A 266,500-nucleotide genomic window follows, 5' to 3' on the forward strand; every position below is an offset into this window, starting at 1 on the left:
GAACCTGTCTGTCTGTGTGTCGTATGGAACCTGTCTGTCCGTGTATATGGAACCTGTCTGTCTGTGCGTATTTGGAACCTGTCTGTCTCTGTGTATATGGAACCTGTCTGTCTCTGTGTATATGGAACCTGTCTGTCTGTGCGTATTTGGAACCTGTCTGTCTCTGTGTATATGGAACCTGTCTGTCTGTGCGTATTTGGAACCTGTCTGTCTGTGTGTCGTATGGAACCTGTCTGTCTGTGTATATGGAACCTGTCTGTCTCTGTGTATATGGAACCTGTCTGTCTCTGTGTATATGGAACCTGTCTGTCTGTGCGTATTTGGAACCTCTCTGTCTGTGTGTCGTATGGAACCTGTCTGTCCGTGTGTATGGAACCTGTCTGTCTGTGCGTATTTGGAACCTGTCTGTCTCTGTGTATATGGAACCTGTCTGTCTGTGCGTATTTGGAACCTGTCTGTCTGTGTCGTATGGAACCTGTCTGTCTGTGTATATGGAACCTGTCTGTCCGTGTGTATGGAACCTGTCTGTCTGTGCGTATTGGGGGTGGTAGCTCAAGCGGTAGGGTTGGTGGTCTAGTAATGTAAAGGTTGCTGGTTGGATCCCAGGCTCCTCCTGCTAGCATGCTGTAGTGTCCTTGAGCAAGACACTTAACCCCTCATTGCTCCTGGTGGCTGTGTCCGTCGCTGTTTGAATAATTGTAAGTCGCTTTGATAAAAGCGTCTGATCAATGTAATGTAATGTAATGTAAAAAAACCTGTCTGTCTCTGTGTATATGGAACCTGTCTGTCTGTGCGTATTTTGAACCTGTCTGTCTGTGTATATGGAACCTGTCTGTCTGTGTGTATATGGAACCTATCTGTCTGTGCGTATTTGGAACCTCTCTGTCTGTGTGTCGTATGGAACCTGTCTGTCTGTGCGTATTTGGAACCTGTCTGTCTGTGTATATGGAACCTGTCTGTCTGTGTGTATATGGAACCTATCTGTCTGTGCGTATTTGGAACCTGTCTGTCTGACCTTGACGTGCGTCCCGTTCTGCGTCCTCAGGAGACTCTGGTCTTGGCTTTCGATCCCAAACGAGATGTAGGGACTGGACACCATGTCTCCCCAGTATCCTCTGACCGCCACCTTATCAGCTCTCTGACACGCCCACAGTACAGAGGAGTTGCTGGGTCAAGGATTCACATCAGTACTTGGGTAGTACCACAGTACTTCCAGTACTTACATGAGGGAGGACTCGGGTGGAGAGCAGCGTAGCGTTGGTTCGGTTGTAGATTCCTTCTCTCATCTCAAATGCAAAACCACGTTCCCTCCACCGGAAATACTGCTGTTTGCTGATGACTCCGCCCTGAGAACACATGACAATGATACTACCGTGAAAACATCCAATCACACTGAAGTTCTGTGGAATACTCCATCCTGATTAGTCGATAGCGGAAACTAGTCATACTAGTTTTAAAGCTAGACATACTGGTTATAAAGATATTCATACGAGTTATAAAACTAGACATAATAGTTATAAAACTAGACATAATAGTGAGAAAACTAGACATGCTGGTTATAAAACCAGACAAACTAGTTCTAAAACTAGACATGCTGGTTATAAAACTAGACAAACTGGTAGTCATACTAGTTATAAAACTAGACATAATTGTGACAAAACTAGTTTTATCACCATTATGACTACTATTCTGACTACCTACTAGTTTGTCTTGTTTTATAACTAGTATGACTTTTTGTAGGCATTATGACTTGTTTCGTAGCAAGTATGTCTCGTCATAACTAGTCATTCAAGTTATTAAAGGAGTCATATTGGTAGTAAATCCTTCTGACTGATGTGTTATCTGGTGATGATGCTAATGATCCAGTGTTACCCCTTTCTGGTGCAGCTTCATGGCCAGGTCCCAGTCGAAGCAGCCTCCCCTTGAGTCGTAGCGGGTCCCCAGGTGCTGGCGGAGCCGAGCGTCCCAGGACGTAGAGATGGACGGAGTGGACGACCGGACCCACTGCTGGAAGATCCTGAAGAGCTGGTCACGCTCCTTAAACTGCACAGGAAACAGAAGGTTTGCTACTTCAAATAAGACGTTTCAGAAAGAATCAATAAATAAAACAGAATTGAACTGAGGGCTGTATGCAGCTCGCTTGGTTCCTGCAGTGAATCACGTTACTTCTGCAGGCTTCCATCCTCGTACCTTGAGCAAGGCAGCATCCAAGACGCCCCGTGTCTCCATCTCCTGCTCGCTGACGCAGCGCTGGAGCTGTCGGGCCACCTGGTGGAGTGCCTCCTCCGTCTGGCTGCGAAGCTCGCTGTTCCCAAACACCTCGAGGAAGAGCTCTGTCTTCTCTGCGCAAAACCAGAATCAACATGGAAACATTTGTAGTTTGTGTTTTGAAAAATCCTCATTATCATTAGTAGTAGTAGTAGTAGTAGTAGTAGTAGTAGTAGTAGTAGTAGTAATATTTCCTGTGTACTCACCGTGTACTCCCATGCTCTCCGGTCTGCTCAGTGCCAGGTGGAGCAGCAGCATCTGCCTGGCCACCACCTCCATGCTGCTCTCCACCACCCACACCTGCAAGGGGACGATCAATACTTCTGATTGGCTGGATCTGATCAGGTTAGATCAATGAGGAATCTAATCAAAGTCATATTGTTTTGGGGAAGACAGAATGGTGTAGAACGTTGTTCTCCTCACGTGCAGCTTCTCCGTGTGCTCCAGCCCGGCGATGGTCTTCAGGATGTGTCTGGGATCTGAACTACCAACCAGGAGGACATGCTGTTTCTCCCAAGGCCTCCCAGGACCTGAAACTCACACAGAGGCTGAGAAGTTAGAAATTAGGAAAACAAGGTCAGTGCTCATTTGTTTGACACATTAAAACCTATTACTAAGCTTCATAAGTAATGGTAAAAATGTTGATTCCTTGTGAAAGTAACTGTAAGTTTCTGAAAATATTAAAACAGAGATGAAGACGTCACTTCCTCTCTCACCTTTGGCGCGCAGGTCTCGGGCGGGGCTGAAGCCCCACCAGGTGACGCTCCCCACGCCCTCCGACGGCCGCACGCCGCTCATCTCGTTACGTCAGAGTCTGCAGGAAGGAAGTCACCTGACACTGTACTTAGTGTCATCCAGTGGTGTAGTCTACACTGTATACCTGCGTATACCTGTACACCCACTTAGAAAACTCCAGGATTTTGGTTAACTCAGTTAAAATGCGCAATCACCAATCTACTGTCCGACAATTATTTAAAGTTTTATACATAGTTATGACTGATAATTGGTAAAACAGGCAAGTGCAGCAGTTGCGTATATGCGTAACGGAAAGGGAGCCGTCTCCGCCGCGCTGCAGCCTGTGCTTCAGCTCAGTAGAGCAAAGGTTCTCACAAGCCATCTCCTCGCAGTGGAGTGTTTTTATTGTAGATGCATTTTATTTACTCTGTTTCCAAATTGAATGAAACAAAAAGAGCCTTGTGCAAAACGGGGAGACTTTCTCAGTCACCCCCCCCCCCCCCCCCATATTTATCACATGTCCAGCTTTATATTGAAGATAAAATAAGGTTATTTACGGTGAAAGGAGGAAATTGAGCAAAAGTGCATGAGCATCAAGTGCAGAAACAAAGCTTCATCCGTACTCCATTAAATATTATGGACCTTATATCAGTACTTTTACTCGGAATTCAGTACTTATATATTGTTATTTCAGTAGAAATGTCAATGTGGTTCTTTCTCTTACTCTGGACTGATACTTGTCTTCAAACAGCTCGGAGTACTTTCACATAAACTACATGTTTTTAACTTTAGAAGTGTGTTAATTAAAGTTTACTAGGTCTTTACTCTGACACATATCTTTTTAAATTCATGTATGACTCTTAAAATGTTTTTAAACAGTGTATTGCATTGAGAGGAGAAATAGAGATTAAAATACCTGCGAGTCACGAGAAAACAGGAAGAACCGAGTGATAGCAACTCATCTAAGTCCGTGGAACCTAGTGTTTGGATTGGTTGCTATGCAACGGCATCACAATGTGGAGGAGCGGCGCTCTGTGGTGGTGAAGCAGCGCATAGCAGGGTGACGATCACCCTGTGTTTAGTTCCCAAAATTCTCACTTTTTGTATTTTGAAGCCAGAACCACTAATGTGATTGTATTTGATGTATTAAATGTATTAAACTACATTTGTTTTTCTGAGGGTTTAGGTTAGGGTTAAGTAAGCTTTTGATTTCAACCAAATATCAATAGACCGGTCTTAGAAATGTCCTGTGACCCCACATGGGGCCACGACCCCAGGGTTGAGAATCTGGCATGGGATCTTACAGACAGGCGGTACGAGGCTGGTCTCTGTGGTTTTATTGGTATTTTGGGATACACACTGTATCATATGAACAGCACCACAACACATTATGGAGAAGAATAACGATCCTGATAGAGATTAATTTAAGATGCACATTTATAGAGACGACCCTCCAGGTAAATATTTAGACAGTGTGAAAATTAATGAATGCAAAAAAATGAACCACCGACAAATCTCTCTCTCACACACACACACACACACACACACACACACACACACACACACACACACACACACACACACACACACACACACACACACACACACACACAGACTAATATGTACACAGAAAATACAAGAACTGCAACCCAACACACCAGGATAGTGAATGTCATATTCCTGAATTTCACAGGGATTAATAATCAATAACAATATGAAACAAGAGTTAGAGTAGAGTTCGGTGTGTCAGCGCGGCTTGGCCTTGACGGCAGCGTCCACCTCCTCCTCGGGCAGCAGGGTGTGCCACTGCGCCACCGGCCGCCGGGGGTTGGCCAGCATGTCGGACCAGTGGCGCAGGCCCACGCCCGTGGCCCCATAGCCCATGAAGGTCTTCCCGATCGGGTCGTTGCTCCCCAGCTTGTCGTAGTCGAACACCGTGATCACAACCTGCACTTTCTGAAGAAACGAGGAAGAAAAGAAAGAAAGAAAGAAAGAAAGAAAGAAAGAGGGCATTAGAGCTAGAAGCCATTATCATAACAATAATAACACATTTTGAACCTATCCTGTGGTGGAATTTCTTTCTGAACATGGTTTTTCCACCTCCGCTTAAATCTTATTCTGTCCGAGCAGAGGTGGAAGGTCCGGACGACCACCAGGGGGAGGAGACCACACCTGGATCTGCTCGAAGGGAACGTCGAAGCTGAAGCTCTCGTTGAAGTACGGGTTCAGTGTGTTCTTCTTCACCGTTGTCTTCTTCTTCTTGATCCTCTTGCCGTTCTGCTGTAGGACGATCTTCACGAAGGGATCTGAGGGAGAAGAGAGGAGGGATGAGCTCCAGGTCAGCAGGACCATAGGGGAACAACAGAGAGGACCGTAGAGGAGCAGTAGAGGACTAGTAGAGGAACAATGGGGAACAGCAGAGGAGCAGTATAGAGGAATGGCAGAGGAACAGCAGAGCGGTACTGGAAGAACGGCAGATGAACAGTAGAGAGGAACAGCAGTGGGATCACCTGATAGTCCACCAACGTCCATCTTCTTCAGGTTCTTGGCCTCCATAATGTTGACGGTCAGCTTCCCGGCGGTGGGGACATAGCGCAGTGAGATGCAGATGTCCCCCAGCTTCTCCTGCTAGAAGGACACAGCGACGCCATGAAGGGACAAAACCGAGAGTTCTCTGAAGTCTGTGAGCGGTGCGGATGTTGCCTCACCTCCTCCTTCTCGCCGCTCTCCACGTCCCTCCACTGCTGCATGGGCTGGCCCAGGTCCACACTGTTCATGGGGATCTTGATCTCTCCGATGATGTCGTGTTTGGAGAAGCGGTCAAAGTCGAAGACCTGCAGCACCAGAGTCTTCCCTCCTAGCTCCGCATACGGGATCTGACGAGGAAGGAAACATACAAACCTCACCTCGTCATGTATTTACACAAAGATGGAGGATGACAGATACACAACAGTTATATACTCAACAGAAAAGGCAGTACAGATGGAAGGGGAGGCTAAAGAAAGAGGGATGACAGATTAAAGGTGGAGAACAGGTACTTCAGCTGGGGATAGGTGGAGACCTTCACTGGAATGAGGTATAGACAAAGGTGAAGGACAGGTAGAGACTTCAGAAGAAGATATAGACTGAAGATGTGGGGGGATGTGGAGACTACAGATGGAGGTATAGACTGAAGATGGAGGGAGGTAGAGTCTACATATGGAGGTATAGACTAGAGATGGAGGGAGATAAAGACTGAAGATTGAGGTATATACTGAAAATGGAGGGAGCTAGAAACTACAGGTGGAGGTATTGACTGAAGATGGAGGGAGCTAGAAACTACAGGTGGAGGTATTGACTGAAGATGGAGGGAGCTAGAAACTACAGGTGGAGGTATTGACTGAAGATGGAGGGATGTAGAGACTACAGATGGAGGTATTGACTGAAAATGGAGGGAGCTAGAAACTACAGGTGGAGGTTTTGACTGAAGATGGAGGGATGTAGAGACTACAGATGGAGGTATAGACTGGAGATGGGGGCAGAGACTACAGATGGAGGGAGGTAGAGGCTACAGGTGGAGGTATTGACTGAAGATGGAGGGAGGTAGAGACTATAAATGGAGGTATAAATTGGAGATAGAGGGAAGCACAGATGTGGTGTAGACCTACGTTCCGACCCTCAGGAACAGGAAGTGAACCTTGGCAGATGGGCACAGGAAGATGAACCAGGCAGGAGCAGGAAATTAACGCACCTTGAAGATGAAGGTCTCGTTAAAGACCGGACACAGGTTCTTGCGCTGCACCTTGGTCTCGTACTTCTTCTTCTTGTCCGGAAGCAGGAAGACCTTGACGTACGGGTCAGAGGTTCCTCCCATGTCCATGGCAGCCAGGTCCTGGGCCTGGAGGATCCCCACGATCAGCTGAAGTGGGTGGAGGCAAGGGAGGAGGTCAGTGTTTTTACGACACCTTCTGGACTCCACTGCGTCTTTTGTTCCTTTACTCCACCCACTGTGCCTTTACTCCACCCTCCTCTGTCCCTGTGTCTCACCTGAGCGTCGGTGAAGTTGTAGTCCAGGGAGAACTCCAACTTTCCCAGTTTCTCCTGCTCCTTCTCCTCCTCTTCTCCTCCTTTCTTCTCCTCTCCCTCCTGCAACACTCAGGTTCAGAGTCATCCACTTCAAACACTGTGATGGTGCTGTTGGTGTAAGTATGGAGGAACTCGCAGAGACGTTTTAAATCAAACTAAATGTTCTTGTCCTTTTTGTTTAAAATAATGAAACATCAGCATCATCAGCTGCAGTCTCCACATTATTTGAATGTTTTTTGGGAAAATGGCTGCCTGTGTGTGTGTTGAGAGTGTGTGTGTGTGTGTGTGTGTGTGTGTGTGTGTGTGTGTGTGTGTGTGTGTGTGTGTGTCTTAGAGCAAGGTATGGGGGCTCCCCAGCCACCATACCTCCTCCTCCAGCTTTGTACCTTCTCTCCGGCCTCTCCTTCTCCTTCCTTGTCCCTCCTCCGTCGGCCAGCCTTCCTCTCTCTCACTTTCTTGGGTTTCTTCTTTTTCCCAAAGCATTTCTTGAAAAAGCAGAAGATGCAGCATCCCACCAGGGCCAGAAGCACCACCACAATGGCTCCAATGGCCCACATGGGAACTGTAGAGGAGGAGAGAGCTCACATCAGCACCCACTGTGTGACAGACAGCATCAGCACCGACTGGGTGACAGACAGCATCAGCACCCACTAGGGACCATATCAGCGCCCACTGGGTGAAGGACAGCATCAGCACCCACTGTGTGACAGACAGCGTCAGCACCCACTGGGTGACAGACAGCATCAGCACCCACTAGGGACCATATCAGTGCCCACTGGGTGAAGGACCGCATCAGCGCCCACTGGGTGAAGGACAGCATCAGCACCCACTGGTGATAGACAGCATCAGGACAGACTGCTACTGATGGGCACTGGGAGCTGGCCAGTACAACCACAGTCATTTGAAATTCAAGACTCACGTGACAGGTGACTGAGTTCATTCATGAACTTGTTCTTCATGTGATCATAGTCGTGGTTCGGGTGGTGCTCCATGTGGTGGCCAGGGTGGGTCGGTTCCGGTTCCGGCTCGTGTTCATGTTCGTATTCAGATGTTTCTGAATGTTCTGCGGTTCTCCGGGCTCGGAGTCCAGTGCTGGCAAGCCTCATGGCGGCTGAAACAGAGCAGGTCCTCAGAATCCTCAGTGGAGGGTCCAAGGTCATGATGTGGATGTTTTGTAGGATTCAAGGTCACAATGTACATATTCTGGAGGGTTCAAGGTCATGATGTGGACGTTCGGGAAGGTTCAAGGTCATGATGTGGACATTTGGGAAGGTTCAAAGTCATTATGTGGATGTTTGGGAAGGTTCAAGGTCATTATGTGGATGTTTCGGAGGGTTTAATTTCATGATGTGGACGTTTGGTAAGATTGAAGGTCATTATGTGGACGTTTGTGAGGGTTCAAGGTCATTATGTGGACTTTTGGGAGGGTTCATGGTCATGATGTGGACGTTTGGGTTGTTGTGTGGACATTTTGGAGAGTTCAAGGTCATGATGTGGATGTTCGGGAAAGTTCAAGGTCAGGATGTGGACATTTGGGAAGGTTAAAGGTCATTATGTGACATTTTGAAGGGTTCATGGTCACGATGTGGATGTTTGGGTCATTATGTGGAGGATTTGGAGGGTTCAAGGTCACGATGTAGATAATTTTGTGGCTTCAGGGCCATGATGTTCTGGCGTGTAGAAGGGAACACGGCGTTGTGGTTATAGTATGTAATCCATATATGTTGGACGAGTCACAGCACAAATCCCAGGCTCGGAGCCAGATGCTCAACATGGCTGACCCTAATCCCTCGCTCCGTTATTCCACCTCACTGTGCCAACACGTAACTGGATTAAACAGTGCAGCTTCAATATTAATCCAAAAATCACAGACCCTCAAAGCTTTTTTTTAATAAAAAAAGGTCAGTGCCCCTCTTTCTGCCTCACAAAGCTGAAAAGAAATGCTTTGAAATGAGGTTGATGTGTAAATGAGTATAAATGTATGGTGAGATTACACCGCACGGTCATCAGCTGCACCTTCCGGACAAAGGTTTGGATGAAATATTAACCGTGTTGAACACTGAATCAGGTCCTTGTGTATGTCACGGCACTTTCTGCAGCGTTCCCTTTCAAACATAACGCTAAGTCAAATATCTACACCTTGGGGGGTTGATACAGAACAAGTGGAAATGTTTAGCAGAAGGCCACGTCCCAACCCTGCACCAAGTGGCTGCAAATGGAGGGATCATCATGTTTGTCTGGATCCATGGCAGTTAAATGTTTACAGTGGCTCCAAATACACAGCTCCAAACACCAAAATCGTTACTGAGATAGAATATTAACATCAAACATGTACTTATTTATCATTCTACAATTTCTAATGACATCCCAGGAGAACTTTTGTGCAAACACCATTTATCCTTCAACATGTGCCAAACGAGCAGCAGAAGTAGGAAGTTGTCCTTCTTACCTGACGACGCCCGGTTCCTTGTTTACCCGTCTAGGACAGAGTGAAGTTGGATGCTGCGTCTCCACCACGCTCCATCTGACACCAACACACAAAACAACCACAGCAGAGATGGCTTTAATCCCCCCCCAACCCCCCTCCACATCTGTTGCTTCTGATGGAGGGATGGACGGACGAATGGATGGAGAGATGGAGTGATGGAGGGATGGATGGAGGGATGCATGGACAGATGGATGGATGGATGGACAGACATGGATGGAGAGATAGGAGTGATAGCAGTTTGCGATTTCAGTTCATCACTCCACATAGAAAGAGATGAGGATGATGAGGATGCTGATGAGGATGATGATGGGCCGTGCGGCCCCCACTAAAGAGATGGCGGGAGTATTCCCCATATGCTCTAATCCCAGCGTGCATCATCAAATCATCATCACGCTGATCCTCTCCTACATAAAACCAAGAGCGGTAATCTTGGAATAGCACAGAGTACAGAAGTGGAAGGTCAGAACCTCCACGTGGTTTATTCAGAAGAAGAACTTGAGAATGAAGTGAATTGAAAAACAATGTAATTATGATCCGCTAAGAAGGTTCCTAATCCCAAACAATTGTGCGGCGGGGCTGTTACTATCGGGTGTCATCATTGGGTGGGCATTCAGATTATTTGGGTGAGCAAAAACTACAATGTTGCTTTTCCTAAATAGGGTATGTAGACAAGGGCAGTGACGGAGGAAGTCCTCCCGTGACGCACGGGGCTTCATTCAGTTCATCTGCATAAAAATGGAGGAAGTCTTTTCACAGAGCTCGCTCTCATTGCCAACCTTTTTGTTTTGTTTTTTTTCTTAGAAAGGTTAAAAATACGGGATATATATGGGAAAATAATAAAAGGTGAGGACAGCAGGTAAGAAGGATAAAATACGGGAGAATCCCGGAAAAAACGGTTGGGTGAGCAACTGATTTTTTCAGAGTTTTCATTGGCTGGGCAGATGATTCCTCCCACCCCGTAGAAACGTCCCTGAGGATCATTTCAAGAATTATTTGAGAATGGCCTGGTGTCGTTCAACACTAATAACTTATAACTGAAGGTAAGGAATGGAAACCATTCACCGGGGAACGATCCTGATCCTTCAGGGTCCGAATGTGTGACACAAAACTAAAATTTAGTTTAATATTTTCCTATTTTTATTTAATACATTTTGATTGCTTCCTTTTGTATCAATACTATTTGATTTTATTTTATTCATGTTAAGCACTTTGAGTTGCTATGGTAACTGGTGTGGTGCTTGTCGACCTCTCAGCTGCTTATGACAACCACACACGTCTCCTCAGCAAGGTCCTGGAGACCAAAAGGGACATCCGTCTGACAGAACTGATCGAAAGCATGCTTGAAAACACTTTTTTGTTGAGCTTGGAGGAAAGAAAAGCAGGTGGCGAAGACTCAAGAATGGCCTTCCACAGGGAAGTGTGCTTGCACCACCTCTCTTTAACATCAACACCAACAACCAACCAAAAAGTGCAGACACTCACCGCTTCATCCATGCAGACGACCTTGGCATAGGTGCACAAGCCACTGACTTCAAAGTTGTGGAAGACAGACTCCCCAATGCTCTGGAAGAGCTAACACCTTACTATGAAGAGAACCACCAAGTGCAAATCCATCTAAGACACAGGTGTGTGCCTTCCACCTGAGAAATCGTGAAGCCAAGCGCCAACTGAAGGTCAACTGGTCAGGAACCTCCCTCGAACACTGTGAGCACCCGGTCTACCTAGGGGTAACCCTGGACAGATGCCTCTCTTTTAAGACCCACATTGAGAAGACCAAGTGTAAAGTGAGTGTGAGGAACAACATCATCCGCAAGCTCACTGGAAAAACCTGGGGTGCTAATCCACAGACTCTAAAAGCAACCGCACTGGCTCTCTGCTATTCAGCTGCCGAGTATGCCTGCCCAGTATGGGAGCGAGCTGCCCATGCCAAGAAGTTGGACCCCGCCCTCAATGCTAGCTGCCGCCTTATCACTGGCTGCCTGAAACCAACACCTACAGACCGGCTATACATCCTGGCAGGCATAGCCCCACCAGAGATACGACAAAATGCAGCAAGCAAGAAAGAGCAGCAACAACAGTCCAATGATCAAAGACATCCTCTCTTCGGCCATGTGCCAGCCAAAAGCCGCCTTAAATCCATGAAAAGTTTCCTGGAGAGCGTTCCACCTCTCAGAACATCGAGCGCAAGCAGTGAACATTTACATTTACATTAACATTTAGTCATTTAGCAGACGCTTTTATCCAAAGCGACTTACAAGGGAGAATAACATTCAAGCTACATTGCAACAGAGATTAGTGTAACAACAACATTTGTGTAACAATAAATACTGCAAGGTGGTGCTATTGTAGGTTAGGACAGGAGGTACTCTCTGAAGAGCTGGGTCTTCAGGTGCTTCTTAAAGACAGAGAGGGAGGTCCCCGCTCTGGTCATTTTTGGCAGCTCGTTCCACCAACGTGGAACTACAAATGAGAATAGCCTGGATTGCCGTGGCTGTATGGCCGGCAGAGCCAGGCGACGCTCATTTGACGAGCGCAGCATCCGGGAGGCAACATGTGCTCTTACAAGAGCATTTAAGTAGGTGGGAGCATTCCCAGCAATCACTCTGTAGGCCAGCATCAGAGACTTGAACTTGATGCGGGCGGCTACAGGTAACCAAGCAGCTACAGGTAACCAGTGGAGCTCGATGAGCAGCGGAGTGACATGTGCCCTCTTTGGCTGGTTGAACACCAGTCGCGCCGCCGCATTCTGTATCATCTGAAGTGGCTTCACCGCACAGGCCTCAAGCCTGTTAAGAGAGCGTTGCAGTCGTCGAGACGGGACATCACCAAGGTTTGTACCAGCAGTTGAGTGGCATAGTGGGTCAGGTACGGCCTGACTTTTCGGATGTTGAGTAGTGCGAAGCGGCAGGACCGGGAGACGGCGGCAACATGGTCCGAGAATGTCAGTTGGTCATCAATAATGACACCAAGATTCCTTGCAGCCTTGGTAGGAACAAGAGATAGAGAGTCGATTTTAATATCAATGTTGTGATAAATACCTTGTTTGGCCGGGAAGACCAGCAGTTCCGTTTTCGCCAGATTTAGTTGAAGATGATAATCCTTCATCCATGTGGATATGTCAGCGAGACAATCCGAGATCCGCGTCGAGACAGTAGGGTCGTCGGGCGGGAAGGACAGATAGAGTTGAGTATCATCCGCATAGCAGTGATATGAGAAGCCATGTGAGCGGATGATCGGGCCCAGTGAGGTGGTGTATATGGCAAAGAGGAGGGGTCCTAGCACCGAGCCTTGGGGCCCCCCTGTGGTGAGGTTGTGAGGCACAGACAGCTGGCCTTGCCATGTCACACTGAACGAGCGCCCAGTAAGGTAAGATTCGAACCAGGAAAGTGCACTGCCCGTTAAGTGAAAGAGTCAATCGGTGGGAAGAAAGACTTGACAACCTCCCACCAGAAACATGTAGCTAAAGGCAAGCAAGGCACTGCCCCCTGGAGCAGACACCAACTACGCAGTGTGGAAATGCCTTAACAGACTAAGATCTGGTGTCGGACGTGCAAAAGCCACCCTTGCCAAATGGGGATACCTGAATGACGGGGACGCTGTGTGACTGTGGCACTGGACCACAGACCATGGAGCACCTCTTGATATGTCCCCTGCTGGAACAGCCCTGCACAGCATCGGACTTAGCAGAGTTTAATGAGAAGGGACAGCAATGTGTTCAGCTGTGGCTGAACCACATCTAGCCAAGCCTTGTAACTGACTGTTTTGTGGACACGACAAGAAGAAGAGAGAGTTGCTCCTACATCTTATCTGTGGACTTTGAGGCCCTGTCGGTTGTCACAGCAACCAAAGATGGCGATGATCAGATTAACAAAAGTATCTGCAGCCTAATGAATAATAATAAAGCATAATATAATCTGTTTGGGTCCGTCTAGTTTCCGTCTTCATTTCTGCATCATTTTGTGATGTGCTGCTGTTCTTTTGTTTGGGGTATTTTATTCTTTAGTCTTATTGGCTCAACTGGTTCCAGAACAGTATTTACTGCCTTGAAATTTTAATATTTTGCCAATTTTTAATCACATTTCTTGAAAAAGGTAAAATTATTTGAGGTAAAATATTAAAAAGGATTGCACCTTTAATATTTTACCTTTTTAACCCTACCAGCGATCTGCACATGATTTTATGATGCTTTAAGGTGTTCTGATGTTGATATGTATAAAATCTTAAGGCAGAGTCTTCTTTCTATATCTATGGTAAAGCCTCAGGTCCTTACTCTGCAGAAAGGACAACGTGCTGATGACATGTTAGGAGCAGTTTAACATTAAACTGCCACGCCCAAAGTCCCTCCGTTATCTGTAGCATTTTCTATACAGCAGCTGCATGTACACAGACTGAACACACTGTAAAAAACTACTGTCTTTATGTTGTATATACATATAGATTATTATTTTAGATTTGTCATTTCTTGCGAAACAAAATTTGTCTCTCTGCATTTGACCATCATCACCATTGACTAAAATTCAAATAGGTCCAGAACATCATAATGTGTAACTTGCGTTATAATTCAGTGTGATATAAATTGAAGTAGCCTAGTAGTTGTATCAACGTCTGCATGTAATTAACAACTGACTGTCAGATCAATATAAGAAGAACAATTCAAAAACATTTAGACAATATTTATAGTCACTTTTATACAATTATACAGATAATACTGAAGATATGTATTATTTAAGGAGGTTCAACTGACTCAACTGAAACTAATCTCTTCAAGGAAAAGAAGGGCTGCATTTAAAATCAAAATGGTGAAAATATAATAATATTAATAATCTTAAAATAAAGATAAAATATATACCTCATTTTTGAAAAATAAAATAAAGTATAGCAGCAGCTAGGGTTCCCCCTTTTTCTTTGTGAATGTTTTAACAGTCTCAACCAATTTCAAAAGCAGATATCTCAACACATCTTAACAATTGAACAGTTTTAGCTTCTCTTTCTTTCCCTCTTTTATCCAACTCCCCCATTTTCTGTTGTTCAGTGAGAGAACTAAGCTCTAGCTTGTCCTGCCAGGAGTTTAAATCTAGGCTGGAATGATGTCAGGGCCATTCTCGTGCACATGTGCAGGTGCTCATTGGTGAGCCTGGATCTATATTTACTTTTAATTATGTTCATTGCAGAGAAAGCTGCCTCGCAGCTGTATGTGGAGCCAAACATGGTCAATGTGTACAGGGCTACTTTCCTCAGATCTGGGAAAGCTGTCTCAGAGACCATTTGGAGCCAGAAAGTGGCGGGGTCAGTTATTCCAAACTTCTCTTTCAGCGCCACATCTGCTTGGAGATCAATCAGTTGCATCTGTAGAGGCCCAGCATTTGCCCATTTGAAGTGCTGTGTGACTTCCTTTGAGAACCCACTGACATCTGTGATTAGAAATGGGTTCTGAATGAACAAAGTGAGCTGCTGTCCAAAGCGGAAGCTGTCAAAACGTTTGGAGAAGTTTACAATCAGCTTATCGACAAAGTCACCAAAAGAAGACATCTCTCTGTCCCTGAACCTGTTCCTGCACTGCTGGGAAGTGTGCACAGTCTCCCTGCAGGTCATCCTTGAACACCTCAAGTTTCCTCTGAAAGGAGCGGACAGCTGTCATTAATTTACAAATTGTATTGTCCTTGCCCTGTAGCTTCAAATTAAGTCATAAAGGTGTGACGTGATATCAACCAAAAAGGCGACATTATCCATCCTTTTCTCATCTTTTAAAAAAAGAAAAAACTCTGTTGCCTTCTGACTTCTCAGCTCTTCCAAGAAAGCTGCTACTTCCCTTCTGATGGACCAAAAGCGCTCTAACACCCTGCCTTTGCTAAGCCATCTCACGTTGTTGTGCAGCAACAGATCATCAGTGTTTGCATCAACTTCTCTGAGGAATTCCCTGAGCAAGCAATGCTGATAGGAAGAGGATGCCCTGAGAAAATTGATCATCTTCATCATTGTGTTCATCACTTCAGCATGCTCATCTGACAGGGTGGAGCACAGGACAGATTGATGTATTGTACAGTGGTAGGAGATGAGCTCAGGATTGTCCTCTTTCATTCTTGCCACAGCTCCTTTCTCTCTCCCTATCATGGCAGGGGCTCTATCTGTGGTTATTGAAACCACTTGTTTTGGCTCTATTCCTTGCTTTATTAACGTCTCCTTAATGGCCAGGTAGATGTCCTCTCCTCTTGTACTGGTCTTAAGGGGAGTTACACCTAAGACATCTTCACAGAACTCTTTCTTTTCTTGGTTGAAGAACCTTACATAAATTAACAGCTGAGCATTTTCAGACGTATCAGTGGACTCATCTACAGCTAATCCTACACATGGTACCTAATGAATGGCTTCATCCAGCTGGGCTAGCACATCCTGGGTTAACATTTCACTTTTCTTTGTGGCTGATGATGTTGACATGGGTATTTGCTTTATTTTGTCACAAAGCTCTTCTTTCCGTTTCCCCTCAAGTAAGGTTTCAGCTATTGCACTCATGCACTCCTTGACAACTGAAAATCCAAGTGACTCTGAGGTAACATTCATTAGCACGTTGTTGGGCAGTGAATGAATGGGTCAGGATCCGGGTGGGTTGTTCATATTGGGCTCTGAGACTGCTTATTTTCTGTGACCGCAGTTCAGACTTGAGTGGGTATGTTTGGTGAAAAACTTAGTGCTTTGACTTATAGTGGCGTTTCACGTTGGCACTTTTTACGAGTGCCACTGTCTCTGAGCATATGAGACAGACTGGTTTTGTGTTTCCAGTGGGAAGAATAGCATGAATGAGTCTGTCCATTCTGGGTTGAAAGCTCCGTTTTCGCTGTCCACTTTTCTCTTCTTAGAGAGCGCCATGTGTAGTTATTTTTGTGTCTCCGGCTCACTCCGTCTCTCTCTTTTCGGTCTCGCTGTATTTCTCATTGTTCTCCCGCTGTATTACTGACTCTTATCTGACTTCTTTATCTTTAATTCTCGCACTTCTCTCTGTCATCTCTCGCATGATCGCTCACTGTCTGTGAGCCGGGAATGCACAGATTCGATTGGCTAAGTAGCATCACGTGGGATGGCTTAACTCGAATGCAATTGGTCAGTGGATTTCCTGATTCGCTAAACCAGTACCGTAAAGTCTAGAAACGCTCCGCCGGTCAAAACTTTAAATACTTGAATAATTGATTGACTATAGGTCCGGGTCCGTATAGGACGGCGTCTGGGTCCGGAGCGGACCGCGGTCTGCCCGTTAGTGACCCCCGCCCTACGAGCAGTGGGCGGGCACGGGCATGACAGGAGTATTAAACCCTAATATGCATGTCAGTGATGGTGGGAGGAAGCGCAGGGAGAACATGCAAACTCCACACAGAAAGGACGAACCCAGGACGTTGTTGCTGTGAGACAACAGTGCGATCACTGAACCACCGTGCCGCCATTTATAAAGATGAGAGTTCCATGTTCAGAGCCCTTTATAAGAGAATTTAAATGATGCAGACGTCTGTCTCTCACTGGTTCTGGAAAAGATATGTTTCTGTCTAAAATTAAAAAAATCTGGAAGTCTGTGGTGGAAGGATATGCAGCTTTTTGCATAGGGTGCCATGTTTTAATATTCTACTTAAAATACTTTACTTAACCTTTTAGAAAAGCTCTAATTTGTTGGAAGAAAAGTGACTTACCTTTCCAAGTCAAAGTGCCGTTTCTTACAATGTACAACAAAGACAACAGCCGTCAATATGATCTATAATCTTTATTTCATTAAAGTTACTTTTTCAAATGTCACTAATTTCAACACAAAGTGGTGGGTCGCTATGAAAACAGTCGACAAACATGCGACAAATAGAGCTTAAACGGCTGGGATGTGGGATGAAATGATCAGCAGTGCAGTAGCCAGGCCTTTATTCTTTATTTATATTATTATTATTATGAATTTGTAAAAAGGTGTTGAGGTATTTCCTGTTTCTTTGTCAGTCTAGAGATGAGCTAGTGCAGTTTGGGGTGTAACACTAACAGGGTAGTGGGCTCTGAACCAGTTGGGTAACGGGGTTGTGGGCTATGAACCAGTTGGGTAACGGGGTAGTGGGCTACGAACCAGTTGGGTAAGGGGGTAGTTACCTCTGAACCAGTTGGGTAACGGGGTAGGTGGCTCTGAACCAGTTGGGTAACGGGGTAGTGGGCTATGAACCAGTTGGGTAAGGGGGTAGTTACCTCTGAACCAGTTGGGTAACGGGGTAGGTGGCTCTGAACCAGTTGGGTAACGGGGTAGTTTCTCCCTGTACTTCTCACAGAGTGTGCTTGTCGAACAGGTACTCCCCCATGTTTGGCTCAGTGGCACCCAGTCGTCCCAAACTGCCCACGAAGTCGCCCAGTTTCTTGATGGTGTCGTGGGCGTCGACCAGGAAGTGCTGCTCCAGGAAGTCACAGAGCTGGGAGTACAACACACACAATACAACACTCGGCCTTGTCCACATCCAAGCGCCTCAGTTTGATGCACATCAGGCCACGGACACCTGTCTATCTCTCTGTGTCTTTAGATCTATACACCTTTCACCCTGAATCTTTAATCCCAGTCATCAAATACGTTGATCGACACTGGAGGTAAAATCCTCCAAATGAAGGTCTTCTGCAGTGCACTGCTCTCCTGGTACTCACATGAGGATCCGTGCGTGCCCCTGCCCTGCTATGCATGTCGAGCACACTGCCGTTCAGGGTCTTCTGGTATTCCAGGGAGAAGGACAGAGCGTCCAGACCGCCGTGCCAGTCCTCCCTGCCGGGCTTCTGCAACACAACACTCCACTGCTCACAACCACGTAGAGTCAAAATGAAGGTTATTTAGGGAAAGGGAAACTTATATAAGAACATTCTAGAAGGGGCAGGGTTCCAGAGGCTCAATGTGGGGTGTCTGAATGTAAAATAATAAATAAAATAAAAGATTTATAACATTTACAAATCTATAAAAACAGGGAAGGTGATTGACTAGATGAGATTGAGGAGATGACTATAAACAGTTAATGACAGTTTCCTTCAGCTAGCAAGGTAAGGATTACCAACAGGACTAAATCTACCCAGTCATTTTGGTTAACCACACAACGTCAGACGGTTAAGTACAAGGATCTTCTTAGATTTCTCTCTGTAGGTAAGTAAGGTGAGTTGGTTAATCTAAGTGTTTGTAAGTATCAGGTTTAGAGGTAGGTTTAGGGTTTTAGATCAGAAATCCTGACTGATCCGAAGAACTGGACTTCATTTTGACAAAAATAAAGATATGGATAAACAAAATTGGATAATATGTTTATGTTGAAAGTAAGACCTCAAATTCTAACTTAAAGCTTTTTAATGACTGTTTAAGAATATTTGTAAACCATTTCAAGACCTTTTAAGGACCTTGTTGACAACCTGTAAATAGGGAATAACAAGTTAGAGTCCAGACACTCACAGCGATGTTCTGCAACATGATCCGCCCTCCCCTCATGTTCTGGTACTCCATCAGCTTCTCTGCCTGCTCCCGTTCCTTCGCCGAGCGCTCCAGGAAGAACCGGGAGAAGTTTGGCAGCGCCACGTCGTCCCTGTCGAAGTACATTCCCTGAAAAGACGGGCACAAATCAACACGATTGGTTCCAAGCGGAGAGCCAGGTAGACTGGACTTTCTAAGCTTATGATTCCTACCAGGGCCAGGTAGGTGTAGGAGGCCGTCAGCTTGCTGTTCACCAGCTGGTTGACTTCAGCCTCCGTGTCGACGTGAAAGTTCTGTCTTACTGCAGACTGCATTTCTACACAGGCAGAGAAATAAGCGGTCAAATCCTCACAAGGTGACTTTGTTCCACCAGAAGCTGCTCAGTCCAAAACACTGACTCCACTGCAGAGGTTTGTAAACTCTGCTCTATCCTCCTCCACCTGCAGATAACAGCCTTTTATAGGTTTAGTTTTAACTGGCAGTCAGCAGGTCCAAGCCACGGAGAAACCAGCTCCAGTTGTAATAAGCAGTTGTGTGACACCAATGTGCAAACCAGGTATTGATGTTTTTGTAAATGGAGGCTCAGCCTCCTCACCAGACGACATCAGCATATAGCAGAGGCTTTTGTCCAAAGCGACTTACCATTATTCATTCATAGACAGGAGAAGTTAGGGGTTAAGTGTCTTGCTCAAGGGCACTATACCATGCTAGCAGGAGGAGCCGGGGATTTAATCGGCAACCTTCAGATTACTAGATGACACTCTACCTCGTGAGCTACTGGCCCCAGATGGAACCTCTTATCAAAAGTTCAGTTTTCAAAGTGTTGTTTTGATACAGAAAAAGGGATTTACTTTAGTCCCAGCAGCCCAGAGACTGGACCAAAAGCAGTGATGCGGTTAGATACTTCAAAAGTGTACTTAAGTAAAGTACCCAAGTAATTCTACTTGGGTACTTTCCACCACTGACCAATCATGCTAATTTTTTTACCTAACATCTTCGTATCACAGCAGACAGACACATCTGCACGCAGCAGTTTGTTGTTGGTACCCTCACAGTCATCAGAGCAACGTTTACAGAATGTACCGGGTGTCACGACATTCCACTGTATACATGTATGACCGTATGTATATGTAGTGACAAATAATCTCTTGAATTTAAACTTCACAGTATTTCTATCCCAGTGCTCTCGTTTCCCGTTCACAGGAACGCACCGTGAAACTTTGTTTTCCGACCAGACATGAGCGCAGCATGATGGACGTAGCCATTAGCACGCATTCCTTTAATGTGTTTGAGTTTAAATAAACACTTTGTTTATCCCAGATGGTTATTTGGGAGGAACAGCAGCAGACGTTGTCAGAACAGTGCAAATTGAAAGAAGATAATAAAATAAATGTACACGCATAACCAGAAGCTAACAGGGAGCAATACTATGCTAACTATAGCGACGGGGTGTGGCTATACTAAGTAAATTACGGTAAAGTTAAATTATTTTCTTTTCATTTTTCTTTATTTAAATTACGCTGTCAGGGTCTGGATTTGGAAAAAAAAAAAGTTAAAAAAATAAGCCATTAGCCAGTTTATAATTACACTTGACACACTTGAGAGTGGCAAAACATACTATGGTTATGAAAAATGCCCGAAAAAGTGATAAACAAGGATCACTTGGCTCCCCTCCTTGGTCGCAAGTCGTTTTATCCGCGTTTCCTTGAACGCACCACATTGTAAACAGGAGCAGCTACCGCTAGCACCAGGAGCTAACGGACTACTCCTGCGCTGGACACCGGGCTCCAGTGAGGGTTCAACTCACCGCCTCCGTCTGTGTTTATCCCGCTCTGGGGTGAAACGCTCCCTTTTCCAGATTTTTCCAGAGTTTATATTTCGTTCCTCGTAGCGAGATTTTCCACGGCCCCCACCACCCGGAGAGCTAGCATCGGCGGGCTAAAGCTAGCCGGCTGTTTATACGGGAACTGCCCTGCAGCGCCACCCGCCGGCCGGGACGGCGCATTTCAGTTCCCATTCAAAACTTTATTTAGCACCTTTAAAAACACAGTTTGCAAAGTGCTTTAACATATGAAATAAAAGCAGAGTGTTCAGATCATGAATTTAAAAGGCAAAGGAAATTAATAAACAGGAATTAAATTCATTTATAAAAAAATGGATAAAGAGACAACAAGAAAAATAAATACAATATGATAATAAGAAATATAAATAAAAATGAAAAAATAATAAATAAATATGCACAATATGATAATAAGAAATAGAAAAAAAAGTAAATAAAACAAAAATATATAAAGAAAGGGGGTGACACCACATAAAAGCACAAAAAAACCCATATATATATATATTTATATTCTGTATATATATTTATTTATTCAAGATTCAAGACATTTATTTGTCACTTACATAGACATACGTTGATACATATATGCAGTAAAATGTCTTTGCAACGCACCCGGAGATGCACAATAGTTACTAAACCAAACACAATATATAGGCTAATTCCTACCTAGCAACCAATTTAAACTAACTGATTCCTAAAATGTAAAGCAGTTAGTGAATAGAATAATACCAATAAAATAAAAATAAAATAAGACTCAAAAAGATAATACAAAGTGGGGGTACAAAATAGAAGTGAAGGGAATAGAGTTATCTATATGGGATAGGCTATTTGTATATACAGATATGTGCAGTAAAGTACATGTGAATAAAGTGAGTATGGAGATATACACTACAGTATACAACAGTACAGTATACCCAGCAATACAGTTATACCAAACAGAACAGCAATACAGCACAGTATGCTTACCCAGAACAGTGATACAGTATGAAGTACAATATTCAGTGACCCAGTACAGTGATACAATATGCAGTAGTGTGCAGTAACCCAGAACAGTGGTACAGTATGCAGTACAGTATACTATAACCCAGAAGAGTGATACAGTATGCAGTACAGTATATTATAACCCAGAGCAGTGATACAGTATGCAGTAACCCAGAACAGTTATACAGTATGCAGTACAGTATGCAGTAACCTAGAACAGTGATACAGTATGCAGTACAGTATATTATAACCCAGAACAGTGATACAGTATGCAGTAACCCAGAACAGTTATACAGTATGCAGTAACCTACAACAGTGATACAGTATGCAGTACAGTATTTAGTAACCTAGAACAGTGATACAGTATGCAGTACAGTATACTACATACAGTACAGTGAGGAAGTGGAGCCTATGTGTGTGGCTCAATGAGGACCCCTGGTGAGTTCAGCATTGACAGTTCTTATGGTTTGTGGGAAGAAACTCAGTCTCTCTGTTCTCGCTGTGTGACTACGGAGGCGCTTGCCTGACCGCAGCAGCTGAAACAGTCCGTTGAGGGTGATGAGGATCCTTCATGATCCTGCAGCTCTGCTACTACACCTCCTGGTGTATAAGTCCTGCAGGGAGGGGAGGGTATGTTCAGCTGAACGCACCACCCTCTGCAGGGCCCGCCTGTCCTGGGCAGTACAGTTCCCAAAGCAGGCAGTGATGTTGCCTGTCAGGATGCTCTCCACCGCTCCACAGTAGAAGGACTTGAGGATCCTCAACGAGACCTGGAATTTATTCAGTTGATATATATTTATTCCGTTTTTTTATTATCATATATATATAGAAATACAATAAAATACAAAAATAAATAAATAAATATATATATAATAATAAAAAAAAAAATATATATATAACAAAAAAAAAAAAATATATATATATATATATATATAAATAAATATATATATATATAATAAACTGTAACTGACTTCTCTCAATAAGACAAACTCAAGCTGCACATGATGGTTTGTTTCTCAGTGTCCTCACAGTAGCTACTCTGAGGCTCTGTGACACCTCAAAAGCAGCTGAAAACACACCTGTTTACGCCATTTAACCTGTCGGACTGTGTTCTTCTTACCATTTTCTTTTTAAAATTTCATTGTATTTCTGTATTGTATTTCTTTTTTTCTGGGGGGGGGGCTGTTTGTTTGTTTTCTCCACAAATGTATTGACTTTAAAATAATGAATTACTGTATATTATTAATTCCTAAATGTCTGTAAAGCACTTTGAGCTGAACATTTTGTATGAAAGCTGCTAAACAATAATGATTATTATTATTATTATTATTATGGTTATTATTATTTGTTCAATACATATAATTAGGATCATGTCTTACAACTACATAGCAAAATAAATGTAATAAATACACACTTAATATTGCAATTGTAGTAGACAATTTTGATCATTTATTTTATGAGACTTATTGACTTAGCCAAGTTCCAATTAACAGCTTAATGACATAATATGAATATCTTCCTCAGAGAAGTTCTTTTACTTGTAGATACATTTTCAGGACTCTGTTCTAATACCTCAGCTGCGGCAGTTTGTATTACAAACTGGATGTCAACATATGAAGTCAACAGGCCTGCAGCGCCCTCTGCTGGACTCAAACACGATGAACGTCTGATTTATTTGATTTGATATTTATTTGGATTTTACGAGTAATATTTAATCCAATGTTATTATTTTGAAGTATGTTGACATATTGTTTGAGATAGTAAAGATATATTATTTGGAAATAAAGTATAACAATATTTTATTGATTCATAATTAAATAATTACTAGGCAATGGAAGGTTCAAGATTCAAGATTCAAGATTTTTATTTGTCACATACATATACATACTTCCATACATATATGCAGTGAAATGTAATGCAACGCACCCGGTGATAGCACACAAGAAGTCCTAGGAAAAAAATAAAAAATAAAATAAAATAAAAAGTAGAAAATTCCTTTCTAATAGACCGACTAACTGACTCCTAAAACGTAATACAGTAAGTGGAATACTTATAGAATAAGATAAAAAATATATAGAATAAAATACAATAAAAATAAATTGAAATAAAATGGAATAGCTAGAAGGAATATGGCTATGTATATACAGATATGTGCATTTAAAGTGGCATGTGAATTAAAGTGGCATGTGAATGTGAATAGTGTGAGGTAGTGTTTGGGATAATACAGCACAGTATACAACCGTACGGCGCAGCAATACGGCATCACGAACAACCCTGAACAGTGATACAGTATGCGGTACAGTATGCTACATACAGTACAGTAGGTAGTGGAGCCTAGTGCATGGCTCAGTTAGGACCCCTGGTGAGGTCAGCGTTGACAGTTCTGATGGCTTGAGGGAAGAAACTCCGTCTCAGTCTCTCTGTTCTCGCTGCGTGACTGCGGAGGCGCTTGCCTGACCGCAGCAGCTGAAACAGTCCGTTGTTGGGGTGATGAGGATCCTTCATGATCCTACGGGCTCTGCTACTACACCTCCTGGTGTATAACTCCTGCAAGGGGGGGAGGGTAGTTCCAGTGGTACGTTCAGCTGAACGCACCACCCTCTGCAGGGCCCGCCTGTCCTGGGCAGTACAGTTCCCAAACCAGGCAGTGATGTTGCCTGTCAGGATGCTCTCCACTGCTCCAGAGTAGAAGGACTTGAGGATCCTCACCGAGACCCGGAATTTCCTCAGCTGCCTGAGGTGGTAGAGACGCTGCCTCGCCTTTCTCACCAGAGTGTCTGTGTGAACAGTCCATGTTAAGTCCTCTGTGATGTGGACTCCCAGATATCTGAAGCTGCTCACCCTATCGACAGAAGTCCCATTAATCCACAAGGGCGCGTGCGTCCTCGATTGTGATCCACGCCTAAAGTCCACAATCAGCTCCTTGGTTTTGCTGACGTTCAGGTGGAGGCTGTTGTCCTGGCACCAGAGTGACAGGTCAGCCACCTCCTCGCGGTAGGCCTTCTCATCGCAGTCGGTGATCAGGCCCACGACCACGGTGTCGTCAGCAAACTTGATGATGGTGTTGGAGCTGGACCTGGCCACACAGTCATGTGTGTACAGGGAGTACAGTAGGGGGCTGAGGACGCAGCCCTGGGGGGATCCTGTATTCAGGGTGAGGGAGCTTGACATGTACTTCCCCACCTTGACCACCTGGGGGCGGCCTGTGAGGAAGTCCAGGATCCAGGTGCACAGCGGAGCATTCAATCCTAGCTCCAACAACTTGACAGCCAGTCTGGTGGGGACTATGGTGTTGAAAGCTGAACTATAATCAATGAACAGCATTCTCACATAGGCCCCCTTCTGGCCATCCAGGTGCGTGAGCGTGGTGTGCAGTACCTGGGAGACCGCGTCATCCGTGGATCTGTTCTGCCGGTACGCGAACTGCAACGGGTCCAAGGTGCGGGGGAGGGAGGCGCAGATGTAATCCTTAATCAGCCTCTGGAAACACTTCTTGACCACCGAGGTGAGGGCCACCGGACGGTAGTCATTCAGGCAGGTTGGAGAGGCGATCTTCGGGACAGGAACGACGGTGGACCTCTTGAAACAGGATGGGACCACTGATTCAGCCAGGGAGATGTTGAATATTGTGGTAAACACCGGAGCTAGCTGGTTAGCACAGGTCTTCAGTACTCGTCCAGATATGCCATCTGGACCCGCAGCTTTCCTGGTGTTCACCCGCATCAAAGCCCTCCTGACCTCGTGCACGGATACTGAAAGTGCGCGCTCGTCCCCAGCGGTGTAACTCCAATTAGCCGGCGAGCTAGCGGTGCTGCTGCCAGACTCGAACCGCGCATAAAAGGAGTTCAGTTGGTTGGCCAGGGAGGCGTCCACACTTGTGGCTGGGGAGGAGCTGCTCTTGTAGTTTGTTATTGTTCGCAGCCCCTCCCACAAGCGTCTTGTGTCCCCCCGCTCCATCTGCAGCTCCACGGTGTCTCTGTACGTCCGTTTGGCGTCCCTCACCGCCCTCCGCAGATTGTACGACGCCGCTTTGTAATTGTCCATGTTACCAAGAGGTCCACCGTCCACCGTTGTTCCTGTCCAGAAGATTGCCTCTCATGCATGCCTGAATGACTACCGTCCAGTGGCCCTCACCTTGGTGGTCATGAAGTGCTTCGAGAGGCTGATTCAGGATTACATCTGCGCCTCCCTCACCTGCACCTTGGACCTGCTGCAGTTTGTGATCCACGGATGATGCAGTCTCCCATGTACCGCAAACCACGCTCACGCACCTGGATGGCGGGAAGGGGGCCTATGTGAGACAGTTGTTTATTGATTTTAGCTCAGCTTTCAATACCATAGCCACCAGACTGGCTGTCAAGCTGCGGGAGCGAGGACTGAACACTCTGCTGTGTGCCTGGATCCTGGAATTCCTCGCAGCCCGGCCCCAGGTGGTTAGGGGGGGAGGAACATGTGCAGCTCCCTCACTCTGAACACAGGATCCCCCCAGGGCTGCCTCTTCAGCCCTGTACTGTACTCCCTGTACACACATGACTGTGTGGCCAGGTCCAGCTCCAACACCATCATCAAGTTTGCTGACGACACTGTCGTGGTGGGCCTGATCAACAACGGTGAGGAGAAGGCCCACTGCGCCCACTGCGAGGAGGTGGCTGACCTGTCACTCTGGTGCCAGGACAACAGCCACCTCCTGAATGTCTTAACCCTAACCCTAACAAACCTAAGGAGCTGATTGTGGACTTTAGGAGAGGATTACAACTGAGGACGCATGCGCCGCTGTTGATTAATGGGACTTTTGTCGAGCTTCAAGTACCTGGGACTCCACATCACACAGGACTTAGCATGGACTACACACATTCTGGTGTAAAAGGTGAGGCAGCCTCTTTACCACCTCAGGCAGCTGAAGAAATTCAGGGTCTCGGTGAGGATCCTCAAGTCCTTCTACTCTGGAGCAGTGGAGAGCATCCTGACAGGCAACATCACTGCCTGGTTTGGGAACTGTGCTGCTCAGGACAGGCGGGCCCTGCAGAGGGTGGTGCGTTCAGCTGAACGTACCAGTGGAACTACCCTCCCCTCCCTGCAGGACTTATACACCAGTAGCTTTATATTATGTTTTAGGAATCAGTTAGTTTCAGTTAGTTAGTCAAGTAGAAGTTAGGTAGCTGTGTTCAGTCTAGAACATATTGTGTATAATCACCACTGACATTGACATTACTCCATATACAGTATGTATATGTATGTGACGAATACACCTCTTGAATCTTGAAATGTAGAGGCTCTGGAGAAATACATTTACATTTAGCAGACGCTTTTATCCAAAGCGACTTACAATTGTTTGTAACAATTGTTACAATTGCCATCAGGAGCAATGAGGGGTTAAGTGTCTTGCTCAGGACACTACAGCATGCTAGCAGGAGGAGCCTGGGATCCAACCAGCAACCTTTAGATGACTAGACCACCAGCTCTACCGCCTGAGCTACCATCCCCGATGGTATGTATGTAATTGAAAGCAATGTATGTAATGAAGCCAGTCTGCCATGGGGGGGCAAGACTCCAGGGGCACACAAACCCCTCCACCATGGTAAGGTCATGATTTCAGGAAGCGATGAAAAAAAGTATTTTATTGTCAGTTTTATCCATTAAAAAAATAAATACAATTTCCATTCCCAATAATTTGACTTATGTACACCAGGACATACATGTGGAAATATGGACTTGGTTGGATTGTGATGATTGTGATTGCGATTGAAAAGGTCAGATATAATGTTGTGATATATTTGTAACAGGACTGTCAGTGTGCTGAAACAGCAGTTAATCCATAACCTGCAAGTGTTCCATGCAAAGCGCTGTGAATCAGTTAACAGGAGAATAAAGTTCACTATGTTCACCTGTTTCTAGATGGGGCAATAAACCTCTCTGAGAGGTTTATTGTCCCCCAAGTCACTGTTAATATTTAATATCATATTCAGTCTGGTTGAAACATGACGCTGCTTGAATCTGATGGAATAACAGCAGTAAAAGTAATAACAGTAGTAACAGTAGAAAAAGTAGTAACAGTACTAACAGTAATAACATTAGTAACAGTAATAACAGTTGAAAAGTAGTAACAGTAGAAACAGTAATAACAGTAATAATAGTAATAACAGTAATAACAATAGCAACACTAAAAACAGTATAACAAGTAATTACAGTAGAAACAGGAAGAACAGTTATAACAGTAGAAACAGTAATAACAGCAGAAACCATAGAAACAGTGATAACAGTAGAAACAGTAATAACAGTAATAATAGTAGTAACACTAATAACAGTAAAAACAGTTATAACAGTAGAAACAGTGACAACAGTAGAAACAGAAAAAACACAAATTCTAGTAAAACAGTAATAACAGTGGTTACAGTAGAAACAGTAAAAACAGTAATAACAGTAGACCCAGTAAAAACACTGATAACAGTAGAACCAGTAATAACACTAATGCTAGTAAAATAGTAATAACAGTGGTAACAGTAGAAACAGTAAAAATAGTAATAACAGTAGACCCAGTAGTAACGCTGATAACAGTAGAAACAATGATAACAGTAGAAACAGTAATAACACTAATACCAGTCAAAACAGTATTAACAGTGGTAACAGTAGGAACAGTAATAACAATAGAAATAGTAATAACAGTAGAAACAGAAATAACACTAAGAACAGTACAAACAGTGATCGCAATAGAAACAGTAATAACATTATTAACAGTAGAAACAGTAATAACAGTGGAAACAGTAATAACAATAGGAACAGTCAAAACAGGGATAACAGTAGTAAAAGTAATAACAGTGGTTAGAGCAGAACCAGTAATAACAGTAATAACAGCAATAATAGTAGAAACAGTAATAACAGTGGAAGCGGTAATAACAGTGGTAACAGTAGTGACAGTAGGAACAGTAATAACAGTAATAATAGTAATAACAGTAATAACAATAGTAACACTAAAAACAGTATAACAAGTGATTACAGTAGAAACAGGAAGAACAGTAAGAACAGTAGTAACAGTAAGAACAGTAGAACAAGTAATAACAGTAGTAACAGTAAAAACAGCAGAAACAGACAGTAGTAACAGTAATAACAGTAGAAACATTTAGAACAGTAGTAACAATCATAACAGTAGTAACACTAATATCAGTAGAAACAATTTTAACACTAGTAACACTAATTTCAGTAGAAACAGTAATAACAATAGAAACAGTAATAACACTAATAACAGTAATAATAGTAGTAACACTGATAACAGTAGAAATAGTTATAACAGTAGAAACAGTAATAACAGCAGAAACCATAGAAACAGTGATAACAGTAATAACAGTAATAATAGTAGTAACACTAATAACAGTAAAAACAGTTATAACAGTAGAAACAGTGATAACAGTAGAAACAGAAATAACACTAATCCTAGTAAAACAGTAATAACAGTGGTAACAGTAGAAACAGTAAAAACAGTAATAACAGTAGACCCAGTAATAACACTGATAACAGTAGAAACAGTAATAACACTAATGCTAGTAAAATAGTAATAACAGTGGTGACAGTAGAAACAGTAAAAATAGTAATAACAGTAGACCCAGTAATAACGCTGATAACAGTCAAAACAGTATTAACAGTGGTAACAGTAGGAACAGTAATAACAATAGAAATAGTAATAACAGTAGAAACAGAAATAACACTAAGAACAGTACAAACAGTGATCACAATAGAAACAGTAATAACATTAATAACAGTAGAAACAGTAATAACAGTAGAAACAGTAATAACAATAGGAACAGCCGAAACAGGGATAACAGTAGTAAAAGTAATAACAGTGGTTACAGCAGAAACAGTGATAACAGTAGAAACACTAATAACAGTAATAATAATAGTAGTAACACTATTAACAGTAGAAACAGTTATAACAGTAGAAACAGTAATAACAGTAGAAACAGTAGAGACTGATAACAGTAGAAACAGTAATAACACTTGTGCCAGTAAAACAGTAATAACAGTGGTAAAAGTAGAAACAGTAATAACAGTAGACCCGGTAATAACACTGATAACAGGAGAAACAATGATAACAGTAGAAACAGTAATAACACTAATACCAGTAAAAACAGTATTAACAGTGGTAACAGTAGGAATAGGGATAACAGTAGTAAAAGTAATAACAGTGGTTATAGCAGAACCAGTAATAACAGTAATAACAGCAATAATAGTAGAAACAGTAATAACAGTGAAAGCGGTAATAACAGTGGTAACAGTAGTGACAGTAGGAACAGTAATAACAGTAGAAACAGTTATAATAGTAATAACAGTGGTAACAGTAGTGACAGTAGGAACAGTAATAACAGTAGAAACAGTTATAATAGTAATAACAGTGGTAACAGTAGTAAAAGTAATAACAGCAATAACAATAGTAACAGTTAAACAGTATAACAAGTAATTACAGTAGAAACAGTAAGAACAGTAATAACAGTAGAACAAGTAATAACAGTAGTAACAATAATAACAGTAGAAACAGTAATAACAGTAGAAACAGTATTAACAGTGATAGCAGTAGAAACGGTGGTAACAGTAGAAACAGTAATAACACTAATGTCAGTAAAACTAATAACAGTGGTAATAATAGAAACAGTAAAAAAACACTATTAACAGTAGAAACAGTTATGAGAGTAGAAACAGCAATAGCAGTAATAATAGTAGAAACAGTAATAACACTGATAACAGTAGAAACAGTGATAGCAGTAGAAACAGTAATAACACTTATACCATTAAAAACAGTAATAACAGTGGTAAGAGTAGGAACAGTAATAACAATATAAATAGTTATAACAGTAATAACACTAATAACAGCAATATCAGTGGTCACAATAGAAACAGTAATAACATGAATAACAGTAGAAACAGTAATAACGGTAGTAACAGCAATATCAGTAGAAACACTAATAACAGTAGAAACAGTAATAACAATTGGAACAGTATTAACAGAGATAACAGTAGTAACAGTAATAACAGTAATAAAAGTGGTAACAGCAGAAGCAGTAATAATAGTAGTAACAACAATAACAGTAGAAACAATTATAACAGTAGAAACAGTAATAACAGTAGTAACAGTAATATCAGTAGGTACAGTAATAACAGCAGAAACAGCAATAAAAACGATAACAGGAGAAACAGTAATAACAGTATTAACTGTAATTACAGTAGTGAAAAAGTCAATGTTAAACTGAATGACAATGTAATGGTAAAATTGTATCAATAAAATATGCTATATTAAGCAAAAATTTGTCATGTTATTTTTGAACTTTGTGTGTGTCCTTTATGTATGTAGTGTGTAAATTATAGAATACTACTCTACGCCCCTTGTATTAGTAATACTGCAGTACTGTAACTAGTACTGACGATGGATTAACTACTGAACGTACTGGGACCACTACCAGTTAACTGGAAGTAAACAGATTGTTATTTCTCATCTCACTGTTATTACTGCTGCCACGCATCTTCTGATTAGATGTGATGAGCTGTGATGTAATCTGATGTGATGAGCTGTGATGTAATCTGATGTGATGAGCTGTGATGTAATCTGATGTGATGTGATGTAATCTGATGTGATGAGCTGTGATGTAATCTGATGTGATGCGATGTGATGTAATCTGATGTGATGAGCTGTGATGTAATCTGATGTGATGTGATGTAATCTGATGTGATGAGCTGTGATGTAATCTGATGTGATGCGATGTGATGTGACGTGAAGGCTGTGGGAGAGGGTTTGACCCCAAGAGAAGGAACTGAGCTCTGAGGCCGTAAAGCAACAGGAAGTGTCAGGAGGAGCAAAGGGCAGCGAGGAACCACAAGGAGAGACTCCACCACCCAACAGAGGGGAAGAGACTCCACCACCCGACGGAAGAGAAGAGACTCCACCACCCGACAGAGGGGAAGAGACTCCACCATCCGACGGAAGAGAAGAGACTCCACCACCCGACGAAAGAGAAAAGACTCAACAGAGAAGAGACTCCGCAGAAAAGAGACTCCAGGACCTGATGGACGGAGGACGAGACTGTACCACCCAAAGGAGGAGGGACCCCACCACCTGATGGAAGAGGAGAGACTCCACCACCCAACGGAGGAGGGGCTCCACCACCCGACCGAGGAGGAGAGACTCCAGAGAGAAGAGACTCCACCACCCGACATACGGAGGAGAGACTCAACAGAGAAGAGACTCCACCACCCGACAGAGGCAGGAGGAGAGACTCCACTACCCGGAAGAGGACAAGACTCCACCACCTGACGGAGGAGGAGCGACTCCACCACCTGACAGAGCAGCAGGGACTCCACAGAGAAGAGACTCCACAGAGAATAGACTCCACTAGCTGACGGCGGATAAGAGACTTTACCTCCTCACTAAGGAGAAGATACTCCAAGGAGAAGAGACTCCACCACCTGACGGAGTGAGGAGGACAGACTCCACCACCTGACGGAGTGAGGAGGACAGACTCCACCACCTGACAGAGGAGAAGGACGCCACCACCTGACAGAGGGAGAAGAGACTCCACCACTTGACGGAGGAAACTAAATTAAAGTAAATATTTACTAAATTAAAGTAAAGTTTGGAGGTTCCAGGAGGAAAGGCCTAGTTGAGGAACCTGGAGGAGGAACCTGCCGGAGGAGAGGCCTGGTGGAGGACCCTGGAGGAGGAACCTGCCGGAGGAGAGGCCTGGTGGAGGACCCTGGAGGAGGAACCTGCCGGAGGAGAGGCCTGGTGGAGGACCCTGGAGGAGGAACCTTGGCACCAGGAGCCGGGTGTGAAGACACAACAAAACAACTGAATCCAAATAGAGTGAAAGCACAGATGGTGAATTTAGTGAAAATGCTCCTCAAGATGCTGCTGCTGAGCGTTGCTGGGGTGAGTTTCTGCTTCTTCACTCAAACTTTCAGAAATTAACTGTGAAACTGATTTAGTTTCTATTTTCAAATCTGGTCGGTGAGAAGGACGATTCAGCTCAGAATTTAAGTAGTACTAGTAAGTAACAGTGTATACGAGTATATTCAGTTTGAGAAGCCCTACTGCAGCTCTACTTCTTACTCAACTTTATTTTTCAATATCTACACTTTTTACCCTGTATACTATTTAGTTGTTTGTATTAATATTATGAAGTATAAGCTCTGCCCTGGATACGAAGACAGAATACTTTTACTTTTAATACTTTAAGTACATTACACAGCAAGTACTTATGTACTTTTACTGAAGTAGAAATGTCAATGTGGTGCTTTCACTAATCCTAGAGTCATTTTGTGTCAGGGTATAGCTTTATACATTTAGTGTATTTTAAATGTATTTTTACGCTTGTTTTGGTTGTCCTTTGTGTCATTATATCAGGATACAACTTACTTGTATTAGTATAAAACTATATTTTATGGCGTTGGGTGTGACAGGAGGAAGCAGCGCAGTGGAAAGATAAGGAAACGCTGTTAAATGCCAGACTATCTGCTCAGCACTCAGTGCCACACACACTTCACATGCTACACGCTCCATGCTTTTACACAGGATCAGGGACGTTAACTAGGTTTTTGAGGGCCCTATGCAAAATGGTTTTTGGGGGCCCATATTTTGTGAAACTGGTGGGGGGGGTTGCAAACCCTCTATGGTGGTTCGGGGGCATGCATTTAACATTTAAATGCATCAATCTGGTGCACTTTAATAAGAAAAGAGCTTACATCTGCGAAACATTTTTAACATCTTTTTTTTCTCTCAAATTCACATCAAACATCTCAATCTGACCCCAGCAATTTAAACCCACTAAAAATGATTATTATTGGGAAACACTGGAGCTCCCCTACATCAAGAAACTCCTGCAATCTTACAGGATTTACAGAATCTCCAAAATACATTTAAATTAGACAGGTTTTGCATTTTCCTTAAAGAAAATGTCATGTTAGGAAGACATTTGTTAAGGAATCAAATTTAAGGCAAACATTGAAACTGATTAATACTAAACATATAAAAATAAAAAATAAATAAGGCCACTGCACAGAATGAACATAAATAATGCATCCATATAAAAATGGATTTAATGATGTTTAAATGATAGAAAAACATATGTTGCGGTTAATGTGGAACTATATAGATGAAACACAAAGCCCCCTTCATGACCATTTTGTTTCTTGTGAGTCAGCAGGTGGAAGCTGGTATTCCCTCACGAGCAGAGATCGATGGCAGTCTCATGTGTTCGTATGGTAGCTGCTTGCCAATCTCCTGATTGATACTGATAATACCAAGTCCACTGAGGCCATCCTGTCCCATGGATGGCCTCAGGTAGTCTGAATGAGCTTTAGCTTTGAAAAGCTCCTCTCTGCTGAGGCCACGGTCACAGGGAAAGTGTAGGCAATTTGCAGGGCGATCCACAGATTGGGCTTCCTTCAGCTGCTTTTTGCGGATGAAGGAGAGAGGCTCCAGTGCAGACATGTCATCCGAAGGCAGGCCTGGCAATTTGTTGATTTCCAGAGCCAGTTTCTTTCCATCAATGGCATCTCCATCTCCAGTGCTGAATATGCTGCAGAGCTTGTCGCACTGCTTGGACAATGCCTCACCATCCAGTTTTTTTAAGTTAAGCAGCACACCAAATCTGGTTCTCACTTCACCCAGTGTTCCAAACCTTTCCCTTAATGACTCAATGGTGGTGTCCACAACCACATTAAAGAATGCAGTTTCTAGCCTCTTCATGGCATCTTCGATAGGCTCGTCTGGGGCTTCATAGGCAGTGTTTACCTGTGCTTCTAAGCCTCTTTTCTTTAAGCACAGCCTCCACATTCATTTCCTCACGTATGTCTTTTGCAGAGGCCTGAGCTGGGGCCAAGCCTGTGTCTCAGTATCTTATCAGTGAGGCTTTTCCCTTCATGAGTAGGTCATCTGCCACCACAAGCTGCACTTTGGCAGACTGCAGAAACTGGCTCACATGGTTTACTGGGTTGAGGATATCATACCATAACACTGTTCAAATGTGGAAGCAGTATGACCAAACCTCCTCTGCCAAAGCTTGTGCTTCAACCTTGGTCAGGGCATCTGTGACGTTGTCCTTAACCTCCAACAGTGCCTCCCTTATGTTAGGAGCCTAGTACCGCACAGCCTCTACGCCAGGGGTCATCAACTACATTTGTCCAAGGGCAGGAGTTTTTCCAAGCAGACGCTGTGAGGACAGACTTTAAACTGAAAAAATAAATAAAAGTATTTTGGCCTAATTAGCCTATTATTGTTTCATATTTTCCACTTTCTTACAAAATGAATGCACCTGTACTGCAGCCAGCCACCAGGGGGCGATCAAGATATTTTGGCTTCACTTTTGGGGAGCTGTCATGTCTCCATCAATGGTTTTGACGCTATTATGCAGTGTCCTTATTGGTGGAAAACACTTGCAGGAGGAAAAGTGCTACCAAAAGAGCTATTTTTATTAAAAATGGCAGCTTGGAGGCCGCCTTGTGGCTTCAGGGGCCCTATGCAACCGCATAATCCGCAGTTAGAACAAAACAGCCCTGCACAGGAGTGCCAGGTTCCACACCCTACACTGTTCAACACAGGACTGTCAGGTTCCACACGCTCCATGCTTCATGCTTCATGCTTCATGCTTCATGCTTCATGCTTCATGCTTCATGGTTGCCAGGATGGGTCAAATGCAGAGGCCTCATTTCACCACCACCATCCAAAGCATGTGCATGTGTGTGTGTGTGTGTGCATGTGTTGTAGTGTGGTGTGTTGCGTGACAATTAAAGATACTTCTTCTTCTGCTTCATGGGTCATGGGTCATGGGTCATGGTTCATGGTTCATGGTTCATGGTCACAGGAGCGTCCGCTTCTGACCTGGTTCGGCGGGTGGGGCGATGGGGGGGGCTCCAGTGTTTCTTATCAACAATAAATGTAATAACTTTTAATAACCTATAATAACAATAAACTATAGACAATCAGTTGTGCACTTTGCCCAACGAGTGCTTGTGCTTGTGTCTGGATCTGAGTTCTGACTTCTCAAAGTTCATTGTGGAGAATATTTTCAGACAGAATTAAACATTATAGAATCTTACACAAATGCACAGGGAGCACATTACAATATTGAAATACAAATACAATAAAGGGAGTGATAAAATATAAATGTCAGGAGTATTTATTCTTGCGGAAACTCATTAATGTGCACGTGGTCATGGAAAAACCAGATTCAGACAAATCAGCACGTGATGACGTTGAATTTAAATCCTAAAAATGTTCATATCACTCTGTTGCACTTGACTATGGTAACATGGTCTAAATCCACACTGAAACCCACTGTTTTCCTATTCAGAGTGGGTCCTGCTCCCATTTTGCAGCTTCTCCAGATTTATTAAATGTATTAAATTCTAAACCACCGGTTAAGAATTACATGTTGCAGAAACGTGGTCGCTCGGCTAAGATTGTTTCCTGTTCTCTGCTCTGTCAAAAAGACAAATGTAAAAATATAAAAAAAACAAAAACTTATAAAGTACCAGATAAATGAAGTATAAAATATGTGACTAACATGGGATAAATAAAGAGAATAATCTCATTACCACTTATTTCATAGAAACCTGGGCCTTGGCTGTGTTCACGTATGGTCTGACTAAAACTGAAACAGAACCAAAACTGTTGCAAAATAGAGAAGTGATGAACTGCTCCGCTGCTGTTTACAAATACGTTTTTCTACATTTACACAATATTTAAAATCCTCATGAGGAGCAGTGATATGGTGTGGTGTAAAGCTGCAGAGGAAACGGAAGAAGCTCTGTGGTGGGAAATTTGGAAGTTGCATCAGATTTCCTTCTAGTTACTTACTTACTTACTTAGTCAGTAATATAAACCCTTTTTCCTGTGGTCTTTTAAAAGTGTATCTGTACTTCTCGCTGTACTAAATATCAAATATCTCTATTGTTTTACTCCACTACATTTCAAATATCTCTGCTGTGTTTTTTTTGGTGTTGTTTTAGTGTCTCAGTTTAACACCAGAGACCGGGAAGATGTCCATGACGTCCCTGACGTCCACGACGTCCACGACATCCCCGACATCCACGACCTCCCTGACCTCCCCGACAGCCACGGCATCCCCGACAGCCACAGCATCCAGGGCATCCCCAACAGCCACGGCATCCCCAACAGCCACGGCATCCCCGGCATCCAGGGCATCCCCGACAGCCACGGCATCCCCGGCATCCAGGGCATCCCCGACAGCCACGGCATCCCCGACAGCCACGGCATCCCCGGCATCCCCGACCTCCCCGACCTCCCCGACAGCCACGGCATCCCCGACCTCCCCGACTTCCCCGACCTCCCCGACTTCCCAGACCTCCCAGACCTCCCCGACCTCCCCGACCTCCCCGACTTCCCCGACTTCCCCGACCTCCCCGACCTCCCCGACCTCCCCGACTTCCCCGACCTCCCCGACCTCCCAGACCTCCCAGACCTCCCAGACCTCCCCGACTTCCCCGACCTCCCAGACCTCCCAGACCTCCTCGACAGCCACGGCATCCCCGACAGCCACGGCATCCCCGACAGCCACGGCATCCCCGACAGCCACGGCATCCCCGACAGCCACGGCATCCCCGACAGCCACGGCATCCCCGACAGCCACGGCATCCCCGACCTCCCCGACCTCCCCGACCTCCCCGACCGCCACGGCATCCCCGACAGCCACGGCATCCACGGCATCCATGGCATCCCCGACCTCCCCGACCTCCCCGACATCCGCGACCTCCCGAACCTCCCCGACATCTGTGACTCCAACGTCTCCGACTCCAACTCCTGAAACGACAACTAAACAACGTCAGTTAAATTTACGTGTAACGTGAAACTGTGATGTCAGTGCCTTCTTAAGCCTGCTTCACACCGAATCTGTAATTGCATCCAACAGTTGGATCCTCCCATAGTGGCCGTCGGATCAACTGCGTCCGAGTTTTGCATCACAAAAACTGTCAGGGAGTAGTTTGCTCAGCTGGACATTCTAAGGATTTTCTAACAATTAGAGTTTAAAACGTCCTTTATACATTGCTTGCAAAATGTAAAAAAAGGAGAGGAGACGCATCCCAGCGTTTCACGTGGAGAATCCAACTCTCCATAGAAATTAATGGACTTTCGGATTCGTCATTTCTATAGATGAGCGTGATATTAAACACAGGAGCTATCAGGTGGAATAATTCAAATTTTACAATAAAAACATAAACTGGTGCTCCATAAAAACAACTTAATGTGTCGTAATGACTGTGGACTTTCTATTGCCTGCTTCACACCGGATCCGACAGATGACAACAACAAACTGGAAGTCCGTTCATTCCAATGGAGAGTCGGATTCTGCAGTGAAAAGCTGTGACGCGGTGCAGAACTTCCGCATGGATTGAGGCTCCAGGATGGGTTCAAATTTTTTCAACTGTTCTGTCAGTCGCTCCAGTTTTTCATTGGAACTTAATTTAAAACTAAGTCAATAAGTCATATAAATAAAATAATGACTTTGTTAACGTTAGTGTTGGATGGCACCATATTCACTATCAATGATTCTCTTTTATATATAAGTGAATTGTGTGTATTTTATTTTATTATTATTTTTTGCACTTTGCCAATAGAACATGGTAAATGTCCAGCTGAGCAAACTATTCGCTGTCATACTGGAAAATACGAGCTCTCCCATTTTTCCAGAAATATTTAGTGACAGGAAACCCAGATGCAGTTCATCCAATGGGCACTCGGGGGGGGGGGGACTCGGTGTGAATCAGGCTTTAGTCCCAGCTCCTGCAGATGTACAAGTTTACTGAATTGCTATAAGAGCTATTTTAGTGAATACCATCATCTGCGTAAGACTGATACTGTGGTTTGTAATGCTAACTGTGGACTCTCTGTGTCCCAGCTCCTAAAGATGTCCAGAGTGTGAAGGTATTGGGACAAAATGAGAGCAGTGTCACTCTCCAATGGGACGGATCGGAGAGCATCTCAATATACAAGCTGCAGTATGAGGATGGTCATGAGACCATTCAGAGGAACATCAGTTCACTCGGAGTGTCACCAGTGGAATATACCGTCTCTCCTCTGAGCGCTGCCACAAAATATAACTTCACCGTCTTCACGCTGCTTGAGGACATCAGCAGCAGAGGATTCCATTTCCTTGCAGTCACAGGTAAGACAGCGGACAGTGCTTCCATCCTCAGGTCCAGTCTGTCATGAGCTTCATCACAGTCACGGCCAGGAGCATTTGGTTGGTTGGTTGGAATACTTTGGGGAAGCTATTTTGGAGAGAAAGATTGAGGGGGAAAGCAGGAAGTCAAATCTACGGTATAGTAGCAGGGCTATCTTTCTTTTAGAGAAAAAAAGTATAATTTTTGTCAATAAGAAATTTCTTCTCATAATATTGGTTTTAATCTCGTAGACGTACTTTGTCTTTAATCTCAAAATGTCAAAAAAATCTTGATGGCCCTCATACTTCTCTGTAGAAGTGGACTTTGATTGAAATGTGCTTTTAATGTCCTCATCAGCCAATCAGATCCCATTCAGTCCCAGCTGACCAATCAGGAATCTGAGCTGCTTTCTTGTGTCCTCAGCTCCGTTAAAAGTCAAAACTGTCTCCGTGTCTGAGCGCTCAACGTCCAGCGTCCGGCTCAAGTGGACGAAGGTGGACGGAATGTCCAACTACTCGCTGCACATTGACGGACGCAGCATCCCTGCTGACCAGGTTCCAGGCTCTGACGTAGTGACCAGCACCATTCGAGATCTCCAGCCTGGAAGGAATTTCAGCTTTAGCATCTTCAGCCAGTTTGGTGGAGTTCAGAGTGACGCCTATGAGGACTTCATTGTAACAGGTGATCTGACTCAAACTATAGGGGATGGTGGCTCAGGCAGTAGAGCTGGTGGTCTAGTGATCTAAAGGTTGCTGGTTCGATCCCAGGCTCCTCCTGCTAGCATGCTGTAGTGTCCTTGAGCAAGACAATTAACCCCTAATTGCTCCTGATGGCTGCGTCCGTCGCTGTTTGAATAATTGTAAGTCGCTTTGGATAAAAGCGTCTGCTAAATGACTAAATGTAAACTGCATGTTCAGTACGGATCAGGGATCTTTCTCTCATTCTGTCATTTTTGCATATTTTTCAAACTTCCATCTGCGTCCATTTTGTTCCTTCCAGCCATAGACTGCTCTGCGGTCGTGTGGCGTGTCACCAACTCTTCCATCCGGGCCGACGTCAACGGCTTGTTCTCTTTTGCCAAAGCCACAAATGGGTCTGCCGTCCACGAGAGTCTGGGAGGTCCCGTGTCCTTCACCGGTCTGTTTCCCGGCGCCACCTACTGGCTGTCTCTGCACTATGACGAAGAGGGGAAGACGCTCCTGCAGTGCAACCACAGCCTGACCATCAGTGAGTCTGTCAACAGATACCTACAGTGGGTTTGTTCTGGGCAGAGGGCTGGTCCACTGCTTCCAAGCTCCTGAGATTTAAATCTGGTCTCGGGCGTCTTCAGGATGGTTGGCGACTCGAATTGGTCTCAATAGAACTGGGGTGGGAATGGGGGGGGTGTGCGACAATGTGATAGACTGGTCTCCTGTTAAGGGTCCCATCAGCTGGTTTTGCATTTGAACGAAGCTATAGCCATATGAAAATATTGACAAAGTAGATTGATTCACTTTATAATCACTAATAACATGATCTGTCAGTTCAAACTCCTCCTGCAACCTTCCCAGTTCCTCCAGACATTGCAGTCCACTGTGACAACGGGGTGTTGGCCTACGCCATCGTACTCCACTGGGGGGAACCGCAGGGCATCTGCACCGCTGTGGAGGTAAACATGACGGGGACGACCCACATCCTGGGCGGACCCCTGGATCTGGAGACCCGTATCTGGGGCCTCCAGCCAGCCCAGGTGTACTTTGTCTCCGCAGCATTCCTCTCTGGGAGCCTCAGGAGCCGACCTCAGGTGGTGAGGTGCCAAACCGATCCCAGCGGTGAGTCGGTACTTCTTGTCAACAGGGTTTACTTCCTGTTATCGGGGTTTGCTTCCTGTAACCGGTGGCTACTTTCTGTAGGAGTCATTGCTGGAGCTGTTCTTGCTGTGCTTCTCTTCATCTTCATGGCTTTTCTGGCTCTCTTCATCTGGAAACGCAGACCAGACCTTCTCAGGTCGGTGTTGCTGCGATGTAGAATATATAGAATATATATGTGCAGTAAACCAAATATTACATATACTGTAGTATACGATACCATATGTAAAATGGCTAACTCTCTTCTTCCTCCCACAGAAGGAAGAGGAGATTAGTGGGCGGGGCTAAACCTGCAAACACTTTGAAGTATGTGCACGTTGTGACATATGTGGAGCTTCCCGCCCACCTGCGGGCGTCACAAACTACACCAGAGTAAAGATTCTTCACTGTTTTTTATTTTTGTATTTGCTCATTTATATTTCATTCAGAGCTATTCCAGTAAGAAAATTTGAGGATCACGTCCTCAAGCTGAGCATGGACCAAAACCTAGGTTTTAGCGAGGAGTACGAGGTACGAAATGGGAAGTAGCATCGCCTCCAAAGGCTTTATTTAGCATATTTAGGTATTGATTAATATTGATATTGTGCAAAATTTCCCGATAAAAATGTATTACCATTAACTGTATGAAAGCTGGAAATAGCATCTGTGACGTCATGCGTCCGTTTCTGAAGAAACAGTTTGAACCCTCACGTTTGGGTTTACCCTCGCTGCCATCTTGGCAGGAAACGGAGGCACAGCTGTAAATTTGGTGTGGTGGGGGGCAGGGCTAGTGAAACCACCAGCCATTTGGAGAAAGAAAGAGACACCCCCACCTTGCTAAAGCGACCGACCAGAGACTTGCCAATCAAGGAAGAAGTGCCCCCAGATCCCAGAGGGGAGCCCTACACATCTTTAAGGCTTAATATTTTCCGAGTGGAAGGATGATTAAGAGTGTTTTAATCACAACCCATTAGAAGAACTGAACTTGGATACTAAGATTCTAAAGTCTTAGACCTGAATAAAGTACAAGACCTGAATTAACTGTATTTCTATTTAGAAGTATCTTCTTTTTCCATTGGCTTCCATTTAGTTGCAGCCCCTAATGCAGTTTAAGGCTCTTTGCTGCTTGGTTGTTCCACATATTTCTGTTTTTTTATTCACATACTCCTCCTGCAGAGCTTCATCCATGTGGGCACAAAGCAGAGTCGTGCAGCTGCTGTTCTCCCAGAAAACAAAACCAAGAACCGCTTCGTCAACGTCCTACCATGTAGGTCTGATTCCACCCCGCCTCCACCCGGACCTCAGCGCCATCACTCCCGGGATGAGGCAAGACGAACGGTGAATAAACCTCCATCTCCTTCTCGTCCTAGATGACTGGAATCGGGTGAAGCTGTCCACAGACCATCAAGATGGAGGCTCCGACTACATCAATGCCAGTTACATGCCGGTAGGTGCTCCATGACGTTGTGCAGTAATGTCATATTGTACATTGTGTTAATGCAACAAAATACTACTGTTAGGAGATAACCATATAAAGTATTCATCACCAGGAAGCCATGTTTCCTTAAAATACTCCCTACCTAGGAAGTGTCCTTGCTCCTTCCCCTACTTTGTAAGCATCCTTGCCCCCTGCCTATGAGGTGTCCTTGTTCCCTGGCTAAGAGGTGTCCTTGCTCCCTTGTCAGCAAGCGTCCTTGTGCCCTACCTAATAAGCATCGTGGCTCCCTACCTAGTAATCATATCTGCTACCTACCTAGGAAGGTGTCCTTGCTCCCTACCTAGTAAGCATACCTGCTACCTACCTAAGAAGGTGTCCTTCCTCCCTACCTTGTAAGCATTCCTGCTACCTACCTCGGAAGATGTCCTTGCTCCTAACCTAGTAAGCATACCTGCTACCTGCCTAGGAAGGTGTCCTTGCTCCCTACCTTGTAAGCATATCTTCTACCTTCCTAGGAAGGTGTCCTTGTTCCCTACCTAGTAAGCACACCTGCTACCTACCTAGGAAGGTGTCCTTGCTCCCTGGCTAGTAAGCATACCTGCTACCTACCTAGGAAGGTGTCCTTGCTCCCTACAGTAAGCATACCAGCTACCTACCTAGGCGGATGTCCTTGATCCCTACTGGTAAGCATACCTGCTACCTACCTAGGAAGGTGTCCTTGATCCTAACCTAGTAAGCATACCTGCTACCAACCTAGGAAGGTGTCCTCGCTCCTAGCTGAGTAAGCATACCTGCTACCTACCCTGGAAGGTGTCCTTGCTCCCTACCTAGTAAGCATATCTGCTACCTGCCTAAGAAGGTGTCCTTGCTCCCTACCTAGTAAGCATACCTGCTACCTATCTAGGAAAGTATCCTTGCTCCTAACCTAGTAAGCATACCTGCTACCTACCTAGGAAGGTGCCCTTTCTCCCTGTAGGTAGCATATCTGCTAACTCCCTAGGAAGGTGTCCTTGCTCCCTACCTAGTAAGCATACCTGCTACCTACCTAGGAAGGTGTCCTTGCTCCCTACTTACCTAGAAAGGTGTCTTGCTCCCTACCTAGTAAGCATACCTGCTACCTACCTAGGAAGATGTCCTTGCTCCCTACCTAGTAAGTATCCTTGCTCCCTACACACTAAGCATCCTTGCTCTCTACCTACTAAGCATTGTGGCTCCCCACCTAGTAATGATACATGCTGCCTACCTCAAAAGGGTCCTTGTTCCCTACAGAGGGAACATCCTTGCTCCTAACACAGGAAGTGTCCTTTACTCCCAACTTACTAAGCATTGTGGCCCCCTACCTAGTAAGCATACCTGTTACCTAACTAAAAAGGGTTCTTGCTCCTAACACAGGAAGCATCCTTGCTCTCTACACTGGAAGTGTCCTTGCTCCTTACTTACTAAGCATTGTGGCTCCCTACCTAGTAAGCATATCTGCTACCTACCTTGGAAGTGTCCTTGCTCCCCACCTATTAAACATACTTGCTCCCTACTTAGTTAGCGTCCTTGCTCCATACCTATTAAGCATCCTTGCTCTCTACACACAAAGCGTCCTTGCTCCCTACCTCCTAAGCATTGTGGCTCCCTACCTAGTAAGCATACCTGCTACCTACCTAGAAAGGGTCCTTGCTCCCTACACAGGAGGTGTCCTTGCTCCCTACTTACTAAGCATTGTGGCTCCCTATCTAGTAAGCATACCTGCTACCTAACTATTAAGCATCCTTGCTTCCGACACATAAAGCGTCCTTGCTCCCTACCTACTATGCATGGTGGCTCCCTACCTAGTTAGCATACCTGCTATCTACCTAGTAAGCATCCTTGCTCCCTACCTATTAAGCATCCTTGCTCCCTAAACTGGAAACATCCTTGCTCTCACAACCTAGTACCCTACCTAGTACCCTAGCTCTGTCCTTGGCAGGGTTACCGTGGTGACGGGCAGTACATCGCCGCACAGGGTCCTCTGCCATCCACCGTCTCAGACTTCTGGAGGCTGGTCTGGGAGCAGGGTGTCCGGTGCATCGTCATGGTAACCAACTGTGTGGAGGGTGGCCGGGTGAGTACTGTCTATGTATTATATATTATATGTGCAAATTTCCCTGTTGTGGGACTAGTAAAGGTTTATCTTATCTTATAGAATATATAATATATAATATATAATATATTATAAATTGTATATTATATATTATACGGAGCTGCCAGGCAAGAGGAAAAGAGGAAGGCCAAAGAGAAGGTTTATGGATGTGGTGAGGGAGGACATGCAGGTGGTTGGTGTAAGCGAGGAAGATGCGCAGAACGGAAGGTATTGGAGGCAGATGCTCCCGAGGAGCTGATTATAACACAATGTGTTATCACACAATATCTTATCACACAATGTCTTATCATACGATGTCTTATTACACGATGTCTTATCACACAATGTTTTATCACACAATGTGTTGTTATACAATGTCTTAATCACACAATGTGTTTCTACACAATGTGTTACTACACAATGTGTAATTAAACAATGTTTTCAGAATCAGAATCAGAATCAGAAATACTTTAATAATTCCAGGGGGAAATTACTTTAAGTTTTATTACACAATGTGTTATCGCATGATGCTTCTGGTGTCGTGTGTCCGTCAGACCAAGTGTGAGCAGTACTGGCCTCTGGATTACACCCCCTGTCTCCATGGAGACCTGCTGGTTACTGTGGTGACTGAGCAACGACAGTCTGACTGGACGCTGCGGGAGTTCAAGCTGAAAAGTGTATGGAAATAAAAGACACATAAATCTAAATTATTTTCTGTCGTAGTTTTATAAAATTGTTCTGATAACAATTAATTCTTTAGCGTAACATTATAATATAATAAATATAGTATATACTGATTATTATTATTATTATTATTATTATTATTATTATTATTTTGTTCTAATGTAAGCAGTTACTTTTGTTCCTGTAATTAAGTTACAATTCTCTCTACTTTATACTCTATATTTCTACTTTCCAGAGATGGAGCTCAGAGCATCGCTCCGTTGCCCACTTCCACTTCACCGCGTGGCCGGACCACGACGTCCCGCAGAGTAGCGCCGCTCTGCTGGCCTTCAGAGGACTGGTCAGAGAGCACATGGACAGGAAGGCGGGCGAGGCTCCCATGCTGGTCCACTGCAGGTACTTGTCTGTCTGTCTGTCTGTCTGTCTGACTGCCTGTCTGTTTGTCTGTCTGACTGCCTGTCTGTCTGACTGTTTGTCTGTCCGTCGGTCTGCCTGTCTGTCTAACTTCCTGACTGTCTGTCTGTCTGTCTGACTGCCTGACTGCCTGACTCTGTCTGAATTTCTGTCTGTAAGCCTGTCTGTCTGTCTGACTGCCTGTCAGCCTCTCTGTATGTCTGTCTGTCTGACTGCCTGTCTGTCTGTCTTTATCTTACGTGTGTGTGTGTTATAAGATTCCATGATGATGGGTGATGAGTCGAGTCAAAGTCTGAAAGATTTTATTGATTAAATACCCATATGTTCTGTTTATATTCCCTGCACTCTATAATATAAATAAAATAATACAAGCATACCAGAAGAATAATCTTTAATTGTCTGTATGCATTCATGGTGACCAACACACACACTTCAGATGGTGGCCAGTGAAATGAATTCTATGCATTTGACCCATCCTGGCTTGTCCTTCCTCCAGGGGGGAAAGCCAGGAGCAGTTGGCAGCATACAGTGACACGGTTACAAATGTCCATCGCTGGTCAGACAGCATGTGCATGTTTTTGGTGGGGTCCTTACTGATGTTACATGGAGGAATATGAGCACGGGGAGAACATGCAAACTCCGCACAGAAAGGACCCTAATTGGGAGATAACCCGCCAGAGTACGGTGCCAACAGTGCCACAGGTGGGATCGAATCCAGGACCTTCTTGCTGTGAGGCAGCAGTGCAATGCACTGTGTCACTGTACACACTATATATACTATATACAGTATATTATGTCAGGTCCGAAAACGACATACTATGTCGAGAAATGTCAAAATATAATACGCCGAAAAACGTCAGGAAATTACATGCTATACTATGTTGAAAAATGTCACAATATCCTACGCTGAAAAACTTCCAAAAATGACATACTATGCAAATTCAAAAAATGTCAAACTATACTACATGGAAAAACATCCAAAAATGACAATTACTATGTCAAAAATGTCAAAGTAAACGAAGACAAAAAAACAACATGCTGTGTCGAGAAACTTCAAAATATACGACACTGAAAAACGACGTACAGTAGGAGCAACTTATAGAGAGCAGCTGAAACATTACAGACCCCAGCAGATCCGTGATTGGGGCATGGCTGATCCATACAAGGACTGTGACGGGTCCGTACTCGGACCCTGCCTGTAATTATATCCCCCTTGATGAAGTAATTACGCGCCAGCGCCTGGGAACACGCCCAAGCTCCATTTGTGGAAAAGCCGTTGCACTGCTTTATCTGTCCACTGGGGGAGCAGTGGTTCAAAACGTAAAGCAACTCGCGTATACGGGTTAATCTTGCGTTTATTTAATGAAAAATATACATGTTTTGGAACAGAACAAATGTTCTGTACATCTAATATAATCAATATATACATCTCTAATTTTGTCAGCATTTGATTTTACATTTTGATAAGTATGGTTCTTGAGAATGGAGTTAGAGAGGATGCTGGCGTGTTTTGTTGCCGCTTCTCACCTGCGTGTTTGTTTTTGTTTGTTTCTCATCTCCCTTTTAGCTAAAGCTACTTCATTTTTGTCCAACTGTTGCAAATAGTGAGGCTATTTATTTTATTGTTTTTCTGCTGAATCTGGATCAACGGCTAGCCATCTATCAGCTCCCAGCCCTGTCATTTAGTTGCTAGCCCTCCTGCTAGCTAGCGCCACTAGCTGTGATAGGCGCTCACCTGTTGCTGAGATGGTGCTCCTAGCGAGCCACCACCTATTTGGGCCCGCTACGGGATCGGTGAGTGAAAGGAGGGTGCAATACCATTCATCATAAGTGAGGGGAACGGGGGGGACGGGGAGGGCTCCCGTCACTGTATGGGGAAAAAGGGTGCAGGCGTAGCAGGAGTTATTAACTCCTGCGGCCTCAGTCCAGGAGCGCAGTAGGTGCCACCAGAGGTTCATTCCTAGGTCTTTGTTTGAACTTGAACTTGAACTTGTTATCTGGGGACACGGGCGGGACATACTCCATAAGGCCGAGATTCACATAATGGACAGATTTAAAGGGGGTGGTGTCAGGGGAGGAGGAATACGGCGATGAGGAAGACGGCGCGGCGGGCAGGGGTCGAACTTTCAACCAAAAATAGCCGCACGATTCGGTGCCTGAAACGTAGGCACATATGACGAAGCAACCGGAGTAATTTACCTGGGGTCGGGACAGGCTAGTCATGACCGTAGCGTTAAGATTAGAGAGCTTTTGGACCTTTAGTCGGTTGGTCAGGTCAGACTGTTCTTGGGGTAAGGTATAACCCCAGGGGATATGATCTGTATTACACACAGCCTGGGCCCAGTTTGTACAGGGGCCCCAATTGCCTGGACGGGGAACATTTCCAGGGTGAGAAACCCACTTATAACACATATATATTGTCGTCCCACCCAGGGCGAGTCCGTTGTCATAACATGAATGGGGAAAGTAATCGCAGGGGTTAACAATGACGCCAGCGAGGGTAGTGTCGTTCGACGCAGAGAAAGTAACGTTTCGCACGGCAGGCTTTGTGACGCCCGTGGCATACATAGTTTGTCCGTTTCCGGAATAAATGGGACGCTTAACGCGAATTAGGTGGAACGGGGGGGTGACGTCGGTGTTAGGGTCGGTGGTCGGCGTAGCGCGAGAGTGCATGTCATACTAGATCCAAGGTGCAACCATCATTACAGTGATTATAAACAGAATGGTTTGCGTGCCGCGCAAGCCGCAGAGGCCGGGGAGTCGGAACGGGTGCCAGGGTGGACTGCGCTCCATGGTGTTGTCTGCTTCTGCTGCGGTGGTGTATGGTGGTCAGCGTCGTTCGTCTATGACCTATGCATGTGTTCGTCTATGACCTAACGTGGACGGTTGCCAGCACGTGTCACCTTGCAACTAACAGTGTTCGTAACAGTGGTTTTTAGGGGATGGGAGGGGTTGTGTGTGACCCTCCTTGCTGGGTATTACCGGGCTGTAGTTGGAGATTGATGGTGTTGCAGTGACTGGCGTGTACCCATGTTGCCCTTTCCTGGACTTTTATCGCCGTGTGGGTGGTCAGGAGGACCTGGTATGGGTCCAGCCAGCGCTGGTGTTTCCAGGACATCCGGCGTGATTCTTTACGAAGTCGCCCGGTCGAATATTGGGCAGGGGACCGGTGGTGCCTTGGGGCAAGGCAAAGCCTACCTGTTGTCTGATTTGAGGAAGAGACTTGGTTAAGGAAATGCAATATCTTACCAGTGTGTCTTTGCAGAGGTTGGTGTCCATCGGCGGGTCTGGAGGTCCCAGTCCCATATTGGGAGGGGCTGCAAAAAGGACCTCGAAAGGGGAAAAGTTATTTCGCGGGCGCACTCGTATTCTCATATACACCAGCACAATGGGCAGCGCATCTACCCAGTTGAGGTTCCTTTCGCTGCAGCATTTAGCCAGTTTGTTTTTCAGCGACCCGTTTTCGCGTTCTACAGCACCCCTGGATTGTGGGTGGTAGCTGCAGTGTGTTTTTAAATCAAATTGGAATTGCGTCGACAACTGTGTGAGGACGTTTTTTACAAAATGGCTGCAATTGTCGGTTGACAGTTTTTCCGGGATTCCCCATCTGGGAATTATATCTGTCAGTAAGGCTTTCGTCACTGTTGACGCCGTGGCATGTTTGGCGGGGTAGGCTTCCTGGAAAACATATCAACCATGACCAGACAGTATTTTTTGTTTCTGCACGGTGTAAGTTCGACGAAGTCCATCATTACATGTTGGAATGGGCGTGTTGGGGTTGAGTGTGCGGCGGGGTGTTCGAGGCCCTTTGGCCTGCCAGGGTTGTGTTGGGCGCAAATTACACACTTGTTGCAATATGTGGCTGCAAATGTGGAAAAGCCTTTTGTGAACCAATGTGTTTGTACTGCCGTGCACATCCCTCCTTTTGACACATGGTCCAAACCATGTGACAACTTAGCGAATCAGGGGAACAGGTGCAGGGTAGGGAAGGCAGGGTTTGTCATCGGGGCCCATCCAAACGCCGTCATGGAGGGTGGCCCACAGATGGACCAAAGTCTGCGTTCGTCTGGGGAAGAGATGGAGAGGAGGTCAGTGAGGGAGGGGGGTGTGGGGGAAGGGGGGTGAGTAGAGGGAGGAGGAATGAGGGGGGGGGCTGCGGCTGCGGCTGCGGCTGCGTCAGCGCGGGTGTTGCCGAGGGAGACGGGGTCTGTGTTGGGAGTGTGTGCGGCGCATTTAGAAACAGCGATGGAGAGGGGGAGGAGGATGGCCTCCAAAAGGGCCGCCATTTTATGGTGGTGCAGGATGGTCTGACTTCAAAAACTGTCTGTGTTTCCAAAAGGCGCCAAAGTCATGCACGACGCCAAAAGCGTAATGAGAGTTGGTGTAGATCATTGCTGAACGGCCTTCGCCCAATTTGCACGCCTCGGTCAGGGCGACGAGCTCTGCTGCTTGTGCTGAGAAATGAGAAGGGAGGGGGGTAGAGAGGACAACAGAATGGTCGTCGGCGACCGCGAACCCAGCATGAGAGCGGCCGGTGTCGGGGTGGCGGAAGGCGGATCCATCTACATCAGGGGTCTCAGACTCGCGGCCCGAACAATATTTTGTGGGCCCCTGCCTAAAATCAAAGCTTGGTGTTAGAGCGTTTTATCTCACGCGGGTTTTATATTTTTTAACACTTATGGGCTACCATATCTCAGGCACGTGACAACAACACCAATTAGCAATGTAACATGTTTCGGGACTGTTACCGAGTGGAGGGAAAATATATCCTGTCACCCAGTGCTATACGTTTTTTGTCACCCATCTCCAGTCATGTCTTTTTCAAAACCTCCTGTGAAGAGAAAGGTTGGCGATGAGCACAGACAATTTCAGGAGAAGTGGGAGTCGAATATTTTTTTGTTGAACACAGAGGCATCCCAACGTGTCTAATATGTGCGGAAAAAGTTGCAGTGCACAAGGAGTATAACATCAGACGTCATTACTCAACTAGACATGCTGAGGAGTATGCAAAATACCTGGGAGATGAGCGAGAGGACCGGGTCGCCAAACTTAAAATATGTCTACTGAGGCAACAAGATTTTTTCAAGAAAGCAAGCAAAGAGAGTGATGCGGCTGTCAAAGCTGGCTACGTGGTGATTGAGATGATTGCCAAGGCAGGAAAGCCATTCACAGACGGCGAGTTCATTAATCAGTGCATGTTAAGGCTGCAAGTATAGTCTGCCAGGAAAAAAGAGTCAGTTTGGCAACATTAGCATTTCAGCTAACACAGTGGCAGAGCGCATTTCTGACATGTCAGGTAACATTTACGATCAACTGCGTGAGAAAGCTAAACATTTCCCTTCATACTCAGTCGCTCTTGATGAGAGCACCGACGTCACAGACACTGCGCAGCTCGCAATATATGTCCACGGTGTTGATAATTGATAATTTTGAAGTGATGGAGGAGTTGCTCACAATGATTCCAATGCATGGCCAGACCACCGGTCAGGAGATATTCCGCCAGGTGTGTGATTCCATTGTGGATGCTGGCTTACTATGGACGCATTTTGCTGGAATAACATTTGACGGAGCGCCATCAATGACAGGGAGGAAAAATGGACTGGTGGCACCTGTTCAAAGAAAACTGGAAGAGGAAGGCGTGGAAGAGGCTATTGCTCTGCACTGCATTATCCATCAGCAGGCCCTCTGCAGCAAATGCCTGAATTCTGACAATGTCATGTCTGACGTTGTGAAATTCATTAACCATATCCGATCCAGGGGTTTAAAGCACCGGCAGTTCCGCGCCTTTTTGGAGGTAATAGAGTCAGCATATGAGGACGTGCTCTACTTCACCGAGGTACATTGGCTTAGCAGGGGGAAGGTCTTGAAGAGGTTTTTTGAGTTAAGAGCAGAAGTGAAAGCCTTCATGGAGAAGGATGGGATGACTGTTCCTGTGATCCCAAATGGCTAATGGACTTCGCTTTTCTTGTTGACATCACACAAGAGCTGAATGTACTGAACAAGAAGTTACAAGGCCAGGGCCAACTTGTCAGTGCTGCATATGACATTGTCAGAGCATTCTCCACAAAACTTGAATTATGACAAACCTCTGCCATTTTCCAGCATGCAAGGAACTCATGGATTCAGGCACAACATTCAGTGGTGAGAAGTATGCAGATACCATTGGAAAGCTACAGGAGAATTTGATCACAGGTTTGCAGACTTCAAGACACACAGAGCCACTTTTAAAATTTTTGCTGACCCCTTCGATGTGGAAGATGCCCCCCCTGTGCTTCAGATGGAGCTCATTGACCTGCAGTCAATTCTGAACTCAAAGCCAAGTTCAGGGAGGTGAGTGGAAAAACAGACAAGCTTGGACAATTTTTGAGAGATTTGCCCCCCACCTTCCCTGAGCTTTCCAGGATGTTCAAGCGGATCATGTGCATTTTTGGCAGCACCTATCTGTGTGAAAAGCTCTTCTCCACAATGAACTTTAATAAGTCAAAGTTAAGGTCCAAACTTAAAGATGAGCATCTTAAAGCCATACTGAGGGTGTCAGTTGCTTCCTCCCTCAAGCCAAATGTGGCTCAGCTGTGTGAGCGGAAGCGCTGCCAAGTCTCTGGCAGCAAGGTGTAGGAGGAAGTAAGAGAAGCCTATGTTCTGAAGAACTGTTCATGTTCTGACTTGTTATTAGTAAAGATTGAGAAGATTTGATCAGTTGTACTTTTTTTGAAATACTTGAAATCCTTTTTTTTGTGGAATTCTTGATGCGGCCCAGCCTCACCCAGACTCTACCTCCAGTGGCCGTCATGTAAGTTGAGTTTGAGACACCTGCTGTAAGATGTTGGAGACGGAATGGGGAACAAAAAGGGTGAGTGGCGCGAAACCCATAAAGTCGCGCGTGGCCAGCACGGCCTTTTCGCAGGCCGCGACAGCACGTAGGCGAGGAGGAAGGCCACGAGCCACCGGATCTAATAAACATGAGAATAAACCCACAGGCCTGAGGGCGTCGCCATGTATTTGTAATAGGACAGAGGTCATGCTGCCCTGACGTTCGTCCACGAACTGGACAAAGGGCTGAAGGGGATCTGGGATCCCCAAGGTTGGAGACGTCTGGAGGGCCACCTTAAGGGCCCCGAAGGCGGTGCAGGCGTCCTCGGTCCATGTTAGCAGAGAAGAGGTCGAAGGCTGCAGGACAGGGTGATTTCCCTGAGGGGGCGGTCGAGGGCTGAAAAATTGGGGATGAAGTGACGGCAGTAAGAACACATGCCGAGAAAAGAGAGCATTTGCTTTTTGTTATATGGTCTGGGAGGTGCCGCAGGAGTGTGAGGGTGTCCTGTTCGCACTGGGCCTTCGTGGGAGCGGCGACGAGAAGGTCGTCCACATACTGCAGGAGGGCCGTTCCCTGGGAAAGGACGAGGGGGGCGAGGCTGCCGGCGAGAGCCTCGCAGAAGAGGGTGGGGCTGCAAGTTAAGCCCTGGCAGAGGCGTGTCCAGGTGTAGCGTTTTCCAGCGAAGTGGAAGGCGAACCAAAACTGGGAGTCTGAGTGGACTGGGACAGAGAAAAAAGCACTGGAGCGGTCAATGACAGAAAACCAAGTGGATGCTGAAGGGATTTGACTCATGATAGTGTATGGGTTAGGAACATTCGGAGCCGGGGGGGTCGATGGCCGCATTAAGGGCCTGCAGGTCTTGGACAAAGCGCCACTCAGTGGGCTGCCCTTGAGGTCGGATTTTCTTGACTGGGAATATAGGTGTTTGGACAGGGGAGTCGTCACATGGGATGATAATTTCCGTGTCAAGGAGAGACTCAAAGACGGGGTGATGCCATCGACAGCTTCCTGTCGCAATGGATATTGTTTTTGTGACGGGCCGAAAGAGGATTTGGGTTTGATGTGCACCGGGGGACAGTTTTTTATGAGGCCTATGTCGTATTTGCCAGCCGCCCAAAGGGTGGGTGGGACTTGGGCCAGCAACGGGGAGATGTCGGAAGGTGTTGGCGTTTTGGATAGGTAACGACCGGTGTTGGCCTCGTCTGGCACGAGCTGAATGGTTCGGAGAGTGGAGATCGGCGTTACGAATGGTAGTTTAAATGCGTTTGCCGTAGGAGAAAAAAGACACTGCGGGTGTGTGACGTTTGGCCTCCAGTCGGAGGCGTGAATGCAACGGCGCGTAAAGGCGCCCAGGTGTTGCCACGTTTCATGTGGAGATTTGGAAATAGAGACATGTGGGGCCAAATCAAGGACGGTAAACAACGACTCTGAATCGAAAAAGATATCAGACGTGATGAGGCTGTCAGTTTGTTGATGATAACACTCGTCCTCGTACGTTTTGTCTGGTCCGCAGTGTATATGTGAGGTGCAGTGGAGATCTTCGGCAGACATGCGATCGGAATTAGGATTGACGAATGGTGCCGCGGCGCGTGACAGCCCGCTGCCAGCGGTGGCGCCCGTCCACCACTGGTTGGGGTTGGGGTAGCGCCGTTGGCGTCGACGTGGTTCGGGGCATTCCCTGGACCAATGTCCGGTTTTTCCGTAATTAAAGCAGCGGTCGCGGTGGTCGTCACCCTGGTTTGGTGTTCTTCGAGCCGGGGGTGAGCCCTCATGTCCTCAGTAGCTTCAGTCGCATCCCCGTCCGAAGCTCCGTTCGCACTCCCATCCTCTGCCTCGTCCTCGCAGTTTTCTGAATTCCATACCGGTGGGCCGCCATGCACAGCACCAGATGCCGAGGACCTTTGGAACCATCATGGGGCGCGGTAGGGTTGGTGGTGTTGATGGGGAAATCGGCAAGGTGGAGTCGTCAGTTGTGGACGCAGAGGCCGCGGATGCAAAGCTTTCTGGAGGGGCCGTGGGGGGTGGTGTTGATGTGGCACGTGGCTGCACGTGGCTGTCTCCGAAGATCTCCCTGGGTCAGACTCGGATAGGGAGGGTGGGGGGCACAGGCGTATCAGTGGCAAGCTCAGCTTTTTCAGACTTTTCACATATCAAACTCTTATTTTTCCCTGTTTCCTGACTTCTGGCTCGTGCTTCTGCCTCTTGTCCATACCCCTAGACATTGTTTATGGACATGCATTCTTTCTAAATCTTTCACTGACACTTTCTTTTTCTTTCTCAATCTCTTCTCTTCCTCTGCAATTCTCTCACCCACTTTCCCCAACTGGGTCATACTTAAACTTCCCCTCATGGGAAACCTGCCGTGCGGGCAGTCTTCCATACATGACATGCATTTGTCCCCATTTTTACTTCTCATTCGCATATTGATTGGAGAACCCCAATCTGGTTTCTCCTTATTTGATGTGGACCCCATGTTTTTAAAATAGGAAACCCACGCAATATTTATCATTTATATATTATATATTAAATATATATATATTTATTCAATATTTATTATTTAAATATTATATGTTAAATATATATATATATATATATATATATATATATATATTTATTCCGGAAACGGACGAAACAAAATATGTTTTTGAAATAGGACTGCTATTTGAGGACTCCAACCTCAAATAATTCCTTTTTCCAAAACGCGTAAATTTCTAGAGGACTCTAACCTCAGGTTTTTACGTGTAATTATAGAAGGACTCTAACCTCCTATTTTCTAGAGGACTCTAACCTCTGTTTTCATGCACTGTAAGTTTGTAGAGGACTTTAACCTCTGCAGATTATCCCAAGGTCCTCTATTTTATAAATAGACACAATTTCAGAATTTTGTTCGAAATCACAATCGATGCGTGAGTATTTTATCGTGTACTGGAGGAGTTTTTGGATGTGTAGATCCCACGGAGACGGCCGGGTCCAACAGCAGACGGTCCTTCCGTCCTCCATGCAGTTGGGTAAGAGGCAGGACTCTAACCTGTGATGTCCTGGATGATCAGTCACTGTCTGCCGCCGGTCCGACGATCTTCCGGGGATCTCAATTCTGTCACCCAAGTTTTTCGTGGTAATTTCTGTAATAAAGGATTGTGAACAAATTCTTTGTTGCGTGTATATTTATTTCAGAGGAACAGAGTTAGTCTTTGCAAAGAGAGGAGAGGGAGAGAGCAAATCGCAGGACGCAGCCTGTAGTCGAGCTCACCCGTCCTGCTGGATACAGGAAGTACGCGTGTATATATATATGTGGTGAGATGTGTGAGACCGTTGGGGTGGGGTGATGCACTGCCCCGTCTGTTGATGACCTTGAAGTCCTTGTAAGGATCTGTCTTGGACTATGTGTTCTGGTGTGTTCTGCTAGCGGGTCGCAGGTGTTCCTTGTTGTGGGAATAACGCGTCCTTGCCTAGAGTGCATGCTGTTCATACAGTGTTTGGCAAATATGTTATTGTAGAAGCGGAAAAGGAGGATTTTGCCTGAACTGTTGATTGGAACATGTCCCAGTCTACGTCAGCAAGTGTGTCATGAAGCGCAGCCTCTTATTGGTCCGTCCACCACTTCACTTCCCTCGTCACCACCAATTCTCACACGATCATAAGCCTGTAAACGGGAACCAGCGAGATTGTGGCGTGGTCTGATTTCCCGAAAGCAGGGAGCGAAACGGTCTTGTATCCATTCTTGTAAGGTGTGTAACAACGGTCCAAAGTTCTATCTCCCCTGGTGGCACACGTGATGTGTTGGTGGAAATTAGGCAGACTTTTTTTAAGGTTCGCCTTGCTAAAGTCCCCAGTCAAGATTGTTGATGGCTACTCTATCTCCCCATCCTCTGAAGTACACAACCTGGGCATCATTTTCAATTCAACCCTCTCATTTCCTTCACACCACAAATCCATAATCAAATCCTCCTTCCACCTCAAGAACATCTCCAGACTCCGCCCATCACTGTCTGAGTCCGTGGCAGAAACATTAATCCACGCCAGAGCCTTGTATCAGAGCCTTTGCAGTCTACAACTTTTGCACAAGGATACAGTACTTGTCTCTAATTTCCGCAGTACATATCTTTTGAGTGACTACAAAGCAGACAGCAGACAAGGCCTTGGGCCATCTCTTTGTTTACACTTAATGGCTGATCATTGTGTCACCCAACAGATCTGTATGCCTCATACCTAACCCATACATATTCTAACGGATACCCACTGATGAAAATCTCCACATCTCAATGGAGCAATCCACGACTTTCTCACTGAGAGGTGAAAATTCCTCTCTGTAGAGGGGGAATCAAATATCAAGTTTACGATCATATGCCGATTTGTTTCATAGTTGGCAACTAATCCGTGAAGTAAACCATGGAGTTTAATCTGTATCAACAGCAGGACAATCTTGAGTGTTCAGAAGGAGTCTCTTTAGTCTCTTTAACATTTGTACAAATTATTTCTATATCCCTGGTGTTGATTTTATTCGATCAACTTTTATTGATTGATTTTCAACATTTTATTGTGGAGGCAGATGATCCGCTCTGGCGATCCCTAACAGGAGCTGCCGAACGAAGAAGATTGTGCCATTGTTTTTTTTGGGAATTTGGAAAATCAATCCACTGGGGGGGGGCAGTTTCTCCGACAGTTAGGCTCAAATGCAGAAATTTGTTGTGATATTTTACAATTTTTTTAAAAACACTTTAAAAAGAGGTTAGGAAAACTTTGAAACTGGTCACTTCAATTTATCAAATATTGCATGACTGTTTTGTTTTACCTCTTAGTAGTATATTGCAGTTATTGTCTTACAACACTGTGTCTAGCTTACCATTCAGTATGACACTGCATTGTTGTGGCCTACGTCTATTTAAGATGTCCACTATCAATTTGACTCACTGTTGTTATTATTGTCTGCATTTTATTTTGTCTTTCTTTTTGGTAAACACTCTTATATTACTTATACTATAGTATTTCTTTCCATTTTAGATTTTTTCATTTTGTTTAAAAATTAACTGTTTAAATACTCTTTTAAATTCTGCTTTTAGATGCAGTTTTATTTTAATCACTACTATGCCCTTATTTTACGTTTTATGTAAAGTTGAGTGAGCTCTGAGACTAAGAATATCATTATTGGTAATGATGCTTGCATTGTTATCAACTATTTGACAATAAACTTGAAACTTTAATTACATAGACCTAGTTTGAGAGCTCTCGTTACCAACTATTGAACGTTGTAATTTTAAAAATGTAATTAAAAAAACAGCTCCCATTTTGAAATTAAACAGCTGTGCAACATGTAGATTTAAATAAATCATTAAGACCTGTTCTCATTCATATGACAAAATAAAAATTGAGCTTTCAAAGGTGACCTCTGGTCAGGGTTCAAAGGACAATATCTCAGGTAATGAGTCAGGGTCAGGGGTGAAAATCTGAAATCTCTCTCTGGAATGTGATTGTGTTTTTTTTTAAGTTAGCGCCATCTCATGGTGACACGCTGCAATTGAAAAAATTGGCGTCTTTACAGTCTAAATGAAACACGTCCTGTCAGGACACATGAGAAGGAGGGGGGATTCCAGGCGAATGGCAACTGGCTGGGGAGCGAAAAACGTAATAATATAGTATGCCGAAAAACATCCGAAAACGATAGCTATACTATTTTGAAAAACGTCCTAATAAAGTATGCCAATAACTATCCGAAAACATCATACTGTACAAAATCAAAAAATGTCTAAAAACAACATACTATACTATGTCGAAAATGTCAAAATATGCTACATGGAAAAAACTTACAAAAGTGACAATTACTATGTCGAAAAAAGTCAGAATACACTATGCCGAAAAAAAAATCCAAAAATGACATATTATGTTGAGAAATTAGAAATATAGTATGCCAAAAATGGTCCGATTATGACATACTATACTATGTTGAAAAACGTCAAAATAGACTACATTTAAAAGCTTCTAAAAACAACATAGTATACTGCACCGAAACTTGTCAAAATATACTATGCCGAAAAACATATAAAGTACAAATATATTACGGCAACAAACGTCTGTAAACGTCATACTATACTATATTGAAAAACGTCAAAATATAGTACGTCCAAAAAAATGTGTGAAAACGGCATGCAATACTATGTCGCAAAATGTCAGAAGATACTACACCGAAAAACATCCAAAAACAACATACTATATATTAGTTGAAAAACGTCTAAAGATACTACGCTGAAAAACGTCCAAAAACGACATACTATACACTATGTCAAAAAAGGTCAAAGTATAGGATGCCAAAAAATGTCTGGAAATTACATGCTATATTATATTGAAAAACATCACAATATACTACGCTGAAAAAGGTATAAAAATGACATACTATGTACTATCTGGAAAAACGTCAAGATACTACGGCGGAAAAAAAATTCAAAAACGACGTGCTATACTATGTCGAAAAACGCAAAACTATAGAATGCTGAAAAACATCCGAAAAGGACAGGCTATGTCGAAAAACGTCAAAATATAGTATGCCAAAAAATGCAAATACAACATGCTATACTACGTTTAAAACGTCACAATATGCTATGCTGAAAAACTTCCAAAAATGACATACTATATACCATGCCAAAAAGCGTTAAAATATACTACGCTGAAAAACATCCAAAGAGACATACTAGATACTATGTCGAAAAACGTCCAAATATATTACACCGAAAAAACGTCAAAATAGACTACGGTGAAAAACGTCCGAAAAAGATATGCTTATACTATGTTGAAAAATGTCAAAATATGCTACATGGAAAAACGTACGAATGTGACAATAACTATGTCGAAAAAAGTCAGAATACACTACCCCGAGAAACGTCACAATATACTACGCCGAAGAAAATCCCAAAATGACATACTATACTATCTTGAGAAATTTCAAAATATAGTATGCCAAAAATCATCCGAATACGACATACTATACTATGTCGAAAAACATAAAAATATACTACACTTAAACGCTTCCAAAAACGACATAGTATACTACACCGAAACCTGTCAAAATATACTGTGCTACAAAACATCCGAAAACGACATACTGTGTCCAATAACGTAAAAATATAGTGCCCCAAAAAACGTCCGAAAACTACATACTATATACTATGTCAAAAAACGTCAAAATATAGTATGCCGAAAAACGTCCGGTGATGACATGCTATACTACGTTGAAAAACATCAGAATATAGTACACTGAAAAACCTCCAAAAACAACATACTATATACTATGTCGAAAAACATAAAAATATACTCCACTGAAAAACTTACAAACTTGACATACTATCCAATGTCAAGATACACCAAAATATACTACGCTGAAAAACGTTCAAAGATGACATACTATTCTGTGTTGAGAAATCTATACGATGTCGAAAAAAGTCAGACTACACTACGCCGAAAAACCTAAAAATATATTATGCCGAAAAACGTCCATTACAACATACTATACTTTGTTGAAAAATGTCACAATATATACTACGCCGAAAAATATCCAAAAACGTCATACTATACTATGTCGAAAAAGAAGATATACTACACTGAAAAACTTCCATAAATGACATAATATACGAAAACGTGAAGATAAAGTTTGCCGATAAACATCCGAAAAATACAAATGTCAAATATTACGCCGAAAAAAACCTACAAATGTGACAATAACTATGTCTAAAAGAGGCCGAATACACTACCCCAAAAAATTTCACAATATACTACGCTGAAAAAAATCCATAAATTACATTGTATACTACACCAAAACCTGTCAAAATATATGATGCCGAAAAACATCCAAAAACGACATACTGTGTCAAAAACGAAAACAACATACTATACTATGTCAAGAAACGCCAAAATATACTACGCCGAAAAACATGCAAATATGCTTCATTGAAAAACATACAAAAGTAACAATTACTATGTTAAAAAACGTCCAAATATCGGTGGCGATAGTGGCGCCGCCCCCTGCGGTCGCCTGTGCCGGTGCTCCAGTTGACTTTTGCACATTTTAGTATTTTATTACATTTCACTGCATATATGTATGAAAGTATGTATATGTATGTGATGAATAAACCTCTTGAAATATACTACGCTGAAAAATGTCTAAAAACAACATACTATACTATGTCGAAAATGTCAAAATATGCTACATGGAAAAACTTAAAAAAGTGACAATTACTATGTCGAAAAAAGTCAGAATAGACTACGCCGTAAAAAAATCCAAAAATGACATATTATGTTGAGAAATTAGAAATATAGTATGCCAAAAATGGTCCGATTATGACATACTATACTATGTTGAAAAACGTCAAAATAGACTACATTTAAAAGCTTCTAAAAACAACATAGTATACTGCACCGAAACTTGTCAAAATATACTATGCCGAAAAACATATCAAGTACAAATATATTATGCCAACAAACGTCTGTAAACGTCATACTATACTATATTGAAAAACGTCAAAATATAGTACGCCGAAAAATGTCCGAAGATGACATGCTAAAATATGTTGAAAAACGTCAGAATATACTACGCTAAAAAACTTCCAAAAACGACCTACTATAAGTTTCAAACCAACAACTACCTTAGACACCATAATATCCAGTGCCTGAAGCAGGTTGCCGTGGTGCAGGTGCTTGAACACCCTTGAGGCCATCATTGAAACATATCACTGAAAAAATTCCAAAAACGACATGCTATACTATGTTCAAAATAGTTACTAACGTCAAAATATACTCATCTAAAAAAATTCAAAAAACGACATACTAGATACCATGTAAAAAAAACGTTAGTATATACTATGCTGGAAAAGGTCCAAAAATGACATGCTATACTACGTTGAAAAATGTCAAAATTTACTACATGGAAAAACGTCCAAAAACAACATACTCTTACTCTTACTCTTACTCTGTTGAAAAATGTAAAATTATAGTACATCGATAAAAATCCAAAAATGATAAATGTCAAAAAAAGTCAGAATACACTACGTTGAAAAACTTAAAAATATGGTACGCCGAAAAACGTCCTAAAACGACATCTATACTAGGCCGAAAAACGTCAAAATATATTATGCCAAAAAATGTCCAAAGACAACATACTATAATCTGTTGAAAAATCTAAAATTATAGTACGCCGATAAACATCCAAAAACGACAAATGTCAAAATATACTCACGAAAAAACGTCCAAAAATGACATATTATATACTATGTCGAAAAACGTCAATATATGCTTAATGGAAAAACTTACAAAAGTGACAATTACTATGTTGAAAAACGTCCAAATATATTACAGCGAAAAACGTCAAAATATACTATGCTGAAAAACGTCCAAAAACGACATACTATATACTATGTCGAAAAATGTAAAAATACAGTACGCCAAAAAATGTCCGAAAACAACATACTATGTCGGAAAAAAAACAACAGGCCAAAATATACTACAGTATACTATATATACTATAAACACTATTTACACAATATATATTATATACACTATGTACACTATATATATATAATATACACTATATACTATATACACTATATATATCAGCCACGCCCCCTTACCGTTAAATAACACAGATCCTCGCTTATCGACCAATTCGCTTAAGGACCTGGTTGTGTGTGTGCGTGTGTGTGTGCGTGTGCGTGTGCGTGTGTGTATATATATTCAGGATTCAAGATTCAAGAGGTTTATTCCAGGTTTAACAAGAGGTTTATATATATATAATAGTAAATTGTATACATTTATTAATAGATTTTATAAATAACGATATTGATATGTATATTAATTATTTAAAAATCTAGATTTGAAACGTTTGTCATAGATGACAAGTCCTCTGCTCGGTGCTGGCTGCCACCTGTGAGAAGTTAAATGCATGATTTTATGGAATGTGAGTGATCCTGTTTTCCTCAACTTTGGATGGACTGGACGTTGTCATGGACTCTTATGTTGTGCTCGAAGTGACACACATTTCTTTAAATTATACTTTACTATTTTATTTTCCCAATTTGTGAATTGAAGTTCTATCAAAGTGTTGGTGAGGCAGAGATACGACCCTGTGTCAGGACTATTTTCTATCTTTTAATTTGTATACCTTTTAGAAAATTAGCCACATTTGTCGTCTCCGTTTCCATTGAAACACCAATTACAAATGTTATTTATTTATTTTATTCATTTGTTTATATATATGTGTGTGTGTGTGTGTGTGTGTGTAGTGCCGGTGTGGGGAGGACCGGGACCCTGATTGCTCTGGACGTCCTGCTGCAGCAGCTGCATCAGGACGGAGTTCTGAGCGTCGCTGCATTTGTCCAAAAGATGAGACTCAACCGACCACTGATGGTGCAGACGGAGGTAAAACTATGGAATAACCCTTTAATTTGTCAGTCTATACACCTTCCTTCTTTTAGGAGAGAACTCTCGTAAAAAGCAAAATACACACACACACACTGCATATATACATATTATAGAACCAATCATTTGTAAGTATATAAATCATTTCTAATGATTGGTTCTATAATATTTCTTGATGTTAAATATCTCATGGAAACACCAAACTATTGTCAACATCGAGGGCTTCGTCCACAAAATATTGCAATATTTGGTTTGGCCGACTGGAGCTTATGGCACATTCGATTTGAACTCAGAACTCAGAATTTCCGAGTTCACGTTCGGAAATTTCAATTCAAACGCCCCCCCGGGTCGGATTTCTGACTCGGAAAGTCGGAAGACCCTCAACACCCTGCCCTCAAAATCCAAGATGTCTGCTCCGCACATTTACATTTACATTTAGTCATTTATCAGACGCTTTTATCCAAAGCGACTTACAAGGGAGAATAACATTCAGCTACATTGCGACAGAGATTAGTGTAACAACAACATTCGTGTAACAATAAATACTGCAAGGTGGTGCTAAGTAATTGTAGGTTAGGACAGGAGGTACTCACTGAAGAGCTGGGTCTTCAAGCTCTTCTTAAAGACAGAGAGGGAGGTCCCTGCTCTGGTCATTTTTGGCAGCTCGTTCCACCAACGTGGAACTACAAATGAGAATAGCCTGGATTGCTGTGACTGTACGGCCGGCAGAGCCAGGCCACGCTCATTTGACGAGCGCAGCATCCGGGGGGCAACATGTGCTCTTACAAGAGCATTTAAGTAGGCGGGAGCATTCCCAGCAATCACTCTGTAGGCCAGCATCAGAGACTTGAACTTGATGCGGGCGGCTACAGGTAACCAGTGGAGCTCCATGAGCAGCGGAGTGACATGTGCCCTCTTTGGCTGGTTGAACACCAGTCGCGCCGCCGCATTCTGGATCATCTGAAGTGGCTTCACCGCACAGGCCTCAAGCCTGTTAAGAGGGCGTTGCAGTAGTCGAGACGGGACATCACCAAGGTTTGTACCAGCAGTTGAGTGGCATATTGGGTCAGGTACGGCGTGACTTTTTGGATGTTGAATAGTGCGAAGCGGCAGGACCGGGAGACGGCGGCAACATGGTCCGAGAATGTCAGTTGGTCATCAATAATGACACCAAGATTCCTTGCAGCCTTGGTAGGAACAAGAGATAGAGAGTCGATTTTAATATCAATGTTGTGATAAATACCTTGTTTGGCCCGGAAGACCAGCAGTTCCGTTTTCGCCAGATTTAGTTTAAGATGATAATCCTTCATCCATGTGGATATGTCAGCGAGACAATCCGAGATCCGCGTCGAGACAGTGGGGTCGTCGGGCGGGAAGGACAGATAGAGTTGAGTATCATCTGCATAGCAGTGATATGAAAAGCCATGTGAGCGGATGATCTGGCCCAGTGAGGTGGTGTATATGGCAAAGAGGAGGGGTCCTAGCACCGAGCCTTGGGGCACTCCTGTGGTGAGGTGGTGAGGCACAGACAGCTGGCCTTGCCATGTCAGACTGAACGAGCGCCCAGTAAGGTAAGATTCGAACCAGGAAAGTGCACTGCCCGTTATGCCCATATTTGAGAGTATGGACAGGAGTATGCTGTGGTTGACAGTGTCAAAAGCAGCTGATAAGTCAAGCAGAATGAGAACTGAGGATTTGGCAGCAGCTCTAGCAGTTTTTAAGGCCTCTGTCACAGACAACAGGGCAGTTTCGGTGGAGTGACCACTTTTTAAGCCAGATTGAAGTGTATCAAGAAGGTTGTTTCTTGACAGGTACTCTGTAACCTGTCTAGAGACCGCCCTCTCTAAGGTTTTGGAAAGGAATGGGAGCAGAGAGACCGGACGATAGTTTTCTACTTGATCGGGATCGAGTGAGGGTTTTTTGAGCAGTGGTGCGACCCGAGCCACTTTGAAAGCGGAGGGGAAAGTGCCGGAAGTTAGGGAAGAATTAATCATATGTATGATTGCCGGGCTGATAGTCGGTGTTATGGCTTGAAGGAGGTTAGATGGGATCGGATCTAGCGGACAGGTAGTAGGACGGCTACATGTTAGTAGTTTAGATACCTCACTTTCAGCGAGGGGGGTGAAACCAGGGAACGATGAGCCTAGGGCTGGAGAAGACAGGTTGTGAGTAAGTTGTTTAGTGAATTGGCTGCTGATGGCTGCCACTTTGTTAGTAAAAAAGGAGGCAAGGCAGTCAGCAGTGAGGTTAGTAGCTGGGGGAGGTGGTGGAGGGTAAAGCAGAGACTTGAAGGTGGAGAATAACTTACGTGTGTCTGTGGCACCGTTGATCCTATCGTTGAAGAAGGCCTTCTTTGCAGTAGTGATGCTGGAAGAGAAGGAGGACAGCAGTGTCTGGTAGCTTGCAAGATCTTCAATCGTTTTGGATTTGTGCCATTTCCTCTCGGCTGCTCTGAGGTCAGTGCGCGTTGTCCGGAGGGTGTCAGTCAGCCAAGGGTGCGACTGGGTTGATGGAGCAGGTCTGGTGGATAGTGGACAAAGGCTATCCAGACATGAGCTCAAGGTGGAGCAGAGAGAGTCAGTGGCGGAGTCAGTGCAGAGAGGAGAAAGTGCCGTGGGGCGGAAGAGAAGAGGAGAGCACAGAGGAGAAGTGGGTGGGGAGGTGGGGGGTTGTTTTGGTAGCTAGACATTGAAGTGGATGAAGAAGTGGTCTGAGAGATGAAGAGGAGTGACGAGCAGTGGATTCAATTTCCATGTGTTGGAAATTAGCAGGCCAGTCCCACCACCACGGCCAGATGGTCTGGATGTGTGGGAGAATGAGTAGTTAGTGGAGAGTGCAGCTGGGGTTGCGCTATCTTCCGGTTTAATCCACGTCTCAGTGAGAGCAAGGAGCTCCAAGGAAAGGTGGTTGGCATGACCAGAAATGAAGTCTGCCTTGTTAACTGCAGATCGACAATTCCACAAGCCAACAGAGAAGGAGGTCTTTGCAGAAGATGTTTGCTGCAGGGACCTGAGGTTACGCGGATTGCATCGGCGTATGGTATAACGAGGCTTTCTGGGTGACCTTGAAGTTGTAGAGACGCGGTAGTAGCACATTTTGTATGGAGTAAGAAAAAGAAGGCAGGATGCCTTGTTCGGTGGACGTGCAGAGGTACACGTGCGTCTTCACACGAGAGCGACTACAAATGGGCCAACGCTTCAAGGGCAGGACCATAAATAGGTGATAGAATACAGCTGCTCGTGTGATTAGGGTTGCACCTGGCTAAGAGCACGCCCACATAAGAGAGGACTTACCTGAATAGGGGGTGTGTCTGGAACACAAGCTTGTTGGCAGATCAGCAAATGGCAGTGAAATGTGTAGATGGAGAAGCAGGATCCAGCCTTCACCTTAGACTCCAGCTGCTTCAGCGTGCTTTGACCACTGGGCAGCACCATTTCAACCAATAGCACCAGCTGTTGCGCCAAAAGGCGGTAGAACCGGAACACGCGTTTCCCTTGTACCACGTAACCCTAACCCGAGTTCTTATATAATTCTACTGGTCCTCCCAGTCCCAGTACGTCTTCCTGCACCAGTGCATCGTCAGCGCTCTGCACCACAAAGCGCCAGAGGAAAACATCTACGAGAACTCGGAGGCAATCTACGCCAATGCCACGGCGTTGAGGGAGCTCCGGTGCAACGGGAGCGGCTGAAGGTGGAACCAGGACCTGGGAACGGACCGGACTCTGCAGCACTGTGTAGATATTGAATATTTAATGTTTAGGGACGATGCTGTTTGTTCTCAGGGTGGCCAGCGCACTTTAAGCTTCTCATGTTTATTTTTTATAATTATTCACTGAAGAGGAATGACACAGAACGCTGAATGCTTATCACCTTGTTTATGTACAATTCAAAAGTACAAAGTTATTTTATTTGTGACAATAAATAAACACGTTTCTGACAAATCCTTTATTGGAACAAAGTTTCTGAGTCTGAATCCTGTGCTGATGGGTTTCTTCAGATCCATCTGACCCTTTAAAGGTCACTTTGCAGAGTCCCGGTCTGGGTCAGGCCTCCTGGTCCTGGTCCATGTCCATAGTTGAGTCTGCATCCTCCTCCCTGAACCCGTCTATGACCTCCTGCCGGGCCTCCAGGGCCTCGGGGCTGACCTGCTTCACCGGGACCCGGAAGCTCGGGGCCGGGTGTTCCGGGTCTGTGAGATCCGGCCCGATCGGCGGGGGGGGCACGGAGAACTTCCTGGCCAGGTTGTGCAGGACGCAGCAGGCCCGGACCAGGTTCTCCTTCTGGACCAGGTCCTCCTGGGGTTCAAGGTTCTCCGGGGGGTCCGGGCCCAGCAATCGCAGGCAGCGGAATCGCTGCTTAAGGAGCTGGACCGTGCGGTGGACCACACCGTGGGCGCGGGCATGGGCCCGGTTGAAGCGGACCTCCTCTTGGCTCTGCGGCTGGGGCAGGGGGGTCAGGAGGTGTTTGCTCAGATGGTGAGCGGTGCCCCCTGGAGACAGAGGTAGCAAACAAACTGATGACCGGTCCCTCCTAATAATCAGTGCAAATTCATCCCAATTGTTATTTTCTATTTGTGAAAACTGAAATTTTGCTAAATTGACTTCCATATGAAACGTCCAAATCAGACCACAACACATCGTCACAAGCGCTTCAGTGTGCATGTCCTGGTACTCCAAAAAGATCTTCATGTTTAGAAACTAAAACACATTTGCAGTTGTTTCTGTACATTACATTAAGCAGACGCTTTTATCCAAAGCGACTTACAATTATTCAAACACCAATGGACGCAGCCATCAGGAGCAATTAGGGGTTAAGTGTCTCGCTCAAGGTACAGATATTAGTAGATATAAGTAGAAATTTGCAGATATTAGTAGATGTAAGTAGATATTAACTGATATTAGTAGATAAACAATATTAGTAGATATTCACAGATATTAGTAGATAATAAAAGATAAAAGTACATATTAACAGATATTAGTAGATATTAACAGATATTACAAGACATTATAGATATTAACAGATATTAGTAGATATTAACATATATCAGTAGACAGTGTCATTAGATAATATCTGAGACACAGAACAGAACAGAACATTTACATTTGTAAATCACTTCGACTCCACCTGCACTATATCAGAACCAGGGTCCGCAGTTATGTTAATATGCAGAATATTTTATATGGTATTATACTCTTTTGCATTTAATACTTTAAATTACTTTCACACGTTTACTTAAGTACAAATTTCAATGTAGTACTTTCACTTTTTACCAAGTCATTTTGTGTCTGGGAGGTATTTATACTTTTACCTGAATTAAAAGTACAAATACCCCCACACGATGGGGTCCTGGGCCTGACAAGCTGGTCTTCAGGACCCTGATAATAAACAATAACAATAACAATGATAATAACAATACAATTAATAATAATAATAAACTTTATTATTTCTCCCCATCTCGGACAGCTTGAGGAAGGTTCAGGCTGTTAAGGAATAACACACTGGCTATAACAACCCATAACCCATAACAACCTTCCTGGACCCGGACCCACCTAGGAGCCGGTACCGTCCCTGGCTCTCCCCCTCCATCTGGGTCCTCCTGGGGGAGGACACCCACACCTCGTGGGTAGAGGTACTTCCGGCCCAGCACCGCTCCACGTCCATGATGTTCCCGTCCAGGTCGCAGACCAGCTGGCAGACCACGGACGGGTACCCGTGCGTGTTCCGGAACACCCGCGCCGTCGCTGCGTCCGGCGCGTCCCGCGTACGGAAGTGCGCGCAGCCAACGGCGCCCAGCACGTGGCGGACGCCGCAGAAGGCGCGGCCCCGCTCCGCCAGCCGCTCCCGGTCCGCCCGGGTCAGCGGGAACGACACGAAGCGCTCCGTCATGCCGGCGAGGAGCTCCGACATCCGGGAGACCACGGCGGGGGAGTCCGACGGGTCAATCCCGCTCTGGTCCCGGATACCCGGGGACCCTGCGCCGTGCGCGTAGTAGTGCAGCGCCTCCAGCAGCATGGCCTCCACCCGGCCCGGGTCCCGCAACTCCGGGACCCGGGCCGGGCGGCCGTGCCGCTGCAGGCAGCCCAGCAGGAAGCCGATGCAGGGCCGGCTGAGGTGGAAGGAGTCCAGCAGGTCCGCGTCGCCCCAGGCCTCCAGGAGCCCGTACGGCCGCTCCGGGGCCCCGTCCCCCAGGAGCTCGTTGTAGACCGCCAGCCACACCGGAGCGGCGAAGGCCATGGTGGAGACAGATCTGATATCAGTATCGACCGACACTCGATCGGTCCTTCCTTCAGTGTCAACAGCTTGCTGCACTAGCCGGAAGGAGCTCGCTCTGCGGCGGATTTTGATCCTGTTGCAACCGGAGAGGGGCGCAGCGTCCCTGACGGCGGGGAGCGAGGACTGCAGCCGCTCACAGCTTCTCAGGGCTCTTACAGCCGCTTGCGTCCTGTTCTGTTGCACTACTCACCCCTCTTGCAGTTTATCACCACCTCACCGCTTCTGCCACAACTTCTTCTTTTCGGGTCACGGAACCGTCCCCTTCCCTTGTTTTAGCACCTGCCATCCTCTGTCTCCTGTGTCTGTCTTCACAACATGCTTCACACGCTATTCCAGTGTCAATCCATGGCTGAATTATGATTTACAGGGTCAGTCCCAAATGGAATTAACAAATACAAAATAGGGTTAAATTAAATACCTTTGACCAAATTGAGGTATTTGTTCATAAAAAACTGTTAACACCATGAGGCTCTGGTCTCAAAATCAGAATCAGAAATACTTTAATAATCCCAGGGGGAAATTACTACTCGCTACCTGTTTAATCAGACTGACTTTATTTCACCAGGTGCGTTTACATGTACGTACTAGGGGTTTGTGGTGGTGATTATGGCTGCGTGTCTACAGACGATTAGTATTACAAAAAGCTTAACAATCTGAGAAAAAATATCAATGAAATTATAAAATTGAATAAGAAGTCAACAACTAATAAGTAAAAAAATAAATCAAATTTACCAAACATACACAAATAGCTGAAAAAAAGCAAAACAAGAATAGTCAAATATATAAAATATACAGAATATGCAATGTGATTCTATGCACAGTATATATTATTGGTATGGTTTTAAATGGTTTTGGTTTTAAATGGTAATGGTTTTTGACTTTAAATTAATATACTTTTTACAAGGTTGGGGGCAAAAAAAACATCTTGTTGACATCGCTGATGGAGACGTCGTGGATTCGGGGGATTCCTCCTTTCTGCTTCTCCGCCGTCTGCCCTCTGGCAAACTGGTCTGGAGGCAAAAGAGCCATTAGAGAGTTTGATAGAAATAAAACTGCATGAGACCATAAAAGATTGTATTGCTACAGTAAAGCAGTGTGAGTTATCGTGTGTATTCTGAATAAAAAGCACCGGACAGCAGCAGGCCGGCAGGATTCGAACCTGTGATGTTGTCCACAGAGCTGAGTGGAGCCGTGTTCATCATGTTCACTCCGAACAGAATCACCACCGTGACGCAGAGGGCCACCAGTAGGTAGATTGGTGCGGCCAGTGCCCAATATCTAGAGAAAAAAACATCGTTATCAGACTGACAGGAAAAATATAAACATCTCAAAACTATATTTTAAGAACAGTCTTACTTCTGAGGCCAGTAAGTAAGTCCCATGGAATGCAGCCACTCCTCTGGAATGTATGCCCAGAAACAGTACAGGCCTGGTGAGACAAGGGGCCCGACTGGGTTTTATAAGAGCCTGTTCAACACAAACCAGTTTGTCTTTTTATTAGACCCAATATGTTTATTTGTTTGATAAAATGTATCAATTCTATTCATTCAGCTCTGGTGGGATTTGGCCTCCTATGGACGAGGAACCTTTTCCTTAGTAATCAGGCCGTAGTGGTTGTTTTTAAATGTTTGTATCCCAAATGGAGGGTGTGACTCACACAAACCGAACCGGGACCCGAGGAACAGAACAAAGCCATAGATAGCTCGTTGTGGCATAGATCGCTGTTGAATCCTCAACACCATCACCCTGAAAAACAACCACACATTCCAGTCAGAGATGAACGGATTGGATTACAGATTACAGGACCAATATTCTTATTGATTAGATGTGATTCAGTGTCTCTGCTCTCGTCGGGGAGATAACAGGGAAACACGATACAAACAGTCCTTATTAGATAGGTCTCCAACGTCTTGGAAATTAACTTCACAGTGAAGTTTAACTGTTAAACATGTTGCTGAGGACCCCCTGGAATGACACCATGTTGGGAACCCTACCGGTAACTACTGTCACTTCCGGGTATACGGTGGTAAACCAACGTGGCCTGTGCAAACACGGCGTTTCTAGTTCACACGCAACGTCCACATGTGTGATAATAAATGACCACATCACATATATAATAATACAAGTCATTAGTAAAGTACATGTTTGGCACCTGTTGTGATGTGTTTCCTTTAGTAAAGAAGCAAAACACCAGAGCTCCGCAGCTGTGCAACACTATAAACTGCTCGTCTTCATAAGCGTGATCAGAAGAAAGATTCCGGGTCCGACCGCGAACGGTATGATGCATACAGTGCATTTATTGTAAGGTAATGTACTCTTACTTGTGTTTATATTTTAAAAGAAATTTGTTCATACATTCTGTGATATACATAATTTTTGTACATCCTACAGTTTATTATAATTGTCTTATATCTGAATACATTTTATTTATTCGTTTAAATCTTACAAATATATAATGTTAAGCAGTTTAATAGCAGTTTTTTGTAGAATAGTGCAGTTAAAAATTAATTGCATAAATGAAGTTATATCTTTGTAAAATAAATATAATATTTTATATATTCACATTTATGTACGGTCGGTCGACGGTCTTGTATCCGGAAATATGGACAATTACAAAGCGGCGTCGCACAATCTGCGGAGGGCGGTGAGGGACGCTAAACGGACGTAAAGAGACACCGTGGAGCTGCAGATGGAGCGGGGGGACACCAGATGTTTGTGGCAGGGGCTGCGGACGATAACAAACTACAAGAGCAGCTCCTCCCCAGCCACAAGTGTGGACGCCTCCCTGGCCAACCAACTGAACTCCTTTTATGCGCGGTTCGAGTCTGGCAGCAGCACCGCTAGCTCGCCGGCTAATTGGAGCTACACCGCTGGGGATGAGTGCGCACTCTCAGTGTCCGTGCATCAGGTCAGGAGGGCTCTGATGCGGGTGAACACCAGGAAAGCTGCGGGCCCAGACGGCATATCTGGACGAGTACTGAAGACCTGTGCTAACCAGCTAGCTCCGGTGTTCACCACAATATTCAACATCTCCCTGGCTGAATCAGTGGTCAGGGTTCAAGTTTCATCATCAAGTTTGCTGACGACACCGTGGTCGTGGGCCTGATCACCGACTGCGATGAGAAGGCCTACCGCGAGGAGGTGGCTGACCTGTCACTCTGGTGCCAGGACAACAGCCTCCACCTGAACGTCAGCAAAACCAAGGAGCTGATTGTGGACTTTAGGCGTGGATCACAATCGAGGACGCACGCGCCGTTGTGGATTAATGGGACTTCTGTCGATAGGGTGAGCAGCTTCAGATATCTGGGAGTCCACATCACAGAGGACTTAACATTGACTGTTCACACAGACACTCTGGTGAGAAAGGCGAGGCAGCGTCTCTACCACCTCAGGCAGCTGAGGAAATTCCGGGTCTCGGTGACGATCCTCAAGTCCTTCTACTCTGGAGCAGTGGAGAGCATCCTGACAGGCAACATCACTGCCTGGTTTGGGAACTGTACTGCCCAGGACAGTCGGGCCCTGCAGAGGGTGATGCCTTCAGCTGAACGTACCACTGGAACTACCCTCTCCTCCCTGCAGGACTTATACACCAGGAGGTGTAGTAGCAGAGCTGCAGGATCATGAAGGATCCTCATCACCCTCAACGGACTGTTTCAGCTGCTGCGGTCAGGCAAGCGCCTCCGCAGTCACACAGCGAGAACAGAGAGACTGAGACGGAGTTTTTTCCCGCAAGCCATTAGAACTGTCAACGCTGACCTCACCAGGGGTCCTAACTGAGCCATGCACTAGGCTCCACTACCTACTGTACTGTATATAGCATACTGTACCGCATACTGTGTCACTGTTCTGGGTTGTTCGGTGTTACCATATTGCTGCGCCGTAGTGTTGTATACTGTGCTGTATTATCTCACAAACACTACCTCACTTTATTCACATTCCACTTTAATGCACATATCTCTATATACATAATTGCCTATCCCCTTTATCTATTCCATTTTATTTTATTCTATATATGTTTTTATTTTAGTCTATAAGTATTCGACTTACTGTATTATGTTTTAGGAATCAGTTAGTTGGCCTAGTAAGAAATTTTCCTTGGACATATTCTGTGTAATCACTGGGTGCGTTGCGTTATATTTCACTGCATATATGTATGAAAGTATGTATATGTATATGACGAATAAACCTCTTGAATGTAAAATGATTTGTCAATCAGACATATCAAATTCATGGAATAAACTCGTGTCCCATACCAGAAATTATATACTTTCAAAATAAAGCTTTTTTTAATAAACATTATCAACGATAAAACGGCACCAATCTTTCCAACAGATCTCCACACGTGGCCCGTACCAAAATAAATGAAATACTGTTTCCAGTCAGATGCTTGTTTCTTACCGGACTCATTTTGGCGCTGCACGCCCCGGAAATACATATGCCAGCATGGCGCATGGAGAAGCCGCTCCGAAGAATTAAGCGCGACAAGGAACAAACTTAATATTTTAAAATTTAGAAGGGATCGCGGCTGACAGCGTAGAGGATCAGCCATGTCTACGGGGCAGCGGAACAAACCTGGACCAGGCGAACGGAACCACGGAGCGAAGAGGAAAAAGAAATGGTACCGAGACAGCGGCACGAAGAGCAAAGTGCTGCCCGAGAGGAAAGCTGTCCAGCCGCTGAGACCTCCTGAAGACCCCCGGTACTTCTCTGCCAACTGGAAGCTGCTGTTGGAGGTCTGAGAATACTTTACTAAAAGTGCTAATACTCTGAGAATACTTTACTCTCGTGGAAGCAAAAGTACTTGTATCCGGTGAACGTGCAGATGATGCTCGTGCAGATCCTGATTATAATTTACAATAAAATACATGAACTGAGCTCATGAGCAGTTAGATAGATCCGGTCTCTGACATGATGTGTATAAATATCAATCCTGATTAAAAATAAATTAGTCTGAAACTGAATAAACCTGACAAATGTCAACCCTAACACTACAATAACAAGGCGTGTACTTGCTGCAGACCTTGTCACCCCCTGCGGTTCAGAGCGTCCGGCACAATGATGCTTCAGAGAAACCAGAGTCCAGGACAAGCTCCACCAGGAAGACCGGGTCCGGTCCGACCGCCTTGCAGACCGGTCCTGGAAGAGGAGCGGAGGTCAAAGTGGCCGCCGGGGTCCCCCATAGGGTCTTCCGGGGGCCAGCGCAGGGGCCTGTAGCTCCTGGAGAACGACAGACGAAAGTCATGAAGAAGAAGAAGAAGACAAAGCAGAACAAAAAGATGGAGGATGGAGAGCAACCGGCCAAGAGAAAGAGAACTGAGAAGCAACAGAAACCCCCTGCAGCGTAAGAGCACAGAGCTGTGTATACATTTCATAATACTCTGAAGGAGAGAACCACAGGCACTGATTGATGGGAAGATAGACAGACAGATAGGAAGACAGACAGACCGAGAGACAGATAGGAAGACAGACAGACGTATATATTGACAGACAGATAAGAAGGCATGCAGCCAGATAGGAAGACAGACTGATAGATATATGGACAGACAGACTGATAGATATATGGACAGACAGACAGATAGCAGGACGGACAGATAGAACTCTAGATGAAGATAATTATATTTTGAATTTATATCTAAAATGTTTTGAGTCTTTGTGCGGTTTGAATTGTGTTTGAAATATGTTGGGATGCCAGGTCATTTAATTTCCAGTTTGCAAACAAGGTGCACCACCCTGAGTATTATGGTTTTAACATTGAAAAGTGGCTCAGCGCTGGACAACCACAGCTCACCAAATCTGGTTCCTGATAACCCCTCCCACCTCTAGATAACCCTACCCACCCCCAGATAACCCCTCTCAGACTCTACCCACCCCCAGATAACCGCTCTCAGACTCTACCCACCCCCAGATAACCCCTCTCAGACTCTACCCACCCCCAGATAACCCCTCTCAGACTCTACCCACTCCCAGATAACCCCTCTCACACTCATCCCACCTCCAGATAACCCCTCTCACACTCATCCCACCTCCAGATAACCCCTCTGACTCATCCCACCTCCACATAACCCCTCTCAGACTCATCCCACCTCCACATAACACCTCTCAGACTCATCCCACCTCCAGATAACCTCTCCCTCCCCAGATAACCCCCCCAGACTCCTCCAACCTCCATATAACCCCCTCAGACTCCCCCCACCCCCAGATAACCCCTCTCAGACCACCAGGTAAGTCCTCCGATCTCCAGATAACCTCTCCCACCTCCGGGCAACTCCTCCCACCATAACCTTCTCCTCACCCTCCATCTTGTTTCCTCCAGAGCCGACCTCTGGTTCGACGACGTCGACCCCGACGACATCGAGGCGGCGGTGGGGAAGGAGGCTGCCGATGTGGTGAGGAAGAGGATGGGCGTCCAGGGCCATCATCAGGACCCGGAGAGCGCGCTGGTGAAGAGCCACGCCTTCGAGGGGTGAGAGACGGGGTCATTACTTCTAACATATCCATATTTACTTTCTTAATTTCATAAAGACAAACAGTAAATCTATGTATTTTATATGTTTTAATATATTTTATCTTCTTTTGATGCAGTTCAGAATGTAATTATGCGTTTTAATACAGTTAATTAAAAAAAAAAAAACTTAAATAAGAAACAAAGTTATTTAAATATAAGATGGAAAGATAAATAGATATTGTATATTAATATTTATACATTATTTGATGTAGGTATTTTTTATTTGGTTTTCAATACATTTACCAAATATTTTATGAACTTAAAAAATAAAAAGGCAGAATTACGAAGAGCTTCCTCTCAGAATGGCATGACTGGTTGACCCGACTCATCTCTTTTCGCCAGCCTGACGCGGGCGGTGGCAATGGATTGTGAGATGGTGGGCGTGGGTGCAGGCGGCGAGCACAGTGTGGTGGCGCGCGTGTCCGTGGTGAACCGCTTCGGGAAGTGCGTCTACGACAAGTTTGTCAAACCCAGCGAGAAGGTGACAGACTTCAGAACAGAGGTGAGCGGCGTGCGGCCGCAGGACCTGGCGCAGGGTGAGTCACATGAGAGCTTGTGTCATGTTATCGTCAAGTTTCAGTTGCTGATTAATCCTCATATCAATATATGTTGGTCCAACTTAATTCTGGTATGCAGTGTGTGTGATGGACAGTGTGTACTGTGTGCGCATCCTCAGGGGAGCAGATGGAGACAGTTCAACTGGAAGTGTCTGAAATCCTTCAGGGAAGAATCCTGGTGGGACACGCTGTACACAACGACCTGAAGGTGAAACTGAAACCTGTACACCCGATAACTACACACTGTACTTCAGCAAAGTGCTACAACTGATATAACATTTACATTTAGTCATTTAGCAGGCGCTTTTATCCAAAGCGACTTACAATTATTCAAACACCGACGGACGCAGCCATCAGGAGCAATTAGGGGTTAAGTGTCTTGCTCAAGGACACCACTAGGAGGAGCCTGGGATCAAACCAGCAACCTTTAGATTACTAGACGATCAGCTCTACCTCCTGAGCTACCACCCCCATAACATAACACAGACTATACTACAGTATTTCAACAGTATTTGTTTCCTCCAGGTTTTGTTCCTCGATCATCCCAAGAAGAACATCCGTGATACTCAGAAGTACAAGCCCTTCAGGGAGATTGTCAAGGTAACGTTGCTATGGTAACTGTGTCCAATACTAGGTGAAAAGTACCAGGGTGACATATCCTAGTATCAAACCCTGCACAATGTGCTGGCGAGCATATCCCACAATGCACTGTTTTCCTGTCAATGCCTGTGCAGAACATCGCGTGATGTTTTTTGTTTTATTTATTTGTTTGATTGTGTTTTTTATTTTTTTTGTTTGTTTTGTTTTTTTTCTCTCTCTGCTGTCCCTCTGAGACGTCCCGGAGGACCCCGCTCAGGTCTGCGGGCCGTACAGGACGTTGGGAACCCCCACAGTATTTAAACAGATGTTGTGTTTCTTCTCAGAGCTCTCGGCCGTCGTTGAAGGTTCTCTGCAAAGAGATCCTGAACGTGAAGGTCCAGCAGGGGGAGCACTCCTCCGTAAGGGCTCCGTCAAACCGCTCCCATGGTGGTGGTGTTGTTTACTGTTTATATACGTTTCCCTTTTTTCACACTTCTTTTATTATTATTATTATTGTTGTTGTTGTTGTTGTTATTGTTGTATGTAAAGTTTAGTCCTAAATTCGACTGTGACCTCTAGGTGCAGGACGCTCAGGCCACCATGAGACTCTACACTCAGGTGAAGAAACAGTGGGAAGCCGCAATCAAGACCAACAGAAACAACAAAGACGACAAGAACCAAAGGAAACCCAAATGAACTGATCAGCTGACCGGAAACTGGTGGCCACCGGTTGGAACCGGCCTGGCTCCGGTTGCAAACCACATTGGACTGGTCTGGAACCAGTTGACTTGGATGCAGCACCAGATGGACTTTGGAGCACAGGCTGCTCACCCGTTACACTGCACTCTTTATTTTACACGACAGGAATCCAGATTCAAATCATAATAAAACAGGAAATAAAAAGTTGAGAATTTAGTGAAAATAAAACAACGCAAAGCAAGTTGGACCTGGAGTTTGATTTCAAAACAGGTTAGGAGTGACTTTCCGCTGATGGGCTGATCTGACGGAGTTCTGAATCTGAATTTAAAAACTAAGTCGGCCGTTTGTTTCTTCACCTTCGTGTTAATTTTGTTGCTGTTTAATTTCAAAGGTTTTTAAGAAGGTTTAGAATCTTGGAGCTTATCTGAAGCATCTTGATGTTCAACACCAAATAAAGGTGATGTAGTTGATGTTTCACTATGATCTTATTCTATAAATCCCCAGATTCTTTTCAGCTGCACCTTCTCACGTCTTCCCTGGCTCTGGTCCTTGTGGGCGTTTGATTTGTGTCTAAAGCTTCTTCTCCTGCACAGAAACCATAAACTCCTGTGCTTCCTGTTTTACAATGGAGCAGGAGGTCCAAGGAGCCTCCAATCCGGTTACAGATGGGCGGTTCGAGGCCGGGACGCTGCCACTGATTGATCTGCTCTTTCGCGGGGGGAAGCCTGGACCTTTTGCCCCACGCGAGTGTCGAACCGCAGATCCTCAAGTCCTCATTCCTGCCGGAGGTGCCAGGTTGAGATGGAGCCGCTGCAGTTCGGCCAATCGCAGCACTCTGCTTGAGTCTAGACCCGCCTCCAGCCAATCACAGTTCTTTCCAAATGGCAATCGCATTTTGAGTAGTAGCCTTCGCTCCAGATTTCTCAGCTAGAAGGAGAAACCTGGAACAAGGACTTTCACCTTGTTGAAAGGGGAGTGGCTAATAAGCCCCAACCCTGACACACCTGTTGGTCTGTAAAGTTGTCAATCAAACTGCTGGTCTGGTGTTGGATGGAACCGTTGCTTTTGGGTCACACTCCAACAACTCCCCACAATCGCATTAGTTCAAAATGTGTCGAAATGGAGATGGCCTGAAACCTGCCCCTCATCAGTGACTCACGCACAATTTGTTCGTATTGAACAACTTTTAAACCACTCTGGAGTTGTGAGTCGCTCAGACGAAACCGTGGCTCTTTTGCGACTCGGTAACCGCGGTGACTCGCAAAAATGCCAGAGAGTTGCGGGTCACACACAGTCTGACTGAGACTGATAAACGGCCCCGGGGCGCCACCCAATTACCGCTCCCAAATCCATGTTCCCACTCCGCACCTGTTGTCCTTAATATGTGGAGCCGTTGAACCGTCCTTCTTCCTGTCTGTGAATGAATTAATCAAAACCTCTTCATGAAGAAAAGAAAATATAAAATATAATGCTTTATAATGACTTGGTTCTCATAATACCTAAAAATCAGGTCTGTTGGAATTGATTGTTAAACTAAATGTTCCATAAGCAAAGCAGGCCTAATTCTTTCCCAAATAATAATTTAAATGACAATCCTTAAACTTGAAAAACCTTTAAGGTTGGTGGTATTGACCAATTGTGTTCGGAGGGGTTGGGGGTCTCCCGTATACCCCCACCGTTTTATTTTAGAATTTTGGATCGTTCCGCTCATAGAGGTCCATGGTTGAGCAGGGGCGTGTGCTCTTTGTGCTCCATGATTGGCCTGAAAAAAAGATGCTTTATAAACAATGAAACATTTTAACAAATGGTAATGACCAAAATAAATCATAAAATCTAGAAATACATGTTAAACAAGCGACTGACTGACTGGGATTGGTACTCTGCATTTAAACTATAAATGCATCATGACAGGGTGGTCTGGGTAGGAGTCGGACACTGCACTCCGTTGCATTCCACAAAAATGAATTATTTTGAAAGAGTTGGACAATTCTTGCCAAATCACAACGCCATGTTTCCATGGCAACATTGGCATGTGAGAGGGAACAAGAAAAATTCTAAAACTGGAGAATCCTGAAAACCTGCGATCAGGGGCCTCCGTCTCCTGCACCGTCAGGGCGGGACGTTACAACGGTATCGGAACTAAAATCTGTGGCAGATGGGATCGGGCTTGTCTCATCTCGGCACGAGCTTTAAGGGTTTTGGATGCAGCGTCAATAATTTTAAGATTGCAGTACTCTCCTCCTCCAACAGGGTTCAGTACGAAGGACACACGCATTTTAAACATCTGACGATCGGTCGAAGTGAGACTCGATGCACACTTAGTTCTGGGTCTGGGGGGGTATTTGGCTCTCCCCCGGCCTCTGGGACTGATGACACCAGGGGGTCCTCTGAGAGGACGGGGTGTGTTGGTGAGTTTTTGCTACGATTATGAAGGTGACATCAGTCACAGAGGGGTGCCAAGATGCACCACACCAGGATCTGTTGTTGTGACCGAGGGGGAGTCGAACCATCTCGCCAGACATATTCCGGGTCCACGAGAACCACACTTCACACCAGCCCCTTTTCTCTGGGCACTTCAAAATGTGCTCTCAAGGTGCTGGTATTCAGAAAGCCCATTACTGGGAGTGGAACCAGCATCCCAAATAAGGTCTGCAGATATATTCTGGGTTTGTGAGAGGAACGCATCATGCCACCAGGTCTTTCACACTTGGAACAGTCCTACTGAGAGGCAGTGTCTGAACATCACACCACAGAGCCTGGGGCGTTGCGGGTTCACGACCTGGTACATCCACATGGCACGACAGATGTCTTGAGTGAAGTCTGTAGATCAATGTATACCTTTTACACAGAGCATACACAGGTTCTGAACCATCAGATCACATGCCATCTTCATGCTGGGCCACCATCTCCGGGCGCTTTGAAAAGTGTCCCCACGTTGCTATATGTGATGTACTGACGCTTTCTAGAAGTTCAGTCGACTTTTTGGAAGTTTACTGGGTGGACCAGTGTACACCATCTGTATTTTCCTTGTGGTTATTATTTTTTGTCTAAATTTTTCTCAGTTAAGACCAAATATTAAAAAAATTCCAATGTTTTTCTTTATTATGTTTGTTATTTAACTGAAATTGAACTGAATATTTTCTTTATTTGTGCCGCCTAATGACTACCATCCAGTGGCCCCCACCTCGGTGGTCCTGAAGTGTTTCGAGAGGCTGATTAAGGATTACATCTGCGCCTCCCTCCCCCGCACCTTGGACCCGTTGCAGTTTGCGTACCAGCAGAACAGATCCATGAATGACGGTTTCCCAGCTACTGCACACCACTCTCACGCACCTGGATGGCCTGAAGGGGCCTATGTGAGATTGCTGTTCATTGATTATAGTTCAGCTTTCAATACCACAGTCCCCTCCAGACTGGCTGTCAAGCTGAAGGAGCTCGGACTGAATACTCCGCTGTGTGCCTGGATCCTGGACTTCCTCTCAGCCCGGCCCCAGGTGGTTAGGGTGGGGAGGCACATGTCCAGCTCCCTCACTCTGAACACAGGATCCCCCCCAGGACTGCATCCTCAGCCCCCAACTGTACTCCCTGTACACACATGACTGTGTGGCCAGGTCCAGCTCCAACACCATCATCCAGTTTGCTGACGACACCATGTCGTGGGCCTGATCACCGACGTCGATGAGAAGGCCTACCACGAGGAGGTGGCTGACCTGTCACTCTGGTGCCAGGACAACAGCCTCCACCTGAACGTCAGCAAAACTAAGGAGCTGATTGTGGACTTAAGGAGGGGATTACAACTGAGGACGCACGCACCGTTGGTGATTAACGGTACTTCTGTCGACAGGCTGAGCAGCTTCAAGTACCTGGGAGTCCACATCACAGAGGATTTAACATGGACTTTACAAACAGACACGGGTGAGAAAGGCAAGGCAGCGTCTTTACCACCTCAGGCAGCTGAGGAAATTCTCAGTGAGGATCCTGAAGTCCTTCTACTGTGGAGCGGTGGAGAGCATTCTGACAGGCAACATCACTGCCTGGTTTGGGAACTGTACTGCTCAGGACAGGCGGGCCCTGCAGAGGGTGGTGCGTTCAGCTGAACGTACCACTGGAACTACCCTCTCCTCCCTGCAGGAGCTATACACCAGGAGGTGTAGTAGCAGAGCCTGGAGGATCATGAAGGATCCTCATCACCCTCAACGGACTGTTCCAGCTGCTGGGGTCAGGCAAGCGCCTCCGCAGTCACACAGCGAGAACAGAGAGACTGAGACGGAGTTTCTTCATCAAGCCATATGAACCCGTCAATGCTGACCTCACCAGGCGTCCTCACTGAGCCACACACATAGGCTCCATTACCTTTCTGTACTGTATGTAGTATACTGTACCGCATGCTGTGTCACTGTTCTGGGTTGTTCGGTGTTACCATATTGCTGCTCCATACTGTTGTATACTGTTCCGTATATCTCACAAACACTACCTCACTTTATTCACATGCCACTTTAATGCACATATCTGTATATACATAAATGACATATCCCATAAACATAAGCCTATTCCCTTTATCTATTTTGTACCCCCACCCTGCATTACCTTTGAGTTCTTATTTTATTTTATTCTATATATTTTTATTTTATTCTATAGTATTCGACTTAGTGCATTACGTTTTAGGAATCAGTTAGTTAGTCAAGTAGAAATTTTTAGGTAGCTACTGTGTTCAGTCTAGAACATATTGTGTGTAATCACCGGGTGCGTTGCATTGACATTTCACTGCATGTATGTATGAAAGTATGTATATGTATGTGATAAATAAACCTCTTGAATCTTAAATGAGTCATGATGATTTCAGAAAACCCCTGTTGTTCCCTTGCTGCAGTTCTGCACTTGTCCACAGGGGGTCTCCCGTCCTCTGCCGCTTGCTGCCGCCCTCTGCAGGTCGTTGCAGGTCACTGCAGACTGCTTCTCGGGGGTGAGGTGGAGGGTGAATAATGTATACACAGTACATTCATTATTTCTAGCATGCAGGTTGGAACATAAAAAGGCCTTTATTTGAGAATCTGCAGCTGAATGGAGCTCAGCAGCCATGACACCTGATGTTACATATCAAATATGAATCAGATCAAGTGAAATCTCCTTAAATCCTCAAACTAGTTCTTCCAGGTCCGGGTTGGAACCGAAGCAAACCCAAAAGAAACCATGAACACAACACAGTGTGTACTGGACACAGTGTACTGGATAGGACACGGTGTACTGGATAGGACACCTGTACTGGATAGGACACGGTGTACTGGATAAGACACCCTTACTGGATAGGACCCGCGTACAGGATAGGACACCTGTACTGGATAGGACATGCATACTGGATAGAACACGGTGTACTGGACAGGACACGTGTACTGGACTGGACATGTGTACAGGACAGGACACACGTACTGGATAGGACACACGTACTGGACAGGATACAATGTACTGGATGGGACATGGTCTACTGGATAGGACACAGAGTACTGGATAGGACACGGTGTACTGGATAAGACACCCTTACTGGATAGGACACGCGTACTGGATAGGACACCTGTACTGGATAGGACACTCATACTGGCTAGGACACGCGTACTGGATAGAAGAAAGAAGAAGAAGAAGAAGAAGAAGAAGAAACAGTCTTTATTTGTCACACGACACAACACATGCTTGCACACACACACACACGCACATGCTTTGATGGTGGCCGGTGAAATGGCTCCTCTGCTTTTAACCATCCTGGCTTGTCCTTCCTCCGGGGCCACAGCCAGGAGCAGTGGGCAGCGTACGTGGACGCGCCCGGGGACCAGGTGATAAGTGTCCATCGCTGGTCAGACCATGATGGGTGCATGTTTTTGAGGGGGGTCCTTACTGACGTGAGGTGGAGGAAACCCCATGTGAGCACGGGGAGAACATGCAAACTCCACACAGAAAGGCTCCTGTTTTTGGAAGATAACCCACCGGAGCACGGTGCCAACAGCGCCCCAGGCGGGAATCGAACCCAGGACCTTCTTGCTGTGAGGCAGCAGTGCAATGCACTGCGCCACCGTGCCACCGTGTTATTAGAACACGGTGTACTGGACAGGACACGCGTACTGGACAGGACACACATACTGGATAGGATACGATGTACTGGATAAGACACAGAGTACTGGATAGGACGCACGTACTGGATAGAACATAATGTGCTAGATAGGACATGGTGTACTGGATAGGACGTGCGTACTGGATAGGACATGGTGTACTGGATAGGACACATGTACTGGATAGGATAGGGTGTACTGATCGGACACATGTACTTGATAGGATAAGGGATACTGTATAGGACACATGTACTGCATAAGACACATGTAGTGGAAAGGACACAGAGTACTGGATAGGGCACCATGTACTGGATAGTACTTTGGCAGGAAGTAGTACAGCTCCACAGAAAGTGATGCGGTGTACCATATCAGGATCACTCAGAGCGTTGCCATGGTAACAGACCCTGGGTTCTGCAGGCTGGTCAGTAAATATCTAAAGATCTGTGTTTGTATATATTAATAATTATAATTTATATATTTATAGATATAATGGTGAAATGGAAACCATAGTTATAATAATAATAATAACAGATTCAAGATTCAAGATTCAGATTCAAGATATATATATTATACCTACGAGCATACATACTGTATATGTAGTGAAATGTAATTGCAACGAACCCAGAGATTATGCACAATAAGTACAAAGACACAATAGCTAAGTCATCAAGTAATTAACTAACTAAGCTAACTGAACTAACTGATTTCTAAAACATAATTCAGTTAATAAATATAATAAATTAAGCGTAAAAAGGTAAAATACTGAATGGGAATACAAAATAGAAATTAGAGGAATAGGATATTATGTTTATACAGATATGTGCAGTAAAGTGGCATGTCAGTAAAGTGAGGTAGTGTGTTTTGAGATATACAGTACAGTATACAACAGTACGACACAGCAATACAGTAACAGTACAGTATGCTATAAACCAGAACAGTGATACAGTATGCAGTACAGTATGCTACATACAGTACAGTAAGGCAGTGGTGCCTATGTGTGTGTCTCAGTTAGCACCCCTGGTGAGTTCAGCATTGACAGTTCATATGGCTTGATGAAAAAACTCCGTCTCAGTCTCTCTGTTCTCGCTGTGTGACTGCGGAGGCGCTTGCCTGACCGCAGCAGCTGGAACAGTCCGTTGTTGGGGTGATGAGGATCCTTCATGATCCTGCAGCTCTGCTACTACACCTCCTGGTGTATAAGTCCTGCAGGGAGGGGAGGGTAGTTCCAGTGGTACGTTGGGTTGAATGCACCACCCTCTGCAGGGCCCGCCTGTCCTGGGCAGTACAGTTCCCAAACCAGGCAGTGATGTTGCCTGTCAGGATGCTCTCCACTGCTCCAGAGTAGAAGGACTTGAGGATCCTCACCGAGACCCGGAATTTATTCAGCTGCCTGAGGTGGTAAAGACTCTGCCTCGCCTTTCTCACCAGAGTGTCTGTTTGTAAAGTCCATGTTAAATCCTCTGTGATGTAGACTCCCAGGTACTTGAAGCTGCTCACCCTCTTGACAGAAGTCCCATTAATCACCAAGGGCGCGTGCATCCTCGCTTGTAATCCCATCCTTAAGTCCAAAATCAGCTCCTTAGTTTTACTGACGTTCAGGAGGAGGCTGTTGTCCTGGCACTAGAGTGATGTCAGCCACCTCCTCACGGTAGGCCTTCTCATCGTTGTTGTTGATCAGGCCCACGATGGTGTCGTCAGCAAACTTAATGATGGTGTTGGAGCTGGACCTGGCCACACAGTCATGTATGTACAGGGGGTGCAGTTGGGGGCTGAGGACGCAGCCCTGAGGGTATCCTGTGTTCAGGATGAGGGAGGCTGAACATGTGCCTCCCCACCCTAACCAACTGGGGCCGGGTTGAGAGGAAGCCCAGGATCCAGGCACACAGTGGCGTGCTCAGTCCTAGCTCAGTTTGACAGCCAGTCTGGTAGGGATTATGGTATTGAAAGCTGAAGTGTAGTGGATGAACAGCGGTCTGACATAGCCCCCCTTCCAGCCATCCCTTTCAGCGTGAGCGTGGTGTGCAGTACCTGGGAGACCGCATCTTCTGTGGATCTGTTCGGCCGCTAAGCGAACTGCAGCGGGTCCAAGGTGCGGGGGAGGGAGGAACAGATGTAATCCTTAATCAGCCTCTCGAAGCACTTCATGAACAACGAGGTGAGGGCCACTGGATGGTAGTCATTCAGGCAGGCAGGAGAGGTGATCAGAAGCACAGGGATGACAGTGGACCTCTTGAAGCAGGATGGAACCACCGACTCGGCCAGGGAGGCATTGAGTGTCCTAGTGATCATCGGGGCTAGCTGGTTAGCACAGGTCTTCAGTACTCATCCAGATATGCCATCTGGGCCCGCAGCTTTCCTGGTTTTCCCCTGCATCAGAGCGCTCCTGATGTCATGCTCAGACACTGAGAGTGCGTGCTCATCCCCAGCGGTGTAACTCCAATTAGCTGGCGAGCTAGCGGTGCTGTTTCCAGTCTCAAACCGTCATAAAAGAAGATCAGTTTGTTGGCTAGGGAGGCGTCCACCCTCGTGGCTGGGAAGGGGCTGCTCTTGGAGTCAGTAATAGTTCACAGCTCCTGCCACAAGCGTCTGGTGTCCGGTTGTTCCATCTGTAGCTCCACTGTGTCTCTGTATAATTATAATAATAATTATTACAATTATAATAATAATAGTGAGAAATACTAATGAATGGTAAGTATTGATTAATTGTTGGTTAACATCATATTGTAATATTCCATAACTGTGTTTTGTTGTTATGACAGAAGCGTTCGTCATGGTTACCAATAGTCTAATTTTGAATATTTATTCATATATTTTTCTGTTTGTGTTAAAATGTTGTCGTGAAGAGGGTTCCACTTTAAATATTCCACTAAACATAAAGGTTCAAATGATGAGTTTCCAAGTTTACAGCTAAATAAAACTTTATTTTAATTTAAGTGTTGAAACAATATGAAGAACCTTCAGCAGTAAAATGATAAAAGTATATATGATATACAGTACACACACACACACACACACGGATGGAGGAATCCATCCCTCCATCCTCTCATCTCCTCATCCTTCCATCCTCTCATCCCCTCAACCCTCTTTACTCTTATCCCTCCTTCCATGATCCCTCCATCCCCTCATTCGCCCATCCCCTTATTCCTCCATCCTCTCATCCCTCCATCCTCTAATCCCTCCTTCCCCTTACTGCTCCATCACCTCATCCTCTCATGCCTCCATCCCCTCATCCCTTCTTCCCATCATCCCTCCATCCCTTCCTCCTCTAATCCCTCCATCTTCTCATCCCTCCTTCCCCTTATCCCTCCATCCTCTCATCCCCTCATTCCTCCATACTCTCATCCCTCGGTCCCCTCATCCCTCCTCCCCCTTTTCCCTCCATCCTCTCATCCTGCATCCCTCCATTCCCTCATCCCTCCACCCCTTATCCCCTCATTCCTCTCATTCTTTCACCTCCTCCGCCCACATTGTGGAAAAAAAACAGAGCAGAAGGTGACGCTCTCCCAAGGAAGAGAGAGAGAGAGAGAGAGAGAGGTGTAGAGGAATAGAGAGAGCGACACAGAGAGACAGAAGGATAGAGAGGTGTGATCTCTCCATCCAGACTCTGATGGTTCCGCCCTGCAGCGGCTCCAGAACACCACCGAGGAAGAAGAGGAGGCTGCTCTTCATCCCTCAATCCTCCTCCTCCTCCTCCTCCGGATCTATCACCTCGGAGCTGATCACACCGTTTGATCCCGACGTTCATGTGCGTGTTTCTGCGCGCGCACCAATCGAACCCACGCCACAAGCGAGTAAGTATCAACAGCCTGTCCGTGTCCGTGTCCCTGTCCCTGTCCGTGTCCGTGTCCCTGTCCGTGTCCGTGTCCCTGTCCCTGTCCCTGTCCCTGTCCGTGTCCCTGTCCGTGTCCCTGTCCCTGTCCCTGTCCCTGTCCGTGTCCGTGTCCCTGTCCGTGTCCGTGTCCGTGTCCCTGTCCCTGTCCCTGTCCCTGTCCGTGTCCGTGTCCGTGTCCGTGTCCCTGTCCGTGTCCGTGTCCGTGTCCGTTGTTCCGCTTCGTCCATTCAACAAGTCCCGTCTAACCGGGACGCGCGAAACCAGCCGCGCGCCTCCTGATCCTGATCGATCAGCGATCATCGATTAATCAGATCGGAATTTTGTCATTAATCGGGGAACGTGGGCTCCACAGTTATTCTGTTCGTGTGCACGTTTTTGTTATTTAGTGACAGGCCACGCAGTGTGCGTGTGTGTGAGTGCGTCGGTCTGTGTCTGTCTGTCTGTGTGAGTGCGTGTCTGTCTGTCTGTCTGCGTGTGTGTGCTGGAATGGAGGTTTGATGGGGGAGGGGGTGAGGGAGGTGGAAACAGGAAGTACAGGTTGTCCTAGAATCCTGCGACAGGAAGTCAGATTAACGTGGAGACGGGTCCTGTCAGAGTGTCACGCCCACCCCCCAAAAATGAAACAGCATTTCCATGGAGAAACGCCACGTGTTATCGTGCCATCGCTGCGTCCACATGTGGTCATATCGTGATATGCTGTGATTGGAATGTCTCATGGCACTGTGATGTATTCATCATTTGTTTGGATGAAAAAAAAAATTGCGATTTCACAACATCTTGGTTTGAGGACGACGGTAAAATGGTCACATCGCGATATGCAGTTCACTAATCACCACATGAGATTTGAAACATCGCGAGAGGAAAAACCCCACATGTCGCAATGTCAAGACACCGATATGATGTGAAACGCTCACATAGCGATACGCTGCTTGTGGTCCAAACCAAGACGCCGTACCGTGACATGATGAGGTCATATCGCGATACGCTGCTTGTGGTCCAAACCAAGAGGCCGTACCGTGACATGATGAGGTCATATCGCGATACGCTGCTTGTGGTCCAAACCAAGACGCCGTACCGTGACATGATGAGGTCATATTGCGATACGTCGTCTTGTGGTCCAAACCAAGACGCCGTACCGTGACATGATGAGGTCATATCGCGATACGCTGCTTGTGGTCCAAACCAAGACGCCGTACCGTGACATGATGAGGTCATATCGCGATACGCTGCTTGTGGTCCAAACCAAGACGCCGTACCGTGACATGATGAGGTCATATCGCGATACGCTGCTTGTGGTCCAAACCAAGACGCCGTACCGTGACATGATGAGGTCATATTGCGATACGCTGCTTGTGGTCCAAACCAAGACGCCGTACCGTGACATGATGAGGTCATATCGCGATACGCTGCTTGTGGTCCAAACCAAGAGGCCGTACCGTGACATGATGAGGTCATATCGTGATACGTCGTCTTGTGGTCCAAACCAAGACGCCGTACCGTGACATGATGAGGTCATATCGTGATACGTCGTCTTGTGGTCCAAACCAAGACGCCGTACCGTGACATGATGAGGTCATATCGCGATACGTCGTCTTGTGGTCCAAACCAAGACGCCGTACCGTGACATGATGAGGTCATATCGTGATACGCCGTCTTGTGCTCCAAACAATGACGGTGTACCATGATATGATGAGGTCATATCGTGATACGCTGCTTGTGGTCCAAACCAAGATGTCCTACCGTGACATGATGAGGTCATATTGTAATACGTCGTCTTGTGGTCCAAACAATGACAGTGTACCGTGATATGATGAGGTCATATCGTGATACGTCGTCTTGTGGTCCAAACCAAGACGCCGTACCGTGACATGATGAGGTCATATCATGATACGCCGTCTTGTGCTCCAAACAATGACAGTGTACCGTGATATGATGAGGTCATATCGTGATACGTCGTCTTGTGGTCCAAACCAAGACGCCGTACCGTGACATGATGAGGTCATATCATGATACGCCGTCTTGTGCTCCAAACAATGACGCCGTACCGTGATATGATGAGGTCATATCGTGATACGTCGTCTTGTGGTCCAAACAATGACGCCGTGCCGTGATATGATGAGGTCATATCGGGATACACCGTCTTGTGCTCCAAACAAAGACGGTGTATGGTGATGTCTCACGGTGTTTCAGATCTCATGTTGTGAGGGCAAAACCACGTGTGCTGCATATCGCGATATGAGGATTTCTTCAATGGTCACGGTGCTCGTTACATCACGTCACACAAGGATTTGACCTGAACATCTCACACTAAGAGCTCTGATATATTTATACAATGCACTGTGATATATCTGATGCATATTGATTATATATTGATTGTATATTGACTAGGGGTGCAACTCCCTGTGATTAGCTGATGGAGTGATGGATCCCTTCATCTGCCGTCCTCCCTCCGTCTCTACCTCCATCTGCTCTCTCTGTTCCTCTTGATATTGCGTTAGAAATCAACAGTGGGTCTATTTTTAGACAGAGGGTTGCCCAGAATACACCCCTGATCCGGAGCCTTCCGAGAGCCGGGATGTGTCGCTGCGTCTGATTGGCCCATGCAGGACAGCGACCTGATTGGCCCAGAGCTTCAGTTTACCCCCTCAAGCTGGTCCCAGTTCACAGCAGATGGGCTGGACCGGTCCTGAACCGGTTCCAGGTCCAGGTCCAGGTCCAGGCCCCCCTCCTCACCCCAGCGTCTCCATCCTTTGACCTTCGCTCTCACCTCCAACGACCGGTCACCGTAGAAACGCAGCATCACGGCCCTTGATGCCAAATCTCTCTTGTCATTTGCCCTTTGTCCCCCCCGTTCCATCCTCCTCTCCTCCGCCAGTTCTCAGTCTAATCCCTCTCTCCATCCAGAGTCTCTTTCTCTTTGTCTCATCGCTGTCCAGGTCAGAGATCCAGTGTAATAATACCGCCCTCCATCCTAACGGGCCTGTTATTAATTACAGTCAGACTCATTTTAAAAAGACCTGAGAGAGAGCAAGGGAGAGAGAGAGAGAGGGAGAGAGAGATAGAGAGCGATCTATCGCTCCTTAAGCAGATTCTCAGTGAACCCGTCGTGCGATTTGGGGTGGAAGTGATGCCGTTAGCCAAGCACCGGGACGCTAGCTTGTTAACTCTATCACTGCCCCCTCCCCTCCCCTCAGAGCCAGAGGGTTGCCAGGTTGAGGAGTTTCCTGCCTCCTCGTTCCTCCTGCAAATTGTTGGTCACATGATGCATGAAGAACCAGGTGGCGTCTTGGAGCGGGAGCGTTTCAACTAACCCTGAATGTCATTTTCTTAAAACTGACTTTGAAGCAGCGTCCCATCCTGTTTCCCTCCTGAACTATGGAGTTCCACATCCGAGTCATCACTCCAATCTAACTCCAATCTCAGAATGTAAATCCACTCGTAATTTTTGGCAGAATGTGACATTTTCCACCTCCTTTCTTTTATGTATTAATCATCAGCCGTCTGCTCCAGGTCTGAAGCTCTGCTGAGCGAGTTGTGGGACAGGTTCCCATTTTGGGGGGGGGGGGGGGTTATCTTCTCCCAAAACGGTGGAGAATCCAAAGGAATCTAGTTAGAAAGCATCCAAAGAGAAGATCTTAACCACCTCAATCTGAGAATCTGCTAGAATCAGAGCAGATAGACCTGCTAGAGCTCCCAGAGCAACCCCCTAGAACTCCTGGAGCAGCCTTCTAGAGCCAGAGCAGAGAGACTCCATGGAGACTCCCAATGCTTATGTTTTATTCAGTTCTGGGGAATCAGACGTTGCTGTCTCCTCTGCCTCGCTCTCCAAATCCCTCTGCCTCCTCTTCCTCTCTGTCTCTCTCATGGTGCAATCTCTTACATACACATAACATACAATACACAATTAATATATACACACACGCACACACAGCTGCTGGTCTGGCAGTGCGTCGTTCACTGCAGTGCTTTGTTATAGCTGCAGTACCAGAGTGTATCCGGTAGGGGGCTCCAATACACTGTTGGCGAGGAGAGCGAAAAGAGGAGCAAGGAGGAGAGAGAGCAGAGGGGGTTAGATGGAGAGAACAGTGTGAAACCTTGTGGTTACATCCTGATCAAAGCATGAGCAGCTGGAAAGATGGCCGCCGCCTCGACACACACACACACACACACACACACACACACACACACACACACACACACACACACACACACACACACACACACACACACACACACACACACACACACACACACACACACACACACACACACACCTTTCCACTACTGGTGCATTTACCATCTCGATCAGCTGAATATGAATCTTCTCCTCTCTTTACCTCGTTTCCTCCGTTCACACTATCTCCACAATTCAGTTAAATATATATTATTTCCATATGCAGTATGTTGCTTAATCATCACATCACATCAGTTCAGGTTTAATATTAACAAATAATAATAAAGATCATGGCTGGTTAAACTGGACCCAGCCGCTCAGTTCTGTTCTTCCTGGTGAGTATTTTCATTCATATTTCATATTCATGTGTATTTATATGTGTCGTGTAAGAGACAATCTTTGTTTGTTTCCGTCTTTTGTATGAAACCCAATTATTCAGATTTTATTCTATTTAATGATTGAAAACATTTAAGTTTCATTTCATTTTCCAGCAGATACTGTACGTCTGGGTTCTGCCCATTCTATCACATGTAGTTCTATTCTACCAGGTCCAGATCTACAGCAGGTTAGAGATCTACCGGGTCCAGATCTATGGCAGGTCAGAGATCTACCGGCTCCAGATCTACAATAGGTTAGAGATGTACCAGGTCCAGATCAATGGGAGGTCTGAGATCTACCGGGTCCAGATCTACAGTAGGTTAGAGATCTAGCAAGTCCAGATCTACGGCAGGTTAGTGGGAGATCTACCAGGTTCAGATCTACGCAGCTTAGGGATCTAGCAGGTCCAGATTTACAGCAGGTTAGAGAAAGATCTACCGGGTCCGGATCTACGGCAGGTTAGAGATCAAGCAGGTCCTGATCTACAGCAGGTTAGATCACAAGTAGACCAGTACAGTATACCACATATAATTGGTCTAATTGGTCTCTCTCTCTATCTCTCTCTCTGAATGTTGTTCCGCATAGTCAGCACTCCTCCCAGTGCTCTCTTTCTCTCTCTCTCTCTCTCTCTCATAATGCCGCTCTCCCTCCCCCACTTGCTGCAGTGCTGTTGCTAATATATATTAGTGTCAGTGCAGCAGTTCTGTGCACCCTCTCTCCTCTACATCTTTACCTCCTCTCTCTCCCTCTCTGTATCTACCTCTTCTCTCCCTCCCTCCTCTCCCTCTCCATCCTCACCCTTCATACATCTTTCCCGCTCTCTCCGGTCATAATGATCGAGCTGAGTTTTGTCTGTGAAAGATTTTCTCATCCTGTTTATATGCAGAGAGTGCAAGAGAGGGTGCGAGAGAGGGAGGGAGAGAGAGAAAGAGAGAGAGTAGAGAGCGAGGTAGAGATAAAAGGGGAGGAAGAGAGAGGGAAGGAAAAGGGGGGGGGTTGCTCCTCTCCTTAGCTCCCCACATCTTTTTTCCTGATGCATGTGATCTGTTTCTCTCTTGCTCCCTCTCCCTGTTGGCTCTCTACCACATTCATCCATTTTACACTCCCACATTTTGCTTGAAGCACCCCCCCCCCCCGCCAGCCCTCTGCTGCTTTGTTTCAGTTTTTTTTACTGAGGGCCGACACAAGTTTCATGTGCACACAAAGTGCACAAAACACCTCAACGTGACCAGAAAACACCTCAATATTAGGAAAACACCTCAACGTGACCAGAAAACACCTCAACGTAATAAAAACACCTCCATGTGACCAGAAAACACCTCAACGTTTCTAGAAAACACCTACATTTTACGAGAAACCACTCAATGTGACCAGAAAACAGCTCAATATTACAAAAAAACACCTCAACATGACCAGAAAACACTTCAACATGTCCAGAAAACACCTCAACGTGACCAGAAAACACCTCAACGTGACCAGAAAACACCTAAACGCTCAACGTGACGAGAAAACACCTCAACGTCACGAAACCACCTTAATGTGACCAGAAAACACCTCAACGTCTCTAGAAAACACATACATTTTACGAGAAACCACTCAATGTGACCAGAAAACAGCTCAATATTACAAAAAAACACCTCAACATGACCAGAAAACACTTCAACATGTCCAGAAAACACCTCAACGTGACCAGAAAACACCTCTACGTGACCAGAAAACACCTAAACGCTCAACGTGACAAGAAAACACCTCAACGTCACGAAAACACCTCTATGTGACCAGAAAACACATCACGACCCGAAAACACCTCTACTTGACCAGAAAAAAACCTCAACGCTCAACGAGACGAGAAAACACTTCAAAGTCATGAAAACACCTCAATGTGACCAGTAAACACATCACTACCAGAAAACACCTCTACATGACCAGAAAACACCTCAACCCTCAACATGACGAGAAAACAACTCAATGTCACGAACACACCTCAATGTGACCAGAAAACACATCATTACCAGAAAACACCTCTATGTGACCAGAAAACACCTCAACGTGACCAGAAAACATCTCATCGTGACCAGAAAACACCTCAACGTGTCCAGAAAACCCATCGCTACCAGAAAACACCTCAATGTGACCAGAAAACACCTCAACGTCACGAAAGCACCTCAATGTGACCAGTAAAACACATCATTAACAGAAAACACCTCTACGTAACCAGAAAACACCTCAACGTGTCCAGAAAACACATCGCTACCAGAAAACACCTCAATGTGACCAGAAAACACCTCAAAGTGTCGAGAAAACACATCGCTATCAGAAAACACCTCAATATGGCCAGAAAACACATCATTAACAGAAAACACCTCTACGTGACCAGAAAACACCTCAACGTTACCAGGAAACACTTCAACGTGTCCAGAAAACACATCGCTACTAGAAAACACCTCAATGTGACGGGAAAACACCTCAACGTGACGGGAAAACACCTCAATGTGATGAGGAAACACCTCAATATGATCAGAAAACACGTCATTACCAGAAAACATCCTCAATGTGACCAGAAAACACCTCAACGTGTCCAGAAAACACATCGCTACCAGAAAACACCTCAATGTGACGAGAACACACCTCAACGTGACGAGAACACACCTCAATGTGATGAGGAAAATACCTCAATGTGACCAGAAAACACCTCAACGTGACGAGGAAACACCTCAACATGTCCAGCAAACATCTCAACATCACCTGAAAACACCTAATCGTGACCAGAAAACACCTCAACGTGTCTAGAAAACACATCGCTACCAGAAAACACCTCAATGTGGCCAGAAAAAACATCATTAACAGAAAACACCTCTACGTGACCAGAAAACCCCTCAACGTTACCAGGAAACACTTCAATGTGTCCAGAAAACACATCGCTACTAGAAAACACCTCAATGTGACCAGAAAACACCTCAAGGTGTCCAGAAAACACATCGCTACCAGAAAACACCTCAATGTGACCAGAAAACACCTCAACGTGATGAGTAAACACCTCAATGTGATGAGGAAACACCTCAATGTGACCAGAAAACACATCATTACCAGAAAACACCTCAATGTGACCAGAAAACACCTCAACGTGACCAGAAAACACCTCAACATGACCAGAAAACACCTCAATGTGACCAGAAAACACATCATTACCAGAAAACACCTCAATGTGACCAGAAAACACTTCTACGTGACCAGAAAACACCTCAACGCTTAACGTGACCAGAAAACACCTCAATGTCACAAAAACAATGTGACCAGAAAACACATCATTACCAGAAAACACCTCTACGTGACCAGAAAACACCTCAACGTGACGAAAAAACACCTCAATGTCACGAAAACACCTCAATGTGACCAGAAAACACATCATTACCAGAAAACACCTCAACGTTACCAGAAAACACCTCAACATGTCCAGAAGACACATCGCTATCAGGAAACACCTCAATGTGACCAGAAAATACCTCAATGTCACGAAAACACCTCAATGTGACCAGAAAACACATCATTACCAGAAAACACCTCTACGTGACCAGAAAACACCTCAACGTGACGAAAAAACACCTCAACGTCACGAAAACACCTCAATGTGACCAGAAAACACATCATTACCAGAAAACACCTCTACGTGACCAGAAAACACCTCAACGTGTCCAGAAAACACATCGCTACCAGAAAACACCTCAATGTGACCAGAAAACACCTCAACGTGACGAGAAAACACCTCAATGTGATGAGGAAACACCTCAATGTGACCAGAAAACACATCATTACCAGAAAACACCTCAATGTGACCAGAAAACACCTCAACGTGACCAGAAAACACCTCAACGTGATGAGAAAACACCTCAACGTGACAAGGAAACACCTCAATGTGACCAGAAAACAGATCATTACCAGAAAACACCTCAATGTGACCAGAAAACACCTCTACGTGACCAGAAAACACCATAAGGTAGAGAGGACACCTCAATGTCACCATAAAACGGCTCAATTTCACGAAAACACCTCAACGTGACGAGAAAACACCTCAATGTCACAAAAACACCGCAACATCACCAGAAAACACCATAATGTACAGAAAACACTTCAATGTCACCATTAAACACCTCAATGTGTCCAGAAAACACCTCAACGTTACCAGAAAACAGCTGAACGCCATGAAAACACCTCTACATGACCAGAAAACACCTCAATGTCCTGGAAACACCTCAAAGTAACCAAACTACACCTCAACGTGTCCAGAAAAAAAACCTCAATGTCACTAAAACACCTCAACGTGTCCAGAAAAAACCTCAACGTCACGAACACACCCCACCATGACCAGAAAACACCTCAACGTGTCCAGCAAACACCTCAACGTCACTAAAACACCTCAACGTGTCCAGAAAAAACCTCAACGTCACAAACACACCCCACCATGACCAGAAAACACCTCAATGCGTCCAAAAAACACCTCAACGCCACGAAAACACATCAACGTAACCAAAATACACCTCAACATGTCCAGAAAAAAACCTCAACATCACAAAAACACCTCAACGTGACCAGAAAACACCTCAACGTGTCCGGACAACACCTCAATGTGACCAGAAAACACATCATTACCAGAAAACACCTCTACGTGACCAGAAAACACCTCTACGTGACCAGAAAACATAACGCTACAATATAATACCTCAATGTGACCAGAAAACACCTCAACGTGACGAGACAACACCTCAACGTGTCCAGCAAACATCTCAACATCACCAGAAAACACCTCATCGTGACCAGAAAACACCTCAACATGTCTAGAAAACACATCGCTACCAGAAAACACCTAAATGTGACGAGAAAACACATCATTAACAAAAAACACCTCTACGTGACCAGAAAACACCTCAATGTGACGAGAAAACACCTCAATGTGACGAGGAAACCTCAATGTGACCAGAAAACACATCATTGCCAAAACTCAAAGTAACCAAAATATACCTCAACATGTCCAGAAAAAACCTCAACGGCATGAAAACACCTCAACGTGACCAGAAAACACCTCAACATGTCCAGCAAACACCTCAACGTGAAGAAAACACCTCAACGTGACCAGAAAACACCTTAACATGACCAGAAAACACCTCAACGTCACGAAAACACCTCAACGTGACCAGGATAGAAGGAAGCATCCAGTGACACTTGAAGCAGACTCCTCGGGATGAAGTGGAGCTTAAGTCCAAAAGTTAAACCAACTAGTTAACTTGAATGTTCAAGTCAAGATGGTGTCCTAAAAGTTGCTCTGAAGCAACTTGTGTGTTGACACAAACCCTCACCCAGGGTCCGAACATCCAGAGCAGCAGGTCGGACGTCTCCAACAGAGGAATATCCAAACCAACAGGAATCAAAAAATTAGACTTAGTGGAAAAGAAGGATGGATCATGCCATACTGCAGAGAGGATGAGAGGAAATGAGAGAGGGATGAGGAAAAGAGAGGGAGTGGAGAAAAGGAGATCAGAGGAGGAGGTGAAGGGAGAGTTAAACAAATGAAGATGACAGGAGGAGGTGAGGGGAGGTTGGGATGGAAGAGAACTTGAGGGGAATGGAGGAGAGAAGAAGTAGAGGAGGATATGGTGAAGATGAGAAGGAGGTGAAGTGAGGGTTCCTGCAGCCTCTCTGTCCATGGTGCTGAAGCTGCACTTTAACCCTTTAGATCGATTCAAATGAGAAAATAAAAGATGGGACGAGAAAAGGAGGCAGAAAGGAAAGAAAAACATGCATCTAACAGTTTCTGGTTCTTGTTCTGAATCTTACCTGCTCTCATCTGTTCCTCCACAAAGAGAGAAAGAAAAGAAAAAGAAAAATAAGAAAAAAAGGAAAGAATGCAGCGTCAGACAAAGAAAACTTTGTTGGGATTCAAATTGCAGAGCAGCAAACGCAGCCGGCAAAGGAGAGGAAGAGGATTAATTTAAAAGAAAGAGAGGCTTCACCACTGGGGAAGAGGGAGGGGGGGGAGGGAGGGAGAAAGGGGTAATGTGAGTGGAGTGTAGGAAGAGGAGCAGGACAGGAGTGAGGAGTTTCAGGAGAGATGGAGAGAAGGTGGGACAGAGAGAGAGAGCGTAAGAGAGGAAGACAGGGAGGGAGAGATGTGACAGAGAGGAAAAGGAGGGGTGAAGGAAATGTGATCCTTTCTGCAGACCATGAGTGAAAAAAGGGGGAGGAGAGGAGATGGATAACCAATGAACGAGAGAGGGAGGGAAAGAGAGGGATGGAGAGAGGGAGAGAGAGAAGTGGTGCATTTCTCAGAATAGAGGAAGGTTAGTGCATCGTATAGTGCAGGTTTAAAGTGTGTGTGTGTGTGTGCTTGTGTGTGTGGGTTTGTGTATGTGTGTGTGTGCACATCCTGTACTGCAGCAGAATTCATTCACTTTTATGGAGCACCTCTCTCCCTCTTTCTCTCTCTCTCCCCCTTCCCTGTTCTCTACCTCTCTCCTCCTCTCTTGCTGTTTCTCTCTCTCTCCCTCCCTCCCTCCCTCTACTCTCCCTCCCTCCCCCCATATAATAGTGCATAAATTCAATGTAAAGACAGTTTGGCGGCAGAATAGAAACACAATAAGAACTAAATGTAAATGACTATGAATCACTAATCTGAAAAAATTAAAATAACAATAATTACAATGATAATAATAATAATAATAATAACAATAATAATAATAACAACAATAATAATAATAATAATAATAATAATAATAAGAAGAAGAAGAACTAAATTAAAAGGTTTTCACAAGAACTAGCAGATCTCACTGCCATGAAAACTTCCCTTTTTAAAACATATTTTATCGCTCTCTCTCTCTCCTTTCACCCTCTTCTCTTCTCCTCCTCCTCTCCTTTCTTCTCTCCTCCTCTCTTCCTCTCTTCCTCTCATGCTCTGCTCCTCTCCTCTCTTCTTCTCCTTCTCTCTTCCTCCTTGTGGCCTCATTAGGAGCCTCTGCCAGATCAATCTGGGGAGGGAACAATGGAACAGAAAATAGGAAAACAGAAAAGGATAGAAAGAGAGAGCAGAAAGGAGAGAAGCTGAGAGAGGAGAGAAGAGGAGAGGAGCTGAGAGAGGAGAGGAGAGAAGGGGAGAGGAGAGGAGCTGAAAGAGGAGAGGAGAAAGATGCACTTCTAGGAGATTATTATCCACATGCGACAGATGTGAACCAGTAATACTGATAATACTATAAATAATAAAAAATACCATAAATAATAATAAATACTGTAAATAACAATGAATACCATACATAATAATAAATAAAAACAAATACCACGAATAACAATAAATACCATACATAATTATAAATGCCATAAATTATAACAAAACCCATAAATAACAATAAACACCATAAATAATAGTAATACCATAAATGACAATAAATACCATAAATAACAATTAATACTATAAAAATGATAAATACCACACATTACAATAAATACCATATATAATAATAAATACCATGAACAATACTAAATACCATAAATAACAATAAATAATAATGAATACCATCAATAATTATAACACTATAAAAAATAATAAATACATCCTGATGCTCCTCGTAGTCGTTCAATATGTTTTCATTAAATCAGTTAAATAACCAAGCTGAGTATCTATCTCTCTCTCGCTGGTTAAAGCGCGTCCTTCTCTCTCTGTCTCTCTGTTTCTCTCTCTCTCCCCCTCCCCTCTCTCCCCCCCCTCTATCTCTCTGGTTAAAGCGTGTCCTTCTCTCTCTCTCCCCCTCCCCTCTCTCTCCCCCCTCTATCTCTCTGGTTAAAGCGTGTCCTTCTCTCTCTCTTTCCCTCCGCAGAGTCCCTCCCCCTCCTCCTCCTCCTCCTCCTCCTCCTCCTCCTCCTCCTCTCCTCCTCTTCTTCATCCCTCCCTCCTTCATGCTCAGTTCGGTGTGTGTCTCCTCGTTCAAAGGACGCAAGGGGGGGAACAAGTCGTCCTCCAAAGCATGTTACAGCGCAGACATGACTTGTCCGTCGGAAAGCGAGAAGATCGTGATCAACTGCGGCGGGGTCCGCCATGAGACGTACCGCAGCACGCTGAAGACGCTGCCGGGCACGCGCCTCTCGTGGCTCACGGAGCCCGATGCCTTCAGCAACTTCGACTACGACCCCAAGTCGGACGAGTTCTTCTTCGACCGCCACCCGTCCGTCTTCTCCTTCATCCTCAACTACTACCGCACCGGGAAGCTGCACTGCCCGAACGACGTGTGCGGCCCACTGTTCGAGGAAGAGCTCGCCTTCTGGGGCATCGACGAGACGGACGTGGAGGCGTGCTGCTGGATGAACTACCGACAGCACCGGGACGCCGAGGAGGCGCTGGACAGCTTCGAGACCCCGGAGCCCGACGCCCCGGAGGACGACCCGGCGCTGGGCGGCGCGGACGGTGACCTGAAGCGGCTGTGCATGCAGGAGGACGCGCGGAAAGCCGGGTGGTGGAAGACCTGGCAACCCAAGATCTGGGCGCTGTTCGAGGACCCCTACTCCTCCAAGTACGCCCGGGTGAGTGTCTTCTTTATCCTCCGTCACCTCCATCACCTCCACCCTCCTCGTCTGGCTCTAATCTCCGTTTGAAGTTGTTAGAACTTTATTGTCCTCGTGACGCGTCGCGCGCGCGCTGCAGAACCACGTGTGGGACAGCAGCGCGTGCGGAGCTGCAGGATGCTCGGATGGTGAATAATTGATGCTGATGGCGGAGCGTGGCAATGCTTTAGCGGCTCCGTAAGGGTGGAGGAGAGTCGATCTGCATGCAGCTTCCATCCCCCGCAGCGACGGGACGGTTGGTGCTGGATGCTGCAGCCTCTGCCCGCTCCGCTTTCCTTTACGACGATGGTCGGAGGCTCATCCTCCGTTTGTCCTTGGAGCGGATTCTGCTCCGGATCCTTTGTTTTTCTGCAGGGACTCCGTGTGCTCTGCGCCCCCTCCCCAGCGGAGATGTACAGTGAGAGAAAGAGTCGGCCAGGGAACAGTAAGTCAGAGAACAGTCAGTCGGGGAACAGGCAGTCAGAGAACAGTCAGTCCAAGAACAGTTGGTCAGGGAACATTCGGTCAGGAGACAGTAGGTCAGAGAACAGTAGGTCAGGGAACAGTCGGTCAGAGAATGGTTAATCAAAGAATGGTCGGTCAAGAAACAGTTGGTCAGGGAACAGTCGGTCAAAGAACAATCGGTCAGGGAACAGTCGGTCAAAGAACAATCAGCCAGGGAACAGTTGGTCAGGAAACAGCCAGTCATGGAACAGTCTGTCTGGTAACAGTCGATTTTCGGGAACAGTTGGTCAGGGAACAGCTGATTAGGGAACAGTAGGTCAAAGAACAATCGGTCAGGGAACAGTCGGTCAAAGAACAATCAGTCAGGGAACAGTTGGTCAGGAAACAGCCAGTCAGGGAACAGTCTGTCTGGTAACAGTCGATTTCGGGAACAGTTGGTCAGGGAACAGTAGGTCAGGTAACAGTCGGTCAGGGAACAGTCCTGTCAGGGAACACAGATCTGAGTCTAGATCTGGGTCTGGATCTGGATCTGGGTCTGGATCTGGGTCTGGATCTGGGTCGGGATCTGGATCTGGGTCTGGATCTGGGTCGGGATCTGGGTCTGGATCTGGATCTGGGTCTAGATCAGGGTCTGGATCTGGGTCTGGATCTAGATCTGGGTCTGGATCTGGGTCTGGGTCTAGATCTAGATCTTGGTCTGGATCTGGGTCTGGATCTGGGTCTAGATCTGGGTCTAGATCTGGGTCTGGGTCTTGTGGACGCAGAGGAAGGTTCAGTGTCTGCAGTGAATCAATCTGCAGCGCTGGTTAAATAGCTGCTCATCAGAGCACTTAACTGGAACACACACACACACACACACACACCGGAGCAGAGTCCAGGGTTCAGTCTGCGAGGGGTGGAAAGTCTAGATCAGTTTCTCTGATCGGATATGAGGCTCCGATCACATGCATTGATCGCACCCCCCCCCCCTCCCCATCACCTTCCTACAGGAAGTAGTAAGATGATGCAGCACACACACACACACACACACACACACACACACACACACACACACACACACAGAGCTGGTCTTAGCAGGATGGAAGGTGGAAGGAGTGGAACTACTGTGTGTGTGGCTGTTGTCATGGCGACCAGGTGGTGTAACGTTGTGATGCGTCAGCATTCATTATGATTATATTATGTCACAATATCTGTAATAACTCTAAACCCGTGTTACAGAACCCAGCTGAGGCTGTCACACTGAGCTGGAAAGTATGACATCACACCAGCAAATATTTGACATTTCAGAATATCTGCGTCTCATATCGCTGGAATGTTTAGGTCACTTCGAAGGTGACCTTTCGGAGAGATCCTTATTCGAAGGGTGAAAGGCTGTGATTGTCTGTGGAGCAAAATTGGGCGGGCCCACTCCCAGGCAGCCTCCATTCTGGATCAAAGATAAAAAACAAAGAACAAGAAAATTTTGAAGAGTCAGGATTTATTTTCAACAGCACCGTGTTTCCCGAGTCCATCAGTTTGAAATCTTTGATCAGACGAGAGCGTCCAACTCGCCCCAAACAGGAACCAAGACGTTTAAATCTTCTGTTTGATATATTCCCAGTACTATACCAGTACTCCCATTATTCAGCTGTGTTCCAGTACTCCCAGCATGACAACTCTGTACCAGTACTCCCAATATGCAGCTCTATACCAGTACTCGGGGGCGACGGTGGCGGTGACGGTAGAGCGGGTCGTCCAGTATGTAGAGGGTTCCTGGTTCGATCCCCCGTTCCTCCTGGCAGTGCATGGAAGTGTCCTTGAGCAGACACTGAACCCTAAAGTGCTCTCGATGAGCTGGTGTGCACCTTGCACGGTTGTCGCTGCCGTCGATATATGAATGTGTGTGTGAATGGGTGAATGTGAGGTGTGTATTGTTAAGTGTTTTGAGTGGTCGCAAGACTGAAAAAGCGTTATAAAAAATGCAGTCCATTTACCATTTACTCCCATTATGCCGCTGTGTACCAGTACTCCCAGTATGACAGCTCTGTACCAGTACTCCTAGCATGACAGCTCTGTACCAGTACTGGTATAGAGCTCTGTACGAGTACTGGTATAGAGCATGGCGGCTCTATACCAGTACTCCCATTATGCAGCTCTATACCAGTACCCCAAGTATGCAGCTTTGTACCAGTACTCCCAGCATGACGGCTCTATACCAGTACTCCCAGTATGACGGCTCTATACCAGTACTCCCGATATGACGGCTCTGTACAATACTCCCAGTATGACAGCTCTGTACAATACTCCCAGTATGAAAGCTCTGTACAATACTCCCAGTATGACAGCTGTGTACCAGTACTCCCAGTATGACAGCTCTATACCAGTACTCCCAGTATGCAACTCTGTACCAGTACTCCCAGCATGACAGCTCTATACCAGTACTCCCATTATGCAGCTCTATACCAGTACCCCAGGTATGCAGCTCTGTACCAGTACTCCCAGTACGACGGCTCTATACCAGTACTCCCAGTATGAAGGCTCTATACCAGTACTCCCGATATTTCGGCTCTGTACAATACTCCCAGTATGACAGCTCTGTACAATACTCCCAGTATGACTGCTCTATACCAGTACTCCCGATATGACGACTCTGTACAATACTCCCAGTATGACAGCTCTGTACAATACTCCCAGTATGAAAGCTCTGTACAATACTCCCAGTATGACAGCTGTGTACCAGTACTCCCAGTATGACAGCTCTGTACCAGTACTCCCAGTATGACAGCTCTATACCAGTACTCCCAGTATGCAACTCTGTACCAGTACTCCTAGCATGACAGCTCTGTACCAGTACTCCCAGCTCTATACCAGTACTCACAGTATGACAGCTCTGCACCAGTACGCCCAGTATGACAGCTCTGTACCAGTACTCCCAGTATGACAGCTCTATACAAGTACATCCTGAAAACAAAATGGCGCCGTACGAGTCGGTCAACATTTGTTGTGCTCCAAGGAGACATTATTTTAATTTTGATGTGTATTTTTAGTTATTTTTTCACCCGAAACTAACTGGCATTAGAGTCATACAACATGAATACACTCTTAAATGTAAAAAATAAAGCACCGTTTATTAAATACGTTTTCGATCAACCCAGCATGGCTGGCAGAGATCCTCAGAACCGATTACCATACAACAAAGTGATTGTGGGAAATGGCAGAGAAAACACAGAGAAGCACACAGAGGCATTCTGAATCGACTGAGAGCTCAAGCCCACCGTCCACCTCTTCCTAGCATCTCCCACCGTCCACCTCTACCTAGCATCTTTCTCGCCAATGTCCAGTCTCTGGAGAACAAGATGGATGATCTCAGGGCAAGGATTACGTTCCAGAGGGATATTCAAGACTCTAATATCATCTGCTAGAGGGAAACATGGCTTACCCTGTTGGTACCGGATCGAGTCTTCTGTCCAGTACTGGTATAGAGCTGCATAATGGGAGTACTGGTATAGAGAATGCCTCCCCAGCCTGCCTGAATGACTACCGACCTGTGGCTCTAACCTTGGTGGTCATGAAGTGCTTCAAGAGGCTGATTAAGGACTATATTTGCTCCTCCCTCCCTTGGACCTTGCAGTTCGCATACCGTCCAAACAGATCCACGGATGACGCGCTCTCCCATGTTCTGCACACCACCCTCTCCCACCATGACAGCCGGAAGGGGCTATGTGAGAACACTGTTCATTGAATACTGCTCAGCATTCAACACCATAGTCCCCTCCAGACTGGCTGCAAAGCTGATCGACCTAAGACTGAACACCTCCCTGTGCGCCTGGATCCTGGACTTTCTGTCGGCCAGGCCCCAGGTAGTTAGGGTGGGTGGACACAACTCCAACTTGTTCACCCTGAGCACAGGATCCCCCCAGGGCTGCGTCCTCAGCCCACTACTCTACTCCCTGTACACACATGACTGTGTGGCCATGTCCAGCTTCTCGACGACGAGAAAGCCTATCTGCACAATGTGGTGATCTGACACTCGTGTCAGGAGAACTGTCTTGTCATGAACGTCTCAAAGGCTAAGGAGCTGATTGTGGACTTTAGGTAGGGCACCACAACCAAGGACGTATATGCCACTATGAAAAAATGGGATTACTGTGGACAGAGTGAGCAGTTTCAAATACCTGGGAGTTCACATTATGGCACATCTGACATGGACTACTCACACTGACACTCTGGTGAGGAAGGCAAGACAGCGCCCTTATCATCGCAGGCAGCCGAAGAAATTCAAATTCTCCCTATGGATTCCTTCAATCCTTCTACTCTGGAGCTGTTGAGTGTATCCTGACAGGCAACATCACCGCCTGATTTGGAAACAGCACCACTCAGGACAGGAGAGCTTTGCAGAGGGTGGTGTGTCTGGCTGAATGGGCCATGGGAGCCACCCCCCCCTGCAGAACTTGTATACCAGGAGATGCAGAACCAGAGCCTGCAGGATCATGAAAGATCCTCACCACCCCAACAATGGGCTGTTCCAGCTGCTGCGGTCGGGCAAACGCCTTCGCTGTCACGCAGCAAAAAAAACGGAAAGACTGAGAAGGACTTTCTTTCTACAAGACATCAGGACTGTGAATGCTGATCTCACAAGTGCCCCGCCCAAGACACTCACACACATATACTGACACTGACACTGTCACTATAATGGACATAGACTACACACCTACACACTTTCTTTAGATGTACTGACTCGATTTCTGACTTGATTTTACATATTGTTGCACGGAATATTCATTTTTTTGTTTGTGCAGGCCACATTTCTAATATATTTATATTTTTATGCTATTTATTTTATATGTTATTATATTGGAAACTTTTATTGCTGATAAAAATGTGCATTGTCTCTGTTCTATACGCTCTATACCAGTACTCCCAGTATGCAGCTCTATACCAGTACTCCCAGTATGCAGCTCTATACCAGTACTCCCAGTATGACAGCTCTGTACCAGTACTCCCAGTATGACATCTCTGTACCAGTACTTCCAATATGCAGCTCTATACCAGTACTCCGAGTATGCCACACTGTGCCAGTACTCCCAGTATGACAGCTCTGTACTAGTACTCCTAGTATGCAGCTCTATACCAGTACTCCCAGTATGATGGCTCTATACCGGTACTCCCAGTATGAGACTTCTGTACCAGTACTCCCAGTATGACAGCTCTATACCAGTACTCCCAGTATGACAGCTCTGTACCAGTACTCCTAGTATGACAGCTGTGCACCAGTACTCCCAGTATGCAGCTGTGTACCAGTACTTCCAGTATGACAGCTCTGTACCAGTACTCCCAGTATGCAGCTCTATACCAGTACTCCCAGTATTCAGCTCTGTACCAGTACTCCCAGTATGACAGCTCTGCACCGGTACTCCCAGTATGCAGCTCTGTACCAGTACTCCCAGTATGACAGCTCTGTGCCAGTAAACACTCCCAGTACTGTGCTGCTGTACTGCTGCAGTGGGCGAGCGAGCAGGATAGAGAAGGAGGGAGAGAGAACTGGATGCAAGGGATAGAGCGACAGCGAGAGGTGGAAGCAGGTGAGAGAGGGAGGGAGTTAGAGGTGTAGTCGGCCATGATGCTTCGGTCTTAAATCTTCCTCCAACAACAACTTATTGACATTTTATTGAGTATGTTCCCTTTGTCTGTTGTTTCTCTTTTCTCCCTCCATCTCCCTCCATCTCTCTCCTCTGCTGTGTCCTAACCTGACCATTAACCCTTTCATCTACTTACCATGCACGTGTGATGAAGTTTTCCATTGGCCTGCATGTTATGATGTGGACGTAATGGCAACATGGAAAAGTGCACATGGGAAACCAGAATGTGTCTTGTCTTCAGATGATGGGACCACTAGAGGGCGCAGGGGGGAAGTGACAGGTTTCACTGTCTGTTGTTACTACTGGATGTTGCGTTCTGTGGAACTTGGAAATCTGTCATTCCAACTCGGTTCCCACTTCAGATCTAAATGTTCATAATTAATTGTAGCATATATTATAATTATTTTTATGTGGATTTATTAAGCATTGTGATTCTAGGCCGCACAGATTTAACAATACATTAGAAACATGTGGCAGGCCGGATGTGGCCCCGGGGCCCATGGTTTGACACCTCTGCTCTATATCGACTTAGAAAATGAGATTGTTTAATCATTAACATTGATCGGGAAATGATTTTCCTGTGAGACTCTCTGAAGGTTTCGATGAGGACTGGAACAGGCTTTGTTTTCCACTGGTTTGATTATTGATCGCCACTCGGAACGGATCATTGAAAACAAAACAGATGCTCTGATGGACCCATTCCTCCTGCACCAGGACCAGGACCAGGAGTGTCCCCTTTCAGGACAGAGTTTGGTCAGCAACACTCACAGTGTGTGTGTGTGTGTGTGTGTGTGTGTGTGTGTGTGTGTGTGTGGAGCAGTGTAAACACTGAAATGAGGACTAGGCTGCGGTACAGTTTTTCTGCATATTAAGTTATTTACACTAATCGAGGATCTGATTGGATGGTCGGGACCCCCCACGCCCCCTCCTCTAAACCTCGGCCGCCCCTTCCCTCTTCCAACCGTTACTAGGTCACTGGTTCCTCTTGGTGAGGGTTATTCTCAGCACACTGTGCGTCAGCGCCGGCTAGCTAGCTGCCGTCCAAACTGTGTGCAGGAGCGAGGCCCCGTCTGATTCCCGTGCTGCGATTGGAGCATCTGGGGCGAAACTCGGCTGTGGGCAGAGCTACAGTTGACATCACAGCCGTCACATCGTCATTGGGGGTCCGCAGATGAGGTCAGTTTTCTTAGAGCAAGGACCAGCGGGTCACCCTGAAAAGAGCAGGAGAGAGAGAGGGAGAGAGAGGGGGAGAGACAGGGGGAGTGGGAGAGAGAGAGGGAGGGAGAGAGAGAGAGAGAGGCTGCGAAAGTGAGAGGGGGGGAAGAGAGAGAGAGAGTGCGAGGGAGAGAGGGGGAGAGAGAGAGAGGGAGAGAGAGTGCGAGGCAGAGAGGGGGGAGAGAGAAAGATAGAGGGGAGAGAGAGAGAGGGAGAGAGAAAAGGAGAGAGGGAGGGAGAGAGAGAGAGGGAGAGAGAGAGAGAGGGGGAGGGAGAGTGAGAGGGAGAGAGGGGGAGAGAGAGAGGGAGAGGGTGGGAGAGAGGGGGGGAGGGAGAGACTTTCGACTTTTAAGATTCCTTTATTTGCACTAAGTCATGTCACAGCAGCAGCAACTTGATCACGAAGGAACCAAAAAAACATAGCAAAAAACCAGAGACAAATCAGTCAACCGGTAAATAGGCAGCAAGAGTACAGACATCCCTCCTCAGAGATAACTAGGTACGCAGGGATCTGTTGGTTTCTTCACCAGGTTTGAGACAGCTGTTCACTATAAGGACAGCTCCCTTTATAGCCCTGACTTCCTCCTTTGTACAGTTTACCTCCTTGGAGAGAGTTTGTAGCAACTGATGCCAGTTGTCTCCATGAGCTGCTCCGCGGACGCCTTCAGCAGATGACCCAGCTTGACGCACCCAGCCTTGTGCAAGCTGGAGCGCAGGCTGGAGGAGGAAAGGAGGACGGAGTCCAGCAGTGGGTTCCCAAACAAAGGCTCCCCAAACAGCCACATCACAGGGGCAGTCGTGGTGTCATGGTGGACCTTAAAAACCTGCCATGACTGCAGCACTGACTGGTAGAAAGGAGTCAGCCCTGTCAGTCCGCAGCAGAAACAGCTGTTTGTCATAAGAGAGGCGCCCCGCCTGCCTCAGCAGCACCTTGGCTGTGTCCAGCCAACGCAGTCCACTACCGTACAACAGCCTCTGTGCTGTTTGGAGGCGTAACGCCTTGACCTTGGATACAATGTCAATGAGGCCTTGACCCCCCTCCTGGACCGGCAGATAGAGGCCTGCAGCTCTAATCCAGTGCTGACCGGACCAAAAGAAGTTGACGATGGCCATCTGGATCTCCTCTAGCAGGCCTCCGGGTGGATGCAGAACAGTCAGTCGGTGCCATAAGGTTGAGGCAACCAAGTTATTAGCAACTAGCACCCTCCCCCTGTAGGACAACTGGGGTAGCAGCCATTTCCACCTGGACAGTCTGGCACACACCTTCTCCACCACACTGTCTCAGTTCTACATCTGGTACTGCTCCGAGCCCAAACCCCCCCCCAAATCTTCATTCCTCTCGTTCCCCACCTCAGGCCCCCTGGTAGCTCAGGAGGGGTCCCCCCCCCCACCTCCCCACCTGCAAGGCCTCGCTCTTCTCGCAGTTTACCTTAGCAGACGAGGCTGTCTGATACATCCCCAAGCAAGCCACCAACCCCCAGACGTCATCCTGGTCGGTGACGTCCGCATAAGCGGCGACGAGCCCTGGCAGCCCCTGTGGCAGCCCTGGTAGGGAGAGCCCACTCAGCCTGTTCCTTAAAGCGTGCAGAAGAGGTTCTATAGCAAGAGCCGACCAGAGATGGGGCAGCACTGCCTTATCCCTCTCTCCACAGGGAGTGGACGGCTCAACACCCCTCCCACCTTGATCAGGCAGGATGCTCCCCTGTAAAGGAGTTGCACATAGTTAAGAAACCCTTCTCCGAACCCAAATGCCTTCAAGGTCGAAAACAGAAACCGTGGTCCACTCAGTCGAAAGCCTTCTCCTGGTCAAGGGATCAGACACCCACATCGATGTTATTGAAATTACACAGGTCAAACAAATCCCTCATTAACAACAACTTGTCCTTAATAGATCTTGTCCTTAAGACTGGTCCATGGAAATCAACAGCCCTAAAACTCCCTTCAGCCTATTGGCCAGGACTTTTGAGAAGAGTTTGTAATCCGTGTAAAGCAGTGCAACGGGTCTCCAGTTTATGAGCAAGGCCAAGTCCCCTTTCTTGGGTATGAGAGAGAGGGTTGCGTGGCTGGTAGCGTACCAGTCTGCACGAACTCCAGCAGCACCCGGTGTAGATCTCCCCCTAACAGGCCCCAGAAATGCTTGTAGAACTCTGGAGGCAGACCGTGTATCCCAGGAGCGCGTTCAGTCTTCAGCTGGCCCACAACAGAGGTGAGCTCCTCCATTCCAATGGCTGTGTCCAAGGCATCCCGCTCCCCGACCCCCAGCCGAGGCAGCCCCTGAAGGAGCTCCGCAGCACATTCTCAATCACAGCCCTCCTCCCTGAATAGGGTGGTGTAGAAGGCCACCGCGTGCGCCCTCATCTCCGCCGGGCAGGTGGTCACCCTGCCAGCCGGGAGATGGAGACAGGCCATCCGTCTGGACTGCTGAACCTTCTTCTCCAGGTTGAAAAAATAGGAGCTGGGGGCGTCCATATCCCTGATGCCGATGTACTGAGCCCTGACCATGGCACCCTGTACTCTCTCCTGGAGGAAAGTGCTCAGCTCCTGCCTCTTCTCCTGCAGCCTCCCACCCGCAGGGGCGCTGCCACGAAGGAGGCCACCCTTAATGCCCCTGATGGTGCCCCAGGGTGTGTATGGTCTCCCTAACCCTGTGTGTGGAGTGAGCACAGTACCGTTGGCAGAAGACACGGATCTGTGCTTTGCCTACCTCCCACCACTGACCCAAGGAGCTGAAGGCCCCCTTCCTGCTCCTCCAGCCATCCCAGAATGATTTAAAACTACTGCAGAACGTGGCGTCGAGCAGCAACTTTACATTAAAATGCCAATAAGAAGAATGCCTGGTGCTGGGTGCAGAGCATAGCTCCAGAGTGACACGGTGATGATCCATGAAACCCACAGGGTGGATGGAACTGCCTAGAAACCGGGAACTGAGTGTTTGTGAGTGTGTACGTCAAATCTGTCAAGCCGAGCTGCACTGACCCAACCGTCTGAAACCCTCACCCATGTGTACTGTCTGTCTGTCGCATGTTTCATCCTCCATGTGTCTATGAGGTTATGTGGAGCAGTGAGGTGAGACAGACAGGTGGAAGAAACCCTGTGTGGTTCCTCACCGGAGGGAGGGAGAGAGAGAGAGAGAGAGAGAAAGAGAGAGAGAGAGGGAGGGAGAGAGAGAGATGAGAGAGAGAGGGAGAGAGACAGAGAGAAATAGAGGGAGCGAGAGAGACGGAGACAGGAAGAGGGAGAGAGAGCGAGGGAGAGGGAGAGAGAGAGAGAGAGAGAGAGAGCGAGAGAGGGAGAGAGAGAGGGACAGAGGGTTGGGTCACAATGTGTTTATGTCCAGACATGTTACAGTAATAAATATTTTGAAAATAAAAACACAAAAATCCCCAAAATATTTCAAAATTAATGCAACACTTGTGAGAGGAGTGACTCACGATCGTCTGTGTTCGCCCTGATGACATCACCTCCTCTCCTTGTAGTACCCACGGTTCCCCCTGATGACATCACATCCTGACCTTGTAGTACCCATAGCCCCCCCTGATGACATCACTTCCTCTCCTTGTAGTACCCACGGTTCCCCCTGATGACATCACTTCCTGCTGGGCGGTGGGTGGTATGCGTTTGCTGGGTTTGCTGGTGCCATACTGATTTCCCTGCAGGACGGGTGTGACCAGAGACGCAGTGAACAGGTGTTCTATACCTCCGTCTCCTCCTCCCTCGCTCCCTCGCTCCGTGCAGCAGACCGGCTTTGTGCTGAATCAGCAGCACCAAGTCAAGCGGATGGAGCGGGTGGAGCGTCTCAAACGTGCGACATCTGACATTTGATACGTGGTCGTTACAGTTTCATAATACTTCATATTTTCAGCATTTCCATGTTTCTGTTTTCTGAAAAAAGATATTAATTATGATTAATTATTAAATGAAATGATCGGTCCGCGTTCACCCGGATTCACACTGCATCCGAAGATGGATCCCACTGTTGGGACAGCGCCCCCTGGTGGCCCTCATGCTGCGTGTGTCCTACTTTACTGCAAAAAACTCAAATTTCCTGTGTTTCCACATGAAGTTTAGGTCCTGTCATCACATGGGGCTCTCTGATTGGATGATTCCGTTTGCGGGGCGATGACATCATCGATGCTTGGCAGGTTTTTATTCGTCTCCTAAGAATGTCTGTTTCATCAATTCTGAGCAGACCTGCACTCACTAGACGCAAAGAGTGACTCCTCCTGGGACGGAACTCACTCCGTGCATGGCGGGGTGGAGCAGGGTAGGGCAGGGCAGTGGGGGGTATAAATCCTTGGCGTGGCGTCGCCCCAACACATTGGCCTTTAGTCTGTGTGTAGATTCTCCCATAAAGCATCACGCTAAGTGCTCAAGCTAAGTACATAAACGTCTATCAGCAGCACTGACACCGCCGAGCACACACACACACACACAAGCATGTACATATGTTTTGTAGGGCGTCTGGTGTGTGGGCTATCAGGGCACAATCATATATCAATGTATCAATGGATCAATGGATCAATCTTATGGTCGATCTGCAGGACAGGACGAGATTTAAACAAAGGGTATCAATTATTTTATTTTTATTATTTTACCAACAGCTACTTTGTTTTTCCTCAGCATAGCACAGAGTATTCCCAGAGGAATCCACCTTAAAACAACCTCAGGTGTTAATCACACTCTAGAGACCCCGCACCCCGCGGTGGGGTCTGTTTAACTACATTTCCCACAATGTATTGCAGCATGCGTTCAGCCTCTTCCATTGGTCAAGAGCAAGACAGACAGAAACAGATTTATTGATCCACTTTGCAAACTAGTAGCACTATCCCGGCACTGGTCAGTATTAGTCAAAAGTAGTCAGCACTAGTCAATACTAGTCAGTACTAGTCAGTACTAGTTAGTACTAGCCTATCATAGTCAGTACTAGTCAAAACTATTCAGTACTAGTCAATACTAGTCAGTACTAGTCAATACTAGTCAGTACTAGCCCGGCACTAGTCAGTTCTAGTCAGTACTATCCTGGCACTAGTCAGTACAAGTCAGTACTAGCCCGGCACTAGTCAGTTCTAATCAGTACTCGTCACTAGTCAGTACTAGTCAGTACTATCCCAGCACTAGTCAGTACTAACCCCCGGACCAGTCAGTTCTAGTTAGTACTAGTCAGTACTGACTAGTCAGTACTAGTCAGTACTATCCCAGCACTAGTCAGTACTAGTCAGTTCTAGTCAGTACTAGCCCAGCACCATTCAGTACTAGTAAGTACTAGCCCAGCACTAGTCAGTACTAGTCAGTACAAGTCAGTACTTTCCCGGCACTAGTCAGTACTAGCCTCATACTACTACATAATACTAGTACAAGTCAGCACTTGTCAGTACTAGTCAGTACCAGCCATTAGGAGCAATTCATTAATTAACTGACAATGAATAGTTTAACTAATTGGTGGGATGCCAATTAATTGAATAAATTGAACACTTTTAGAAACACACTTGCATACGATGGGAGGAGACCGATTTTTATTCTATTTTTATAGCTTTACTCATTTGTACAGATGTAATCACATTCACGTCATTACAGGTTTCCCACGTTACTACAACCCTTTGAATAGAGAGGGAGAAAAAGGGAGGGAGAGAGAGACAGAAAGAAAAAGAGAGAGAGAGACAGTGAAAGAGAGTGAGACGGGTAAGGGCAGAAGGAGCGACAGAATTGTGTATCTGCACCAAGGAGGGATGTGTGTGTGTGTGTGTGTGTGTGTGTGTGTGTGTGTGAGTGTGGGTGTGTGTGTGTGTGTGTGTGTGTGTGTGTGTGTGTGTGTGTGTATTTGTGTGTGTGTGTGTGTGTGTGTGTTTGTGTGTGTGTGTTTGTGTGCCACCTGCTACTGCAGTATTCTGGACACAGGACTGGGCGGCAGCTTGGTGCTGGCGGGGTGCGGGGGCAGGGCTGATTGTCGCGGTGCAGGATGTAAACAATGGTGTTGCAGGTGTAGAACCAGTCGGATGGGCGGAGCAGCAGTCTGTCCTCCGCAGGCCAACATGCACGTTACAGTGAAGATGTGCAAGCCGACCTGACCTCTGACCTCTGAAATCTAACCTGACGCCTTCCTCCAACATTTAAGTTCAATTTATTCCTTTTTAATAATAAAAAAGTAAAATGGCCGTCAGTACTTGAACAGCATTTATCACTTCCTGTTCCTGTACAGAGTCTTCCCTGGAGGTTGTTCAGACAGACAGGTAACTAACCTGTCTGACAGACAGGTATACAACCAATCAGACAGACAGGTATATAACCAGTCAGAACACATTCATAGAACCAGTCAGACCTGACAGGTAGAGAACCAGTCAGACAGACAAGTATAGAACTAGTCAGACAGACACGTATATAACCAGCCAGACAGACAGGTATACAACCAGTCGGACAGACAGGTATACAACCAGTCAGACGGACGCGTATATAACCAGTCAGACAGACAGGTATATAAGTATCATTTACCTTTACATTTAGTCATTTAGCAGACGCTTTTATCCAAAGCGACTTACAAGGGAGAATAACATTCAGCTACATTGCGACAGAGATTAGTGTAATAACAACATTCGTGTAACAATAAATACTGCAAGGTGGTGCTAAGTAATTGTAGGTTAGGACAGGAGGTACTCACTGAAGAGCTGGGTCTTCAGGTGCTTCTTAAAGACAGAGAGGGAGGTCCCCGCTCTGGTCATTTTTGGCAGCTTGTTCCACCAACGTGGAACTACAAATGAGAATAGCCTGGATTGCCGTGGCTGTATGGCCGGCAGAGCCAGGCCACGCTCATTTGACGAGCGCAGCATCCGGGGGGCAACATGTGCTCTTACAAGAGCATTTAAGTAGGTGGGAGCATTCCCAGCAATCACTCTGTAGGCCAGCATCAGAGACTTGAACTTGATGCGGGCGGCTACAGGTAACCAGTGGAGCTCCATGAGCAGCGGAGTTACATGTGCCCTCTTTGGCTGGTTGAACACCAGTCGCGCCGCCGCATTCTGTATCATCTGTAGTGGCTTCACCGCACAGGCCTCAAGCCTGTTAAGAGGGCGTTGCAGTCGTCGAGACGGGACATCACCAAGGTTTGTACCAGCAGTTGAGTGGCATATTGGGTCAGGTAAGGCCTGACTTTTCGGATGTTGAGTAGTGCGAAGCGGCAGGACCGGGAGACGGCGGCAACATGGTCCGAGAATGTCAGTTGGTCATCAATAATGACACCAAGATTCCTTGCAGCCTTGGTAGGAACAAGAGATAGAGAGTCGATTTCAATATCAATGTTGTGATAAATACCTTGTTTGGCCGGGAAGACCAGCAGTTCCGTTTTCGCCAGATTTAGTTGAAGATGATAATCCTTCATCCATGTGGATATGTCAGTGAGACAATCCGAGATCCGCGTCGAGACAGTAGGGTCGTCGGGCGGGAAGGACAGATAGAGTTGAGTATCATCCGCATAGCAGTGAAAAAGCCATGCGAGCGGATGATGGGGCCCAGTGAGGTGGTGTATATGGCAAAGAGGAGGGGTCCCAGCACCGAGCCTTGGGGCACCCCTGTGGTGAGGTGGTGAGGCACAGACAGCTGGCCTCGCCATGTCACACTGAACGAGCGCCCAGTGAGGTAAGATTCAAACCAGGAAAGTGCACTGCCCGTTATGCCCATGCTTGAGAGTATGGACAGGAGTATGCAATGATTGACAGCGTCAAAAGCAGCTGATAAGTCAAGCAGAATGAGAACCGAGGATTTGGCAGCAGCTCTAGCAGTTTTTAAGGCCTCTGTCACAGACAACAGGGCTGTTTCGGTGGAGTGACCACTTTTGAAGCCAGATTGAAGTGTATCAAGAAGGTTGTTTCTTGACAGGTACTCTGTAACCTGTCTAGAGACCGCCCTCTCTAAGGTTTTGGAAAGGAATGGGAGGAGAGAGACCGGCCGATAGTTTCCTACTTGATTGGGATCGAGTGAAGGTTTTTTGAGCAGTGGTGCGACCCGAGCCGCTTTGAACATTTACATTACATTACATTTACTCATTTATCAGACGCTTTTATCCAAAGCGACTTACAAGGGAGAATAACATTCAAGCTACATTGCAACAGAGATAAGTGTAACAGGCGGAAAGCGGAAGGGAAAGTGCCGGAAGTTAGGGAAGAAGTATCTGTATTCCTGTCCAGTCCTGCAGTGAGGTCAGAGTTGATGGGAACAGTGCACGCTACACGTGCATTTGCATCGCCAAGGACAGGTGTCTGTCTGTCTGCCTGTCTCTATCTGTCTGAGGCGGGGGTGGTGGAGGTGGTGGAAGTGGGGTTGGGGTCCTGGTCAGTCAGCAGCTGTGAATCGCCTGTTTCTCACCCTGTTGGACCCTGCAGACCTCCTTCACACTCTGTCTATCAGGCTCCTGCACAACGCTCACTTTGAGCCACTTTCTGGACGTATTTCATTTTGTATTTTATATTTCAAATTTTATATTTCATATTTCATACTTTAAATTTCATATTTTACATTCCATATTTTACATTTTATACTTTTTTTTCATTTTTCATATTTCATATTTCATATTTTATATTCCATATTTAGTATTTTATATTTCATCTTTTACATTTCATTTCATATTTTATATTCCATATTTTATATTTCATATTTTATATTTCATACTTTATATGTCATATTTTATATTCCATATTTAGTATTTTATATTTCATCTTTTACATTTCATTTCATATTTTATATTCCATATTTTATATTTCATATTTTATATTTCATACTTTATATGTCACATTCCATCTGTCATATTACCTATTTAATATTTCACATTTTATATTTCATACTTTATATTTCATATTTCATATTTTATATTTCATATTCTATGTCGTAATTTATAAAAAAAAATATATTCCTTATTTTATACATCATATTTCATTTCATATTTGATATTTTATATTTCATATTTTATATATCATATTTCATATTCCATTTTTAGTATTTGGGTAGAGATGCAGACAGGTGGAGCTGCTGCTCCATCCGTCCATCCATCCCTCCCTCCCTCTCTTAATTACTGTCCCATTTAAAACCTTGCTTACCTACACTCCCCTCCCTCTCTTCCCCTCCCCACTCTCCCTCTCCCCCCTCCCTTTCTCCTATCGCTCTTTTTCTCTCTCCCTCCCCTCCTCTCTCTCCCTCTCTCTCCCCCACTTCCCTTCTCTCCTCCCCCTCTATTCTCTCTCTCCCTCCCCCTCTCCCTCTCTCTCTCCTTGTTTTTTTGTTCCTTCGTGATAAAGTTGCTGCTGCTGACACGACTTACTGCAAATAAAGGAATCTTAAAAGTCAAGTCTCTCCCTCTCTCCCCCCTCCCTCCCCCCTCCCTCTCTCTCTCCCCCCCCTTCTCTCTTTATTCCCTCGTTCCTTTGTGCAGACAGTAGCTGTTCAGTGTATCCTGCTGATTCTGCTTTTCTTCCACGTTCCCCCTCAAGGTTGATCCCACCACGCCCCAAACCCACGTTTAGCGCATGGCTCTCAGCAATCACTATTTGGCGGGGGTGTCTCCGGGTGGCTTGTTATTATTCGGCGGTTGGAGCCGTATTTGGCAGAGCGCTGTCCTTGGTGCCTGGATGCAGAGGGGAAGGCAGGATGGTTGTCATGGCGACAGGGAGGCAGGATGGGGGGAAACACTGGAGCGATGATGAAGCTCCTCAACACTGCCGCAGTTAGTGGCTAACGCTACGGCTAACCATACGGCAACACTACTACTACCACTACTACTACTACTACTACAGTACTACAACTACTACTATACTAATACTACTACAGTACTACAACTATACTACTACTATACTACTAAACTACTACTACTATACTACTACTACTACAGTACTAATACTATACTACTACTGCACAACTACTACACTAGGTGTGTTGTAGCAGTAGTAGTAGTAGTGTAGGTGTTCTGTGGTGCTTCTTTTTTGCAGTTGTGTAGCGTGCTGCCAACTTTGTCATAGCGTAGTAAGTACAGCATTGTACCTTTAGGGGCACCAGCACCTTCACCCTGTAAATACTATATTGGTACCACTTATGTCCCAGCGAGGTACAATGTTACACACAAGGACCCAAGCCAAGGGCACCATGAGGGTATTGCAGGTGTAGCCATTGTAACCCTAAAGGTAGAAAGCTCATTTTCTCAGCATGTCACTTACTTTAGTCCTGGAATGAACTTAATAGAAACTGGGGCAAAGTGATAAATCTCTTGGTCACGTGTCATCTGTTTAAACAAAACAAAACTGGACAAGCTAAGCTTGTCTTTTAATGGCCACTGCACACATCAAAACACATGCATATGTGCAGCTAGGGCGGCCGACATGCACACACACACTCACACACACACTCACACACACACACACACACACACACACACACACACACACACACACACACACACACACACGTATGTAATTGAGGCCTTGAAATGTGTTCTCCGCTGTTATACTATCAAGGCGTGTCCTTCCTCCGGACGCAGGCGAGGAGCGGTGGGAAGACCATGGTTCTTCTGCATGTTGTTACCATGTCACATGGAGGAAACCCCATGTGATCACGGGGACAACATGCCAACATGCAAACTCCACACAGAAAGTCTCCTCACTAGAGATAAGCCACCACATTTAGAATTTAGACACATTCTCTGGTCCGGTTTTGGTATGAGATACAATACCTGAATAATGACTTTTGTTGGTTATTAGAAAAGAAAGAAAAGAAACAGTCTTTAATCATCACACGACACTCCACAACACATGCTTGCACACACACACACATGCACATGCTTTGATCGTGGCCGGTGAAATGGCTCCTCTGCATTGAACCATCCTGGCTTGTCCTTCCTCCGGGGCCACAGCCAGGAGCAGGGGGCAGCGTACGTGGACGCGCCCGGGGACCAGGTGATAAGTGTCCATCGCTGGTCAGACCATGATGGTGCATGTTTTGGGTGGGGGTCCTTACTGACGTGAGGTGGAGGAAACCCCATGTGAGCACGGGGAGAACATGCAAACTCCACACAGAAAGGCTCCTGTTTTTGGAAGATAACCCGCCGGAGCACGGTGCCAACAGCGCCCCAGGCGGGAATCGAACCCAGGACCTTCTTGCCGTGAGGCAGCAGTGCAATGCACTGCGCCACCGTGCCACAAAAAAGTATATTATTATACATTGTACATCTCTATATAGGCTTAGTGATCACTATTATTAAACACACTATCTCCGACCAGGTAGTACCTTTTATGAGGTACTACACCCATCTAGTACTTGACTGTCTTTTGATCTCAGTCAACTATAAAATGATAAAAATTCAGCAACACAGAATTCAGTCACATTGGATATGAATGGAAATCATTGCCACTTCAATGATTATTTTCGGTTTGTGAGTACAACGTTCACTTGCTCTCCCTCGCTTTTGCCGGAGTGACTCCCGAGTTATTTCCATTTGTTATCGAATCGTTCACGAGTCTTGCATCACTGTGTGGGCCATAGTAATAATCACAGTTTTACGAGTTTGTGAGGTTTTTAGTGGGTGACATTTGGGACATTGGATTATTTCATGGTAAAAAGGTTGTAAACGCTGCTGCTCTGAGTCCAGGGAGCAGGAAGTCAAGTCGCTTTTCCTTCATATCAGTGTTTGATAGGGATCCTGGTGTCAGATGTATTGAGGATGTTCTGTGATGCTGATAGCATCTGATATCTGATCAGATATCAGTTTCTACACGGAAATAATCTGCATGGTTATTATATTCCTCTGAGCTCCTCCTCAGCCTGCTATTTTAATATATTTATGTTCATATATCATTAATGTTACTGTAACGTCAGGTGGAAAGCACTCTGCGTGTGGACATGTATGCATTAGTGTGTATACTTGTATATGTGTGTGTGTGTGAGTATGTGTGTGTTTCAGTGTGTATTTCTAAGTGTGTGGGTTCACGCTCTGAAGCTCTGCAGCAATCTGAGCAAAGTAGGTCAGAGAGAGGCTAGAGGAGAGGAGAAAGAGGGAGAGACAGCAAGACAAAGAGAGACAGACAGACCGAGAGAGAAAGTGAGACAAAGAGAGACAGACGGACAGATTGAGAGAGAGACCGACAGATGGATAGACAGAGAGAGAGCTGGACGGATAGACAGATGAAGAGAGAGAGCGAGAGAGAGAACAATCTGATACACAGACGAGGATGCTTGTTCTCGTCAAACATTTTGCAGCAAAACCTGGTCCTCCATCGTGGCCGCCGGGCCTCCTCCTCTTCCTCCCTCTCCTCCCTCCTCCAACTCATCGTCCTCCACCTCCCTCACCTCCCTCCTCCGACTCCTCCTCCTCCCCATCCCTCTCCTCCTCCTCCACCTGCTCCTCCTTGTCCTCCCTCCTCCTCCTCCTTCACCTCCTCTTCTTCCTCCTCCCTCCTCTATCTCCTCCTGCTCCCTCTCCACCTCCTCCTCGTCCTCCCTCCTCCTTCTCCTCCACCTCCCTCCTCCTCATCCTGCTGCTCCGCTTCCTCCTCCACCTCCCTCCTCCTACTACTCCTCTTCCTCCTCCCTTCTCCACCAGCTCCTCATCCTCCACCTCCCTCCTCTATCTCCTCCTGCTCCCTCTCCACCTCCTCCTTCTCCTCCACCTCCCTCCTCCTCATCCTGCTCCTCCTCTTCCTCCTCCACCTCCCTCCTCCTACTACTCCTCCTCCTTCACCTCCCTCCTCCTCCTCCTCATCCTCCTCCTCCTCCTCCCCATCCCTCTCCTCCTCCTCCACCTGCTCCTCCTTGTCCTCCCTCCTCCTCCTCCTTCACCTCCTCTTCTTCCTCCTCCCTCCTCTATCTCCTCCTGCTCCCTCTCCACCTCCTCCTCGTCCTCCCTCCTCCTTCTCCTCCACCTCCCTCCTCCTCATCCTGCTGCTCCGCTTCCTCCTCCACCTCCCTCCTCCTACTACTCCTCCTCCTTCACCTCCCTCCTCCTCCTCCTCATCCTCCTCCTCCTCCTCCATGAAAGGCTGGTTTTATTAGCTTGAGGTATTAATGTCTAGGGGGTTGATCCGGTACGACAGCTGCCCCAGTGCATTGTGGGTAGGACAGGGGTGTCGTTCAGAGAGAGACCCGACTCCCGGGTCGGAGCGGTGGATGGCGCGTCTCCTGTGGAGGTGCACGGCGGGCGCTCCGCCCCGGGGACAGAAAGCAGATCCCTCCGTTCGTCGCTCTATTCCCTGTCCGGGATGCGATGTTAGTGCAGAAGGAGAGGAATGATGGCGACATATAGAAGGAGCTCCAGTCAAGTGGGAACTCGCTGGGGCTCTGTTGTATTATTCATCTGGTAATGCACAAAGTATACGCCTCTTTAAATAGACTGTGGGGCGCCGAGGGCTGCGGGGACGGGGCAGGGTGGGGGCGACGGCCCACAAGGCACCGCTGCCACCAACGCTACCCTAGGTGAGTCGGGGGGCGAGGGAGCGGAGCCCGGAGATGTATAAATCGGGGTTTTCTAATCACTGTTTAGAATGCTTCCAATTCCAATAAAAAAAGAATGGAAATGAGATTTTGTGTAGGAATGCAAAATCTAAATTGCAGGGCTCTAATCACCCCTGGATTGCAGCCAGAGCAGCCGCTTTGTATATCAGTTTCAACCTCACAAGGGAAGTGAGAATGATGGGTAGTAATGAAAGGTTTGACTCCTCCTTCAAATTGTGTTCTTGACCAGTCACTCGGTCTAAAGAGTCGTTGGATTTGTCCACCTGGAGGGAGGACTTCCCGAACCAGAGGAAGAGCCGGTCGATCTGAGTTGTGAATGGAATAGTCAAGAATCATTTCATCCTGTCAAAATCCCTTCCCTCCATTGGCTCCCTGTTCGGTTCAGAATCCATTTGAACATTTTACTCATCACCTTTAAAGCGCGTCTGGGTCTGATTCCAAGCTACAGAACAGATATGTTGACCCCATATGAGTCAGTGCGCAGCCTAAGATCCTCAGCCGGGTGGGGCCCTCCTGGCAGTTCCAAAGTCTAGACTTAAAACCAAAGGTGACCGCGCCTTTTCTGTCAGGGCCCCTTGACTTTGGCACGACTTGCCTGAGGAGATTCGGCGGCAGAGTCAGTGACTTCTTTTAAATCACTTCTCAAAACCCATTTTTATAGATCTACTTTTATTTGATTTCGCCCGCTTTCTTTATCTATTTTTTATTTTTATTGTATTTATTTATTTATTTATTTTTATTGTTTCTCTCTCTATCTGTTTTTACAATTTAATGAATTAATTTAATTCCTGTTAATTAATGTTCCTTTGTCTTTCCAATTCATGATCTGAACACTCTGCTTTTATTTCATCTGTCAAAGCACTTTGTAAACTGTGTTTTTAAGGTGCTAAATAAATAGAGCTATTATTATCATTATTATTGTTATTATTATTATTATAAAATGATTTATTCTGCTGAACGCAAATCAGTCACATTCCATATGAATTTTGCCAAATGGCTTGACATCTTTTTGCCTTGGACTTAAGTCCTCAGTAATTATTTTCGGTTTGTGAGTTCAATGTTCACTCTTTAGCCGGAGTGACAACTCCCGACTTATTCACATTTGTTCTGTTCGAACAAATAGTTTGCAAGTCTTGCATCACCAGCACAGTACTGAGACTGCACTGTTCAGTGACCAATGATATTCACAGGGGTGACTTGCTTTGGAACCGGGTGGCGCGACCACCCATTTAACAGATATTTTAAAGTTGATATTAACAACCATGTGTCCTACTCAGCTCCTCTGCTGTATGGAGTCATGGGTCGATCCTTCAGATCACTGTGACTTCCTCTTCACCTGCCTCCACCTCTGTCTGGCCTACAGCTGCTTCCAAAATGCTGCCAGATCCCACATCACTCCGCTCCTCGTCTCCCTGTTAGTTTCAGAATCAATTCCAAAAATGGTATTCATCACTTTTAAAGATCTGAATGGCTTCACCCCTCTCTATATCTCTGAGCTGCTAAGCCCTTACTCTAGCAGCTGGTCACTCAGGCCTGCTATCTGTCCGTCGCTCAAATGTTTAATGAAAAGCAGATCCGGCAGATCATCCAAATCTGTTGTTTGTTTCAAGCAGCTTTCCTTAACGTTGTTGATTGTGTCCTCTTCCATTGAATTTGTCTGTTTGTCTTGTTTCTAACTCATATTTCATTGTGCTTCTTACTTAATATTTCATTTTTTGTATTCTTTTATTTTACAAGACCACTGTGGTTTTCATTTTCTTTTCTGCCACCTGACTGCTTGTCGAGCATTTTGTGATGCATGTTTTAAAAAATGCTTCAAAATATTTACTTATTTACTTACTATTAGTAGGTGATAATAATTGGGAGATATCTGTGGGTTTGTGATGTGGTTAAGGGGATAGCAGTGTGCTGGGGGGTTATTTCATTCTAAAAAGTGTGGCCGTCCCGAAAAAAGCTGCAATAGCCTGTCCACCTGCTGAGGGAAGGGTTACAGAAACGAGGACGTCATCACTCTTCTTTAATCAGGGCTCTACCGTGCCACATCCCCTCCCATGTGGAAACCTCTATGACTTTACTGATGTTTTTCCTCACCGTCCCAAAGTCCTTTCTCATTTTGACCCTGAGAAAGGAATTTTTGAAAAGAATGGGTCGTGCGGTTGCTGCCAGACACTTTGGTTCAGAACAACAATACAAAGCTCTCCGGAAAGGACAGGGAGCTGCAGCTGCCGTCCCAGCACCAAAATCACAGCTGCACTGTCAGCCAGCCCGGTTCTGTTGTGAGGTGGGTTCTATCCTCTCTTTACTCTGTAGAGAGAACTCAATGTAGACATGAATAAGTATAAAAACATTTCTGTGACTTGGACACTGCTGATATGAACAGCTGCCTGAGTTAGAGAACTTTCAATTGATTTCATGCTTACTGGTGCTGACCAATAAGCTGTTGACCTTTGGAAAGGTGGTCCGTTGGAGAGTCCAAAACAGAGCAAGCTTTCACAGCAGCTATGTCAAATCATCTTATTTTATATAATTCTACTCTTCTACAATATAAATCGTGAGACGTAGTAAACAGAGTTTCCGTTATCCGGGAATTGCGGGTTTTTGACGCGGAAAATCTGTTGAAGTCTGACATATTTAAATGGCTCCAGTCATAATGTCCGGTGATAATAATTCCCTCCGAGCACAATTTGAATGAGTGTTGGGCCATTAAATTATAACGACAATCATCGAAAAAAAAAAAAAAAATTCCTCTGTGTCAAAATAAAACACATTCAATCATTTTGTTAAAAATAAATGACGCAGATCTGTTCATTTCCGCGTTCGGCAAGTTGGAACAGGAAGCCGATCCGTTTGGAGGATCTAAAGCTGACCTTTTACCTCTAACCAATCACGTTTGTGGATATAGAAATAAGCCTCGCCCACAGGTAAACACACGGAGCGGAGACAGAGTGACAGCGTCCAGAACCCTGAGGAGAAGCAGAAAGATGATGTTTCCTTGACAACAGGGACACACACATCCATAGTTTGCTGTTTTTTGGATATTTAAGTTCAACCCAAAGCAGACGCTAAGGGTCGACAGAAGTCCCATTAATCACCAAGGGCGCATGCGTCCTCGGTTGTAATCCTCGCCTAAAGTCCACAATCAGCTCCTTAGTTTTGCTGACGTTAAGGTGGAAGCTGTTGTCCTGGCACCAGAGTGACAGGTCAGCCACCTCCTCGCGGTAGGCCTTCTCATCGCCGTTGGTGATCAGGCCCACGCAACGGTGTCGTCAGCAAGCTTGATGATGGTGTTGGAGCTGGACCTGGTCACACACTCATGTGTGTACAGGGAGTACAGTAGGGGACTGAGGACGCAGACCTGGGGGGATCCGAGGGAGCTGGACATGTGCTTCCCCACCCTAACCACCTGGGGCCGGGCTGTGAAGAAGTCCAGGATCCAGGCACACAGCGAAGTATTCAGTCCGAGCTCCTTCAGCTTGACAGCCAGTCTGGAGGGGACTATGGTATTGAAAGCTGAACTATAATCGATGAACAGCATTCTCACATAGGCCCCCTTCTGGCCATCCAGGTGCGTGAGCGTGGTGTGCAGTACCTGGGAGACCGCGTCATCCGTGGATCTGTTCTGCCGGTACGCGAACTGCAACGGGTCCAAGGTGCGGGGGAGGGAGGCGCAGATATAATCCTTAATCAGCCTCTCGAAACACCTCATGACCACCGAGGTGAGGGCCACCGGACGGTAGTCATTCAGGCAGGTTGGAGAGGCGATCTTCGGGACAGGAACGACGGTGGACCTCTTGAAGCAGGACGGGACCACTGATTCAGCCAGGGAGATTTTGAATATTGTAGTGAGCACCGGGGCTAGCTGGTTAGCACAGCACCCGCTGCTTTCCTGGTGTTCACCCGCATCAGAGCCCTCATGCTCAGACACTGACAGTGCGCACTCATCCCCAGCGGTGTAACTCCAATTAGCCGGCGAGCTGGGGTGTTGTTGCCAGACTCAAACCATGCATAAAAGGAGTTCAGTTCGTTGGCTAGGGAGGCGTCCACACTCGTGGCTGGGGAGGAGCTCACCCCGCTCCTCGTCTCCCTGTTAGTTTCAGAATCAATTCCAACAATGGTATTCATCACTTTTAAAGATCTGCATGGCTTTGCCCTTCCCTATATCTCTGAGCTGCTAAGCCCTTACTCTAGCAGCTGGTCACTCAGGCCTGCTATCTGTCCGTCGCTCAAATGTTTAATGAAAAGGTGACCGTGCTCTTAGTGTTTCTCAATCCGGCAGATCATCCAAATCTGTTGTTTGTTTCAAGCAGCTTTCCTTAACGTTGTTGAATGTGTCCTCTTCCATTGAATTTGTCTGTTTGTCTTGTTTCTAACTCATATTTCATTGTGCTTCTTACTTAATATTTCATTTTTTGTATTCTTTTATTTTACAAGACCACTGTGGTTTTCATTTTCTTTTCTGCCACCTGACTGCTTGTCGAGCATTTTGTGATGCATGTTTTAAAAAATGCTTCAAAAGATTGACTTATTTACTTACTATTAGTAGGTGATAATAATTGGGAGATATCTGTGGGTTTGTGATGTTTTTAGTGGTTAAGGGGATAGCAGTGTGCTGGGGGGTTATTTCATTCTAAAAAGTGTGACGTCCCGAAAAAAGCTGCAATAGCCTGTCCACCTGCTGAGGGAAGGGTTACAGAACCGAGGACGTCATCACTCTTCTTTAATCAGGGCTCTACCGTGCCACATCCCCTCCCATGTGGAAACCTCTATGACTTTACTGATGTTTTTCCTCACCGTCCCAAAGTCCTTTCTCTTGTTGACCCTGAGAAAGGAATTTTTGAAAAGAATGGGTCGTGCGGTCGCTGCCAGACACTTTGGTTCAGAACAACAATACAAATCTCTCCGGAAAGGACAGGGAGCTGCAGCTGCCGTCCCAGCACCAAAATCACAGCTGCACTGTCAGCCAGCCCGGTTCTGTTGTGAGGTGGATTCTATCCTCTCATTACTCTGTAGAGAGAACTCAATGTAGACATGAATAAGTGTAAAAACATTTCTGTGACTTGGACACTGCTGATATGAACAGCTGCCTGAGCTAGAGAACTTTCAATTGATTTCATGCTTACTGGTGCTGACCAATAAGCTGTTGACCTTTGGAAAGGTGGTCCGTTGGAGAGTCCAAAACAGAGCAAGCTTTCACAGCAGCTATGTCAAATCATCTTATTTTATATAATGCTGCTCTTCTACAACATAAATCGTGAGACGTAGTAAACAGAGTTTCCGTTATCCGGGAATTGCGGGTTTTTGACTGGGAAAATCTGTTGAAGTCTGACATATTTAAATGGCTCCAGTCATAATGTCCGGTGATAATAATTCCCTCCGAGCACAATTTGAATGAGTGTTTGGCCATAAAATTATAACGACAATCATCGGAAAAAAAATATTTCCTTTGTGTCAAAATAAAACAGATTCGATCATTTTGTTGAAAATAAATGACGCAGATCTGTTCATTTCCGCGTTCGGCAAGTTGGAACAGGAAGTCGATCTGTTTGGAGGATCTAAAGCTGACCTTTCACCTCTAACCAATCACGTTTGTGGATATAGAAATAAGCCCCGCCCACAGGGCCAGAACTCTAAGGAAAAGCAGAAAGATGATGTTTCCTTGACAACAGGGACACATACATCCATAGTTTGCTGTTTTTTGGATATTTAAGTTCAACCCAAAGCAGTCACTAAATATTGATTTTGTAAAATAGAACACCACAAACTTTATTATTTATTTTGACCCACTTGTTTTTTTAATTAAGTTTTTTGATTTTATAAAAAAGTTATTTTCGTGAAATCTTAATTAAAGCACCTGCACTTGTTACTTACTGATCACGAACGGAAATTATTTGATTTCAAATAGTAATATTCGTAATATTTATTTAATTATTTTTAAAAGGGCGTTAACTGACAGGACTTATTGCATTTATAATATTCAATAAAAAATATTATAAATCGACATGTCTTCATTCTCTCTAAAGAAAGATTTCTTCACGCCATGATTCCCTCTATTTTGTCTAACGATGAATATTCTGACAGAATAGAATTACCTAATGCAGAATGAATTAGCACATCTAAAATGAGAATTTCCTCCGTTTTGAACTCTCCAACGTACCAGTCCTACAAAGGTCAACACTCTTTGCTATTCAGCAAGGTTTAGCCCTACTCGAAGGCATCCCTGAGAACTTCCTTTAGTAGTGAAAGTGAACGTCCTCCTGAATAACAGAAACAGAACAGAAACAGTCTTTAATCGTCACACGACACTCCACAACACATGCTTGCACACACACGCTTGATGGTGGCCGGTGAAATGGCTCCTCTGCTTTTGACCCATCCTGGCTTGTCCTTCCTCCGGGGGCACAGCCAGGAGCAGTGGGCAGCGTACGTGGACGCGCCCGGGGACCAGGTGATAAATGTCCATCGCTGGTCAGACCATGATGGGTGCATGTTTTTGGTGGGGGTCCTTACTGACGTGAGGTGGAGGAAACCCCATGTGAGCACGGGGAGAACATGCAAACTCCACACAGAAAGGCTCCTGTTTTTTTTTTTGGAAGATAACCCGCCGGAGCACGGTGCCAACAGCGCCCCAGGCGGGAATCGAACCCAGGACCTTCTTGCTGTGAGGCAGCAGTGCAATGCACAGGAACTCCATCCCCTACCAGAATATTAAACTAAAAGTTTAAATGTGTGATCTGAACAGCAATGATTACCTTCCAAGTTTGTATTTCCTCAACAAACTATAAAAGGTCTTACGGTATTGCTGGAGTTCACACCTAACCTCTACTTCCTCCAAATGTATAATTGTTTCTATGTGGTACTGACCGCTTCTCCTTGGTTTCTCCCTTCTCCCTCTTCTCTCCCTCTAGTATGTGGCATTTGGCTCCCTGCTATTCATCCTCATATCAATCTCCACCTTCTGCATGGAGACGCATGAGGCCTTCAACACCATCACCAACAAGACAGAGAATGTCACCGTGGGGAACACGACCCGTGAGGAGATCGTCTACGAGGTGGTAACGGACAGCTGGCTGACGTACGTGGAGGGAATGTGCGTCATCTGGTTCACCATCGAGGTCCTGCTGCGGGTGACCTTCTGCCCGGACAAGGCCGAGTTCTTCAAGAGCACCCTCAACATCATCGACTTCGTGGCCATCCTGCCGTTTTACCTGGAGGTGGGTCTGAGCTGGCTTTCCTCCAAGGCCGCCAAGGATGTGCTGGGCTTCCTGCGCGTGGTGCGGTTTGTGCGGATCCTGAGGATCTTCAAGCTGACACGTCACTTCGTGGGTCTCCGTGTTTTGGGCCACACCCTGCGTGCCAGCACCAACGAGTTCCTGCTACTCATCATATTCCTGGCGCTGGGCGTCCTCATCTTCGCCACCATGATCTACTACGCCGAGAGGATCGGTGCCGACCCGGATGACCCCACTGCCAGCGCCCACACCAACTTCAAGAATATCCCCATCGGGTTCTGGTGGGCCGTGGTCACCATGACAACTCTGGGCTATGGGGACATGTACCCGGAGACGTGGTCCGGGATGCTGGTGGGCGCGCTTTGCGCCTTGGCCGGTGTGCTGACCATTGCCATGCCCGTCCCCGTCATCGTCAACAACTTTGGCATGTATTACTCCCTGGCCATGGCCAAGCAGAAGCTGCCCAAGAAGAAGAACAAGCACATCCCACGTGCACCTCAGCCGGGTTCCCCCAACTACTGCAAGCCTGACGCTCTCGCCATGGCTACTGCGTCGCCCCAAAGACTCCTGGGAAACGTCCTGGGGGGCGTGATGGGATCTGGAATTGGGGGTGACTGTCCTCTTGCCCAGGAGGAGATCATAGAGATCAACAGAGGTGAGAGGTTTACGGTTTTTACTGGTCTGACTGGAGATATAATTGTTGTCGTTAAAAGCCAAAAGCTGATTCAGCATCGATTTAAACCACTTTGCTTTGATATGATTTCACCAACAACAGTGTCCAACATGCTAAATGTCTGACATCAACAATCAGCAGAAGTTAGAAACAAAATGACCTTCATTGGTTTGATAGAACTCTGAGTCGCTTCTTGAGTGATAATGAACTATAATCACTCAGATAATATATCTGGAAGTAACAATTCCAGATATATTACAGAATTTGTCCTTTTGTAAGTTCATGGCATGATCGGTTACCGTTCTGTTCCACTAATCCATACAGTCCTGCTCACTCAGCGCTTCTGCGCGTGGCGGGACTTGTATTACAACTTTTTATTATATCACAACAATTTCATGCATTTTGTTTGTTTTTATTCTGTGTGGTCATCAGCTCACAGCAGTCGACTTGTGTCATTAAAGTCGACTGGTTGAATTGTCGCGTTGGAATGACCAGCAGAGTTTAGTAAAGGTTTGGAAGTTTAGGTAGTTCGGTCCAGGAGGGACTGGATTTGCCCTCCAGACGTCTCCGGCCCATCACATCTCATGTGTGATTTATAAGCAGCTTGGAGCCCACGGCCGCCTCGCAGCAACCATCTGTCGTCACAAACCAAACAGAATGGAGCGAAAACCGACTCAATTATCTGTTAAAATGTGCTGTGTCTCAGCTCACACAGTGGAGCTAAAATTAAAACACCGACCTGTGCCTGTGGACTTCTCTTTCCGCAATAATCCACATTAAACAGGTTATTTTACGAGCTGAAGTCACCGTGAGCCGGTGATAATATATATTTTTTACGAGATAATGTGTTTGATCTGTGTGCCTGGACAAGCAGCTTGTGTCTCCTGAGGGTTGAAGGAGTGGATCTGAGGAGGTCCTGGAGTTTCAAACTAACTCCAGGATCACATGACCTCCACACCAGCAGGTCATGGTACAGGAAAGTGTTTCTTGCTTTGGTAATTTTCGACTGAAGAAATGCAGAATGTTTTAAATACCCAGAAGGTATTTCATAGTTGTTTTTTTTTACACCAAAACACATTGGTTCTTCTCTTTTCCCTCCTTTGTGCAGACTCCAAGCAGAATGGCGACGCAGCGTCGGCGGCGCTAGCCAATGAGGACTGTCCCACCATTGACCAGGTCCTGAGCCCGGACGAGCGGAGCCCGGCGGGGCGTGGGGGTGGCGTGACGCGGGAGCGCTACCAACAGGACCGGGCCTGCTTCCTGCTCAACACCAGAGAGTTCCGCGCCACAGACGGAAATGTCCGGAAAGGTATGCCCCCCCCACACCAGGGATGCCGGACACACACACACACACACACACACACACACACACACACACACACACACACACACACACACACACACACACACACACACACACACACACACACCTTACCCTACAGACCTAAGCTAACACCAAGTGTGCTATTTAGCAGGTTGGGGAAGGAGCTAACGCCTGGTGTCGGAGAGAGAGCGCTAACACACTAACAGAGAGGAGGGGGAGCTGCAATGGAAATAAACACAGTCATATACACACACATACAGTCATCATATACTTATATACTCATACAGTCACACACACAGTCACACATACAGTCACACACAGTCACACATACAGTCACAGACACAAGCACACACAGTCACACACCCATACAGTCATACAAACAGTCACACCCAGTCAAACATATAGTCAAACACACATACAGTCACACATAGTCACACACAGTCGGACATATAGCCTTATACACATACAGCCATACACACAGTCACATACACACACTCACACAATCACAAACAGTCACACATAAAGTCACACACAGTCACAAACACAGACACACACAGTCACACGCAGTCACACACACAGTCATATACACTCACACAAATGGTCACATACAGTCATGCACACAATCACACACACAGTCACACACACAGTCACACAGTAACACAGTCACACATACAGTCACACACAGTCACACACAGTAATACAGTCACATACAGTCTCACATACAGTCGCACACACAGTCACACGCACAGTCACAAAGTCACACACAGTCACACTCAGTCACACACAGTCACATACACAATCACACACACAGTCACACATAGTCACACAGTCACATACACAGTCACACACACACAGTCACACACACAGTCACACATACAGTCACACAGAGTAACACACACAGTCACACACACACACACACACACACACACACACACACACACACACACACACACACACACACACAGTCTCACATACAGTCTCACACACTCTGTTACACACACAGTCACACACAGTCACACACACACATCGTCACACACACACAGCTTTGCTGCTTCCCATTCATGGTGTCGCTGTCTCTCCATCACTGCTTGAAATCATGATGTCTCTCCTTCTGTCTGTCCTCCATCTGTCTGTCTCTCCATCCATCTGTCTGTCTCTCCATCCATCGGTCTGTCCTCCACCTGAGGTGGAGGTGCTCTCTCTGTCTATCATCTTCATAATGAGGTCTCTCTCTCTCTCTCTCTCTCGCTCAACTCAGACAGTTCACCATGCATTAATTTACTTCTCGCCCCCCTCTTCTCTCTCCCCCTCCCTCTTTTCCTCCCTCCTTCCTGTGTTGGCTTGCACCCCACACCCTCACCTCTCCATTCCTCCTGCACCCCCCCCCCCCCGTTTCTCCCCCTCCATCTTCTCCATCTGCTTCCTCCTCCTTGTGCTTCTCTAAATGCTTCTATCTAAAAACCCAACACCTTGATTCATTTCCTTACTGTTTAAAAACCCAAAACCACCACCTTAACGCCCCTCACACCTCCACCCTCCCAAACTCCCCGATGCCCCCTGTTGGTTGACACCAACCAGAGGCCGCAACCATGGTGGCCAGCCCCGACTCCCCCCTGACAGACGATTGGTTTAAGCCGGAGGGGTCGCTGCTACGGCAGGACCTCAATGCTAACTCCACCTCCTCCTGGATCAATCCATAGAGCAGAGGTAACACTGACACCCCAAGGAGGGAGGGTCCCTGAGGTCCAAACCCACACACACACACACACACACACACACACACACACACACACACACACACACACACACACACACACACACACACACACACACACACACACACACACACACACACACACACACACACACACACACACACACAACCACTCTGCATGCCCCCAAAGACGAACAGACAGCTGTGTGTCTGTGCGAGAGAGAGTGTGTGTGTGTGTGTGTGTGTGTGAGATGGAGTTAATCCTTCAAAGGGTGTTTAAACTGTAATAGTGTGATGGCGTTGAGCTGAGGTTCTGACTTAATTACTTACTAAACCTTATTTTTGCCCATTGGGAGTCGACCCAATCGATCGGCAAAACCCTTTCAAGGCTTTGCAAAATTTGGACCACAGCCTCAATACTGGACCCGGGAAATTCTTCCATAGATCTGATTGGAAGACATCACTGCTTCAAGCAAAAATACCTAAAATACCAAAAATAGACCCGTTTTTAGCAGTGATGTTCTGGCCCTTCCTTCCATACATTCCTCTGTGATCATCACCCTTCCACTCGGTATTACACACATAACACGAAGATCCGGCAGAATCTAGTCTCTCTTTCTCTCATTTGTAATGATTGAAAAAAAAGGTTAGGTAAAAAAAAAGTTTTAAAAAGAGTTTTCCTTTAAAAGGTGTTTCATGAGATTGAACCAAACCTCCGCCCAACTGCTGCTACGACGCGTCTTAAAAACAACAGCTGTAACAAAGACACAACAACAGTATCGCAGATTACTCCTCACTAATATGATATTCATAAAGAAGAAATTCTACAGAAAAACTAGATGGAGATGTTGTGAATTCAGTCCATTTTTCCTCTTGTGCACACATATTCATGCAAGTTGTGTGTGTGTGTGTGTGTGTGTGTGTGTGTGTGTGTGTATGTGTGTGTGTTTTCACTTTCAACAAAAGTGTATGTGTGTGTGTGGTTGGAGTCAGTCCCTAATACGTACACCGCCATACATCTCCAGTGTGTGTGTGTGTGTATGTGTGTGTGTGTGTGTGTGTGTGAGCGTGCATGTGGTGCACTGCTGGCTGACTTCGCTGTCTGACCAGTCTGTTGTTGTTGTTGTTGGTGTTGTTGTCTCTCTCTTCAGGTTGTGTCCTATCACGCGTTTGTATGTGGGCTTCTTCATTATTCCCGTTGTTCCCTTGCTCTGTGTCGTGCCGTCCCGTGTTTCTTTCCTTCTCTTCCTTGTTTTGTTGCTTCTGTGTTTTCTTGTGAGTCTCTCTGACCTCTGACCTCCACCGTGCTGAGAGGAAAACACCCAGATCTCACCTTATCACCATTCTATTGAAGCTCCTCCTTTCAAAATTGTTCAAAATCGGTCCGGTCGCACCAGGAAAATGTAGCATGAGCCATGAGTGTAACAATGTATATTCCGGCAGAAAATAACTGTATAAAATATAAATTTGTGAGCTAATTCGACAGCTTCCTCCATTTTGGACTTTTGTTGACCTTCGAAAGGGCAGCCCTTCGAAGGTCAGTAAAAGCCAAAGGTACTTTGCTATAGGTCAACGCTAGTCACAGTTCACCGAGGTGGTGACCGGGACCTGACGACAGACGATTGGTTGAAAAGGTACAAGCGCATGTCGCATGCTTTACCAAATCGAAACCCGAGTTGAACAAAACTTCTCCTGGTTTCCAACGCATAATGCAAAGGCTGGGCGGCAGCCATCCTTGCTGGGTCAGAGGTCATGAGGGTCACAGAGATGTAGAGGTCGTGGGATGGTACCTCAGACTCAGGACGGTCTTAACACAACAAAGCTCTTCTTCAATTTATCAGACAGAGAATCTCAGGTCGCGTTGTGTTGTGAGTACGTTATGAGTGTGAAGTACTACTCTCTGGACCGAGTGCTACACAGTACTACGCAGTACTACACAGTACTACACAGTACTATATGTGCTTCCAGTGCCTGGTGAAGTACAATATACCACAGCGTAGGAGTAATACTGTCTAGAGAGCAATCCTTCAAAGTATTATGGACTGTAAGCTGCACCTGGTGCACTGACCAGACAGAGAGACAGACAGACAGACAGGCAGTGTCTCAGGTAAGAAAACTTCACAACCCTTCTGCCAGTTTTCAGATCAAATTGAAATGAATTCCCTGTTTAAAAGCAAAGCAGGAAGCCGTGTTGGCAGGAAGCCATGTGAGCTGGCGATACATTATGGGAAGTTAAGTGTTTTGGACGGGATGCTACACCTCTTAAAGGGGACGTATTATGCAAAAGCCACTTTTTTCAGTGCTTGCACACATCTATGTGGGTCTCTGATGGTTCGATGGCACGATCGGACCCGCTAGCGTTGAAGCTAGAGCTGAGCATAAATGGGAAGTGCTCTTTTGGCTGCAGAGACCAGCACAAATCTTTTAAAAGTAAGAGGAATTAATAGCAACTGTGGGTGGCAAAACTGCAGACGAGGGACATCCGCTCCACGTTTAAAAAAACAAAACCGTACATGTATCTATTTTATTTTATTTTCTGACGTTTCCGTAATTGATTGATTGATTCTGGTGCTCCTTGATGCTCTGTCCTGCTCCCCACATAGATTGTTGTTAGGCTTTGTAGATGTAATATGAATGAAGATTCAGCAACCGGACTGATTATTTCTCGCCTCAAACCTCTATTTATACATATACACCTCGAGCTGCTTCTCTAACTACACCTCTAAACATGCAACTACACCTCTAACTACACCACCATTCACAGATCTACATATGTAACTGTACCTCTAACTACACCTGACACTACACCTCAAAACATATAACTACACCTTAGACTATACCTCGAAACATATAACTACACCTTAGACTACATCGCCAACACCTCTCCTCTCTGAGACGCCACGTCATCCACATCTCAACTGTCCTCAAGCCATTATTTTGGGTGAGAAGCAGTGATTCTATTGGCTGAACTAGGCCCTGCCTCCACCAGTGGAGAGGAATCATGGGTAACAGAGTCCAGTCCTCCTTGTTTTTAAATAGGAACTCTCCGGTAGATTCTTCGATGCTTTCTTTCTTTGATTCTTCATTTGACCTCCAACCGTCACAATGCAGAATGCAGACACGGTGGAAGGTGGTCAGTCTGTTCTTCACCTCCACTCTGCCTCTCTTCCTCTGCTTCCCTCTTCATGTTCAAGTTCAAGTTCAAGAGGCTATTTGTCACATACATATACATACTACAAATGTACCTTTAAATGTTCATTTTTACTTTCTGTTCATTTGATTTCCTGGGAGTGTGTGTACTTTTCTGTCGTCTGACGTTCTGCGTTCTGTTCTCAGTGTGTTTTCGTTAAGTGTGATTTTCAAACTTGTTTGCTTGTGTCACTGTTGTATTAATTGTCGTTTACTTTATTATGTGTCGTATTTTTTCTCGATCTTGACCTTTTTTTTAATATATCTTTTGTTTTACTGCTTCTGTACATCTTTTTTTTCTCCTTGGAGTTTTTCCATCTCCTTGATTTAAAAGGATTGAAAACCTTGTACTTTAGAAAGGATATTTTGCTAAACATTGAGCAAAGTATTGCATTGTGGGTATATTTAGGGACTCAAAGATAAAAGAAAAGGTTTACAACAAATTTCAATGCCTCCTTCCCACTCTCTCTCTATATATACTGTATATACACCAATCAGCCACACGATTAAAAAATATACAACCATGCACAGTATATATATGGTAACACTTGTCAATAACATGCTGCATCCCATAGTTTCACCCTCAGTCAGGAACCCTCAGGAACGTGGCGCTGTGTGACATCATAAGGTCCTCTGAATGAACAGCTGATCTGGATGCTGTTAACAGGCAGAAAACACAGTATCAGGTTGTAGCGACACGCTGCGGCTTCTGATCACTCTCAGAGAGATCAATATATCTGATTATTGGAAACAGGTACTGGCTGTTAACAGGCCATCCATCCTGTTAGAGCAGTAGACCACATGAGACTGAGTTCTTGTGTGACGTCACGCCATAAAAGGATATGACATCACGCTATAACAGGATATGACATCACATGATAAGAGGATATAACATCATGCTATAACAGGATATGACACCACACTACAACAGGATATGACATCACACGATAAAAGGATATGACATCATATGATAAGAGGATATCACATCACAGAGGATATGACGTGGCGTGATAACAGGATATGACATTCAAGATTCAAGAGGTTATTTGTCACATACATACGGTCATACATATATTCAGTGAAATAGCATGGCATTATAACAGGATATGACATCACACTATAACAGGATATGACATCACACTATAAGAGGATATGACATGGCGTTATAACAGGATATGACATCACGCTATAACAGGATATGACATGGTGTTATAACAGGATTTGACATCAAGTTATAACAGGATTTGACATCACGCAGTAAGAGGATATGACACCACATGATAAGAGGATATGACATCACACAATAAGAGGATATGACACCACATGATAAGAGGATATGACATCACACGATAAAAGGATATGACATCATATGATAAGAGGATATCACATCACAGAGGATATGACGTGGCGTGATAACAGGATATGACATTCAAGATTCAAGAGGTTATTTGTCACATACATACGGTCATACATATATTCAGTGAAATAGCATGGCATTATAACAGGATATGACATCACACTATAACAGGATATGACATCACACTATAAGAGGATATGACATGGCGTTATAACAGGATATGACATCACGCTATAACAGGATATGACATGGTGTTATAACAGGATTTGACATCAAGTTATAACAGGATTTGACATCACGCAGTAAGAGGATATGACACCACATGATAAGAGGATATGACATCACACAATAAGAGGATATGACACCACATGATAAGAGGATATGACATCACACGATAAAAGGATATGACATCATATGATAAGAGGATATCACATCACAGAGGATATGACGTGGCGTGATAACAGGATATGACATTCAAGATTCAAGAGGTTATTTGTCACATACATACGGTCATACATATATTCAGTGAAATAGCATGGCATTATAACAGGATATGACATCACACTATAACAGGATATGACATCACACTATAAGAGGATATGACATGGCGTTATAACAGGATATGACATCACGCTATAACAGGATATGACATGGTGTTATAACAGGATTTGACATCAAGTTATAACAGGATTTGACATCACGCAGTAAGAGGATATGACACCACATGATAAGAGGATATGACATCACACAATAAGAGGATATGACACCACATGATAAGAGGATATGACATCACACAATAAGAGGATATGACATCACGCTTTAACAGGATATGACATCACGCTATAACAGCGCTCATCAAACGCTTCATTGTCTTTCCTCCGTCTCCCTCTCTCTGCCTCTCTTTGTCTCCCTCACTTTCTGTCTCCCTCTCTCTGTCTACCTCTCTCTCCGTTTCCCTCTCTCTCTGTTTCCCTCTCCCTGTCTCTTTCTCTCTGTATCTGTCTCTCTCTCGGTCTCCCTCTCTCCACTGTTTTCGTTCAGTATGACATCACAGTGAAGCTCTAACTTTAGGATTCCCCGCTCACTCTCCGGTGTAAAACTTCCAAACGGCCACATCGTGAGTCAGAGAAAGCAGGAAGAACACTGCATGGATCCATCCCATTTAACAGCTTTATTGACACGTCAGCCAGGAAAAATGAATCAGTCCAGCATTAACTTATTCAAACTTGAACTTGAAAAGTGAGTTGTCAGTCTCTGCTGTGAAAAACGGAAGTAGTGAGTCTGAAAAGTAAAATTGTCCTGCCCTCGTCACCTTAATCACTCAATAATATTTTTTTCTGCTTGAGTCTGTCACTCCTTTTGACGCGCTCGCAAAAAACACAGTTAAAACAATACGACATTGATCAAGTCATCAAATCAAATAATTGTTGAAAGTGACTAAAGAGTGGGGAAGTCATTTTTTAAAGCAAAGCATCCTGTTCCCTTTACAAAAGTGAAAACGCTGCATGACCAAATATCCAAATAATGCATTTTGAAACGAGCTGAGCTGTTCGTCATATGTTGACGAACACAGATTCAGGGATTCATCTTTTCTTCAAAGGGAAGTTGGGATTCGTTTGGGTCGACTCCACAGTTTGGATCCAAACGCAGCGTCAATATTTCATGAAGCGTTGCCTCCTGACTAATGTGAAGTAAAAGAGGAGCTTTCAACTAGTGGTCAACTTGGGGTCTCTCTGCGCTTTCTGAGCTTTCTGGGTGGGGTTGGGGAGGTTGTGTTGTACCCCGCCACAGTAAGATGGACGGGGGGGGGGGGGGGGCGATGGGTGTTGTTGTGTATGTTGCCCGTGAGATTTTAACCCAGTGACGGTTGGAGTTTGATTTAAAAAGTTCCTCGAATCTTCAGCGATTTCAGACAGGGAGCTGTGTCGGAGTCCCAAACTGATCGCTCATTCACTGTGGAGTGGACTGGTGTCGGCCATTTTGAAGGTAATACAATAATGAATGTTTTATATACGTAGTTCACTCCAAATGAGCCAAAATGCACTCGCTAAAACAAACGCTCACAGGAGCGTGAATATCCCAAATCCCAAAGAAATGAGCGTATAGATTTCACTCTGTAGGGAGTATTGATCATGTAGGTGTTAGTGCCCAGAGCGTGGCGCACTGTATAGATTTACTATGTGTAGCAGTGAAGTAGTAAGCACTTTAGAGTCCAGTGTTAATTTCCGTCAGTCCTGAACGTTGAAGCAGAATCCAGACCTCCAACCACCACTGGCATGTTAGCCATTGTTGGGGAAGCAGGTTCTCCCTACCAATGGCGTTCCTTAAGCTCCACAGCCCTGTCCGCCCTGCAGGGGGTGCTCTGCATGTCCACCCTGTGCTCCACCCTCACCATGCGGAGGGAAAAGACACAGTTTGCCCCACCCGCATACACACCCACCCGATATTTCACCTTACACCCAAAACGTGTCATTTCCCTCTGTATAGAAAAAAAATGAACTGAGCTCCATAATAGGAAGTAGCGAAATAGGGACAGGAAGTAATGTGGAAGGCAAGTCATATTTTCGTGTTCGCCACATGAAGTTTGTGAGGCGTTTCCCAGACAACCTCTTGTACTTCCTGTAAGACTCTAATGGGATACTGCACTACAGTACGCTAGCTGTGTTAGCTCAATACATGGCTGCAGAGGGGATCAGCTAGCCTAGCTCCTGGGAAATCATGGAAGAACACCCTCCAACATCTGGAAAGCTTTATTTAGAGAGTTATTTTAGGCAATTAAAATAAAAATGTAGGAACTGGATCTTAGTTTTAAATGCAGCTTCATTTGAAACTATTTTAAATAAATGAATGAATCACGACTCATTTCCCCCCAAAAAGCTGGAGTTCCCCTTTAACGGAGTGCGACTAAAAGCAGATTGGACGGATTTGCCTCCAAACTTCATGTGCTTCGACGTTCCTCACAGGTCTGAACTCTGTGGATTTGCAGTTTGTCTTTTAAAGTTTTTGTCTAAAACACGCCGACCTGGAGAGCCTAGGATCACGTGATTTACGATTTCTTATATCTTACCATCTCTTATGCTTCAGCAGTTTGTTAACTTTGTTTTTGGTTTCAATGAGGACATAAATCATGACCTGTCATCTTCTTGTTTTGTTCTGTCCTGTCTGTCTGTCTGTCTGTCTGTCCTTTATACGTCTTTTACATTTTTATCATTTTCTTTTTTCAAAAATGTTCTTTCTGGCGTTATTTTCCCTGATGTGTTTATTTTTGTTCTAACTTTCTAAACCTCATGTCCATGTGTATGATGTAATGTTTGACACCTAACGGATATTTCCATCTGCTTCATCCTATGCTTTTTAATCAAATGTAAAAAAATATCCCAACATTTATCTGATTTTTACTTTTTGCATAAAAACATCATATTTAATATTTTTCTAAAATTCCCTCGCTTGCCCTCAATTACCCATGAAGCCACTGGCTATGAGAAGTCTCGCAGTCTGAGCAACATATCAGGAATGGCCGGCTCCTCGCTGCGCCTGGCGCCCATCACCACTCCAACCTTTGAACCCTACGAGCCCCCGGGGCCGCTGCGCCGCTGCCGCTCTCCTATCCCCTCCATCTTGTAGCAGAACACAGCTCTCATCTGATTGGACGAGAAGCAATGCGACGGGTTTTCTGATTGGGTGAGCACTGGCTGTGCAGCAGCGGAGCTCGGCCAGCAGGGGGCAGCGTGGCGGGTCAGCGTTACACCGTGCAAACAACAATAGCAATAATATAAAAAAAGATGCTGGATATAGCAATGGGTTCTGTGTGATGGTGCATGCGTCAGGCTAGCTGATGGAGTCCGGTAGTTAATAAAATGCATATTACGAAGCTGAACAAAAACACGGTTTTTAAAGAAAGAACTGTTTTTGTGCTTTCCAGTCCAGATCAAACCCACTGTATTGACAAAACATCCATTTAGCCAAAGAAGACGTAGGTTTGTAGCTTAGCTCGATGTCAAATAGGTTTCTACTGCGTTCCGTGCGTGTCCGTCCTGTAGCGAGTGTTTTGAGAAATCTCGTGTAAAAAAAAGCAGAAGCGGAATCTTACGAAACAGACTCTGCATTTTTGAAATTTGCTATGTTTCACCGCCGTCACTTTGTACAAGTCTGTGGGTGTGATGTCAAAGAACATTTTGTGTTTGTGGAAACACAGCGAAGCGATGTCAAAGTGAGGAAACATTCATATATCACACCATGCAATGCAACATCCGCACACAATCCTAAAACCGTGACCTCACAGTATTTCCACATTTTAAAACTTTCGTTGAAACGCTGAAAGGGGCAACCTTGTTAATTGAAATAATTTCAGAAAAAATAAGACTCAAATTGTAACTTTTACAAGTAAAAATAAACATATAAAGTCTTTGTCAAATGAAGAAAACGTATTATCCAGCTTGCATGGGGGCACGTCTCAGCACATCCAGCAGCCAAACAGTGGGCCGAGCCATTACCGAGCACCTTTGCTTTTCATAAATATCTGTTCAGCGTCTCTACTTTTTTATTTTAATTGATTGTTTTTTTGTTTGGCTCATTAATCTAGATAGATTTTATGCCAAGAAGCAAAAAAATATTTTTTTTAAATGACATGAATTCATATATGCAAAACACGCAATATACATTAATGCTGGAAACACTGCACATATTGTAAATATACAGATCTATTTTTAACCTTTAAAGTGCACAGACTCAATAGGCAATCTACTCGTGTCTGGATCTGGATGGTCGCCATCTTGACTGTATTGACGTGTTGGAGACATGAGCCATTTGTCTGATTTGAATCCAGTCTTTCTTACATGTTAAAGCTTGTAGCTGCCTTTTCTTTTTATAACATCCATGTTTTCAGTTTTGTACGTTTTCTAAAGCACTTGACTCGTATTCTATTGGTCGTGTGCGTTTCACTGAACGGGATGATTCTGACAAATGTATTCTTTCATATTTTAATGTAATTTTCTTTGAAGGAAAAAAAGAAATGTATCATGATTTGTTTCCATATCTTCTTAAAAGAAAGATTGTAATTGCTTGAGAATTAAGAGTTATTTGTTTGCAGCTGTATATACAGTATACGTGGTGTTTGCAAACTCCTTTAGTAACAAATGGCCTTCGGGTTCAGTACGAACAGAAACGCTTCAAAGCCAATTACATTTGGATATGCAGTATTTCAATCCAAAGCTAAGGTTTATGCCAGGACTCCGTCTTGGTGTGGATCTTTCATTTACAACTTGAGAGGTTTGCAAAGGCTTCTGTTAGAAAGCGTCACCTTGTAAAGTTGCCATTTTTAATTGCCTCAACTCTATCGTAAAGCTCTCCGAGTCGCTGACAGCGTCGTTCTTTTCATCGCACAAATCATAGTTCGACCATTGGAACGCACATGGGCAACGTAATATCAATGGCAAATAACTCCAGAATGTCAATGTTATGGTTTGAATGCTGCTGGAATGTAGATTTTCTGTTTGAAGTTTTGGAAAAAAAAAGGTGTATTCAGATGTCTACCATGGAATACATTTCAGTAGTACAGTTGTCCATAGCTTCCATTATTGGTAAGACACAGACACACCTACCCAAACCCTCACTCACACACACACACACACACACACACACACACACACACACACACACACACACACATTTTCATTTGGTAGTACCGTAGGTGTTCATGTTATCAGTGTAACATACGGAAGGAAAGGGTCCGTTTGGAATCGCCCTCAAACCCTCTGAAATGTGGCTGAGACGAAGCCTCGTCAGGCCTCTGTGAGGCTCCTGCAGGCGCTGCTGTAGATTCAGGAACTCATGGCTGGACTATAGCTACTGACTATTTCCAACCAGCTGGTTTTAACTAGCTGCACCTTCCTTCACAGTGAGGGTGGAAGGCGCTGACGGTTAGAGCTGAATATGTATAGAGCTGTATCTACACATGTCAATATCTATTAAACTCATATTAAATACATGTTCAGTGTTTAATTTGTCGGAAGGGAGTGGTTTCAGTGCTGTGTGCCAAACTGAAGTTGATGCAAAACATATTTGGTTAGAAGATGCTTTCGTGTCTGCACAGAAACAACTGGAACTATTTTAGTACTCACGTTTTTTATTTTCTAAATATAAAGAACTATGGCCTCAAACTTCTAAAAAAAAAGTGAAAATACTGCTTTTGCTTGGTTCTAAGTCCATAAAAGTTGAAGGTATGTTGATTTGACCATTTCATGCTGCAAACTAGCAGCAAGATGGCAAAATTGGAAAACCCAACGCAAATATTGTGGAAATTGGTTGAATTTGCCTGAATTATTGCGATCGCAAAATACCGCAAAATAGCTATTTCCTGGCTGGACCGATATGATATGAATACAGACTGATGTATTCTATCCTACATCGCAACAGCCAATGACGGCGCCAGGAAAACAAGGCATAACCAGAACTCTAAACCAGGAGGTAAATGTCGGGTACGTGACTTTCTAGTCAGAAAAAACAAGAGAAAGTTGGTCACTGGTGAAACTGTAGACAGTAAATGTATATATTATTATAGAGATGACATACAAGCAGTGCTCTTAATGTGAATTGGAAGTGAATTTCAGCTGTGCAATGCATGCTGGGATGCTCCCAATGAGATTTGTCAAAGTTCAGAGTATGATGTTTCTGTCTAGAAATGTGAAATACTGTATACAACCATCACACATCTCATGTCCCGACTTGTCATAGTGTTACACTGGTAACCACGGTCCAATCCTAACCTCGACAACATAGACCAATATCATAAACAATGTAATATTCTTCAGCTTCTTTCACACATAAACTCCAATCCTGAAATGATCCGGACATTACTTACAAAAAATTTAAGTCTGTAGCCTTGTTCGCCATCTTGGGTGTGCTGTAAAACTCCACAACATCATTGTGTCACGTCCTGCTTCCTGGATGCTCTACCCAGACTGCGCCCCTCGTCTAAACCAAACTGAGTATTTCCAGGTAGTGTAAATGCGTCTGACAAAGACAAACTCTGCTTGTGTGCTTACATGTGTGAAAAGGCAACTCCCGACAACGTCCAGAACTGATTATCTGGACACTGTCCGGAGTGCTTTAGTGTACATTATTTTAACACTCGATACAGAAAAATAATCAACGGGATCTCGGCACCAGCTTTCTGCAGAACGCAATTTTAACGACAGAGCAAACAGATGAAGAGAAAGAGGAAGAAGAAACTAAGCTACAGAGTTGGAGACGCAGCGATACCTTCCGATACCAGACTCAAGGCCACCTTACATCACTATCTGAGAACATCCCCAAAAACAACACCACAATCCCTATCAAACATGTCAGACCACAAAATGACCTGATCTCCCGCTTTTTGGTTTCTAATGCTGGGCTCACACTTCACCCCTTTGAAAATCCTCGAGACTCTTTCAAGTAACTTGCGATGAAGAACAGTTTGCTGTCTTAGTCGCCTACAAATGTTTTCCATAGATTTGTAGTTTCCGCCTCCTCCCCTGGTTTCCTCTCGGTCGCTCAGTGGTTAGCACTGTGGCCTCACTGCATGAAGGTTCCGTGTTCCAACCAGACTGGTGCTTTTCAGTGTGGAGTTTGGATGTTCTCCCCATGTTCAGGGTCAGGGTTGGACACCCTGGCTGAGACCCCTGACCACGATCTGGTGGTGGTCCCTGCTCCTAATAGGATGGGTGAAACGCAGCGGACTAATTTCCCCTCAGGGATCTTCTTCTCTTTGGCTATTGCTGGTCGCCAATGTCGGCACTTGTCGTCACATTTCTCATGATAAAATATCAAACATAGTTGAAAATATCGGTACATCTGGGACCGGCTCGCATTACGTCTCAGACCTGCTCAGACTTCACAATAGGCAGTTACAGGTGCGCCCGGCGGCCGACAAGGGGTGTGTTGCCAATCTTGAAAACTAAAGGTGTGTAGTCTGACCCCGGCTTAATGGAGAACAATGAAATTCACGTTATTATGTTCTAATGAGATCGAAGGACTGGATGGCGACCCGGTATAGACGATGGTATCAGTGCGTCTCTAAGTGCTGACAGGAGTTTGTTCGCTTGGTTGCTCTTTGTTCCATATCGATGCTTCTGGAATGTCCGACCTCCCGAAAGCGATGCGGTGTGCGGAATCAAACTCCTTAACGAGGAAGGTCAAACTCTTTGGTTGGATTTGCTGCGCTGGAAACACTGTGAGGCATCGCTTTCAGAAAAGACCAGAACCCATAGAATGCTTCAAGTATTGTGTTGAGGAAATTACTACTTTATTAACTGTGTCTGTTTAAACATTCTCCTTGTTTAAGACCCTTCGTTCGGAAGAATTCGGTGTCGAAAAGAAGTTTGTGTTTCTGTTAAAAGGACAGATGCCCGTCTGTCTCGCTTCCACTCTGCTGTGTTCATACTTTCTCCTGACAGGTTTAACGTGTCTGTCCGTGTGTCCGTGTGTCTGTGTGTGTGTGTTTGTGTGTGTGTGTGTCTGTCTGTCTGTCTGTCAGTCAGAGTGAATGTGCATTTCACTGTCACGTGCACAGTTTCCAGCAGTCTGCAGGTAACACTAATCCATTATATTTTACACCGGACACAGAAAAACATTTCTGTAATTGGCTAATTCCCATTAGACCACTGTAGTCACATGGTATACTTTAGCTTAGCTACCGTAGAAATTAATGTCAAATCAAATCAGTGTGCTCATATTACAAAGTTTGGACGTAATGGAAGTTGAATTGGGAAAACGTCTCATGTGTGTGTTCTTCTCTCCACAGTATTAAGTTTCTAGTGGGAATTAGCAGCGGAGCCGGGTTAGCAAGGTGCCTGACACGATGGACGTTTTAAAAAGGAGACCTGTTGCCATGACGACACTGGACACACAACACCGGGAAACGCTGAGAATCGCTTCCTCATGCCGTTACCAAAGCAGCCTCTTGGAACTCCCAACATGTCCGACCGACCTTTAGTGCTCCTTCTCTGCAGAACTGACCCGGCGTTGAACCAACACCCTCTTTCTAGGGGGAGAGATGGACTCCCGACAACACATTCCAAATTACCACAACACCCCAGCGCTCCGTCGGGGGCGCTCCACTGAGCAAATTCGCCACCGTTTCCTCCAGAAGGACAACGTAGCATCTCTGCTAACAAACTGTAGCATTTGTTGGTTGGGAAATCAGTTTTTCCGTCAGCAGTTCGACGAGAGGAATTTATGCATTGAGATGTTTTTAGATGTTTTAGATGTCATTGTTCCCCTGGAGTTAAAAAAAAATATATATATATATATATGTATACCTTTTTTTTTTTTTTTACATGAGAGACAGAGAATCGGGCTTTCTGATTGGTCGGTTTGATATTCCTTGACACACAATCGACTGAGAACGTCATAAAACAATTCTCAATGTGAAATTAAGAAACATTCCATCGAAAAAGTCCCTGGATCAAGTTATTAACTTCCACGTGCTTTAGAGTAAAGTCTTCCATCACCTGTGAACACACTGCCATCCAGACACACTGTAACGCAGCTGGAAACACTAAGCGCATGTAGCACAACGCCCCAAAACATTCGACCATGTTAAGGTATAGAACCCATCACCAAACAGCCACAGGTGACGGGGGGGGGGGGGGGCCTGATGTCTTTGTCTCTCGTGTGCCGATGTAAAAATATCTTTCCCCCCAAAAAGCCCATCTTCTTTCTTCCGCTGGATGACATTGCAGCCGTTCAACATGGACAAGCGAGAAAAATGCGCTCAGAGTGAAGTCTTCACTCCACATATCCATCGTCTCCTCTGATCCATGTAACGCAGCCAAAGTCATCCCAGCGGAGCTGAGCGCTGAGTGAGGAGTAGCCTCCTGAGCCTTGTGGATAGACAAGACTTTGTCAAATCTCCTCTGAGAGGGACCAATCGGGACACCGGTCCTGGTCCGGCCCGACATGACGGCCTACACTGCCATACGGGCACAAGAATCCCTGAGACCAATTACTGCCCTTCCCCCAATGGCTCCCGCGGCCCCAAACTGCCAAGCCCTTCGAGGGAAAAGTCGACCCCGAAGTTCCGGACGAAGACAGACGGAACAGGGACAAACAGACCCGACAGTACAGATAGACAGTGGGATGGAGAATATCAGTGAAGATGGATGAACAGTGAGATCTACAAAGAGAACATATCTATATTTTGATAAAAACCAAATGGACCATCTGTGGACTTCTGAAGGAAGAACACGAGAATAAATAACGAAAAAAATATATATATACATACCTTACAAATACGAAGAGGAGTGGTCGTATGTGTCCAGAAGAGGAGCGTGGACTATACAGGCTTAACGCCGAAAGGAAATAAAAAAAAACACAGAAAAAAACACAAAAGATAATGCATTTTTGTAACTTTGTTAACCAGCATGACTAATCTGCATGACTGTCTTTACTGCAAGCCCTTAGTTGAAGACAAGGGTGCTAGCGATACAAAAATATATAGAAAAGAAATAATTAAAAAAAATGTTATATGCAATTAATGTAAAAAAAAAAAAAGATTATAATGGAAGAGAAGAGCTATATTTTGTTTTGAAAAGTTAAAAAAAATGTGAATATTGAACCATGTCTGTCTGACGTATGTTATGTTGAAATCTCTCGGCTACTATGGCCGCCATATTATTCAACCTGACGCCGCAATTGTTCCGAGTTGTGGCGTTTTTTTTTTTGTTTGTTTTTTTCCAAACACTATGCCATTCAGTCAAAAGGGAGCATTCAATCATTAAGCAGACATGGATTTCATCCTTAATGGTCACTTGCAATCTTCATGTTTCCTCTTTCAAATCATTTGCACAACTTATCGTAGCAGCAGTTGTAGAACAACAGCACGCCATACTGTTCTGGTTGGACTGGAGGATCAATTACTAAATTACTGTTTGTTTTTTTCCTTTGGCAATAAAAAAAAAGATTTATCATATGATTGTAGCATGGCGAAGGGATGCCCTTGAGGGTTATCTCCAACGGCCAAGTGTTTGGCCATGGAGAAGGTGCCTGGTTGTCCCACAGCAGGTCTCTTAGCTGGGATAAGCAGCCGTCTTCGGAGGGTGACATGGCATGATGGCCTCTTGGTCACATGTCAATAGCCCAGAGAGGCCAATAGCCCAGAGAGATTTCAGGTTTGCATGGAACCAACCGCCATTCCAAAGTTTGTGTGTGTTCTAAGGGACTCAGGTGTGTTGATGGTACGTGTGGATGTAGCAGGTTTGCTATTTTTCTTACATCATAACTTGTAGTCTATAGATAACGATAATGTGAACGCCTCACAGTGACGTGTAAAAAAACGCATGCATTATGACTTGATTGTCGACCTCTTCGACAGAGGGGGAAACCTGGTGAAAGGGTTCCTCCTCCTCCTTTAAGTCCTTTTGGTTGTTTGTCATGAATCCAGTTCTGGTAACTATGAACACTGTGTCATAGAGCAGATCCGTCTTCCTTGGAGGGACAAATTCCAGCTTCTCAGACTCTCCTGTGTCGGCATGAGTGTGTAAAAGGTAGCTTGTGTTATCGTGTGTCAGGTGGTCAAGTCTAGCGTCTGTCATTAACCGTGGAGTTCTTATTGTTCGCCTACCAAATTGGCAGCTCACCGCAGCACATAACACAATCATGCAGGCACCCGCCATAAAGACCCAGAGCTTCCAAACTGATGTCACTTAAGTACTTTAATGATGCTACTATGAGGTAGAGCAGAGAGGTCGTGCTGAGTGAGGCACCGGTGGCCACTGAGGGGAGGGTGTTGTTGGGGCTTAGAAACTAAGGGATCAGGGTTGAAGGTTGAAGCAGACGGTTCTCATCTCATCCTTGGTTGGTTTAGTCCAGATGAGGCTTCAGGTCCTGGCTGGTCCAGGTCTGTGCTCAGGCAGCTCTAGAGACGGCCTCTACACCCAGTGCAACACATTGCAACATGGAGGACCGCAGAAAGGCCGGCTTCAGGGAGCGTATCGACAACGGCAACCGTTGAAGGACTTTGTTGGCTCGTTGCTGGTTTTACAGGGTCTAGAACTTTTGTAAACTTGCAAAAATAAACCATAACTTTTTCTTTCCTCTTCTGTTCCCTTTTTGAAACTATTATTTTGGTTCCCGTTTTAGAAAGCTTTGGGGGGTGGCAAAGTGAGATCTTTATGAATATTTCAGAGCTCCACTTCCATCGACTTTGTGCAAAAACTCGGCGCTCCCCTCCCAGCGGTCTGAGATTCACATTCACAAGAGTCTGACACACGCATTTTCTTTTACTTCTGTTGGTCATTAGGTTTGTCATCCTATCGTTTCCTCTGTTTGGTTTGTCGGCGCACATCCGAGGCTGAAGATGTCCTTCCTTTTCTATTGCGTAATACTGCCATTTTATTGGGTCACATGGAACAGAATGACTGACAATGTCTGAGTGCTAAGTCTGTTTTATTGCTTCAAAACTGCTCGTGAAACATCAGCGTGATGGGGTCTATGTGGGCGACAAAACACTCAGTTCTGCAGAAGCAGGGCTAAACTGGGCTGACCGAGCTCGACCGGGGCCTGTCTCGCAATGTCCAGGCTCCTGACCAAATTTAAACGTCAATCGTTAAACTACTGGTTTAACGATTGACATCTGACCAGATTTTCCGACTCACATCACATGAAACATGAAGAGGTGAACGACTAAATTACATTTATTTTTAAAATATATGGTTATATTTTTATATATTACTTTGGCAAAAGCAGCAATAATTGGGAAGCTGTTTTCTGCAATATATATTTAGAATAAGGCAAATTTTAAATAGGCTAATATTATAATGTAATATTTTTTGAATACATATGAAGATTATATCATATTCAAATATGTTGTGTATTTGCTTTATATCAGTGTTCTGGGAAAACAAGCTGAAAATATTGTGACGCTGATTTAGCGTAAGTTACCATGACAACATGACATGTAACTGAGAGACAGAGACACAGAGTCCAGCGTCAGATCAAACTAAACGTTGCTCTGAGACGGGCCCTGGGACCTCGTTCTGAACTGGGGGACTTGGTTCTAAACCGGGGGACCGGGTGAACCTGGGGAAAGGGTGAACCCTGGGACCTGGTGCCTCCTGGTCCTGCACCCGGGAGGAGTCCTGTCGTGGCTTTGGAGGCGGTTGACGGTCCCCCTCGCATGTCCCCCCTTGCTCTGTGTGCCTGATTCCCAAAGCTAAAACAACAGCTTTCTTTTGTGTTTGATTTTGATTCCTTCTGCATTTGGGTCATGCAACCTTCACCTGTATTTCCACCGTACGCTACTCAAATGTGGGCGTCACGGCTCGCCATAGTCCCACTTAATAACTGGATTGGCAAAATTGTGGCACATGCTAAAATATCAATTTTGTGTTGTTTTAGGCTTATTTATGTAAGTTGTTTTAGTCATCATTGTAATAGAGAATACATCCGACTACGTTTGGATGCATCTCAGATTCTCAACCCCAAATCGATAAACATTCCAAAAAAAAAGAGTCAAAGGTGAGACGAAGGAAGCGCTGTTACGGCCACCCTGCAGTCTCATAAGCGTTCCAAAGATAAGACGTGTTATCATGTGTGAACTCTACATGCTGCCACGAGTAAAACAGACTTAGGTACTGCTTCATTGTATTGTGGTCATTACCAGAATATATATATATATATATATATATATATATAGTGCTAATGACTCCTAATGGGGGGTGGGATGGGGGGTCACCACAATGTCTGCTTGAGACTTAACGCTGGATTTTATTATTGAAATGTCGGAACACAAAGAATAACTCATCGAGAACTGTACAAAGTATATTTCAATGGAATGTTATCTATCTTTTTATATTTTGAAGAGAAAAAATAAAAAAAGAAACATATCAATATAGTGTCATAATTGAACATATTTCAACACAGGAGACTTACAACGTATGAATGTCAACGCGATCCGATGTGAAGCGATCCTCATAGCAGCTGTGATGATTGAACAGTCATGAGATGCTTTTTCAGAACATTAAAAATTGCTTAAGAGTCGTTGAACTGAACTTTAAATAAATGAAAAAAGTGATAAACGGCGTGAAGGTCTGTGTGACATTTCTGTGTGAAGTCCAATAATTAATCTGCTGCTGTATGTTGTGTGTCAGCACATAAATAAATACCTTCACCTCTGACTTTTTATAGGAGCTCTTTGCTGGCTACTTCTAATACATTTGGAAAATATTACAAAATTATATATATATTTTTTTTTAATTAATGGCCTACTTTTTTTTTTTTTACAACAAAAGCAGCAATAATTGGTAAGCTCTATTCCGCAACATATTAGGCAAAAAATGTATTTGTATTGATTATTGATATTCTGATGATTGAAGTGATGTGAGCCTGATAATGCCTGGCTCAACAGCTCTCCAGCAGGGCAGCCAAGTCAACAGCAGGTGCTGAACACGCTCCATGTAAAAATAAAACAAAAATAAAAATTCTTTATATATATATAAACCTGACATGAAACAGGAATGACAGACTATGTGAAAAAAATATATAAATACAATTAAAAATACATTTCTGTCGGTGCAGGGAGCCAACATGGCTGCAGATCAGAAAACCCATTGATTATGTGGAGCTCAGCAACAAGCTGCCGCATGACGTCACAACCGTCAACCAAACGCAGCTTGCTGACAAGCTGCAGACACAGCTCCACAAAGCTGCAGAGCCCGCAGCGGTGGTGGAGCACAAGAAAAGCACATTAAAATGCTCCTTTTTTGAATGATGTGTGCTGTGTTTGATGAATAAAGTGATGCAGAGGGGACCGCAGCCATGACACAACGTCTGCAGAGCCCCGCTGCAGCTTGCTGTGTCTGAGAGGCGTCGACATCTGGTGGCCGAACCGAGTCATGACACCACAAATAGATGCGCTGGTGGAGGCTGATCCATTAATTGACGCAGTTCCGGTGTTCACAGGATTCATTGTTTTGATTTAATTTCCGATAGGAGCTAGGATGAGGAAGCTAGGATGAAATGATCATTGTTGTTCTTGTTTATGCGGAGGATGATCTATTGATTGATTCATATAATACAATAATTATATCATTATAATTACCATTTTAATATAATAATTAAAATGGGTTAGTCGTATCGAGGAAATCAATTTCTACCTGAAGTTGGGTCAAATTGTGTCGAGAAGGAAACTCAAAACAAAAGAGAAACCCTGTGTGAATGTTCTGATACCAATGTCAAAGTGCTGTAAAGTACGGTTACTTTTTAAAATGTTATTTTAAGAGGTGAAGTAATGGTCTCTGGTAGGTGCTGAGCTTCGAGCCCTTTTGGCCACATTCAGTGCATGTGTACAAGCGAACTGACCGGTCTTTTTTTTAATTGAAATTATGTCTTAGGATGTGCAAGAAAACTAAAGGAATGAGTCAGCCCCTGTTCAATCACATCCATCGACCCCGTCTTTCCAGAGTTTATGGGACTCATGATGATTGTGTCTAACTTCAGCTCCATTCACACTTAATGCCAATAATTCATCACATAAAAAAGTGTTGATAAGATGTTTTCCAGTCCCAAGCTGGAGCACGTGACCACGTCGTGCTGGATAGAGGGCCTGACATTTGATAGGGAGGTGAAGGTTGCAGCCCCCCCCCCCAACCAAACGAAGTGGACCAGTGTGTGTGTGTGTATGTGTGTGTGTTTGTGTGTGTGTGTGTGTGTGGGGGGGGGGGGGGGTCTTTTTTAGATTCAATTTCAGCAGGACAGCATTCCCGAAAAACCTCCAGGACCGACAACGTGAGACACGCGGGGGAGAGCGACGCACAGTTGGTGCTGGATGGCAGAAGAAGAGAGCTGAGGACGGACAGACAAGATGGCAGACGGATGGACAGATGGTACGCTCTTCCCCGTCGGCGGCTGCTTTTAACAGAGTGAGTTTTTACTTCAAGTTTATTCAGTAACAATAGTCGTCATAACAGCGTCACTAATGGCCATTCAACAGCTGGTCATTCTGTTGCCTAATAGTTTGAAGTTGAACAACCAGCGTTTTCACCTAGAACTAAACCACACTTTTAGTAGTTGTTTCTGCTCTGTTTGTCACAGATATTAAGGATGTTTGACTGTAAAAAAATACATTTTTATTCCTGTCGTTCTCCTATCAAAGTCAGTCAGACCTAGTGATGTGAGACTTGATCCATCGCTGCCTTCCAGACAGACTTTCTCATCTGAAAGCCCGTCCGGACGTTCCACAGAGCGGGAGAACCAAGGAGACCACGCAGAATGGAGAACAGGGCGACGGAGGGAGGCCTGGAGAAGGAGAGCCCGGGGGAGAACGACAAGCAGCTCAAGAACCAGCTCAACAGCGAGGAGAAGGGTGAGAAGGAGATCAAGGTGAGCGAGAAGGAGAAGGAGAAGAGGGCGGATCGGCGGCGGTCCGGATCCCTGTGGAGGAGTGGCTGGGCACTCACTGAGCGTCTGGCCATCAATGTGTCTGGGATGCGCTACGAGACCCAGCTGCGCACCCTGGCCCAGTTCCCAGACTCCATGCTGGGCGACCCGCGCCGACGTTTGCGCTACTTTGACCCCCTGCGCAATGAGCTCTTCCTGGACCGGAACAGAGCCTGCTTCGACGCCATCCTCTACTTTTACCAGTCAGGAGGAAGGCTCCGGAGGCCAGCCAACGTCCCACTCGACATCTTCATGGATGAACTTCTCTTCTATGAGCTGGGGGAGGACATTGTGAACCGCTTCAAAGAGGACGAGGGCTTCCCAAAAGAGGAGGAGAGTCCGCTCCCCACCAATGAGATCCAGAAGAGGCTGTGGATGCTGTTTGAGCACCCGGAGTCCTCCTCGGGAGCTCGCATCATCGCCATCATCAGCGTCATGGTGATTGTGGTCTCCATTCTGATCTTCTGCCTAGAGACGCTGCCGGACTTCAGGAACGAGAAGGAGCTGAGGGAGGTGAGACAAAGAAACAGGAGACGAGAGGCATTCTGGTAAGGGAGGGAAGATGGAAGGAGGAAGTGTCCAAGGTTTTTTTTATGGGAATTTTAAGTAAGATGGAGAAAAGGAAGAAAGAATGAGGTAAAGAGATGGCGAATAGATTCTGTTGTCTTTTTAGGGCCACAGCAGAGAAGGCAGGAAGCAACAAAACCTACCTCACAAAACACCCAGTTCTACAAAACCAGGACTAAACCCGGACAAACCAGTGCCTGTCTTGCAAAGCCTGTTCAACATAGCCCAGGTTCCTGAACAGGTTTAAACTTCACTAAACTGTACGCCAAGGTTTTCCTACTCACATCGCATGACACATGCAGAGGTGTCAGGTGACTTATTCCACATCAGTGGAGGCAGTCATCCTGAATGGGTTGTTCATGCTGTATCTGTGTCTATAGAATGTATCAGACAAAAACTCCACCAAACCTCAAATTATGATATCATGAGAAGTTATATTTTTATTGTGGACAAAAAACACAATTATAATTTAACAGTATCTTAATTTTACCAGGGACATGCAGGATCATATTGACTAATTACCCCAATGAAACACAGATATAAATGTACTTTAATGCGCTAAGCTCCACAAACCACAGCCGGGAAACTATCGCTACAACACCTGAAAGCAGAGAGACATTGACCCACGTACATAGTATGATTATTTTAGTCGGCTGTTAAATTTGATACACTTGGACAGGGTGAGTGAGGGGGAGTAGAGGGAGAGCGGGCGAGCCGATCAGACTACACATTTTAAAAAAAGAGCGAGGAGAGAGAGAGAGAGAGAGAGAGAGAGACAGAGAGAAAGAGAGAGAGAGAGAGAGAGCAGGAAAAAGTGTTAAGCAAAGGTCACAAATGAGGGAACACAGTGGCAAAGGTGAGCCGGGTCCTCCGATGGCGTAGTCAGGCAGGATCATTAGCTCCTGTTGTGTCATGCCAACACATTCCAACCTTACTAGTTTCTAGGGCAGCGGACAAAACATCTGAAGGAATGTGGTAGCGTAGAAGAGAGGGAGAGAGAGAGAGAGAGAGAGAGAGAGAGAGAGAGAGAGAGAGAGAGACAGAGACATATCCATAAGCTCTGGCAGCTCCGAAGGTGGAGGAAGAAGAGCGGTAGGGCATCGAGGCGCTCTCATGTTTCTTCTCAAAGAAGTCAGAGGGGCTAAATTTAGTGCTAGGAGAGCCCCGTGAAACTCATCAACACATCCATGTCCTCTCTTTATTAATAAACACTGTCACCGACCTGCTACCGAGCGATCAGGGCGATCAGAGCGATCAGAGCGAACCACCTCCTCAGACACTGATCGACACCAGATGTCAAGCAGCTGTTAGGATCTCAAACCTCGCTGTCAAGTACAGATCTGTTTTTTATCTCTTTGCCCTAACCGGCGGCTTATGCTGAGTTCAGACTAAGTGATCCCGGGCTGATTTTTCACTCGTCGACAGGTTTTTAGAGATTGGAGGCAAATCAGAGCAAGCGTGTGGTGTGAACTGCTCACAACACGAGTGTTGGCGACATATCAAGCAGGTTTAATATCTGGTAGTATTGGGATCGAGTCGCGAGTGACCTAACGAGCTACAGCCAATGAGAGCAGACACAGGTTTTTAATATATTTCCTTTAAAAAAATTGTTTTTACAGTGATTAAGAATATAAAAAAAACATGAATAATCCTGTCCCCCGTGCATGATATCGCGTCATTTCTGGTGTCACTTCTCGCGTGTGTTTTGGTGACAAAATGTAGTTTGGACCCGACGGACTTGTTTGGGATTCCTCCTGGTGAAAGATCTTGTAATGTGTGACCCCCTGTTGCCGATCAGTCATGGGAACAGTACAGCGACCTGACCACTTTGAAAGTCGTGTAGTCTGCCTATAACATTACAGCCCCAACAAAGAGATATACTTGAATCGAAATCCAAGTGAATATGCTATCCTCGTCACTTTTAGAATAAGTAATATTACTGAAGTTATGGTAACTACTTTTCATAATTCAAAAGGTGTATAAGGGATCCAGGCTCAAGCCGCCCTGGGGGCGTTCTTTAGTTTGAGTGACAGATGGGACCAGGCGTTGCTATGTTGACGTCCTGTCAACTATGTTCGTTGGTGTATTGCTAATTGCTCCCCAGTACGGTACAAAGTGATAGATACTAGTTTTTATCACCCTGAGATATCTGACACTTACATGGCGAACTCTCATCCCCATCACACATTTCAACATGCATAAGGCAAGTTTCCCGTGTTTCAACAAAGGAGATTTAACGTTGTTTTTAGGCTTAAAGTTTTGTTCTGTTGGATGGCATACAAGTACAGTGAGAAGCTGCAGCAGATCACAATGTTTCTCACTCAAATGTAAAGCATTCCGCGAGGTTGTTTTTAATATGGCTAGGGTTGAAAAAAGATTTTTATTCTCTATCCTTTAGGAGTACTTCTACAAATACCACTCCCGTGCTAAGAATGTGTCGGAGCTGATGCCTCCTCCATCCAACGTCTTCCATGACCCTTTCTTTCTGGTGGAGAGCATGTGCATCTGCTGGTTCTCCTTCGAGCTCATCATGCGCTTCGCCTCTGCTCCCAGCAAGACGCACTTCTTCAAGGACGTCATGAACATCATTGACTTCAGCGCCATCCTGCCCTACTTTGTCACCTTGGGAACTGAGATGGCCAAGGACAACGACGCCTCACCAGCAACCTCGCTGGCCATCATTCGGGTCATCAGGCTGGTACGTGTCTTCAGGATCTTCAAGCTGTCCCGACACTCCAAGGGCCTCCAGATCCTGGGCCAGACCCTCAAGGCCAGCATGCGGGAGCTCGGCCTGCTCATCTTCTTCCTCTTCATCGGTGTCATCCTCTTCTCCAGCACCATCTACTTCGCCGAGGCTGACCACACCAACACGTCCTTTACCAGCATCCCGCACTCCTTCTGGTGGGCAGTGGTCACCATGACAACGGTGGGCTACGGCGACATGTACCCAGAGACCGTGTGGGGAAAGCTGGTGGGCTCAATGTGCGCCATCGCTGGCGTGCTGACCATTTCACTGCCTGTGCCCGTCATTGTGTCCAACTTCAGCTACTTCTACCACCGCGAGACAGAGTGCGAGGACCACACCGAGTACAAGCATGTCAAGACGGCACTCTGGGAAGAGGAGGAGCTGGAGGGGGAGCCCGCATGGGAAGAAAGGGGAGGCAGAGATCTGGAGAGAGACTACTGCACGGTGGAGAGTACCTGCAACCCCCTGAATGGGACCCTGCTGGGGGGGCTCTGTGCCAGCCAGAACAGAGAGTCCAGAGGGGGGAACCTGTACCTGAGGGAACCTCTAGTTACCCAGGTCTAACTGTCTGCTCATGATAGGAAAATAAAACTATAGATAGAGACGGCAAACAGCCCGAGAAGGAAATGTGAGGAGCCTGAAGATGAGAGAGTTATGAGAATTTCTACATGTGGCAGCAAAACAGTCTGAACTGAGCAGACAGTCCATTGTCACCCTCTGCACCCAAAAGCATTGAGGCCGTAGGAGAGGATGACAAACCCAATGGATGGTTGTTGCGCTCCAAGGTCTTGGTTCCAATGAACCTCCGAGCTGTAAACTGCTCCCCTCAACAGCGTGCGGTCAATATGAAAAAAGAGATTTTCGAAAACCTGTGGATCCAAACTACCATGTCTTGTCTTGATGAAGTGTCATTTAACGTTTAACTATCCCGTCCAGCAGAACGGCGTTCTCAACATTCTCTTGTTGGGTCACATGGAACTAGACGGCATTGCACAATATTGTGTGGCCGCGTAAGCATCTTGTTCACGCTACTTGTATTACTTCTACTACTTTTAAAATGATGTGTTTCTACGTAGCATTGCCAATCATGCTGTCACTAAGTAGAGAGGATACGTTTATTGCTAGGGCCAAAGGCCTATGTTTAAGATCCAGACTGTAATCACTGTTTTAATAAAGAATTTATTTTAGTAATTTTCTTGAAGAGGATGTGCCTGTCGCAGTGGGCAATCAGGTGGATAATCAAGTACATTTTCGTGGACAGGGAATTTGACTTGGTGCTGGCGGGTGCATTGTTTTACACAATCAGAAAAACGAGTGACCATAAAGCTTAAAAATGTAAAACACAATATACATTAGAGCCGTCGCAATTATGGTCACATCATCATCTGATCGCAATAATCTGGGCTGATCATTTAGCCTTCAAAACCCTTAAGACTCCATAATTAGATGTTTCCACCCTAATGCCGAGGGTTAGGGTCAATATTAAATTCATCGCAATACACAGAATGTGAATTAGTGTTGAGCTGAGGAAAATTACCACCCAAATTTGTAAGTTCCATATTATATGTATTATGTCATGCTCATATTCTTATTCGGCTAAAATGTAATGAACATGACAGTCCTAGTATAAAAAATACAGGTACTCCTCACTTAACCATGAGTTCCGTTCCTTAGACCAGGTTGTTAAGCTAATTGGTCGATAAGCGACGACCCGTGTTATTTCACGGTAGGAGGGCGTGGCTGGTATATCTAGTGTATATAGTATATATAGTGTTATTTCCTGGTAAGGGGGCATGGCGAATGTGAGTGTAGTGAATACTGGCAGACTGCGGGAACGAGACTGAGACTGAGAACAGTGATGCACGATGAGATGCTTGGCGCTGCGACGCCCGCACACACTGCAGTATTATAGTATTATACGCAGCGTACAATACCGACTGGTTGGAGAGCTGGTCTAAGTCGTTAAACAGTTAGGTCTTAAGTGTGAAGTACCTATATGTAGAATATAGACAAGTGGCGGTATGGATGTATAGACTATAAAAATAAATATAGTTGGTGAATGTTACAGTGCAAAGTGAAATAATAAATATTTATACAAAAATGGACCAAGTGCACAAAAAGTACTCTGAAGGAGGTTCTGTTTGAACAAAGTCAGAAAAACTGTGTTCAGGAGGAAACTAAGAAGCTCTGAAGTCATATGTTGTGTACAGCTGCCATCTTGGTTTGGCATGGTTTCACCTGTTCTAATTTCTCATCATTTGATGGAACAAACCAGTGGATTAACTTCATGTTACCATTCTACTTAACGTGGAAGACAACTTCTTAAATCACAATGGAGAGAAAAGACTAGCGCACGCGGCTAGCGCGCACTTACCTTCACACATACAGATTTATAAAATACGTTTATAACTTTTATAATAGTTGTACAAAATAGTTTCATGAAATAGTTTTATAATAGTTTTATATCATATTTTTATGATAATAGTTGTATAAAATAATTTTCTAATAGTTTTCTAATATTTTTATTTAATAGTTTTATGATAATAGTTTTTATAGTTTTCTAATGCTTGATATAATAGTTAAATTAACAAATGCAGGTATTTCATGTCTTACCTCATCTCTTCACAGCTGCTAGTCGTGGATTAACCGTTAGCCGTTAGCATGGTAGAGGAACAAACTATTGTTTATATGAGCTCTTAACGTACAACGTGAATAACAGTAAATAACAGTTAATAACAGTGAATAACTGTGGATAACCATGGATAACCATGAATAACAGTGAATAACAGTATATAACATCATTAAAGCAGAATTTTCCATCTCAAAAGTGAAAAGATTTCAAAGTTTTTTCGTTAATAAAACGCGTCTGATCAAGCCCTGCCAACCCCCCTGAGGAAAGGGCCAATGAGCGACCAGTATGAGCTGTCAATCAACATCCTGGATCCTCCTGCTCAAGGTGCTCCCGCTTAAACATTCTTATTATTATCCAGCAGACATACAATTATTATTGTTATTATTATTATTATTATTATTATTATCATTATTATTATTATGATTTATGTCGTATTTTTCAGTTAATTGCTCAAAAACACCTTCCATTGTCTATTAATTTTAAAATTATGAATCAATAAAATATTGTTATACTTTATTTTAATATATGGTGGGAGAATGATAAACAATATTCATCATACAAGAAGAAAGGGCTGTTATATATAGTTACTATCTCAAACAATATGTCAACATACTTCAAAATAATAACATTGGATTAAATATTACTCGTAAAATCCAAATAAATATCAAATCAAATAAATCAGACGTTCATCGTGTTTGAGTCCAGCAGAGGGCGCTGCAGGCCTGTTGACTTCATATGTTGACATCCAGTTTGTAATACAAACTGCCGCAGCTGAGGTATTAGAACAGAGTCCTGAAAATGTATCTACAAGTAAAAGAACTTCTCTGAGGAACATATGTTATTAGCTTAAAATATTGCTCACAATTAGAGTTACTCTCAATATATAAACTCAAGTCTGTTGTATAAATAAACCACGTGATATATATATATATATATATGTATATATATATATATATATATATATATAAAATCCAGCAATGCAAATTCAGAAGTTTAACAAACAAATTGTTCGAAAAAACTAAATACTTATAACGCAATAAATATACATGTTTACATTTGTTTTCTAATGTTGTAATGATTCAGAGGATTCCAGTTTCAGTCCAAAGGAGTCAATACTGGTGTTCAGAGGAGTCCATACTGGTGTCCAGAGGAGTCCATACTGATGTCCAGAGGAGTCCATACTGGTGTCCAGGGGAGTTCATACTGGTGTCTAGAGGGGTCCATACCGGTGTCCAAAGGAGTCCATACTGGTGTCCAGAGGAGTCCATACTGGTATCGGAGAATAGCCACTGTGATAAATGTAATACACATATTGATCCATTTGAAATGTCCCAGATATGAAAGTAATGACTTGATTTTTTGCTTTTTCACACAAAGCAGCAGAGAAAAGGTTGTTTTTGTGAATGAAGAAAAAACATTTTTGAAGAATCTAAAATCTCCATTGGAGAAAATTTGATTATAGATCAACCATTTTATAATAAGCCCAAACTGAAAGTCCCCAGCTAGCAGTGAAAAGGAGCTAATGGCATCTTTGGGCATCTTCAGGAGTATTTGGGCGTCTTCAGACGTCCATGGAGAACTGAGGACTGACCACAGACCGCAGACTCATCCTGAGAGGATCTTCAGAGTCCAGGTCCACGTGGTCCCGCGGCTCCAGGTGCTGGGACTCGGGTTCCTCCACCAGGCGGCTCGGCAGCGGCAGGAACCTAGTGAAGGGGAGGCTGGGCTTCTCCGAAGAAGGTCTTGGCGCGAGGGAAACTGGAAGTCCGTGGTGCGAGGACAGGAAGCGGGTGTAGCCGTCGCCGAGCAGCAGCTCCCGGAAGGAGCAGTCGGCCTCTGAGAAGCGGCTCTGGAGATAAAAACATGATGGCATGACAATCTGATCAATATTCAAATTATTTGCCTCTTCAATATCTCTGGACCTCTAGAAGCTGGACATGTACGGAGGGACAAGATTGAAAGACAGAATAAACAGAATGAAAACAACATTTTCCGCTTGAGCTGTGGGCGGTGCACAGTGGCCTCACCTGTCCTCTGAGGGACCCTTCCCCATCGACACACAGGTAAAGAGACGACGAGTGTCCTCTAATGACCGTCTGCCCAGGATGGAGTGACCTCAGCTCCAGGACGCCTGGAAAACATTAGGCTCCATCAGAAATGCGGAATTAATGTGTACTTGTATGACCTGTACCTGCGTTGTATTAATTATCAATACATGTCAAAATTCTTGTATATTTGTTCTCTGATGACAGCATAAACTTCCGAACCAGGCTGAAACATTTTTTTCATCTGTTTAATTTACAATACTGTAACGCTGGGTATAAGTTGCTGTTAATCTATTGTTGTTTTGCAATGTTTTATTGAGGGAGGTGTTCACCATAGTGGGTAATTGGCTAGGAAATTCTTCCGGGGTGGGATAATTGGGGTTAAGTGCAAGTGTGTCTGGGAGGAAGGAGAGAGCCAGTGAGATAGCCAGCCGGATTCAATTTGTTGCAGGGGACACCTCAACCTTGGTTAGCTGCTCGCCGTTCTTCTCCACCCTTTCAGTTAACCTGCAACCCTATACATTGGTGTCAGGAGTGTTGGAGTACCTCGAACCTTCGGTAGCTGGACGGCAACTATGGACGCGAGTGGATTCCTGACTCCACATCTGTCAGGAGAACCCAAAGTGAGTAAGGTGCGTTCGAGTCAAACTGAGTCAAGAAGTTCCAAAAAGGAAAACAGAGGTGCATTCAATCCAGGCAGAACTTCGTCGGAGCCAGGTGGAGGAGGGGTCATTTCCTTATCAGGAGTGGAGATCAGCCCGTGTTTCCAAACCGGAAATGGAAAGATGAATGTTTAGACAGTAGCTGAAGTCAAGTTATACTGAGATGGATGAACAGTGCAACAGCTCTGCCAAGCAAAAATGTGACTGTGGTTTTTGCTGAGAAAACCTTTCTACCGGACATAGATAATGTTAAACTTCCAGATCGAAATAAGGCTGCAACATTCCGGGTTAAACCAACTAGCTTGTCTGCTAATGCTAACAGGGCTAGGATACCACGGCCTGTTTTTGACAGCCCATTGGCTGAGGAAGCTAACTACCAGGATGCTATGGTTTCACAGCTGGAGGCTATTAGCTGGAGACTATTAGCTTAGCCGCTGAAAGCTAATAACATGAGCCCTTCAGGGTGGAGCCATACTGCAATGACTCCAGCAACCCAGGCCAGGGTTCCAAGAGTTGATATTGACCTAGTGACAAATCGTGCTAATTCAATGAACTCACAAGTGTCGGGACTTTTCATGGATGGCGTTTGTAGTGCACAAGTGAGTCACTGCTACCCCATGGCTCATCAGGTTAGCGGGACCCCTCACAATCCCCTTCACTCCAATTGCCTGCCCCTTCCAGACTTCACTGCACTGCTGATCACTGCTTTCACACAAGCCATCGCCACAGCTATAGCTGGCACCTCCCCAGCTCCTGCGGCTACAGGCCATTGGAAAAGAGACCAAGTAAAGGTGAGGAATTATGATGGCATTGCTGATTGAGAGACGAGCTAACCCTATTTCAGCTGATAGCAAAAGCCAACCAATGGGACAAGACTGAGAGTGTGGTTCAGTTGGCTGCAGCTCTGGAGGGGGAGGCAAGAAGGGTTCTCCTAGACCTTTCAAAAGACAAAGAAGAATCTTAAATCATCGCACACCACGCCACACTACAACAAATGCATACACACACATGCACATGCTTTTGGATGGTGGCTGGTGAAATGTGGCCTCTGCATTTGACCCATAAATGGACATGATGGGTCCCCAAGTTATAGCATGGACCATAGAAAGGCAATTTGGTGAGCCAGGCGACTCTTCAACAAGAGAATACGCAAGGAAAGAGAGAAACTGTGGGTTTATGCAGCTGAACTACGCCACCTAACTCATAAAGCCTTTCCAGAGTTCAGTTAGGAGCACAGGTTTATCCTTACCAAGGAAGCTTTCATCAGTGGGCTGACACCTGACAAACTGCAGGAGCAGGTCTGACTTCGCAAGCCTGTAACTTGGGAAGGGGCTCTGGAGTGTGCGCCCTGCCCTTCTATTCCTCTCTACAACTGGACACACCTAGACCGCCTAGGCCTCAAGATTACACAGGCCCGCCAGAATTGCAGTGTAACACCTGTCAGAGATTTGGCCGGAGGGGCCACATCTCCGAGGCCTCATGAACTCAACAATCTTATGCCACGGGCCAACGCTAGCTGTCGGGAAATGGGGTGGGGAGCGGAGGTGAGGAAGGTTACTCCTCAGGACCTAAATTGTCAAGGGTGCTGGCTCTGATTAATGGTACGGCAGTAGGTACAATGGTTGACTCTGGTTCTACGGTGAGGTTAGAGGTGAGCTTTCCACTACATAAACAATCATACGCCCAGGCATACTGCCCAAGGACCTCCACTAGTGTGCTACAGCATTCCTCCTTATCATGGTGACCGGAGATAGAACATCCATGCTAGGTCATTGTACAGTCAATATCCAGTTGGGCGAGCAGACTTTTCCTCACTCTATGTGGGTAGCTCAAATTCAGGAGGCATGCCTGCTGGGTTTTGACTTCATGAGGGATGCTGTGTTGGATGTTGGACAGCGGACAGTGACATTCATGGACGGTCCCCACCACCTCCAATATGTGATAATGACCTGGCTGAATCAATCCAGACAACCAGTGTAACAAAATAATTTCACAATATATACATATATAAATCTATGTAATCACATAAACGTATATGCACACACATAATGATGAACACAACTTCATACAACCCCAGTCACATATTTTCCATTATTACATACATACATAATTTCCACAGACATCCAAACCTTGGAGCCCAGAGGCAGATATCAGTATTTAGGCCTCACCGCGTCCCACAGACATTCCCAAGCCTTGGAGTCCCAGACGCAGTTGTCATGTTCAGGCCTCACCTTGACGCAGCTAAAGAGAGTGAGAACAACATTCGTCACATAGTTCACCAATGACTAGTAACGCCAAACTGACTATATATTGTTTCTGACTTCCCACAATAAACCGTTCGACTCAGAGAGCTGCTCCTTAGCACATCTCTTATCCGACCCTTGTACAAGTAAAACCAATGTCTGTCTGTCTTTTTATATTTAATCCACCGATTGACAAACTGCAAATTAAAGCGACCCTTTTATTTCTGTAACACCAGCATACCAGACGGACTGCTGCTGAACACAGCCACCAGGGCAAGTGAGGCTGAGCAATACCCAGAGCTTCCTGAGTTTCCAACTGTGCATGTTGTTCAACCTGAACCATCAAATGGAATCTCCTCTCAAGATCCACAACCCTTATTCATTGAGACAGAAGCCCACTCAAAGGAACCAACAGCTTTCCCATGGGCGAATATGGTTCAGGATGGAGACCAATCAGGTTTTACACCATTGTCCGCAGGTGCGGTCACCTAACCGGTGCATCCACCACGAGGATCCAGCCCAAACCTCCAAACGTGCGTGACTAGAGAACTCGCGACCAACAATGCGGCTGTGAGTGGCAATGTCACGGGTGGTACTTCACAAAAGCGGCCAACCCAAGAGGAAATGGTCAAGTCAGTGCTGGAGAATAATAGAGAGGGGTTGTGCAAGATGCAGCAGCAGCAGCTATGGGATTTGCTCTATGAGGACCGGTCAGTTTTTGCCTCTTCAACTTCTGACCTGGGCAGGACCCACCTTGGGATTGATACAGGCACAGCCCACCCCATTCGCCAGTGACCACTTCGCGTACCCTTTTTAACAAGCAAGCTGCCGCTGAACAGTGTGTGGCAGAGATAAGGGCTGCAAGAGTGATTGAACCATCATGTGATTGAAGAAGCTCATGGGAGACATCAGTCGTAATGGTACCAAAGAAAGATACTACCTAGTGGCAGTTTTGTGTTGACTTCAGACCAGTGAATGAGATCACGGTCAAAGACTCATATCCCGTGCCACGAGTCAATGATGCACTGGATGGAATAAGAGGTTCTGCCTGGTTCTCCTTGTTTGATTTAAAGAGTGGGTATTGGCAGGTGCCACTGTCACCAGAGATCCGTTCTAAGACAGCTTTCAGCCAGTTGGCTGTAAACTGTGGAATTTCACAGTCATGCCATTTAGGCTATGCAACACCCCAGCCACATTTGAAAGAATAATGGAGAAAGTGCTCGCAGATGTTCCACCACAATATGAACAAGTCTATCTTGATGATGTACAGTACTGATCCATAGTGCAGACTTCAACACAGCCTTGCACATCGTGTGGATCCAAGATCCAGCAGTCGGGGTTATAATTGAACCCTGAGAAATGAAGACTCATGCGAAAAGAACCTTTCTGGGCTACAAAGTTAGTGGGCAAGGGGTGAGCACGGAGGAGAAAAACATCTCTCCTGTCCAGGACTGGTCAGTTCCAAAGAACTCTTCTGAAGTAGGCTTCTTCCTGGGGTTCGCCTCTTATTATTGCCGCTCCATTGCCATGTTTTCTACTGTAGCCACCCCTCTAAACCGGCTGATATGCAAAAATGTGCATTTTGATTGGGACCATGAGCAACAGTGAACAATTGATGCGCTAAAATTAGCACTGTGTCAGTCCCCAGTTTTGCCGTCCAAAGATTACATTACATTACATTTAGTCATTTAGCAGACGCTTTTATCCAAAGCGACTTAAGATCCAGGAGAGCAATTCGTGCTGGACACTGATGCAAGCAATGATGGCCTAGGTGCGGTCCTGGCTCAGATCACGACCAAGGGGGAACAAGTCATCGCTTATTACAGCAGGAGATTCTCAAAGCCGTAGCGCAACTATTGTGTCACCAGGAGATAACTACTGACAGTGGTAGACTCTGTTAACCACTTTAAGCATTACTGATGTGGACTGAAGTTTGTTATCCGGGCAGACCATGCCTCCCTCAGGTGTTTGATGTCATTCAGAGAACAGGAGGGGCAGGTCGCGAGATGGATTGAACAACTTCAAGACTATAACTTCTCGGTGGTACACACACGAGTCACACAAATGCGGATGGGCTCTCCAGACGACCATGTGGGATGGAATATATGTACTGTGGCCGAAAGTAAAGGACACAGAGGCAGTGAGACAGCGAGCAGAGAGATGTATAGCCCTGCGCCTTGAGGACACAACCAATGGGGTCAGGGAGCAGCAGGATGACCCAGAGCTAAGTACAGTATTTAAATGGCTGGACGTCGTCCAGCGACCAGAATGGTCAAAGATCGCTGATCGCGGGACTGTTCATGAGGAGCCTGTGGTGACAGTGGGAAGGCCTGACTCTTCATGCTGTCAAGATGTTGGAAGGACCCGGGAAGGGAGTGATAGCAGATGGTGGTGCCAAAGAGTTGACAGGTGGAGGTGCTTAGTTTCCATCATGGTCCACCAGGAGTAGGGCACTTTCGTATGAATAAAATGCTAAATAGAGTACGACAAGGGTTCTGTGGGAGCACATGTAGGCTGGATGTGGAAGCCTACAGCAAGCCTCACAGCAAGAAGGTCCTGGGTTCGATTCCCGCCTGGGGCGCTGTTGGCACCGTGCTCCGGCGGGTTATCTCCCAAATAGGAGCCTTTCTGTGTGGAGTTTGCATGTTCTCCCCGTGCTCACATGGGGTTTCCTCCACCTCACGTCAGTAAGGACCCCCCTCAAAAACATGCACACATCATCGTCTGACCAGCGATGGACACTTATCACCTGGTCCCCGGGCGCGTCCACGTATGCTGCCCACTGCTCCTGGCTGTGGACCCGGAGGAAGGACAAGCCAGGATGGGTTAAATGCAGAGGAACCATTTCACCGGCCACCATCCAAAAGCATGTGCATGTGTGTGTGTGTGTGTGCAAGCATGTGTTGTAGTGTGGTGTGTTGTGTGACAAATAAAGTTAATGTTTAAATAAAATAATGTTTCTTCCTTCTTCTTCTTCTTTTCTATTGTCAAAAATGTGATCCCTGTGTTGCTTGCAAGGGCCCTACAGGCCAAAGAACAGCACTGCTACAGCAGTATCAGGTTGGAGCATCAAGGGGACGCCCAAAGGGGCGCCCAAGGGGGTGCCCTTTTCCGCACACCACCTCAAAATCGCTATGTTGTGGTGGCATTGGACTAATTTACAAAATGGCCAGAGGCTGTGGCGGTTCCGGATCAGGAGGTGGCTACTGTCACTTCGGAGTCCTGGCCGAGCTACACTCCGATCAGGGAAGGAATTTTGAGGCCCAGCTGTTCAAAGAAATGCGCAAACAGCTTGGAATTCACAAGACCAGAACAACACCTCTCCACCCCCAGAGTGATGGGCTGGTGGAATGGTTTAACTGCACCCTGGGGGCACAATTAGCTGTTGTAGTGGTGAAAGATCAGAAGAACTGGGATCTGCTGTTACCATTAGTCCCAATGGCTTGCCACTCAGCAACACAGGAAACCCCTGGTGCATGCCAGCCTTAGTGATGCTAGGTAGAGAGCTCCGGACTCCACCCACTCTAGCATACAGCGGCCCCCAGATACCCCCCAAGTACCAGCTGGCCCTGAGTATGCTACCCATCTTAATGAGGGATTAGACCTGGCCCACGAGTTTGCAAGGAGGCAAGCTGAGACTGCAGGGGCTCGGCAGAAGAGAGCTTATGATCAGCACACAAAAGGAACTCAGTGGAGTCAGTGTAATGCTGGGTATACGTTTCTGTTTTATCTATTGTTGCTTTGCAATGTTTTATTGAGGGAGGTGTTCACCAAGGTGGATCATTGACTAGGAGGATCTCTAGGAGGCGGGATCATTGGGGATTAAGGAGGGAAGGAGAGAGACAAGAGACAAGGAGAGAGCCAGCGAGTTAGCCAGCCTGTTTGACTTTGAGGTTAGAGGTGGGGACACCGGGGACACCTCAAACTTGGGTTAGCTGTTGCTGCAGCAAGGTAATAAAACTGGGCTCGGTTGAAGTATCGAACGCATCATCGTCTCCTCATGGTTCTTCTCCGCCCATTCAGTTACCCCTACAATACTGTCCCTCTGCATCTCAGCACAAAGTATGGACTGTTGGTGTAGTACCACTCACAGCCACAGTGTGGCCGAGTAATGCTGCACTTCATTGGAAATCGGTAATCCCGAGGTGCCAGTCCACGGTGTGCCGCCATGTTACCGTGACGACAGCTGAAAGCCTGAAAGTCTCATTTGGAATTTGAACTTAAATGAACGCTCCTTTCCACACAGAGTTCCAACTTCCAACGGACTGCAGCTGTAGTACAGATTTTGTCCTCTAGGGGGAGACACTCACTGTGGGGGGTCTGCTCCAGGCTTCCGGACACTCTTCCGTCTGGACTCATCTGCAGGTAAATCCCCTTCCGGTGGTTTTCTGGTGAGAGCAGCCTCCAAAAATTTATTAACCACATAAATAACAACACGACACAGGTAACAAATATACGTACAGCTGTATAAACCAGTATAAAACTATATAAACTAGTACAAACCTGTATAAACCCGTTTAAAACGGTATAAACTAGTTAGAGCTGTATAAAACTGTATGAAGCTAATATAAACCAGTACAAACCAGTACATACCAGTTTAAACCAGAAAGAAGACAGTACAGAGAGGTAAAAAACAGTGTAAACCAGTTTAAACCAATTTAGACCAGTATAAACTATTTTAAACCAGTATTAACAGGTATAAACCTGTTTAAAACAGTATTAAACACGTTGAAGCTGTATCAACAATTCCCATCCAGTATAAACCAATAGAAACAATTTGAACCAGTACAAACCAGTTTAAAACCAGTACATTAAAAAAGTATTTAAATCAGTATATATTAATCGGTTTAAACCGATTAAACCGATATATGAACCTGTTTAAATCACTAGATAAACCAGTATAAACGGGTAAAAAAGGAGTTTAAACCAGTCTATAAACCAGTATAAACCAGTATGAAGATGTATAAAATATTTGTGTCTAATACAAAAAACAATATAAACGAGTTTAAACAGTGTAAACCAGTTTAAACCAGTATATAAACCAGTATAAACCAGTACAAACCAGCATACAAACCTGTATAAACCAGTTTAAACCAGTATATAAACCACTATTTGAACCGGTTGGAACCAGTACATAAACCAGTATATAAACCAGTATATAAAGCAGTATTCAAACCACTATGAACCAGTATATAAACCAGTTCAAACCAGTTTAATCCAGTATACAAACCAGCACAAACCAGTTATAACCTGTATTTAAACCTGTACAAACCAGTTTAAACGAGTATATCAACCAGTCTTCAAACCAGTATAAACCCGTACAAACCTGTTTAAACCAGTATGTTAACCAGTATTTAAAGCATTATAACCCAGTATATAAACCAGTACACACCAGTATATGAACCAGTACAAACCAGTTATAACCAGTATACAAACCAACACAGACCAGTTTAAACAAGTATATAAACCAGCCTTTAAACCAGTATAAGCCAGTATTTAAACCAGTATAATCAGTTTAAACATGTATGTAAACCAGTATTTAAACCAGCATAGCCCAGTATATAAACTAGTACAAACCAATATAAACCAGTATATAAACCAGTACAAACCAATTATAACCAGTATATAAACCAGTAAATAAAACAGTCTAAACCAGTTCAAACCACTACATTAAAAACGATTTAAATCAGTATAAACCAGTATATGAATCGGTTTAAACCAGTTAATGAACCAGTTGAAACCACTATATAAACCAGAATAAACGGGTAAAAAGCAGTTTAAACCAGTATATAAACCAATATAAACCAGTATGAAGATGTATAAGATATTTGTGTCCAGTACAAAAAAACAATATAAACGAGTTAAAACAGTGGAAACCAGTTTAAAACAGTAAATAAACCAGTATAAACCAGTACCAACCAATATAAACCAGTTTAAACCAGTATACAGTATAAACCACTATTTGAACCAGTATAAAACCAGTTGAAACCAGTTTATAAACCAGTATATAAACCAGTATTTAAACCACTGTGAATCAGTATATAAACCAGTACAAATAAGTTTAAACCAGTATACAAACCAGTAAAAATCATTTATAACCAGCATACAAACCCTTACAAACCAGTTTAAACAAGTATATAAACCAGTATTTAAACCAGTTTAACCAAGTATATAAACCAGTACAAACCAGTTATAACCAGTATTTAAACCAGTCTTCAAACCAGTATAAACCAGGATATAAACCAGTACAAACCAGTTTAAACCACTATATAAACCAGAATAAACGGGTAAAAATGAGTTTAAACCAGTATATAAACCAGTATAAACCAGTATGAAGATGTATAAAATATTTGTGTCCAGTACAAAAAAATAATATAAACGGGTTAAAACAGTGGAAACCAGTTTAAACCAGTAAATAAACCAATATAAACCAATACAAACCAGTATAAACCAGTTTAAAACAACTATATAAACCACTATTTGAACAAGTATAAAACCAGTTGAAACCAGTACATAAACCAGTATATAAACCAGTATTTAAACCACTGTGAACCAGTAAATAAACCAGTACAAATAAATTTGAACCAGTATACAAACCAGTACAAACCAGTTATAATCAGTATATGAACCCTTACAAACCAGTTTAAACAAGTATATAAACCAGTCTTCAAACCAGTATAAACCAGGATATAAACCAGTACAAACCAGTTTAAACCATTATGTTAACCAGTATTTAAAGCAGTATAACCCAGTATATAAACCAGTACAAACCAGTATAAAGCAGTATATGAACCAGTACAAACCAGTTATAACCAGTATACAAACCAGCACAAACCAGTTCAAACAAGTATATAAACCAGTCTTTAAACCACTATAAACCAGTATTTAAACCAGTACAAACCAATTTAAACCAGAATGTAAACCAGTATTTAAACCAGCATAACCCAGTATATAAACCAGTACAAACCAATATAAACCAGTATATAAACCAGTACAAACCAGTTATAACCCGTATATAAATCAGTACAAACACGTTAAAACCAGTATACAAACTAGTACAAACCAGTATGCAAACCAGTACAAAGCAGCTTAAACCAGTATACAAACCAGTGTAAACCAGTTTAAACCAGTATATAAACCAGTATAAACCGGTTTTAACCAGTACCTGTGTAGAGGTGTCTCTGCCGAACCACAACGCCCAGCCCCAACAGGGGACTGGAGTCGGGGAGATGGAAGGAGAGAGAGAAGGAGGGAAGGAGGATGGAGAGAACATGGAGGAGAAGAGAGGAGACTGGGGAGAGGAGGAACATTCTGGACAGAGAGAAAGAGGAGAGAAAAATGGGAAAATAAATACAAGTTTTTACCCTTTTAAAGACAAGGGAGGAGAGAGGGGAGGGATGGAGGGATGAGTCAGAAAGACAGTCATTTCCCACCAGGAGTGTGCGTGCGTGCGTGTGTGTGTGTGTTTAGATTCCAGAGGGAATTGAACGTTTGAACAGACATCAACATTACATCTAATAGGTAATATCCATCCCTCCATCCATCCCTATCTCCATCCATCCCTATCTCCATCCATCCATTTCTCCATACATCCATTTCTCCATACATCCATTTCTCCATACATCCATCAATTTGTACATCCCTCCATCCATCCCTATCTCCATCCATCCATTTCTCCATACATCCATTTCTCCATACATCCATCAATTTGTACATCCCTCCATCCATCCCTATCTCCATCCATCCATTTCTCCATACATCCATTTCTCCATACATCCATCAATTTGTACATCCATCCATCCAGCCACATCTCCATCCACCTGTCCAGCATCCATCCATCAACTCATCCATCCATTTTGGATCCATCCATTCATCCATCTCCCATTCATCCATCTCTCCACTCTCCATGATTGAAGGGGTATCAATCATTCATAATGATTATTATGATCATGATTATTATGATGATTATTAATAATCAATAAGCATAAGCATGATGATGATGATTATTATTATTATTATTATTATTATTATTATTATTATTATTATTCTCACATCTGGCCTGGATCCAGTGAAATAAAGGACTGCCTGGAAGTACTTTCTCTGTTTAATTTAGAGATTAAATAATTTCATCTGCTTCTTGTTGTGTGTTTTTATGTTTTTTCAGTGTGTGTTCAGTCGTCATAGTTACTAGAAAAATACTTTATGCAACCAATACTCAAAGTATTCAAGAAAACAGGCCAAGGGTCTGTATACTGAACAATGGAAAATGTGCAACAATATCTAGAAGTATTTGTCAATTAATGAATAGAAAAATAATTGAAACGAATCAAAACAAATAATTGAATTGAATTGAATAATTGAATTGTATTAGAGTTACATTAGAGTAAGAATGTAACAACTTAAGAGTTACAATGTAACAACCTTAGAGTAAAAATGTAACATTACAGTAACAATTTTACAACATTAGATTAACAATGTAACAACATTAGATTAAGAATGCAACAACTTAAAGTAAGAATGTAACAACATAAAAGTAAGAATGTACCATTAAAGTAAAAATGTAACAATATTAGAGTAAGAATGTAACAACATTAAACTTAGAATGTAACAACATTAGAGTAACAATGTAACAGAGTAGCGATGTTACAACATTAGAGCAACAATGTAACAACATTAGAGGAACAATATAACAGTAGATTAAGAATGTAGCAACGTTAGAGTTAGAATGTAACAACATTAGAGTAACAATGTAACAACTTAAGCGTTACATTGTAACAACATTATAGTAACACTGTAATGACAGAGTAAGAATATAACAGCATCAGAGTAAGAATGTAACAATAGATTAACAATGTAACAACATAAGATTAACAATGTAACAAAATTTGAGTTACAATGTAACAGGGTAGCAATGTAACAGCATTTGAGCAACAATGTAACAACAACATAAGAGTAAGAATGTAACAACATTAGATTAAGAATGTAAAACATCAAAGTAAGAATGTAACAACATTAAAGTTACAATGAACATCATTAAATTAACAATGTAACAGCAATAGAGTTACAATGAAACAGAGTTGCAAGGTAACAACATTAGAATAACAATGTAACAACATTAGACTAACAGTGTTATAACATTAGATTAACATTGTAACAGCATTATTTTAACAATGTAGCAACATTAGACTAACAGTGTTATAACATTAGATTAACATTGTAACAGCATTATTTTAACAATGTAGCAACATTAGGGTAACAATGTAACAACATCAGAGTAACAATGTAACAACATTAGGGTAACATTGTAAAAACATTATTTAATTAATTTTATTTTCACTATGACTTAATTCTTTTTGATGTGAGCTACAACACATTTCCCTGCTAGGATGAATAAAGGACCATCTATTTATGTATCTATAATCCATCCATCTATTTCTTCAATTATTCTCCAGTATTATTTTCCAAAATACAATTTTCAGGATTTACAGTATGACATTGGATGTGCAGTGTGTATCATGGTATGTGCTGTGTTTATTATGGGATGTACAGTATTGTTGCTGCAATAAACAAACTGTTAAACTGCAGCTGGGAAATGGATTTCACAACCTCTGGAACTTCTGGTTTGAGAAACTGGAAGTGAGGCTGAGAACTATTTACTCTGGGTGCACGGTGTTGGCGTGTATGGTGTAAACAGTGCACGTCACGTGACCTCTGACCTCCTCCGCTGATTCCTCGAGTGTTTCTCAGAAGCTTCAGTTTCCTGGACGTTGTCTGTTTGTTCCTGAGACCTACCTCTTGTTCCAGAGCTCTGCCTCCAGCTGCTCCTCCACCTGCTACTCCGCCTCCTCCATCTCTTTCTTCTTCACCTCCTGTTTCCTCCATCTCCTCCCACTGTCTCTTTTACCTTCTCCACCTCCTGTTTCTTCCACCTCCTTCATTTCCTCCACCTTGTTTTCCATGTGCTCCATTGTCCTCCACCTCCTCCCTATCTACTTCATCTCCTCCTCCATCTTCTCAACTCCTCCATCTCCTGTGTCCTGCTCCTATATCCCCTACATCCCTCTTCTTTATCTGCAGTCTATCTTCCACCTCTTTGTTTTATCTCCTCCGTCTCCTTTGTCTCCTCCACCATCTCCAGTCCCCCAGTCACCTTCATCTCTTCTACATCCTACATCTAATCTTTATCTAATCCACCTCCTGTCTTATCCTCTTTATCTCCTACAGTTTCTTCATCTCCTCTATTGTCTCCATCTCCCATTTTCCATCTCCTAAATGTCTGTGTCCTCCATCTTTCTCACACATCTCCCCCACTTCCTCCCATCTCTAGCTCCTTTATCTTCTCCATCTCCTCCATTTCCAAATTAACAAAATAACAGCACCAGTGTTTTACAGGTATCTGTTTTTTTTAATTACAGCTTTTACAATCATCTTCATTATTGTTATTTCATATATTCAATGATCATCACTACTCTCCATTAAGAATATTAATTTTAATCATAACACAAAATGTTTTTTCAAAATGTACACATACAAGTAGCATATCTTAAATGTCCATCATTTCAAAACATATTTACTCTTTTTTTTCAACCTAAAATTCAATTACAGCCATTTCTTTTTAACTAAATATGAAATGAACAAACAGTTCAACAGCCCCCCCCCCTCACACACACAAGTACTGTACATACATACAATAGTATCATACAAAAATGATAAAAATAAATTACGCACATTTTACAAATTTCTCACCCGAGCGTCTGATGATTCGAATCATGACTTTGACTCTAAAACGGATTGTTTCGGCATGCATATAAACACAAACTGCTAGGTTTATTCTTTTTTTTACTCTTTTCTTTTCTCTGCCTTTGTTTTTGCCGCTCCTTCCCTCGTACTCACGCTTGTGCATCTGCTATCGTCTGTTATGGCTTAAAAACACACAGCGCTTCCTGTTGGACCCTAACCCTAGTGGCTGGGCGGGGTACTGCCTCTGTCCAGACAGGCTGAAGAGGAGAAGATGAAGCTTCAGGCAAGTCACTGTGGACCAAAATGGAGGGATGAGTGAGGGAGAGAGACATAGAGAGAGAGACAGAGAGCGAGAGAGAGAGAGAGAGAGAGGAGAGAGAGAGACATAGAAAGAGAGATAGAGAGACAGAGAGAGAGAGAGAGAGAGAGAGGAGAGAGAGGGGGGGAGACAGAGAGGGAGAGAGACAGAGAGAGAGAGAGGGGGAGAGAGAGACAGAGAGAGAGAGAGACAGAGAGAGAGACAGAGAGAGAGGGAGAGAGGGAGAGAGAGAGAGAGGGAGAGAGAGGGAGAGAGAGAGGGGGGGACAGAGAGGGAGAGAGACAGAGAGAGAGAGAGAGAGGGATAGACAGAGAGAGAAAGGGGGGGAGAGAGACAGAGAGAGAGAGACAGAGAGAGAGACAGAGAGACTTTGACTTGGACTTTGGTTCCTTTATTTTCAGTAAGTCATGTCACAGCAGCAGAAACATGATTACGAAGGAACCAAAAAACAGGAAAATCACAGGTCAGTAAAAGTAGAGGATATCTCTCTTCAGAGACAGAGAGAGAGGGAGAGCGAGGAAGAGATAGGGAGAGAGAGACAGAGAGAGCGACAGAGAGAGAGAGAGAGAGACAGCAGGTCATTATCTGTTGGTTATTTAGAGATAACGACTGCCTGGCTACACATTATCCTGCTTATAACACACTACTAACTAAATACAATACACTGAGATGGGGTATTGATTTAAAATTATTCATAACTAGTGTGTCTAGTATGTCTAGTTTTAGAACTACTATGTCGAGTTTTATAACTAGTATGACTATTTTATAACTAGTATGACTACTTTATAACTTGTTTGACTAGTTTTATAACTTGTATGACAAATTTATAACTAGTATGTCGAGTTTTATAACTAGTGTGTCTAGTTTGATAACTAGTATGACTACTTTATAACTTGTATGACTAGTTTTATAACTAGTATGACTATTTTATAACTAGCATGTCTAGTTGAATAACTAGTATTAGTGAAATATGACAGTGAATCATACTTCATTCATCGTCCTCATTCATCTCTTAAACTCTGCCACTGTAGTTTCTATGTAGCGCCACCAGGTGGTCTCACTAGCTAGCATTAGCATTAGCACGTTCTGGTTCCTCACCTGGTGCTCAGCAGGAGTACGTTCGGACCGAGGCTGACTCTCCTCGCACTCCGGAGTTGGCTGCCAAAAGAGAAATATGATTTTCTTTTCATGAATAACTGGCCAAATATTGATCAGCGTGGGGAGTAGAACCCCCACTCTGCTAGTGCCATGCTCACCGTCGCTCTGCACCTTCCTCAGAGTGACAGACGGCGTGGCCAGGGCTGAGGCTCTGAAGTTGGCCGGCAGCGTCTCAGAGTCGGACGTCACGCCCCGCAGGTCTTTCTCCCGGAACATCTTCCTCCACGATGGAGAACGAGTGAAGGTCTTGGTGCCGTCCTGATGAAGAACCACAACAATCTATAGATATCTACCAATGACATCCATTGTCCGCATGTTTTTTCTTGGTTACTTGAGGTGGTGGAGATATTTCTGGTTCTTTTTAGTGAATGCTCCTCCATATCGACAGTTTACTGACCACACTGAATGTTTCTTATAATGTGCCAGATAAATAAATATGGGATAAATGTCAAATATGGGAATTCGTTTTCACAAAATAATCTTACATATTACCACTTTAAAAGCCCACGATGGCAGAAAAGGAGACTTTTATACAGTATATAAAACATTTTTTTTAATATATTTTAAAATAACTTTGACTCTGAGTTGGAACTAGTCACATCCATCCCTCACCTCATCAGGCCTCCTCTCTGTTGCCATGGCGATCAGGGCATTGTATTCCTTCTCCAGGAGCTGGCGAGCCTGACATAAACACATATAGGAAATTGAGGAAAATGATAAAGTATACTAATAATAAAGCCATTATTATTTTATTATTTTTATTATTTTATTAAATGGTTTGAATGGTTTGAGCCGAACAAGGTGATTGGTACTTCTGGCTGTAGTACCACCATCCTCCACTAGTGGGGGCCGGCTGCTCACCTGTGTGTTCTGGTTGGGGATCTGCAGCAGCAGTGCCAGGTCAGTGTAGTCGAAGGTGTCGTCCAACGCCAACAGAGCACCGTGGACGCCGCTCTCCGACAAGTTGTCGGCAAACTCTTTCAGGCCGATGGTCTGGACCCAGCACATCACCCGCTCGTTGGACCAAACCACTACATCTGCGGGGGAGGGGGGAGAAGATTCATGGTTTGTTGGTCCTATCTCCTCAGTTCCTACATAGTTTGCAAACAGGGGGTGTGTCCTGGTACCTTGGTTCTGGTGCTGACTCTCATCCCGTCTCCGCTCCAGTTCCTTCCGGTCGTAGTTGAGCCGTTTCAGACACATGATGCCGTAATGCAGACTCACCCTGACAGGGAGGGAGACACAGGGGGAAAACCAGAATAAAAAGGTGGAATAGAACGGGCAGCAGGGAGAAGGCTGAACCAACGTCTCCATAGACAAATTATCGTCTGAGCTATATATTGCAAGGGTTTCTGGGTAAACATGAACCAAGGAGCCCCTCAGGACCCAAGTGCAGGTAGAATTGAATCTGTCGTCCTGTGAATTGATCAGCATTCGGAGCAGCGATGGTTAGGGGTGCCCTAATCCTAACCCTCAACCTTATTTATTATTTTGAGTTTAAAACACTTTCAAGTACAGTACATGCAAGATGTCTGGAGGTAATGAAAGGGCAGACTGTACCCCAGAGCAGGCCTGGTTTGGACGAGGCTCTATGGCATATAAGATAGTGTCTCCGGCGTAGAGAAAGATATGTAAAAGTTGACTAGGGAAGAAGATGTCATTTATACATAAAGAGCAATGGACCAGATAGACACCCGATAGAGACCCTTGTGTCCCACAAGGCTCTCTACCGGGTGTACCACCTTCACCAATCTGCCAGGAGCTGCATGTAACACTAACAGGCAACAAGAGCTTTTGTCGTTCCAGCAAAGTAGTAGTCAAAACGGTTACAAAATAATAAGAACTAAATATGAACTACTGAAGAGGGGACTAAGGTTCAAAATGATCTTTGGAGGACATTCTTATGTTTTTAAACTGGTGTCCAACCTGTGGAAGCTGTCCACCATCTTCAGCTGTCCCCTCAGCTCCTTCTTAGTGAGGTGGTCCAGCATGCGGGCGTCCACCAGGGACTCCATGAAGTAGGAGCGGTACTGGGGAAGGCCTAGGCTGGGGAGCCACTCGTTCCCCACCCACTCGTGGTTCATGTCCCCGTAGGCCAGGATCTGGATAGACGGAGGGACAGACCTTTCAGACCGCGACACTAGAGATGGACAGGAAGTGTCTCATTGCCATCGTGGGCTTGCAAGAATATCCAGGATGATTCAGCTCACCTGGTCCCAACTGAACTCCTTCTGCTCCTTATGGTTCAAGCACACGGATGGAGAGAGAAAGGGAGAAAGAGGAGGAGGAGAGAGAGGGGAAGAGAGTGGGAAAGCCAAGGAAAGATTTGAAGGAGGTCACGATGTGCATTTCACAGTGAACAGGCGAGAGGAAGAAAGGGAGGAAGGAGAGCAGAGTGGAGGATAGGAAGGCAGGAGTGAAGGAAGGGAAGATAGGAGCATCAAAAGGAAAGAGAGTTGTGTTAGTGGCAGAGAGTTAGTCGGAAAAATGAACGTCAAATACATCAGAGGAAAAACAGCAGGAAAAGGCTGAGGACATGAGGCCTGATTGAAAAAAACAGAAACAGAAAACAGTTTGTCAACATTGTAAACAAACAAAACACAAAAGAGAAAAACAAAACATCAACAACTGATCAAGAGAAGACTACTCACTAGAAGAACTAAAAAAACAAGAAGCCTTAGAATTACTAGAAGAACCAGAAAAATTAGAATAACTAGAAAAGAACTAGAGAAGAACTAAGAGAATAAAAAGCCCTAGAAGAAGTAGAAGTATGAGAATAACTAGAAAAGAACTAGAAGAATGAGAGAAGAACTAGAGAAGAACTAGAAGAACTAGAAGAACGAGAGAAGATCTAGAAGAACTACGAGAACTAGAGAATAACTGGCAGAACTGGAGAAGAACAAGGAGACCCAGAGAAGAACTAAAAGAAATAGGGATGAACTAGAGGAGAACTCGAAGAAGAATCTTTAATTGTCACACAGCACACCACACGCACGCACTTGGATGGTGGCCAGCAGCATTAGTGGACGTGCCCGGGGGCTGGTGACGAGTGTCCATCGCTGGTCAGACGCTGAAGTGTGCATGTTTTTGGTGGGGGTCCTTACTGACGTTAGGTGGAGGAAACCCCATGTGAGCACGGGGAGAACATGCAAACTCCACACAGAAAGGCTCCTATTTGGGAGATAACCTGCCCGGAGCACAGTGCCAACAGCGCCCCAGGCGGGAATCAAACCCAGGACCTTCTTGTGGCAGCAGTGCAATGCACTGCGCCACCGTGCCACAATTATGAGAACTGGAGAAGAACTAGAAGAACTACAGAAGAACCAGGAGAACTGGAGAAGAACTAGCAGAACTAGAAAAGAAATAGAAGAACTAGAAGAACCACAGATGAACTAGGAGAACTAGAGCAGAACTAGAAGAACTAGAGTGGAACTCGATGAACTAGTAGAACTAAAGAAGAACTACAAGAACTAGAGAAGAACAAGATGAACTAGAAGAACAAGAAGAGCTAGAACAACTAGAAAATGACTAGAAGAACTAGAGAAGAACTAGAAGAACTAGGAAAATAAGAAAAGAACTTGAATAACTACAAGAACAACAAGAACTAGAGATGAACTAGAAGAACTAGAGAAGATCTACGAGAACTTGAGAAGAACAAGAAGAACTCGAAAAGAACTAGAATAACTAGAAAAGAACTAGAATAACTAGAATAACTATACAAGAACAAGAAGAACTAGAGAAGAACTAGAAAGACTAGAGAATAACTAGCAGAACAAGAGAAGAACTACAACAACTAGCAGAACTAGAGAATAACTAGAATAACTAGAATAACTAGAAGAACTAGAGAAGAACTAGAGAATAACTGCAAGAACAACAAGGACTACAGATTAACTAGAAGAACGAGATAAGATCTAGGAGAACTCGAGAAGAACTAGAAGAACTCGAAGAACTAGAAAATAACTAGAATAACTAGAAAATAATTTGAATAACTTGAATATATACACAAGAACGAGAAGAACTAGAGAAGAACTAGAAAAACTAGAGAAGAACAGGAAAAGAACTAGAGAAGAACTAGAAGAACTAGAGAAGAACTATAAAATAACTAGAACAACTGAAAAAGAACTAGAAGAACTAAAGAAGAACTAGAAGAACTAGGAAAAAGAGAAAAGAACTCGAATAACTACAAAAGCACGAGAAAAACTAGAAAGGAATGGGATGAACTAGAAGAACCCTAAAAGAATTACAATAACTATAAGAACTAGAAGAACTAGAGAAGAACTAGAGAATGACTACAAGAACAACAAGAACTAGAGATGAACTAGAAGAACTAGAGAAGATCTAGGAGAACTTGAGAAGATCAAGAAAAACTTGAAAAGAACTAGAATAACTAGAAAATAACTAGAATACCTAGAATAACGATACAAGAACTAGAAGAACTGGAGAAGAACTAGAAAAACTAGAGAATAACTAGCAGAACAAGAGAAGAACTAGAAGAACTAGCAGAGCTAGAGAATAACTAGAAGAACTAGAAGAACTACAGAAGAACTAGAGAATAACTGCAAGAACAACAAGGACTAGAGATGAACTAGAGAACGAGATAAGATCTGGGAGAACTCGAGAAGAACTAGAAGAACTCGAAGAACTAGAAAATAACTAGAATAACTAGAAAAGAATTTGAATAACTAGAATAAATACACAAGAATAACTACAAGAACCACAAGAACTAGAGAAGAACTAGAAGAACAACAAGAACTTGAGAGGAACTAGTAGAACTAGAGAAGAACAAGACAAACTAGAAGAAAAGGGATAGCTAGAAAAACTTGAAAATAACTAGAACAACTAGAAAAGAATGAGAAGAATAGAAGAACTTTAAAAGAACTGCAGAAGAACTAGAAAAGAACAAGAAGAATTAGAAAACAACTAGAACAACTAGAGAAAAACGACATGATCTAGAGAAGAACTAGGAAAATTAGAGAATAAGTAGAAGAACTAGAGAAGAAAAAGAGAATAACTAGAACTACAGAAGAAAGAGAAGAACTAGAGACGAACAAGACGAACTAGAAGAACTAGAGAATAACTAGAAGAACTAGAAAAGAACTACAAGAACTACAAGAACTAGAGAAGAACTAAAACAACAAGAAGCCATAGAAAATAACTAGAATAACTAGAAGAACTAGAGAAGAACTGAAAGAACAAGAAGCCCTAGAAGAGCTAGAACTAGAGAATAACTAGAAGAACTAGAAAATAACTACAAGAACTAGAGAAGAACTAGAGAAGAACCAGCAGAATGAGAGAAGAACTAGAAGAACTAGAAGAATTAGAGAATAACTACAAGAACAACAAGAACAAGAGAAGAACTAGAAGAACGATCTCCTACGGCCGCGATGCACTCGTGGATATAAAAATTTCCCTGAAAGAACAACCTCTGGACTTTTTATCTGCGGATCCAGAGTGGCCGCGGGAGATTTTACGCGCCAACGCTTTCAACAGCAACAGCAATAACAGCAAAAACAACAACAATGGAGCCGATGTTCCACGGCTGGGCCCACACAGGAAGCACCGTGGTAATTGAGGCGGCATTCGGGTCAGAATGGCGACGCAACCTTACCATCCACCTCTGCCAAGCATCCTTCTTGCCAATGTTCAGTCTCTGGAGAACAAGATGGATTACCTTTGAGTGAGGATAAAATTCCAAACGGGATACAAGAAACTGTTACATCCTCTGCCTGACGGAGACATGGTTGAACCCACTGGTGCTTGACCACGCCATACGTGCAGCCGAGTCCTTCTCCGTGTTCCGCACCCAGCAGGTCGGAGGAGTCGGGGAAATCCCAGGGTGGAGGTGTCTGCCTCATGATAAACAGCCGCTGGTGTAACACCAACAACATAAAGACTCTCTCCCGCTCCTGATTGCTGAACCTGGAACAGCAGATCATCTCATGCCGTCCATTCTACCTCCCCCGGGAATTCAGCACGGTCATTATCACAGCCTTTTATTCCACCGCAAGCGGACACTGACACAGCACTATTGGACCTGTATGATGTGTTGTGCGGACTTCAGAATGAACATTCCGACGTGGCTGTGGTGGTGGCGGGGGACTTTTACAAGGCAAACTTTAGAGGGAGCAGGCTGTGAGAGACGGGAGCATGCTGTGATCTCGCGAGAAGACGGAAGCGGAAGTGAGTAGTGAGTGGAGACCCAACATGGGGGCGCCCTGCTACACTAACTAACACACCGGCAGCTCCATCTCAGACAAAATAACAAAGCGAATTGCAAATAATATTTATATATATAAATATAAAAAAAGAGACACTGCGCGAAACCAAAGTGGAGGACCTCGAGGATTATATCGATTTTTTTTATAACAAATACGTGATGGAAGACGACCAGGACCGCAATAATCCTGTGAAAAGGAAGAACACGGACTCAGCAACGGACACAGACAATCTCATACCGGGTGCTGTAGAGGTGAGTGTGATGAGATTAACAAGAAGGTGGACATGCTTGGTCCACTTCTCCGAGACATTACTGAGATCAAAGCCAGCCTTGATTTCCTGCACTGCACGCTCGGCGAGATGCAAAAAGACAAGGCGGATCTAAAAACCTCCGTGAACCGTCTCACAGCGGAGATGGAAGTTGTGAAAAAAATTATATAAATAATGAAATAGACTATCCTGGATATACAATCCAGAAGTATGCGGGACAACCTCACCATTTCTGGGATCCCAGAGAACAACACTGAGTCCCCAGAAAATATGGTGAAAGACTTTCTCCGCACTGCCCTGAACCTCCCGACGGACACCGTGAAGCAGATCACGTTCCACCAGGTTCATCGACAAGTTTGAACACTTCAAGCACAAGGAGCTGGTTAAAAGCAAAGGACGGGAGCTGAAAGGAACCACAGTGGGTATGAACGATCAATTCCCCCGGGAGATCAACGACCGACGGAAGGTGCTGTACTCCATCCTGAAGGAGAACCGGTAGAAGGGTGAACGTGTATCGATGGTTGTTGATAAACTATATATAGGCGGTCTGTTATACGGAGACTCCTCCACCACACCCTGGTTATTTTGATCATTTTGTATGAATTATTGTTATTTTGGTTATTATATACTGCAAGATGTAGGAATGGGCATGCTATCTATGTCAGGATTTTAAATATTGCTCACTCTCATCTCACCCTCCTTATTCCCCCTCCCTACTTCTCTCATTATCTCACCTCCCTCCCTAATCCTAATCCCTCTCTCCTCACTTCTCCTATCACTCTCACTCTATTATGTCTCTCACTTTATGTATGTCTAATCCGGCAATGTTCTATGTTTATCTTTGTTTACTTGTCATTTGTTTGTGTAGTTATGTATCCCTACAAACTTCCTGCAATACTATGACAGTGAAAAGGAATGTAAAGGAGGAAATCAGACTCATCTATGGGAAAGCATGGGAACGGTAGTATAACTATTGCCTTGGATGCACTGTGCCATCACCCACTACAATTCACAATTTCTTATGCAACGAACAAGAGCAAATTATTTTGAATTCAATGACAAATCAGGTAAATTTCTTGCCAATCAATTGAAACACGATAGAGAAAAAACACTTATTACAGCCATCAAAGATCAGCAGGGTAGAATAACATACTCCCCAAGACATCAATAACATATTAAGAGACATTTATAATAACCGATATCACTCAGATAATGAATCTAATGTGTGACCCATCGCTTACTTTAGGCTAATTTGGTGGCTTTCAAGTTTTTCTTTTTCACATCATTTGAAAGTGGAGAATCAGAGCTTCCAAACATGGTGTCACTTGTGCAAATCAAGCAAATATTTTTAAAGCTATGACTTGTTAATGACAAGGGTGTGGCAAACTGTGATTCTGACATAATCACCTCCAAAGTTTTACCCACACCAGGTTTATTCAGCCAGCTCCCAGAATGCAAATGGGGTTGGCGGACAAACAAAGCCTGGCTAATTAACATACTGCTGAAAAGGCCAATCATGAAAAGCTCAACAACACAACTCATTTTGTTAAATAAACAAACTTTTTTTACTGTTAAATATTTTTTTTTATTTAACAATAAAAATATACATGTTTTATAAAGTGGAATTATTTTGGAGTTTAAAAGTACAGACAACACAACAAAATGTAGAGTCTATCAATAATATGAGCCTCAGAAAATCTGAAATTTGAATATCTGTCACCAACCTCAACAGACTTCGTCATGTCATTAGCTTCAACCGGTGGTTCTTGAAAATACTGTTTCATCGTCACATTAAGTTTGAAATCTGCTGTTTGAAATATTCTCCAAGTCTGGAGTAATATTACATTGAGCGTCGCTGTCATTCTCCGCGTCGCTGTCGGAGAACTGACTATCATCACGGAAAATGTCCAGTACGCGCTGATTACACAAACTTGGATCTATTGCACTGGTCAGATTAAGGTCCGAAATATGATTCAGAACTTCTGCTTTGCGTAACCCATGACGATACGGAGAAGAAAGTTTTCACAGACAAGTGAGACCGAAACACCCCTGTTTGTTTACGGAAGTGACGTAGGTGTGTGATGCGAAGCGTTTGTCTTCTTTGCGGTTTCACAACATTGGCTCCGTGTGTATAAAAATACTATGATTTAAAGGTTGAATTCTATCAAAACAGTTTCACATTGTGACTTCACATCACATGGAATATGGATGAATGATCTTCACCTGGACGCTTGCCTTAAAGGAAATGATTGATCGGCATTATTCAGTGCTGTTCCGCATCCCGGTAAGTGAACTGCGTTTCCCCATGTAATCTAATGGGAATATTTAACTCCACGGTTTAACATTTTTCTACTATTTATAAATCAAACTCGGTTTTGAAAATACATTGAGAGATAAAAAAAACCCCACAAAGGAACACAGATCTGGAGAAATCTAATTTTCCTTCAACAAAGGTTTTTTCAACTTATTTGGCTGCTCCTGGCAATTTTAGAAATGCGCGAGATGGCGAGTTTTGCTGTGGTGAGACACATATATCAAACATTCACTCATTCCTTGATGATATTGACCTTCCTAAACTTTTGGAGGAGCAGGCTACCACCTTAGTTCAACCACTTACTCTTGAAGAACTCAGGAAAGCTCTCTTCTCTATGCCCAACAATAAACCACCTGGATCAGATGGCTACCCAGTGGAATTTTATAAACACTTCTGGCTACTTATCTCCCCATTATTCATCAGAATGGTTACAGAGGTCAAGTCAACCTCCACCATGCCTCCGCACATGAATACTGCTCTCATTTCGGTTTTGCTCAAACCCAATAAGGACCCAACCCTCACCTCCAGTTTTAGACCCATAAGCCTTATTAATTGCGACCTTAAGATTACACTAGTAACACAGAAACACTAACCAACAGAATTGAAAAAGTAATTCCATTTATAATTCACCCAGACCAAACAGGCTTTTTGACACTCATCCAGCAATATGCGTCGTTTATTCAGTCTGATCAGCAAATCTCAAAGGAACAACTTTAATACAATTATTGCCTCTTTGGATGCCGCATTTGACAGAGTTAATTGGACATATCTCTTTTCAATCCTCAACAAATTTGGCTTTGGAGTCACTCATTCAATGGATCAGAATCCTCTACAACCCTCCATCTGCTTCTGTCATCACCAATGGTTACACTTTACAGTGTTTCACTCTACAACGCGGCACAAGACAAGGATGTCTGCTCTCCCCTTTACTATTTGCCATCTGTATTGAACCCCTCGCTGCAGCCATCCGTCAAAACAATAATATCGTAGGCATACAAACAGGGGTTTTCCGGGGTGGCCGGTCGCTGGCGGGTCGGTGTGGGGGCGTGGTTGCCCAGGAGCGGTTGGGTGAGCCCCCCCTGCTGGCTGGGCTGGAGTCCTGACGGCCTGCGCCTTGTGGCTTACGCTGTGCTGCTACCTGGCGGGGCTGCGAAGAGTGCTGCCGGGTGCCTTCTGGGGCCCCTGGAGGGACTGCTTGCCGTTGTGGGTGTGGGTTGGGGTGTGGGGGGCGGCTGTTGGCCTTTTGCTTCTGCTGCGCAGCTTTTCTGTGGCAGGCGACCCGGATGCTGGCGGTGGTGGAGGGCCTGTGTATCTGGCAGCCTGCTGGCATCAGCGGGGGGGGGGGGGTAACATCGAGGTTCCCCACGCTGAGCACACGCTACTACGTGTGTGGGCACTTGGCACTCACGCCGGGTGGGGCGTCCTTTCGGCTGCAGTGGGGCAGGCCTCCCCCTTGCGTGGGGCGTGTTTGGGCATGGGAGTCCTGACGGCTCGCCCATGGGGCGGGCGGCTCGGGCGGGGTGTCAGTCTGTTGCCGTGGGGCCGGATACGTGCCGTCTACCGCCATCTGTTCTGTAGTCTGCATGCTCTGCGTCGTTGGTCCCCGGCCTGCTGTGCCCCTGGATCAATCCGGTCGCGATTCGCCTATCTCTCCCAGTGCCAAAACTCATACTCAGAACATACACCACACAATAGACCGAGGGCTTGCGGGATGGGCAGGGTGCAGGCTATGTGGGGGGGTGAAACATCGAGGTGCCTCGCGCTGGGCACACGCTGCTACGTGTATGGGCACTTGGCACTCATGCCGGGCGGGGCGGGCCACCCCATTGTGCGGGGCGTGAGTGGGCATGGTGGTCCTGCCTGTTCGCCCATGGGGTAGGCGGCTCAGGCGGGGTGTCGGTCTGTTGCCGTGGGGCCGGGATCCGGGCAGGGACAGGGTACTCTGAGCTTTCCTGCAGCTGTAGGGTGTCCACGGGGCTGCGGAGTTTGGGGGGCGCCGCAACATATTACGGACCTTCTACACCAATGCCAATTGGGATAAATCATGCGCACACACACACACACACACACACACACACACACACACACACACAAACACACACACCATCAATCTTCAAGTGCACCCCAGCACCCTCCTGGTTGCATCCCTCTCCTTTGCTCCCTCATTTGCTGCCATAATTATGACAGGAAGAGGCCACGTGACCAGTTGTAGTTCCAGTTTTCCTGGACCTAATTCATTGTTTTTCAATACATGTTGTCGTCCAATGTTCATGTTTTTGTGTAAATGTTGTTTGTTTTAATGTTTATTTGTCTCACTGTTGTGATTCTCCCTCTCTTGGAGTAGTGATCAGTTGTTTATAGACCCAAACATGATAAATAGTTCTCCAAAGAGGGGTGTTGGTGGTTGCTCTCCATATCTAAAAACTGTGCTCTTGTCATTCTACAGGTCATCCACAGGACAGTTATTGCAGCAGTTCTTGATGATTTAAGAATGAATAAAGAGTTGGATTTCAGGTTGAGAACTTGAACTCCGGTGGACATCTTACACACACACACACACACACACACACACACACACACACACACACACACACACACACACACACACACACACACACACACACACACACACACACACACACACACACACACACACACACACACCACTCCACTTGCTTCAGTGCACCCCAGCACCCTCCTGGTTGCATTCCTCTCCTTTCCTCCCTCATTTACTGACATAGCTATGACAGGAAGAGGCCACGTGACCAGTTCCTGGACCTAATTAACTGTTTTTCAATACACGTTGTCGTCCAATGTTTATGGTTTTGTGTGAATGTTGTTTGATCAGTTGTTTATAGACCCAAACATGATAAATAGTTCTCCAAAGGGGGGGGGGGGGGGGGGGAGGGTTCTCTACAACCAAAAACTGTACTCTTGTCATTCCCAGGTCATCCACAGGACAGGGTTATTGCAGCAGTTCTTGATGATTTAATAATAAATAAAGAGTTGCATTGCAGGTTGAGAACTTGAACTCAACTTGCAGACTAACTGTGTCCGATATGCAATTGCATACAAATACTCCGTGTTGTATGCCCAGCATGCTGACAGCAAAGGTAAAAAAAAACAAAAAAACAAGGCGAACCTTACAAAAGTTCTACCTAATTTCTTTCAACACATCATGTGTGCCACCAGGGGAGATAGAACTTTGGACCACTGTTATATACCTTACAAGAATGGATACAAGATCGTCTTGTTCCCTGCTCTCGGGAAATAACGATTTCACTGGTTCCCGTTTACAAGCCGTGCATCGTGCGTGAACCGGTGGTGATGAGGGACGTAAAGTGGTGGTCCGACCAATCAGAGGCCGCGCTTCAGGACGCTCTTACGTCACTCTTCAAGTGACGTCAGCGAGTTTACGGAAATAGCTGTGCACTTCAGAGCTATGTTAGCGGACAGCATTGTTCCCACAGTGGAAGTTCGGATATCCCCGAACCAGATAGCAATATTCAATGCCTCCCTGGCTGAATCAGTGGTCCTGTCCTGCTTCAATAAGTCCACCATCGTTCCTGTCCCAAAGATCGCCTCTCCTGTCTGCCTGAATGACTACCGTCTGGTGGCCCTCACCACGGTGGTCATGAAGTGTTTCGAGAGGCTGATTAAGGATTACATCTGTGCCTCCCTCCCACGTACCTTAGACCCGCTGCAGTTTGCGTACTGGCAGAACAGATCCACGGATGACGTGGTCTCCCAGGTACTGCACACCACGCTCACGCACTTTGATGGACAGAAGGGGGCCTATGTGAGACTGCTGTTCATTGATTATGACACAGCTTTCAATACCATAGTACCACCAGACTGGCTGTTAAGCTGCGGGAGCTAGGACTAAACACTCCGCTGTGTGCCTGGATCCTGGACTTCCTCACAGGCAGGCCGCAGGTGGTTTGTGTGGGGAGGCACATGTCCAGCTCCCCCACTCTAAACACAGGATCCCCCCAGGGCTGCATCCTCGGCTCCCTACTGTACTCCTTGTACACACGACTGTGTGGCCAGGTCCAGCTCCACCACCATCATCAAGTTTTCTAACAACACCATTGTGGTGGGCCTGATCAACAACGGCGATGAGAAGGCCAACCGCGAGGAGGTGACTGACCTGTCACTCTGGTGCCAGGACAACAGCCTCCTCCTGAACATCAGCAAAACGAAGGAGCTGATTGTGGACGTTAAGAGAGGATTACAACTGAGGATGCATGTGCCATTGGTGATTAATGGGACTTCTGACGACAGAGCGAGCAGCTTCAAGTACCTGGGAGTCCACATCACAGAGGACTTAACATAGACTATACACACAGACACTCTGGTGAAAAAGGCGAGGCAGCATCTTTACCACCTCAGGCAGCTGAAGAAATTCCGGGTCTCACTGAGGATCCTCAAGTCCTTCTACTCTGGAGCAGTGGAGTGCATCATGACATGCAACATTGTCGCCTGGTTTGGGAATTGTACTGTTCAGGACAGTACGTTCAGCTGAACGTACCACTGGAACTACCCTCCCCTCCCTGCAGGACTTATACACCAGGAGGTGTAGTAGCAGAGCCCGCAGGATCATGAGGGATCCTCACCACCCCAACAACGGACTGTTCCAGCTGCTGCGGTCGGGCAAGCGGCGACGGCCACTCACACAGCGAGAACAGAGAGACTGAGACGGAGTCTCTTCCCGCAAGCCATAAGAACTGTCAACGCTAAACTCACCAGGGGTCCTCACTGAGTAAGAGGCACACTGTACTGCATTCTGTATCACTGCTCTGGGTTACTGCATACTGTGCTGTATTGCTGTTCTGTTCGGTGTTACTGTATTGCTGTGCCGTATTGTTGTATACTGTAATGTATATCTCCACATACACTACCTCACTTTATTCACATGCCACTTTAATGCACGTATCTGTATATACATAATTGCCTATCCCATATACATAAGTCTAATCCCTTTATTTCTATTTTGAACCCCCACTCTGTATTACTTTTGAGTTATTACATTTTTTTTTATTATATTCTATATTATTCTATTTACTGACTGCATTACGTTTTAGGAATCAGTTAGTTCCAGTTCGTTAGTCAAGTACAAATTAGGTAGGTATTGTGTTCAGTCTAGAACATTTTGTGCATAATCACCGGGTGTGTTGCATTGACATTTCACTGCACATACTGTATGTAACACACCGCAGCAAAACCCGCCATATTGCGCATTTCTAAAATCACCAGGAGCAGCCAAATAAGTTGAAAAAACCTTTCTTGAAGGAAAATTTGATTTTTCCAGATTTGTGTTCCTTTGTGTATTCTTTATCTCAAAAGAAGAAGAACAGAACAATCTTTAATCATCACACAGCACACCACACTACAACACATGCATGCACACACACACATGCACATGCTTTGGATGGTGGCCGTTGAAATGAGGCCTCTGCGTTTAACCCATCCTGGCTTGTCCTTCCTCCGGGGCACAGCCAGGAGCAGTGGGCAGCATTCGTGGACGCGCCCGGGGACCAGGTGATGAGTGTCCATCGCTGATCAGATGATGATGTGTGCATGTTTTTGGTGGGGGTCCTTACTGACGTGAGGTGGAGGAAGCCCTATGTGAGCATGGGGAGAACATGCAAACTCCATACAGAAAGGCTCCTATTTGGGAGATAACCCGCCAGAGCACAGTATTTTCACAGTATTTCACAACGTATTTTCAAAACCGAGTTTGATTTATGAATAGTAGAAAAATGTTCAACCGCGGAGTTAAATATTCCCGTTAGATTGCAGTTCACTTACCGAGACCCTGAACAGTGCTGAACAACGGCCCATCGATCGTTTCCTTTAAAGTGACCATCCAGGTGAAGATCATTTATCCATATTCCATGTGATGTGAAGTCACAATGTGAAATCTGTTTTACTAGAGTTCAATCTTTAAATCGTATTACTTTTACACACACATGGAGACATCTTTGTGGAAGGGGCGTGTCATTGACATCACTTCTGTAAACAAGACGAGGATCGGGTTTCACTTGTCTGTGAAAACTCTGTGTTGTTATGGATTAGGAGAAGAGGGTGGAGGAAGATCTAAATCATATCACGGACCTGACCAGTGCCAGTGCCGATCCCAGTCAGTTTAAGCAGCACGTACTGGACTTCATTTTCCGCGATTATAGTCAGTTCTCCCATAGCGACGCTGAGAACGACAGGGACGCTGAATCTGATATCATCCCGGACTTGGAGAATATTTCAAACAGCGGATTTCAACCTGAATGTGACGATGAAACGGAATATTTTCCAAAACTACCAGAGGAGACCAACAATACGCCTGTTGTTACAAGGGAAGAAGTTCATGAGGTGATGAAGTCTGTTGAGGTTGGTGATTTAAAATAAAATAAAATAATGCCACTTTTATAAAACATGTATATTCCTACTGTTAAATAAAAGTATTTTTAAAAACAAAAGTTGTTGTGTGTTGTTGACGCTGTTCAACGCTGTTCGTGATTGGCCCATTCAGCATTATGTTAAGTTGCCATGAGGCTTTGTTTGTCTAGCAACCCCATTTGCATTCTGGGAGCTGAATGAAGCCAAGCGTGGGTAAAACTTTGGAGGTGATTATCTCAAATCACAGTTTGCCACACCCTTGTCATCAACAAGCCATAGCTTTAAAAATATTTGCTTGTTTGGAAGCTCTGATTCTCCACTTTCAAATGATGCAAAAAAAAAGTCGAAAGTCACCAAATGACCCTAAAGTATGCAGTGGGTCACATATTTATGAAAGTATGTATATGTATGTGACGAATGAGCTCTTGAATCTTGAATCTTGAACTAGAAAATAACTAGAAGAACCAGAAAAGAACAAGAAGGACTAGAAACGAACAAGAAGAATGAGAAGAACTAGAAGAACTTGAAGAACTAGAAGAACTACAACTCGAGAAGAACTAAAAGAACAAGAAGCCCAAGAAGAGCTAGAAGAACTACAAAAGAACTAGAAGAACTAGAGAAGAACTATTAGAACAAGAAACTTTAAAGTAAGAACCAGACAAGAACTAGAAGAACTAGAGAATACCTACAAGAACTAGAGAATAACTAGAAAAACTAGAGAAGAACTAGAAGAACGGGAGAAGAATGAGAGAAGACCTATAAGAACTAGTAGAACAAAAGAAGAACTACAGAACAACTAGAAAAACTAGAGAAGACTAGAAAAACTAGAGAAGAAGAACTACAAAATAACTAGAGAAGAACTAGAAGAACTAGAACAACTAGAATAACTATTCAAGAACTAGAAGAACTAGAGAAGAACTAGAAGTACGAGAAAAAATAGAAGAACTAGAGAAGAACAGGAAGAACTAGAGAAGAACTAGTTCTCTAGTTTTTCCAGTTCTTCTCTAGTTATTAGCTAATTAACAAGTAGAACAAGAAGAGCTAGAATAACTAGAAAATAACTAGAGCAATAGAACAACTTAAGAAGAACTATAAAATAACTATAATAAGTAGAACAACTATAAAAGAACTAGAAGACCTAGAGTAGAACTAGGAGAACTAGATAAGAACTGGAAGAACTAGAAGAACTAGAGAAAAACCAGAGAAGAACAAGAAGAACTTCAGAGGAACTAGAGGAGAACTAGAAGTATGTGAAGAAATAGCAGAACTGGAGAAGAACTGGAAGAGCGAGAGAAGAACGAGGGAAGACCTAGAAGAACTAGAGAAGAACTAGAATTATGAGAAGAAATAGCAGAGCTAGAGAAGAACTGGAAGAGCGAGAGAAGAATGAGGGAAAACCTAGACGAGCTAGAGAAGAACTAGAAGAACCAGAGAAGAAAAACTAGAGAAGAACTGGAAGAACTAGAGAAGAACTAGATCAACCAGTAGAACAAGAGAAGAACTAGAAGAACTAGAAGAACTACAGAAGAACGAGAAGAACTAGAGAAGAACAAGACATTCTAGAAGAACAAGAAGAGTTAGAAGAACTAGAAAATAACTAGAACAACTAGAACAACTATAAAAGAACTAGAAGAACTAGAGTAGAACTAGAAGAACTACAGAAGAACTGGAAGAACTAGAAGAACTAGAGAAGGACTAGAAGAACTAGAGAAGAGAAGAACTAGAAGAACTAAAGAAGAACTAGATGAACGAGAGAAGAACGAGGGAAGACCTAGACAAACTAGAGAAGAACTAGAAGAACTAGAGAAGAACTAGGAGAACTAAAGAAGAACTTCTTACTGGTTTGGTCGCGGCGGTGAGAGACTCCATCTCTGCGTGAGTCATCCAAATGTTACTGGTGGACTGTGGAGAGGGACGGCAGTCATGTTAGTCCTCATGCTGTGTACTCTCCAGTACAAGGTGTGTACTCTCCAGTACATGGTGTGCAGTAGTACTAATGCTGTGTACTCTCCAGTAGATGGTGTGCAGTAGTACTCACAGAGCGTGTGCTGGCGGGTGCTGAGGGGCTGGTCAGCGATACCATCTCCTGGATGGCGAGCCGCAGCTTAAGGCGGTGCAGCGGGTTGCTGATGCCTATCTCCCGCTGGATCTCCGTGTCTGATAGATTGGCCATGATGGAGCCACTGCGCACGTTGGCCCTGCATGCCGCCACGTACCAGGCCGGCATCCCCACCCACAGCTGGAGGTGGAGGAGGAAGAATGTCAAGCGCCTCCACCCAAAGCATCCCCACCCAACATGAGATCTATCTATCCATCCATCCATCCATCCATCCATCCATCCATGTATCCGCCTGCAGGGGGCACTGTACCTCCAGCCAAGTGACCACGGTGGGACCGTCCCAGGAGGCGAAGGGCAGGCCCTGCCGACACGCCTCCTCCAGGAGGTCATGCCTGGGGGGGGGGAGACAGATATTTAGGGACCCCCAAACCAGATGGACCCCTGAGGTCATCCAACCATGGAAGCAGCAGCATCATAACGTCACAAAATAAAGATATGGTCACATTGTGATACAGAGCTTAGGATCCTGAGTGAATCATTTCTCCCAAGATGAGGTTTGAATTATTTCAGGAAGTTTTATCTGGAAAAGGAGTTTTAGTTTCAGTGATGTGCCTTACATGACCATCCCAGATGGTAGCATTCTTTACCATGGAACTTTGAACACCTCAAATGTTGTGTTATATGGCCAGATTTGTGAAAATCCCCCTTTGATTATTTTGGTCATAAATAATTTCATATCAGGACCAACTGTTAGAGCTCCACAGGGAACAGAACCCTCAACCCTGCAGTGTTCGCACTTCTTCTTGCTGCGTCGGTCCTTCTCCACGGTTCCCAGTTTGGCGAGTCCCAGTGGATCCGTCGGTCCCGGGTCGTCAGACGGGGTGGAGGCTGCAGGGCCGAGAAACACCTCCAGGTAAACGGGTGAAGGTTTCATGTTTTGACCCTACAAATAGAAACCTCTGGAGACCCCTCACCCAGGGAAGCAGACTCCCGTCCAGGACCCCCCATCCTGCCCTTCTCCTTCTTGCCGAACAGGCGGCCGATGGACGACTTGATGCTCTTCTTCTTGCTGGCCTTGTGCAAAGAGTCCTGGCTGGCGGTGGTCGCTCCGTCCGCAGAGAGACTGAGAGGGTGGAGGTTAGAGAGGATCGGGTTAGAAACACTGAACCCGAGAAACTTTGGGAAATCTAGCCGATCAGTGCACTTCTCCATACAGAATGATTCTTTGTTTGTCTCTGCAAAGTACGTTACCATAGTGACGTCTGGCTACTAGTTAATGCTAACTGCACTGACAGGCATCTACCAGAGGGATGTAAACAAACAGATCATGATTTCCCACAAAAACAACTAAGATCCTAAAAACTATTTCCCAAAGTTTAGCATGAGAAGGGGAACCAGTTTTACACTGCACTGTCAACATAATTTTACTTTTCCAATTTTCAAATATTGCAATTTATTAAAATAAAAAAATATGCCAACAAAGGTCACTTGTATTTTTTGAGAAAAACTGCAAATTCAATAACTTTGGGTGACAATCACAGAACTGCGCAATCCCGTTGGGACTGACGAGATACAGGAAATAACAAGTCAACCGACATGCTGGGTTCTGATGATTCACCTGCGGAACTCGCGGTGGTCGTCAAGCCCCGCCCCCGGGTGCGTGTGGGTCATTCTGTCCAATCGGAGAGCACGGGGGACGGCTGGAGGGGCGGAGTCTATCAGGGCCAGAGCTCGGCACTCCTCCCCCTCTTTGCTGCTCTGTAACAGGAAAGGAAACAGTCTTCAGTCAGATAACTAACTAACTTACTAACTAACTAACTCACTAGTACTGGTACCTGCCGGTCTCCCTCCCTAGCGGGGGAGTGGGGGAGGCGGGGGGTGGAGTGTCCGGAGCTGGGTGGAGAGGGGGAGGCCAGGGTGGAGGAGGTGATGGAGGGAGTCATATAGCCCCTCCCCACGCTGTCCCTCCCCCCCAGCGAGGAGGGAGGGAGGGGAGGAGCGTCCAGAGCAACGCTGCTCACCCGACTCTCTATCTCCTCCGCCCGCAACTCTGTGCTCTCCTTCTCCTCCTGGATCAGTCTGGAAGAGGAGAGGAGGAAGAGAGAAAGAGAGGAGGAGAGAGGATGAGAAGAGGAGGAGAGGAGAGGAGGAGGAGAGGTGAAGGAGAGGTGGAGGAGAGGAGGAAGAGAGGAGAGGAGGAGGGGAGGATGAGAGGTATTGTATTAATATTGACTCAGTTGTAAAAGTGTATAAACATCATCATGTAATGGATAATGTGCAGCCAAACATCCATTATCACCAAATAAGCCCCAAAAGAGTGAACTCTTATATCTATTTTAACAACTAGTGTGATTAGTTGTATAACTAGTATGACTTGTGTAATAACTAATATGTGTAGTTTTCAAAGCTATTAACAGCAGTGTAGTGAACTATTCTCCTACATATGAATAATCTATTATAATTCATATACTATATAGTATACAATATAGTTTATATATATATATACTATAATACTACTATGCTGTTATTTATGTTTCAAGTCTTCTGTTGTAGTTTCTATGTAGCGCCAAAGGGGATGCCACTGGCTAGCGTTAGCATTTGCAGGTGGAGTGATACGAGGGATGTAGAACCAGGAGGCAAAGTGGTCGCCTTAGCAACAGTGATTATTTACAGTCAGCCTCATTATTGAGAAATAACTGAGCACTGGCCGCCGCGATGGACCAATCAGGATAAAGGGTTTGAATGGGTTTGTTAGGGTGGGGGTCTCACTTGATCTCCTTGTTGATGGCCTCCAGCTGCTCCTGCAGCATGATGGCCAGTGTCTGGACGTCTGTCTGTCCACTGGGGGACAGCAGCTCCGACCCAAACACCGTCTCCCGGTCGTCTTCATCATCCGAACAGCTGCCATCCACTCCTCCATCATACCCTCCTCCCATCATTGCTCCGCTGTCCCACTCTCCATACTGGGAGAAGGAAGGAAGAAAGCAAGGAAGGAAGGGCGGGAGAGAGGAAGGAAAGGAAGGAAGGAAGGAGGGAGGAAGGAAAGGAAGGAAGGAAAGAGGGAGGGAGGAAGGAAGGAAGGAAGGAGGGAAGGAAGACGGGAGGGAGAAAGGGAGGGATGGAAGAAAGGAAGGAGGGAAGTAAGGAAGGAAGACGGGAGGGAGGAAGGGAGGGATGGAAGAAAAGAAGGAGAGAAGGATAGAATGAAGAAAGGAAGGATGGAAGGAGGGCGGAAGGAAAGGAGGGAAGGAATAAGGAAGGAAGGAAGGAAGGAAGGAGGGAAGGAAGACGGGAGGGAGGAAGGGAGGGATGGAAGAAAGGAAGGAGGGAGGAAGGAAAGGAGGGAAGGAAGGAAGGAGGATGGAAGGAATAAAGGGAGGGATGGTAGGAAGGAAGGAAGGAAGGAAGGGAAGGAGGGAGAAAATTAGGGAAATGGTGGATGGAAGGAAGGAATGAAGGATGGAAGTAAAGAAGGAGGGAGTGAGGGAGGACAGAAGGGATATGTTATGTAAGGAACTTCAAGTCGTTACATTGTGTATCAGATCCATTTCCATCAACAGCATCATATTAGCATTAGCTTATAAGCACCTTGCTGCCGTCGTCCCTAGGGGGCGCCCATCGCCCACGGTGGCTGCGGCGGACCACCACGCTGCTGGAGGTGTTGCTATAGCCTGCTGGCAGCGAGCCCCCCTGGGGGTAGCGCAGCTCCGAGGCGCTGCCTGGGAGAGACCTCCGGAAGAGGGTGGAGGGGAGGGAGCTGACGCTGCCCGACCTGAAGGAGGACGGAGGAGAACGGGTGGCATTAATCCAACAGGAAGTCATTACTCCAACAGGAAGGCATTACTCTAACAGGAAGTCACTCCTCAAACAGGAAGGCATTACTCCAAAGATAATTACTGAGAACTGTACATAAAAATTGTACTTAATCATAATGTAGGCCAGTCAGATGGGTACATAAGTACCGCACAGTCAGACGGGTATATAACCAATCAGTACATAACCAGTCAGACAGGCACATAACCAGGCAGATGGGTATATGAACTACCAGACAGGTACATAACCAGTCAGACGGGTACATAACCAGTCAGACAGGTATATAACCAGTCAGATGAGTACATAACCAGTCAGACAGGTATATAATGCTGTCAGACGGGTAAATGAATCAGTCAGATGGGTATATAACCAATCAGACGAGTACATAATCAGTCAGACGGGTACATAACCAGTCAGACAGGTATATAAGCAGTAATACGGGTACATAACCATTCAGACAGGTATATAATCAATAAAAATTGAAATGAGTCCTTTAACTGACCTGGAATAGGAAGATCCTGGTCTACCTCGGAGCTGGTCCAGCTCCAACTGGATCCTCTCCAGCTCAGCTAAGAGCTGGTCCTGGAGGGAGGGAGGGAGGGAGGGAGAGAGGGAAGGAGGGAGGGAGGGAGAGAGGGAAGAAGCGAGGGAGGAGAGAGAAAGGAAGGAGGGAGGGAACATCAGTTCTTATTCCAACCCTTCTGGTCTCAAGTGATTCTAAATCTTGGTGCCAAATACCTTGTTTGCCAGGAGGTCGTCCTGGATCTTCTTCATGTTGGACAGTTCCTCGGACAGAGCGTTCTGTGACAGCACGGCACCGACACATTAGTTTGACCCTTGGTTTGTTTGATCAAATTGTTTATTTAAGTGAAAGAATGCAAACCGTGGATTCCAAAAATCTTTCGCAACTATTCATTTTGTCAGAGATGTTTTTGGTGGAATGCTCTCCTCTCTTGCTCAGTGAAAACATATGTGCCTGACTCTCAGGAGTCGTGCAGCTCAAAACTGTATGTTCCAAATCCTAAATCGGGACTCAGACCACATCTTTTTAAGCCCTGGTGGTAATGTCCTATCGTCCCCGCTCTCCGAGAAGCTGCTGGTTGATCTCTACCTTCTCTTCCAGCGCTGCCATCCTCTCCTTGAGGTGCAGCTGCAGCCTCTCGTTGGACTCAGACAGCAGCTTGTCCACCGTGTCCGAGAGGCGCTTGTTGTGTTCGTCATTCATCTTTTCCCGCTGCCTCGCCTGAAAGAAACCAAGAGAGTATGAGAAAGAGAGAGAGAGAGACAGAGAGATGACTGGAGGGTTAAAGAGGTGGAGCAGCCTAACCCTCTGCAGCTCCTGGTTCTTCTCCTCCAGTTGCGCCTCCATCTGTCGCAGACGTTCCTCAAAGTTTCCGTGGCGTTCCTCTGCCTAGCAACAGAGAACATCAGAGAAGGTGAGCGGGGCTCTAGGTGCAGCTCCAGGTGTAGCTCTGGGTGTAGCTCCTAGCGGTACCTTGTTGAGGGCAGCGACCCTCTGTGCAAGCTGGGCCTCGATCTCGGGCAGGGTTTCCGCTCGCTGCAGCGTCTGCTGGAGCTTCTGCTTAGCGTCCTCCAGACGTTCCTGCAGCTGGCGGTTCTTCTCCTCACTCTGAAACAGGAAGTCAGGTTGGAGCAGACAGGAAGTGAGTTTCAAACACACAGGAAATCAGGTTGAAACAGAGCCCTTCAGGGTGATAAGGACACCTTTGCTGCTCATTGTTCTGAACAAGCAGGGGGTTATTTTGTGACAACACCCGGCTGGCTGTACCTTATTCCTCTCCTGCAACCTACCTGAGGTAGAGTAGAGGCAGAGTAGAGGCAGAGTAGAGGCAGAGTAGAGGCAGAGTAGATGCCGTGTAGAGGCAGAGTAGAGGTAGAATACAGGCAGAGTAGAGGCATAGGAGAGGTAGAGTAGAGTAGAGTTAGAGTAGAGAGAGAGTAGAGTAGAGTTAGAGTAGAGGGAGAGTAGAGTTAGAGTAGAGGCAGAGTAGAGGTAAACTAGAGGCAGAGTAGAGGTAGAATAGAGGCAGAGTAAATGAAGAGTAAAGGCAGAGTAGAGGCATAATAGAGGCATAGTAGATGCAGAGTAGAGGCATTGTAGAGGCAGAGTAGAGGTAGACTAGAGGCATAGTAGCAGAAGAGTAGAGGCAGAGTAGAGTTAGAGTAGAGGCAGAGTAAAGTTAGAGTAGAGGCAGAGTAGAGGCAGAGTAGAGCTATAGGAGAGGTAGAGTAGAGCCAGAGTAGAGTTAGAGTAGAGGCAGAGTACAGGTAGAGTAGAGGCATAATTGAGGTAGAATAGAGGCATAGTAGAGGTAGAACGGGGGCAGAGTAGAGGTAGAGTAGAGTTGGAGTAGAGGTTTTTTATTTTATTTACATTACATTTCATTTAGCAGACGCTTTTATCCAAAGCGACTTACAATTGTTCAATCACCCACGGACGCAGCCATCAGGAGCAATGAGGGGTTAAGTGTCTTGCTCAAGGACACTACAGCATGCTATCAGGAGGAGCCTGGGATCCAACCAGCAACCTTTAGATCACTAGCTCTACCGCCTGAGCTACCATCCCCGTAGAGATAGAGTCAGAGTAGAGTATAAGCAGAGTAGAGGTAGAGTAGAGGCAGAGTAGGGGCAGAGTAGAGGCAGAGCAGATGCAGAGTAGATGCAGAGTAGATGCAGAGTAGATGCAGAGTAGAGTAGAGGCAGAGTAGAGGCAGAATAGAGGTAGAGTAGAGGCAGAGTAGAGGCAGAGTAAAGGGAGAGTAGAGGCAAAGTACCTACCTGTCTGTACAGGGACTCTTTGCTCGCCAGCTCGTTCTCCAGTTTGTCTTTGATGTCGTGGAGTGAGGTGGCTTCTCGTTGAGCGCTCAGATACCTGCAACAGAGCGGCCATCACTTCCCACAATGTACCTGTTCTGGATCTGAGCCCTGCTCAGTCTCACATACAGACGAAGACTAAACAAAACAGATACATGTCAAATAATGGATGACGTCTTTACATGAAAGGCTCAAATCCTATCATTGATTTTTAATTTTATTTGTAAGGTATGGATGAAAAACTTGGATTATTTTGTGGGTTCCCGAAAGAGTAGGTGTAGTACAGAAAAAGTAGAGAAAGAGTAGAGGTGGACTAGACACAGAGTAGAGGTAGAGTAGAGGTGGAGTAGGTGTAGAGCAGAGGTAGAGCAGAGGTGGAGTAGAGGTGGAGTAGAGGTAGAGTAGAGGTGGAGTATTGGTAGAGTCAAGGTATAGTAGAGGTAGAGTAGAGGTGGAGTGGAGGTGGAGTTGGAGTAGAGGAGAGGTAGAGTAATAAGTAAGTAAGTTTAAGTAATTTCCCCCTGGGATTATTAAAGTATTTCTGATTCTGATTAGAGTAGAGGTAGAGTAGAGGTGGAGCAGAGGTAGAGTAGAGCTGCAGGTAAAGGTGGAGGTAGAGGTGGCGGTAGAGTACCTTCGTTCTAGGGTTGTGATCCGTTCCTCCATGTCTTCTCTCTGACATAATGCCTGGACAAGCAAATAATGTTCAAAATAACTTAATTTATAATAACTTTATTTATATCTGCTTGTTTGTGTTTTGTTATTGAAAGTCAATAATAATAAATTCATAATCAATAACGTTACTGATAAAGTAACACAAACCTCCTTGACGTCTCTCTGCAGCTTCTGATTGGCTTCTTCGGATTTGGTGACTTCCCTCCTGGCGGCCGCGAGCTGCTCCTCTAGCTCACCAACCTGTAGTACACACAATACACAAATAGTACACACATAGTACACACAGTACACACATAGTACACACAGTACACAAATAGTACACACAGTACACACATAATACACACCTAGTAAACACAGTACACAAATAGTTCACACACAGTACACACAGAACACACATAGTACACACAGTACACAAATAGTACACACAAAGCACACATAATGTACACAAAGAGTACACACAGTACACATATAGTAGACACAGCACACACATAGTTCACACACAGTTCACACAGTACACACATTGTACACACAGTACACAAATAGTACACACATAGTACACAAAGTACACAAATAATACACACAGTACACATATAGTAAATACAGTATACAATTAGTACACACAGCACACACATAATACATATATCATACACATAGTACACACTAAAGGTCACTATGCTAGTGGGTCAAATTAGCCAATGAATTCACAGAAAAACACCGGTTTATTAGAGTTGGATGACCTGCAATGCTCTATCTGGCCACTAGAGGGGGCACTTAATTACTGTCACCCTTCCTGCTGCTAAATACCGTACTTCCTTTACACACAATACTTACACACATTTGCATTACAGTATTACAGTATTGTAGTATTCCAGGTGTACTCACCTGTCGGCACATCAGCGCCAGTCTTTCTTTCAGCTGGGAGAGCTCCGCCCTCTGTCGCTCTATCTCTCCCTCCCTCTGCCGCTCTAGCTCTCCGTCCTCCAGTCCGGCCGATGGACCGTTTGGCAGACGCTGCTGCCATGGCAATGGCAAAACAAGATGGACCAATCAGAACGGACAAATATGTGACGGTCATGGGTCTGTCTCAGCAAGGACACCTCCTAGGTAGGGAGCAAGGTTACTTCTAGGTGGGGAGCAAGGATACTTCTAGATAGGGAAGCAGGATACTTCCTTGGTAGGGAGCAAGGATATTTATAGGTAGGGAGAAAGGATACTTCTAGGTAGGGAGCATGGATACTTCCTAGCTAGGGAGCAAGGACACTTCTAGGTAGGGAGCATGGATACTTCCTAGGTAGCGAGCAAGGATACTTCTAGGTAGGAAGCAAGGATACTTCTCGTTTGGGAGCAAGGATACCTCTTTGTAGGAAGCATTGGTACTTCCTGGTAAGGAATGAGGACTTTCTGACATTGTAGCAAGGTTACCACCTTGGAAGGTAGCATGGATGCCTCCTAACTAGGAGTAAGGATACTCCCTAGGATGGTCACAATTTTAGGAAACATGGCTGTTCGGGACTGTCCCTTTACAGTAGGAAGCAGAGGAAGCCTCCTAGTTAGGCTCTTTATTTTCCCATAATGCCGTGCGGTGCGACTCTTATAGCACTCCAGAAGGTTGTCCAGCTGTTGGAGTGTAAACATGGTTGTGGAGCTGACAGTCTGTTTAGAAGGACTTCCTGTTTAAGAGGATACCACAGGCTGTAGAAACATTACCATGGCAACCAGAGGGATGCTAGGGATGGTTACATGGTATTACCTTGCTACCAGGTGACAGGAAGTAGCCTTGCATATAAAACAGGAAATAGCAGTGCTAATAAGACCATGTCAAAATAAAACACAGTGAAACACAACACACACACACACACACACACACAAACCCTCCCTTACATCTTTCCCGGTGTCCAACCCTTGTTGACGTCTTTTAATTTGATCTCTTAAAGAGATTACCTGCGGACACACAGACACACACGGCATTAAGAGCCATTTAGGGTCCTCCCACCACAGGAAGTGACATAATCGGCGGCGGACCCTACCTCTTGAGAAGAAGCCACCAGCTGTTCCTCCAACACGGAGACCCTCTCCAGCGCCACGCGCAGACGCTCTCGCACCTGAAACCGACACGGGGAAGCCTCTGAATTAGACCATATGAAAACACCAATCAGATATAAACCACAGACAACCAATCCTGCATTGTGATTGGTCGATAGCGGCAACCAGTGCTCCGTTATCTCTGCATAACTGTTAACAGTGACAGTTACAATTTCTCCTGGTTTCACGTTCCTTGTATCACTCCACCTACATGCTCATGCAACCACTAGCGAGTGGTGCCGCCTGGTGGCGCTACATAGAAACTACAATGGAAGACCATGTCCAGTTCAACATTATTTATTCATATTTAGGAGAATAGTTCAGTGTTGTTGTGACAATTTTTTTCAGTGGATTCTGAATACAACTAGTGATATGAGTTATAAACTAGTCATACTAGTTATACAACTAGACATACTAGTTATTAAACTAGACAAAGTAGTTATACAACTAGTCATACTAGTTACACAACTAGTCACACTAGTTATTAAACTACTCATACTAGTTATTAAACTTGTCATACTAGTTAGCAACTAGACATACTAGTATACTATTTATACAACTAGTCATGCTAGTTAGACAACTAGTCATACTAGTTATCAAATTAGACATAATAGTTATACAACTAGGCTAGTTACATAACTAGACATACTAGTTAATAAACTAGACATACTACTTATTACACTAGACATTATAGTTATTAAACTAGGCATACTAGTTATTAAACTAGACATACTATTTATACAACTTGTCATACTAGTTATAAATAGGTATTATCATTATTAAACTAGACATACTATTTATACAAGTAGTCAGACTGGTTATACAAATAGTCATACTAGTTATGAACTAGACAAAATAGTTATTAAACTAGGCATAGTAGTTGTACAACTTGTCATACTCGTTATAAAACTAGTCAAACTAGTTATTAAACTACTCATACTAGTTATACAACTTGTCATACTAGTTTTTTAACTAGACATAATAGTTATAAAACTAGACATACTCGTTATAAAACTAGACATAACAATTATACAACTAGTCATATTAATTAAAGAACTAGACATACTAGTTCTTAAACTAGTTGGCTGGTGGTTGCATTCACCTTCTCGTCCAGAGCCTTGTGGTGTTCGAACAACGACTTGAGCGCCTTGAGGACCTCCACCTCGCTGGACACACCGGCCGGGGACTGAGCCTGACGCTTCACCACCGTCATCCGGAGGCTGCGCTCGTGTCTGGACACCAGGCACTCCAAGTGCTCCAACAGCAACTGGAGGAGGGAGGGAGGAGGAGAGAATGTAGAGAAACGATGAAAAGAAGAGAAGCATTCAACCCCTGGTGGTAGAAGATGCATCGTTTGTTTACCTGCTTTTCATGTCATATCATACAGGACGTTCAGAGCTGCAGAGGTTTCACACACACATTGATATTCCTCATGGAAGGGAAAATCGGGCTTCAAGCTTTGAGAAGGAGTTACACAATTTCTCAATAATAGATCGATAGAAAATTATTCAGACTTAGCATGAAACTAAAACAACTGAACTAAATTACCTCCAAACATGGTCGTAATGTCGGTGACCTCTCTAAAAATCCTTTCCAATTGGAAAGGATTTTTAGAGAGATGCACCATTTATAGTGAAGGGTCACTTGTCAGAGGAAAGATGGGGTGAAAGAAGCAGAAGAAGAGAGGGAAAGGCCTCGAGGAAGTGACATCACAACCAAGATGGCCGCGGTGGTCTCACCCGTGTGTTGTTTCTCTCGGCTTTGAGCTCTGCGATCTCCTCCTCCCGCTCCAGAAGCTGCTCACGGCAAACGTTCAGCTCTTTGGTCAACACCGCAAACTCCTGCAGGAAGAAACAAACACATTAGTACCCCGTAGGACCCGTAGGTTCCTGTGAGCCTCTGTAGTACACTGTAAGACCCTGTAGTACCCTTTAGGACCCCGTAGAACCCTGTAGGGACTCATAGGATCCAGCAGGATCCTGTAAGACCCAGTAGTACCCTCTGGGTCCATGTAGGACCATGTAGTACCCTGCCTGATCCTGTAGTACCCTTTGAGACCCCAAAGGACCCTGTAGTACCCTGTGGGACCCTGTAGGACCCTGTAGGAACCAGTAGGGTCCTGTAGGACCCTGTAACATTCTCTACTACCTACTCTAGTGGTAGGGAACTGTAGTACCCTGAAATAGCCTGTAGTGCCCTGTCATACCCTATAGTAACCTGTAGCACACTACTGCACCATGTCTGAACCTATAGTTTCCTTAAATCCTCTGTAGCAACCTCTAACACCCTGTAGTACTGAATAATACCCTGCAAGACCCCTTAGTACCCTCCAGTACTATGTAGCACCCTGTAGTACCCTGTAGTACCTGGGGGTATACTGTTTTTAGTGCTTTCATGGTATATACCATAATGTAGATATCATACCGTGATGTATGATTTAATATTATTTTGTAATCAAATTAAAATATTAAGATACACAATGTAAAGCCGAGATCATAATATACATCATAAATATATCAAGATTTGAGGAATATATTTTGTTTTGATATCATTTCATTGCCTATGTGCATATGATGTGATGTATTGTAATGTTCACCAGAGCAGCCTCCATCTGCCCCCAAGCTGCTAGCCAGGACGCTAGCTGCTAGCGGGCGGCCATGTTGGAATGGCAAACAGGAAGTTACATAATTAGCTTCTAAACAGTACGAGTGCAGAGGAAGGAGGAGGGGATGGATAGAGAGCAGTTGAAAGGGAGGGAGAAATGAATCTTATATGGAATATGCAGAGAGAAGAAGAGATGGGGGGAGAGGAAGGGGGTAAAGAGAAAAGAGATAAAGGGAAGAGAAGATATACTGGATAGAGAGCGGATGAGAGAGGAAAACAGAGAAGAGAGAAAGGTGAGGTAAAAAGAGAAGAGGGTGAACAGAGAGGTAGAGAGATGGACAGATGAAAAGAGCGATAGAGGGAAGTAAGAGGTAGAGAGATGGAGGGATGAACCGAGCGGTAGAGAGATAGAGGGATGAACAGAGCGGTAAAGAGAGGTGGAGATGTAAAAAGATTGAGAGATGAAAAGGGGAGTGTCCAGCTGGAGGCTCAGTGGGCTCTTGGCCCTCGGCCTCGTGGGACCGTTCCACGTTTTGGGCAGAGGTCAGCTGATCTCACCTTCTCTCTTTTCACCTCATCAGTCCATCCCTCCATCCCTCTGTCCCTCCATCCCTCCATTCTTCCGACAGACAGAATAGACAGACAGACAGGTAGACAAACAGAGACAGACGGACAGGTACGTGTGGCAGGGCGATAGACAGACAGACAGACAGACAGACAGACAGGCAGACAGACAGAAAGGCAGACAGGTAGGCAGACAGACAGGTACCTGTGGCAGGGCGATGGACAGACAGACAGAAAGACAAACAGACAGACAGACAGACAGACAGAAAGGCAGACAGGTACCTGTGGCAGGGCGATGGACAGCTGTCTCTGCAGGGAGTCCTTCTCATGGCCCAGCTCCCGGAGGCGAAGCTGGGCCGTCCCCAGACTGTCCTGCGTCTCCCTCAGACTCTCCAGGAGACGCTCCCTCTCGGTCAACATGTTGACCATCAGGGACTCCAGGTTCCCAGTGCTCCCCCCCTCATCTCCCCCTCCTCCCCCCCTGGACTCCCGGCTTCCGTAGCCCCCCCCTCCCCCTGTGGCGCCGCCGGGGCCTCCCACGCCTCCCCCCGCCGGGGAGGAGGAGCCTCCCGTGCCCCCGCGACTATCCTCCGAGATGGTGGGCATCACCTCGCACATCATCATGAGATCCGGGCGATGGAGTCCTTATTCACCTTGGACAGCCTGCAGATCCTGGAGATCCTTGAAGCCCTGGACACTGGAGTCTGTGGACACCTTGGAAACCCTGGAGACCCCGGACTCCCTCGACTCCCTAGAGACCCTGGACTCTCCCCTGGTGCTTTATCCTGAGGACCAGCTGTTTCCCCGGAGGGAGGAAGAAGACGATCTCGAATTCAGTTCAGTCAGGTCCGGTCAACTCTAATCCGGTCCAAAGTGGGACTAGTCTGTCTTCTCTTCTCTTCCCGTGTTTGTTTTAAATTGTTCTTTTCAGTGCACTGTCAGTACCAACGAAGAAGAACGTGGGCTGTGGGAGGTCGGGATTGGCTGAGGAGGAGGGGGTAGGGCGCGGGGCTCCAATGGTGGGCAGGCTTAAGAGGTTAGGAAGCTTCGGACTAGGACTGCTGCAAAGGAAAACACACGGTCACATCATCATCATCATCAGCATGTGTTTCTATGGCAACAGATGGGGCCATGTAAAAAAAACAAACAAACAAACAAACAAATAGACATATTTTAAAGAATCTAATAATACATGGATATTTGTTCACGTTTGCATCATGATATTCACTTATGATTTCTGGTGCTTATATTCCTGTCCATGTGCTTTTATTCTAGTCTCTCCCAGTCTCTCCCAGTCTCTCCCAGTCTGTCCCAGTCTCTCCTAGTCTCGCCCAGTCTGTCCCAGTCTTGCCCAGTCGGCCACAGTCTCTCCCAGTCTGCCCTAGTCTGCCCCAGTCTCGCCCTGTCTCGCCCAGTCTGCCTCATTCTGTCCCAGTCTGTCCCAGTCTGTCCATAACTGTCCCAGCGTAGTGTACATTGCGCTAGTTCTTTCTCTGACCACTTTAAAAAGTGACAAACAACTGTCTAGACTTCAAACTGGTTTCCCTGGGGATTCATGATCCTCTGCCTGACAGAACCGACAGAACCAGCAAAACCCGCCTCTTGCTTTTTTTAAAACACCCATTAGCAACAACTTGCCTGAACTCATAACTGACTGTGGACCTGATATTGAGGGATGAAGAATGTGTAATGGGATATAACTCAGTCATAATATTAAACTATATTGTATATCAACTATATTTTCTTCCTCTTGTCCAAGTTGTTATTTGGAGTAACTACGCTGACTTACACTCATATACATTGGACTTGGAATGCTGGGATCATGAACACATGAATCAACCAAGAACCAGGAAGACGGGAGAAGCACAGAGAACTGGGGAGATACAGGTAGAACCATGGAGAATCAGAGAGATGTAGGTAGAACCATGGAGAACCAGAGAGATGCAGGTAGAATCCTGGAGAACCAGAGAGATGCAGGTACAACCACGGGGAACCAGGGAAATGCAGAGAGAACTATGGGGAACTAGCGAGATGCAGGTAGAATCATGGGAAACCAGGGAGATGCAGGTAGAACCACTGGGAACCAGGGAGTTGAACCCATTATAACAAGAGAGAAACAGAACTTCTCTTCAACGCCGGAGGAACCTCACTATGGACGTTACTCAGAAATGAAAGCGCTGGGTGGCAGTTTGAAGAGGGCACCATGTTCGATAACAAATGGTTCAATTCAGGTTCACAACGTCAACTGAATCTTTCATAAATCACAACATCGGTTCTGTGTTTGTTTTAACTACAGAAATCGTTAAAATTTTGAAAAGGATGAGAGAAGCACAAGTCAAAGCAGAATTAAAAGTTCTTCCTGCTGGGAAGCGTCGTCCTGATGTTTTCAGAAGATTCCTCCAGGAGTATCCACCAGGGGTCAGACCGAGCCCTTCCTGTAACTCTATCGATCTTTAGCTCTCCTGGAGTGGCATTCTGAGATGTCGGAGTGTTGTTTCGCAGCTAATCCTTCCATCTGAAGGCACCAGAGATGTTTTAAAGGGCGTGGCAGTAAGATTTCCGATGCCAGTGAGACTCCTCTTTCCACTTTCCGGAGAAGCGTCCTTTTCTGCACTTACCCCTTCACTTCTCGCGGTCTTCCTGACACAACCTTTAAATTAAAGAGCCAACGTGTGAATGCCGTTTCTTAGAGCACCTCTTTGTCCATTTTAAGGGCCGACGGGCAGGGTCCGAAACCCTCCAATGGTTCAGCCTTCAACTGGACATTTATTTGTCCTCCTTCAGAAAACATCCCTTTAAAGGCTAGAGAGCCAAAACCTCCTGAAGACCGGCCTGGAAAGTGATCTCTTATCTACATCGAAAATCTATTGTTTCATTTGTTCAACCCCAGAAAGACGGAAATGAACTGGCTCCACCCAGACTGTTTCAAACAGCACCTGCGGGAGAAGTCTAGGGGTTTTCTTTCCATTTGGGCGCATCACATTGCATTGGGCTTCTTGGTGTAAAGGCTTCCTGAACTCCGCATTCAGACGCGGTGGTGGGCCACCTGGTGCTCCGCGCACCAGGTGGCCCATGGCAGTGGAACCATTTGTTGTGGATTTCATCTTTAATTCCGTTTAAATCCGACCAAACACATCTCTGCGATTCACAAAGCAGCTTTCTGCCTCTTTGTATTTAGACGGTGAATCTGTTGAGCTATTTTCTATTCTGACTGAAAGTTTGTTTCTTTAAGGTCGGGGACACGTTGAAACTGTACCTGACTGGTCTAGGACAGGCGTTCTCAACATGGGGTCTGTGGAAACCCCCAGGTGGTCCATGCAGAAGTTCCAGGGTGTCCTTAGCGAATTATTCTCTAATTGAACTAATCTGTAGAGTTGTGATTCCCCTGTCAGAAGGTAGGAAAAGTCTTGGGGTAGACAGACAGACAGAGAGACAGACAGGTGGAGAGAGCCAAACAGACAAACAGACAGACAGACAGACAGGTGAAGGGACAGACAGAGAGACAGACAGACAGGCTGAAGGTCTCCAGCCCAACAGGGCTGAGATGCTTCCAGAGGCACATTCCTCCATGGCAAGAACACACTGTGTGTGTGTATTCGTATGTGTGTGTGTTTGTGTGTGTGTGTGTGTATGTATATGTGTGTTAGTGTGTATGTACAGTAAATGTGTGTGCGTGCGCGTATATGTATGTGTGCGTGTGTGTATGTATATGTGTGTGTGTGTATGTGTGTGTGTGTGCTCATTTCAAATGGCAGAAGATGACAATGAACCACCCCCCCCCCCCCCCCCCCCCAACAGTGGAACCCCTTCAGCCACCAAGTTCATCATAAGATAAGATAAAGATAAGATAAAGATACTTTATTAATCCCCAAAGGGAAATTCTAGTGTTGCAGCAGCAATGACATACATGACAAAACACATAATTTACAAAAACACACGTTGTTTTTGAATCAATATAAATTATACACACACATATTATATCTATATAAACACAGTATACATACTGTATATATATATATTTATATACACACATACATACATACATACATACATATATACATACATACAGATACATACACATATGCATATGTGTATGTACATATACATATAAAATAACTACTGTAGCATATAAAAATAAATAGATAGAATAAAATAGAATTTAAGTTAGTGAAAGGTAAAGCTTAAAAGTGGAAGTTAAATGTGAAGTAAAAATGTGCCTTGTGCATTGGCATTCAGATGAGGAGTATCCTCTCCTGGCACAGAGGGGATTCATTGTAGGTGGCTATTGCAGTGGGAAGGAATGACCTCCTGTAACGGTCCTTATTGCAGCCATCATGTGAACTGATAAGAGAAGATCAGTGTGAAGTAACAAACACTGAAGCTCTGAGAGGAACCATGGATGTAACACACACACTCACACACACGCAGATCCAGAGAAATGGTCGATTCTTCTGCTGTGAAAATCCAAAATTCTTGTTTGTGATCTAGGTGTGTGTGTGTGTGTGTGTGTGTGTGTGTGTGTGTGTGTAGGTGTGTGTGTGTAGAGGGTGTCTGCAGCTTGTGACCAGATCTGGTTCCTGGTTTTAGGGAAAAGCTTCAGTTGTGGATGATTAGTCATAACGCCCCCCACACCCACTATAGCTGTATGGATACAAACCACGCGGGAGCGAGCGGCGTGTGCGCGCACCCTGGATACACCGTGGTGTGTTGCTAACGCACCTGTCAGTGACGTGCACGCGATGCATTGTCTACTTAGATACCTCACACCCCCCCACCCAGTGCGCGCACACACACACACACACACAAACCATCCATCCATCCGCGCGCGGCAGACCTGTCTTCTTACCGCACTCACCGCGCCGCCGCCGCTCCTCCGCTGCCGCGCGTCTTCGCATGTTCCCCGCTAGATACCCTGCGCGTCCATGTCCGTGGGTCCTGGTGCGTGTTTCCTCCTCCACGGTGCGCGTCTCTTCCCCGTGCATACGGCATCTGGGACGGAGGGAGGGAGGGAGGGAGTGTGTGTGTGTGCCTCCCCTACTGTGGAGGAGAGGCTCTTAAAGCGACATTCCCCCTGCGTCCGCAGCAGCAGCCGCGGCACTCTGAGATTTACGCGCACGCGCACACAAACCCGCGCACGCGCGCACTCCAATTAGACGCTAATTCCACCGTGCGCGTGCACGCGATCCGGTAAAGTGTTTTGTTTGATGTCAAGGAACTTGAACCGTCAGCCGGTGACGTCACCCCATGCAGGCGTGAAGTCCGGATCCGAGCGGGAGGAGCAGGACGGGGATGGAGGTTTGTCAGGATGGATGAATGATGGAGGGATGAGGAACTCCACCTTTGTCTCAATGAACTACACCTTTATTCTGCATTTTCCAAAATGGGAACAGCTGGAAACAGATTGGGAGCTCTGGGAGGCGTTCCAGATGGAGATCGGGTTCTGAGGATCAGATGATCAGGTTCTTCCTGGTCCTGGTCCCGGTGAGGAGGTGGTGGAGCCCGGTACACACAAGGTGCTTCTTTAAGAGAGAGAGAGGCTGGAGAGGTGATGTAATGTGTTCTCAGACAATGATGTCATCTGCTGAGACAGAGCCAGGATTTAAAGTGACAAGGCGTTCTGGAAGCAGAGGAGCAGGATGGAGTGAGAGAGCATCCCATCAGATCCACACAAGGGATGGAGGAGAAGAGCATTTATTAACTAGAACCAGGACCAGGACCACCAACACGGTTTAGATGTTGCAGAAATTAGAGCCAGTTGGAGCTTCAACAAGCACTTGAGTGTGAAACGTGACCTTTTGTATTTTGAAGAGTTTTAATGTTTTATTTTGATCTCAGATCCACAAAGATTGTGCGTTAATAACTGGAGTGACACACCAGGGGTGTCAAAGATGAGGCCTGCGGGCGGGATTTCGACTGCAGAGGTGTCATTTCTGGCCCGAGTGGAAAAAAAGTATTTAAATAGTTTTATTATAATATTCATATTCAGGCATTATCTTTTCAAACTGAGGAGCCTTGGTTTGATCCATTCCATCAAGATCCAATCTGAGATCAATATCTTTAATCAGGTGTCTCTCCTCTAGTTCTCCTCTAAAAGTAAAGATGGACTCGTGACCATTTTGCTAGGGATCCCCCTGGAACCGCTGAAAGGACCCCCTGCAGGTCCCTGGACCCCAGGTTGAAAACCTCTAACCTATACGCATATAATTAGATGCAGTTTAGGAACGAGATGAAATGAAGAGTTGGTGGGAGCTGGAGGAAACCCTGTGATGTCATCTGAATCATCCCCACTTGGTCAGAGAGCAACTGAGAAGTTCAGTGTTTTTAAACAATTCACACAAAGCACATTTTGTCAGAAGTGTCAGTAGATTCCCCAACAATCACATGTTTAATATTTAATATTTCAGATCAGAATTCCTCTCAAATCATTTGTTCCCGTGTTCTTATGCTATTCTCCAAACCCTTTAACACCAAAGATCTAAAGCTTCTTTACAAACTAGTCCTCAAAACGGTCACTCTGGCCGTTCTGAAGCTGCTGCTTCGGACGGCTCCGCCCTTGTCACAGGGACCTGGGTCCCCCGCCGTGGAACCCCCAGTTCCTCGGTCCACCGCCGTGGACCCCCTGGTTTTTCGGTCCCCTGCCGTGGACTCCCCGGTTTCTCCGTCTCCCGCCGTGGACCCCCCGGTTTCTCGGTCCCCCGCCGTGGAACCCCCGGTTCCCTGGTCCCCCGCCGTGGACCCCCCGGTTCCTCGGTCCCCCGCCGTGGACCTCCCGGTTCCCGGGTCCCCTGCCTTGGACCTCCTGGTTCCGGTTCCAAACGCTCTGCCCTTCTCCGTGTTGTCCAGATTCTTCCGTTCGTCCCGCATCTCCTCGTAAACACAAAGCTCCGTGTTGTGGGAAGCGGCCCCGAGGGTCCCCTGGTGTATGAGCGACGGGGGGAGGCCCGAGGGAGGTTCCGGTGACTTGTTGGAACCCATAGAAGTTCCAGATGGGCTGAAACCATGGATCGGGGCTTGGGACGGTCCCTCGGCACCGCAGGTCGAAACTTCCCGGGCGGAGTCGTCGGGTGATGGTCGGGTGTCGGCCCATTCCTCCAGGCGGTGCTCCAATTGGGCGTTGGGGTCCCCGTCGTGTCCGGTGAGGTCCGTGTCCGACATACTGAGGTCACATGCAATCTTGTAGAAGAGTGAGTGGTTCTGGTTCATCTCCTCCGGGTTCCAATTGACAGCCGGCAAGATACCATCACAGTTGGTTCCGTCCGATACCTGAGCGCGCCATTGGCTGTTGATGGTCTCCACTTCCTGGTCGCAGCAGGGTTCCATGCCGTTGTTCTGCAGCGGGATGAAACCCTGCGACCGGTTGGTAGAGAGGAACCACTCGGCCCGGGTGGACAGGAAGCTCTTCTCCCTGGAGCGTCCTGGTGGATATTCATGCTGCTCCTCCGTCTCCACTAGCTGACCGTCGCTCCTCTGGTAGAGTGTCACGGAGGAAGTGTGGCGGGCGGCGGCGGGAGGCCTGGTCCAGTGTTTAGTGGCTCCTGTCCTCACGCCGCAGTCTCTGTGCGCTGATTTGTTTCCGGGCTCACGGCCGTCATGTTCTCCTGCAGCTTGTCCAGCAGGAGGCCAGAGGCCTTGCTCTGCTCCACCTCTCGGTGAATGGCTCCAACAAGCGTCTGGACGATTGCTCTCTGGAAACAGGACAGAGCAATAAGAATCAGATACTGACGCTCTGCTTTAATCTCACTCAACCACCACAATGCATCCAAAGCACCCTGATCTAGAAGACCGTCTCCTAGCTTGTCCACTGTCTCCTAGCTCCTAGACGTGTCCCAGCTCGTCCAGTGTCTCCTACCTCCTAAACGGTCTCCTAGCTAGTCGAATGTCTCCTAGCTCCTAGGCTGTTTCCTAGCTCCTAGGCTGTCTCGTAGCCCCTAGACTGTCTTTACCTGATGACACGCTCTGAGCTGCTCCGTCATTGGTCGAGACAGGGAGCGTCACTTCCTGGTTCTCCATGTTGATTGGGAGGTGGGTGGGTGCTAATGCACTCTTTCTGACTGCACTGAGAGAGAGAGAGGGTGGGAGATAGAGAGAGCACTGTGATTCATTACAATATTAAAGATAGTTATTGATCGATATTTATTAATCTATCGATTTATTCACAATTCCATAAATCCACTGTCTCACACACAAACACCTCTGGATGACTCTCTCCCTGATCCGCTGCACCCGACGCAACTTGGCCTCCCGCTGGTCGGAGGTCAGACAGGGGTCGGAGGTCAGAGGGGGCGTGGCCTCAGCCTGTCCAGGAACATTCCATTAGCGCTGTGTTTACATTCTGAGGTTTCCACTGTATTCAGAGAGGTCTTTACATTACATTACATTTAGCAGACGCTTTTATCCAAAGCGACTTACAATTATTCAAACACCGACGGACGCAGCCATCAGGAGCAATTTGGGGTCTAAGTGTCTTGCTCAAGGACACTACAGCATGCTAGCAACCTTTAGATTACTAGACGACCAGCTCTACCTCCTGAGCTACCGTCCCACTAGTCTCCACACGTCCACGGTCTTTAGTAACATCATGTTATGTATTATATATGATGTATATTATATATGATGTATGTTATACATGATGGATATTACATAATATATGAGTTTGTAGTTATGCCTTTAAAACATATTTACAGTCATGGCTTTGGAGCTGCCGGCTCCATCTTGGACCTCGTCGCTGCGGAGCACTGTCCCCAGGTCCCGCTGGGTCCTGGTCTCGGTCTTTGGGGGCAGACCCTGGAGGACCACGGGAGGTGGGGTGGTGTCTGAGGCTGGCTGAGGGTGAGGGATCTGCTCTGGCAGCCGGGTGGACAGCTCTGGAGAGGGGTCCTCAATGGAGACCTTCCTGGCCAGCATGGAGGAGGGCAGCAAGGCCGACACCACCCGGGTCACACGGAGGGGGAACGGTGCCTGAGGGAGGAATGGGAACCAGGTGAGACCTCAACCCGACTAGCAGGTTGCCTGGCAACAACATCAGCACCGTCAGTATTCACTATATGATGAAGCGCTCCATCACCATCATCTCATGGAGTTCAACATGGACTCCTCCCCCTCCACCCAGACCCCTCCTCCCCTCCACCCAGACCCCTCCCCCTCCACCTAGACTAGCCCCTCCCCCACATAGGCTCCTCCACCTAGAGCCCACATCTCCTCCACATAGGCACCTCCCCCTCTACCTAGACTCCTCCATCCTCCACCTAGACTCCTCCCCCTCCAGCCAGACCCCTCCTCTCCTCCACATAGCCCCCCCCCCTCCATCTAGACTCCAGACAGACAGGCATACCTCAGGCAAGCCTCCTGTGCCAGGCATCATGGGAGCTCTCCTCTGATTCGTCAGCCTCTGCTGATTCCTTCTCATTCTCTCCATCTGCTCGTCTTCACTCATCCTCCCCTTCTGTGAGAGACATGTGCATGGTTTCACAAAACTGCCCTGTGTGCACGCTCAGCCCGGCATGCACACAACGTGCACACGTACATGCAGGCAGGGATGTTGCAGCAAAAGGCAGAAAGAAATAATTGTGGAATAACGTCAGAAAAGAGAGAGAGAGAGAGAGAGAGAGAGAGAGAGAGAGAGAGAGACTCCACATTGTCATTATATTTCACTATTATGATTACTATATTTATTATTATTATTATTTTCTTTCCAACTGTTTTGGCCGTATGGTGTTTATAAATGGTCATGCTAATTAGTTTTTATGAATTGCTGAAACAAAATTGAGAGAGAGGGAGAGAGAGAGAGAAAGAGGGGAGGAGAGGGTGAGAGAGGGGGGAGCGAGAGAGGCAGAGAGAGAAAGAGAGAGAGGCAAAGAGAAGACAGGGGAGAGAGATGGGGAGAGAGGATAGATGGGGAGAGAGAGAAAGAGAATAGGGGGAGAGAGGCAGAGAGAGAAAGAGAGTGAGAGAGAGAAGAGGAGAGAAAGAGAGAGAGGCAGAGAGTAGACAGGCTGGAGAGAGAGAGTGAGAGAGAGACATGGGGAGAGAGAGGAGAGAGACTGGGAGAGAGAGAATAAGGGGAGAGAGAGAGGGAGAGGTAAGGGAGAGAAAGAATGTGAGAGACGGGGTGAGAGGAAAGACATGGAGAGAGAGAGAGAGTGAGAGATGTGGAGAGAGAGAGAGGACAGACGGACAGAGAGAGTGAGAGACAGGGAGAGAGAGAGAGGGAGAGAGAGAGTGAGAGACGAGAGAGAGAGGAGAGACAGGGAGAGAGAGAGGGAGAGAGAGAGTGAGAGACGAGAGAGAGGAGAGACAGGGAGAGAGAGAGGGAGAGAGAGAGTGAGAGACGAGAGAGAGAGGAGAGACAGGGGAGAGAGAGAGAGGAGAGACAGGGGGAAGAGAGGGGAAGAGCGAGAGAGAGAGAGAGACCAAATGAATCAGAGTGGTAGGGAGTGTGATGAGGGGGTTGGGAGGCAGAGCAGTGACGGTGGCACCAGGCTCTGCCCCCCCCCTATTGGCCGGCTGGGGTACTGCGGCGTGTCCTAATTGCAGCACAGATGAAGGGAATCAAAGAAGTGGAATTTGGCCGTGATGTAAAAGGAGGAAAAGCGGCTTGATGCTGCTAAATTTGGTGCATCCTGCTCCCACTAACTAGCAAACTGGGAAAACAGTCAAACCTTGGACGGCAGGCTCACATCCGGCGGCGTCCATCTTGATCCGGAAGGAGGTTCTACTGATTAAGAAACAGAAAGGATGATGAAGGATAATGGACAGGAGTTATATTTTGTTTTAGAATTTTATTTAATTTAAATGTAACAAAAAGTATTAAATGGGGCAGAAAACACCAATATTAAGCATGAATCACATGATCAGATCAGGCAGCGTGTTTATTGTAATGATTAATAAGAAATAGATAACGTCCAGTCAGCCGATCATTATCTGTAAATAACTGAAGGTTACTGGTTATTTTTATAACCAGTATAAGTAGTTTTATAACTAGCAACTAGCAACTAGCAACATATTATGTTGAGATAAACTCCTTGTTAAATCTGAACTATTCGACATTATTAATGTGAAATATAACATCTACATGAATCCTGAAATGTCAAGCTGGATGGGACGTTGACTTCCAGTCTTCCATTCTAATTTCTAGTGCCACCAGATGCCAACCAGGATAAGTGGTTGCCTGTGGCAACGGTCATGAATGAATCAGCATCATTAGTAGGAAATAAATGAGTGCTGACTGACCGCTATCGACCAATCACAATCTAATATTCCACAGAGCGGAGTGAAAAGGAGTTTTATTGTGTTAAAAAGAGGCACCTGAACTGTCGCTCAGCAGATCTCGCTTGAGGTTCTCTGCTCTGTGGAGAACCACAGGGTTGCTGTAGATTCCCTGGAACACAACCAACATTATTCCAGAAGGAACCAACACACAGATGCCAACAGCAAGCTCCACTCAGTCCCACCTCATAGGTCGGTTCCGAACATCTGTAATGCTGAATGCCTTCCTGCAGCTCCTCAGGTAAAGGAGGACGAAGAGGTGGGTCTAGCTCCGCCTCCTGGAAGGAGGATGTCACAGTTTGGTCACAAGGAAGCTTCAGATGAATAAATGACCTGCAATCCATTCTGACGCTGATCATGCTGTTCTAGTTTACACTTTCAAGCTTGGCTTGTGGAAGTATCCTGGAATAATGTGTTCATCCTAACAGAGTTATGAGAGTTCCAGCTGTTATTTACCGCATGGAGTTGAGAGTGAAGTTCTTCTGTTGGAGAACCTGGGTGGAAATCTGACCTTTGGAACAATGATGGAGGAACTGGGAGAGAGATGGAGAGGCAGACAGATAGAGAGAGCAGTATTTACATCCAGACACATTTTTTATCTGTCTGTCTGGAATTCCCTGGACCATATAACCTTCAATAGTCCTCTATTCATGTTTATCCATTTATCCATCCATCTATCCATCCATCCCTCCATCCATCCCATGGACGTACTGCTCTGAGTGTGTAGTCCCAGTAGTATAGAGAAATGGTCCCTGTTGATTCTCAGTCCAGACAGGATGTCCTCCATCATCCACATCTCCCTCTGAGCCTGGGACTGTTCCTGATACAACATGGAAACCCCTTCACTTCCTGTGCAGCAGTATTACTTCCCACCAGTGTTCTACACAGTACACAATGTACTACCCAGTACACAGTGTATTATCCAGTACATCATGGACTGTGAGCCTTTCTATGACCTTTGCTTTAGATTAAAAACGTTGTTTTTTTTACCTGTGGCATTCCAAAGTTGCAGAAGTGTTGGAGCTCAGAGCGGATGACGGAGAGTTGACTCTCCATCCGCTCATACTGACTCCACACTCTCTCCATTTCCTGATGATGCAACAAAAATGATAATTTCGACTGATGGAGAGACAGCGATCTGGATAAATAAAACAAAAGTGATAGACAGATAGGTCCTACACACCAGTGACACATCACACATTCTGGCCCGGATGGTGACCAGCTCTTCTTGCAGCAAAGCCTTCTGGGTAAGCGCATCTTCCTGCTCCTGGGGAGCCATGCTCCTCCACTCCTCCAGCTGCAGCCGGGTCATCTCCATGGCAACATGGATGCTATCCTGGGGTCAGATTCAGAAACATCTCATGGATTACAGTGCAACAACAGCGTAATCACAGTGTTGTGAATGGAAAACTGTGAATCCCAAAATCATTGAGTCGAATTCAATCAAAATGAATTGAAATGTCAAGTGTGGAACACAACAATAATTCAAAGTTAATGCCTGTGTGTCTGTGCGAAGGAATGGTCGGGAGTGTTGAGGCAGGAGCGGTGTGACTCTGGGATCTGTTTCCTGTTTCTATTGGCTGAGCTTGCTCGCATGCTGGGTGTTAGGGTGCGGACCTTATCCACCTGCAGCTGAGCCAGCTCCATGGACAGACTGTGCAGCAGCTTGTCACAGCCACACAGTCTGGTGAGCACCGCCTGGTGGACACAACATGAAACAACACACAACACAACATGCAACACACAACACAACACTTCGGGTTTCACAACAAACACTAATCCTTTTGGATCGATCTGAATTTATAAAAGTGCTGGCAGTATAAAAGTCACACAGAGAAAAGACTGATCCTGAGAAACTGAATTTAATACAGTATAGAACTTATAAAGTCAAATACCGCCACAAAATGAGAGTTGATCTAATTCCAAAATAAAAGGCTAATAAAATACCAAAAATTTTATGACTGATCCAACATGAGCATCAAACCTAAACCAGAAGTTTTTGGGTAACATTTTCTTTTGATCCCGAGTGGTGATCAATGATCAATGGTGATTTTAGGTCAGTTCAGGAGTTTCTCATTAAGAGATGAACTCGGGAGTGTTCTATTAAAAATCCATGCGTGAGATCCATGTTGCTGTACTCACATCCGAGTCGCTCTCCAGGGGTCTGAGGGACACAGCGTCTCTCAGCTCCAGCTGCGGAGCCTGAAAAGGGGATTTAAACTGAGAGTTTTACTGTGGAACGTTGTTACCGCACGCGTGCACACACGCACGCACACGCACACGCGCACGCGCACACAGCCCCCCTGGAGGAGAACTGTGGTCAGTTCCTGCAGAGACATGGACATCCCTAGATCAGATCAGATCAGCACAATCCCTTGAAGATAATGCACTATGTTATCTTGGACCGTACCACTGCGGGGACGGACTGCACCACCGCCGGTCCACTCAGGGTCAGGTGGCTGCGGTGGTGGAGGTGAGGCAGGGGTGCAGCCCTGGCAGAGGGGGGCAGCGGGGGTAATGAGCCACAGTTTGCCCCCGTGGAGAAACTCTGAAAGAGAGAGAGTGGGAGATAATACGGATAATAATAAATAGTTGATCAGTTACAGCTGACCACCCAACCAATCATCAACCGACCACCCAACCAACTGACCACCCAACCCATCAACCACCCAACTAATCAACCACCGACTACTCAACCACCCAATCGGCCACCCAATCGTCCACTGACCACCCAATCGGCCACCCAACCAACTGACCACCAACCAACTGACCACCCAATCAATCAACCACTGATCACTAACATTACATTACATTACATTACATTACATTACATTTAGCAGACGCTTTTATCCAAAGCAACTTACAATTGTTCAATCACCGACGGACGCAGCCACCAGGAGCAATTAGGGGTTAAGTGTCTTGCTCAAGGACACTACAGCATGCTAGCAGGAGGAGCCTGGGATCGAACCAGCATCCTTTAGATCACTAGACCACCAGCTGACCACCCAACCCATCAACCACCCAACCAATTAACCAATCGACCACCCAACTAATCAACCACCGACCACTCAACCACCCAATCAGCCACCCAACCGAGCGACCACCCAACCAATCGGCCGCCAACCAACCAGCCACCCAACTAATCAACCACTGAACACCCAAACAATCCACCATCCACCCAATCGTCCACTGACCACCCAACCAACCAACCTATCCACCACCCAATCAACTGACCACCAACCAACTGACCACCCAATCAATCAACCACTGACCACCCAACCAACCAACCAACCAATCGACCACCCAACCAATCAACCACCCGACCACTAACCGACCGCCCAAGCAATCATCCACCGATCACCCAACCAACCAACCAACCGACCACCCCACCAGTAATCCACCAACCACCCAACCAATCCACCACCTAACCAATAATCCACTGACCACCCAACCAACCAACCAATCGACCACCCAACCAATCAACCACCCAACCATCTGACCCCTAACCGACCACCAAGCCAATCATGCACTGACCACCCAACCAACCAACCAACCAACCGACCACCCCAACAGTAATCCACCAACCACCCAACCAATCAACTACCCAACCGACCACTGAACCAACCAACCAACCAGCCAATCAACCACCAACCACCCAACCAATCCATCCCCCAACCAATTAACCACCCAATCAATCAACCAACCGATTAAGCAACAATCAACCACCCAACCAACCGACCACCCAACCCATCAACCAATCCACAACCAACCACCCAACTTACCAATCACCCAACCAATCAACCAACCAACGTATCAATCCAAGCTCAGAATTGGATAATCTTAAATTGAATGGGAAGGGTTTATTTGTGATTACGTACCTTTCCTAAAGATCTCCGGCCGCTGGATCCGTGATGAACGGAACCGTACGTCGGTGTCGGCTGCAGAGGATGAAAGAGTCTTGAAATTAAACCCTTGAGCTTTTAATGTTCTTCCGACATTAATAAATAAAAACAGATTCCTACAATTCCCATTAAACTCTCCAACCTCATAGTAATTTCATCAGTCAGATTATATTATATCATATCATATTTTGTTCCATTACTTTCCCTTTGCACACTTTTTTTTTAAATTATTAGTCATGGCATAGAAAGTGCTCTAAAGTTGTATCAGGTGGAGAGGCAGCAGGAAGTGATGCTGCATTCCACGGGCACTCTATTACTCAATCTGTAATTTGTGTCGGTAGTCCCCAAGTTAACATAACATCAAACTACATCAAGTATTTCAAAAACACATGATACGCGTTAATATAAATAATAATCCATACAAAGCGAACATTGTTCACCTCACGGTGCCTGCCACCATGTTGCCGTGATGTCAAGCCTGTTATCTTGGTGTAATCGAGCGCTAGCTGAAATTCCAACCTAAATGGCAACTTAAATAGCGCCCCCACCCTGCTAACATGTGAAAAAGGGGCGTGCTGGTGCATATTTATTTCAACTTCTAGCACTGATGCTGTGACTATTTTTCTCAGTGGAATCTCCTTAACTAGACATATAACTACAATGTCTCTTTTTTAACTTCTAGTTATTAAACTAGACATACTAGTTATAAATCAATATTCCATCTCAGTGTATTCTATTTAATGAGCAGTGTGTGATAAGCAGGATAATGTGCAGCCAGACGACCAATAACCTCCTTCAGAGAGATGGTTATTTAGTAATAATGACCGTCTGGATGGACGATATTGTCCCTTACTTATTAAAGTACAAAAATACATTTCCTCTAGTTAAATCCCAAACTTCTCCTCCTCCTCACCTTGGTGAGGTTCCACCTCTCTCGGACGGAGTGCGGACCCCTGAACTCAAGGCGGGGCGAGGGGGGTGTGTAGCTCACCATGGGGGGCGAGGTCTGGGGGCGGATGTCAACCCGCCCCACCGGGGTGTGGGGCCTGGAGCCTAGCAGAGCCCTATAGGTGGAGCCTGCTGCCGGGTGCTGCGTGGCCATGGTGGCACAGTGACCCCTGCTGAGGGAGGGGTCTGGGGATGGGCTGGAAGCGAAGGGGCAAAACACAGAGTTATGATTGTTATTGTTGCTAATAACAATACAAAATATTATATTCTTATATGATTGTATAAATAATCATAATAATAATAATTTCTTGACTTAATATTCAACAAAAAGTCAACCACTTTTAAACCTCTGATATTGGTTTGCTTTGGATAAAAGACATAAATGAAAAACAACTTCATACATATATGTAATTATAGTTTTGTTTGTAAAGCAGTGCGTCTAAGTGAGAGAGTTGAGTGGCTTACCTCTGGCAAACGCTCCTCCTGTCCCTCTGCTCAGACATGGACCGTCCCATCCTTCCCCCCGTCATGTGACTTGGTTCACTCTGGGTGCGGCTGACCCACCGGGGCTTGTGGGACATCCCATCTACCTCGGAGAGGCAGCAAGGTTCCGCCACTGACTCACTGCTGCCCCCCATCTGCGTGAAGTCCTGGTAGCTGGAGCAGCGCCTGCATGGGTCCGATATAACAATAATAAATAACAATAAAAAAAAAAATCTATATAACTTTTAAAACAAATCAAACTATGGAAGCAGTGCATCGGGTTTTTAAGTAGCTGAAGCGTGCACATTCCACATGTCACTTGTCACGCCTCTCTCCATCTCTCTCCACCGGCTCCCTGTAGCTGCCGCATCAAGTTCAAATCCTTGATGCTGACCTACAGGGCGGTCACTCGATCGGCACCCACATATATTGCATCACGTATCAGGCCACGCCCCAACCCGCTCTCTGAGATCTGAGTGGCGGCTGGTGGCGCTGTGAAATAAGTTCTCAGTCCAGAATAAACAGAAAAATAATAGAATAAAACAGAATAAAACAACCGATCCCATTTGAGCTATGACCAACTATTCTTGTTTTTGTTAATGTCGACTAGTTTTAAGTTGTTTTATTGACATAATGCACTAATACCAAATGAGTACTTATCATATTGCACATACAAAAAAAAAAGAATTACTCATAACACAACTTTTACTATTCGGATTCCTTAAAGCGTCTTGCACTTGTATCTGGTTGAATTAAGAAAGAGAGGGTCAGGTTTCAAATTCAAGGTTGCTTCAATGGTCATTGTCTGCTTTGGACACAAGCATCTGATTAATGAATAAATGTTAATGTAAATCTACTGTACATAACTCATGTAACGGTGATGAAGGTCTTTAGACTGTAGTTACAGAGTTTCACCTTTTGAGGGAGCTCTCAATCTCCATGGCAGCAGACTGGGTAAGGGCTCGAACCCAGCCCAGCATGTCCTCCTGGGTGTCTGCACTGAAGAAGTAGGATCGCATCCCCTGGTGGACCACCTGCTCACAGAAATAAGATATTTGCGTCTTATATTTTATTATAACATTCAGTTGTATCATATCGCCATGAAATAAAGACAGTCAATTTATGATACAACTAAATACAACTTGAAATTTCACTCCATATCAGCTCTGAGAAATTTGAGCCTTTCTTGATTGGAGTTGTGTTCTGATATCATAACATTTAATCTTTAATTAAAAGGTGTTAAAACTTTGTGCTGACCAGAGTGATACATGTTCTTGTGTCTCATACCTTGAAGGTGTTCTTCCTGTTCTTGCATTCTCTTGGCGTGCAGAACAGGATGTTGTAGCTGGGAAGAGGAATGCTGCCCAGGACCGACTCCTCCCTGCTGTCTGGAACACACCGCGAGATAACTGGTTAATTATGTAGTCTGACAACTACATCATCAGATAATTACTAGTTAACTCATATAATAGTGTAGTACTCTGATCGTTATCTACCATGGTAGTGCAGTCATCTGAAATATCACTAGTCTGATAGTTAATTATTCTAATAGTGAACGAGTTTGACAGTTTACTAGTCCAATAGTTAACTTGTTTGATAGTATCCTCGTTTGGCAGTTAACTAGTCTGATAGTTAATTGGTCTGATAGTTAAATAGTCTGGCAGTTAACTAGTCGGACAGTTAATTAGTAGTACAGTTAACTAGTCCGATAGTTAACTAGTCCGACAGTAAAGTAGTCAGACAGTTAACCAATGTAATAGTTAACTAGTCTGACAATTTACTAGTCGAGTTAAACTAGTCTGACAGTTGACTATTTCAATATTTAAATAGTCCTACAGTTAACTAGTGTGCCATATAACTAGTCTGGCAGTTAACTAGTGTGGCAGTTAACTAGGAAGGTAGTAAACTCGTTTGACAGTTAACTAGCCTGATAGTTACCTAGTCTGACAGTTATCTAGTCTGACTTTTAACTAATTGAATAGTTAACTAGTTGGATAGTTGACTAGTTTGACTCTTAACCAATTTAAAAATGTACTAGTCTGGCGGTTAACTAGTCTGCCCTTTAACTAATTTCAAGATACAGGAGCTTTAATAGTTGACTAGTTGGATAGTTAACTAACCCGGTAATTAACTAGTCTGAATTTTAACTAATTTAATAGTTACCTAATTGGATAGCTAACTATCCTGACCGTTAACTAGTCCAACAGTTAACTAGTTGGATGGTTAACTAGTCTGACAGCTAACTAGTTTGTCTTTTAACAAATTTAACAGTTTACTAGTCCGGCAGTTTACTAGGCTGACTTTTAACTAATTTTATAGTTAACTAAAAAGAAAGCCCAGCTTTGTAGAAAGCATAGCTTTGTCCTAGGATTATATCGAACTTCTACCACTGTACCACTGAGAGCATCCTTACAAAATGCATCTCTGTCTGGTACGGTAACTGCAACCTTGCTGACCGCAAGACACTATAAAGAGTAGTGAACTCTGCCCAGAGGACTACTGGCTGTATACTACCCCTCATCCACAACACATACCATGACTGCTGCTTAAACAAAGCCAAATCCATTGTCAAGGATGACACCCACCCTAACGATGGACTTTTCACCCTTCTCCCATCTGGCAAGCGATAGAGGAGCCTGCACTCCAGCACCAGCAGGCTCAAGTACAGCTTCTTTCCAGAGGCTGTAACACTGTTGAATAAACCCTCACCCCCCTCTAGCACTGGACTTTTAAATGGCTCCCCGCTTACCCACTGAATCTCACTTTCTGCAATGTTCACCTGTTTACATTTACTGCCTTGCACTGTATAACTGTTTACACTCACTTCTGCACTGTTTCATCAATTGCCCTTGCACTGCTATCACCTAAAAACTTTTTTATATTCCATAAACTGACCAAAACCTGCACAATATACATAGATGTGTATATATACTACATGTATATATGTAGTATTTATATCAAATGTCTATTTTTACTCTCTGTACATACTCCCCCTATACTCCTGACAAACCTGTATTTATAACCTTACACTGTTGTACATAATACATCAAAACTGCACAGAAACACTGTACTCAAATAGCACTTTGGTATTTAAATGCTTCTTTTGCACTTTTAGTTAGACGTCAACTGCATTTCATATATTTTGCTAGTGACAATAAAGTTGAATCTAATCTAATCTAGCTAGTTGGATAGTTAACTAACCTGACAGTTCACCAGTCATAGAGTTAACCAGTTGGATAGTTAACTAGTCTGACAGTTAACTAGTCTTACTTTTAACAAGTCTGACAGTTAACTAGTTGAATGGTGTACTAGTCTGGTTCTGTGCTAACCTTTATAGTAGAACAGACAATAGTTGGACAGGACGAACCATCTCCTCTTCCAGAGCTTCAGACCAGAGCTGTCCTGCAAACGAGCATAAGAGCAGCTCTCGTTACAACAGATTTTTATGGTCTGTCTCACTGGAAACTATTTATAGCAATAATAAAAAAAAAAGATATATATAAAATAATAATAATAATAATAATAATAATAATAATAATAATTTCTTATGACATTTTCTATCAACAACCTTCTTGTTAAGCCACCCCCTGATGACCACAGGGCAGTTGGGATCCCTCCTGGCGGCTCGGCACCGCTTACCGAACGTCTGGACCTTCTCCACGTTGCACCTCTACAGAATGAACACATGAATCATAATATACATACAAAATTTACCATCATTCAAACTTGCAACTGGCAGCATGGCAACATGCAGTATTAAGGCCATATACAGTGTGATGTCACAGTGTGATGTCATGATTATTAATTCATCACATGCAGTCACACAAGTACAGTTCAGTGAAATGATAAATACTTAATGAGAAACATGGTATGGTGATAGACGTGACCACATTCAGTGATCAGTCCTATGTGCGATGTGAAGTCATAATGTGATGTGAAATGTGATTTCCTATGTGATGTGATGTCATATGTAAAGTGATGTCATATATGATGGGATGTGATACGTGATGTGGTGTGATACGTGATGTGATGTCATATGTAATACATGTGATATGATGTCATATGTGAGGTGATGTCATATGTAATATGATATGTGATGGGATGTGATACGTGATATGATGTCATATGTGATGTATTGTGATCTGTGATTCGATGTGATATGTGATGTGACAGCTGGCACAGTGTGCTAACAGACTTTATACGGCGGCAGGGGAGAGATGCTAGCCACACTGGATGCTTGGCTTCCTCTGTCCTGGTCCTCCATCCTGAAAGATAGACAGGGAGAGGAAGACAGGCGTTATAGCAGACAGCTAAGGAAGAGTGGTGGAGACAGACAGAAATGAAGGACAGAAATTCAAACTAACATTTTAAGAAAATCCATTTAGACAGAGACAGACAGGCAGGCAGGCAAACTGACAGACAGACAGACAGACAGACAGACAGACAGATGTCGGCCTCCATTTGAACCACACCAAGCAGTCTGTTTCGCTGAATACAAACAGTGGAAATAATTCACGGTTTGGACCCTGAAGAAATGTGTGTTCCATAAGCAGAACTTCTCTTTTTATATAAAACACACGCACACGCACACACACACACACACACACACACACGAAAACACACGAACACACACACACACACACACACACACACACAGCGCCACCTGGACGAGAACTGTGCTCAGTTCCTGCAGAGACATGGACTCCGCAACACACACAATTATAATTATGCTAATTGAACGTCAGTCGATGAACTTGGAATGCATTTGAGGTTTTTTTTAATATTATTATTTTTGGACTGAAGTCGCTCGTTGTTTAACAAACCGTTTCTAAAACTGCGTCCAAACCAAAATGTTAAATCCTGGAAGGCATCTTAATAGTGTAAAAAATTATGTTTTGACAAAGCGGTTCATCTCATCGCTGTCCAAACATTATATAATTGGTACAGACAGGTCAGTATTACATCAAAACAGGAAAATTGATGATCTAGATGACTATCAACCGTCAGAACACTTTCCTTTACTTTATTATTAGGTTTATTGCACATCTTTGCTGTTCACTGTTTAATTTAGGGTTAATTATTCTGGTTTATTGTTAAGTTCTAGGCATTGTTATCTTCTTAGGTTATGAGATAAGATAAGGTAAGTGCAGGATTTTCTAGGATTTCACCCTCCTGGTAATTCTAACGGGAAGTAAAAAGTGAAGGTAACTGTAGAGTAAGGAATATACTAGTTCACCGGTTATTTCAAGGATTTAGATAAGAAATGTTGACTCTGATGAGAGTTGAAATCAAATCCTCATCAATACAAATTTAAGACTATCCAATGCCTTTAATGCCTAATATCACAGTAAAATTGAATTTAAAGACATTTTAAGGACCTGCAGACGACCTGGAAACACTACAGCCAAACCCGCGTTTCTCATTGTAATCTGAAATGAAAGATAAAGCAGGTCAGTTCTCTCCAAACCAGTTAGGAACCAGTACAGACCAGTGTGAGTGAGTCCCTCCAGCAGCCTGTCCTGTCGGTAGGCTTCCAGCCCAGACAAGAGCCCCTCTCTGGGCCCCGGGCGAGGGTCTGCCTCACCCGTCTCCCACAGATCTATTCTGAGCACTGCAGGCCCTGCGGCGGCATGCGACAGCTGCAGGAAAACCAATATGGCCGGAGGACCAGGACGCATTCCCAGGAACTGGGTCCAAGGAGGACGGGACTCGCCGCTTAGACAGCAGAAGAAGTACTCTGAGCTTTTACCTCAAGTAAAAATACCCTGATTCAAAATGACTCTCGTGGAAAGTACACCGCTGACATTTCTACTTCAGTAAAAAGTACAGAAGTACTTTGCTCTGCGTAATTAAAGTATGAAAAGTAAAAAGTACTTGTGATATCCAGCATCCTGATATAACAGTCCATAGGGTGTTCAGATTATTAGTATCGATGCATCAAATGTAGTAGAGGAAATGGAAAGAGACATATTAGAAGTGCAGTGAGTGAAAGGTTTTGATATTTGACTCTCTACTCCTCTACATTTGTAATCCCAGACTGAAGCAGCGTGTGAAGCTTGGTGGGAACGAACAGCGGCAGAGCGACCGCAAGTGCACGTGGGCACTCTGCGAGTGCTCACCATGGGTTCACCATGAAGAAACACAAACGCTCTTTTGTCGCCTAGACCTGCGACCTTCTGGCCTGGGAGGGGTGGGGTAGGGCCTGTGGGTGTCGGGGAAACATTTGGAGAATCTCCTGGATGGGCGGAGGAGTTTGACATGCTGACGAGGTGCGTGGGGAATAAAAAGGGGGTTTGTGGAGCTCCACAGAGCCAGCTTTGTGGAGCTCCAAGACACTCTGTGCTGCATCATGTGACCGGGAGGAGTCCTCTGCATCCCAACGCAGAAACCAAAACGTGCATAAAAACAGGAAGGTTTGACCTCGGGGAGGGGACGGCAACCTTCATCCCGATCAGATCTGGAAAATTCTGAAGTCCAGCGACTAGACTTGTACGTTACAAGTCTCATAGCTGGACTTCAGCACATGTTCACCTGCAACTTTGAATGAACAAAACTTAATTTTAAAATAGGTAGCAGTGAAAATGTGCTATACAATAATCTGATACAAAGATAAATATGGTGATCAGCATGTTAGATTACATTTACAGAATCATCAAGTCTGGAAAAAAAGGAAAAAAGCTAATAACAATATTATTAAAAATATTTACAAATAGACAAAAAATACGAAACAGAAATATTCAAATGTATAAAAATACAAACAATATACAGATGCGATTCTATGCACAGGATTGGTTTTGGTATATTGGGTATACATTAAAAGTGTTCATTATTTTATGTATTTACTATCTATGTATTTATGTTGTTACAGTCTTATTGTGCCTATATTTTGCTTTAGAGCAGAAAATCTAATGATCCCAAAATAAGGGTTTGCAGGGCTCTGTTCAGTACTGAATCAGATACTCTGTTTTGATTGATATTTAAAGTTCACGACTCACCCAATAACAATAATCAATACCAATCAATCATAGAACGAAAGTCAACTTGATAAGTTCATCTTCAATTCTCTCAAGTGTATTCCCAAAAACATTTCTGTAAAAAAAAATAAAAATAAAAAACCTGGTCTGGTTCTATGTGATGTGAGGACAAGAGAGCGGTCATGTTGTTTACCTGGCTGCTCTGGTGTTGCTTTAGGGTTCTTTCAGGTTGGCAGCAGATCTTCCTGGACCCCTCTGCAGATCCTCCTGGACCCTCTGCAGATCCTCCTGGACCCTCTGCAAATCCTCCAGGACGCTCTGAAGATCCTCCTGGACCCTCTGCAGAGCCTCCTGGATCTCTTGAAGATCTTCCTGGACAGTGCAGAACCCTTGTTCTTTTGGAAGAAATCTGTGGCTCTATGACTCTGTGGACAAGTGTACCTAGCATGGGCTCACGGTTTCTCCATAGAACAGTATGACAGAACAACACTACACCCTCTGTGATCTCTCTCTCTCTCTCTCTCTCTCTCTCTCTCTCTCTCTCTCTCTCTCTCTCTCTCTCTCTCTCTCTCTCTCTCTCTCTCTCGCTCTCTCTCTCTCTCTCTCTCCCCCTGAGTGTGTGAGAGTGTTTTGTGGAGCGACAAAGCCGGCAGCTGCCTTCTAAACCCTTCATCCTCTGATTGAGAAGCATCCTCCCACTGTACTGTACATTTCTTCAAGGGTTTGGAAATGTTGCATCAATATCAATATGAGTTACTAATATGGAGCTGTCAATGTCAAATTTATGTTTTTAATATTTTCTTAATACATGTTTTCAATATTGTGTTAAAGCTCTTCATATTAAAATTCCATTATTTCTTAATCACATAAAAAAGTACATTCGGCCTTAAAATAGTGTTTCAATTGGAGATATTTCAATGTTTTCCCCTTCATATTGATATTTTCTTTTTTTACACATATCTGCAATTTATATGGAAGTCATGGTTACCTCCACGCCCCCATCAGTTGGTTCCGTCACCACATCGAAGGTGTTGCTAATCCTGTCTCACGCCGCCATCTGGCCCCTGAGCGCTTTCTAGGGTTTGCTCCAGGTTCTGCTCTGGTCGTGGTGTAGCTTTTTCCTTCTCCTGGGGACAAAAGGAGAAAAAAAACCAGCTCATTCAGTCAGAAAAATCTGTCATATTCAGGAAGAAGTTGTTCAACCAATTTTCAAATATGAAAACAAAGTGATTTGAGCATGTACTTTCAAGTGAAAAAAAATAGAGCAGTGCTTAAACCTCTCTATTTGGTTTGATTGACTTCTGGCATCATGTGATTGAGGTTCTCTCAGATGATTAGTCTGTTTTCGGGTCTGTGACGTGTGACCTCATACCTGGATTCAAGCCAATCATAATTTGCATAAACCCACCTTTAGCTTGAGTGAGTTATAAATGAAATAATATTTTTGAAAGAAATGATTGAAAAAAAAAAAAAGTAATTTAGTGACCCATTTAGGATATTGGACCAATTTCTCTTCCAGAGAGAGAAAGAATGAGAGAGAGAGAGAGAGAGAGAGAGAGAGAGAGAGAGAGAGAGAGAGAGATACCTAAGGAGAGCCTTATGGTCACACAACAGAAAGATATCAAAGATATTTTTAGCACAACGATAAGAAGGTAGGTGGAAAATATGAGTGGTGGCTCTGCCGCCTAGTAGTGGTTCTGCTGCCTGGTGCTGGTTGGGCTGCCTGGTAGTGGTTCTGCTGCCTGGGGGTTGTTAGGCTACCTAGGGTTGGTTCTTCAGCCTCTGGGTGGTTCTGCATGCTGGTAGTTCTGCTGCCCGGTGGTGGTCCTGCTGCCTGGTGGTTCTGCTGTCTGGTGGTGGTTCTGTTTCCTGGTGGTGGTTCTGCTACCTGGGGGTGGCTCTTCAGCCTCTTGGTGGTTCTGCTACCAGCTGGTGGTTCTGTTACCTGGTGGTTATACTGCCTAGTGGTGGTTCAGCTGCCTGCTGGTGGTTCTTCATCCTTGGGGTGGTTTTGTAGTATGGTGGTTTTGCAGTCTGGTGGTTCTGCTGCCTGGTGACGGTTCTGTCGCTTAGTAGTGTTTCTGCAGCCTGGTGGTGGTTCTGTTGCCTGGCTGTGGTTCTGCGGCCTGGAGGTTCTGCTGCAGCCTGGTGGTTCTGCTGCCTGGCCAACGTCCATTGCGACAGATTAATTGCCAATTTGAAAGTCCAAAATGCTCAGTAACCCATAGTGCAGGAATTCAGGGATATCAGCATGAATGGTTCCGGTTTATTAACCCATTACATGACTGAAGGCTGGGCCCGGCGGGCTTGACCATGTTGTGTTCGAATCAGAAATTCAGAGAATTCACAGAATGTGCAGCAGCAGCATCACACAGGAAGTCGTGCATTCAGCATTCTCAACATTCCGTGTCACAATAAAAGCCCAAACTATTAATCGCCGGCAGATGCTAGTGGCTCCGCCTTATAACGAGCTGCTCAAACGTTATTTCCCACGGGTGGGGTCAGCATCATCAGCTGCACGGGCTGACAGCTGAGTGGCTACTGAACAACTCCTGTTACTCATTTAAGAAGGGAGGGAAGGACCATGGGAAATGTAATTGCTGACGGCCGGAATGTTTGGTGAAATTGCTTTGCGCCCGTGGCCCGGGGTCTGTGCTGGCAGCTGCGTCTTGTGCCTGCGCCCGGGGGTTGGTTGTATGTGTGTGCCCCTGGGGCGCATGGCCTCCTCGTGCTCCATGGGGCTTGGTCATGTTCCTCAGGCTGGGCGCAGGAGTTGCTCCACCTCCCCTCTGGCTTCTCTGGGGGCCTGGGGGTTTTCCGTGGCCGCAGGGCGGGGTACCCGGGGATCTCCTGCAGCCAGGGGTTGTCCGCGGGGCTGTGGAGTTCGGGGGGCTTCGGGGCCCCTTGTGCTGCTTGGAGGCGCCACAACATAATACCGATCTTCTACAACAGTACAAATGGGGATAAGTCATGTACACTTACCAGTGGACATCTTACACACACACACACACACGCACGCACGCACGCACGCACGCACACACCTGCCTGGAGTGCACCCCAGAAACCGGGGGTGCTTTCCTCTCCTTTCCTCCCGTATTTACTGCCATTACTTTGACAGGAAGAGGCCATGGGACAAGTTGTAGTTTCAGTTTTCCTGGACCTAATTCAGTTTTTCAATACATGTTGTCGTCCAATGTTAATGTTTTTGTGTAAATGTTGTTTGTTTCTATGTTTATTTGTCTCACCGTGGTGATTCTCCCCCTCTTGTAGTAGTGATCAGTTGTTTATAGATCCAAACATGATGAATCGTTCTCCAAAGAGGGGGGTTGGTGGTGGCTCTCCATAACCAAATCTGTGCTCTTGTCATTCTACAGGGCATCCACAGGACAGAGTTATTGCAGCAGTTCTTGATGATTTAAGAATGAATAAAGAGTTTCATTGCAGGTTGAGAACTTGAACTCCACTTGCAGACTAACTCTGTCCTGGATGCAAATGGTATACAAATACTCTGTGTTGTATGCCCAGCATGCTGACGGCACAAAAAATAAATAAAAAATGAAATTGCTTTTTTTTTTTCTTGGTCACTTGAGTTGGTGGGTTTTTTGGTGGTGGGTCTCCAGATGAATGGCTTTGACTCTCCAGGCACTTTTTACAGCTGACTTCACTGTTTGCTGGAAGGATCATTGAAATGCTGAACAGTTATTTCTTTGTTCTTCTCAGAGACCTAATTATAATTAATGATCATTATTCTAAAGTTCATATTCGTCTGAATAGCAATAACCTTTATGAGACAGAGCCTCCAGTGTGTACAGCCTGTTAACAGCCTGCTCTACTTCATACGGCTCAGCAGGTGGCAGCAGACATGTTTATCGTTTGAAGACTACATTCAATTACAGGTACTCCTCACTTAACGACCGACCTGTTTAACGACCATTTGGACTTCGGATCAACTCTCTGACCAGTCTGTATTGTACACTCAGTAAAATACCAAGCATCTCATCTCATCAACCTTTATATACTATATACACTATATGCAAAACTTATACTATATATACTATATCCACTATATATTTACATTTACATTTAGTCATTTAGCAGATGCTTTTAACCAAAGCGACTTACAAGGGAGAATAACATTCAAGCTACATTGCAACAGAAACATTAGTGTAACAATTACTAAATACTGCTAAGTAGTGCTAAGTAATTGTAAGTTAGGAGAGGAGGTGCTCTCTGAAGTGTTGGGTCTTCAAGTGCTTCTTAAAGACAGAGACACCAGGCCCCTGCCCTGGTGGTTTTTGGCAGCTCGATGAGAAGGCCTACTGTGAGGAGAGGACTGACCTGTCACTCTGGTGCCAGGACAACAGCCTCCACCTGAACGTTAGCAAAACTAAGGAGCTGATGGTGGACTTTAGGCGTGGATTACAACCGAGGACACATGCGCCCTTGCAGATTAACGGGACCTCTGTCGACAGGGTGAGCAGCTTCAAGTACCTGGGAGTCCACATCACAGAGGATTTACATTTACATTTAGTCATTTAGCAGACGCTTTTATCCAAAGCGACTTACAATTGTTCAAACACCGACGGACGCAGCCATCAGGGGTTAAGTGTCTTGCTCAAGGACACTACAGCATGCTAGCAGGAGGAGCATGGGATCGAACCAGCAACCTTTAGATCACTAGACCACCAGCTCTACCTCCAGAGCTACCATCCCCACAACATTTTGTGATTTAACATGGACTTTACAAACAGACACTCTGGTGAGAAAGGCAGCGTCTGTACCACCTCAGGCAGCTGAGGAAATTCCGGGTCTCGGTGAGGATCCTCAAGTCCTTCTGCTGTGGAGCAGTGGAGAGCATCCTGACAGGCAACATCACTGCCTGGTTTGGGAACTGTACTGCTCAGGACAGGCGGGCCCTGCAGACGGTGGTGTGTTCAGCTGAACCACTGGAACTACCCTCCCCTCCCTGCAGGACTTATACATCAGGAGGTGTAGTAGCAGATCATGAAGGATACTCATCACCCCAACAATGGACTGTTCCAGCTGCTATGGTCAGGCATGCGTCTCCGCAGTCACACAGCAAAAACAGAGACTGAGACGGAGTTTCTTCTCGCAAGCCATAAGAACTGTCAATGCTCACCTCACCAGGTGTCCTCACTGAGCCACACACATAGGCTCCACTACCTTATTGTACTGTATGTAGCATACTGTACCACATACTGTGTCACTGTTCTGGGTTGTTCGGTGTTACCGTATTGCTGCGCCGTACTGTTGTATACTGTGCTGTATATCTCACAAACACTACCTCACTTTATTCACATACCACTTTAATGCACATATCTGTATAAACATAAATAGCCTATCCCATATACATAAGCCTATTCCCTTTATCTATTTTGTACCCCAACCCTGCATTACCCTTGAGTTCTTATTTTATTTTATTCTATATATTTTATTTTATTCTATAGTATTAGACTTACTGCATTACGTTTTAGGAATCAGTTGGTTAGTCAAGTAGAAATTCTTAGGTAGCTACTGTGTTCAGTCTAGAACATATTGTGTGTAATCACCGGGTGCGTTGCATTGACATTTCACTGCATATATGTATTAAAGTATGTATATGAATGTGACGAATAAACCTCTTGAATCTGGAATCTTGAATCATCTCACCTGAACATTTTCATGCTTCCCAAGGTACGTCATCTGGGCCAACTGCCTTACCACTCTTCATCTTCTTTAATGCTGTTGTCACCTCATCCTTGCTAATTTGCTGCACTTCTTGATCCACTATCCCTATATCATCCACACTTCTCTCCCTCTCATTTTCTTCATTCATCAACACCTCAAAATACTCCTTCCACCTTCCCAACAAACTCTCATCATAAGTCAGCACATTCCCATCATTGTCCTTCATCACTCTAACCTGCTATACATCCTTCCCAGCTTGGTCCCTTTGTCTTGACAATCGGTACAAGTTATTTTCTCCTTCCTTACTGTCCAACCTCTCATACAACTCGTCGTATGCCTTTTCCCTTGTCACTTCTTTCTTCGCTTTGCGCCACATCAGCTTGTACTCCTGTCTACTTTCTTCATCTCTCTAACTATACCATTTCTTCTTCGCAAACCTCTTCTGCTCTATGCTGTCCTGTACTTCCTCATTCCACCACCAAGAGTCCTTGTCTTCCTTCCTCTTCCCGCATACCGAGTACCTTCTTGGCTGCCCCCCTCACCACTTCTGCAGTTGTTTCCCAGTCATGTGGTAACCGTTGATTCCCATCTATTGCCTGCATTACCTCTTCCCTAAATTGCATGCAACACTCCTCCTTTTTCTGGTCACCTCCAAAACACTCTTGACATATTTTTCCTTCAAGACTATCCCTACCCCATTCCTCCTGCCATCCACTCCATGATAGAACAGTTTGTACCTGGCTCCGATACTCCTGGCCTTACCCCCCTTCCACCTGGTCTTTTGTACACGTAGTACATCTACCTTCCTTCTCTCCATCATGTCAGACAGCTCTCTTTCTTTACTCTTCATAGTGCCAACGTTCAAAGTTCCTACTCTCAACTCTACTCTCCTACCCTTCTTCCTCTCCTGCTGTCTCCAGACATGCCTTTCCCCTCTTCTTCTTCGGCTGACAGTAGCACAATTTCCACTGACACCCTGTTGCCTAACTGCATCAGTGGCGGTCATTGTTAACCCGGGCCTCGATCGATCCGGTATGGAAATCAGATTTGTTGTTCGAATGTTTCAATACACTATATTCACTATATATACTATATATACAAAATATGCACTATAAATGAGGTGAGATAATCACCTCCAAAATTTTCCCAACACCAGGTTCATTCATCCAGCTCCCAGAATGCAAATGGGGTTGGCGGACAAACAAAACCCCATGGCTACTTTAAATACTGCTGCATGAGCCAATTACGAACAGCTCAACAACACAACTCATTTTGTTTTTAAAGAAAAGCTTTTATTTAACAGTAAGAATATACATGTTTTATAAAAGTGGAATTATTTGAGTTTAAAAATATGGATAACACAACAAAATGTAGAGTTGAGGTGTCTAGGAATGTATGGCGCCCAAAGAAAGTCCCCATTGTATAATATAATTACTAACATATGTTGCCAGGGGTCTCAAGAGAGTGAGAGCCCATTGCCAGGGGCCCCGGTGATAAGGGAGGTGGAATGTGAACTGTGACCCATAGATTGGAATAAGATGGGCGACATTGTCTCTGGACAAGCATAAAAAGACACTCCCTAGTTCCATTCGGCAGGGAACATATTTGACTTCTCTTCGCTCCCAGACACTCCATGGCAAGTCTGGTTTGATGCTGTTCTTACTTGTAATAAACGTAATATTATAATCAAGTCAGCGTCAGCGGAGAGTCCATCTTCATCAACACATCGACGACAACAAAGAAACTACAGTCCATCAATATTATGAGTCTCAGAAAATCTGAAATCTGAAAATCTGAATCAACCTCAACGGACTTAATCACGACATCAACTTCTTCAGACGTATCGTCGGTCTCCTCCAGTGGTTCTTGAAAATATTCTGTTTCACCATCACATTAAGATTGAAATTCGATGTTTGAAATGTTCTCCAAGTCCGGAGTAATAACAGAATCAGCGTCGCTATTGTCGCTGTGGGAGAACTGACTATCATCACGGAAAATGTCCAATACGCGCTGCTAACACTGACCTCAATCGATTGCACTGGTCAGATTAAGGTCCGAAATATGATTCATAGCTTCCGCCACCCGCTTTGCGTAATCCATAACGATACGGAGAAGAAAGTTTTCACAGACAAGGGAGACCGATACACCCCCGTGCTATGCTTTAGCCATCTGTTTACGGAAGTAACGTAGGTGCATGACGTGTGACGCATTTCGTCTTCTTCTTCTATGCCCTTTTCAGAACTGTAGCTCCGTGTGTGTAAAAGTAGTAAAATTTAAAGGTTGAATTCTATCAAAACGGTTTCACATTGTGACTTCACATCACATGGAATATGGATGAATGATCTTCACGTGGACCCTCGCATTAAAGTTATTCAGCGCTGTTCCGCCTCCTGGTAAGTGAACTGCGTTTCCCCATGTAATCGAACCGGAATATTTAACTCAACGGTTTAACATTTTTATACTATTTACAAATCGAACTTGGTTTAGAAATTCCGTTGAGAGATAAAAAAAAAAACACAAAGGAACACGAATATGGAAAAATCGAATTTTCCTTCAAGAGTGTTTTTTTCAACTATTTGGTTGCTCCTGGCGATTTTTGAAATGTGCGAGATGGCGAGTTTTGCTGTGGTGGGACACATATATATTATATATACCATACACTGTATACATCTCATCTCATTACCAGTCTCAGTCTCTATATATAATGTATATATACGATATACACTATATATACTATATATACGATATACACTATATAAACTATATATACATTATATACACTATATATACCAGCCATGTCCCATTACCGTGAAATAACACAGGTCCTCGCTTATCGACCAATTCTCTTAACGACCTGATTGTAGGAATGGAACTCGGTCGTTAAGTGAGGAGTCCCTGTATTCCATCTACCCATCCATGTTGTTCATGTGAGAGGCTGGAGTCTCTCTCAGCTGATGGGGAGTAAGACGGGGGGGGCAGTGAGACAGGGAGGCATGACACGGGATACTGCATGGGATGGCAGTGTCCCAGTGTCACACTTTCACACCTACAGTTTAATAAGAGTCAAATTAACTGACACTGCATGTGGGAAGAAACAGAGTGACACAGAGAGACAGGGAGGTGGAGAGACAGGTAGACAGGGAGTCAGACAGGAAGACAGAGACACAGGTAGGCGGAGGGACAGGCAGGAGGGAGTGAGACAGGGAGGCAGAGAGAGACAGGGAGGCAGGTAGACAGGGAGTCAGTGAGACAGGGAGGCTGAGAGACAGGGAGGCAGGGAGAGACAGGGAGGCGGAGAGGCAGACAGGTAGACAGGGAGTCAGACAGGTAGACAGGGAGGGAAAGTCCTTCCCAAATATGGTTGTGCACTGGCCATCACAGGAATCTGAGATGGACATCACACAAGAATGTTAGAACCCCTTGGGTAGCCACCATATGGTGGCTGTTTCAAAAAAATTGCCATTTTGGCTGAATGATAATGATGTCGTTGGACATGTCTATTTGCGCTACGTTTCAGGCTTTTTTGCCCTTCATCAGGCTAGGCGTGTCCATGAAATGAGGGGAAAAAAACAAAATGTAAGAAAATAAGTTCTGTGTGAGAAGAAAAAAAAATAATGTGGGTTAGGGTTAGGGTTAGGGTGGGTGAGTACTGTATTGATGATCCCGTCTACCCAGTTTGGGTAGCCTGGTATGTATTGGTGAGTACTTTTCCTATGTTCCCCCCTGGCCAGCATGGTCAGTTTGGTATAAGGGACCAAAGGTAATGCACGGGCCGTCGCACGTTATCAAGATTCTCCAATCCCGTATTATGTTAGGTCGAGTGTTAGGTTCATGTTTTGTAGTTATCCCATTTGGGTTAAAGAATATAGGCATATTCTGGCTTCAAGGAGAAGTCCCCTAACGAGGGTTTAAGGTGACTTACATTTAAAAGGATGCTTGTTTCCACTTAGTAGTATAGGTCCAGAGTAATTTGTCTTATATTTGTTGTTTAGATGCTTTATTAGTCGTTGGTAGACGTAGTTGTTTTCTTTAAGAGTGGTTAAGAACACCTTATTTGTTTTTTGTTTCAAGTTGTTAAGAGTGGTTGAGAATACCCTGTTTGTTTTTTTGTTTCCAGTTGTTCAGAGTGGTTAAGAACACCTTATTTGTTCTTTCTCCGCATTTCTATATGATTACTTTTAGAAATTTAGGACACATTCATCAGTAGTGTACCTCAGGATCATTGAGTGTTTCAGCCTTTTAAACAAACTATACACCCTCTCCTTGAGGCAGGCCACCTGGGCTTCGTCAAGACCCTGGTGTGTGTCCCCCGGTCAATTGGTTTATTTTAGGAAATATTTCTACTCTTGTTGGTTGGATTTTGTTGAGTTTGGGTACGACCTCTATTTGTCCGTGGGATATCTATGTTCTTAGATTTTGTTGAGTATAGGTAAATTCCGTCTCAGTTTGTCATTGGGAAACTTCTTCCATTTTCAATTGGATTTTGTAGAGTTTGGGTACAACCTCTATTTGTCAGTGGGATATCTATGTTCTTAGATTTTGTTGAGTATAGGTAAGTTCCGTCTCAGTTTGTCATTGGGAAACTTCTTCCATTTTCAATTGGATTTTGTAGAGTTTGGGTACGACCTCTATTTGTCAGTGGGATATTTTTGTTCTTGGATTTTGTTGAGTTTGGGTACGACCTCTATTCGTCAATGGTTAGGGTTAGGATTTGGTTTAAGGGTTAGGATAAGGGTTAGGTTTAGGGTTAGGTTTGGGGTTAGGTTTAGGGCTAGGTCTTAGGGTTAACGTTAGGGTTAGGGTTAGGTTTAGAACCAGGGCTAGGCTTAGGTTTAGGGTTAGGCTAAGGGTTAGGTCTAGGGTTAGGTTTAGGGTTAAGTCTTAGGGTTAACGTTAGGGTTAGGGTTAGGTTTAGAGCTAGAGTTGGGGTTAGGGTTAGGGTCAGGGTTTTAGGATTAGGGTTGGAGAGGAGAGGGAAGTGGAGGAGAAGAATATGTAGAAGGGAGGTAGAGGGAAGGAGAGCCGTCTGTTCGGACTGCATTCTCCTCCTGCCTTTTCGGGCTATTCTCTACCGTCCCAGCTCTCTCAGTTTCCTGAGAGAAGGGGAAGAGAGTGAGAAAAAGAATGAAAAATGAAAAAAAATTATAAGCTAAGTTATTTTGTATAGTTGTTAATTTATGAGAATAGACTCTAATCAATAGTTGGAAGTTGTTGTACACCTTATCTTGCGCCATGTCAATGCCTTTAAGAGGTTAGGGTTAGGGTTAGGGTTAGGGTTAGGGTTAGGGTTAGGGTTAGGTTGGGTGAGTACTGTATTGATGATCCCGTCTACCCAGTTTGGGTAGCCTGGTATGTATTGGTGAGTACTTTTCCTATGTTCCCCCCTGGCCAGCATGGTCAGTTTGGTATAGGGGACCAAAGGTAATGCACGGGCCGTCGCACGTTATCAAGATTCTCCAATCCCGTATTATGTTAGGTAGAGTGTTAGGTTCATGTTTTGTAGTTATCCCATTTGGGTTAAAGAATATAGGCATATTCTGGCTTCAAGGAGAAGTCCCCTAACGAGGGTTTAAGGTGACTTACATTTAAAAGGATGCTTGTTTCCTCTTAGTAGTATAGGTCCAGAGTAATTTGTCTTATATTTGTGGTTGAGAATACCCTGTTTGTTTTTTTGTTTCCAGTTGTTAAGAGTGGTTAAGAACACCTTATTTGTTTTTGTTTCAAGTTGTTAAGAGTGGTTGAGAATACCCTGTTTGTTTTTTTGTTTCCTGTTGTTAAGAGTGGTTAAGAACACCTTATTTGTTCTTTCTCCGCATTTCTATATGATTACTTTTAGAAATTTAGGACACATTCATCAGTAGTGTACCTCAGGATCATTGAGTGTTTCAGCCTTTTAAACAAACTATACACCCTCTCCTTGAGGCAGGCCACCTGGGCTTCGTCAAGACCCTGGTGTGTGTCCCCCGGTCAATTGGTTTATTTTAGGAAATATTTCTACTCTTGTTGGTTGGATTTTGTTTAGTTTGGGTACGACCTCTATTTGTCCGTGGGATATCTATGTTCTTAGATTTTGTTGAGTATAGGTAAGCTCCGTCTCTGGTTGTCATTGGGAAACTTCTTCCATTTTCAATTGGATTTTGTAGAGTTTGGGTACGACCTCGATTTGTCAGTGGGATATCTATGTTCTTAGATTTTGTTGAGTATAGGTAAGTTCCGTCTCAGTTTGTCATTGGGAAACTTCTTCCATCTTCAATTGGATATTGTAGAGTTTGGGTACGACCTCTATTTGTCAGTGGGATATTTTTTTTCCTTGGATTTTGTTGAGTTTGGGTACGACCTCTATTCGTCAATGGTTAGGGTTAGGATTTGGTTTTAGGGTTAGGATAAGGGTTAGGTTTAGGGTTAGGTTTGGGGTTTGGTTTAGGGCTAGGTCTTAGGGTTAACGTTAGGGTTAGGGTTAGGTTTAGAACCAGGGCTAGGCTTAGGTTTAGGGTTAGGCTAAGGGTTAGGTTTAGGGTTAAGTCTTAGGGTTAACATTAGGGTTAGGGTTAGGTTTAGAGCTAGAGTTAGGGTTAGGGTTAGGGTCAGGGTTTTAGGATTAGGGTTGGAGAGGAGAGGGAAGTGGAGGAGAAGTATATGTAGAAGGGAGGTAGAGGGAAGGAGAGCCGTCTGTTCGGACTGCATTCTCCTCCTGCCTGTTCGGGCTATTCTCTACCGTCCCAGCTCTCTCAGTTTCCTGAGAGAAGGGGAAGAGAGTGAGAAAAAGAATGAAAAAAGAGAAAAAAAATTGTAAGCTAAGTTATTTTGTATAGTTGTTAATTTATGAGAATAGACTCTAATCAATAGTTGGAAGTTGTTGTACACCTTATCTTGCGCCATGTTAACGCCTTTAAGAGGAGGAAAGAAAGGGGAGAGAGATTTGGTAAGATAATACATATAATGGGTTATAAGGAGAATCTGCTTTCCGAGGCACAGGCTAGATTAGGTTGGGTGAGTACTGTATTGATGATCCCGTCTACCCAGTTTGGGTAGCCTGGTATGTATTGGTGAGTACTTTTCCTATGTTCCCCCCTGGCCAGCATGGTCAGTTTGGTATAGGGGACCAAAGGTAATGCACGGGCCGTCGCACGTTATCAAGATTCTCCAATCCCGTATTATGTTAGGTAGAGTGTTAGGTTCATGTTTTGTAGTTATCCCATTTGGGTTAAAGAATATAGGCATATTCTGGCTTCAAGGAGAAGTCCCCTAACGAGGGTTTAAGGTGACTTACATTTAAAAGGATGCTTGTTTCCTCTTAGTAGTATAGGTCCAGAGTAATTTGTCTTATATTTGTGATTGAGAATACCCTGTTTGTTTTTTTGTTTCCAGTTGTTAAGAGTGGTTAAGAACACCTTATTTGTTTTTTGTTTCAAGTTGTTAAGAGTGGTTGAGAATACCCTGTTTGTTTTTTTGTTTCCTGTTGTTAAGAGTGGTTAAGAACACCTTATTTGTTCTTTCTCCGCATTTCTATATGATTACTTTTAGAAATTTAGGACACATTCATCAGTAGTGTACCTCAGGATCATTGAGTGTTTCAGCCTTTTAAACAAACTATACACCCTCTCCTTGAGGCAGGCCACCTGGGCTTCGTCAAGACCCTGGTGTGTGTCCCCCGGTCAATTGGTTTATTTTAGGAAATATTTCTACTCTTGTTGGTTGGATTTTGTTTAGTTTGGGTACGACCTCTATTTGTCCGTGGGATATCTATGTTCTTAGATTTTGTTGAGTATAGGTAAGCTCCGTCTCTGGTTGTCATTGGGAAACTTCTTCCATTTTCAATTGGATTTTGTAGAGTTTGGGTACGACCTCGATTTGTCAGTGGGATATCTATGTTCTTAGATTTTGTTGAGTATAGGTAAGTTCCGTCTCAGTTTGTCATTGGGAAACTTCTTCCATCTTCAATTGGATATTGTAGAGTTTGGGTACGACCTCTATTTGTCAGTGGGATATTTTTTTTCCTTGGATTTTGTTGAGTTTGGGTACGACCTCTATTCGTCAATGGTTAGGGTTAGGATTTGGTTTTAGGGTTAGGATAAGGGTTAGGTTTAGGGTTAGGTTTGGGGTTTGGTTTAGGGCTAGGTCTTAGGGTTAACGTTAGGGTTAGGGTTAGGTTTAGAACCAGGGCTAGGCTTAGGTTTAGGGTTAGGCTAAGGGTTAGGTTTAGGGTTAAGTCTTAGGGTTAACATTAGGGTTAGGGTTAGGTTTAGAGCTAGAGTTAGGGTTAGGGTTAGGGTCAGGGTTTTAGGATTAGGGTTGGAGAGGAGAGGGAAGTGGAGGAGAAGTATATGTAGAAGGGAGGTAGAGGGAAGGAGAGCCGTCTGTTCGGACTGCATTCTCCTCCTGCCTGTTCGGGCTATTCTCTACCGTCCCAGCTCTCTCAGTTTCCTGAGAGAAGGGGAAGAGAGTGAGAAAAAGAATGAAAAAAGAGAAAAAAAATTGTAAGCTAAGTTATTTTGTATAGTTGTTAATTTATGAGAATAGACTCTAATCAATAGTTGGAAGTTGTTGTACACCTTATCTTGCGCCATGTTAACGCCTTTAAGAGGAGGAAAGAAAGGGGAGAGAGATTTGGTAAGATAATACATATAATGGGTTATAAGGAGAATCTGCTTTCCGAGGCACAGGCTAGATTAGGTTGGGTGAGTACTGTATTGATGATCCCGTCTACCCAGTTTGGGTAGCCTGGTTGGTTGAGTACTGTATTGATGATCCCGTCTACCCAGTTTGGGTAGCCTGGTATGTATTGGTGAGTACTTTTCCTATGTTCCCCCCTGGCCAGCAAGGGCAGTTTGGTATAGGGGACCAAAGGTAATGCACGGGCCGTCGCACGTTATCAAGATTCTCCAATCCCGTATTATGTTAGGTAGAGAGTTAGGTTCCTGTTCAAGTTGTTGCGGATGGTTAAGAACGTTTTGTTTGTTTTTTGTTCTGGGTGTAAACGTGGTTAAATACACCTTGTTTGTTTTTGTTTCCAGTTGTTTATGGATGGTTAAGAACACCCTATTTGTTTTATTTGGGTGTTCATTTGTTATGGGTTTAAGCGTGGTTAAATAAACCTTGTTTGTTTTTGTTTCAAGTTGTTACGAATGGTTAAGATCACCTTGTTTGTTTTTTTGGTTACGGGTTTAAGCGTGGTTAGGTACACCTTATTTGTTTCTGTTTCAAGTTTTTACGGATTGGTTCAGAACACCTTGTTTGTTCCTTATTACGGGTTTAAGCGTGGTTAAGTACACCTTGTTAGTTTCTTGTTTAAAGTTGTTACGGATGGTTAAGATCACCTTGTTTGTTTTTTTGGTTACGGGTTTAAGCGTGGTTAGGTACACCTTATTTGTTTCTGTTTCAAGTTTTTACGGATTGGTTCAGAACACCTTGTTTGTTCCTTATTACGGGTTTAAGCGTGGTTAAGTACACCTTGTTAGTTTCTTGTTTAAAGTTGTTACGGATGGTAAGAAAACCTTGTTTGTTTTTTATTACGAGTTTAAGCGTGGTTAGGTACACCTTATTGTTTTTTGATTCAAGTTGTTACGGATGGTTAAGCGCACCCTGTTTCTTCTTTCTCTGAATTTCCATATGATTACTTTTAGGAATTTAGGACACATTCATCAGTAGTGTACCTCAGGATCATTGAGTGTTTCAGCCTTTTAAACAAACTATACACCCTCTCCTTGAGGCAGGCCACCTGGGTTTGATCAAGACCCTGGTGTGTGTCCCCCGGTCAATTGGTTTTATTTAAAAAAATTTGTTCGTTGGATTTCGTTGCATTTGGGTACGACCTTTATACGTTGGTAGGATATTCTTTTTCTTAGACTTTGAGTTTTTTTTGGTTAGGTTCTGTCTTTGTCATTGGGTAGTTCTTACTATGGTCATTCGGATTTTGTTGAGTTTGGGTACGGTCTTTCTTTGTCGGTAAGATATTTCTGTCCTAGGATTCTGTTGAGTTTGGGTAAGTTTGTATCACTATTTTTTCTTAAGGTGCCTCCGGTATTATTGGTTGGACTTTGTTGAGCTTGGATACGTTGCCTTTTAATTTATCCCAGGTACATTTCTGCTGTTGTTAGACGAGATAGTCGAGTTTGGCTAAATTGAAATACCGTTGTTCTAACGTTATTCAAGTTGGTCGGGTTTTGGTTATTTTCTTGGGTAAGCTATCGTCTGTTTGATGATAGTTTGGTTACTTCGGTTATAATGGCTAATAAGATCTGATTACGGGTATGTCTTGGGAGTAAGGATAAATTAGACCTAGTAGAGTAAGTGGTTACTGTTATCTCCTAGGTATTATTATACAGGTTGGGTTAAAGGATGGAGATAGGTAGTTAGTTCTAAAAGGTCTAGGTCCCGGTGCATCCACGGCCTGGTCCCTAAGTTTGGACCAGGGGATGAGGAAATAAGGGTGTGAAAATTTAAATTGCTGTAAAAACAGCATTCTACTTTTAAAGGAACAATTCCTGTGTCCCGTACACCGCACAACTCCAGGAATTGTCCAATATATCTATGTTTTTTTTAGTTTTACACCTAGAAACCTTGGATAACACTTACCCCAGCCAGGTCTTCATTATTTTATCACTTAAATTTCGTATAGGGTCTACTCGGGTTATATCTTTCACCCTCCTGGTTCCTGGGATTTTATGTTTTTAATAATGTAGTTGGGGTCCTGAATATTATATTTAGAATTTCATTAAACGATTGGTGGCATATAAATATTTTTTCGTGCAATAAAATGCGTGAAGAAATTAAAATTAAAAGTACCCATGGTTCATAGCGTTTTTTTTCGGTAGGAACGGCCGCTACTTCCTGAAGGGGAGTCTCTAGCATGATGTTCATCCTCTGATTGGTCCTCTATAATTATCCCATAATTCCTCTATTTTATTAGTTGACTATGTTTTTGTATGTTAAATAATTTTCAATAGCCTACTGAAATTATTTTAACCAGAAAAAACATCGCGGAAGTGTTTCATTAACGTGGGGATGTTGTAGGTTTTTTAAAAAAAACGGTACCATGAGCGATAGCGGTAGCGCTTGTAATGACATGACAGCGGGAAAACAAAATAATCTCCGGGTGGACAACTTCTGTCCAAAACAATCCGGTCGACAGCGAGCAACTCGCCGCCGAGAAAACCGGCCCTCAAAGAGAAGTAAAGGCAGTCCATCGGCATCGCGAGCGAAACTCGCGCCGCGATTAAAGTGGCACTCCATCACTCTCGGTGGATCCGGCTGACTACACACACTACGCGTGGGGCTATACACCTGGGCACGGAGAACGCTCCGTGTTGGAATGTCCGTAGTCATTATATAAATATATAAATAAATAGAAAAAACTAATAAATAAATACATAAATAATTTAGAAAAAATCTATTAATATATAAAAAAAATATATATAAAAAAAATATAATAAAAACATAATAAAAAAATATATATATATGAAAAAAATATATATATATAAAAACAAACCTTCCCACATAACTATTCATTTTAACTACATCTGTAGTAATTAGAGATTTTAGGGTTGGGGAAAGGGGTGGGGTTTTTTTTGTTACGTTTTTTTTATATATAAAAAAGATTGGGTAACAGTGATGGTTTTAGAGCTAAGGTTAGGTTTAGGGTTAGGTCTAAGGTTAGGCTCAGGGCTAGGTTTAGGGTTAGGTTTAGGGTTAGGTTTAGGGTTAGATTGAGGGTTAAGTTTAGGGTTAGATTGAGGGTTAAGTTTAGGGTTGGATTGAGGGTTAAGTTTAGGGTTAGGTTTAGGGTTAGGTTAAGCGCTAGGGTTAGGTTTAGGGTCGGGTTTAGGGCTAGGTCTTAGGGTTAACGTTAGGGTTAGGTTTAGAACCAGGGCTAGGGTTAGTTTTAGGGTTAGGTTTAGGGCTAGGTTAGGGTTAGGGTTAGGGTTAGGGTTAGGGGTTAGGGGTTAGGGTTAGGGTTAGGGTTAGGGTGGGGAATATGGTTAGGGTAGGGGTTGGGGTTAGGTTTAGATTCAGAGTTAGGTTGGGGTTAGTTAAGCTTAAGGTTGGGGTTGGGGTTAGGGTTAGGGTTAGGGTTGGGAATGTGTTGAGGGTAGGGGTTAAGTTTAGGGTTTAGGTCCGGATTCAGGATTGGGTAAGGGTTAATAGGGTTAGGGTTAGGGTTAGGGTTAGGAATGTGTTAAGGGTAGGGGTTAGGGTTAGGGTTAGGTTTGGATTCAAGGACTCGTGTTAAGGGTTAGGGTTAGGGTTTAGGGTTTGGGTTAGGGTTAGGGTTAGGGTTTGGGTTAGGGTTAGGGTTAGGGTTGGGAATATGTTAAGGGTTAGGGTTAGGGTTAGGGTTAGGGTTAGGGGTTAGGGTTAGGGTTAGGGTTAGGGTTAGGGTTGGGAATGTGTTGAGGGTTTACCAAGTATATTGGGATAGACTCCGGGTTACGGTTAGTTTGTTTGTTATGAAGATTAATTCATTATAAGGTTTATTTTTAGAAGGAGCAAGAGGGAGGTAGGAGGGAGGTAGAGGGAAGGAGAGCCGTCTGTTCGGACTGCATTCTCCTCCTGCCTGTTCGGGCTGTTCTCTACCGTCCCAACTCTCTCATTTTCATGAGAGAAAGGGAAGAGAGTGAAAAAAAGGTTTGTGAGTTAAATTGTTTGGGTTATTTTGTTCGGGCATAAATTCTAATTGGTCCTAGGTGGTAGTGGGTTATATTAATCCGGTAATGTTATATCAAGTATATTGGGATAGATACCGGGTTACGGTTAGTTTGTTTGTTATGAAGATTAATTCATTATAAGGTTTATTTTTAGAAGGAGCAAGAGGGAGGTAGGAGGGAGGTAGAGGGAAGGAGAGCCGTCTGTTCGGACTGCTTTCTCCTCCTGCCTGTTCGGGCTGTTCTCTACCGTCCCAACTCTCTCATTTTCATGAGAGAAAGGGAAGAGAGTGAAAAAAAGGTTTGTGAGTTAAATTGTTAGGGTTAGGGTTAGGGTTAGGGTTAGGGTTAGGGTTAGGGTTAGGGTTAGGGTTAGGGTTAGGGTTAGGGTTAGGGTTAGGGTTAGGGTTAGGGTTAGGGTTAGGGTTAGGGTTAGGTTGGGTGAGTACTGTATTGATGATCCCGTCTACCCAGTTTGGGTAGCCTGGTATGTATTGGTGAGTACTTTTCCTATGTTCCCCCCTGGCCAGCATGGTCAGTTTGGTATAGGGGACCAAAGGTAATGCACGGGCCGTCGCACGTTATCAAGATTCTCCAATCCCGTATTATGTTAGGTAGAGTGTCAGGTTCATGTTTTGTAGTTATCCCATTTGGGTTAAAGAATATAGGCATATTCTGGCTTCAAGGAGAAGTCCCCTAACCAGGGTTTAAGGTGACTTACATTTAAAAGGATGCTTGTTTCCTCTTAGTAGTATAGGTCCAGAGTAATTTGTCTTATATTTGTTGTTTAGATGCTTTATTAGTTGTTGGTAGACGTAGTTGTTTTCTTTAAGAGTGGTTAAGAACACCTTATTTGTTTTTTGTTTCAAGTTGTTAAGAGTGGTTAAGAACACCTTATTTGTTATTTCTCCGCATTTCTATATGATTACTTTTAGAAATTTAGGACACATTCATCAGTAGTGTACCTCAGGATCATTGAGTGTTTCAGCCTTTTAAACAAACTATACACCCTCTCCTTGAGGCAGGCCACCTGGGCTTCGTCAAGACCCTGGTGTGTGTCCCCCGGTCAATTGGTTTATTTTAGGAAATATTTCTACTCTTGTTGGTTGGATTTTGATGAGTTTGGGTACGACCTCTATTTGTCCGTGGGATATCTATGTTCTTAGATTTAGTTGAGTATAGGTAAGTTCCGTCTCTGTTTGTCATTGGGAAACTTCTTCCATTTTCAATTGGATTTTGTAGAGTTTGGGTACGACCTCTATTTGTCAGTGGGATCTTTTTTTTCCTTGGATTTTGTTGAGTTTGGGTACGACCTCTATTCGTCAATGGTTAGGGTTAGGATTTGGTTTTAGGGTTAGGATAGGGGTTAGGTTTAGGGTTAGGTTTGGGGTTAGGTTTAGGGCTAGGTCTTAGGGTTAACGTTAGGGTTAGGGTTAGGTTTAGAACCAGGGCTAGGCTTAGGTTTAGGGTTAGGCTAAGGGTTAGGTTGGTTGAGTACTGTATTGATGATCCCGTCTACCCAGTTTGGGTAGCCTGGTATGTATTGGTGAGTACTTTTCCTATGTTCCCCCCTGGCCAGCAAGGGCAGTTTGGTATAGGGGACCAAAGGTAATGCACGGGCCGTCGCACGTTATCAAGATTCTCCAATCCCGTATTATGTTAGGTAGAGAGTTAGGTTCCTGTTCAAGTTGTTGCGGATGGTTAAGAACGTTTTGTTTGTTTTTTGTTCTGGGTGTAAACGTGGTTAAATACACCTTGTTTGTTTTTGTTTCCAGTTGTTTATGGATGGTTAAGAACACCCTATTTGTTTTATTTGGGTGTTCATTTGTTATGGGTTTAAGCGTGGTTAAATAAACCTTGTTTGTTTTTGTTTCAAGTTGTTACGAATGGTTAAGATCACCTTGTTTGTTTTTTTGGTTACGGGTTTAAGCGTGGTTAGGTACACCTTATTTGTTTCTGTTTCAAGTTTTTACGGATTGGTTCAGAACACCTTGTTTGTTCCTTATTACGGGTTTAAGCGTGGTTAAGTACACCTTGTTAGTTTCTTGTTTAAAGTTGTTACGGATGGTTAAGATCACCTTGTTTGTTTTTTTGGTTACGGGTTTAAGCGTGGTTAGGTACACCTTATTTGTTTCTGTTACAAGTTTTTACGGATTGGTTCAGAACACCTTGTTTGTTCCTTATTACGGGTTTAAGCGTGGTTAAGTACACCTTGTTAGTTTCTTGTTTAAAGTTGTTACGGATGGTAAGAAAACCTTGTTTGTTTTTTATTACGAGTTTAAGCGTGGTTAGGTACACCTTATTGTTTTTTGATTTGGGTTTGTTGAGTACTGTATAGATGATTCCGTTTACCCAGTTGGGTATCCTGGCATGTATTGGTGAGTACTATTCCTATGTTCCCCCCTGGCCAGCATGGGCAGTTTGGTATAGGGGACCAAAGGTAATGCACGGGCCGTCGCACGTTATCAAGATTCTCCAATCCCGTATTATGTTAGGTAGAGAGTTAGGTTCCTGTTCAAGTTGTTGCGGATGGTTAAGAACGTTTTGTTTGTTTTTTGTTCTGGGTTTAAACGTGGTTAAATACACCTTGTTTGTTTTTGTTTCCAGTTGTTTATGGATGGTTAAGAACACCCTATTTGTTTTATTTGGGTGTTCATTTGTTATGGGTTTAAGCGTGGTTAAATAAACCTTGTTTGTTTTTGTTTCAAGTTGTTACGAATGGTTAAGATCACCTTGTTTGTTTTTTTGGTTACGGGTTTAAGCGTGGTTAGGTACACCTTATTTGTTTCTGTTTCAAGTTTTTACGGATTGGTTCAGAACACCTTGTTTGTTCCTTATTACGGGTTTAAGCGTGGTTAAGTACACCTTGTTAGTTTCTTGTTTAAAGTTGTTACGGATGGTAAGAAAACCTTGTTTGTTTTTTATTACGAGTTTAAGCGTGGTTAGGTACACCTTATTGTTTTTTGTTTCAAGTTGTTACGGATGGTTAAGCGCACCCTGTTTCTTCTTTCTCTGAATTTCCATATGATTACTTTTAGGAATTTAGGACACATTCATCAGTAGTGTACCTCAGGATCATTGAGTGTTTCAGCCTTTTAAACAAACTATACACCCTCTCCTTGAGGCAGGCCACCTGGGTTTGATCAAGACCCTGGTGTGTGTCCCCCGGTCAATTGGTTTTATTTAAAAAAAATTTGTTCGTTGGATTTCGTTGCATTTGGGTACGACCTTTATACGTTGGTAGGATATTCTTTTTCTTAGACTTTGAGTTTTTTTTGGTTAGGTTCTGTCTTTGTCATTGGGTAGTTCTTACTATGGTCATTCGGATTTTGTTGAGTTTGGGTACGGTCTTTCTTTGTCGGTAAGATATTTCTGTCCTAGGATTCTGTTGAGTTTGGGTAAGTTTGTATCACTATTTTTTCTTAAGGTGCCTCCGGTATTATTGGTTGGACTTTGTTGAGCTTGGATACGTTGCCTTTTAATTTATCCCAGGTACATTTCTGCTGTTGTTAGACGAGATAGTCGAGTTTGGCTAAATTGAAATACCGTTGTTCTAACGTTATTCAAGTTGGTCGGGTTTTGGTTATTTTCTTGGGTAAGCTATCGTCTGTTTGATGATAGTTTGGTTACTTCGGTTATAATGGATAATAAGATCTGATTACGGGTATGTCTTGGGGGATAAATTAGACCTAGTAGAGTAAGTGGTTACTGTTATCTCCTAGGTATTATTATACAGGTTGGGTTAAAGGATGGAGATAGGTAGTTAGTTCTAAAAGGTCTAGGTCCCGGTGCATCCACGGCCTGGTCCCTAAGTTTGGACCAGGGGATGAGGAAATAAGGGTGTGAAAATTTAAATTGCTGTAAAAACAGCATTCTACTTTTAAAGGAACAATTCCTGTGTCCCGTACACCGCACAACTCCAGGAATTGTCCAATATATCTATGTTTTTTTAGTTTTACACCTAGAAACCTTGGATAACACTTACCCCAGCCAGGTCTTCATTATTTTATCACTTAAATTTCGTATAGGGTCTACTCGGGTTATGTCTTTCACCCTCCTGGTTCCTGGGATTTTATGTTTTTAATAATGTAGTTGGGGTCCTGAATATTATATTTAGAATTTCATTAAACGATTGGTGGCATATAAATATTTTTTCGTGCAATAAAATGCGTGAAGAAATTAAAATTAAAAGTACCCATGGTTCATAGCAGTTTTTTTCGGTAGGAACGGCCGCTACTTCCTGAAGGGGAGTCTCTAGCATGATGTTCATCCTCTGATTGGTCCTCTATAATTATCCCATAATTCCTCTATTTTATTAGTTGACTATGTTTTTGTATGTTAAATAATTTTCAATAGCCTACTGAAATTATTTTAACCAGAAAAAACATCGCGGAAGTGTTTCATTAACGTGGGGATGTTGTAGGTTTTTTTTAAAAAAACGGTACCATGAGCGATAGCGGTAGCGCTTGTAATGACATGACAGCGGGAAAACAAAATAATCTCCGGGTGGACAACTTCTGTCCAAAACAATCCGGTCGACAGCGAGCAACTCGCCGCCGAGAAAAGCGGCCCTCAAAGAGAAGTAAAGGCAGTCCATCGGCATCGCGAGCGAAACTCGCGCCGCGATTAAAGTGGCACTCCATCACTCTCGGTGGATCCGGCTGACTACACACACTACGCGTGGGGCTATACACCTGGGCACGGAGAACGCTCCGTGTTGGAATGTCCGTAGTCATTATATAAATATATAAATAAATAGAAAAAACTAATAAATAAATACATAAATAATTTAGAAAAAATCTATAAATATATAAAAAAATATATATAAAAAAAATATAATAAAAACATAATACAAAAATATATATGAAAAAAATATATATATATAAAAACAAACCTTCCCACATAACTATTCATTTTAACTACATCTGTAGTAATTAGAGATTTTAGGGTTGGGGAAAGGGGTGGGGTTTTTTTTGTTACGTTTTTTTTATATATAAAAAAGATTGGGTAACAGTGATGGTTTTAGAGCTAAGGTTAGGTTTAGGGTTAGGTCTAAGGTTAGGCTCAGGGCTAGGTTTAGGGTTAGGTTTAGGTTAGGTTTAGGGTTAGGTTTAGGGTTAGATTGAGGGTTAAGTTTAGGGTTAGATTGAGGGTTAAGTTTAGGGTTAGATTGAGGGTTAAGTTTAGGGTTGGATTGAGGGTTAAGTTTAGGGTTAGGTTTAGGGTTAGGTTAAGCGCTAGGGTTAGGTTTAGGGTCGGGTTTAGGGCTAGGTCTTAGGGTTAACGTTAGGGTTAGGTTTAGAACCAGGGCTAGGGTTAGTTTTAGGGTTAGGTTTAGGGCTAGGTTAGGGTTAGGGTTAGGGTTAGGGGTTAGGGTTAGGGTTAGGGTGGGGAATATGGTTAGGGTAGGGGTTGGGGTTAGGTTTAGATTCAGAGTTAGGTTGGGGTTAGTTAAGCTTAAGGTTGGGGTTGGGGTTAGGGTTAGGGTTGGGAATGTGTTGAGGGTAGGGGTTAAGTTTAGGGTTTAGGTCCGGATTCAGGATTGGGTAAGGGTTAATAGGGTTAGGGTTAGGGTTAGGGTTAGGGTTAGGAATGTGTTAAGGGTAGGGGTTAGGGTTAGGGTTAGGTTTGGATTCAAGGACTCGTGTTAAGGGTTAGGGTTAGGGTTTAGGGTTTGGGTTAGGGTTAGGGTTAGGGTTTGGGTTAGGGTTAGGGTTGGGAATATGTTAAGGGTTAGGGTTAGGGTTAGGGGTTAGGGTTAGGGTTAGGGTTAGGGTTGGGAATGTGTTGAGGGTTTACCAAGTATATTGGGATAGACTCCGGGTTACGGTTAGTTTGTTTGTTATGAAGATTAATTCATTATAAGGTTTATTTTTAGAAGGAGCAAGAGGGAGGTAGGAGGGAGGTAGAGGGAAGGAGAGCCGTCTGTTCGGACTGCATTCTCCTCCTGCCTGTTCGGGCTGTTCTCTACCGTCCCAACTCTCTCATTTTCATGAGAGAAAGGGAAGAGAGTGAAAAAAAGGTTTGTGAGTTAAATTGTTTGGGTTATTTTGTTCGGGCATAAATTCTAATTGGTCCTAGGTGGTAGTGGGTTATATTAATCCGGTAATGTTATATCAAGTATATTGGGATAGATACCGGGTTACGGTTAGTTTGTTTGTTATGAAGATTAATTCATTATAAGGTTTATTTTTAGAAGGAGCAAGAGGGAGGTAGGAGGGAGGTAGAGGGAAGGAGAGCCGTCTGTTCGGACTGCATTCTCCTCCTGCCTGTTCGGGCTGTTCTCTACCGTCCCAACTCTCTCATTTTCATGAGAGAAAGGGAAGAGAGTGAAAAAAAGGTTTGTGAGTTAAATTGTTTGGGTTATTTTGTTCGGGCATAAATTCTAATTGGTCCTAGGTGGTAGTGGGTTATATTAATCCGGTAATGTTTTATTAAGTATATTGGGATAGACTCCGGGTTACGGTTAGTTTGTTTGTTATGAAGATTAATTCATTATAAGGTTTATTTTTAGAAGGAGCAAGAGGGAGGTAGGAGGGAGGTAGAGGGAAGGAGAGCCGTCTGTTCGGACTGCATTCTCCTCCTGCCTGTTCGGGCTGTTCTCTACCGTCCCAACTCTCTCATTTTCATGAGAGAAAGGGAAGAGAGTGAAAAAAAGGTTTGTGAGTTAAATTGTTTGGGTTATTTTGTTCGGGCGTAAATTCTAATTGGTCCTAGGTGGTAGTGGGTTATATTAATCCGGTAATGTTATATCAAGTATATTGGGATAGACTCCGGGTTACGGTTAGTTTGTTTGTTATGAAGATTAATTCATTATAAGGTTTATTTTTAGAAGGAGCAAGAGGGAGGTAGGAGGGAGGTAGAGGGAAGGAGAGCCGTCTGTTCGGACTGCATTCTCCTCCTGCCTGTTCGGGCTGTTCTCTACCGTCCCAACTCTCTCATTTTCATGAGAGAAAGGGAAGAGAGTGAAAAAAAGGTTTGTGAGTTAAATTGTTTGGGTTATTTTGTTCGGGCGTAAATTCTAATTGGTCCTAGGTGGTAGTGGGTTATATTAATCCGGTAATGTTATATCAAGTATATTGGGATAGACTCCGGGTTACGGTTAGTTTGTTTGTTATGAAGATTAATTCATTATAAGGTTTATTTTTAGAAGGAGCAAGAGGGAGGTAGGAGGGAGGTAGAGGGAAGGAGAGCCGTCTGTTCGGACTGCATTCTCCTCCTGCCTGTTCGGGCTGTTCTCTACCGTCCCAACTCTCTCATTTTCATGAGAGAAAGGGAAGAGAGTGAAAAAAAGGTTTGTGAGTTAAATTGTTTGGGTTATTTTGTTCGGGCGTAAATTCTAATTGGTCCTAGGTGTTAGTGGGTTATATTAATCCGGTAGTGTTATATCAAGTATATTGGGATACGTTGGTTGAGTACTGTATTGATGATCCCGTCTACCCAGTTTGGGTAGCCTGGTATGTATTGGTGAGTACTTTTCCTATGTTCCCCCCTGGCCAGCAAGGGCAGTTTGGTATAGGGGACCCAAGGTAATGCACGGGCCGTCGCACGTTATCAAGATTCTCCAATCCCGTATTATGTTAGGTAGAGAGTAAGGCTCCTGTTCAAGTTGTTGCGGATGGTTAAGAACGTTTTGTTTGTTTTTTGTTCTGGGTTTAACCGTGGCAAAATACACCTTGTTGGTTTTTGTTTCAAGTTGTTATGGATGGTTAAGAACACCCTATTTGTTTTTTTTGGGTGTTCATTTGTTATGGGTTTAAGCGTGGTTAAATAAACCTTATTTGTTTTTGTTCCAAGTTGTTACGAATGGTTAAGATTACCTTGTTTGATTTGTTGAGTACTGTATTGATGATTCCGTTTACCCAGTTGGGTATCCTGGCATGTATTGGTGAGTACTATTCCTATGTTCCCCCCTGGCCAGCATGGGCAGTTTGGTATAGGGGACCAAAGGTAATGCACGGTCTTGGTAAGATAATACATATAATGGGTTATAAGGAGAATCTGCTTTCCGAGGCACAGGCTAGGTTAGGTTGGTTGAGTACTGTATTGATGATCCCGTCTACCCAGTTTGGGTAGCCTGGTATGTATTGGTGAGTACTTTTCCTATGTTCCCCCCTGGCCAGCAAGGGCAGTTTGGTATAGGGGACCAAAGGTAATGCACGGGCCGTCGCACGTTATCAAGATTCTCCAATCCCGTATTATGTTAGGTAGAGAGTTAGGTTCCTGTTCAAGTTGTTGCGGATGGTTAAGAACGTTTTGTTTGTTTTTTGTTCTGGGTGTAAACGTGGTTAAATACACCTTGTTTGTTTTTGTTTCCAGTTGTTTATGGATGGTTAAGAACACCCTATTTGTTTTATTTGGGTGTTCATTTGTTATGGGTTTAAGCGTGGTTAAATAAACCTTGTTTGTTTTTGTTTCAAGTTGTTACGAATGGTTAAGATCACCTTGTTTGTTTTTTTGGTTACGGGTTTAAGCGTGGTTAGGTACACCTTATTTGTTTCTGTTTCAAGTTTTTACGGATTGGTTCAGAACACCTTGTTTGTTCCTTATTACGGGTTTAAGCGTGGTTAAGTACACCTTGTTAGTTTCTTGTTTAAAGTTGTTACGGATGGTTAAGATCACCTTGTTTGTTTTTTTGGTTACGGGTTTAAGCGTGGTTAGGTACACCTTATTTGTTTCTGTTACAAGTTTTTACGGATTGGTTCAGAACACCTTGTTTGTTCCTTATTACGGGTTTAAGCGTGGTTAAGTACACCTTGTTAGTTTCTTGTTTAAAGTTGTTACGGATGGTAAGAAAACCTTGTTTGTTTTTTATTACGAGTTTAAGCGTGGTTAGGTACACCTTATTGTTTTTTGATTTGGGTTTGTTGAGTACTGTATAGATGATTCCGTTTACCCAGTTGGGTATCCTGGCATGTATTGGTGAGTACTATTCCTATGTTCCCCCCTGGCCAGCATGGGCAGTTTGGTATAGGGGACCAAAGGTAATGCACGGGCCGTCGCACGTTATCAAGATTCTCCAATCCCGTATTATGTTAGGTAGAGAGTTAGGTTCCTGTTCAAGTTGTTGCGGATGGTTAAGAACGTTTTGTTTGTTTTTTGTTCTGGGTTTAAACGTGGTTAAATACACCTTGTTTGTTTTTGTTTCCAGTTGTTTATGGATGGTTAAGAACACCCTATTTGTTTTATTTGGGTGTTCATTTGTTATGGGTTTAAGCGTGGTTAAATAAACCTTGTTTGTTTTTGTTTCAAGTTGTTACGAATGGTTAAGATCACCTTGTTTGTTTTTTTGGTTACGGGTTTAAGCGTGGTTAGGTACACCTTATTTGTTTCTGTTTCAAGTTTTTACGGATTGGTTCAGAACACCTTGTTTGTTCCTTATTACGGGTTTAAGCGTGGTTAAGTACACCTTGTTAGTTTCTTGTTTAAAGTTGTTACGGATGGTAAGAAAACCTTGTTTGTTTTTTATTACGAGTTTAAGCGTGGTTAGGTACACCTTATTGTTTTTTGTTTCAAGTTGTTACGGATGGTTAAGCGCACCCTGTTTCTTCTTTCTCTGAATTTCCATATGATTACTTTTAGGAATTTAGGACACATTCATCAGTAGTGTACCTCAGGATCATTGAGTGTTTCAGCCTTTTAAACAAACTATACACCCTCTCCTTGAGGCAGGCCACCTGGGTTTGATCAAGACCCTGGTGTGTGTCCCCCGGTCAATTGGTTTTATTTAAAAAAAATTTGTTCGTTGGATTTCGTTGCATTTGGGTACGACCTTTATACGTTGGTAGGATATTCTTTTTCTTAGACTTTGAGTTTTTTTTGGTTAGGTTCTGTCTTTGTCATTGGGTAGTTCTTACTATGGTCATTCGGATTTTGTTGAGTTTGGGTACGGTCTTTCTTTGTCGGTAAGATATTTCTGTCCTAGGATTCTGTTGAGTTTGGGTAAGTTTGTATCACTATTTTTTCTTAAGGTGCCTCCGGTATTATTGGTTGGACTTTGTTGAGCTTGGATACGTTGCCTTTTAATTTATCCCAGGTACATTTCTGCTGTTGTTAGACGAGATAGTCGAGTTTGGCTAAATTGAAATACCGTTGTTCTAACGTTATTCAAGTTGGTCGGGTTTTGGTTATTTTCTTGGGTAAGCTATCGTCTGTTTGATGATAGTTTGGTTACTTCGGTTATAATGGATAATAAGATCTGATTACGGGTATGTCTTGGGAGTAAGGATAAATTAGACCTAGTAGAGTAAGTGGTTACTGTTATCTCCTAGGTATTATTATACAGGTTGGGTTAAAGGATGGAGATAGGTAGTTAGTTCTAAAAGGTCTAGGTCCCGGTGCATCCACGGCCTGGTCCCTAAGTTTGGACCAGGGGATGAGGAAATAAGGGTGTGAAAATTTAAATTGCTGTAAAAACAGCATTCTACTTTTAAAGGAACAATTCCTGTGTCCCGTACACCGCACAACTCCAGGAATTGTCCAATATATCTATGTTTTTTTAGTTTTACACCTAGAAACCTTGGATAACACTTACCCCAGCCAGGTCTTCATTATTTTATCACTTAAATTTCGTATAGGGTCTACTCGGGTTATGTCTTTCACCCTCCTGGTTCCTGGGATTTTATGTTTTTAATAATGTAGTTGGGGTCCTGAATATTATATTTAGAATTTCATTAAACGATTGGTGGCATATAAATATTTTTTCGTGCAATAAAATGCGTGAAGAAATTAAAATTAAAAGTACCCATGGTTCATAGCAGTTTTTTTCGGTAGGAACGGCCGCTACTTCCTGAAGGGGAGTCTCTAGCATGATGTTCATCCTCTGATTGGTCCTCTATAATTATCCCATAATTCCTCTATTTTATTAGTTGACTATGTTTTTGTATGTTAAATAATTTTCAATAGCCTACTGAAATTATTTTAACCAGAAAAAACATCGCGGAAGTGTTTCATTAACGTGGGGATGTTGTAGGTTTTTTTTAAAAAAACGGTACCATGAGCGATAGCGGTAGCGCTTGTAATGACATGACAGCGGGAAAACAAAATAATCTCCGGGTGGACAACTTCTGTCCAAAACAATCCGGTCGACAGCGAGCAACTCGCCGCCGAGAAAACCGGCCCCCAAAGAGAAGTAAAGGCAGTCCATCGGCATCGCGAGCGAAACTCGCGCCGCGATTAAAGTGGCACTCCATCACTCTCGGTGGATCCGGCTGACTACACACACTACGCGTGGGGCTATACACCTGGGCACGGAGAACGCTCCGTGTTGGAATGTCCGTAGTCATTATATAAATATATAAATAAATAGAAAAAACTAATAAATAAATACATAAATAATTTAGAAAAAATCTATAAATATATAAAAAAATATATATAAAAAAAATATAATAAAAACATAATACAAAAATATATATGAAAAAAATATATATATATAAAAACAAACCTTCCCACATAACTATTCATTTTAACTACATCTGTAGTAATTAGAGATTTTAGGGTTGGGGAAAGGGGTGGGGTTTTTTTTGTTACGTTTTTTTTATATATAAAAAAGATTGGGTAACAGTGATGGTTTTAGAGCTAAGGTTAGGTTTAGGGTTAGGTCTAAGGTTAGGCTCAGGGCTAGGTTTAGGGTTAGGTTTAGGGTTAGGTTTAGGGTTAGGTTTAGGGTTAGATTGAGGGTTAAGTTTAGGGTTAGATTGAGGGTTAAGTTTAGGGTTAGATTGAGGGTTAAGTTTAGGGTTGGATTGAGGGTTAAGTTTAGGGTTAGGTTTAGGGTTAGGTTAAGCGCTAGGGTTAGGTTTAGGGTCGGGTTTAGGGCTAGGTCTTAGGGTTAACGTTAGGGTTAGGTTTAGAACCAGGGCTAGGGTTAGTTTTAGGGTTAGGTTTAGGGCTAGGTTAGGGTTAGGGTTAGGGTTAGGGGTTAGGGTTAGGGTTAGGGTGGGGAATATGGTTAGGGTAGGGGTTGGGGTTAGGTTTAGATTCAGAGTTAGGTTGGGGTTAGTTAAGCTTAAGGTTGGGGTTGGGGTTAGGGTTAGGGTTGGGAATGTGTTGAGGGTAGGGGTTAAGTTTAGGGTTTAGGTCCGGATTCAGGATTGGGTAAGGGTTAATAGGGTTAGGGTTAGGGTTAGGGTTAGGGTTAGGAATGTGTTAAGGGTAGGGGTTAGGGTTAGGGTTAGGTTTGGATTCAAGGACTCGTGTTAAGGGTTAGGGTTAGGGTTTAGGGTTTGGGTTAGGGTTAGGGTTAGGGTTTGGGTTAGGGTTAGGGTTGGGAATATGTTAAGGGTTAGGGTTAGGGTTAGGGGTTAGGGTTAGGGTTAGGGTTAGGGTTGGGAATGTGTTGAGGGTTTACCAAGTATATTGGGATAGACTCCGGGTTACGGTTAGTTTGTTTGTTATGAAGATTAATTCATTATAAGGTTTATTTTTAGAAGGAGCAAGAGGGAGGTAGGAGGGAGGTAGAGGGAAGGAGAGCCGTCTGTTCGGACTGCATTCTCCTCCTGCCTGTTCGGGCTGTTCTCTACCGTCCCAACTCTCTCATTTTCATGAGAGAAAGGGAAGAGAGTGAAAAAAAGGTTTGTGAGTTAAATTGTTTGGGTTATTTTGTTCGGGCATAAATTCTAATTGGTCCTAGGTGGTAGTGGGTTATATTAATCCGGTAATGTTATATCAAGTATATTGGGATAGATACCGGGTTACGGTTAGTTTGTTTGTTATGAAGATTAATTCATTATAAGGTTTATTTTTAGAAGGAGCAAGAGGGAGGTAGGAGGGAGGTAGAGGGAAGGAGAGCCGTCTGTTCGGACTGCATTCTCCTCCTGCCTGTTCGGGCTGTTCTCTACCGTCCCAACTCTCTCATTTTCATGAGAGAAAGGGAAGAGAGTGAAAAAAAGGTTTGTGAGTTAAATTGTTTGGGTTATTTTGTTCGGGCATAAATTCTAATTGGTCCTAGGTGGTAGTGGGTTATATTAATCCGGTAATGTTTTATTAAGTATATTGGGATAGACTCCGGGTTACGGTTAGTTTGTTTGTTATGAAGATTAATTCATTATAAGGTTTATTTTTAGAAGGAGCAAGAGGGAGGTAGGAGGGAGGTAGAGGGAAGGAGAGCCGTCTGTTCGGACTGCATTCTCCTCCTGCCTGTTCGGGCTGTTCTCTACCGTCCCAACTCTCTCATTTTCATGAGAGAAAGGGAAGAGAGTGAAAAAAAGGTTTGTGAGTTAAATTGTTTGGGTTATTTTGTTCGGGCGTAAATTCTAATTGGTCCTAGGTGGTAGTGGGTTATATTAATCCGGTAATGTTATATCAAGTATATTGGGATAGACTCCGGGTTACGGTTAGTTTGTTTGTTATGAAGATTAATTCATTATAAGGTTTATTTTTAGAAGGAGCAAGAGGGAGGTAGGAGGGAGGTAGAGGGAAGGAGAGCCGTCTGTTCGGACTGCATTCTCCTCCTGCCTGTTCGGGCTGTTCTCTACCGTCCCAACTCTCTCATTTTCATGAGAGAAAGGGAAGAGAGTGAAAAAAAGGTTTGTGAGTTAAATTGTTTGGGTTATTTTGTTCGGGCGTAAATTCTAATTGGTCCTAGGTGGTAGTGGGTTATATTAATCCGGTAATGTTATATCAAGTATATTGGGATAGACTCCGGGTTACGGTTAGTTTGTTTGTTATGAAGATTAATTCATTATAAGGTTTATTTTTAGAAGGAGCAAGAGGGAGGTAGGAGGGAGGTAGAGGGAAGGAGAGCCGTCTGTTCGGACTGCATTCTCCTCCTGCCTGTTCGGGCTGTTCTCTACCGTCCCAACTCTCTCATTTTCATGAGAGAAAGGGAAGAGAGTGAAAAAAAGGTTTGTGAGTTAAATTGTTTGGGTTATTTTGTTCGGGCGTAAATTCTAATTGGTCCTAGGTGTTAGTGGGTTATATTAATCCGGTAGTGTTATATCAAGTATATTGGGATACGTTGGTTGAGTACTGTATTGATGATCCCGTCTACCCAGTTTGGGTAGCCTGGTATGTATTGGTGAGTACTTTTCCTATGTTCCCCCCTGGCCAGCAAGGGCAGTTTGGTATAGGGGACCCAAGGTAATGCACGGGCCGTCGCACGTTATCAAGATTCTCCAATCCCGTATTATGTTAGGTAGAGAGTAAGGCTCCTGTTCAAGTTGTTGCGGATGGTTAAGAACGTTTTGTTTGTTTTTTGTTCTGGGTTTAACCGTGGCAAAATACACCTTGTTGGTTTTTGTTTCAAGTTGTTATGGATGGTTAAGAACACCCTATTTGTTTTTTTTGGGTGTTCATTTGTTATGGGTTTAAGCGTGGTTAAATAAACCTTATTTGTTTTTGTTCCAAGTTGTTACGAATGGTTAAGATTACCTTGTTTGATTTGTTGAGTACTGTATTGATGATTCCGTTTACCCAGTTGGGTATCCTGGCATGTATTGGTGAGTACTATTCCTATGTTCCCCCCTGGCCAGCATGGGCAGTTTGGTATAGGGGACCAAAGGTAATGCACGGTCTTGGTAAGATAATACATATAATGGGTTATAAGGAGAATCTGCTTTCCGAGGCACAGGCTAGGTTAGGTTGGTTGAGTACTGTATTGATGATCCCGTCTACCCAGTTTGGGTAGCCTGGTATGTATTGGTGAGTACTTTTCCTATGTTCCCCCCTGGCCAGCAAGGGCAGTTTGGTATAGGGGACCAAAGGTAATGCACGGGCCGTCGCACGTTATCAAGATTCTCCAATCCCGTATTATGTTAGGTAGAGAGTTAGGTTCCTGTTCAAGTTGTTGCGGATGGTTAAGAACGTTTTGTTTGTTTTTTGTTCTGGGTGTAAACGTGGTTAAATACACCTTGTTTGTTTTTGTTTCCAGTTGTTTATGGATGGTTAAGAACACCCTATTTGTTTTATTTGGGTGTTCATTTGTTATGGGTTTAAGCGTGGTTAAATAAACCTTGTTTGTTTTTGTTTCAAGTTGTTACGAATGGTTAAGATCACCTTGTTTGTTTTTTTGGTTACGGGTTTAAGCGTGGTTAGGTACACCTTATTTGTTTCTGTTTCAAGTTTTTACGGATTGGTTCAGAACACCTTGTTTGTTCCTTATTACGGGTTTAAGCGTGGTTAAGTACACCTTGTTAGTTTCTTGTTTAAAGTTGTTACGGATGGTTAAGATCACCTTGTTTGTTTTTTTGGTTACGGGTTTAAGCGTGGTTAGGTACACCTTATTTGTTTCTGTTACAAGTTTTTACGGATTGGTTCAGAACACCTTGTTTGTTCCTTATTACGGGTTTAAGCGTGGTTAAGTACACCTTGTTAGTTTCTTGTTTAAAGTTGTTACGGATGGTAAGAAAACCTTGTTTGTTTTTTATTACGAGTTTAAGCGTGGTTAGGTACACCTTATTGTTTTTTGATTTGGGTTTGTTGAGTACTGTATAGATGATTCCGTTTACCCAGTTGGGTATCCTGGCATGTATTGGTGAGTACTATTCCTATGTTCCCCCCTGGCCAGCATGGGCAGTTTGGTATAGGGGACCAAAGGTAATGCACGGGCCGTCGCACGTTATCAAGATTCTCCAATCCCGTATTATGTTAGGTAGAGAGTTAGGTTCCTGTTCAAGTTGTTGCGGATGGTTAAGAACGTTTTGTTTGTTTTTTGTTCTGGGTTTAAACGTGGTTAAATACACCTTGTTTGTTTTTGTTTCCAGTTGTTTATGGATGGTTAAGAACACCCTATTTGTTTTATTTGGGTGTTCATTTGTTATGGGTTTAAGCGTGGTTAAATAAACCTTGTTTGTTTTTGTTTCAAGTTGTTACGAATGGTTAAGATCACCTTGTTTGTTTTTTTGGTTACGGGTTTAAGCGTGGTTAGGTACACCTTATTTGTTTCTGTTTCAAGTTTTTACGGATTGGTTCAGAACACCTTGTTTGTTCCTTATTACGGGTTTAAGCGTGGTTAAGTACACCTTGTTAGTTTCTTGTTTAAAGTTGTTACGGATGGTAAGAAAACCTTGTTTGTTTTTTATTACGAGTTTAAGCGTGGTTAGGTACACCTTATTGTTTTTTGTTTCAAGTTGTTACGGATGGTTAAGCGCACCCTGTTTCTTCTTTCTCTGAATTTCCATATGATTACTTTTAGGAATTTAGGACACATTCATCAGTAGTGTACCTCAGGATCATTGAGTGTTTCAGCCTTTTAAACAAACTATACACCCTCTCCTTGAGGCAGGCCACCTGGGTTTGATCAAGACCCTGGTGTGTGTCCCCCGGTCAATTGGTTTTATTTAAAAAAAATTTGTTCGTTGGATTTCGTTGCATTTGGGTACGACCTTTATACGTTGGTAGGATATTCTTTTTCTTAGACTTTGAGTTTTTTTTGGTTAGGTTCTGTCTTTGTCATTGGGTAGTTCTTACTATGGTCATTCGGATTTTGTTGAGTTTGGGTACGGTCTTTCTTTGTCGGTAAGATATTTCTGTCCTAGGATTCTGTTGAGTTTGGGTAAGTTTGTATCACTATTTTTTCTTAAGGTGCCTCCGGTATTATTGGTTGGACTTTGTTGAGCTTGGATACGTTGCCTTTTAATTTATCCCAGGTACATTTCTGCTGTTGTTAGACGAGATAGTCGAGTTTGGCTAAATTGAAATACCGTTGTTCTAACGTTATTCAAGTTGGTCGGGTTTTGGTTATTTTCTTGGGTAAGCTATCGTCTGTTTGATGATAGTTTGGTTACTTCGGTTATAATGGATAATAAGATCTGATTACGGGTATGTCTTGGGAGTAAGGATAAATTAGACCTAGTAGAGTAAGTGGTTACTGTTATCTCCTAGGTATTATTATACAGGTTGGGTTAAAGGATGGAGATAGGTAGTTAGTTCTAAAAGGTCTAGGTCCCGGTGCATCCACGGCCTGGTCCCTAAGTTTGGACCAGGGGATGAGGAAATAAGGGTGTGAAAATTTAAATTGCTGTAAAAACAGCATTCTACTTTTAAAGGAACAATTCCTGTGTCCCGTACACCGCACAACTCCAGGAATTGTCCAATATATCTATGTTTTTTTAGTTTTACACCTAGAAACCTTGGATAACACTTACCCCAGCCAGGTCTTCATTATTTTATCACTTAAATTTCGTATAGGGTCTACTCGGGTTATGTCTTTCACCCTCCTGGTTCCTGGGATTTTATGTTTTTAATAATGTAGTTGGGGTCCTGAATATTATATTTAGAATTTCATTAAACGATTGGTGGCATATAAATATTTTTTCGTGCAATAAAATGCGTGAAGAAATTAAAATTAAAAGTACCCATGGTTCATAGCAGTTTTTTTCGGTAGGAACGGCCGCTACTTCCTGAAGGGGAGTCTCTAGCATGATGTTCATCCTCTGATTGGTCCTCTATAATTATCCCATAATTCCTCTATTTTATTAGTTGACTATGTTTTTGTATGTTAAATAATTTTCAATAGCCTACTGAAATTATTTTAACCAGAAAAAACATCGCGGAAGTGTTTCATTAACGTGGGGATGTTGTAGGTTTTTTTTAAAAAAACGGTACCATGAGCGATAGCGGTAGCGCTTGTAATGACATGACAGCGGGAAAACAAAATAATCTCCGGGTGGACAACTTCTGTCCAAAACAATCCGGTCGACAGCGAGCAACTCGCCGCCGAGAAAAGCGGCCCTCAAAGAGAAGTAAAGGCAGTCCATCGGCATCGCGAGCGAAACTCGCGCCGCGATTAAAGTGGCACTCCATCACTCTCGGTGGATCCGGCTGACTACACACACTACGCGTGGGGCTATACACCTGGGCACGGAGAACGCTCCGTGTTGGAATGTCCGTAGTCATTATATAAATATATAAATAAATAGAAAAAACTAATAAATAAATACATAAATAATTTAGAAAAAATCTATAAATATATAAAAAAATATATATAAAAAAAATATAATAAAAACATAATACAAAAATATATATGAAAAAAATATATATATATAAAAACAAACCTTCCCACATAACTATTCATTTTAACTACATCTGTAGTAATTAGAGATTTTAGGGTTGGGGAAAGGGGTGGGGTTTTTTTTGTTACGTTTTTTTTATATATAAAAAAGATTGGGTAACAGTGATGGTTTTAGAGCTAAGGTTAGGTTTAGGGTTAGGTCTAAGGTTAGGCTCAGGGCTAGGTTTAGGGTTAGGTTTAGGGTTAGGTTTAGGGTTAGGTTTAGGGTTAGATTGAGGGTTAAGTTTAGGGTTAGATTGAGGGTTAAGTTTAGGGTTAGATTGAGGGTTAAGTTTAGGGTTGGATTGAGGGTTAAGTTTAGGGTTAGGTTTAGGGTTAGGTTAAGCGCTAGGGTTAGGTTTAGGGTCGGGTTTAGGGCTAGGTCTTAGGGTTAACGTTAGGGTTAGGTTTAGAACCAGGGCTAGGGTTAGTTTTAGGGTTAGGTTTAGGGCTAGGTTAGGGTTAGGGTTAGGGTTAGGGGTTAGGGTTAGGGTTAGGGTGGGGAATATGGTTAGGGTAGGGGTTGGGGTTAGGTTTAGATTCAGAGTTAGGTTGGGGTTAGTTAAGCTTAAGGTTGGGGTTGGGGTTAGGGTTAGGGTTGGGAATGTGTTGAGGGTAGGGGTTAAGTTTAGGGTTTAGGTCCGGATTCAGGATTG

General features: G+C 44.6%; 11 protein-coding genes across 19 annotated transcripts in view; 3 read left to right on the plus strand and 8 right to left on the minus strand.

Moving 5' to 3' along the window:
• The window catches only part of dnaaf3l (dynein axonemal assembly factor 3 like), a gene marked incomplete at its 3' end in the record, with an annotated part of 10,526 nt that extends 7,763 nt beyond the window's left edge, over positions 1-2,763 (minus strand). The window contains exons 1-6 of the mRNA XM_080021356.1: positions 2,692-2,763; positions 2,475-2,568; positions 2,191-2,342; positions 1,873-2,043; positions 1,224-1,346; positions 1,016-1,138 (exon numbers count right to left, since the gene is read on the minus strand). Of these exons, the coding sequence (XP_079877482.1) occupies positions 1,016-1,138; positions 1,224-1,346; positions 1,873-2,043; positions 2,191-2,342; positions 2,475-2,547 (642 nt within the window). The 5' untranslated portion in view covers positions 2,548-2,568; positions 2,692-2,763. The remainder of the gene's footprint in view (positions 1-1,015; positions 1,139-1,223; positions 1,347-1,872; positions 2,044-2,190; positions 2,343-2,474; positions 2,569-2,691) is intronic.
• A 1,986-nt stretch (positions 2,764-4,749) lies between these two features.
• LOC307245854 (synaptotagmin-A-like) lies at positions 4,750-8,174 on the minus strand (the record flags this gene model as incomplete). Its single annotated transcript, XM_080021562.1, has 8 exons — positions 4,750-4,959; positions 5,176-5,309; positions 5,514-5,628; positions 5,712-5,879; positions 6,734-6,901; positions 7,030-7,128; positions 7,455-7,630; positions 7,988-8,174. 8 exons carry the CDS (start codon positions 8,172-8,174, stop codon positions 4,750-4,752), a joined length of 1,257 nt encoding a protein of 418 aa, XP_079877688.1.
• Positions 8,175-17,285: 9,111 nt separating this feature from the next.
• Positions 17,286-20,950, minus strand: LOC307245855 (ferritin, heavy subunit). 2 transcript variants are annotated; one of them, XM_080021564.1, is made up of 5 exons: positions 20,809-20,950; positions 19,214-19,317; positions 18,984-19,130; positions 18,203-18,325; positions 17,286-17,976 (listed from the first exon to the last, which is right to left on the minus strand). In XM_080021564.1, the coding sequence occupies exons 2-5, from the start codon at positions 19,313-19,315 to the stop codon at positions 17,833-17,835; spliced, it is 516 nt and encodes a 171-aa protein (XP_079877690.1). In that variant the 5' UTR covers positions 19,316-19,317; positions 20,809-20,950; the 3' UTR covers positions 17,286-17,832. The 2 variants fall into 2 exon arrangements, with proteins under 2 accessions (XP_079877690.1, XP_079877689.1); XM_080021563.1 differs by having other exon boundaries at positions 18,203-18,328.
• Positions 20,951-66,584: 45,634 nt separating this feature from the next.
• LOC307245853 (putative nuclease HARBI1) lies at positions 66,585-68,976 on the minus strand. The gene is made up of 2 exons (XM_080021561.1): positions 68,213-68,976; positions 66,585-67,152 (listed from the first exon to the last, which is right to left on the minus strand). Exons 1-2 carry the CDS (start codon positions 68,895-68,897, stop codon positions 66,707-66,709), a joined length of 1,131 nt encoding a protein of 376 aa, XP_079877687.1. The 5' UTR covers positions 68,898-68,976; the 3' UTR covers positions 66,585-66,706.
• Positions 68,977-69,633: 657 nt separating this feature from the next.
• On the minus strand, positions 69,634-71,126 carry pigp (phosphatidylinositol glycan anchor biosynthesis, class P). Its single transcript, XM_080021565.1, has 5 exons — positions 71,089-71,126; positions 70,594-70,682; positions 70,293-70,365; positions 70,096-70,214; positions 69,634-69,946 (listed from the first exon to the last, which is right to left on the minus strand). Exons 2-5 carry the CDS (start codon positions 70,676-70,678, stop codon positions 69,834-69,836), a joined length of 390 nt encoding a protein of 129 aa, XP_079877691.1. The 5' UTR covers positions 70,679-70,682; positions 71,089-71,126; the 3' UTR covers positions 69,634-69,833.
• A 2,256-nt stretch (positions 71,127-73,382) lies between these two features.
• Positions 73,383-77,713, plus strand: rexo4 (REX4 homolog, 3'-5' exonuclease). 2 transcript variants are annotated; one of them, XM_080021560.1, is made up of 8 exons: positions 73,383-73,669; positions 73,955-74,277; positions 75,250-75,399; positions 75,784-75,977; positions 76,118-76,206; positions 76,524-76,598; positions 76,922-76,996; positions 77,157-77,713. In XM_080021560.1, the coding sequence occupies exons 1-8, from the start codon at positions 73,484-73,486 to the stop codon at positions 77,271-77,273; spliced, it is 1,209 nt and encodes a 402-aa protein (XP_079877686.1). In that variant the 5' UTR covers positions 73,383-73,483; the 3' UTR covers positions 77,274-77,713. The 2 variants fall into 2 exon arrangements, with proteins under 2 accessions (XP_079877686.1, XP_079877685.1); XM_080021559.1 differs by having other exon boundaries at positions 76,922-77,270.
• Positions 77,714-99,696: 21,983 nt separating this feature from the next.
• LOC307245848 (voltage-gated potassium channel KCNC1-like) lies at positions 99,697-150,658 on the plus strand (the record flags this gene model as incomplete). Of its 2 annotated transcripts, none has more annotated exons than XM_080021550.1 (4): positions 99,697-100,317; positions 128,018-128,996; positions 130,123-130,323; positions 145,381-150,658. In XM_080021550.1, 4 exons carry the CDS (start codon positions 99,697-99,699, stop codon positions 145,392-145,394), a joined length of 1,815 nt encoding a protein of 604 aa, XP_079877676.1. The 2 variants fall into 2 exon arrangements, with proteins under 2 accessions (XP_079877676.1, XP_079877675.1); XM_080021549.1 differs by lacking the exon at positions 145,381-150,658 and adding an exon at positions 131,917-132,038.
• A 1,620-nt stretch (positions 150,659-152,278) lies between these two features.
• On the plus strand, positions 152,279-157,518 carry LOC307245850 (potassium voltage-gated channel subfamily A member 7-like). Of its 4 annotated transcripts, none has more exons than XM_080021556.1 (3): positions 152,279-152,497; positions 152,731-153,527; positions 155,980-157,518. In XM_080021556.1, the coding sequence occupies exons 2-3, from the start codon at positions 152,847-152,849 to the stop codon at positions 156,889-156,891; spliced, it is 1,593 nt and encodes a 530-aa protein (XP_079877682.1). In that variant the 5' UTR covers positions 152,279-152,497; positions 152,731-152,846; the 3' UTR covers positions 156,892-157,518. The 4 variants fall into 4 exon arrangements, with proteins under 4 accessions (XP_079877682.1, XP_079877680.1, XP_079877683.1 ...); XM_080021554.1 differs by having other exon boundaries at positions 152,819-153,527; XM_080021557.1 differs by having other exon boundaries at positions 152,279-152,461; positions 152,778-153,527.
• Positions 157,519-160,295: 2,777 nt separating this feature from the next.
• fgf21 (fibroblast growth factor 21) lies at positions 160,296-173,877 on the minus strand (the record flags this gene model as incomplete). Its single annotated transcript, XM_080021357.1, has 4 exons — positions 160,296-160,808; positions 160,987-161,090; positions 168,220-168,297; positions 173,814-173,877. The coding sequence occupies 4 exons, from the start codon at positions 173,875-173,877 to the stop codon at positions 160,521-160,523; spliced, it is 534 nt and encodes a 177-aa protein (XP_079877483.1). The 3' UTR covers positions 160,296-160,520.
• Positions 173,878-176,073: 2,196 nt separating this feature from the next.
• LOC307245847 (liprin-alpha-3-like) lies at positions 176,074-206,578 on the minus strand (the record flags this gene model as incomplete). Its single annotated transcript, XM_080021548.1, has 30 exons — positions 176,074-176,126; positions 176,225-176,384; positions 176,739-176,807; positions 176,988-177,163; positions 177,254-177,351; positions 178,053-178,228; positions 178,337-178,363; positions 193,162-193,224; positions 193,361-193,561; positions 193,692-193,773; positions 194,179-194,269; positions 194,356-194,504; positions 195,000-195,139; positions 195,217-195,460; positions 196,151-196,344; positions 196,970-197,153; positions 197,697-197,776; positions 197,933-197,995; positions 198,306-198,437; positions 198,522-198,605; positions 198,690-198,824; positions 199,994-200,087; positions 200,664-200,716; positions 200,852-200,944; positions 201,587-201,715; positions 202,586-202,645; positions 202,732-202,806; positions 203,889-204,053; positions 204,526-204,627; positions 206,237-206,578. 30 exons carry the CDS (start codon positions 206,576-206,578, stop codon positions 176,074-176,076), a joined length of 3,714 nt encoding a protein of 1,237 aa, XP_079877674.1.
• A 5,755-nt stretch (positions 206,579-212,333) lies between these two features.
• plekha4 (pleckstrin homology domain containing A4) lies at positions 212,334-228,162 on the minus strand. 3 transcript variants are annotated; one of them, XM_080021546.1, is made up of 24 exons: positions 228,041-228,162; positions 226,748-226,817; positions 226,121-226,222; positions 225,882-225,954; positions 223,840-223,940; positions 223,468-223,586; positions 222,535-222,738; positions 222,035-222,266; positions 221,098-221,157; positions 219,630-219,767; positions 219,362-219,421; positions 218,837-218,917; positions 218,403-218,555; positions 218,210-218,308; positions 217,931-218,039; positions 217,676-217,752; positions 217,405-217,497; positions 217,259-217,331; positions 216,613-216,665; positions 215,286-215,396; positions 214,637-214,912; positions 214,146-214,249; positions 213,898-214,010; positions 212,334-213,639 (listed from the first exon to the last, which is right to left on the minus strand). In XM_080021546.1, the coding sequence occupies exons 2-24, from the start codon at positions 226,814-226,816 to the stop codon at positions 212,441-212,443; spliced, it is 3,699 nt and encodes a 1,232-aa protein (XP_079877672.1). In that variant the 5' UTR covers position 226,817; positions 228,041-228,162; the 3' UTR covers positions 212,334-212,440. The 3 variants fall into 3 exon arrangements, with proteins under 3 accessions (XP_079877672.1, XP_079877671.1, XP_079877673.1); XM_080021545.1 differs by having other exon boundaries at positions 216,613-216,668; XM_080021547.1 differs by having other exon boundaries at positions 213,502-213,639; positions 213,898-214,005; positions 216,613-216,668.
• Between the last annotated feature and the right edge of the window lie 38,338 nt (positions 228,163-266,500).

Source organism: Zeus faber, assembly GCF_960531495.2.
Source record: "Zeus faber genome assembly, chromosome: 20".
Classification (NCBI taxonomy): Eukaryota; Metazoa; Chordata; class Actinopteri; order Zeiformes; family Zeidae; genus Zeus; species Zeus faber.

What these genes read in the sequence shown, in the direction of transcription:
- LOC307245855 (XM_080021563.1), bottom strand. Translation starts at nt 19,315, where the DNA reads ATGCAGTCTGCAGTAAGACAGAACTTTCACGTCGACACGGAGGCTGAA. An exon ending in CCTACACCTACCTGGCCCTG is followed by an intron (nt 19,131 to 19,213) that starts GTAGGAATCATA and finishes CCGTCTTTTCAG; the next exon opens with GGAATGTACTTCGACAGGGA. An exon ending in TCATGTTGCAGAACATCGCT is followed by an intron (nt 18,329 to 18,983) that starts GTGAGTGTCTGG and finishes GTTGTGTTGCAG; the next exon opens with AAGCCCGGCAGGGAGGACTG.
- LOC307245853 (XM_080021561.1), bottom strand. Translation starts at nt 68,897, where the DNA reads ATGGCCTTCGCCGCTCCGGTGTGGCTGGCGGTCTACAACGAGCTCCTG. An exon ending in GGGACGGTACCGGCTCCTAG is followed by an intron (nt 67,153 to 68,212) that starts GTGGGTCCGGGT and finishes CTCTGTCTCCAG; the next exon opens with GGGGCACCGCTCACCATCTG.
- pigp (XM_080021565.1), bottom strand. Translation starts at nt 70,678, where the DNA reads ATGGTGTTGAGGATTCAACAGCGATCTATGCCACAACGAGCTATCTAT. An exon ending in CGGGTCCCGGTTCGGTTTGT is followed by an intron (nt 70,366 to 70,593) that starts GTGAGTCACACC and finishes TTGTCTCACCAG; the next exon opens with GCCTGTACTGTTTCTGGGCA. An exon ending in CTTACTTACTGGCCTCAGAA is followed by an intron (nt 70,215 to 70,292) that starts GTAAGACTGTTC and finishes TTTTTTCTCTAG; the next exon opens with ATATTGGGCACTGGCCGCAC.
- rexo4 (XM_080021559.1), top strand. Translation starts at nt 73,484, where the DNA reads ATGTCTACGGGGCAGCGGAACAAACCTGGACCAGGCGAACGGAACCAC. An exon ending in ACTGGAAGCTGCTGTTGGAG is followed by an intron (nt 73,670 to 73,954) that starts GTCTGAGAATAC and finishes TACTTGCTGCAG; the next exon opens with ACCTTGTCACCCCCTGCGGT. An exon ending in CAACAGAAACCCCCTGCAGC is followed by an intron (nt 74,278 to 75,249) that starts GTAAGAGCACAG and finishes TGTTTCCTCCAG; the next exon opens with AGCCGACCTCTGGTTCGACG.
- LOC307245850 (XM_080021554.1), top strand. Translation starts at nt 152,451, where the DNA reads ATGGACAGATGGTACGCTCTTCCCCGTCGGCGGCTGCTTTTAACAGA. An exon ending in CGGCGGCTGCTTTTAACAGA is followed by an intron (nt 152,498 to 152,818) that starts GTGAGTTTTTAC and finishes GACGTTCCACAG; the next exon opens with AGCGGGAGAACCAAGGAGAC. An exon ending in ACGAGAAGGAGCTGAGGGAG is followed by an intron (nt 153,528 to 155,979) that starts GTGAGACAAAGA and finishes TCTATCCTTTAG; the next exon opens with GAGTACTTCTACAAATACCA.
- plekha4 (XM_080021545.1), bottom strand. Translation starts at nt 226,816, where the DNA reads ATGGAGGACCAGGACAGAGGAAGCCAAGCATCCAGTGTGGCTAGCATC. An exon ending in GGGACTACACACTCAGAGCA is followed by an intron (nt 217,753 to 217,930) that starts GTACGTCCATGG and finishes TCTCTCTCCCAG; the next exon opens with TTCCTCCATCATTGTTCCAA. An exon ending in GTTCGGAACCGACCTATGAG is followed by an intron (nt 217,332 to 217,404) that starts GTGGGACTGAGT and finishes GTTGTGTTCCAG; the next exon opens with GGAATCTACAGCAACCCTGT.